At 47.2% G+C, this 215,987-nt stretch overlaps 6 protein-coding genes across 9 annotated transcripts; all 6 read right to left on the reverse strand.

Annotated features, from left to right (window-relative positions):
* Positions 1 to 938: 938 nt before the first annotated feature.
* Positions 939 to 37,105, reverse strand: LZTR1 (leucine zipper like transcription regulator 1). Of its 2 annotated transcripts, none has more exons than XM_053963847.1 (20): positions 36,923 to 37,105; positions 36,788 to 36,850; positions 36,557 to 36,613; positions 35,871 to 35,950; positions 35,408 to 35,516; positions 33,683 to 33,766; positions 32,183 to 32,240; positions 31,478 to 31,617; positions 31,099 to 31,300; positions 16,329 to 16,439; positions 15,060 to 15,152; positions 14,073 to 14,168; positions 12,832 to 13,015; positions 10,841 to 11,010; positions 8,888 to 9,044; positions 6,812 to 6,938; positions 5,567 to 5,716; positions 5,256 to 5,361; positions 4,482 to 4,562; positions 939 to 1,744 (listed from the first exon to the last, which is right to left on the reverse strand). In XM_053963847.1, the coding sequence occupies exons 1-20, from the start codon at positions 37,096 to 37,098 to the stop codon at positions 1,628 to 1,630; spliced, it is 2,361 nt and encodes a 786-aa protein (XP_053819822.1). In that variant the 5' UTR covers positions 37,099 to 37,105; the 3' UTR covers positions 939 to 1,627. The 2 variants fall into 2 exon arrangements, with proteins under 2 accessions (XP_053819822.1, XP_053819823.1); XM_053963848.1 differs by lacking the exon at positions 939 to 1,744 and adding an exon at positions 1,790 to 3,676.
* A 2,435-nt stretch (positions 37,106 to 39,540) lies between these two features.
* Positions 39,541 to 79,016, reverse strand: IPO9 (importin 9). The gene is made up of 24 exons (XM_053963872.1): positions 78,863 to 79,016; positions 68,630 to 68,691; positions 67,966 to 68,052; positions 66,814 to 67,015; positions 66,284 to 66,372; positions 65,921 to 66,007; positions 64,119 to 64,238; positions 59,559 to 59,659; positions 58,218 to 58,276; positions 57,574 to 57,725; positions 56,455 to 56,553; positions 56,212 to 56,318; positions 54,878 to 55,017; positions 53,083 to 53,242; positions 51,903 to 52,129; positions 51,559 to 51,707; positions 50,573 to 50,701; positions 49,033 to 49,308; positions 47,254 to 47,420; positions 45,152 to 45,285; positions 43,528 to 43,647; positions 42,566 to 42,667; positions 41,256 to 41,332; positions 39,541 to 40,640 (listed from the first exon to the last, which is right to left on the reverse strand). The coding sequence occupies exons 1-24, from the start codon at positions 79,011 to 79,013 to the stop codon at positions 40,530 to 40,532; spliced, it is 3,108 nt and encodes a 1,035-aa protein (XP_053819847.1). The 5' UTR covers positions 79,014 to 79,016; the 3' UTR covers positions 39,541 to 40,529.
* A 7,819-nt stretch (positions 79,017 to 86,835) lies between these two features.
* Positions 86,836 to 142,777, reverse strand: KDM5B (lysine demethylase 5B). Of its 2 annotated transcripts, none has more exons than XM_053963930.1 (27): positions 142,285 to 142,777; positions 129,704 to 129,781; positions 128,292 to 128,414; positions 127,255 to 127,425; positions 121,596 to 121,730; positions 118,385 to 118,475; positions 117,103 to 117,206; positions 115,524 to 115,682; positions 114,789 to 114,908; positions 114,215 to 114,373; positions 113,580 to 113,761; positions 110,557 to 110,719; positions 109,450 to 109,569; positions 107,580 to 107,774; positions 106,852 to 107,033; positions 105,991 to 106,115; positions 105,516 to 105,666; positions 101,456 to 101,570; positions 99,135 to 99,490; positions 97,918 to 98,056; positions 95,929 to 96,108; positions 94,904 to 95,062; positions 92,646 to 93,131; positions 90,667 to 90,778; positions 89,217 to 89,371; positions 88,230 to 88,556; positions 86,836 to 87,690 (listed from the first exon to the last, which is right to left on the reverse strand). In XM_053963930.1, the coding sequence occupies exons 1-27, from the start codon at positions 142,420 to 142,422 to the stop codon at positions 87,553 to 87,555; spliced, it is 4,563 nt and encodes a 1,520-aa protein (XP_053819905.1). In that variant the 5' UTR covers positions 142,423 to 142,777; the 3' UTR covers positions 86,836 to 87,552. The 2 variants fall into 2 exon arrangements, with proteins under 2 accessions (XP_053819905.1, XP_053819904.1); XM_053963929.1 differs by having other exon boundaries at positions 118,382 to 118,475; positions 142,285 to 142,717.
* A 14,441-nt stretch (positions 142,778 to 157,218) lies between these two features.
* On the reverse strand, positions 157,219 to 168,487 carry LOC128799465 (tubulin alpha-8 chain). Its single transcript, XM_053963911.1, has 5 exons — positions 168,391 to 168,487; positions 163,450 to 163,672; positions 160,332 to 160,480; positions 158,338 to 159,018; positions 157,219 to 157,607 (listed from the first exon to the last, which is right to left on the reverse strand). The coding sequence occupies exons 1-5, from the start codon at positions 168,391 to 168,393 to the stop codon at positions 157,314 to 157,316; spliced, it is 1,350 nt and encodes a 449-aa protein (XP_053819886.1). The 5' UTR covers positions 168,394 to 168,487; the 3' UTR covers positions 157,219 to 157,313.
* A 12,178-nt stretch (positions 168,488 to 180,665) lies between these two features.
* Positions 180,666 to 182,180, reverse strand: RABIF (RAB interacting factor). Its single transcript, XM_053964199.1, has 2 exons — positions 181,989 to 182,180; positions 180,666 to 181,921 (listed from the first exon to the last, which is right to left on the reverse strand). Exons 1-2 carry the CDS (start codon positions 182,172 to 182,174, stop codon positions 181,679 to 181,681), a joined length of 429 nt encoding a protein of 142 aa, XP_053820174.1. The 5' UTR covers positions 182,175 to 182,180; the 3' UTR covers positions 180,666 to 181,678.
* Positions 182,181 to 188,057: 5,877 nt separating this feature from the next.
* On the reverse strand, positions 188,058 to 210,891 carry KLHL12 (kelch like family member 12). Of its 2 annotated transcripts, none has more exons than XM_053963972.1 (12): positions 210,793 to 210,891; positions 210,364 to 210,561; positions 203,598 to 203,751; positions 202,621 to 202,838; positions 199,470 to 199,619; positions 197,444 to 197,558; positions 196,367 to 196,473; positions 195,310 to 195,505; positions 194,455 to 194,613; positions 193,159 to 193,257; positions 189,919 to 190,105; positions 188,058 to 189,619 (listed from the first exon to the last, which is right to left on the reverse strand). In XM_053963972.1, the coding sequence occupies exons 1-12, from the start codon at positions 210,874 to 210,876 to the stop codon at positions 189,493 to 189,495; spliced, it is 1,794 nt and encodes a 597-aa protein (XP_053819947.1). In that variant the 5' UTR covers positions 210,877 to 210,891; the 3' UTR covers positions 188,058 to 189,492. The 2 variants fall into 2 exon arrangements, 1 of the variants encoding a protein (XP_053819947.1); XR_008434745.1 differs by lacking the exon at positions 188,058 to 189,619 and adding an exon at positions 190,356 to 190,563 and having other exon boundaries at positions 190,020 to 190,105.
* Positions 210,892 to 215,987: the final 5,096 nt, after the last annotated feature.

The following is a 215,987-nucleotide window of genomic DNA, read 5'->3' on the forward strand; positions in this document are numbered from 1 at the left end:
CCTGGGCAATGGGTGTCCTCTAGTGGATCAGCATTACTGGAAATAGACTGTAGTGTTGTTACAAGCTGCAGGGCAGAACCTTTCTCCAACTGCCAACCTGGTTTTCCAGGGAACACAGAGCAGCTGTCAGTACAATTATCATGACCTCTGGTAAGAGACTCCACTATCTATGAGGAGACTCATCTGGAAACAATCCCTCTGGTTTAAAAGGTGCCCGTGGCTCTCAGAAGCACCTGTCACATCTGGTCTGACTCACCTGAGCAGGCCAAGGGAGACAGACAGGGTGGTCCCTGGAGCACTTCCCTTGGATTGAATCCGTGATGCATTCTCCATTGCCCAGACTGAAGTCCTCGTGGCACGTGCAGGTGTGTCAGGCTGTGGGATGCTGACGAGGAGCTCACAACTGCTAATCCAGGAACACTTCACTGAATGAAAATCATGGCTGCACAGGTGGGAGTGTGAGGGCTGGGAGCTGCATGTCTCAACAGAGATCCTGCACCAGTCAGCTTCAGACAAGCAGAGAGCAGCCCCTGCAGCTGGAGCAGGACAAGGTTTTGATTCCCACCTTGTCACTCCCTCCCAGGGCAACCCCAAGGACTCTGGGCAGGGCTGGGACAGTTCCACCACCCGACACTCTACCAACACCACAGTTTTGGTGCTCTCCAACCAACACCATCCAGCTGTGAGGAGAGGTGGGAAGCATCCAGCACAGAGCTGGGGGCTGCAAGGGAAGGGAACAGCAGCTGCCTCTGCACGGGCTGGGAATGGCATTCTGCCTTCATTCACCTTCCTGCAAAGGCAAGGGCTCACAGAGACACTTCAGTATAAAATTAGTAACAAGATGTAACACACTTATTTTTAACAATGTGACCTTCATCAAGCGCAGGACGTTTTTTGCTTAATTTTCTTCCAGAATGAAATCCAAGTCAATCATAAAATGCCAGGAGAATATGTTAATTCTTTATTAATAAATAGATTTAGAAAGGCTTAGCAAGACAGGATTAATGGATTTGATGGTCAGAGGGGACTGCTATAATCTTCCAGTCTGACCTGCTGCAGAGCATAGGTCTGGATTCCTGCAGCCCACCAATCCAGGCAGCTGCACAGGGGCTTATCTGTTAATCCACACCATGGAGTCTCTGAAAAGTCACTACATTCTGGTCCAAGGGCCAGTTCCCTGTGAACACCACGCGCTCTTGTTCCCAGTTTCATTCTGACTTCCCCTTACAGCCCTCGGGCTGGGTCAGCTGAAGCTCTTTAAATAGTATTCTTTAAATATTGTGTTTCAAAGGATTAGTGACTCTTACTCATGACTGCTTGATTTTACAGTATGAAAGTAATAATGGGCTTGATTATGAACTTAGTAACTCCCCAAACCATGTGGAATTAATTCACCCCTGCAATGATTTCAAGTCTACATTTGGGTAACAAATGTAACGAAGTCCAACCGTTGCACAAAGGTACAAACCCAGCAAATCCAGAGAGAGCACCTCAGCTGTCCCTGTTCCTCCAGGGCTGCTGTAGTGTGCAGACGCTGAGCTACTCCATATGCAACAGTAAACCAGAGCCAGCCCTAAAGTGCCAGTGTTTTTCAGGAACAAATGAGAAGGTGGTTTTCCAAGGCATGTCATATGTCTGCGCTCAGCTCTGCACACTGCTTGTCTGAGATGTGGGTAGCTAAGGAATCTATGATGTCAAGGAGGAGGAGCTGACTGAGCGAGCGGAGATTTGGCAACTTGGAGACCTTCAAGGAAAACAAAACAGAAAAAACAGGAAGAAATTAAAACCCTCCCCAAATCACAGCTCATGTATTACCCTTTTACCCTTGGCACCCCATAGCAAGTCTGTCTGGGCACAGATGGTGCGAGATCCTAGCTGTGGGGCTGGGCTGCAGGGAACAGACCACGGGCTCCAGTCAGGGCTTAGAACCAAATTCAGACTGCTGGGAGTGGAGAGCAGCAGGAACCTGCCCCCAGAGCTGCCCCTCTGTTGGCACTGACAGCCCCACTGCTACAAGACACTGACTGAGCACTCTCTTAAGAGCCGTGCTGATCAGCCTGAGCTCAGATCTGTGGTTTTGCACTGAAAATGTGACTCAGGGCCTGATCCCTTTGCTGCTGTGCTCCTGAGAAAAAGCTCTTCTCAGTATCCATGCTGGTTCTGCTGGCATTCTTCCTGCAGTCAAAGCAGGTCACTGGAGCACTTGCCAACAAAAACCTCCACCACATCAGATAGACGAGAATCTACAACAAACTTTATGCTTTTGGACTGTTCAGAAGCTCAACTGTTAGCAAAAAGGAGCTCTACACATTCCTTCCTTCTCCTCAACCTCATGGTAAAGAGCCAGTAATCCCTCTGTCTAGAGGCACTAACACACACCCAGACTCCAGGCAGACTGTGCCCAAGCCCTCACTCACCCTCCTTACCTGAACTGACACTATCCCCTCGCTCTAGGGAGCTGCACTGGGATAAAGAATAAAGATGTCCTGAGCAACCTTTGAAGGCCAGGAGGGAAATGGCTGAGGAGGCTTTCAGGAAGAGCTCAGGATGTGCTTGTAGCAATATCCCCAGTCTAAGGATCTGCCAGGACTGGGAGAGAGACCCCTTTGCACTGGTGGGATCCTGCCCCCACCCAAGGCACACACTGCAGAACAGATGAAGGTGTCATTGCAAACATGTCACAACAGCAGGTTTATTAGGGCTTTTGCACAACACTGACACACAAGAGCCTGAAAACACATTGCCCAAAGCAGTGAACCTCTGGGAAACAGCTCTTCAGTAATGCTCCTGCTGTGGGGAAAACTCCTTAACAGTCCAAATCCAGAACAGCATTAAGTAACTGGAAAAACAGGAGATCCCACAGCCAGGGACCCAGCCTGCCTGAGCTCTGGTGACCCACCAGGCTTGTGCCCAAGAACAAATCCTCCTCAGAGCCCGTGGCTGGCCCAGAGCAGAGCAGAGAGTGTCTGTGCCCAGCCACACTGAGTCACCCAGCCCAGGCCAAGAATCACACACTGAGGCCTCTCAGGCCAAGGGAAAACATTGCATAATTGAGATTTCTCCGTGCACATCTGCTTGACAGTCTTCCAGCCACGTTTTGATGAACACTGTTCTACCAGTCAACAGTTTAAATATAAAACATTTCCCCACATCCTGGTGAGGAAGTACAGCTGAGGAACGCCCTCCAGCTCCCATCACTGCCTCCCAGTGTTGTAATGTCCATTTCCCCCTGCACGTTCTGGGGAGAATCACACCTCTTTGTCTTCCTGTGGCCTCCACTGGGAAGCGATACTGCGATATTTCAGCCCCCAGCGGCTGCAAGGCACTGACCCCAACCCCAGGGATGTACTGTACATGTCCTGTCCTGTCCAGTGGGACCAGTCCCCATCCCTGCTGAACTGGGCTGCTCCACAGGACTCATGGGGCCAGAAGAAAACAGACAGGATGAATGAAGGCAGGGGCTACAACCTCCTGCTGTGGACTCTCCTCTGGGAGTGATTTCTGGATGCTGGCTCCACTCTCAATGCTTTTCATGCAATTTCAGTTATTTCTGAATGTAAAATGCGTCTTGCTCCAGCAACTTTGGCATTTAACGAAGAGCCTGAACACCATCCTGTCTCCTCTCCAGACACTAATGGGACATAGCAGTGCTCTTCTTCCCCAGGAGGATTATGAGCTTAAATATACAAAGGAGAGAGAGAGCTACTTGAATATTAACTAGGGAATTATTATCAGTATGTGTGTAGCATCCAGAAATCCCAATTCCTATGATTTAGCTACCTATTTCAGCAATGCTAATAAGAAGAGCAATGAACGGATGACATGCTGGGGAACTCTCATGGAGGGATCACATCTCATAGGAACAATTAAATGACAATATCCTTATTCTCTCAAGTGAGGACAGGAGTATCAGCACATTGGGCTCTTGACCTTTCCTGCCATGAATGCATAATCCCATCAAATCAGAACCATACAATTTTTAAGATTGGAAAGGACCTCTAAGACCATAGAGTCCAACTGTTGAGTATGGAAATCACAGAGAGCCCAGCCAGGACATGGTAATTTGTTTTAGAGCACATGATAATAAAACATGTATGACAGAGAATACTTCAAGTGGAGTATGAGGAGCACACTGATAACTGCTAGTGAGGGAGAGATTTGTGCCCTCAATATACAACAAACTTACCCTGCTTTGCATGGCACAAAATTAACAGTTGGAAAAACAGGAAATGAAAGCAATTTTGGGTAACTTCTGCTTGGAAGGGCTTCACATTTCTAGACTAGCTTGTTCTAGTCTTTAATGTACTTTGGTGTGAGAAATGTGCCTAGCAGTCCCGTCAGCGAGTGTCAGTAACATGCAGCCAGCTCTCAGCTGTCTCACATGAGGAAGAATTAAACTGATTTTTATATGAACATGTCTTTAACCAAGGCAGTGACAGAGGACAGCAGCTCTCAAAAGCCACAGAAAAGATGCAACCAACCTTGGTGAACTGGTGAACGATGATGTGCAGGCAGTGCCTCTTCATGTCCAGGGCCTGGGTCTTGTCAGCTGCCTCTAAAATCTAGAGGAGGAGCAAAAAAATGATTTCTTTTCTGCACAGCTCAGATGCACAAACAGTCCTGACCCAGAGCAGGTAACTCCTCTTAGCTAGGGAACATCTCCACTTTGCCTTACAAACTGAATATTTTCTGAACTATTGAAAAATAAGCCTTGGATTTAAAATGCATGGAGTCTTCAAGAGCTAATCAGCAGGACTTGCTTCTGCTTGTGCTGCAGAGGTGCAGGCTGCCTACCTGGGAGCCAGCACTGGCTTTCTTACCACAAAATATCTTTTGTTAGCTCAAACTCCACTGCAAGATCCTGTCAGCATCACTGATAAAACAAGACTAAAGTCTGTCACCTGCACACCACCATTTGCCCTGGAACAAATGTCTGCCAAAAAGGGTTTACAGTTAAGTGCTGAGCACATGGTCATCTTGAACAGACCTTTAGAAACACAGTTCTGCAATGGGGGATGAGAGCTCAGGAGGAGCCAGGTGAGCAGTACCTTCCTACAGCACAGGAACAGAAGTGACACAGTATCAGGTAAGGAACAATGCTGCTGAAGGCTGGGCTCCCACACATGTCATCACATAGGGCCACTGCCACTGGAAGGGTCTGGGCAGTCTCAGTGAGCTGGCACTGGGGGTACCCACTTGACCAGACCCCTTGGCTTTCCTCTAAGTGACTACCTGAAGTGCTTGGGGACAATTACCTGGAGCACATTCTCCACTGTGACATTCATTTCCAGGTTCTGCTTACAGTAGGCCTGGAGCCTGTTGTTGGAGAAGCCGTAATAGTAAGGTGCTGCAAAGAGGTATCTGTTCATTCCATTGAGGAAAAAACCAGAAAGCGAAGGTGAGAGCGCTGAGGGCAAACAAATCCCTGTGAGGAGTGGGAGCAGAGCCTGCTGGTGCCCCCGACAGACCACCCCCCAGGCTGTGCCAGCAACCCAAAGCAAAAGGAAGGTGACCTGCTGGACATGCACTCAGACAGATCCTCCAATTCCTTGGAATCTAAGGATACAGGGAGTCCTCAGGAGGCATGTTCACTTCTCCATAATAGATGTATCTGAGCATGGACTCGAACGCTTGCTTGCTGGGAACCATTTCACCTATAGAAATGTTCACTTGCCCATCCTCTGGCATGAAGGAACGGAACATGGCTTCAAAGTAACTGGAAAGGGAAATAAAACTGATATAACACATTGTGCAGACAAATGGTTTAACCCAGTATTGTTCAGAGGCTGCTATTCAGAATTGCAGCTTCCAAAGCAACAAATTCAGGTGACAACCTGGGCAAAAACACTGCTCATTTATTTTTTCATGTATGTCTGCCAGTGAAAACTCCAAATATAATCCCCCCAATTACCATCAGAACTACCTGAAATTTGTCTGTTTCTTGAAAATTAGGACACATGGTGCTTTGATTTTTTCTCTAATTTGCATAAGACCCAGCAGAGAGCTTAAAGCATTATGAATTTCCTTGGTATCTACAGGCTGCCAATCATCAGGGCTGTTTTAAGAGCTGTGAAATGCTTCTGGTAAAATACCACAGTAACTAATACTGAATATTGTTAGGGCTTTTTCTGGGAAAAAATTGTGACCATATTTGAAATAGAGATTTTATGTGAACACTTAATGCTTGGTGGAACATAAGGTGCAGGTCCACAGAACACACAAGTGCAGGACAAATCCACTTCACCCACGCCCTGAGGAGGGAGAACAGTCCCACCATTAGCAGGGTGGGCTCCTTTCTCTGCATAAAGCATGAGAATACTCTAGTCTCTGTCATGCACCATTTTTGTTATGTTTATTCATAACCAGTCTTAAATACCAGAAAGTGAGGAAGAAATTCAAGTTCCACATGATAAAATACGAATTGTTCACTGTCAGAAGGCTCCTTCTGACCTCAGTGGACATCTGTTACTTTCCACTTCACTGAAACCACCTTATGTTTTCCACCCTTTTTCCCTTCCCATGATTTTACAGATGCTTTGTCTTGCAGTGCAGCTTCTCACACACCCTCTGCAGAATCCCTGCAGTTCTAATTTCTTCCTATCTTTCCCTGCTGGGTATCAAATGGAAAAAAAAAATGTAATCACTGCTGCTTAAAGGCTTATTACACTCATTGAGCAAAGCTCTGTCTTAACACTTCAGGCAGATTTAAGTTCCTCCCTGTCTTCTAAACCAAGCCAGCTGAGCACAGACTGCCCAGCCCTGCACTGTCCTTCATACACACTCTTGGCAGAGTGTTAGGAGCAGGGCTCACCTGGAGCGAGCTGCCAGGATGGCTTTGTGGGCTGGCCGTGGGTGCCCATCTAGGAGCAGGATGATATCACAGAATTCAGTCCCAGCTCCTTCCAGGTAAGCCTTCATGTCCTGAATTAAAGATGTTCCTGAAATTAAACATAATGAAATAAAGACATGATAGTTCCAGGTGATCAGGTACTATCAAACTAATACATGGCCAAGCTGGAGCTCCAGCCCCTCTTTCCTTTGGGACTCTCACTGTGAATTTGAGTCAAATCCTTCCTCATAATCTTGGAGCAAAATGAGCTTCATCCTTCCCCACTACAGCTGATTCCCTACTGCCCCTCCCAGAACCAAACCTGTCAGCTCTGCTTTCTGCCACTGACAGCAAACTCCAGCTGTGGCCAACTGACATGTGCTCTCTACAGATATGAAAGCTGTTTTTTCCCCTCCCTTTGCACTGTTTCCAAGTAATTTTGTGTCCCAGATTGAAAGGCAAGATGTATTCTATTTGCCATCTGTATGGCAGTTGTCTTCTGTTAAGCGGGCAGTTTCCTTAACTTCCACAACCAATCCTCTCTCAGGGGAGACATCTGCTGATAATGGGCTACTGAATGTCACTGCGTGACTCATAAGAACTGGAACATCCCATTGGGAGATGCTCCGTCCAGAAGGAGGAGCCAAGCATTCCTACCGGGATATAATCTTGAGTTTCTGGAACACCAGCACGGCTTTTCCTGCATTGGATTTTCCTAGAGGAACAGCTGCCTCTTCCACTGCCTCTTCAGAGGAAGACTACACCTTTTTCTATAGGATCACTGCCCCAACAGAACCACACCTGACACTCCAAGAAGACTGCAGTCATAATTCCCAGTTGGACTGCAGCCAACACCCTGACTAACAGGGTGTCAGGTCGTATTCTGACTCTGTCAGTGTTGTTTTGGTTTACTGCATTGTTTATTTAATATTTTTATTTTCTTCCCTAATAAAGAACTGTTATTCCTGCTCCCATATTTTTGCCTGAGAGCCCCTTAATTTCAAATTTATAACAATTTGGAGGGAAGGGGTCTACATTTTTCCCTTTCAGGGGAGGCTCCTGCCTTCCTTAGCAGACACCTGTCTTTCCAAACCAAGACATTTTGCATCTTAATGAAAAATCTTTCCCAAATCAGCAACAAAGGTTTTTTTTAATCCAATATTGTAATCAACCTTTGTAAATACACAACTAAGAAATAGAGCACATCCAAGTCTGCTCCAAACTCACTCATATTTTCAAAGTTCATCTTTCAGTTTTTAATGTTTGGGTCTCTCACACCATTCTAGCTCTAGATACAGAACTGGCTGTGCCACCTTCCAGCCAGTGCACCTCACCTCCCTGGGACAAATGCCAGCCAAAGCCTTTCTACTTGACTTTCCAGGACTAGCTTCCTTCTCTTTCTCTTCAGTTCCCAATTATTTTTGTGCAGCATTCCACACCAACACTGCCAATGCCTCTGAACTTTGTGGCCTTAGAAAATTTCATTATTACATTCCTTGTGTTGCGTGTCAGGATGTTAAAATGTTGAGGAAGACGAGTCCCAGATCAGCCTCTGACGAATTTCACAATAAAACTGTAAATCACATCTTTCTCTTCTCCTCCCTATCTCCTGTTCCTTTCACACAGGCACCCAGAGCAGTGCCTCATTCACAAGATCCTCTTCCTTCCTCCTGCTCCTCCTTGGTGAACACCTTCAAGCAGACTGTTTCCCTGCTCAGCTCTGTCACCCTTCAGCCACTTATAGTGACTGTCCACTGCCTTTTTTTGGATAATTCTTTATACCCTTCTGCTCCTTCTCTCATGTCTCTGAATAGGATCAGGATGGTTTATTGCAAGAACACAATCCCATGTACTTTGATAGGACACTGTTCTGATTGAACCTCACTGTGAAAAGAACTGTTGTGCTTCGTCTCAGTCCAGGAGAGAGCATGAGCAGTTATCCCAACTGGGAACTGGTGGGCTGCAGAGGGCTGATTCCCACACATCTCCCCAGGCTAAACAAACCATTAGCAAAGCCAATCCAGCAGATGGAATGACTCCATAAGGCAGGAAGGTTACCGATGTCGAGCGGCTGGTCAGAGTGTGTTCGGACAGGAGGCTGCTGCTTTCTCCGCACAATCTCCACAATGAGGGATGAAGAAAGATGCTCAAACTCCTTCATCATTATGACTTGATTAAAATGGGATTCCTTCACCACAAAGTTCAGGCAATGTTCCTTAAAAATGTACCAATATTAATTACGAAATGTATGGTTTATTGTTTGAAGTCATCTTACAGCATCCCATAAATATTCCATGTTACATATGCTATCAACCATCCTTTCCTTTGAACCTCCACATGGATCCTGCAGCTGGAACTATCCAACAGTGATATCCTTATCCATTCTAAATGACCATTTAGGCTCCTCCTTGAACAGGAAATTCAGGACAATTCTAAGCATCTAGAAAAATTTGACTAGAAATATTAACAAGGAAGAGATTAACTGCCCATTGAGCTGCTCCAAAGCTTTCTAAAACAGGAATCTCAGGAGATACTGAAAATTTAACGGAGATAATGAAGATTGATGCTACCTCATAATAACTTTTAACATAATTAGAAAACAAAAGTTAATTTAAAGGGTCAAGAGATCTTAACTCTTGACACTCTCCATCAAGGGTCCAAAGAGCTTACAGGATTCCTTGTCTGGGTTTTGCCCGAATCTTTTCCATAAACGCAGCAAACAGTTCAAGAGCTCTGGAAGGCTCTTGTGTAATAAACTTACAAAAATCAGTGTGGTGAAATGGTAACAAATGAACCAGACCTAATGCTAAAGAGTTAGAGACAAAAAAAGGGCATTTTATTTCCCAGTATGAACTAAGGCTTCCCCTCATTCCACTTTTATAAGCCATAAATCAGCTCACCAAAAGGTGGGTACAAGTTCACCCAAAGAATCATTACTACTGTCTGTTTCTGCCAGTGTATTCCACCTGGGATCCAAAGGTATCTGTCAGGAGTCACCCGTGAAACATTTTAAATCATGACTGGGATGGCAGAAAGAACAGCTTTCTACAGAGGACCCACCCATGAGGACTGATGAGTACCTGAGCAGACAGGATGCCAGCTCAGGGTGATCCTGCCTGACTGGAGCCATGTGCAAGAGCCCCTGTCACTCCAGAGGTAGCCAGAGCAGGTGGGGACACCAGATCCACCAATGCTTGAGCTCCTGGGCAGATGATGGCACCATGATGCCATGCACCAAAGGCTGTGCTGGCATTTACACACTTGCTGCTGGCCCTGCTGCTTCCTCCTGGAGGTATTTCCTCTCCCAAATCCAGAGCACACAGTGCCTGAGGAAGTGCTGGTGCATACTGGTTTCTCCAGCCTCACTGTGCTTGCAGCCACCAGCAATATGGTCACTGGTGTGCACAGGCTGAACATCATGAGCAGGTATTGCACGGTCCTGCTCTGGCTCTGGGACTGGGGACAGGAGTTGCTTCCCTGCAGGTTCAGCAGAACTGGCTCTGGGCACTGCTCTGGGATCAGCACAGCCAGCACCTCTTGGGCTGCAGCCAGAGGTCAACTCTACCCTGACTGTCACACCCAAAAGCCTCTCACCCACCACAGAGACAGTGAATCACTGGCACATTTTGTTTTTCAGTGCAAAGGCCTGACAACAGTTTCGTTTTTCCATCTAGAAAATGAAAGAACCTATCTGCAGTGTCAGTATATATAACACAGCAAGACCAGGAAATGCACTGCTTCCATCTTGCTGCAGCAAGAGGGAACTGATGAAGAGCCAAAGTCACTCTGCCCTTGACATTCTACAAAGCAGATATGCAAAAATATTGAGCATGTATTGAAAAAGCCTACATAATATCACAAGCTACTGTAGGACAACCCATGCTAAATATACTAAAGCAACTGTAATTAAAGGAATGATGAATGTGCAAAAGCAGATACCTTTGTCCAAATGTTAATTACATCATTAAAAAAAAAATCTTATTAGTTACTTTGTATGCAGAATGTGATTACCTTTAGCTGATCCAGCTGAAGCTTGTTAGCATTCTCACACACAATGAGCACATTCTGCAGATCTACAGATGCTTCGATATACTGAAGGCAGAGCTGTTCCAGCCGAGAGAGCTTGAAGTTTAAGGCCAGCTTGTACACATCCATAATGAGTAACACATCCTGCACATGACCTGAAATTGCAAGAGGGGAAACTGCTGGAGAGCTCAGAGAACAAAGAGAGGAACCCTTCTGAAAGTATTTTTTATATCAGCTGGAGAAATCAGAATAGTAGAACAGGCAGTGGCTGCAGTATTTTTATAGAGAAAATAATTCTATTCCTGGTTAGATAAAATCTTAATCAATACTAGAAGAGGAGGTTCAGAATTGAAGCATACAAAAGACAAAGATTTTGTGACAATCTGGATCACAGGTTTTTGAAACCCTCCAAAGAAAGTGAAGTGATTCTCTAAAATCCCTGATAAGGCCCAGAGCTTGCAGCCCAATTTCTCACAGTGCCCAGCTGCCAACAGCCCTGCCAGAGTCCTTGGGTTTTACGCAGTATTAACAATCAGCTCCCTGATTCTGACAGACTCTGATGAAGGTACTCTGTGCTTTCACTCTGTGCTTCAGCCTGCACAGACCCACAGCTGGTCTGCAAGGGCCAAAGTGAGAGGGCAGAGGAGACCCTTGTAGGCCACTGCAATGGCACTACTGGGACACCAACTCAAGGAATAATCCCCCATGGCCTTTGCTTTCCTCACAGAAGATCTCTGCCCATCTGCTCTAACTACTTTTTAATAGAGAAAAGCCCTCTCACATGTCATGTGCCTTCCCTGTGTCTAATTGGAAAATCCTATTTGATGAGCATGCCCAATTCCATTAGCTCAGCCTCTGGATGGCTCCCCAGGGTGCTGCTCTCTGAGCTGAGAGGAGCAACTAGGAATACAAATGAGCAGGGTAGGGCCCATGGAGGATCCCAGCAGAAGGGGGAGCACCAGGGAGAACCCTCATGGGTTGGGGAACAGGGGCAGGCTGCCTGGGAAGCCTGTAACAATGGGAAGAGCTCAGGGGTCCAAGCCTTCCCTTGGCCTCAAGCTGTCCCAAGGTTAGGGTACCAAGGATCACTGAATGGCTGGGAGCAGGATCTGGCAATGTCAGCAGAATCCAGGGAGCACATCCCTCACCCCAGTCAGTGGGATCTTTCTCAGACAGGGAAAGCCTTGGCATAAATGGATACGTGTCACTTTTTTCCTGAGAATTATCTTTGCAGAAAGCGAAGCTCTTGGAGTGAAGCTGAAGCAAAGTTCAGTGCTAGGACAGCTGTACCTCACTGTGCTTCACATGCCATGGCTGCAGCTTCCCCAGCCCCAGCAGCTGGAGCTCCTCGCTGTATTCAGCTGTATCCAGCCTCCCTCCCTCCCACTGCCCCACAGCCCTCACCACTCACACAGCCAGGAGCTGGAGTCCCTGTGTGGAAGCTGCAAGAACTCTGGCTGTTACTTCCCCACCCACAAGAGTTTTTAACTCGGAGAACTCCAATAAATGCACCAAACGGATTTTTCCTTCCTTGAGGTATTCCTTCAGATTGGATTTTTAACACGTGATAAATATTAGCTTACACACCTTTCTGTGTGGGCTCAGTTTAAAATGGATCAGAACAATATCAGAAAAAGGAAATAAGCCAAGCCAGGATAAGATACACGATCCTTCCAAGCAGGATGCTGTGATGTTCAAAATACTACAATAATTTTGTTTGTTTGGGACTTTTTACACCTTTTGGAATGACCAAGAACTCATTCTTCCTTGATATTTGAAAATAAATAGGGAATTAGGGGAAAAAAAAGCATAGTTAGTACGCTCTGATAAAAATCTGCTTTTTGGTTAATCTCAGGTTAGTAATTAAGTGCTCAGAACAGGACTGATCACCTGCAAATGCTGGATCCTGCTGCTTCTGAACACGTTTGCCCCCCTCCCCTCCCTAGTGCCAGTGTTACTTCACCCTGCTGCCCTACCTTTGCGGGGATACTTTATCTTATCTGTGTACAGGAACTGCATGAGCACCTCAAAGGGCTGGGCCTCGGCCTCTCGGATGGGCACTTCCAGCAGTGGCTGCAGTCGGCACAGCTTGACATTCCCACCAATCCCATCCTTCTGGCATGTGGTGTGTCCCTCCTCTTCAATGTCTTGCTTTGATTTCTAATGAAACAGAAAAACCACCCAAACATGGCACAAGCCTGTGCCAGTTCACACAAGTTACCACCAAACCAGAGGATCCTTCTCCTTACTCCACATTCTTCAAGACCCAGGATCTCTTTAGCTTCATGATTTTCTTGAAGATAACAAGGAATTCATGTCTTAGACTTACTGTTCCATATCCTGGGATACACATGGATGAGAACACAACTAAGCTCCTGGATGCAGGTCAGAAGCAGGACATCAGAGCAAGGAATGAACAAACTGCGCTGAACTCACATTTCTGCCTACAGCAGGGACAGCCTCACTCTGTGAAGGAGGGACAAGTGGGAGTAGATTCCACAAACCCTGCCTTGCAAAGGCAGAGCACAAAGTGCTGCACAGAAGTATTTTAAAGCACTCTGTTACTTCAAATTTCACTTTGACAGCATTTTTCCACAGCCTTTCCAGTGGCAAAACAATTAACTGGGGGGCAGTGAGACATCCACATCTTATTGCAGATTGTGTGTTACTACCTCCCCAAAGGTCATTAAATGTTTGCTGCTGAAAAGCTAGAAGTAGTCAAAATTAATAGACAGTGATTAGAGGCACCAGACTTTCACATCTGGAAAAAGTAAAAAAAATACAAAGGTTAAGGGAACAGAGGCAGCTGAAACCCTTAGCATTGTCTTTCTTCCCTCTAATCTGTCTGATCTTGTGAGCCATCCCCATGACACAGCTCTTACCTCCCCCACAGGGAAGGGTACCCAAACCTCTCTGGGGCATTCCACAAGATTAGACCTCAGACAGCTACGAGAGCTTCCAAGAACCACACTGTCAAATCCAGATAACTGGATTAACTCTGGCTCCTCCATGTTACACTCCTGATACACATCCAGTAGTCTTACTTAATACTAATGATCTTTTTTATTTTACTTGCTCAAGAGCACCTTAGCATCAGACACTGCTCCTGTCCTCCAGCTGTCTCAACAGATATTACTTTTCTCCTGACAACTTTATTCCCAAACCTGGGTACAATAAGCCTTACCTTGCTACAAGGCTACTTTTCCAAAATACTCACCTGTTTCACCCTCTCCCTGGCCTGCATGATTTTCTTTTTCAGCCACTTGCAGCGAGCGGTGACGATCGCAGTGTGCCCTCGGACTCGCTCCTCCTTCTGCCAAAGGCAAAGGTAGAAGTGACATTCAACTTTTATCCCCAAATCACATGGTCATGGCAGATGGCAGAAGTCACAGAAACCTGGGCTGAACCCCAGGTTACAATACATTTCAAGTTAAAGGCAACATTACATCTGCTCTGCACACACAGATGAAATTCAACACCAATTTCCCCAAAGGCTAATGGCAAACACCATTTGGGAAAGAGCCTGTGTCACATTCGCTGAGTGGAAGCTGCTGTGTCACATATAGTGCTTTTTATTCTTGCATCTGATTTTCTGTTTAATTTTCCCTTTTCAAAATAACAGTATGGTTTTTGCTATTGTTTGCCATAATTTATTTCACCTAATTTATTGTTGAGGATCTGTTCTCTGAGCTTTGCAAAGCTTTTTCTGACTTTTTCTTTTGGCAAAAGGAATGCAGGTAAGTTCAAATTTCTCATGTTTATCTTCAGAAAACCTGTTCTCTGTTAAATTTTTAAACTGTTTGCATTACTAGAGAACCATTCCGCTGTACTGCTTTTTCTCATTCTCTTTTATTTCAGTAATTAAAAATGGCTCTTGAAATGATAATGGGTTTGAAAAACATTGACCTGCCTTCCTAGAAGACAACTGGGACCTGGGAGTCATTGGTAAATTTTCATATTGCAACTCTATATAACATGCTTTGATAAATTCAGGTTAAGTCTTCTCAGCTTAAAAGTTTCTTCTCCATTGCAGCTTTAAAAAATTATCTGGATCAGTGAAACTTACTAAACCAGGCAGACAGTTCACCAGTGATTCATTCCCAGGGTTTTTGGCACAACCACTGCACAATTTGCTTTTTCCCAGCAAACACACCACACACACAGTAACACCCCCATTGGCACCTCTCCAATAAATTCTACTCACCTCTCCCAAAACAAACTCCAAGTCACTGAACTGTCTGTTTTCCCACAGCCTTCCATAGTCTTCATGGAGAGTGCATTTAGGGTAACAAGAAAACTAAAAAAATAAAACCCCACAGAAGACAGAATTAATTTCAGTGGCTATATAAACTTCAAATCTCACATCACTCTGAAGCAGAGGAGCCTGAGGTCAGATCTCCTCAGGGTCTGCAGCTTCCTCCTGAGGGGCAGTGGATGGACAGCTCTGATCTCTGCTCTCTGACCAGGGACCAAGGGAATGGCTGGGGCTGTGTCAGGGGAGGGTTAGGCTGGACATCAGGGAAAGGTTCTTCCCCCAGAGGGTGCTGGGCACTGCCCAGGCTCCCCAGGGAATGGGCACAGCCCAGAGGCTGCCAGAGCTCCAGGAGTGTTTGGACAGCGCTGGCAGGGGTGCACAGGGTGGGATTGTTGGGGTGTCTGTGCAGGGGCAGGGGTTGACTGGATGGTCCTTGTGGGTTCCTTCCAGCTCAGGATATTCCTGATCCTATGATTCTATAACCAAAAGTGTCAAGGTTACATCTACTATCACTGGATTTTGTTATTAACTCAGCCTCAGTGCAGCACATGAAGTAGAATGTCACAAGCAAACCAAACACATGCAAGGGCTTCCCCCCATGGTGAGGTTAAGGACAGATAACACAGTGTAACACGGAAGAACTGTGCTTCATCACAACTTCTAGATATGAGGACTCGGAGGCTGGGAGTCTCACCTGCTCTCAGGACTTGTCTGAGGGTGCCATGCAATAAAAATAGACTTGACTGTACGTGGGATTTAATCCAGTGTGAGTATCCTGAATTAAAAAGTTTCAAATCCCACAGCTCTGTCAGATGGGAGTGGGAGAGCTGCATGGAGATAAAACTGCAATACAAAACACTCTGCCCCAGAGCCCTGAACAGGACAGCACATGAAGAGGAACAGCTGATTTTAATGAAATAATATAGCAAATCTCATCTGCTACACTTTCCAATGATTTGTCAAAGTTGTCCTGATCTCTGTAGGACTTCAGAAGGCACTAGAGGGCTTGACCTTACCAAAATGTCTGTCCAAACAACATTTCTCAAAAGACTTTAACGACACACATTGACCTTTGAAAGCTGAATCTGAAATACAGAAGCTGCCTGTAAGAAGGTCATGGACTAAACACCATGGAGCTCACGGTGAGCTAAAACAGACACACCACAGGCAGGAGTCATGGAATTGGTGTGGAAGTGAGTATGTTTATCAGCAAATTACCTGGAACCTGTACATCTCTCCACTTCTGATGTTATTGTCCACTGTACCACCAAAGATGTACATAGCATCTGAGATAACCGCTGCCGCATGGAAGAGTCTCCCACTGGGTAACTGGGGAAAGAAAATAGGGAATAAACAGAGAGAAAAGGACAAAAAAGGCAAGGTAATAAATAAAAGCCTGTTCTTCTGCCAAGAAAAAGGATCTGCTATGAACAGATCAACAGTGAAAAGGGAAAATCACAGAATATCTGAATTGGAAGGAACACACAGGGATCGTTGAGTCCAAAGTTAAGTGACTGGGGATCGAACCCTCAAACCTTGGCATTACGAGGATGGAGCTCTGACCAAACCAACACAGCCCGGGGTCACTCACACACACACTCACACTCACAAACACACTCACATAGACACTCACACACACTCACAAACACACTCACATAGACACTCACAGACACTCATGCACTTGCACAGACACTCACACACACACTTGTGCACACACACACTCACACTTTCACACAAACACACACTCACTCACACACACACTCAGACACATTCACACAGAAGCACACTCACACATTCAGACACACACACACACACACTGACACAAACACTCACACACACTCAAACACACTTACACACTTGCATCCTGTGACTGACATTTGCTGCACCTCAGGACTCTTTCCTAGCATGTCTAGAACATATTGTCCAGTCACATTCACTGCACCTTCTAATCACAGTGGTACCTACACAGGTCTACATATCAAGGCAGTTACAAAATGTATCATTTACAAAATTAAAGCCAATGTCATTTTCCACATAAACTCCACACATACTTCTAGAAATAAGCAGATCCTGCAAAAGTGATCACTGTGCTTATTCCAAATGCTGTCAGCTTATTCCATATGCTGTCAGGAACTTGAAAGGTGAATGATCATCTACCTCAGCAGGACTGAGCCCCGGGCCTGTGAGCGCCCACCTCCCCCACAGCCTGAAGGGCTGAACCATCTGGCGAAGGCCCCAGAAAGGTCCAGTGCTGAATAGGAGCCCAAGGCTGGAGCTGTTGGCAGAGCTGGCACCTCAGAGCCACAGCTCTGGTCTCCATCCTGCCAGCTCCTCAGAAAGAAAAGCCCCCCACACGGCAGCTATTTATAGGGCTGAGGGATCACACCATCCCTGCAACACACCCCACCTCGGAGCTGCAGCATCGGGTGATTTTTGAAGAGTTACTACAAGCCAAAGCCACCATGACCCTCCTGCAGAGGACAGACTACAGCATTTTTACTCATTTCTTCTGAGGCTAAATGATGTGTGAACACATCAGCATATCTCACTGAGAGCTCACAGAAAGCCTTCAAGTGGTGAGAGAAACTTCTTTTTTTTCCTCTAGTTTCATCAGACTTTTCATCTTCCAGGCAGTAAATCTCATTAAATCTTTGCCTACAAAATAAAAAGCCCTCTGGTATAAGAAATCTTGGCTTCTTGTACATATTTATAGACACCACTCAAGTAAAGTCAAACATGAAACAAGATTATGTTTATCTGGAGAGGCAGATTTTCCAGGAAAGCATGCTGACTGGCAGTTCTCATTCCCACCAACTCACCCCTCTCACCACAGTATCACACAACAACCTCATTTAGCCTGTTACTCACCACACTTTCCATGACTTGTTCTTCTCCTCAAACTACGGCTTTTAAGGAGACAATCTCCCAGTCAGTAACTAGGACATGGGTATTTTTCTTAGATGTACAAACCACAGACTTGCTCACCTGAAAAGGCACATTTGCCTGTGCCAGTTTAACAAACCCTCTGGATAAACAAGATGCCTTCTGTATCCAGCATGTTTCATGGATACTTTATCAAGGAAACTTCAGAGTTAGCTCTAATAAATACTGTGATGGGTTATGGAATAACACTGATCTGTTAGTACATTCCTGCTTGGACCCAGTTCCATACCTCTCTGAAAGAGGATGAGATTACTGTCAAATATAATCTATTTCTATGGCCTCTGCTTGTTCTTAGCAGTAATCTCATTAACTAAATTAGATGTACTGATTGAAATAATCAACCATAATATAATGGGTTAAAAATACATCTGTCACCTTCATCAACTGGAGCTCCAACCTCATCCCAAAGTAAGAAGTTTGCTTGCCAAGACCCATTCCCACACAGCTAGGCAGGCTGGTGTTAGCTGTACTGTAACATCTTTCTCACAACTAATTGCAACCAAAACCAAACAAAAAGAACTGTTCTAGCAGAGCTCAAATGCAGCGCACCTGCTTTAGACTTATTCAGGTAATTTTCCACTTTTTTAAAATAAATAATATTTTAGTTTTGCTTGTAATTAAAACAATTCTAAAAATTCTCTAGTATTTAGTTTTTAAAAATTGCCATTGAATTTAACAACCAATTTTTTTTTCAATCAGAAAGCCTTACAGCTTTGAAACAACTGGTGTCGGAAAGCAAACATGAACCACCTGAATATTTAACCAAGTAAGATGTACTTGCCAGTCACATCATATTCAACTCCAACAATCTCTATGGAATGCTGTAATGATGGTTTTTCTTTTGTAATGGTTGGTACTAGCCAAGGAACCAGAGCTCTGCAGTTACTAATAACTTAAGTAATCAAACAACTTTACTTTCTAAATACACAGACTACATTTTTAAAGAGAGAAATGTAAAACATGGAATGACAGCCTGGAACAGAAAAGGCCATGTCCAGTTCTCAAAACATTGTGCAGCTGAGAGTCTCAGGGTGTTTGTTTTACTGAATCAGAACAGCAGAATTCAGGGCAGCACAAAGCCCCACATGGTGATGACAATGCTGCAAGTGGTGACATTTTGGTGCCACCCGCATGGGAAACAATGCTCGGCCCTCCCAGGACCAAGGAATTGGCCACAGGAGCTTTGTTCCAGTGCAAGGAAGGGAAGCTGGGTTCTCAAGAAAATATTCAGGAGGAAAGAAAGGTTAATAGAGCTCAGGAGCACAAACAGCTGTTGACACATTCTGGCCCCCACGTTCCTCACCCACCAATACCAGATACCCAGAACCTGCCCTATCTTAAATTTTTCACTGGGAGATCTCCCAGGCTGCCAAATCCAGCTGCTGAATACACTCACCCCAGGTAGAGTTTAAAAGAAACAGCTACAAAATACCATCGACTTTGCTAGCCAGGATGGTCAGAAAGGATGAGAGGAAATGGTTCAAATTGCAGCAGGGGAGGTTTAGATTGGATATTAAGAAATATTTTCTCATTAAAGGGGTCGTAAGCATTGGCACAGGCTGCTCAGGGCAGTGATAGAGTTACCATCCCTGAAGTGTTCAAAAGGTGCATGGCATTTGGGGATATGGATTAGAGGTGAATGTGGCAGTGCTGGAAGGATGACTGGACTTGATGATCTTGAAGGTCTTTTCCAGCCCTAATGGCTCTGTAATTCTATGACTCTAATTTCATCTGTTGGCACAACTCCAGATGGTCCTGTGTGAATCCGAAGGGATTTGTCTTTCTCATTCCTGTTACATACAGGAATGCTAAAAAGACAAAGAGGCACTGTGAATCTGAATGTATTTGTCAGCTCTAGATCCCGTACTCACCTCTCCATCAATGTGATCTCCTTACTTTATTAACAGTGCCTGACAGAAGAAATTCTGGAGTCAATCCTAACACCTCCAGTGATAGGGGCTGGCACCCCTCTCTGAGCTACATCACCCTGTTTCATTTGTTTGAGTGGTTTCTCTATTTAAGGTTAATGAGATTTGCATCTGAGGATCTTTACAAGATTCCCCCTGGAATCTTTGCTTTCAAAAGCAGAGCTCATTGGTCACCTTTGCTTCCCTTTCAGTACAACCTTCCACACTGCTGGCATGACTCAAGCCATCATTTTCAAAATAAAAGTATTTCACAAGTCTTTTTTTTCTCTCATTTCTTGTGCTCAGACTCATACTGTAGCCTGTCCAGACAGCACAAATGGAATTTGTTCTGTGCTGCTCATCAGGCTTCCAATTTGACTCCCAAAGCTGTGCATTAAAGTTGCCTCTCCCTGTACCAGAGGACCCAGCAATCATTCAAATAGGTGCGATTACAGCCCTGAGCATCACCTATGGGCCTGAGCACATACACTTTAAAATAAACTCAGTAATACCTGTGCAAACCCCTTCATAAACTCATTGATTTAAATTTTGATCTCCCCAGGAATATATTCAGCTTAGCTTGAAGTCCTTAATAAATTAAGTTGAAGCAATGTAAAGTAAAATTAAATAGTGAAAGAAGTAAAATGAATCATTTCCACTCAGGGGTCAATAGTAGCCTGCTCTGTGCAATTTAGGACTTGCACATGCAGAGCCAATGCTTAAATGGTTCTTGGATTACAGCTTAAGTTAAATAGCTCATGATAAATTGCAAGGGGGAATAAAAAGGAGCGGAGAAGAAAAGGCATATATGAAAGTGGAATTTCTCTCTCTCTCCTATAATGAGTTTAATTTCCATTTTTAAAGTCCTTTTCACTTTCAAATGTTTCTTTATTTACCTCTGAGTCTGCTGTAGGTCCTTGTTTAACTGTTGCTATGCTGAAATCTAAACCAAATACATCCCAAGATTTTTTTAAACCCCATTCTCTCGAGGGCACAGTGTGAGCTTCCTCTGGGGCAGATACCCTCTCAAGCCACTGCTGGGTAGGACACCTGGTTACAAGGTTTAAAAAAAAATATGTGTAAAAGTATAGATGGGAAGCATGAGAGACTGGACACTGAGCAGCAGTCCCCTGCAGCTGAAGCTCCAGAAGATTGTCCCTGTGTATCCAGAACATTCAGGGTCAGTCCAGAGAAAGGTCTGTGGTCTTGTATGGAGCCCATCACTGTGATTGAACCATTAACATGTGGTGGTTTTCTCCAGGTTTGTGCAATGACAGAGACACACAGCAATGAAATCTTTTCACTAGCTGCTTTTTGTCTGTCCTCTTCCTCAGAGTGGCTCTTCACAAATCACAGAATCTGAGACTGGTTCAGGTTGGGAGGGACCTTAAAGCTTACCTTGTTCCACCCTCTGCCATGGACAGAGACACTTTCCACTAGCCCAGGCTGCTCCAAGCCCTGTCCAGCATGGCCATGAACGCTTCCAGGGATGAGGATGAGAAGCTGAGGAATTTACTCACTGCAAGCAGGCAAAATGCAGATCACAAGCTAAGATGGTGAAGAGGGAATATCCACCAGCTATTCCCAAGTCTGAGACGGCCTTCTCACATTTTGTCTTAATGAAAAAACAGGGCAGATGGATCACCCCAAAGTGACAACCTGTGTTTTATGTCAAAGCTGACTGACACACTGGAAGATGATGAAGTAAAGCCCTTTCTCAGCTGGCAGGTCAGCAGCACACATAGAGCCATGGCTTGCCCAGCTCTTCTGGATGGCTGGCAGAACTGGATCAGGGACAAAAATTCAACCTCCTTGTAGTGACATTCACTCTCTTGGCTGTGAAGAATGCATTAACTATGCTATTATTGCAGCCTGTGACTACTCGTGCTGTTGCAGTGCTTATCTTCCCTCTTTGACTCCTTTCTCAGAACATTTTAATATGTTTCAGTGCTTTTGGCGATAGAAATTTCAACATTATGAGCAATACTAGGACATTGCTAAAATAAAATCCTCTGCAGTTGTTTCAAGGTTCTCCTTTCTTACTCTCAGCTCCTCAGAAGCTTTCCTGCATTTACAGAATAGATTTTTAATGGTGTAAATGTTAATTTTCCTCACACTCAGCTATGAATGAGCAGGTATTATGGAAGGAAATTTTTGCACTGAACTCAAAAGCCAGTAATGATGTGCTCAGATTTCTTTCACAACCCAGGAACATCAATGAGCCTCTCTATCCTTCAGTATCATTAAAAGCTCAAAGCTAAAATGAAATTAGACCTAAAGCCATCAACAAACCAACCTGGTGAACCAACATAAACTAAGAGGTAAAAAAAGTATCTATTTTTCTCTGAAACTGGAAGAAAACAATAAACTACAAAAGGTCCAAATGAGTTGTCACTTCTGGGAGGTTGGGAGCTGTTGATACCTGAGGTGTTTTCACGCTGTTACACCAGGCAACAGCATCAAACTCAAACAGATGGACAGACAGAGCTTTGGATAGTCTTTAGGTTCAAGGAGGTTTAAGGATTTAGAATGTTTTCCCATGCTGGGTGCAGACAATCTCTGCTTTCAGACAAAATTGGAACAGACACATGTTAGAGTGAACTTCAAGACATGCAGCTCTACAAATGAAGAGAAGCAGGCAAATGCTGGAAGATTTTACTGAGCCTTTCCATAGGCTGTTGTTCCTTTATTGGGCCTTTCCTTAGGCTGTCATTCCTTTCAGATTATGGCAATGGAGTCATCCAGTTTATCACTGCAGGTATCCAAGAGTAATCAAATAACCCAAAATGTACCTATTAATTTTAAAAATCTGGCCTGGTATGAACTTTGGGAATACAGTTAACCATGAGCCAGGCAACTGCACTGCTGTCCCAAGAAAGTTATAGAGAAAATCTTCCTGGAAGCGACTTCTACCACATGAAAGAGGTGACTGGCACCAGTCAGCAAGGATTTACCAAGGGCAAATTTTTCCTGACTAACCTGATCATCCCCTTCAAAATGCTTCATGGGTTATAGGAAGGCACTGCATTCTCAGCAAGTCTATGTTTGATAGCAAATTGTCTGGAGCAGCTGAAATGCTGATATTCCAAAGGACTTAGCCAGGCTGGAAAATGGGCTGATGGGCGCCTCAGGAAGTTCTGCCAAATCCTGTCCCCAGGGCAGCCATTCCTTGCAATGATACAGGCTGGGGACTGGCTGTCCAGAACACAGCTCTGCAGAACACAGATGTGGTGGACAGGGAGTTGCAGAGGGTTCAGCAGCATCCTCTGGCAACATGGCCAGCAGCCCCTCAGCTGCTCCAGTGGGCTCAGGGATGGGACTTGTCCTCCTCACTATTTTTAAATCCCCAGCTGAAGCACTCTGGGATCCCCAGTACAGAAAGGCATTGACCTACGGAAGTCCAGTGGAGGGACACAAACATCAAGGCTGTGATCAAGGGCTGGAGCACAGGATGCATGAGAGGAGAGAAGGTAAAGGAGGCACCTTCCTGCAGGGAAGTCAGAGCTGCTCTTCAGAGAGCTGCCCGGTGGGAAAAGAAGAGCCAGTAAAGTCAGCACAGAAAGTTCTTTCTTAATGTGAGAGGAAAATGTCTTTGATCGTGATAGTGGACAAACACTAGATGGAAGCCAGGAGAAGCTGCTGGATGTCTAACCCTGGAGATACACTGGAATGCAATGGAATGGAATGGACAATGCCCTGAGCAGCCTGCCTCAACCAGACCTGCTCTTAAGCATGTGCTTGGATTCAAAACCTTGGAAGTCCTTCCAATGAACCTGCTTTTGTGATTCTAAGACTGCCTCCTGTTCTTTAATATATTTGCAGGGCTGGGAGCTCAGCTGTGCTCTTGTTACAACGGAAATTTTACATCCAAGATGGAAATTTAGCTTTTACTTTTTCCCTCTGATGGTACAGACAAGAAAACAGGGAATAAAAGCTCTATCACAGACACACAGAATGAACCTCTTCAAAGGCCATTTCAATTCCTTTGCCCCACACAGGGTCAACAATACTTCTTTTGCTCCTGAGAGAAAAACCCAGCCTGTTCTTAGAGATTTCTACTGGTAGACTTCTCAAGACATCTCATGAAACCTTCAACACCACACTAATGTCAGAAAGCCAAAATATTTTGTCTGCAGTTTATTTATGGAGATTGCCATAACTACACTGTCAACATAAATGTATCTATTGCAGCTTAACAACGATGAAAGGCAGAGGATCACCTCTGTAAGCACCACTTCCTCTACGGAGCCATTAATACAGGAAGGAACTGTCATGGATTGAAGCAGAAGATAGAAAGTTGAAGACCATGATGTAGAAACCTACAACATAGGATAAAGCACAGGATCACAGGATGATTTGGGTGGGAAGGGACCTTAAAGCTCATCTTGTTCCAATCCCTGCATGGCAGGGACACCATTCACTAGACCAGGTTGCTCCAAGCCCCATCCAACCTGGCCTTGGACACTTCCAAGGATCCAGGAGCAGCCACAGCTGCTCTGGGCAACCTGTGCAGTGTTTTACCACCTCACAGCCAAGAATTCCTTCCCAATATCCCATCTAACCCTGCCCTCTGGCAATGGGAAGCCATTCCCTCCTTTGTCCAAAGGCCTTTGTTTAAAGTCCTTCTCCAGCTCTCTTGGAGCCCCTTTAGGCACTGGAAGGGGCTCTGAGGTCTTCCCCAGAGCCTTCCCTTCTCCACATGAACACCCCCAGCTCTCCCAGTCTGGCTCCAGAGCAGAGGGGCTCCAGCCCTTGGAGCAGCTCCGTGGCCTCCTCTGGGCTCACTCCAGCAGCTCCACATCCTTGCTGTGCTGGAACCCCAGGGCTGGAGGCAGCTCTGCAGGTGGGGTCTCACCTGAGCACAGGGGCAGAATCCCCCCTGCCCTGCTGCCCACGCTGGGGGATCAGCCCAGCACAGGAGGGAGCTCTGGGTTAAATCACCACACACAGAAGAAAAGTCATAATAGCAGAAGCTTGTTGCAATACCAACTCTGGTTGTGGTAAGTGACAGGGGATGCAAGAGACATCCTTTGCAATTGTGCTCTACACTGAGGATGGGATTTTTCTATTTGGCATTTACTGGGGAACACAGAAAGGAAACAGGAAAGCAAATCTATTAACAACGACATCCAAACACGTGGCAGCATAACCACAAAGGTCAGAGTATGAGGCTGTCTGCAATTTATTTACAGCTGTAATAATAGTAAATGTTATTTCCTTTAAAATTGCTTTAGTATATATCAATTGCAAATTTAAAGAGTAATGTTAATGCATAATTCATCAGAGAGGATGAGGCAGTTTGAAGAACAAGCCAAACTCCAGCCAAATCCAATGAACACGTCACAAAAGATCATATATTGAAGTCTGACAACAGCTGACAGAAATCCAGTGACCAAGCATTTGCTTCTCTTTGGCATGTGGCGTGCATTCAAAAATCCAATAACTGTAATAGTACTTTTGGGATCTTAATCTGACTTCCTGAATACACCAACCCACTAAACTTCTGTGACGAGGTACTGAAATTTAGCCTTGCTTTGAGGAAAACTTTCTTTTTAGAAAATATCAAATCCTGGTTTAAGTGTAATGAAGACTTTACAAAAAAAAAAAAAAACAACACCAAAAAAAGAAAAAAAAAAAAAAAACAACCAAAAAAACCCAAAACAAAATAAAACAAAACCACAAAAAAAACCAAAAAAAACCAGATAAAATGTTCCAGTAAATAATTACTCTCATTCTTCACAATTTGTAAACATTTGTTTTCCTTTCTTTTTCAGTCTGGATATTTCTAGTTTCAACTTGAAGTGGCTGGCTCTTGTTTCATCTTTCACTGATGGATTAAAAACCTTCTATTCCCCAGTAAGCTAGGGAATATTTCATTTCCTACACCTAAAAGAGACTTCACTTCATAGTTGGTCACTGGGCTTCCCATCTTCAATCATTCTTCTCTGAACAATCTCGCTGGTTTGCAAACACGACATGGGGAGATATTATACTGGAAGATCTATCTAATAAACACAAAGACCATGTATTTATGTTACTTACCACCAGGAGCTCTCTCAGCTCCCCACAAGAACTGGGAATTTAAGTCATTGTTTCCAGGGATGCTGTAAGGGAAACCATGAAGCCCAGACCACACACTCTGTTCATAAATGTATCCTACAGCCAAAGTGAAACATGGACTGCTTGTACCCACCTTAAGATGAAATCAAAATCCCTGAGTGGACTGCTATTGTAATCAGTAATTGGCAAAACTCTGAACAATTGGTAAATACTGGAGGAAAGGTGTGATTTTCTGTTGTCTTTCAAGGTTGGTGGTATAAGTTTATCCAGAGTAACTGCTCCTCAATCAAAAAGCATATTTCAAGACCTTTCGTTACTCAATTTTATATCGCCTTAATGTGGGTCATGTTAAATCTGTGTCGTTCCAATTCCTTACCAGTGAGTAGTTACAGAAATATTCCTTCTGTCTATCATCCACATCATTTGCATTTTGCTTTCTCTGGGAGAATACTGTAAAAGGATGTAATAATGAACATCCCTCAGAAAGGATACGAACACAGAATTGACAAACAGAAGTGGAGCTGTACAACAGTGTTAGCTACAGGTACTCTGATGTGCAGATACAAACATTTTCAAGATGTCTCTCTCCAGTTCACTGAGCACAGACCTGCAAAGGGCACTGGTATGAAGCTCCTACATTTTTAAAAAAGGATGCAAGCCTGAACACTGTACATAATTTATAAACATCAAAAGTATCAGTCTTCCCTCTGGATTGTGAAATGCTCAGTTTTATCTCTCCCAGAACACGATACCTATCCTGCCCATGTGTGAGGCAGATCTTGCTAGGGGGCTCACTGCAGGAATCTGGGGCATTGTGCACACAGTAACGTGTTTCTTGTGCCTGAAGATACCTCAAGGGGTGTAACTAATCTCTGCACAAGGAGACTGGGGCAGACTCATCCCCAGGAGGATGACTAAGTCCTTTTAATCTTCCTCAGCTGCCCACAAACCATGTCACTGTAATCTGTCTGAAAAAAACTCCAAAACTGAGCCTCCAAGTAAGCCCAAGAAGGTTACCAGTACATTAACCTCCCTTTTGGCTTATTAAAAGAAAAAATAAGAGCTTTGAAAATTGGAGATTTTTATTGCTCTTGGCTTTGAAAGCTCTAACTGTGAGACCGAAATTTCTCCCAGAACAAGTTTTAGAGTTTTCCCTCATAACTTCAGGAGGGATGGATAACTCACCAGTCCCTGCAGCCACAGGGAGATGATGGGAACTGTGAGGAGGGAGAATTTTCTTCTTCCTGACATAACACCCTGCTTCTATGAGGCAGTGGCTGCTCCAAATATCACCTTGGATTCTGTGGCTCTGTGTCCACAACTGGCTGTGCTCCCTGCCAGACCCAGAGCTCCTGTCATTCCCTGCAGAACACTCCTCTCTGCAGCACAAGCCACGACTGCCACGTGCACACGTGTCTGTGCAACACAGGCCATTTCCCCTCTTACTGCCTGCTGATTTCTTACGCTGCTCCAGCCTTCTTCAGAAAGTAAAGGGTAATTTGAGTTCAATAGAAAAACTCGAGGCAAACAAAAAAGTCTATTTTTTGTTTTTGAAGTTCTTCAGTAGCCCTGTATAAAGAAAATCCAGCACGCCAGGAAGCTTTGGCAGTGTTATGCAGGCAGGCAAGGACTCAGACAAGATATTCCTGTGGCTGCCTTAGAAAAGGAGAACCCACAGCTGTGAAGATCATCTCACAACAAAGATGGGGAATAGCTCTGTGTGCTCTGTACAATATATATGTACATGTATTCTATATAGGTTTGAGGAGTTGCAATTGACTGCAATTGTGTAGCTCAGCAAGCATGTCATGTTATTCATTCTGGAGACATCCTAAAGCATAAAATGGCAGATCCTGGTTTATTTTTGAAGTACTGACCTGTTCTATCTCAGTTTGCCCTCTTCTACTCAATAAGCCATTTCCCATCTTCCATCCCACAGCAAGGCACTACCAAAAATTCTGAGTGCCCTGGGCAGAGAACTACAACAATAGCATTGCCAGATTTATTCCCAGGTTTGTTCTACCTGAGTAGAACAAGTAGAACAGTACAGTCTGGCATTTTGTTTACTCAAAACCCAGAAAACGCCAGACTGTCTCAGGGCACCTGCAGCACCTGACACACGATTGCTGTCTGTGCTCAAGAAGTGCCTCTAGGATCTTGCTAGATCCTACTCACTCCACTTTGCTGTAATTAATGCCCAAACTGTGCCACCTTTTCCAGGTAACAACCTCAAGATTCTTAGCCCTGTGTGACTTGTCACCTTCTGTGCTGGCCATAACAGGGTAGCAGAGGACATACAATTTCCACCTGACACCTATCCCTGCTACTGGCAGGAATGGGTATGAAAAGTCCAAATCACCCCCTGATCACCCTGAGAAGCTCCTCAGGGCAGCCTAAGTTCAGAGAACAAGACTGGAATGGCAGTAATGACTCTCCTTCAGCATAAGCTATCTCTTCTGTAATCTCTTTTGCAAAGCACTTTAAAAATCACCACTGAATTAATAGCTTAATCAGCACCAAACCTTATTGTGGACTCCAGAGGCTTTACCCATTCCATGCTAAGCATCCAAAAGAAGAAAGAATTAAGGATATGCATCACATGACCATAAGTAAGAAAGTAACCTTGCCATAGTGCAGTCAAGCAAAGTTGTCATGCAGCATTTCTAAGATCATAATACAGAGCAAGCAGAAGGCAAACTCTACTATCCACCCATTGGAAAGGAAAAAACCCAACTCCACAAGTCAAGGTAGGTCATTCTGCTGCACAATAACAAAGGTCACTATCACTTCACACACAGCAGAAACCCTGAAGTGCTGAGACAGCATTGCACTTATCAACTTCTATTTTGTTTCAAATTAACATGAGTAATTTTGTTCACAGAGATGGATAAAAAAGGAAAATCCAAGTTCAGAATGTCCAGATTCATTGCTACCTTTAGAAGTCTTTGCCAAAAGCTCATGGAAACTTTAGGAAAATGATTCTGAGAAATTACCTAGTTATGACTCCAGAAGACACAAAATAATTTAAAAGTTACTTGAAACGCCAAAAGTCTGCAGTTAATCAGTCTTTTAGGAAAATTTATTATCACGTGCTTCAACAGCACCAGTTTCACTTCCCATTTCTACCAAATCAGTTTCTAGATGCTGTACCAGAGGAAAAAACTGCCAAATACAACACGAGCAACTAACCTGGGATTACAGACAGATGAAGAAAAGAGCTTTGAAATCTGAAATTAAAATTAGCAGGGGATAACTCAGGGAATATGCTGGTTTACAACACTGCCAGGAGCAGTTCTGCTCCTGGAAGCAATAAGCAACTGTGTCCCAAAGAACCAAAGCCTGCTGAAGCCTCACACGTCAAACAGTAACAATGGCAGGAACAGAACAGGATCTACAGTCCTGAAGGCAACTGTGGCTTTAAAAAGTTGAAGAAGCAGCTTTATTAATTTCACGTGACAATAAATCAGCTTTGTAAAGCATTAAATGGGCTGCTGTGAGATAATTTGGTCAAATAACAGCTCCCAGCGAGGCCCATGTGCATGATTAATTTTGAGCAGTGTGTGTGTGTGGGATTCTCCAGCTTATCCAGTGCTGTCTGCAAACACATAAACACACCAAACACCCCCCACACAGCTCTGGGGGCGTGAGCCCTGTCACACCTGTGCAGGCTAAATCAGTACCTCTGCACCTGATCCCAGTTCTTGCAACACTCAGCTGTCTGAGGTGTAACCTCAGGCTGTGCAGTTGTGTGCACAGCACACACACGCAGAGCATCTCCTCCTGCAGAGCAGCTCACACCCTAGACCCACTGTGACACCAGCTGCAGTACCTTAACATGGTTTAGGGCAAAATCCATTCACGTTAATAAACACAATGAATGCTGCTGTTCCAAAGCCAGGAATTACACACACTGCTATGGGTTTAAGGGAACAACTGCTTGTGCATTCTGGGTTGAAATGATCCTTCCTTCCATGGCCTGAAATATACACTGAAACCAGGTGAGCCCTTGGCACTTCCACCTGGAACAGAAGCTGATCCCAGACAGGATCTGTGAGTGTGCTATGAGAAAAAAAACCAGACATTTTATCACACAATTGTTGCCTTGCATGAGTAGCAAGTAGCAAAAGAAACAGATTGATATGTTCATCTTTCTTTTCTTTTTAAATATTGTCTCATTTGTGTGGAGACTCTGGGGGGGCCATCCCCTGGGTTGGGAAAACACAAGAAGCTTCCCTCAAAAAGCCGATAAAACCCCATTGGCTCCTTCCCCTGTTCCTGTGTCGGTTCCTGTGTCCCTGAGCCACTCCCTCCCTATTCCCTGATTGGCCCTTATCTTTGCACTGCCCCGAGAGCAGGGTCCTCTGACCCCTTGGAGGCAGAGAAAGCTGGACCCTCCATCTATGTGTGCCTTGGGACTCTGAACATCTCACTCCGCAGCAGAATTAAACATCTGTGGATACCATGCAAAGGCCCTTTCTGCTTTTTACCCTGGACTTTACTAGCAGCAATTCCTACACATTTGGAGTGTTTCCTTGGCACCTGGTAGTCTACAGCCTTTTGATGTCCATGTAAAACCAGACATTTTTAAATTTGTATATCTTATTAATGAAAGTATATTAAAACAGCCCTTTCTGAGCCTCCATGTTACTATTTGCCAGCCACACCTCTACGTATAATCAGAATTTATAAGATTTTTTATGCACATGAGCACTACAGTGACAAATCAAACCTTGTCTAATTTTGAATTCTGCTTCAAAAGGATCGGTCACACAGCCAACCAAAGAACTGGTGGTACACACTGAATTAATTGTTCAGCTTTTGACTGAACAAATTATTGAAATGTATATCAAAGTGTTTCGTGGTATTTCTTTAAAATGTGTTAAGCAAAGTTTCAGATGTGTCAACACTGACTAATTTTTAAGGACTGCTACCCACAATATTTGAGCTGATTAACGTCAGTGGGAAGGAGTTGCTACTATTTAGCTAAAAGCCAATGCTCTTGTCAAAAAGTGTCAACGGCAAAAATGAGTCAAAGAAGAAGGAGCATAAAGGAATAAAACACAAGCTGAAGGTTTTACCTCACTGTCTGGGCTGGGCTGGATGACCTCCCAGGTCTGGGAGTCCACATCGTAGCAGTGGAGCTCGTTGGGCAGCGTGTTGTCCGCAGCCCCGCCGAACACGTAGAGGTGCCGGTCGAAGGCCACCATCGTGTGCCCGTATCGCCGCTGGGGAGGGGGCGGCGAGCCCCGCAGCAGGTGCTCCGTGGGGATCCGTGTCCAGCTGGGACAGGAAACAGGAAACACGGTCCTTTTTTACAAGTCTTTTACATTTTCTGACTCTATCCTTTGTCACCAGGAGACACGGCGTTCTCCCCCAGTGCCCTTAAGTATTACATTTCGCAACTCAGGCAGTCAAGGATTTATGTGGATTTTGCACGACTTAACTGTCTACACTTACATCTTTTCCTTGAATTCAAACTGGAAGAGATTATTGGTAATCTTTGCTCCACTCTGGCCAGAGAAAACAAACATCTTGTCTTTGCAAACTGCCACGGGAAAATTACAGCAGGAAGGAGGAATTTCACCACTTTGTTCAATCTGAAAGGTAATTAAGTTCAGAATCACAAATGTATTGTTACAGTGCTGAGGATGCTGCAGGGCCACGGGACACAGGTGCAGCCAGGAGAGCACATGACATAGGCCCTGTAAAGCTGGTGACAGGAAATCAACTCCTGCTGTGCTTACATGTCTGATTTTCCCTGGATAAAAAGGCTGGGAGGCCACATTTTTAAAGCTCCCAGTACTGCAAGGATCAGGACTTTGGTCAGCTGGCCAGCCAAGTTCCCAGTCCGTGTCAGTGGTCTGAGTGGGAATGCAGCAGTCGGAATGGGAATGCAGTCCCTTCCACAGCGGGCACAGCAAATCCCCCATGGGAAGTCCAAGTCCACTTCACAGATTCACAAGCAAAAAAATCACCCTTTCATACACACTTCGTTTTCCAAACACCCAAACCAAATCAAATTTGAACTTTTTCTTTTCACTGTGGATCAAAAACACATTCTGCAGAAAGAGCAGTGAAGTCTAGCATGGGAAATTTTAAATAATTCTGCATTAAAACAAAAAAAGAGAATTCTATGTGTTAGTTGAAATTAAAGCTTCTTACCTCTTCCCAGCAGGTCAGCTCTCTGTCCTGCAGGCCTATTGTCCACATGTCATTTAATCTGTGCCATAACACAAAAAATGCTTGATTTGAAACAATTCATTTTTTGTAGCAGTTTTGAAAGGGCAGAAATCCTATTTCATTAACACTCCTTCTGCATAGGAAGAATCTCCTACTTCCACTGACAGAAGAACAATTATTAGAATCCCTTTGTCCTATACCTAAATTTTACAGCCCCATTCTAGCTTGCTTCAGCATCTTTCTAGTTATAAGTACACTGCAGTTAACAGCTACATACAGCAACTCAGTCTGGAGCTTAAGGATTTGAGCTATTTAATCTTCAGGATTTTTACAAAATACCCCTTTTTACCCTGCTCCTTCTGCTCATCCCTGTTAACTACTGAGACTGACCACAACAATTATTTACATGGCTGAATCCTTCCTTAAAAACAGAAAGGAGGACGAAGCAGGTAAACTGAAACATCTCTGACTGTGCTGTTCCCAGAACAAGTTACTCACAGTAACTACAGATGTTTCCTTTGTTCAAATCTGCTCAAGTTCCATAAAAAGACATTTTTTAAAAGTGATTTGACATACTTAACATAAATTAGACAGCTGCTCTCACCCACTCCTTCCTTACAGCTACCCAAGACCCTGGGGGACTCCCTAAGCTGGCACTGAGCAATCCCACAGAGTCATGCATCTTATACTAATTTCTCCTCCAGAATTAACAAAGACATCCCATCTGTATTCCCGATTGTCAGCAGTTCTCCTGGAGACTTTGTGGAGCTGGACACATTTCTGAAGATTCTTCTCAAAGAGTAGGCAACCCAACTCCTCGTGTGTGACAATCTCTGTGTGCTCTCATGATGCAAATACTATACATCATAAATTACTCCTTAAGTTCATCACGACAGAAAAAAAATGACATGTCCAGAATTGACTGTTCCCTGACAGACCAAGAGCAAATGCAAGGAGCTACTGTGAGACAAAGCACTCTTTCTAACATCTTAGCACCACTCCTTTACAGTCTTTCCCCATACAAAATCCCACCTCCCTTCAACCTAAATATTACATATTTCCAGAGATTTCTGAGAAAAAACTGACACGCTGCTCTTAGTTCTCTCAGACGATTTCAAAGCAAATCCAGGCTTTGCTCTCTAAGTATTCAGCAACACCAAGCCAGCTTGTGCTGGGGATCGTTTAAGAAATGTACATTTGCCAAATTCCAAATATCATTTTGCAGCCTTACAACCAAGCACACTGTCAAATTATACATCCACAGCCACTCTGAGTAACCAGATCTTTAGGCTTTAAGCACACGCTTATTTGAAGATGAACCAGTGAATTGCAAAAGTGCAATGCTCAACAACAGACTGGGTTTGCAAAGCTCTAGTTGAGTGTTTACATCTCTTAGAACATGGAAATGTCTCTACAGTGGTGGAAACTGAGGGGCTGGGATTTCACAAAAGCAGCCAAGGAGAGGGTGACAGTGCCCCATACCGTGCGTTGCCATCGTATCCAGCAAAGATCCACAGCTTGTCACTGTACACTGTTGCACCGTGAGCCGACCTGGCCACTGGCAACCTGCAAGGAAGAACATGCAGACAATTTTTCCTCTGCAGCTGCAGAGGGGCTGCAGAAGAATCTAAGAGCTAAAATGCACAGGTGAGAAAAAGAAGAAAGTCCCCTACACAAAATCGTTTCTGCCATGTGCCCTCCAAACACTGAGTGAGCCTCTGAAGGCATGTATTAGTTTTGTACTCTGCTGCTTTCAATGGAGAGAAACTACCTTAATGCAGACAGGAAAAACAAAAGAAAAAAAATCCCAAGTAATTCCTTGCCATGACTCAAATCTCTTAAAGTATTTTGCATAAAGTAGTTAAATAATGGGAAAATTCATAGCATCACTGGTAGAGCAAGGTGGCAATCAACTCTGGCTATGAACATCCCACACATGTTCCCACAGACTAAGCAGAAGAAACACAGAAACGAGACCAGGACAGAGCTCAGGATACTCATTTGGGATCATTCAGGGTCGTTCCCAGGATGTAGTGCCCACAATGAAAGATCAAACCTATGGTTTTTCTTCCACAATCTTTGCTGTTTCAACTAAATCAGCCAGGTTGAACAAACCTGTGATGCCACAAGGCATCTGTTGGCTTATCTGAGGTCATTGTGAAGCATGAACACTAACTCTGGGGAACAACAAGCAGAATGTGAGTAAACTAAGTAAGAATTACTCTCAAAAATGTCCCAAGTTACCAGAAATAACCAGAAAGAGAAATTACTAATACATCTCCATTCTTATAGCGTGCTCATCAGAGGTGAGCAACAGTAACACAAGAATGGATGGAACATTCCACATCCCTCTCCACAAATCAAAATAACAAATGTTCCCTTCCCTCTCCCCACTGAAACCAGCATTCTAGAAGCTTCAGCTGTGTATAGGACTGCAGGTAAAGACACCACATGACTCTTACTGGGGAGTGATAAACACAGAAATGTTTGGGGTAGAAAGAGACCTTAAAGCCCATCCAGTTCCACCCTTTGCCATGGGCAGGGACACCTTCCACTATCCCAGGTTGCTCCAAGTCCCATCTAACCTGGCCTTGGACACTTCCAGGGATGGGGCAGCCACAGCTGCTCCGGGCAACCTATGCCAGGGCCTCACCAACCTCACAGCCAAGATTTCCCTCCCAGTATTCCATCTAACCCTGCTTTGCCAGTGTAAGGCCATTCCCCCTTATCCTGTTCAGGCCCTTGTAAAAAACACTAAGAGTTGGATCACAATCACTGTAAGAAATGGCATTCTGAAATGTGCACAGAGTCAACTTTAGGAAGCAATGTGTCAGTGATTTTGATTTTCCTTGGAACACTGAATCTCAGGACCCCTTTTCTTCATGAGGAATCAACAATTTCCAAACTATCCTTGAAACTGAAACAATTCAGGAAAAAAAACCCAACTCCCTTTGCTCCCATTCCTTCTGTCATGGACCTGAAACAAGAAGAGTAGATTTTGGACAAATTTCCATTATGGTGCATTCTGGAATGGAGACCTTCCAAAAAAACTGCTGTAGAACCAAAAAATGCTAATTGAGAAAGCAGAGCAGCAATCATGCTGCAGCCCTAACATGAGCTCTGTAACTAGGTCTGACTGTGCCATGTGAAATGATGCCAAGCTACCCTCAGTCCCCTAAAGCAGGAGGCAATGATACCAGCTCTTACCTTCCCTCAGTCTTCCACTCTGTCCACTGCCCGGTTGCAAACTTATACTCAAAGAGGTCGTTTTTATTCTTCAGGTTAGAATTGGAATAGATATCTCCAGTATAACCACCTGGACAACAAGAATTCCATTAGCCTCCCAAGCAATGGAGCACACACACTCGCAGGTGTTGCATTAGGAGAAATTTCAGATTGCATGAAACGTTTGTCTAACAGACCGCTACAGAAGGAGACTTCTCTTCCACTCCTTCTCCTAAAGAATCATTATGGTAATGAGCTTCAAGTCGTCTTTACTTTAAACAAAACAGCGCCATCTTTCCAAACTAAAGTTGAAATCACAGCCATGAAAAGTACTGGATTTGCTACTGAATGAGATCTTTGACATCTCCTAAAGATCTCTCATTCTTTTTCCAAACCAGTACAGCAGCACATCTACCACTTCTAATACAACCTGCTGCTGCCTTACCAAAAACGAACATGCTGCTCCCGTAGACCACGGCGGAGTGGTGGTACCGTGGTGCCGGCGGCGTCCCCGTCGTGAAAGCCCTGCACGGGTTACAACAGCAGCAGTCAAACACTCTGCTTGTGCTTTCGGCACTCAGAGCTACTGTGTAGACTCAGAAAAGAAACAACTGTTAGAAGTTATTCTTTTGTTCCTGAGTGTTTCACTGGTTTTGGATAGGTGATTGCACTAAGATTTTATGGAACAGAAATAAATGGTTACAAACATGCTGCTTCTGAAATCTATTTGGTACAGCTGGAAAGTGAGACACAGGTGAGATAAGACAGGCTGCCTACCGCAGAGCAAAGGAGCCAAGAAAGGTGTGAGGACCCCTGGCACCTTCCCTGGCCCCAGAGGTGCAGCACAGCCAGTCCCTCTGCCCTCCCACAAGCTGCAGGAACAGAAGAGACCCTGGTCCTCCCTCGCTGTGCTGCCCGGCCTCCCCTGGGGCAGGATCGATAACCCCGATGGCCCAGCACACAGCAGGCTGGCAGGGAGCAGCTGTGACAGCGCTGGGCGGAGGTGACACTTCCTCTCGGGTACTCGGGTAGTGCCACAAACTTGTACACCCAGCCCGAGGTGCTGAGGGAAGCCGCGGCGTGTCCCGGCCCTGCCAGCGACCAGGGATGGCGAGGGGCCGCGCTACCCACCTGCACCACGAGCAGTCCTTCACGTCGAAGCGCAGCAGATCGTTCAGCATCGTCTTCCTGCGGGGAGGGACGGGAGAAGCGGCTGAGCCAGGCCGGGGGTCGGACAGGGGCGGCCACGGACCCTCAGCCCTGCTCCCCTCACACCCCGTTCCCCTCACACCCATCTCCCCTCACACCTACCTCCCCTCACACCCCGTTCCCCTCAATCCCGGCGCTGCCGGCTCCCCTTACCCGTTGTCCCCGCCGAACACGTAGATCGCATCCCGATAAGCCACCACAGTGTGTTTGCTGCGCCTGCGGGCGGCACGGACAGGTCAGAGGCGCCGGGAGCCCCCCTCCAACCATCCCGTCCGCTCCCTAGCTCACCGGGCCCCCACGAACTCGTCGCAGGGTGGGAGGCGGCGCCAGCGGTGCACGGTCTCGAAGGGCCCGAAGTTGAGGGTGAGGTACTCGACGCTGTCCGAGCAGCTGTGGTCGAAGTCCACGCTCGGGGCCACCTTCGAGCGCCCCGCGCCGCCCGCCGGGGCCGCGGCCGCCGCCATAGCCCACCCCTGCCCCCCTGGACTACAGCTCCCGGCGTGCCCCGCCCCGCGCGTCCGCCTTCCGGCGCGCCTGCGGTCCAGCAGTCAGACCACAACTCCCGGCGTGCATCGCGCCCGGCGCGCTGGCCTGGCAGCTGCCAACCCCTGGACTACAGCCCCCAGCATGCACCGCGAGAGGGGCGGGGGGCCCGACCGCCCCTAAGGAGCTCCAAGTGGCGCCTTCGAGGCCGGGGCGGGGCCGAGCCCGCCGGGCCCAGCCGGTACCGGCGCTGCCCGGTAAAGACGGGGGAGCCAGGCGGGATGCTGCATTACTAGAGTTTATTTGTTAATTCAAAAAACTCCACTCCCAAAAAAGAACAATACTGATGAATATGCATGAAGTCTCATTCCAGGGTCCGAGCTGGCGGTTCGCTGGTTTAACACGGTCCGTGGGGTCGGAGCTTCGTGCTACTCTCCGGAGTAAACAGGGAGCAAACGTGGCCAGTTCATACCCGCAGAGGAGTCCTGAGCGGGATATGCGTGCCAGGCACCAAGGCAGCAGTGGCATGTGCTCTCGGCTGTGCAGTTGCCCACAGCCCATCCTTTGCTTTTCCTTAGTTTATGTTTCTTTAAATGGTTGCAGTCACCTCTTTGACTATTAGTTTAGTTTCTTTGCAACAGCAGACAACACAAGTGGTGCTGCACCTCAAAACCAGAGCTCAGACACTGCTTTGCAAAGTCCAGCAGTTTCCACCCCGAGCAATCACGTGTTACTGGTCAGAGTTTTTTTGGCACAATTCCTGCAGCAAACATAATCCTTGTATAAAGACACATCACAGAGCGAGCCTTCAGAATTTTATTAGGAAAGATGACAGTGATTAAGCAGAAAAGCAACAAAGTCGTGAGCACCAGCAGGACTTTGCTGAGGTCCCTCACACCATCTCCCTCGTGCACTCTCTCAGATCCTATCCAGCCTCGTCCTAGGGATTGCTTGAGTCACAGTATTTCTTGCCAAGGCCACCCTGCACACGGTGAGGGTGCTGGCAATAGTTGCTGCACAACCACACCATCGCTGTGCCAGTCCTGCCCCTTGGGCTGGTCCCAGGCTTCAGCTGCCATGCAGCAGCACCATGCCCGCCAGCTCAGGCTGCATCCGAGCAGAGGATGGAGGAGGGAGAGCGCAGAGCCAAGAGGAATAACCTTCCCACTTCTCAAGCAATCTGTAAGGGACACAGTGCCTTTTTTCTGTCCATCTGTGCTGTGGGAAACTCAGGTAAGTGAATCTTTACACACAGAGACAATACCACTTATCCCCCCCATCCTTCCCTTCTCACACTCCTTGAAAAAACACTGATAACTGCAAATCAAAGCTGTTTTTACCCAAAACGCAGATGAGCTCCAGCAGGAACATGGCACTGACCCATCCATCTTTTCGAACTTACAATGACACAGACACCTTTAGATTTATTTCAGTGTCAGTACTAATGTCAGCCTCATTTTTCATGGACTTGTTTAAATCAACCCTCTGACCTGGCTAAAGCCCCTCCTTGAGGCACAAGATTGCAGCTCCAGCTCCCACTGGAGTGCACATGAACCCCCAGCAGCACCTCTGTGAGCCCAGGCTAACCAGCCTTCAGTGTGCTGTTTACTCCTGACACCCTGAACACACCTTGATGCTTCCAGATGTCTGACATCCACTTTTGTCCAAGTATGGATGGCTGGGTTTGTGCCTTTGCTGCTGATGCACACGCAAAAAAAGCTGGTCCTGCCTCTTCCCAGAACTGGGACCAACTCCTCTGAGGACACTCCTGATCCTTCTGGAACAGCCATGTGGACACAGCCATCAGCTTCTTGGTAGGTTTTCAAAACTGCACTGTTTGGTTTAACTTGTTGGGCCTTTCAGTGGAAGCTGAGAGGCAAAGGCCTCAGAACAAAACTCCTACTGGACTGTATGACAGGAGGGTCAGGGCACCCTGTTTGTTACATATTCTTACAGACCAGAGAATCCTCAGGGAAGAAAGACACTGAGACTCAAAGGCATGGGAAGAGCTTGTACCTTATCAGACACATAAAAATCAGGCTTCAAACTCTGCTTCTCATATAGTTAGGCACTCAAAAAATTGAGATTGGCTCAGAGGAGTCTGCAGGGGATAGGGGTTCCCCCCTGGCTCTGCTCACTGTCAGGCACAAGGTGAGACCAGTGAGAGACAGAAGGACTCCAGGTTATGGAGGTTTTGATACAATGTCGAAGCAAATGATTCCACAAAGGAACAGCAAGTGCCTTTCTTAAAAGGAAACTGTAATGGCTCAGCCCATTTTAAGCAGCAGATACATACAGCACAGGACTCCCTTTCTGTCCAGGTGACTCCCATGAAACACCCCAATATCCTCTGGCAGCACATACAGAACGTGTCCTAAGGAGAAATATGTCTTTAAAAAGTGACTTCAGGAAACAAGCACAAGTTCCTTTTAAATCTGTTTTATAAGAAAGATACCAATGTACATTTTAATAGTTTTATTTCATTTTCCCCGAAAGGGAACCAAAGGCAGAGAGGTGTTGTGAGATACATCACACTGTTCTCATGGGGAAATCAATTTGCAAATGTTATTTTACCACTCTATAAAAATACACACAGGAGTGTGAAAAAAGCAAAGTAGTTCAGAGTGGCTGTCATGGAGTAAATCTGTTAAATACAATCAGTTTGTTTTTTTCCCCTAAAAACTGTGGCTCCTTGTGTTCCAGAAAACCAGTCTTTCATAGCCACATGCCACAGGAACAGAAATTTAAGTGATGGCTTCCTCTGAGCATGTGCACACCCAAGTGTTAGTGAAGAACTGCTCCCATGACGTGAGCGACAGAGCCCCATCCACACCAGGAAAGAAGATACACACTCAGGCTCCTTGTCTTAGCTTCCCCTCCAAACTCCTGTGAACAGGCTCCATCCCATCCAGGCAGCTCTGAAAAGAGTCTGTGGTTCTATAAAAGAAGTCACGTTGTAGGATCAAGATATTTACCCTGTGTTACGTGAGGAGGAACAGCAGCCAAGAGGAACAACCTTCCCACTTCTCAAGCAATCCATAAGTGACCCGGTTCCTTTCCCTGTTGAACTGTGCTGTGGGAAACTGAAAGTGCCTCTTCACAGGTAGAGACAGTTTCCTTTTAAAAATATTAAGGACACATTATTTTTATCTTTAAGAACTTCTTGGAAAGTTACTGTGGAAAATGAAAGTGCTCCTGTGGTGAGACCAATGTGCAATGATCCTTTCTCAGGATTCCTTTCCTTAGCAACCTTAGATGTGCGTTAAGATGAGGCTCAAAACAACGAGGCCATTGTCGACCTGGAACGAGGCAGGCAGACACTGGAAAATGTTTTATGTCCTATCATAAAACGTGGAATTAGCCAAAAAGAACCTATTGTTCAGATCTGGCAGGTGTGGTCTCTGGAGTGGGTCTATATCCCGATGGCCTGCAGCACTCGCTTCTCGTTGTCGTTGAGGTGGTCAGAGAACATGGCATAGCAGGGCTGCTGTGCAAACTGGCACAGGAAGTCGGTGAGATAGGCCTGGGAGGGACAGAAACACCCTGTCAGCACCACCCTCCTGGGAAATCCTGCTGCTCCCACGTGTCAGGAGACACATCCCAACATGCACCAAGTAACACCCCGGGACTGAAGGGAACGGAAAGGAGTGGTGCAGGAGGAGGAGTGGAACCAGAGGGAAGGGTTGGAGCAGAGGAAAAAAGGATGGGAGCAGAGGGAAGGGCCCATCAACAGCTGCAGATGGTGGGAAAAGCAGGAGCAAAGGGTAACACAGGGGCTGACTGGGTGGAAGCATCTCCAAGTGGAATATGAAATTCTGTCATGTTCACTCTCCAACCTACTCCTGACTTCTACCAGTAGCAGTAAAGCTCACAGGTAGAAAAGTCTCATCTCCCTCTGTTCAAAGAGTTTGTTCATTCACATTTCCATGTTATAGATATTAATGATAAGGAAAAATAGCTCCAGAAATTCTTGGGACATTGGCCCTTTCCAAAGTAAATTCAATTAACAGAGTGCCTTCTGGATGACAATAACTGGTGTTTCCAGTGCTTATGTATTTGTTAAAGTACAACACTTAAAAAATTAAAGTTTATAGAGAATGATTGGAATCTGATAAAACCCTTCATTCTAGAGCATCACCTGGAGATCTATTTGGTAAAGAGGGTCCTTTAATGCATCTGGATCATCCTCTTCATCATCTTCATAGTAATCTTCATCTGTCAGAGGCAAATCAGCAGGTTTTAACATTAAAAAGAGCAGACTATCTCAGGAAATTTTCTATTAAGCTACTGAAACCCAAGGATCCAAAAGTAAATAGTTTCAGCACTGCTGGGAAAAAAGAAAATTGTATCCAGAATATTCACTCCTTTAGGTCATGTGATAGAAACCACTGAAGCCCAGAACCAGGGTCAGTGGAGGCTTGAGGAACACGCAGGTGAGCCAAGCACACATGGGACACTCACAGGCAGGTTTGGGACTTCCATGCACCAGGATCTTCTGCCTTAATCCCGTGTGAGGGTGACACTGTCAGTTCTGAGCTAATGTGAGCAGTGTCCTTCGCTGTTTCCCTGTAAAGTTCTCCCTTCTGAGGCTACATGAACCTGAGAGATGATGCACCCGCTCATCTCTTTAGGCAGCACTTGTTCCTCAAGGTCTCTCCACAAACGCGCTCACCCATCCCTAGGACACCGTCACGCTGAGGTCACACCTACACCTTGAGCAGCTAATGCTTTTTCTCTTCAAGCCAAGACTTATAAGCTCTCAGAAATAAGCATTATACCTTTGCTAGCTCAGCTACCTCAAGTGGCATAAAAGAAGTAGGATGGCTCTTGTGACAGTGTTGGAAACAAAAAGTTTTTATAAAAGGCAAAATAAAAAAGCTCTTTACAGAGAAAAACCGAGCCAAGGCAAGAGGTTCTTTCTCCTGCTAAAACACTTCACAAAAGCCATTTACTTCTTTTGTTCTCTTCTTTTTCTAGTGAACTGCTTAAGCGAGACTTTTTGGCTTCTGTCCAATTAGCTATCCTTAAGTTTGAGGTGAAGTCTCCATGGTCCTATGAGGTGTCTTTTAACCAAACTGAAGAGAGAAACTTCTGAGCTTTTTTCCTTTTTAAGGAGACAAAGAGTAACTTCTTTACTCCGTCAACAAGGGGCACATTCCCACAAGCAGCAATTTTCTCTTTAGAAGAAATACCTGCAGGAACCTCCCAAGTGTGAAGCCTGTGCAAGTATGTGGACTCCCAGGTGATGTTATTTATAATGCAGCAATTTAATCACATGTTGCTCAAAGCCATGGCTTCTCCAGAAAGTCCTTATTCACAATCCCAGAGCAGAATTCCTTCCCCATGCCTGCAGCCTTTGTTTTGCTGCTGGCAAGGGAAGGAAACTTTGACTAGGATGTCACCTACTTGATTATTGCTTTGAAGAAGGACTTTCAAGCTGTTACTCACCATACTTGTTTGTGGAAAGAATATCTGACAAGAACTGTCCTGCTAAGCCTTCATCTTCATCCTCATCTTCTTCCTGATCCTCCCACATATCATTTGAATCATCTGTTTAGAAAAAAAAAAAAATCTAGAAATTATCCAAATCCAAGAGGTCCCAGAGGTCTGTGATCACTCTATGGGGGACTGGAGTTTGTAGGCATGTGTGGGTGGATGAAGAGAAACACCTACAATCCTCCTTATCCTTTTGGAATGATTCCAGAACTGGAGCCAAGCAAAAGGCAACAGCAAGAATGGATACTTGAAGTAGGAAGAAAGGCAAACCAGATAGACCATGAAAGGGTAATTTTATTTGTACATGGCCAGATCCCATCTTCCAAACTAGCCCAAAAGAATTTCTAGGTCTAAGGATACACAACACTGACTGATCTTATTCTCCCATTTCATTTATTTTTACCTGGAAGAGATTGGTAGCACTTAATACAGCACAGGGAAGGAAGAAATCTTGTCCTAATGATGAACTGTACAACAAAACAAGAGATCTGGAGAGGGACTTCGACAAAGAGGAATGGTTTCCCACTGCCAGAGGGAAGGGTTAGGTGGGACACTGGGAAAGAATTCTTCCCTGTGAGGGTGGGGAGGCCCTGGCACAGGGTGCCCAGAGCAGCTGTGGCTGCCCCTGGATCCCTGGAAGTGTCCAAGGCCAGGCTGGACAGAGCTTGGAGCAACCTGGGCTAGTGGAAGGTGTCCCTCTCCATAGCAGGGGGTGGAACAGAATGAGCTTTAAGGTCCTTTCAAACCCAAACCAGCCTGGGATTCTGTGATTCTATGATCCTCTGGATCACCAGTCAAGACTTTGTGACAATAAATAATGTATCCTACAAAGTTCCTATACCAGAAATTCTTCTCAAGAGAAGATCAAGTAGATTTAAGCCATGCAAAGGGAAAAAGCAAACCCAGTATTTTACCTTGGCTCCAATCTGCAGTTGACTGTCTAGATGCATTTGCTTCCATGGCATTAGAGAGTTCATTTATTATTAATTTTAAGATTTTTACTAACAAAGGAATGTTTGTCCAGCGCTCAGGATCTGTAAGAGAAAAAAATACACATATTCATGTTGCTTCTAATTAAAAGTTATAAAACAGGCCCTTTTTTGTAGAGGTGGGATTTTTCTCTCCCAATCTCCCTAACAAAAAACCAACTGACATAAAACCCCCAAAGCTTCTTTCCATATACCCTCAGAGCTACATTCCCAAAGATCTCAATGCAGTATCAATGTTGCATATGCTGAGTAAAGAGGAGGCAGGGGGAAAATCTTCAGCTGAATGAATGTGTGACTCTACTCCTGCAGGCTGCTTAATAGAGTCATCTGGAGTCAACCTTTCTTTCCTGAAGTCCATTTACACATCCTCCAATGCTTTCAGGTAAATAAGCAGTGCATGCTCCCAGGCATGGCTCTTGGCCCTTCTGAGGCACTGTAAGCTCCAACTCTTCCTTACTGGTGTTCCGGCAGGGCTTAACTATTCCATAGGGACAGCTAGACAGTGTATTTGTTCTTAATTACAAAAGTAAAGATCCTATCAAATAAAAAATCTGGGGGCATTAGTTTTAATTCTTACTAATGCTAGTATTAATCTTTGTTTAACTCAAATGCTGGCAGTTGCCATTTTTCTGCCTGACCTTCATTGGTATGGGTTTTTTTAAGCCAAGAATAATCAGGTAGCAAGTGACTTGTGACCACCACTCACCTCTTAAATCCCTAGTGCTTGCCCCTATTCATCTCCTTAGCTGTCGCCTTAGTCCTTCACTGCATCACTGCAGATCCCAAGCCCATGGCAGCTGAAGGCTCAAGGAGGACCGACGGTCTGGAGAGGCTCCCAGTTTGGATCTGTACAGCCTCCACATCCCATCCCACCACTGGTCACACGAGCTCTAGCATAGCAAGTGGCACAACCAAGGTCTGACTGATGGCTGAGGACAGCAGTCCCCGAGTGTCCTGCCCCTGGAGCTCAGTCCTCAGGAAAAACTGCCAGGGCTCTGCTCTCTTTAATTTAAAAGATTAATCTCAACAGCAACCTCCAGTCAAAGACCTTGGGTTCAACTTATTAAAAATAAGACAAGTCTTATGCAGGAAATTGGCCAAGCTTTCCTTAAAAGAAAACTCTAGCTGGTCGAATCACTGCTTTTTGTGAAGGTGTCTCATTGAAAAAGACACCCCTTTTTTAAAATCTCTGCATGCACTAAAGACATTTTCCTCTCAGAGAAGCTACCAGGCATCCAGAAATATCAATTCAGTCTCATGATGCAAAACAGCAGTGAAGAACTCCCCATCCCATAATAACTTCATCCAGTTATATTAAATCAGACATCAGGAGTCCTCCAAATCAGTCTTTGGCGGAATTAAGGTAAATAGATACAGGTAAAGAGATCTATTAAGTACATGATATATGAATTAGCTCTATAAACCAACACGTGCCTTCTGCAGGAACTATCTCCCACAGCTCTGTGTGATCTGCCAGACCTATTTAAGGCCTTTCATGGCATCTACTTACAGAAAAAACCCTGCTAAACACAGCAAAATGATTACTTACTTTTGGCTGACTTGGATCGTGTCCGAATTCCCTCATCCATATTAAATATTTCTTCTCCCTTCACCCTAATGTCCTGAAGTCTCTTGTCATCTGTGTTGATGCCATACTGCAGGAGTTTGCACAGTGCTACAGAGCTGGGAACAGAGAATAGGAAAATTAGAGATCAGAATTTCCCTGAACTGCCTGGTTTTCACAGCCCCTTTCTAACAGGGAACACACCCCAGAGCAGACACCCAGATGCCCTTTCTTCTATATCTTTGCCAAGAACAAGCATGACAGAATTTTCCCATGTCTCCTGCTTCATGTCAGCATCCAAAACTGGACTCAGCTCCTGACCTGCACAGCAAGCTGGGCACTCGTCAAGCTTTGGATTTAGCACCACCAACAGTACAGATATCCACCCATACATATATTAAAGATTTCTCCAGGTCAGAAGGGCCACCAGGTTAAATGTGCCCCTGCAGCACCATGTGCACACGAAGATGGAATTAAGAGAAAAGCAGTGGCAACAAAGCAGTAATTTGGCTGATCTGTAGCAATTATCTGCCCCCTTTCTCCAGTCTCAATGCTCATTTTCACTTCTGGTCCTTCATGGCTCTGCCACACTCAGACCTTCCAGCTTGCTCCTCTCCTTTACAAGTTCTTTCCATCTCTGATGCTCACATTTCAAACTTTCTCCAGCTCCATGCTGTTTTCAAGCACATTGAGGATGATGCTGACTACAGGTCAAGGCTGACAATCTATGCTTGGCACCCCCAAATCTCTCTCTTTCTTGGCTCCACAAATCTCAAACTGAAGTTTTGGAGTCCTGTGAAACTGAACTCTTTTTGTGCTTTCACTTCTCACCCTCTCTCCCACACTACGGCTCTGACTTCTGCTGGTTTGGACCCAGGTCTTACCTGCTGCCCCAAGCTGCCCAAAGTTTTGCCATCATTTCACCAAGACCCCACAGCCAGTATTCAACATGCCCCCAGTGGATGGGGACTGTGTACACAGGAGGTGTCAGCTGCCTTCAGGGTCCTTCTACTAACCCTGAACAAGAGGCTCCTCAGAGCAGGCCCTGCTTTTCCTCAGGACACAGAAATACCAAGCATTTACTAATGCATGCTAAATGTTACCACAACCAAGCAAATCCAAGTGTTTAATACAGTGTGGAGCCCTGTTACATCACCTGTACCCAAACAGCTCTAAGCAATCACCTTTAACCTTGTTCTCCTGGTCAGCCTTGGCTATTACCTGTGCCATAAGCCTCAAGAGATCCTGCTGGCAGGCCTGCATTGTCAAAATGGGGATAAACCACCAGGCTTAGGGATGAAACCAACAAAATGTGACCAAAAAGAGCACTGGATCCCCAAATCTGCTGCTTGTCCTTCAGGATTATTCACTAACTTCCATTTTGAACCTGCTTTTTCTCATTATTTATTTCACAGGCTATTTGACAGCCTGTAACAATGACATAACAACACACACTAATAAGTGAGTTAACAGCTGGTGAGAACCCTAAGAGTGGTCTATAAGGCTTCCCAATTCCAGAAAAATCTAATACAGTGGCTGTGAGAAAATTTAAATGAATACAGAGCATCCCATGCTTTGGAATACAGCATTCAGCCTCCAACAGAAAAAAAAACATGCTCCCACAGCAAACGGGAGGGAACACTGTTGCAATTGATTTCTTGACCGACTTTTAATAGATCAACAAATCCACAAGAAATCACCAGATTCTCTTAGGAAACCCTCTACAACACCCCAGAACTCTACAGAAGTCTACAAAGGCAATTCCACATGTGGAAACTCTTCTCATCTGATCTCATTCACAGAAATTCAATCCCAAAAGCAGCCCCATATTTGCAGGAAACACCCCCTTCCCCCTCGTGTCTCTGTTCCAGCACATGAGCACAAGGCAGCAGGAGCACTGATGAGGAAGATCAGAGCTTGCTCCAGTTACCACAGCTTTCCTGAGCAGAACTGACAGTGCAGGGAGCAGCAATTCTGCCCAGCGCTGGCACACACTGCTCCCATCTGAGCCAGCTCCCCTTCCCTCCGCCCAGCACCCAAAGGCAGTGGGATGGGGGCAGCTGACAGGGAGTGTCTGTGGGTCCCACCTGACTTTGCCTTCATACTGCCCATAGAAGAGGTGCTGCCTGCTCATCCACTCGGCCATCACGAACTCCAAGGCAGGCTTGCCAGTGGGGCCAGGCAGGCTGCACAGGAATTCCAGAAGTGGCTCCAGTTGTGAGTGAACCAAGTGAGCAAACACCATGATCAGGGACTGCAGGAGGAGAAAGGCAATGTTAGCTGTACATAATTTAATAGCTGGAAATGTTTTATCAAATATTTAAGGAGCTGAAGTGAAGCTGTGCTTACTGAAGGAAGCTGAAGCTCCCTGCAGGAGTGAAGGCTGTGCTTACCAATCCCGGGAGGAAGGGAAAGTACAACCAGCTGCAAAACACTGTGCTACAAATGCAGGAAATAAACACCACATCATCACTCAGCCGCATCTTCCCAATTCTGAATGCATTTTGAACATGATTTTAGGGAAAGAACTACAACTTTTGAAAATATTTTGTTATAGCATGCAGTTTTACAGTCTGACTCCTAAAGACCAGGGGCAGAACTCATTTGCTGTGTATGTCTAAATGTCAGTCTCCCAGTCTGAGGGCATCTCTGTAGCCCTCCTCAGGAAAAAGCTGCCCATCTCCAGAGGACCACCTTCCAGGCTAACACAGGGAAGAAATCCAGCACTGCAAAATGCTTGGCTACAAGGGCTGCATGGGACTGCTTCAGATTTAAACTTCCGTATCTTTTAAATCCAAAACCAAGCAAAGTGAGAGCCATTCCAAACAATTATCATCAGTATATCCAGGGGTAAAAAATCCTAAAGCTGCTGAGATTTGCTGGCATTGAAATGGCCATTGTGGTACCACATGCCGGCTTGAAAAATGCACATCCAAAAATCAGAGAAATAAGATAAAATGGTTAGAGCAGAGTGAAGCTCAGCTGAGTGCTGCACTGGGGGCAGAGATGGGATCTTGCTCAGCAGTGCCAGAAAAATGTCTTCCCCCAGCTGCTACTGAGGAACCAGGGCAGTCAGCATGAGCTGTTTTACACTGAGGGCACAGACAAAAAAAAAAAAAAAAAAAAGACAGGAGAGAGAATGAAGACCACTGGGAAAAAAACTCCAGAAAACTGTGTCACTACAAGTAGGTCAAGGCTAGAAGAGATGGTGATGCTCTTAGTCTGGTCTCTCACCTCACTCAGGCCAACTATGCCTCCCATCCACCAAAAGCTCATCTTGTCTCAAGTCCCAGGCACTTATCATTGGAATACAGAACAAATCCACTCAAAAACACATGCTGCCTTTGCAATAACATTCCTACTGAGGCAACTGCTATCCCTCCAAAGAAGGCTTGAAAGTACAAGGGCATGAGGGACTACTGAAGGTACATTACAGCTTATCCAGGAGAATCTCGCTTACCCTGTAACCTGACAAAAAATTTTGGACCTGAGGAACAGCATGGAGATATGTCACTGGAGGGTTAGGTTGGGTATCTCCCAGAGGGTGGTCAGGCACTGAACAGGCTCCCCAGGGAATGATCACGCCCCCAAGGCTGCCAGAGCTCAAGGAGTGTTAGGACAGAGTGAAATTGTTGGAGTGTCCTGTGCAGGGCCAAGGAGTTGGACTTAATGATTCTTTTGGGTCCCTTCTAACTCAGGAGATTCCATGATTCCCTGATCAGAGGAGGCATTTTCCTGACTACTTCAACAGGACACACAGACCCTCCAATTGCACGAGCCATAAACAGGCACAAAATGAAAAAAAATTATGACAGTTTCTTCTCCTTGTGCTTCTCCTCACTCTCCTGGGTGCTAAGCCTGCTCACCTGCATCACACTAAGTGTCTCTGCTTGCTGCATTTTACTCAGGATGGCTCTCAGGATCTGGTCCAGATTCTCTCCCAGCTCACTCCCGGCTTTTGAAATTAAAGTGGAGACCAGTCTGCCCACAAAGGCAGCGGTGAACTCCGAGGTCCGTGGGTCCAGGAGCTGGCTCACCACCTGCATCACGTACCAGAGCCCGTTGTGGCCCTGCTCATCGTGCCACTGCGCGATCTGCTCCAGCGCCACCGACACGTACGCGCGCAGGCACTCGCCGCCGTTCTACAGAGACAAGCAGTGGGTAAGGGAACGGGCAGGCATGGGGAGACATCCCCTACACCATCCCAGAACCTCCCTGTACCACGATGAAAACAGGGGGAAAACTGGTGGCACCTGCGAAAGATTTACAAGTAAGTTCTACAGACTCCAGCTCTTTAACACATACACTACTCCTCACTGCCCAATCAGCAGCAATCAAGATAACTAATAAATACAACAATAATTACAACAATAATCTCAAGTAGCTGCAGTTTTGTGCCAATCTTGGTTCCTAAAGAAATTCAAAGAGTTTTTAACAAGTGAGAGATAAAGACAGAGAAGTGTGACATGAACAAAATACAGCTCAGCAGCTAAGCTGCAGTCCTTTTGAATTCCTCTTAGCACAAAGATCCAGCAAAGCAACCGATGTGCATTTCTACAATTTCTCCCTGCTGGTCTCTTGCCTATTCTTACTGGTCTGTTCTTTAGGCAAAGACCATATTCCCATGGTCTGTATTCACATGGCAAAGAGTAGCTGCCACTATGGAACTCCTTACATAAGGAATGAAACCACCCTTGTTATTCACATATGCCAATTAGGAGCTGGAATGAAAAGGCTCCCTGAACTTCTAGCCTCTGATGCTTTTTCCTTCTTGCTAGATACTCCAAAGACATCAGGCCATAGCCAAGCCTGCCTGCAAGCACAGCTCAGGCAGTGCTCATGCTGGAGATGATTCCCTGCTTTCCCTCCATCCCACACCTGGCTCAATCAAAAAGAAGTTTGCCTTCCCCTTCCCTAATAAATGAGTACAGCAGAAAGCTCCTAGAGCAGGAGGGCTAGGAGGGTTTTTGCTGTCCTGTGCTTGTGAAAGTTCCTGAAGATAGCCCCTGCCATTACCTAGTGTGATAAATGTTATGGGGGCAGAAAAACATTACAGGTTTGCTTAATTGCTTGGGTTTTTTTTTTTTTGTGTTCTTGGGCTTTGGTTGGTAGGTTCTTTTAACATGCTCCAGTGCACTAAAATAGAAAAAACATCCAGGCTGTTGCCTTTCTCACTGTAGTTCTCCACATTCAGGAATGATCAGGAAAAGTCACTGCAGGCCCTGAACAACAGTACTTTCATGGTAAACTGGAGGTGGCAGAAGCTGTGGGGGGCTGCTGGTACAGCAGCTGGCAAGAACAGCCTGGGCTTCCTCAAAGGCTGTGTCACCTCTCTCGGACAGGTACAGCCCTGCCATCCTCCCCCTCCCCACAGTGTCACCTGCCTCCCCCTCCCCACAGGGGTACCTGCATAGTAGCATTGTCATCTGTGTTCAGGCTGCACTGTGCCACTGCAGGGAATGCCTGGCAGATGAGGAGCTGAGACAGAGGGGGTTTTGTATTCCTCACAACTGTAGTCAGTATATCAATAGAAGTCTGAAAGGAAAGCACAAACTGTCACAGCAGCAGCCACATTACTTGAAGTCACCACTACCCACCCCTGCTGCAAACATCAAAGGTGTGAAACTACAAGGATGTGGCCACTGCTGCAACCACACCCTGAACTCACAGTCTAGAATAATTTTTAAATGTGAGGACCCTGGAGTCACACACCCCAAGCATCACTGGTGTGAGCTGTAGAAGTTCCCATGATAGTTCCCACATTAAGAGCAGTGTCACCACTCAAACATGGCAAACAGATGCATGCTAATCAGAACAGCCAGAGAACTGTTCAAGCTGACTTGTTCCATTTTGGTTATATTGATTTAAATTTATTTTAATTACCCATAAGCAATTGCTACAGTCATGCCAATTAACAGATTATATGCATATTGATCTGGATGTTTATGAATTTAATTCCATACAACCATTCTACCCAGTCAGTGCTCCATCTTTTATTAGGGCGCCTGCATAATTTATCTCCAATTCATACATATGTGATGCATAAATCAGAAAAAGCCTTAGGAAGAAATGCAAGGAAAAGTTGTGTAGTCTGCTGGGAGAAGAGACTATTCCTGCTGAAAGATGGCAATGTCACAGCAAAATGACTGGGGATGACTGATACTGTGGAGACTGGAAGAAGGCCAGAGAAGCAGTTTAAAGCAAACTTTTGGAAACATCTTCCTGCACCTGCAGTTTGCCTCTTCTCCACAGAGAAATCTCCCCCAGTGACTGAAGCCATTGCTCCAAAGCATGTCCACTGCAGCCTTTCTGCCCTTTGCAGAGCAGCCACCCCAGGTGTTACTGAACAGGGAACATCTCCAGCCCAGGCCGTGTCCCACTGAAGCACTTACTGCACACAGCCCCGCCGGGATCTTGTCAGCTGGGGCCTGCATGATGCTGACAAGGGTTGGGATCAGCCTCATCTGCATTGGACCCTGGCAGGCTTCTATTTGAGCTAGCTCCTTAAAAATATCCTGGGCAAGAGAAGCAACAACAGGATCTGGAGAGAGAAAGCACTGTTTACTAAAACACACACATCTCAATCTTTGCCACCACTATTTTGGCTGGGCAAGGCAGCAAGTTTCCCCTCTACCACGGGAATCAATGTTCATTCAATGACCATTGATTAAGCTTTCAGCAGCAGGATTCAACAGCAAAACCAACTGTGCTTTGGGAATGGAAGTGGAATGCATACCGTTACTGTACTTGAGGAATATTGCAATGGTGAAGGGACAGATCTTGTTCTCCATGCTGGCTGTAAACGCCGCGTCCACCGTGCACACAATGCACAGTGTCTCCATCACCAGGTTCAGCACCTCGGAGCTGAACTGAGTTGCCAAGTGGATCAGGCCATCCAGAATGCTGGGAAGGAAAGGCTGCAACACGTGGGTGCTCTCAGAGATCTTCAGCTGGTCACAGTAGCTAGATGAGAAATTTGTGATACAAAAATACATTCCTAATATATTGAAGTAACTTAAATATATTCCATTCTGGATAATACATGAGGGGCTGATCCATCCTGTCCATTCTTATTCCTTAAGTTCACGCCTCTAGGACTTCTCCTTCAGTCCACTACTGCTTGACCTCCCAGCAGCTCAGCAGGAAGGAGGAGGAAAGCTCTCACCAGAAATCTTCCCTCTGCATTCCACACAAAGCAGAGTTGAGCCGAGTGATGTTAGAAGCTTCTACTGCCCCTCAGTGACAGATCTCTCCTAAGAGCTGCCCATCGATGGAGAAAAGGAAAAAGTCCAGGACAGACACTGCTTACAAAGTGTTTCGTTACCATGTTCTACAAGTGACCTGGGGTGTGATAAAGCAATTTCAGGAATAACTAAGTCATAAATCTCCAACTTCATTTATTCATTAACATTTCAGTGCAAATAAGACAAAGTGCTCTGTTTGGAAGTGGTGAACAGTTAGGTTTTAGCAGATTTTTTGTGACTTTTTTTTTGATTTTACACTAATGTTCATCGAGTACAGCAGAGCTTCCTTCTGACAAAAATGGGATAAGGAAATCAAACCCCAAACACTCCTTATTGCTGTGATTGGCTCCACAGGCCTGTATGATGTCAGTCACCTTTATGACCAAACAGGAATAATCTGGGTTTCATCCAACACTACCTAGTGTTGCTCCTCCCTGTGACCATATCCATCACAACACTTTACTGTAGCCAACCTTGAATCTCAATTCCATATTCCTCATTAGAGTTATTCTATTTTGAACCTGTTTGCCTACGCTTTTTAAGCTGATGTCTACTTCATTCAAAGCAAAACCTCCCACAGCCCAAACAGAAATGCTATTTTTACAAACCAGTTTATCAGTGCGATCTATAGCCCTGTCCCTGGGGCTGTGGAATAGCCCAGGGTTTGCTTACCCCCAGATGGCTCTGACTGCAGAGATCCGGACAGAGGGGGGCTGGGTTTCGTGCAATCCACTGACAGTGGCTTGCAGGAATTGCTGGATGAGCTCTGGAGACATGGCCACAGTGAAACGGCTGGCAGCCCACAGGGCCCGGCCCAGGAGGAAAGGAGACACTGCAGCAAAACAAAAAACCTCAGTTGTTTCAGAGTAAGCTTTATGAGTTTAAAATCACAGCTGCTTCCATCCATTATTTAAAATCTTGTCATCCCAATAGGAAAACACTGAAATGTGACACACAAGACAAGTGTGCCAGCATACAAAGAATTTTTGTTCATGGGCAGAATCTGGTTTATTTTCTTAGTTATTTCAAAGAGTAATTTCTCATTTATTAAAAAAACTCCTCAAGTATTCACACTTGAACTTTTTAATCACTGAACAAAAGCAAAGGAAGAGAACAGAGGCGTTTCCACTAATTCCCATTTATCCAGCTCAATATTCTGTCCCCAGCTGAAGAAAACAGCAGCATCTTAGGGAGAAGCATTAGAACAACAGAGCCATACCCAGGGACCTTTCACAGATTACATTGCTAGTTTGCAGCCATCACCCTGCAGTTACAGAATGGAATTCTGTGGTTCACCAGCACCACAGAAACAGTGGACATTCATTATCCACTCACTTGCTTCCACTCACCAAGGTATGATATATCTTTATCACACTTAATCCTGCTGCCTTTTCAGACTATGAATCTCCTTACCTATCTAGGCTCGCCTCAAAGTGATGATGCTCTCTGTTCCTCAGCATCTTTACTGCCATTATTTATGCTCCTGCAAGTACTAATTTTAAGATGAGGACATAAAACACTCTGTGCAAGATGTACAGCAAGAGAAGAGCTTTGTTCTTTAAGTCAGTATCATAAAACACTACATTTCTTTGTATGTACCATTACTGACCATTAAATGGATGTCCTTGGAGAGCCATCAACACACTGACTCCAGAGCCCTTCCAGAGCACAGCAGCTCATTTACAACCCAATGCCACACATGTAAATGAATGTAAATATATGGAAATTGCTGTGGTTGGTTTCTTACATGCATTGCACACTAGTTCTTCACTCAACATTAACACAAAGAAAAGAAAAACCCCTTCTTTGTAATGGGATAAATAAGTGTTTCTTTGATGAAAAAGGAACCCAGGAACCAGTTTCTTCTACACTGACAACTCAATGTGGACTCATCAATGATGCTCACATTAATGCCTTAAATGTCTAAAATTTTAATTTGCAAGGACTTTTGAGGTCTGACTTTCAACAATTCCTCTGATTTTCTTGCACACTGATGTAAGATAACACAGAGAGCAAAATCCTGCTGAGTTCCCAATAACAGAACCCCATTTAGCCGAGAGCATTATTTGAATTCATGTGCTACAACTCATGTCAGCCTCAGCATAAAACAAATGGGATGACATGGTGCAGCAGGAATTCTGAAGGCGGTTAAACACTGCTGGTGACTTTCCCAGGAACAGACACAAGACATCAGAACAGCTATTTTCCACCCAGCTCCTCAAACCCTACAAGCTCATGCATCCAGCCAACAATGAGATCCAGCTGAAAAAGCACAGTCCCACATATAAAGGACTTACACTAGAACTGGGAGCATGTGGGAACTCACAAGATTTATTTTTTTCACATGAGCAAGGTGCACAAGTGCATTTCCCAATACCTCATGCACACATCAACCTGACTGATTCATCAGAGACTCCCAGTGTCTGGCACCCAGCAGTTATTCCCAGGGATGCAGGGTCCCACATACCTGAAAGGTTGAGGTCTGCTAGGACCACGTTTGTCAGGAAGCCATGCATATCAAAGTGTATTCTCCCATTCTTCACACTGTCTGTGATTATAGACTTGACTGAGCCCAGGGCCAGCATACAGGCTTCATGTATTTTCCACCTGCAAAATAGTTCAGATGCCTTAAGACTTTTCTTCTGTGATCACTCAAGAAATAAATACATATTCTGAAGTCAAGTCACAAATAATTTTCTGGTCTAAGCTACGACAACTATTTCCTTGATCCCAAAAGAGAATATAAAAAAGCCCTTAAAGGGATTAACATTCACAAACTGCAAGACGGGGGCTTGGAAACTCCCTGAGGATGGGCAGCATTCTCAGTCACTTCCTAAAATACTGGTGGAATAGTTGCTACTTGTACCAATTTTGTTCCCATAATAAAAAAGCATCTCTTCCATGAAAGCTTGTGTTTTAGCCATGCCTTCATAATTTATGTGCAGAAGCACTGGGATACCCAGTACATTAAAGGTTTAAGAACATCTAATTTTGCATTAACATTTTGTTAATTATGATGATATAGAGCTATGTGCAAATACACTTCTCCTTGGTTTTATTTGTGAAGCCAAGAACCTACTTTACAACTTCTCACAACTGAGGCAGATGGGGACCTAATGTCTGCTTTTGCAGCCATTCCACTGCTGCTCATTATCAGAGGGGCTCCTCTGACACTAATATTCAAAATAAACACAAACACTGAACCAATGCACTGTAAAACCAGGAGAGAATCTGTGGACCAATAACCAGGTACTCCTGCAGTGGAGTTTTCTTCTATCCCCAAACAGCATTAAAAACTGCATCTCTGAAGTTCTAAAATTGAACACATACATCTGCACACAGCACCACTCTTCTTGACATCAAGTAAAAAAAATTATTTTTTTTTTTTTTACACACACACACACACATATATATATATTCCTGAAAACTTTATCCCAATTAACTGAACATGAAGTATTGCAAATTTCTCTTCTGATTTTCTATAAGTAATTGTCATTTCCCATGAGATGTTTTAAGGAACATCAAGCTCTGAAGGGAGGGAGCCTTGGCACAGATAACTTGTGCTAGGAACTGCCCAAAGTACTCCACATGGAGATTTCACCATCTGGCTCAAGAATTGCTGTACTTTCTTTTGCTTCTTCTAATGAGAGCTCTCCAGCTCAATCCTCGCTCTTCAGTAGCATTGTCACAAATGAAATGTGATTAAATCATGGTGCACCCAGTGCTGCAGATGAGCTCGACACCCATCCCAGCGCCATCCCCTCCGCCCCAGCGCCGTCCCCCCCTGCCCCAGCCCCTCACCAGTGCTCAGCACCGCTGTTTTTAGCCTGCTCAGCTTCCTGCAAATGCCTCGTAGCTGCTGCAGCCAGAGCAGTTGCACTCTCATTCTGGAAATCAGCAGCCACAGCCTGTGCACAAGGAAATGGTAACACTCATTTGTATGGACTGTTAAAAGTTGGCCTTTTGTCTAAATGCCCTTCCTGAGGGCAGGTTTGATACTTGTTATTACTACTTCAGTATCTAAATGTGGAATATATTTCATACCAGCAGGAGATCCTGAGCAGCAATTCTCACTGTGTAGGAAAATGTATCATCATCTTCATCCTCCACAAACTGCTGCGGATTCGCAGTCCAAACTTTAATCTAGAGGAGACAAAAAGGACAGGGCAGCTGAGAATTCAGGACACCATCGGTAAAAGGCAGCTTTTCTGTTCCCTGCAACCTGTGTTGGAAAACTACTTTCAGAATTTTTCTCTTCCACAAGAAGTCTTCATCCTCAACTGATTTTTCTTCTATTCCATTGGAGAAACCTTTGAAAAGAAGAAACTCTCTTTGTTCCAAGCTCATCTTGCTCTTCGGCCCCTCATTTGAGATCAGAGTTTGACAGAACTAATGACTGACGTGGAATCAATGCTACACAGCTTTATTTTTAGATGAGGAATGGGAGAAGCAGACAAATCTTCTAACAGAGTGCTTGTTTTTATGCATGTCTACCTAAAGTAAAAGATGATGGTTGTCACACTTGAGAGGCCAGGAGCTATGCAGAATTTCAGTACAAATTATTTCACCTTACTAGCACAACATTTTTGCTCTCACAGAAAGCTGTTTATTCCCTTCAGCATGAAAATCCTCATTTTCACAGCACATGGAAGAATGAATGAAGAAAGCCTGAAGGAGCTGAGGTTGTTCAGCCTGGAGAAGATCCCAGGAGGACCTTATAATTGCCTTAAAATTAAAGCCCTTTGACCAGGGCCCCAGGACAAGGGGCAAGATGGGAGGTTTAGATTACAGAATGAATTCCTTACTAAGGGGGTGCTGAGACACTGGATATGTTGCCCAGAGAAGTTGTGAATGTCCCATCACTGAAAGTGTTCAAGGCCAGGCTGGATGGGGCTTGGAGGAACCTGGGATAGTGGAAGGTTGCACCCAGGGCAGGGGGTGGAACAGGATGGGCTTTAAAGTCCCTTCTGACCCAAACCCTTCTGTGATCTGTGATTTACTGTTCACCTTGTACCATTCTGGAACCTCTAAGTGCTGCCACAGCAAAGTGATGGGACAGACTATAAGATTACAGCAGCTTCCACGCACTGAAACTCTTCCCAGGACACTTGCTGGTTTAAATCTTGCATTTCCTTTTTTCATACACAACACAAACATGCTCACCTGCTCTTCTGTGATCTGCATGTAAAGCAGGATGTAATAGATCAGGTCTGGCAGAGCCTTCTTCACTGTGCTCTTAAATTTGTTGTTTTCCAACAAGGCATGAACAAATTCAAATATGCTGAACACCAGATTTTCAAAGCCCAGAACTTCACCTGAACAAAGTGGAAAAAACAAAAAAGAACATGACTGAATATGCCAACATACAAAAAGGTACAAATGGATGTGAAAATAATTACAAACTGTTAGCTTCTCTGAGCAGATATTTATTCATTCTCCTGGACTAGCAAGTGCAGCAGCAGCCCCAGGAGGATTTCAGACCTCATCACTTTCTGCTCTCTTCCCACCACACATCCCTTATTAAAAATTTATCAAGCTCAACCTAAAACCTATTTGATTTTCTTTTGTCCCACTACTTTTACCTCAATATTGTTGCCAAATTCACTCCTTGGGCCATTAGAAAACTTAAATTGTGTGCCTTCATTGATCACAATCACAAGTAATTTGCAAAGAAGTGATGGACACCATTCTAATATGGTAAATGCACCTTCAGCACCATCTCCCACGGTGTTTCAGTCAGTTTTGGCAGCAATATTGAGGTAACTCCATTCCTCTTCAAACTGCAGAAGTGAAGTGCAAGTTCTTACCATCAGAATCCACAGGATCCTCCACCTCTTCTGTGTAATTTACTTCTGTTCTCACATAAGTGGATGGAGTTAAGGAAATGCTTTTTTTTAAACAACATCTATTTTGGAATTAATCTGTTCCTGTCTTAAAATTCCTGATAACTTGGGAAGGTTTCGTTCTTTAAAAGGCCTTTGATTTTGCGTAGAGTCCTGTGCTTCAGGACACAGAGACAACAACCCCAGGAGCTCCTGGCTTTGTGCATTGCCCAAGTTCAAAGACTACTTTCTACAGAACACTCACACATCACTTCAGCACATCTTTGATTATTTGATTAACTTAGATCAAACTCATCAAGGTAACCCAAAAATTCATTTATGTTTGCAAGAACAGAACCCCCCAGACTCGTTCTTTCCAGGGCATGTGAGCCAATTCAACATCTCATTGCTGCTCAAGGGTGAGGAACCACCCCATGCTCCCACATCCTACCTTAGGTTGGCTCTGCTCCTTACCAAACTTCTCCATAAGCACCAGCCCTGGGAAATGACAAAAAACTAACCTGGGGGTAAGAAGGAAGGAGTTTTCTTTGCGGATGGTGAACTGAAGATCCAACAAGCACCAGAGCAAACACAAAGAAAGGAAGAACAAGACTCTCCCCTTTTGCAAACAAAAGCCCATTTTGTTTGTCCATACCAACAGGACTGTAGTAGGAGTAAGGACAGGAGAGGGAGAAATACACCATCAAAAATCCAACAAACAGCTCCTTGTATTTTCATAGATTCACAATACATTTTGGGTTGGAAGGGATCTTAAAGACCATCTAGTTCCAATCTCCCTGCCATGGGCAGGGACACCTTCCACTGTATTTTAACAGAGGTCTGAAAAAACAATATGGAGAGATCTGAGTTGTCAGTTTTCAAGTACAGGGCAATGCAAACACAGACCACTCTGACACAGCTGGGTGTGCAGTGGAGCACTGACTGAAAATTCAAATGGCAAATCAGCTTCTGCAGCAAGTGCAATCAGCCATTAGTTCTGCTGCAGCAAAAGGTACTGCTGGTTCTCCTTCTCCTAAAGTCTTTACACTGTGAACAGCATCTTTTTAAGAAGACAATTTTTACGAAAAAGGACCAGAAACAATGCAGAGCTTGTGGCAATTCTACAGGGCACAGGCATCAATCAGCATACATTTTAAGCTAAAAGAAACTTAATGGAGCCTCCAGAAGTAACAGAAAGATCCTGTTTTGTCTGGCAGGGCAGAACACTCTGTGCATTGTGCTTCTCCAGCAGTCAGGTCATTACTGGGTACGAGACTGAGTTTGTCTTGTTCGATTCCAGTTAAACACGTTCACTACCAAGGATATAAAGCAGCACTTTCCGTAAGGGTGTTCCAGACAATGGGCAGGATCTGCTGCATTGATGAAATCATGTGCTTTGGGTAGTTTTTCACAAGTGCTGTCACAGCCTGGAACCAAAAAGAATATCAGTCAAAAGTGAAACTGGGAAAGCCATCAACACACTCAAATCACAGGCTGCTGTTTCATTAACAACTGAGATCATCCAAAGGCTTCCTGTCACCAAGGTCACCTCTCACTCCTGACCGCACAGTCCCCTCTCTCAAACACTCACCAACACACTTCTCTTGGTGTTTCCTCCTTTGCAGGGAAGCAAAGGAATAACACAAGATGTAGCACTCTGGATGAAGACAATGCGGTGCTAAGACAATGACTCAAATCCAGAGCACATCACTGTGCAGCGCTGTCTGGATACAATTATCCTGGAAGTGTCTTGTCCCAGAAAAAGAATTCTAATGTAATGTAAAACCAGACTACTGCCCATTTTCCACACTTCTACTCATGCAAGCAACACATCCATTGCACATCCAAGGAGTAGCTGGAGAAGCAAACACCCACCCAGATCAATTCCCTTCCTGTTCTGCTGCGGGCACTGGTGGCTGTGCCAGCCCAGCACAGGGGCTTCTCTGGGAGCAGCTTAGCAGCTCCACAGGGGATTGTGCCTGGACTTTCATGAAGCTGATCATCCTGACTTAGGGGAGCTCTTCCACCGACACTTGCCTTTTGGGACCCTCCAGGAGTGAGAGAGCTCTCACTCCTCCCTCTCCTCCCCAGGGGCACAGCTCCAGCTGTGTTACACTTGTTACAGGCTAACAGCCTCTCACAAACTGCCTGAGAGGTGCTGCCCCCAGACACACGGGTGTCAGTTTGTTTGTGCTTACCCAGTACAAACCACTCTGCACAGTTTGTTTGCAGCATTAGGTACATTAATAGAAACAAAAAAATAGTAATTCACCTTCCAGAAAAACAACAGCAATCTAATATCAGTATTGGAGATGAGCAGGAGATGAGTCAGGAATAACCCAGTTATGTGGGTTTGGGAATGAGTCTGGCAGGTGCTAGAAAGAAACATTACAGAAAAGACCTGCTGAAGTCTCTGGAAAAAAAAAAAAATTATGCAGATTCTGGCAAAGGAAGTGAATCTGATCTTCAGGACTGCTGCAAACTCAACACCCTGCTAGGGCCACAGGACCATCCCAACAGACTTGTTCCATATGCCACTCCATATGAACCCTATGTAAATGTTTCTAAGATCTACGCCCAACCAACTCTGCAGGAAGCGCTGCTGGAGTGCTAAGGGAGCTCTTCAATTGTAGGCTCTGCAGTTGTAACAATAGAAAGCTGCATTTGCAAGGTCACCACAGTCCTGCAGAGCAAGTCATTAAAAAACAGAGCACTCTCCTGTCAGATGTTGTATTTCAACCCCTGGCCCCTCATTCTGCCAATTCCCACTGCTTGTCTGAACTCAAAGACCTGCTTCACAGATCCTCTGCCAATCTCCACGTATTATTCCACCACCTATTAATCCTTCAAGAAAGCCCTTATCCTTCTCTCTTCAGAGCACTGCTCCTTCAAGTCACTCTATCAAAGCCTTTTATTGCTTCTTTTCCTGTCTTCATCTTTAAACGGAGAAGAAATCCCTAAATTTTTGGATAAAAAGCTTAAAATACACACTAGAGAGCACGCTAAAGCTGACTGTCAGACAAAGTCCAGCAGTGGCAGGTTGAAGTACCTTGTTCATAAAATTGGGAAGTTTGTCCCAAGACACAGATCCCACCTCATCTTCCATCCAAGAACAAAGAGGTTAGTATTAATTATTTTTTTTTTCTAGCTAATTATTTGTTCCAGCATCAGGAAAAATGCAAGCATTTGACCCACAGGTGTTGAACAGCTTCTAAGCACAAATGAAAAAGCACAACAGCAAGGCTGCAAGATGCTTTAGATTGTTGGTTAATTGGTGTTCCTGATATATTACTGCACACTAGTACACCATTGTATTCCAATTTGCATTCCATTATTGTGAAATTTGCCTTAAATCTGACACCTGTTTTGTTTAATCACTCTGTTTCTCTCAAAACGATCAATAGTAGCATGTTCAACACTGGAATTAGGATTCAAGAATTGCAAAGTTGCAGCTCATTCATCCTTAGAGACACCAATTTAATTCATGCTGAACTATCAAACACAACGATAAATTACCCCATGGGTATTTCCTTCTAGTCCTCACATTTGGTATTTTTGTTGTGGCCAAACCTCCCATCTCCTCCAAGGATAAAAGGCTCTGATTTTCTGCTGATAACTGCTTAAAAACTTGTAACTATTCTGGGAACAACTTGGGACACATTATCCATCAGTGGTTCCCCATGATGTGATCCAAACTATTCACTCCCCTAACCAGGATAACTGGTCCCAGCGAATCAGGCAGAGGTGCACACTGCAATAGCATTCCTTAAAGCTTCTGCCACTGTCCTGCAGAACATTCTGACATGGACAGCACAACAGTTTAGGTCACGACTGCCTCTGACTTCCATCAAGAACTCCAGGAACCTTGGAGTACAAAGCTCTCAAGTGACAGGGAAGGGGAAAAAAAAGTCTTCCTGTCATTTTCCACATAGCACTTCATTAAGGACAAGGAGATGGAATTGAGCTTGCATCTGGTTGAAAATGTGCTATAAAAAAAATCTCAATTCCCTCTTCCATTGCATCAGCTTTTCAAGGGGTTCCTGTAATGACCTCATCTGTAGAGCTGGTTTAAATAATCCCCTAAGGTTTCTTACTTCTACATTACAATGACTATAAAATCCACTCCTCTGAAAGTGAACTTCACCTGAATCCCTTTTTCCCCAGAAAATTGCTATCATCAGCTTAGAAACCCTAAGTTACAAAACCATGAATTGCCTTAAGTCAACAGCCAGAACACTCATCTCTTCAAAAAGAGCCTCCTACAAACCACTTGTCAGCAGATCTCCTGAATTTCCTGTTTAAATCCACACTGCTTCTCTGCTGCCATCGATGCCACCCGACACACAGCAGTGTATTCAGATCCAAATCCTCTTGTGCTGCACCTCCCTGGTAGAGGCCCTCACACAGCTAAGGAGCAGAGCAAGAATAAGGTGACATTTCCTCAGAGACTTTCCCAGCCTGTCACATTGTTCAAGAACCTCCTGGAGAGACCAGTGCTGACATACCCATACAAACAGCCCAATGCCAGCAAGCAGTTATTATTTAAATAACAGAAAAGGCTGCAGAATGCATGGATGTAATGACAACAGAACTGGCCTGGCCTGGTTTAGAGCAAAGCCATCAGTTACAACTGCTTTCTGTGGAGACTGAAAAATACCACTACTCATTAACAATCCAAATGTGAGTATCTGGAGTAAGAGATCCAAATATTCTTGAGCTGCAGCCTGTTCATATTGAGATGATACCCTGCAGTGTTCCTTTCATGTTGCTGTTCCTATAAATCACTGCCCCAGGAATCCCAGTGCACAGGCAACAAAAAGGGGAAAAAAAAAAAAAACCACAAGAGACACCCTCTCAACAAAAACTGTGAAGCCAAGCCTTCCCCAAACTGCTTTTCAGTAGTGCTGCACAGCAAGAACAGCTCCAGCTGTTCTTAGAGGATGAGACATGCAGCCCCTCACTGAGAAGCCACAGGATGCCCAGACCAGATATTGCTGCCTTGAACAGGGCTGAGACAAGTTCTACCACACAGAGCTCAGGAGCTGCTGGTTTGTGTAACACAATAGCACCCTCCCAGCATGTATTTTCATTACTTCAGCACAAAGCTGGTCATCCTGAAAAACTTTTGACACTTGTCTTCAATAACTTCCTTATTGCTTTCTTCATGGAACTGAATGGGCCTCAGTGCCCATCCTCAGAAACCTGTACACTGACCTGAGTGTTGCTCACCCCAGCACACAGGCAGGGAAATGAAAGATCTGGATTTGATCCTGCAACTGATGCTTTCGGCTTTTTGCTCTCCCATGCTGCAGGCAGCATACCCTACAGCTCCAGAGGTTTCCAAGCTGTTACAGGGGTCTGCACTGGCCCTCGTCCCCCTGCACACAGAGCTCTCCAATCCAATCTCCTCTCTACAGCAGGGGAAACCAGGACAGTAGAAAGACCTTCCATCTCTCTTTCTCAGAAATCATTTAGCATTAAAGAACAGGCAAGTTCCAGAAAAGCACCTGCACTTAATAAGCTTTTACAGCTTCGCTGCAGCAGAATTCTGCAGCACCTTTAGAAAAGATTGGTATATAACTACAGATTATAATGTCCAAGACATATCCAAGATACATTAGATCAGCAAATGGCAGAGACAGATGGTCCTATGGATCAGATTCCTGTGGATCATTTTACAGACAGATCCTCATGGATCTCATCATAGGTATCTTCAGTACAGGCAAACAACTTATTTCACTGTTGATGGTGCTGGAAGCCAAAAGCTTCACTGTTCACACCATGAGCAATACTGGGAGATGTGCCACTTGAGTTTGTCTTCCAGCACATGTGAGTGTGTGTTGGTATTAAATTCTTTCTCCACTTAACCAGCCCTAAGTGACTCACCTTTAAAACTTCCATCTTAAACCCGCTGTCCGATGTTGGTCCATCAGGCATCTGCAGGGCCTGGACAAAGGCCTCTGTAAACTGCTGCACCACAGGAAAAATCAGGACCTTGGCAGCACCCTGGTTACAGACAATGAAAGCACAGCTGAATACCAGATACAGAACCCCCACATCTGACAGGTAAAGCACTAGAAGCAACAGCAAATGCACTTTTCTGGTACAAAATAGAAGAGAAACTCATGGCAACTGCAGAATACTGCAAAGTCACACGAAATCTGTTTCAGACATCACTTGGGCTCTCTCTTTAGGCAAGGAACTAAGCTCAGCTGAATCCCACTCTTCAGAACCCCACAGCACAGGCTCCCACAAAACACTCACATCCAACTTATCAATTTGGAGTCTCAAGAGAGATCCAGACAATCCAGTCTGGAGAGCCCCAGGAACAGTGCTCACCCCATCCTAGAGAGGCATTTCATTAGATGAGCTGAATCCTGCCCTGCACCCCAGCACCCCCAGGCTTCAAAACCAACCTGGGGTGGCTCCATCACACACACAATCACCCCAAACCCTGCGGCTGCCATTTATCTCCCTGCAGGGCCTCCATCTCCCAAACCAAACAAGCTGAGTATCAACAGCTGGCCTGAAGATCAACAGGATGATTCTTCCTAGGAAAATGCAGCAAGTATTTTTCCAGAGCACTCCATAAGCAGTAATTGGCAGAGCAAGTAATACAGGACCAAAATAATTTTATTGAGATTATTCCTCATAAATCCATAGCCAGGACAGCGAAGTCCTATGTTTAAATCAATTAGGAAATGCCATTTATAAAAAGATTCCCTTTTTCTTTTTTTTAAGTAAAATTTCAATAGAGAAGATTTAGTATTCAATGCAAAGGACACTTCCAGCCCTTCTCCAGAATAAGAGTGGGGAGCTACTGGCTATCTCTTAGATACTGGTATCAGCTGCATGATACAATGCATGAATAACCTTGTCATGGCAGTACAGATACAATGTAATTACCAGAACTTTCCAAAAGTCTGTACTGGATTGCTCCCTGTGCAAACAGGGAGGGAACAGCACATCGAGCCACTCAGCAGTGACCAGCCACTAGACTGAGAGTCACCCTTCCCTATCTTCACACCCCAAAAGTTAAAAATAACCATTTATTGTCTGGGAGTGCTGGAAAAGCCACTTGTCAGAGGCCATTTAAAATGCAGATGCGCTCAATTAGAGCCAGACAGCAGACTCATGTCTAAAGCTGCTTGACTGCTGTGTTTGTTTCTTAACAGCTATTTTTCCAAAACTGGGCTGGGTTTGGCTTCCCCCACCCCTGCAGGAACACAAGGCCAAGGCACCTCCTGAAGCACGAGGTGAAGCTCCAGGAGGAGCCTGGAACCAAAGCCTCACCCAAGGGTCCCTCGTTATCCAGGTGCCCAAGGCCTGGCAGGTGATCGGGACACACGGCTCAGCTGAAGGCTGGAAGCTAAGCCACAGATTTCCAAACGAAGGGATGATACTCCATCTCCTCCCCATGCTGACTCCCCCCTTTCTTGAGCTCTTACAAGCATGTCTGTTGATAAACCATAAATTAACCTTAATTATGGAAACTAAGTCCCACTATCAAGGCATGCATGTAAAGCAGGGAGTCAGCTACTTTACATGTATTAAATTACAGCCTCTTCCCCCGAATTCCAGCTGACACAGTACGTAATTTTCAAGTGTTACATTTCCATATTAACTATTATTTAGAACCTCACTCAGTTTGAATTCAAAGTATCATGTATGTCAAGTTAAATTCTTGCCTTTTCCAACTCCTCCATGTTACAGATCATGTGGGCACACGTGGTAAATATCTCCACTGCACGTGACCTCGTGCGAATCCCATACACCTAGACAAAAGTTAAACATCAGGAACACAACATTCTTTTTACACAAGATACTTCCTTTTAATTGTATTTCATTTTTGCTTTAGCTTTATTTTCTTATTATTGGCTTCAACTTTTCTGTTGAAACATTAGCTGCCATCAACTATTATATCATCAAGAAAATACTTTAAGTCTAACTCATACTACAGTATGACTTAACCATTAAATCTGGAGTTTCTGTGTTTAAAGAAACATTCCCACTAATTTCATCCAATACCAACCTCACTGTGAAGATCATACCTCTGCCATTGTGAAAATTTTGTACATCTCTGGAAGAATAACTGGAGCTACAAGTGGCATCTGTATGTCCGTCACTTCTCGGGTAAATTCTAAAAAAAGGAAAAAGAAGAGTTCTTATAAGAAATCCAACTTGTAGGGAACAGCAGCAATAGAACCATTGGGAAACACTAAGTGTATTGAAACATGTTGATTTGCACTTCACTAGACAAGGGTCATCTGATCTAGCTGAGGCAATCCTCAAAGGCAAGCAGAAAAATACCACACTAAAAGCTTCAGGTATCTGGAAAACAGCGTGTTACAGTCAAAGTCCCTGCTGAACTCCAACCTGCAGCACAGCACCTCCTTCCCCAGCTCTCATGACACCTGCTGAGCACACAATTCCACAGCCAGCAACAGGCACCAGGCCCAGGGGAAGAGAGGAAGAAAATTCCGATTTCTTCAATTTGGATGAAACGAGACAGAATACTGGCACAAGGAAAAGCCTGAACTGCTGCCTACAGCAGCCTTGCCCAGCCATGGCAGCCACAGACCTGTGAGCACTCTCATGGCTCCGTGCACTGCGTTGACATCGCCGCTGACCAGCATCTCCATGAGCAGGTTGAAGAGCTCGGGCCAGGCCTCGGGCCAGTCCCAGTGGGCGATGGCTGACACAGCGTAGGCGACGCTCGAGCGCACCTTGCTGATGGACTCCCTCAGCCCGTTGGGCAGCAGCTCCCTGATAGCAACTTTTGCCTGTAGAAAACAACAGCATTCAGAATAGATCCACGCCCATAGCACAATCTAATTTAAAAAAAATCTAAATTATGACTGCATCCTGATATTGATTAGATGCTGGTTTTACAAAATGAACATCCAGGAGACAAAAACACTCTTGCACACTACCTCCTATAATTTTTTAGAGAAAACTGCATGGTGTATTTTAATATAGCATCATCTCACACACAGCATCAGACAAGCACAGAGGAAATAGCACACAGCTGCAACTACACAGGGTATACAGATCTACATGAAAAACATCCAGAGTTAGCTGAGATAAATCCCAGCTCCAGTGTCAGGGACTATGTTTGCTTACTTTGGAAGAGTTCAGTAAACAAGAACAGTCACCCAGCCCAGAAGGGACAGGAAAAAATAAAACCACTTCTGGGACATAATTCAAGCAATTATCTCTGGATGGGATGAATCATATTCTAGATATGAAAGATGCTCCAGTCAACAGTCTGAGTGGAAAGGGCTGGAATATCTGGCCATCTTAGCTGTTAAATACTCCTGCTGAACAGATTCTCAATGAAACCCAGCAGCTTTAAACTAAAATTTGTCATGGGAAAATAACCTTTAAGTCCCAAGATGTATAACAAAAGATTTAGCAAATCTCAAAAAAATAGACTGCCAGAATCAGTATTTGTGAAACTTAGGAAGCAGCTTTTCTTCTAGTCTTGTTCTGAGAATAACAGGAGCATTGTGGCTGAACTTTCCCTACAGGAAGCAGACCAAGCTTCTCAAGCCCAGTGCTGTTTTAAGCAACTGAAAACAGATTTTTGAAATGCAAAATGTCAAAAAAACGTAACTGAAGCCATTAATCCTCACAATACACATGGGCACTGGTACTTCTTTAACTGCCTAAAGAATTAATATTCTTGATGGATAAAGTGTTTCAAACCAGATCATGTGAAACCAAGTCTTACCCTTTCTGTGGTCTCTGGAGGTCTAAACTTTTCAGACTGAGAGCACCAGTGAGTTTCCACATACTGTTTGAGAATAACGGACGCCAGCTGTATCAGGAGAGAGGTCAGGAATCAGGGACATATCCTGGAACCACTGCAAGGATCACCCCTGACCCATTTGCTCAGCCTCCCGTCCCATCATGCTTCTTTTAGAGTGGCATCAGGGCTTGCCAAAAATGAAAAAAAAACCCCATGAAATGGACCACAAAGTTACTGCAGTAAAAAGAACTGCTGGGTACCCACTAAGCAGCAATGGCCTGCATAGCAGTGACCCAAGGCAGCAGCTCTAGAAAGGCACAAGACTCAGGTCACAAAGTAACTAAAGAAATACAGAACCAAAACTTCCTTTCCAAGGAGGAAAACACCTACAGAAAAAGCTTCTGCAAAGAGAAGCCACACTTCTGCTTGCTGATGTCTACCACCCACCTCCTAAGCTGTGTCCATTTCCAGTAGAGTATTGTCTCAGCACCAGGTTTATTAAGTTCAAAAAATGTTACACCAGAATAATGTTGAAAGAAAGACTCAGAAAGCTACTTCAAATTTTTCACCTGGAAACATGGAAGAATATTTTAAAAACCGAGGAAATTTCCATCTAAATTCTTTCTGCAGTTCCAGGAAAACTCACCTGCCGGATGGCCAGAGCTCCCTGAGGATCCACAGTCAGTTCTGCTAAATGAACACCAAATTCTGCAGGGAAGAAACCCAAATATTTTATTGCCACACAGCAAAAGTCATCAAGATTTTTGGAGAAGGACATCATACCAATTGAGTGACTCATATGCAGGAAGGAGAAGGCAATTCCAAAGCACAGCTACTCAAATAAATCATAAGCATTAATTCTCCCCTGTGCTCCCCACAAAAAATTCATTTATTGTCTTGGCATCTTATTTTCTTCTCTCATGGGCAAAAAAATTTTGCAATGCAGGCTAATAACAAGCAAATTATTGAAATACATATATAGAAGTCTTATCTACAATGTAAAATCATTACTCAAGTTTCTACAGAAGAGATGCATGGAAAGATCCAGGATGGAGCAAGACAGCAGCAGACTGGCAGCCAGCAGTGCCTTTTTGGACACCCTGGGTTCATTCCCAGGAATGTGCAGGCATCGCTTCAGCTGTCCCAGCCCTCACCCTGCCACTGCCCAAGACACACCAAACACCTTCCTGAGCAAACCCTGCCCAGCACAGTGACACCAGCACTGCTGGACAACCCTTGGGGCTGCAGGACCTTCTCCTGCAAAGAATCTGTCCAGAAAAAGCAAGAGTTTCTTGTGGCTTCTTGCCAAGCAAGAAGCCAAGCCAAAGGCAAAATTCAAATACTTCTGTTGATGTAACAATTCTGTTGATGCTGAGCACAGGAAATAAAAGCCTGGAAGAGCAGCTGTTCTGGTATGGTAAATCCATACAACTCAATACATTTGCTTAAAATTGCAATTTTAAGTTCCAGGCAGCTGATAACTGCCCTAAATACTTCATTTAATTTCACTAGTCTGCTTAAGAAATACATTTGTGACGTTTTAGTTCTTAGAAGCTGTGGAGCAGAAGTTATGCCCTGGGGTCCTGTCAGCAAACTCTGCCTCCTGCAGACAGGCTAAACGTGTTGACAGCATCCCTGACAAACACAGACTGAAAATTCTTCTCAAAAGGAGTTCCCTCAGCAGCACATCTGAGTGCTTCACAAAGGGCTGAGTGTCTCCTAATACCCACCTCACTGCTAAGAGGCTTTTCTGGGCTGGGAGATAATTGCCTCTCGCTTTCCCCAGCACACACTGAACATACCCAGTTCCTTCACCCTTTCTTCATAGATCATGCACTTAAGAAAGAGGAAAATAACCCTCTTATCCCAGCTGTGAAAGGAGGGAGCCTCCTTCCAAGATGTATTTAACATAATACTTCTCTTAACTGAAGCAGTCATTATTCTATATGCTATTTGTGATTTCCATGATCAAGTGTGGCATTGCATTTCAGCCCCATCTTTAAAGGGTAAGTTGGAAGGGTATAAGGAGTATAAATGGAAAGCTAAAAAGGGCAGAAATAGGAATAAAGAAAGCCAGAGTAACTGCAACTGCTTCACACAGTTACAACTCAGTATTCTAGTTCACAATCCTTAATTTGTTTACATATATCCATTTCATGTATTCTCTCTGTATACAGTGGAGAGTTGGAATGGACCCACAAGGATCATCCAGCCCAACTCTGTTGGATGGCTTACACCCTACAGAGAGGAGCAGTGTCTGCCACACAGTCCTCTAAATTATGTGGATAAGGAGGTTTAATGGCAGGAGGAGGAGGTTTAATCATGGCCTGTGATTTACAATATTTAGTTTCTCCATTTTCCATCACCTTAGTTCTGCTCCCCAGGCAGACTGCAGTGCCATCGTTGGGACACCAGACCTACTCACTGCTGCAGTGACCAAGAGTTCTGCCCTACAAACCCCTTGGGTCTGACAATAAGCCACTGAAAACTCCCCCTCCCCTCCAGGTTTTCAGCCTGATGTCCTGCTTAAAAATGTTATAAAACTGCATCTTTTTAACTGATAAGTTACCATTGGGGTAAATTTCTATCAGGAATCCTGGTGAATTCAGATCATTCACACCCAGGACTTGTTAAAGCCATAAGCTAGATCTCCTGTCAAACCAAAATTAGATGGATTTATCAAGAACAGATCACATAAAACAGTACTAGCTGTGCAGCAACTATCCTATTGTTATAGAGACTGACAAGCTGTTTAATGAACTGCTCCAAGAATATTTCCAGGGACTGATATTACACTGATCCTTGTACAGCTCACTGGCTCCTCTTTTCTCAAAGGATGGTTTATTATTGGGTTCTTTTCCAGTTGGCTGGAAATATCATGGGCAAATGCAGTTCAAATAGACCTTGATAGGTGATTCCTTCACTTGTATTTTGTAAATTTGAGATATCAGAAATACCAAGCCTTCTCCCCAAGATAAAGTCTGTAAACCTCAAAGATTAGAAGCTTTTAATTAAGTTTTGTTTAAAATGCTCTGGCATAGACAGCACTCAGCAAACAAATTTTCTCCCAGCTCTGCTTCTCCTCTTCATTAACCTCAATATTACTAAAATCAAAGTCCCCTCCTTCACAACAAGCTCTATCTACCATGTAACCAGTTTATGTAACCTCTTCACCCCCAACATTTTTGCCAAACTAAGCCACATGAAACCAAAAATTACTAGTAAGCAAGCAGGAAGGAATAAATGAGCAGAAGTTTCTACTGAATCTTTGCAGCTACCTGCCTAGTTGAAAGGGGTCAGCACTGACCAAGTCCAGCTCAGCACATCCACACAGAACTGGTTCAGGAGCTGCTAAAGGTCTCTTTCATTGTCTCTGCTGAGGGCAGAGAGAGGGTGAGGGGGAGAAAGGACTGTGGCAGCTGCTGCAGCTAGTCTGGTGAGTCCAGGTGGCCCATGGCTACTGACACTCCAAACTAAAGCAACACTTGGTCTGCAGAGGCTGGATCTCACCACCACCACCACAGCAGCACCAGAAAATTAGTTCCCTTTACCAATACTTGCCCACCTTTGTGCATTGTGGTCCTCAGCCACACAGGCACAGATGTTTTCCACAGGACTGGAATAACATCATCATAAAGCAACTTGGTTTGAAAGGGACCTCAGGAGGTAATCCAGTCCAATCTCCTGCTCAAAGCAGGGCCAGCCATGAGATCAGACCAGCACAGAAGGAAATGAGGATCTGCAGACAGACTAGGAGGAAACACCAAGCAAGAATCTAATGCTTAGCCAGAGTTCTGAAACTCTACAGATGTGCTGCTTTGAGGAACTTTTTTATCCTCCATCATGATGCTCAAGAACTGCTCCAAAAGCACTCCTTTTGTTAGCACACCTCTAAAACTGTATTCATATTTTCCTCATTTGTCAGCAAAAGACAGAAAGATTGAGCTCACTCTTCTCCAGAAGCTGTGCTGGTTTTAAGTATCTCCTTTGAAACCCTTCTTCACAACTTCTCTCCACGTTCAACATATCTGTGGCATTTCACAGAGCAAACACCAGCGCTTGCTGCTGTGAATAACCTTTCTGACCGACAGGCAGTATCCTATGTTGCAATGAGGCCATTTCTTGTTTCAACTTTCCTGTTACAGATCAGTTGAGTGTCAAAGTTTACCCAGTTAAGAATTCAGCTCTAGCCACCCACAGGACTGCCACTCATTTCTGCCCATCACTCTACTACAATTCAAGTTAAAGCCAAAAGAGCACCACAAAACCACAGGTTGTGGTCATGTCTTTATATTCTCCAGAATCTCTCCTTCCAAACAATGCTTGGGTTTATGGCATAAAATCATGTACTCACAGAGTACCTGATGCAACACTGAAATCCCTCTTGAAGCCGTATTAAAGCAGTTCTGCTGGGAAGGAGCTGACCACAAGTAAAAACACGCTGAACCAGGGAAGCACAAGTGATGCAATATGTTTTGTGCCATTATGGTACCTGCAGGTGCTCTGGTACAAATGGAGAGCAAACTATTATGAAAATACCATCAGAGAATCAACAAGTTTTAAAGCATCAAACTGAACGTTCTGAGCCACCTGCTCTGAAGAGGAGATAGTGAACATTTACAAGACCCATAAAGCCAATCTTCCATTCTGAAATTACATTCAAATCAAAACACTGGTTGTCTCCTAGACAGGACTAGACTCAAACAAGATGGACAAGAGGGTCAGCATGCCCAGACTGACACAGGAGTCAATCTGCCTGGGTCAGCACCATCTTCACAGCCACCTGCACATCTCCACTTCTGGCAACAAACAACCATGTGAAGGACTGAGTTGAAGGCGCCTTTTCACACACGAGGTGTCACAACATAAGCCATGCTGAAGATGGCCTTTTAATGCTTTTCTACCTGCAAAAAGGACACACAGAAACACATAAAACAGGCAAAAGAAAGGCAATTCTCCAGCCTGGAGCCATTCATCTCTCACCACCACACTTCCAGAGCACAAGAGCCAACAGCTCAGAAATGAAATACTGTCACCATAAAACATCAAACCTGGAATCTAACCTGGCAAGCAGGGAGCAGTGTTTTCCAACTGTCTGAAAAGGTGCTATTAAACCTCCTTATCCACATAATTTAGAGGACTGTGTGGCAAACACTGCTCCTCTCTATAGGGTGTAAGCCATCCAACAGAGTTGGACTGGATGGTCCTTGTGGGTCCATTCCAACTCAGAAGTCTGTGATTCCCAGCAGTCTGAGCCCTCCTGCTGAACATGAACTCCTCAGATTGCCACTGCCCTGCTCTGGCATTCCTGGAGATGACTTGGGCTCCACACATGTTCTCCAATACATTAAGACCTAAAGGAAGAGACCATTTTTCCACATTCCACCATCGGGGTGGTGCATGGTGCTACCTGGATGGACCAGATAAAGGGAACAGAAGCCCCACTTCACCAGCAACACACTGATACCACAGTGGAGCCAAGTTAGACACACTCACAGCAGCACCACTCCACAGCTGCAGCTCTTATTTCTCTGCCTTCCCCCTGCAGTCTTAGGCATTGCTTTTATTTATGTTCCACTAAAATCTAGAGACAACAAAGGTCAGCAGGTGAACTCTCCTCTTCCCAGAGACCAACAGCAAAGCATCTCCCATCCCCAAGCTGCCAAGTGGTGCCTGTTTCCTCAGCAGACAGAAGATGCAGAAGCAGGTGAGAGACTGAGTTGCTGAGGATATCTGGCAGTTGTCAAAGGCTGACATGGTGGGAAGAAACTGTTACCATGTCCTTAATCCAGAGGAGACATCCCACATTCTTCCAGAGCATGTGTAAGGAGTCAGACAGGAGACTCCCCTTGAACAGAACAGTTCAGCCTGTTCCAGAGGCTTTGACTGTGCACTGCTACTCATCTCCTTGTACAAGCACTGGCCAGATCCCCTGTCAACCTGCTTCAGGGAGCTCAACTGCATCCTCTAAACACCTGAACCATCCTGACCTGGCTAAAACCTGCCTGGAAGAAAGAGCAGCACACATCACACAGGAGAGCCAGCAGCTGCATTGGCCTAACCACATTATACAACCCAACCCAGGAGCAGCTTAGGAAAAGAGGTGGGGGCAGAGCAATGCTGCCCCAACACCCTCAAGGAAATTCTGGTGTTAGGAACCTCCTGAAGTGGGTGTTATATCCAACCACTGTATTCAATGGTTCTTGATGAGATTTTTCCTCCAGGAACGTTAAATCATTTAAAAACCATTTCTACTTCTAACATCCAGCAGCAATGAATTCCACAGTTTGCACACTGGGGCAACAGCCTAATTCTGCCTGTTTCAGATTCATTTCCCCTGACAGCCAAGGATATTTCATGATTCTGTGATCTCAGCTTTATGAAAAGTCACAAACAATCCCTCCTTACCCACCTTCTCTGTAGCTTATTATTTCAGGGCCTCCATCTCTGCTAACCCTCTCCCAGGCAGAAAAGCCAATGGATTAGGTCCTTTGAAAACAGAAGCTTTTCCACACCTCTGTGAGTGTCTGTGCTGCCTTTTTGCTGCCCTGCTTGATCCCTGCAGCAGCAGCAGGCCAGTAATACATGCAGCACTGGCTGTGGAAGCATGAGGAATTTATGTTGGCTTTGTTCTCTGTTCCCTCCTTAACGGTCCATTTAGCTTACTGGAGCATGACAGAGCAGTGATTGGGTATTTTCAGTGAACTCTTCACACAGACAATGGGATTTCTTTTCCCAAGGACAATAGTTAGGACCGCCCATAACTTTTTAGGGCATTATCTGGACTGCTCCCCCCTCCCCCAACGCTACTCTGCTGACCAACACTGACTAGCTACACCTCCTGTGTCTGCACTCAACTCACCTTGTGAAATCATCTTGTAATTTGTGCCACAGAGTCTCACTCTGGCCAGACTGAGCAGCACTATCAGCAACTTTGTTCCACCCCTGTTCACTCTGTTCCACATCATTTACAGATGTGCTGAGCAGCTCAGCTTCACCTGGGATTCCTGACCCTGCCAGTCAAGAGCTGTGGTCAGGAGCTCAGTTTCTGCAAAAAAAGTTTCAGCAAGTGAACTTTCTAAGTGCTTTCTGGGAGTCCCAGGACTCCTTCAAACAATTCTTCTGCCACAACAATTTATAGTGCCTGTCTCTTCTCATCCCAACTGCTGAATTTTAACCATAACAGGCAGTGCAAAACCCACACCACTCCCCTGTACCAGCCCCTGCTGCTCTTCACCTTGGAGCTCTCACTAAAGGCTGTCCCATGTTTACCAGCTTAATACTTAGCTGCTCCCTAAGAGGCAAGTTTTACAGCCCAACTTTTGCACAGTAAGTGAATGTTTGAGTCCCTCTAAACTCTCCCAGAGTCCATTCTTTAGCACTTGCTGCTTATAGCAAACTGGTAAGTGAACTGCTGCTACTCAGTTCCCTGATGTGCCTCCTGTAGAGGCTCCTCAATGTTGCAAGTCAAGTCAACATCAGCACAAGGAATTTGGCTCTTCTGCAGTCCTTCTGTACTGAATGTACCTTCTCAAGTGAGTCCCTGGCTTTGAACACCTCTGAAATTTTTTCTGCTTCAGGAACATTTGAAAGCACTTTAAATTTTTATGACTTTAACTAGTTCTTCCTCAATTTCTTTTTGCCCTACTTTATTTTGCATTAAAAGTGTCAACACTTGCACTCTTTCCTACTCCACTCTGCTTCAGCTTCTTCTTCATCCTGCTTAATGATACATTTTTGCTCTTTTAAAGTACTTGTGACACACATGATCTATATGGTGCTGGCACACACCAGATTCCTGTAGCTCCTCCTCTTGGTTTTTGCAAGCTTCTCTATACTAAAGACAGCACAGAAAGGGAAATATAGCTTATTCTTCCCATGCTGCTTGCCTAGTACAAGAGAGGAGGAATCAAAGGTTTTCAAAATAATTCCCTGAAAGAGACCTCGGGAGGTTTCCAGTCAAACCCCCATCATCAAAGCAGAATCTGCAGAATTAGATCCGGGTGTTCAGATTTTCTAGGCAGGTCTTGGAGATACTCAAGGATGGAAACAACACAGCTTTTACACACAATCGGCTTAAAAACTCCTCATATCCAGTTGGAACCTCTTGTTTCGAGTTTGTGCCCATTTATCCCTCATCCTCTCCCACCTCTCAGGGCCTGACAATCTCCTCATAGTTACCAGAAGCTGCTGTCAGACCCACCCCTAAAACCCTCTTGCTTTCCCAGTGGAAAACGCCTCAACCCCAGCATCACCTCATGTGGTGAGTGCTGCAATTCCCCGGCCCAACCCATGACCCTTTGCTGAACTCACTCCCCTTTGCTGCTGTGTCTCATCCCAGGGGGGTGGGAGCAAAACTGCCCAGGTATTCCAGGTGTGGTCTAATGAGCACTGACTAGAGAGGGCTGATCACTGCCTCTGATCCTGCTCACACAGCCTGGCGTGCAGGCGGCCTCCAGGGCACGCTGCTGGCCCTGTCCAGCTTGCCAGGCACTGGTATTTCCTGGCCCTTTGTCCCAAGGCTGCTCCCCAGCCAGGCAGTACCTGACCCACATCCCAGCAGTCCTGTCCTAGGAGCAGAACATGCTGTCTGTCCTTGCTGAATTCCTCTGGCTCTGTTCCTGCAGGGCTCTCTGGAGAGCAGCCCTGCCCTCAGGACATCACCTCCAGTTTGGTGTCACCTGCAAGCTGCTTGTGTAGGTTCTGCAGCCTCCTCCAGGTCACAGGGACAGATCCTGGACAGGACCAGACCTCAGAGTCCTGGCCCTATAACCACAGAGAATTATTGGGGATTTCAGCAGATCTGTAAAAGCATGACAAAGTAGAAGGGTAGATGACTCCATTCCTCTTACCATAACATCCACTAAATGCAATTCTGCAATCCTGGGCTCTCAAAGGCACCTCAGGGACATCCATTGCCTAGAACCCTCAGAAAACATTCTTCTCTGGAAATCTGTCACCCAGTCTGTGAAAAGGTTCAGACTCTTTGGGGAGAAGCTGCCACTGAAGTATGCAGTAAAGGCCAAGGCTCCACAGTCAATGAACCTCCCAGCACTTCCAGACTTGTGCTGCTGCAATGTCATCAAACCACTCCACGTAACTCCAAGAGCTGTGGGGGTGACACAGAATTCCTGGTAATGCCAGGAAGAGCTAAGCTGAGTGTGGTACAAGCACTTTAAGGGAATGCACAACAACAAACATTTTATCAAAAAACTGCCTGCCTTCACTCCCAGAGCAGCAAAATCACAACACCACTCCTGACCCTGTCTCACCCTTACACCTTCCCTCTCTGTACCACAAACTGCCTCTGGTAACGCTTCTGAGCTGAAGTTCAGGAGCAGAAAGAGTTCACAAAACACATTCAGAATAGTGCAATCAGACTAAAGGTAAGGCAAAATTTCCAGGAGGGTCTACGAACAACCAGCCCACCAAGCTGCCAGGCCACAGGCAAAACTTCAGGCCCGGGGTTGCAGTGCTGCACTCTCCAGCTCCTGTCATAGCAGATCATCTGCAAATCTTCCAGTGGTTTCTACAAACTCCAGTGATTTGGGCTGAAGCAAAATAAAATGTTAGCATTATCAGGTTTTTAAATGTATCTTCCACACAGAAAAAGCAGCCAGTGCATGAACTAACCTAGTGTCACCATGAAAAGGCCAAAGGACTAATGGAATGATTAGCAACACTGCTTGAACTTGGGGTGTTTGCTCATTTAGGATCTCTCTTTCCAAAGCCATAGGCTAGTTGCCATCCAGCTCCACTGTCCTGCTTGTCCTCAGCTTTCTATAACAGACAGTGGAGCTCTGTCACTGGAGTTTCACACTGGATGAGGGCACAGCTACATCCTGGCCACCCTCAACCTCAAACACACCACGCACAGATGACAACCCTCAGAACATGGGCACACACCAGGACACACATCCGGAGGTGCAGAAGATTCCTGCGGGAGCAGGGCAGGGTCTACAGATGGAAGGGCTCTCCATGACCCTCATGTAACCAACCCTCGGACTGCAGCTGAGGTGTACCAAGGTACCCAGAGCAACAGCCCTGCTGCTTCACCACCCCGGCCCCTCCACGTCCTACCCTGGTGAGCTCAGAGCGTTCCTTGGAGCCCAGTTCTCACACACCACCCCAGAGGCACCCACGGGTGCCCCCTGCCCAGAGCAGTGCCCCGAACACGCCCCGCTGCAGGCGGGGGCCAGCCCGTCCCTCCGGCACCGAGCCCTGCGCGGGGCAGGGGCTGCTCCGGAGAGAGACGAGGAGCTGCTGGAGCGGGTCTGTGTGGATGATGATGAGGGGTCTGGAGCATCTCTCTGGTGAGCAGAGACAGTGGGAGCTGGGCTTGCTTAGTCTAGAGAAGACTGAGAGGGAAATCTCAGCAAGCCATGCAAGTACGTCCACGGCGGGTGCCAAGAGGTTGGTGCCAGACTCTTCTCAGCAGTGCCCAGCGACAGGACAAGGAGCAATGGCCATAAACTAAACCTCAAGAAGTTCCACCTCAACATGAGGAAGAACTTTACATTCAGGGAGGCAGAGCGCTGGAACATCTCCCCAGGGAGGTCGCTCTCTGCAGACATTCCAAACCCACCGGGACGTGTCCCTGTGTCACCTGCTCCAGGTGACCGTGCCTGGGCAGGGGCTGGGCCTGAACGATCTCCAAAGGTCCCTTTCAGCCCCAACTATGCTGTGATTCCGTGAGAGACGTCGGGCACACACCGACAGCCGGCAGGAAACCAGCCACAGCCGCCCGCTCCCTGCGGCTCGAGCGACGAGGCTGGAAGTTTCGGCCGAGGCCAAGGCGCAGCCATGAGGCGCCGGTACCGGGAATCGCTGTGGCGGCGGCCTGGGGTCCCCCCATCCCCTCAGCGCGGCCCTCACTCACCCTCCGTCACCTCCAGCACCTTCACCTGCTCCTCAGCAGCGGCTCGCACCGCCTGCACCGGGCACAGGATCCCCGTCAGCGTCTCCACCAGCGCTTCCTTCAGCCCCTGCGCCACCGGCCCGGCTCCGGGCCCGCCGCCGCCTCCCGCCATCGCCGCCCCCTCCGCGGGCCGCGCGCGCCAAACGCACCGCGCGCCGGGGGGAGGGGCCGGGCCGGTGCCCGCACGCAGCGCCCCCTGGCGGCGCGGCGGACCGGGCCATGGCGGGGCGCGGAGCGGCGCGGCCCGGGAAGGGCTGGGGGCGGCGGAGCCCGGCGGAGCCCGGCGGGGCAGGACAGCGCTCCTCTCGCACAAACCTCCTGCTTGGGGTCCCGGGGGTCAGCGGAGCCCAGTGCGGCCCCGGCGCGGGGGCGAGGCCGAGCAGGGCTGTGCGCGATGAGCCCTCACAGGCTCCCACCCAGATCCAGGAGGGCCCGAAGGAAGGAAGGGGCTGTGCAGGAGAACTCATTGCACGGAAAGCGACAGACCTGGGTCAGGCTGGGGAAACCTGCCCAGAACATGTAACCCCGGGCAGGACCTGGACATCCCATGGGCCGGTCCGGACAGCAGGGTCAACGTGCTGGAGCCAGGAGTGCTGATTGATTGAGTGAGTGATTGATTGATTGATTGATTTCTCTCTCTCTCTCCCTCTCTTTAATTAATCTCCTCCTTTCTCTCTTCCCTTTCCTCCTACCCCCCTATCCAAACCCCACTGCCATGGGCTTATAGAGTAGATCAGGGATTAACAGAACAATTTCTATGACAAGTTCGTGACTTGTTAATAAATCTTTGATTTTTTTGTGGATCCTCTGACTTTTGTCCTTTTCCACCAGGAGCGTCTAGGGATCTTGGGTGCTCCTTCCCCCGTAAGGGTGGGATGCCACAGGGGGAGCAGGGACTGAGGCAGTGCCCGGGGTCCTGTGGAGCACCTGGAGCCCCCAGAGCAGGGACTGCCCTGGGGTGCAGGGACCAGTCATAGGGAGGAAAAGCCTCACAACCTCTTTTCCAACACATAGGTGTGGTAAGCACCCAGTGTGAGCCTTGAGGAGCCCACCTGTGTCTTCTGCAGCTGTTTATTTAGGAAGTGTAAGCAATTTTACAAAGCATTACAAAGATTAAAAAGCAGTACTGACCCATACAAAGTGGGCTTCTTACCTGGGGGTGGTGATGGAGTTGTGTTTTGGGATGGGGATAGCAGTTCCCATACACTGTGGGAAAAACACTGTGACATTTTCTGTACCCAGTAAGGATTTGGTCACTAAGTGCCCAGGAGTATGACAGCAATTTGTCTACAGACACAGTCCAGTGCCAGGGATGGGCCTGGCAGCCACATTCAGAGAATCACAGAGTCACTCAGATTGGAAAAGCCCTCCAGGATCACCCTTGTCAGCAGCCCAGAGCACTGAGTGCCGTGTCCAGGCATCCCCTGGACACCTCCAGGCTTCCATCACAAGCCCCCTGCAATGTTTAATCACCCTCTCTGTTCAGCTGCTGCACTTTTGCCCTTAGGCCACCTCCATCCCGGGGGAGCACCTCTTTTCACCGAGAGCCCATCAACATTCCAGTCCATGGTGGGGGATGGCTCTCCTTGCCCACAGCACCTCCTGTTTGAAAGCTCTGGAGCTCATCGAGTGAGCACCTGGTCACTGATGTGCTACCACCAGCAGTATTTGGGGTTTACTCTTGTTCCTGTACTCTCTAATAACAAAGGTCCAAGGGCTGGACAGGCCTTGGGGCCACCTGGGATAGTGGAAGGTGTCCCTTCCAAAGAAAGGCCTGGGGTGGAACAAGATGGGCTTTGAGGTCCCTTCCAACCCCTGCCAGTCCGGGATTCTGCAATTCCACACATGTAACTTTTGCAACCTGAATTGAAGATTTTCTGTAAAAGCAGAAGGAGCAACTTGAGATGCTACACAAACCCAAGCTTGGGTTCACTCCCTGCAGGCTCAGTGAGTGTCCTGCTGCCCCCCCATCCTGCAGCCCCACAGCTCCAGCCCTTCCCCTGTGCCAGCACACAGGCTGGATCAGCAGCAGAACCCACAGGGCAGAACCCACCTGCCCAGCACCAGCCCTAGCCCCTCTGGAGTCCCCTCCCTGCCTGGTCTGCAGGCCTGGGCAGCTGCTGCAAGGGCAGCTTCACATCAGCAAAGACAGCAGAGGGGACACAGTGCCTCTGGAAGCTCCTCTGTGCTCACCTGAGACACGGCCTGGGCAGCTGTGGTGAAAGCAATCAATTCCACTTACACAAGGCTTCCCAAGAATGAAGTTAGATTTCCTTCTGCAGAAGTTGGGCTGGTGGGCCCCATCTTTCCCCCCACATAAACAGGAGCAGGGGCTCAGGCCATGCCCAGCACTGCCCCTACCCCAAACAAGCCCTGCTCTCCCTGGCAGAGCACAGACTGCACAGAGAGGCCACTCCCAACCAGAGGAACTGGGACTTCTGTAGCAAGAGAAGGGCACATTTCAGCCACGCTGCTTGACCCAGACTGGGCCCTGCCCTGAGTGGCACAACCAGGGAGTTCCTGCCACTCCTCTGTCATTGCTGGCCCCAGAGAGGTCTCTGCAAGAGGAATATGTGATTTTTCTCTCTTGTTCTTCCCAATCCAAAATGCTGCTTCTGCCGGAGGAATAAATACCTATTTTTATGTGTGACTTCTGCAAGCTCAGGGTCATCACTCATTTCTGCACTGTCCCAGGATTTCAGCTTAATGGGAAACATAAGTGAGCTGCTGCTGCACCAAAATCAGTGAGGCAGGAGGTCCAGATCTCTTCACCCAGGAAACAAGGGATAGGACAAGAAGCAGCAGCCTCGAGTTGCTCCAGAGGAGGTTCAGGTTGGATATGAGGGAAAATTTCTTCCCAAAAGGGTGGTTAGGCCCTGGCACAGCTGCCCAGGGCAGCAGTGGAGTCACCATCCCAGGGAGCATCCAAAAGATGTGTGGATGTGGCACTTGGGGACACGGTTTAGTGGTGAACACGGCAGTGCTGGGGGAATTGTTCGACTCCATGGTCTTGGAGGGCTTTTCCAACCCTGCTGAGTCTCTGATTCTCTGATTCCATCACACCAGGCTATCACTGGCTCTCAGTGCCAGCAGCAGATCTGACACATCTCTGCAAGTATCTGTTAGGAAGGGACAAAAATGATCACAATGGCAAGTTTCCTCTGCATACAAACACACTGCAAAAAAAGAGGATGAAGGTTAGGGAGAGGAGGGGTATCCCAGAGCAATGCCAGTCTAGCCTGAGCTCCTTTTAGCTGAAGTGATGCAACTACTCTGAATGCGCCGACTCATCCTTCTCTATTTGTAGAAACCCCATTTATTTGAATCTTCCAGGCTCTTCCAGGTTTGAATTCCCACCTGTTTGGGCATTGCACAGGCTCTTCACAGGTTTCTGCAGGGATCCCTCATGCAAAGTCAGCACTCAGAGCTTGCTGGTCAAATACTTCTGCCTCCAAGCCCAATCCCTGTTCTGTCACCCCTTCTTCTGACTTTTAGGAGGACAGGTTCCTCACCACAAAAAGACATTCTTGGTATGCAAAGGTATTTTATGATGAACTCCCTGTTTCTGCCTTTGCTGTTTCAGCTCAAAGCACAGCTCTGAGCTCCCCCCGCAGACCCACGCCAAGGAAGACCCCACGGGAAGGTGGTATGGGACTACTGGAACCAGCAAAAAACCCCCAAGAAACGGCAGGGCAGCACATGGAGCAGGGAAGGGATCAGCCTGGGTTAGAAGGTGCTAGCCCAGCCTGTCCCCTCCTTAATTTTAACTCCAGACAGTAACAAAAACATGAAAAGCCAAAATCCCAACAGACACCAAAGCAGCCCAAACACTTGACCCACACTTTCCAATATTGGTTTTATCTTCAATAAAGCCTGGATGATGGAGAGACTTTTCAAGTTAATTCCATGTGCTTTAGACAGGGGCTGCTGGTTTTACTTTTGCATGTTTAAAAGCCCAGCTCTTATAGATTTCAAGGAACAAGCACACATGCACACATAAATATATATATATATATATAATCTGGCCCAGTATTATGATTAAATAAAGAGGTAAATTCCTTTAAAACACTACTGTAAGCAGCTTTTCAGAACTTTAAAAAATGAGATGCATAAGGAGCCTTTGTGAAGCTGCACCTCTGAATTTAGGGTATGTCACTATTTCTTTTCAACCACCTTGCAGCAATCCTTCCTCTAAGCAAGTGGAATTTTGGACTTGGCAGTCTATCACATGATCGCATGGGCTTTTCTTTTTGCCATAAAAGACAAAAATTTGTTCCTTTTACCCAAGGCCTTTGGGTAGAAAATATTTGTTCCTTCTACCCAATGCCTTTTTGCAGGAACTCCCTGATCCCAGTCTTGTCTGTCTCTAAGAGCAGCTGAGTGTTGAACTTGCAGTTCCATTCTTCTCCTGTGGCTGCTTTATCTCCTCTTCCAGACAGGCTTTTATCTCCATTGATGCTCTCGGTGAGGAGCTGTTTCTTCACAGACTGAGGTGCTCACATCCTCAAGGAGAGCTCTCAGTCTGAGACTTGTTCCCTTCTAAATGAAGGGTACTGCCATTTGTCAGGGCTGTACTTCAGCCACTCTCTCAGAACAGCACACTCATTTCTGGATTCACAGAAGAGCTGTCTCAGCTCCTTATGTTGCTGTGTGTGCATTCTAGAGACAGTTCCTTCCTGAATCCTGTGTGACACGTGTAGTTGTGTCCTGCAGACGGATCTCCTGCAGCCAAAACATTCATCATTCCCATTTATTGGTGTTTTATGTGCCCTGGCAGGGTCCTGGCAGATAAACCCCTGCTGGAAGTCCCAGTTCCCTGAGCTGCTCTGACCCTGGAGCAGCCCAAGCACCCAGCAAATGCTCCCCAACGTTGGTTTTATCTTCCATAAAGCCTGGATGATGGAGAGCCTTCAAGTGAATTCCGTGTTCTGTATTCAAAGGATAAGCTCAGAGAATCACAGAATCCCAGGCTGGTTTGGGTTAGAAGGGACCTTAAAGCCCATCCAGTCCCACCCCCTGCCATGGGCAGGGACATCTTCCACTAGCCCAAGTTGCTCCAAGCTCCGTCCACCCAGGCCTTGGACACTTCCAGGGATCCAGGGGCAGCCACAGCTGCCCTGGGCACCCTGTGCCAGGGCCTCCCCACCCTCACAGCCAAGAATCTCTTCCCAATATCCCATCCATCCCTGCCCTCTGGCAATGGGAAGCCATTTCTCCTTCTCCTGTCCCTCCATCCCTTGTCCCAAGTCCTTCTCCAGCTCTCCTGGAGCCCCTTTGGGCACTGGAAGGGAGTCTAAGATCTCCCCAGAGCCTTCTCTTCTCCAGGCTGAACACCCCCAGCTCTCCCAGCCTGCCTCCAGAGCAGAGGGCCCCTTGGAGCATCTCTGTAGCACCTCAATAGGTGGAATCAAAGCGCTGAGTCTTCCTTGGGCGCTGGGTCTTCACTGGTGCTGTGTGAGCACACTGGGCTCTTCTCATGCTCCTGGGGTATGACACAACACAGGAACATCCCATGGACTAAAGGTGCCACAACAGGTACAATCTCAGGGTCTTGGCACACGGTACAGGCAGGATTTAAACCAGAGTTTTCAGCCTGAAATCCACAGGTAGAGTTACTTAATTTCATTTTTGTCCTGTTTTATGATTAAACGAATGTAGAAGCCATAAACTATTCTTATTAAATAAAGAATTAGGATCTGAGCAATCCAGGGAGGTTTGATGTACTTGGTTGCTGCATTATAAAAGTAAATAAAATAAAGAAAAGCAGCAGAATGAGGTGAGAGAGACCTTTTCCTGTTCTGGCTTAGCCTTTGGAAATCTGGGGTGCACAAAAGGAGGGGTGAAAGGGGCAGCTCATCCTCCCAGACTCTGAGCATGTTCTGCCCTTGTCACCCTCCCTGAGGATAAGGAATGTGCAAAGGGCACAGAGCAGAGCCCACCCCTAAGTGAACAAATCTCTCTCTCGTTTTGTTTAACAGAAGTCAACCCCCAATTTCATCAAGTCTGAGCATCCACATGGGGATGAGACCCAAGGGCAGGATCTGTGGCATGGCAGACACTGTCACCTCTTCCAGCCTCCAGCCACTGTGCAGGGGCCAGAGCTCCAGCAGGAAATAAGACACCAATCCTTCAGCAGTCCTGGGCTGCAGGCACAGCTCACCCATGGACCGGGGGCTCCATTTCTTGAAAAATTTCGAGCAACAATGTGGTAATTTCCAAAAAGTTGCACTCCAATTCTACTCAGTCAATAATCCTGATAATAAATGCTGCTGTTGGGATGCCAGAAGTTTCCTCTGACCCCCCCCACCCAAGTCCTCAAACTGACAATGGCTGGTCCTGCATGGGATCACCATGCTGAGCTTAACTGCATCCCATTTCCACTGGCACTTTTTGATAAACAGCCATTTCTTCAACAGAAAAAAAAAAAAATAAAGGGGACACAGAGAAACATCTGTAATGATTCAGCTGCATCAGACACTTGCCAGCTCCATTTCCAGCTACAGCACCAGTTTGTCTGTCTGTCCTCTCTGAAAGGAAGTTACTACAGAGCAGTGTTTTTCCCCAGCATTGCACAAAAATTCTTCCAAGCAAAAAGAGGAAAAAAATCCCATTTCTCAAAGCATCCTTTTGGTACTTAAACAAAAAAAACCAGTTGTACCATGGAAGCACAGACACAGGCTCAAGGCTCTCCCTCACCCCAGCACTTTCAGACAGATCACTTGAGCCAGGCTGAAGATTCTTTTAACAGGCAAAAATTAATGTTAAAAAAAAAACAAACAAAAAAAAACCAAAACAAAACAAAACAAAACAAAACAAAAAAAAACAACCAAAACAAAAAAAAAAAAACACCAAAAAAAACCCAAAACCCTAACCAAACCCCTGTGGGACCAAATTCTTGTACAGTTCTGATCCCACCCACACACCCTCCATCAGCCACATGCTCCAAGGCTCTGCCCTCCCCAGTGACTCTGTGCACTTCTGCCCATGGCAAAAGAGGTAAAACCAGCAGGGGAAAAAACTTACCAGCAAATTCCTCCTGGTGATGAGTGGAGGGAACCCCAAGCCCACCACAGTTCTGCTGAGGACAAGCTGTCATGGAGAATGCTCTCCCTGGGACAAAGATCTCCAGCCCTCCTGTCTCCCTGGGCTCCAGCAGTTCCACCACTGGCAGGCCTTGGAGCCACATCCCTCCACCAGGCCCCTTCCAGCTGTGTTCTGCAGCAGTGATTGCTCTCCAAGGGATTTTGGGTGCAGCCCCGTGTGGGAAGTGCCTTGTGGGCCCGAACACCCAAGCTGTGCTGCTCAGAGCTCCAGTCTCCTCTGGCAGCACCGTGGTGCCACACCTGCAGTGCCCCAGCTACAGGCCCAGAACAGCCTTTGGGAGAACCATAAATCTCCTTATTCCTCAGGCTTTGGGGCTAAATGCAGGTGGAAGCAGCTGAAGGGAGTCCACCCAGAGGCAGAGCAGAGCTTGCTGTGGCCACCAGCCCGGGCTGTGCGGAGCCAGCTCCCTGTGGGCCACAGAGAAGGTCACTGTGGCCACCAGCCTGGGCGGTGAGGGAAGGTCTCTGCTTTGCTGCAGCTGGGCAGGGCTGGCAGGAGAAGCTGCCCCACACCTTTGCTTCCTGTGTGAACTCTCTGGTTCTGCCCCTGACAAGTCCCAAATTGTACCTTCCATTCTTCATGCATTCAACCTGCAAATAATTTCAACTTTGGAAAAGCTTTGCAAAAATCTTGGAAAAGTTGGTTTTTTTTGGTTTTTTTTTTTTTTTTTTTGGTGTAACATTTGACCTCCCTTCTCCTTCCAAATCTAAGCAGACAAGAACCACCACAGCTTCTGCGTTGCTTCTTTGGAAGGTGATTATTTCTTGGCTAAGAGAACCCAGAGATGCAGTGTGGATTCAGAGGGAAATAAAACTGCATTTCAAACTCTCTAAAAACACCAACATTTAATTTTATAACATAACCAGGGGTTTATTCCACAATATAAACTGCAACATTTGATACAAGCTACCCAAAAAAGGAGAAAGCCAAAATACAGCTGTGGCAATTACTTTACAGTTTTTTTTTTTCCTGTCTTCTACATCACAGGGCCCTCAGTGACACTAGGATCTAACATTTGCTGACTGTACATCAACCAATGCTAGAAGCAACACGCTGTTCAGTTGTCATTCCAGTCACTGAAACCAGACATAGAAGTTATTGCTCAGATAAATAAACCTAGTCTACGAAAAACGAAGTGGAAAAAAACTAAAGTCTCCAAAGAGTTAACAGAGTAAACAGGGATTTCCTCAAAAGAGGATTATTGGAAAATTCATGGTGCAGGGTTTTTTTTGTTTGTTTGTTTTTGCACCCAAACCAAGCTCAATTAAATACGTCGGTAAATCCCAGAGGTAACTGAATGCTGTACAATAAAGGTGCCTTCCCAATCGGTGGAAACCCCTGCAAACAGTCAGCATCTCAAACCTCAACAACCACAAACAGATCAAGGGAAAATACAAAAGTGTCAAAAATTGTTCTGAGTTCTGGAAAATGATCCCATAAGGATAGAAGTAGCACCATTTGCAATCTGGTTCTTAAACCAGCCCCTGTGGCTTAACTGGAAAACTGGGAACCTTCTTTACTTGAGTCCTGAAGGGTTTATGGGGATTTTACTTCCTGTACTGGGCGTCCTTCCCGGCGCAGCTGGCGCAGATGTAATCCTCCTTCTCTGCCATCTCCGGGGAGATGCCCACACACACCTGGTGGAACCACTGGTTGCAGCTGCCATCACACTGGACCCAGTCGACCTGGTGAAGAGCAGACACAGGGGTCAGAGCAGGGCCAGGCAAAGTGCCCCGCACTCGTGGGCACTATTTACATGAGAAATGTCCTGTTCCACAGCTGGCTCCTGCTGGATATTCACTGTGCTCCCTGCACTCCCTGGCTGTGGGCAGGGCACACCCTCCCTTATCTTCCCATTGCTTTCCCACCTATCAGAGACTCAACATGCCTCTTCTCTACTTCCAGCATGGATGGGCCTGAACAGAGCCCCAGGCACTGCCCCCAGGACAGAGCCCATCCACACCTGTATCCCAAGAGCAGCCAGGACACAGTGTCTGCTCCACCCCACCTGCCCTGGTGTGCAGATGTTCTGATGCCACACGGCTGCCCCAGGGCAGGTGGGGTCGATCCTGCCCATCCCAGCTGCACAGACACCGGCTCTGTGTTAGCCAGGGCCTCTCACCCCCACCATGAACAGCTTTTCTGCAGTCAAACAGTCCCAGGGCAGCTCCCTGTCCCAGATCCCAGCACTCAGAACACCATGGCGGGTTCTGCCCCTCCTGACCTCATCCCCCTCGGGCTGGAGGCAGTTCACAGCTGGGCAGATGGCATCCTCATCCTCGGAGTCCTCCTGCTCTGAGAACGACGCGTCTGAGGGCACCAAGTGGCTGTCGCTGGAACGCTGCAGCTCCAGGAGCCGCTCCCGCTCTCTCTCCAGTTTGTTACTGCACAGATCTTTTGAGTGACTCAGTTTCAGTTTCTTCTTTTTGGGTGTTCTCATCTTTTTTACTCTTGCTCTCTTCTCACCACAGAAGGTCTCTCTCTCGAAACGCCGCTTCAGTTTTCTCTCCATGTAACTAATCCCATCCTTTTTCCCTCGGCAACACTCATTCTATGGGAAAGACATTTTGGCAAGGTTGGAAGTATGCAGCTAACACCCATTATCCTGTTATTCCATACCCTGATTTTAGGAATAGGTTTAAGTACAAGTGCAGTGTCGGACAGTGCTGCATTTTCAGTAGCATGAGATGTGTAAGAGGAGCCAAGGGCAGGGTCAGGCACCAGGGACAGAACTCAGAGAGAAAACCATCCTCATTTCCTGCCTCTGAGCCCACAGCTTCCACAGCAGCTCCCTTGGAAAGCCTCAACATAGGACAAGAGTCAAGTGTTCAAGGCCAGGATGGGACTTGGAACAATCTGATCTAGTGTAAGGTGTCCCTGTCTATGGCAAGGGGTGGAACAAAATGAGCTTTAAGGTCCCTTCCAACCCAAGCCAGTCTGGGATTCTGCAATTCTATGAAATCAGGACAGATTTACGTAAAATACAGAGACTGACCATAAACACGTATCTAAATTTCAATAATGTGTTAGGGCACAAATTGTATTCAATATTTTGTAACTAATTTATTACCAACTTCTTGACTCCTTTTTCACAAGGAAAAAGTATTTTCATGGAAGTGCAGCCACACACACAAACCCCAGTGAAGCCCAAGGGCTGAGGCAGAGCCCTTCCTCAGGGTGCCCCAGCTCAGTGCTGCTGTTGGACACTTGCCTTGTCACTTGTGGCTGTGCTGGGTGACCTCTGCTCTGGCTGCAGGGGCGGGCTCTGCTTCGTGAACAGGGCCTGGTACAGCTCCTGGATCTCGGGCAAAGAAACCTGCAGCAGCTGGGCTTCCATCATCAGCTCGTCCAGCTCGGTGCTAACGACTAGTGTGAAAGACAAGGAGACACAGCAGGAATTCTTCAGTGACAAGAACTGCACAGATAATGAAAAATCTCTGGTATCACAACAAAAAATGGTGAAAGACTTTAAATCTGCAACTGTATGAGTTAGTTCTTATTTGCTCCCTCTTGACTGTTCATTTTTAACAGCAGGGTTGCAAGGAAAGATAAAGGCTTGCATAGAAGCTCCTGCACTGTGGCTCAGCACCCTGGCCACGCTCCCATTCCCTGCTGGTTCAAGGATAAGGCATTGCCATCATTCCTGGCAAATTCTCCTGCTTCAGGAGCTGCAGGATGTGACAATCCCCTCACTACCCAACGAGTGGGTAACATGAACAAACTGAGAGGGGCCTGTACAGGGAGCCATGAGAGGAGAGGAAGGAAGGCTGAGGGTAAGCCTGGTGACAAGGTCCTGCTCTATGGTCACTAGCCACTGCTGCTACTGGCTCCGAAGCTCATGCAGGGCTCTGAAACAGTCCTGGCTGGGGAGGCCAAAATCTTTGTATAAATAACACCTTATTAATACACTACAACTCAAATATGAAAAATAAACCTGATGACACAAAGAACTGCCTTGTTTGATGTGAACTGTAACATTCCACTGAAATGGCTTTTCTAGCACTGGGATGGACTGAGCTGCACAGACATGAAGGTAAGTCTAGACTTGTGTCCCTGGAGCATTATGCATGAGGAGGGAAGAAATGGTAAATAATTTCTGTCACAGTCATAAAATGATGCAATTCACAGCTTGTCTATCAGCCCAACCCACTGAGTCTGAGATGAGGACGGTCCAGAGCCTGTGCTGAGTGACCCCAGCAGAGCAGAGCAGTCCCATGGGGGCTGGGGCAGCTCCAGTCTCTGACAGCTGGACAATTGTGCTGCAGCAAAGCTCACATGGACTCGTGTCCTGTGCATTAAGTACCCCATGGCTTCCAGCACCACATCCCTGCTGTTCCCATCCACCTCCTACACTTCCAGTGGCCCCTCCTTTTTCCTTCCCCCTTCTGCAGCTCGGCTGGGGCACAGCCTGGGGGAGCTGTTCTTGTGGGAAGGGGTCAGCTCTCCTGATTTCTCATCCCATTGTGCACACCCCTCTGCCAAAGCTGGACACTGAGCTCCAAAGTTGCTGAGGAGATGGAGAAACAACCACCAGGGCTATGCAGTCACAGGCCTGCTCAGCCATTTCCTGCTGACCAGGACACCCTCCCTGCCCCACCAAATATGGGAGAAAAAAGGAAGGGGCAGGGGGAAACCTCCCAAACCAAGTGAAGATTACAAACCATGAAGTGGGATGCAGTGCTGTCCTGTAGAGAATGGAGAATGCAAATACATGGTTCTGTTATCCCAGTCATGAGGCATGGAGAATGACATTGCCCCAATTGTCTGTGACACCTAGAAAACAAAACACAGATAGTTTCACTAAACATGGAGTTTGAAATGTAGAATAACTGCGAGAGGATCAACACTTGTTTCTCTTACAGCTAATGGAATCTTGTATCTGGTCCAAAAGACTGCAGCAGGGACATGCCAACAGCAAACCCTGCACCTCCTGACACTGCCAGGGACATCTCACCAGGAACCTTCCACAACACCCTCTGCCTCTAATCCACTAATCCAAGTGCCTGGGTCCCTTGCAGAATAAGGCTCTCCTCAATTCCCACTGCTGCTCTCAAGGGAATTTTTCAAATTCACCCACATTCCTCACTTTGGCCAGTGTTAAAGCAGCCCAGCTCCAGTGGTTACTGAAGAGCTTCTTGTGTGGAAGTGAGTGCTGAATTAGCCCAAAGGACAGGGAAAAGAGAACTGGGACAAGGAGAGGACAGCCGTGGTGAGACACTGGATTCACCAGAAAACCACCTCAAATCCATGGAGACTGAAGTTTCCTGAAGCTCTCACCTGCCCCGAGGTGCGCTGGGGGCCTGGCTCAGGCACACTGAGGACCCAGGTAGAGGGACCTGGTCAGAGGCTCTTCCACTGAGCTTCCCAGGGACCTCTGACTTGGGAAATGTAGTCACAAGGACCTGGACAAGCTCAGCCAGAAACACCTTCATTTGGAAGGTTTACTGACTTAAGGTCCAGACCCCTCAAAAATGGTTACACTGCTTTGGGTGGGAGGAACCTCACAGCTCCACGCTGAACTAATACCGTCACGCAAATAAAATGAAACTCACTGTTTCCATTTCTGGCCGAAACATCAACTTCTGTTTCCAAAATCTTGGCCAGTTATTTTCAGCTACACTAGCTGACCTAGCAAAATTATACTTTCACACCTAAATGACCAGAAAAAAAATCTCTTAAATACCTAAAGATATTTTATTTTCTCTATCTTGACTTGCCTTTTTGAAAAATTTGGTCCACTAGCCACTGGCACAGCTGGGTGAATGAGAAGCAGCTGCAACACCCTGTCAGGTGTGGCATGGTTTATGTTTTAACATAAGTGAACACAAAACCAGAAACACAGCCTAACTGTAGCTGGACTAGACTAGCTACACTAAGGTGCTTCAAAATGTAAAAGCAACAGAGTACATTCCATTTTGGGGTGTTTCATGTTCTTCATAGAGCACAGAACTTTGATTTCTGATATTTTTCTGTGTTTGTTATTCTCAGGAAAATTCTCTACCTCCTTTCTTTCTTTAGGTGTCCCTTTTGCTGAAAGAACTTCACTGAAAAAAGACAAACTCTCTCACTACCCCACCTGAAACAGCTGCTGTGGCTAAACCCAGCAATATGAACAGAATATTCGGTTTGGGAGGTCTAGCGGAAGCGAGGAGAGGCAGCAAAGGATGAAGACACTTTGTTGAAAACAACTTTGTCTGAGAGCCAAGCTGATAATGCACAGGACAGTTTGTGGCTCTGTCAGTAATTCTCAACACTTATTTGAATACTTGTAGGAGCAGAATATAAAGACCAACTGAATACTAAGCACTCCAGAAACAACAACTCAGCAGCTCTGTCATTAATGGTACCACAGCAGAACACAGGAGCTGGAAGAGGAGAGGGGAAAAACAGGTTCTTTGGGAGGAATTGTTGCTGGACTCCAGCAGAAGGGAACACGAAGCTGCTGCTGGGGCACACACACATCCTGGCTGAGAGGAACAGCAGGACCCAGCTCCTGACAGCTGTAAAGCAGGAACAAACCCTCTGCCTTGTTGGAATTTGTAGGGAGCTACGGCAGACCCAAATCCAGAGCAGTGTCACCCCCTGTCCTCACCGACCCCGTGCTCCCAGTGCCAGAAGCCCGTCCCTGGCCCAGCCTCACCTTGTTTGTCTCTGGCAGCTGGCCCGCCGAGGCTTGCCACCTGCTGTACAGTAATCCTGAGCCAACTTTGTCCTGGATGCGTTTTAGATTCCCTGAATACAACATTTGTTGTGCTCTGTGCTGCCAGTTCACAGTTCTCTCGATCATGTAGCGCAGGGCGTCCCCCTCGGGCAGCCGGACGCGGATGCGCTGCAGGGACGCCAGCAGCGGCAGGATCTTCTCCAGAGGCGGCTTCTCAGAGCGGCGGCACTGCGGGCACAGCCACACGCGCGGCCCCGGCGCGGCGCCGGGCACCGGGACGCAGCCCGTGTGGAAGAAGCCCCTGCAGAGCTCACACTGGATCATGGGAGCAGCCGGCTCCTTCTGGCACAGACACACCTTGAGCTCGGCGTCCTCCTCGCTCGACAGCACCTTCACCTCGTTCGCTGCTCGCAGGGCGCGCAGCGCCTCCATCTCCCTCAGCCGCGCTTCTCCCAGCGTGGCCATCTGAAAGGGAGGCAAAGGATGGCATCTCCAAGGGAACGCTGCTTGTCACAAACAGGGTGCCCTCTGCTCCATCACGCTGCAGACACACCAGTCTGCAGGGCTTTAAATGCTGGAATGAAGCAAGGACGGGGGTGTGCAGTGGGACAGCAAACGGGACTGGAGGGGCAGCACTGGGGATATGCTGAGGTGTGACTTCAATTCCCTTCCATTTTCTCATAAGGCCCTGAGAGAAAAAGCTTAACCTTTTGTAAAAAAATAGCTCCTAACCCCTTCTCTCTTCCAAGCAAAATTTTGTGTTTTGCTTGGAAGCAAAAAACACGGTCTGCCTCAAGCAGCTCAAATCCTGAAGAAGTGCAAGTTTGGATTGCAGATACTGCTCTGGGAATGTGTCTCTCAACAGTCTGACTTTGGATACTCAGAAAAGCTTCCTGGGCAGTTTTAACAAAAGCAAATGTACCTCTGACCCTCACTCTGTACATGCTGCCCAGTGCTCAGGGCCATGCCCTGACCTATGAACTTGCTCTGGGGATTGTGAACAGCAGGCAAAGTTCAGGTGTACCCTGGATGTGCTGTTTACCCTCTCTGCAGATGCTTATGATCTTTTTTTCAGGAATCTTTAGCACTAGCTCCTATAAAGACAGCAATATATTTCCGTTCCATAAAGGCTGTGCAAACCAGCTGTAACTAATTAATTCTATGTATTTTATAATGTATATAAACATACCAAGGAGGGTTTATAACTATATACAATGTGGTTATTTCTCACATGATAAACTTTCAAGCATAATTCCTGGACTAAAATCAGCTCTGGAAAAATTAGACAGCTGTGTCCAGCCTGGGTAGACATGGGACTGGAGCATAGCACATTCCAATGTGCACACAGGTGCTTAGCTGGGCTGGGAGTGTGGGAAGGTTCTGGTTCCCCTTGTATGCCAGAAGCAAACCCTGCCACACTGAAAGGCCTCTCTTTCCTGGGTGCAGCCCCTGGGAGTGCCCTGGGTCTCCTTGGCCAGGGCTGCTGGAGTCACAGAGGGCTGAGTGTGACCCAGGGCCCAGCCCGTCCCCACAGTGCCACGACAGGGACACCACTGCAGCTCTGGGGGTCAGACAAGAGAGGCCAACACCTCTGAAAGCACTGAAAGTACAAGTTTCAAGTAGTTGCCATAGGTTAAAACTTAAATGTCCCACATTAAATTACATTCAAGCCCCACCCAATGAGCCCCTACTGCATCTCATTAGCCACAGGACATAATTATCTGGCCCAGGCAGAGGTTCTGCACTAGGTCTGTTGGAATGAAGCCCTTCCCCACCAGCTACCAGTCTGGTCCACCCAGAACAGTGTTTCAGTGACTCCATAAAGCATGAGGTTTTCTTTAATTATTTATAATGTTTGTTTTAATTATAAATGGTGCTGGATTATTGTGTTCTTTGAAAGGATCAGACTTGGGCAAACCCTATACCACTTTTAATAATGTTTAGGTATGGTAGGGGAAATCAGGCCTCCATTTTTTTGTTTTCCTGTGCTTTGCTCAGCTACAGGCACTGCCTAGCAAACCATGAGGCTGCTTAACGCACAAAGCAACACGTGTTGTTTCCACTGAAAGCAATTTCGGGAAGTCTGAAGCAAACACAGAAAAGTGCAGTTCCAGAAACCCTGCAGAGCAGCACAGTGAGAACAGGGTGGAAGCCACACTCCTGCACAGGAGGCAAACAGAAACGAGGATTCAAGGAACTCAGAAGAAATTCCAGTTAGGAAAGATCTGACCACATACCGCGGATGCAGTGTCCTTGCTTTCAGAGAGAGCCCGCTCCAGGTCGCTCAGCGTCTCCAGCTTAGTGCTTTTCTTCTTGCCACTTGGCACTGGCTCCTTCAGCTTCTTCTGCTTCCTCTTCAGACTGAACATGCCAATGTCACACCAGGGACACAACACCTGAGGGACAGAACAGCAGTGTCCCACATGCAGCAGTGTTACACCTGCACTGTTCCTAACGTACCTTCCTGCCTGGATGCAGCCACAGGCAACTGGTGAGAACTAGGGTTCCTGTAGTTATTCCATCAAAGATCTGAGGGATTAGGATGAGTTTATCTGGAAGGTAGGGAGAGCTGGAAAGTTGGAATTTCAGTTTTGTAAATTGCCCAGTCCCAAACAATCCTTGTGTTTCACCCAGACTGCTGGGAGAGGAGGAGGGGAGAGAGATAGAGAACGAGAGCCGAAACGCTGAACGGCCTCCACGGGACTGAAACTGCAAAACCTGGGAAAGAGCAGAGACTCCAGAGGCTGCCCTACATTCCTGTCTGTCCCGACAGGAGGGGGCTCAGAGGGCCTCAGTGCTGGGCAGAGTGTACATTGCTCAAGGACTGCAGGTGTGACACAGCCACAGCTCCAGAGGGGCAGCAAACACAGCCCCAGCCTCGCCCTGGCACACCTGAACCTGAGGAGGATGGAGCAGGTGGGAACCTGCTCACCTGCAGCTCGGCCTGATGCACTGGAGTTAATCCATTGCCACAGACTTGTCAGTATTCCCATATTCGTATGGAAAATGTTAGACATGGCCTGCTCTTGTTAGCTACTGATTAAGAAGAATAGAGAAAACATAGCTAAATCTTAAGCATTTTAGAAGTTTAAAACTATTATTAGAACTATAGGTCACTAACAAAAGTTCTTATTAAAATAGTTACTGTAATCCTAAAGCAATTCTGCAAATATATTTAATATTTACTGCTCCTTCCTGGGCGCACACTGAGTTCCTGCACCTGTGCATGACTGAGCAGGCTGATCCCCTCCAGGCCTCTCACCTCCAGAAGGGAATACGGAGAGTTCTCACACAGGAACGTGTTTGCTGCACACTCCTTCCACGCCTGCACTTCGGCCACCAGGGCCTCCAGCCTGGGCAGGTAATCCAGGTGCACTGGGATGGACCGACCTCTTGTGACGAGCTCCACCAGCGTGTCCAGCACGGGCACACGGCCCCCAGCCTGCCGGGTGGGAAATGAGGAGATGCTGGATGCACCCAAGACACAGCACTGCCCAAGTCACAGCAGTCACTCAAGGAATTCAGGGCAGGCTTTGTAAAAATGAATTTAATGCTCAGACAGCTCAGTGATCTGCACTATCAGTTCAACATTTGTGCTGCTCGTGCATTTAGTCCTTGACTACAAGATAAAACTAACAACCCATTTGGGGGCTGGGAAGCAAGAACACACTTGCCAAATGACCCTTTGAAAAGAAAATAGAACAAAAACAGATACTGCCAACAATATAAGCAGCTTCCCAATCTCACAGTGCATTCACAGCAGAAAATCAAACGAATTCTGAAATCATAAAATTATACAGTTATTAACATTAAGAAAAGATCTCCTAGATCAATTTCAGCAATTAACCCAGCATTGCCAAAGCCACCACTTGTCCCTGGGTGTCACACCCACATACCTTTTAAATCCCTCCAGGGATGGTGACTCTAGCCTGGACAGGCTGTGCCAGGGCCTGACCACTCCTTTCAGTGAAGAAATTTTCCCCAACATCCAACCTGAACCTCCCCAGGTGCAACTTGAGGCAGTTTCCTCTCATCCTGTCCCTTGTTCCCTGGGAGGAAACTCTTGATTCCCCTGGCTCCAGCCTCCTTTCAGGTACTGCAGGGAGCTCCAGCACCAGAAGACAAGTTTAACCCAGGCTGTGCCACGCCAAGAGTGAGAACAACCCCAGTATCCTGTGTGCCACTCGGGAGCAAGCTCCGGCCATTCCCTTGGCACCCCACACCTCAGGCAATGCAGGTACCACACACCCAGGGGTTAAAGCAGCACAGAAGGGAATTCCAGAGGTAATTTCTAGAACAGGCAGGTGTGGGACTGGAGAACTATTCACCAAAACAACCCCAACACCTCTAGCAACTTCAAAGTCCTGATGCCAAGAACTTCCTGCGAGTCACAGTGATTGCAGGCATTTAACAAAACCTTCACAGAACCGAAGCAGAAATTCTTGGCACAGACAGAACTAGTTTTCCATATTCAGGAGGCAGAATTTCAGAGTCCAGACCAAGAGATTAGCAAATGCCAAGAAAAAAAAAAAAAAAAAAACACTCAAATTCTTTCAAGACAGCCCTCAAATGAAAGTTAGTATTACATGAATTTTATTCCTTCAAAATATTTAAATCCAGGAAAATGAGTTTTTTAAATAAGAGCCAAAACATTTTTTTATTAAAAGCCGAATTTAGGCCAGATGGGCCTGAAAATATCCCTAAGCTAGATTAGAGCTCACTTTATAGAAAAAAAAATGAGGACAAATGAAAAGATTTGGCAATTTATACCAAAATGTGAAATCAGGGCTATCCTAGTGCCACCCTGGACTGATCTGGGCAGTCCCATTGACCCCTGGCTTGAGCACTTGCAAGGCTGAGCCAGGAACTACTTCCGTATCAGCACTCTGTACCTCAATGTACTACACAAAAATGTGATTAACAGGGACTTGTTACTAAGCAACTCATAAAAAGTGACCTTGAGGTGAAGTTCCATAATGCAGTAACTTTTTAACTTTAGATTTTTGCTAATAGCTGCTTTATAGATTTTATTGCAGGCAGTTTGTTGCAGAGGCGGAGGAATACAGACCAGAAACAGAAGCAAGAATCAGGGCAGTGAGTGTAGCTGCTCCATGGCTGAGGTAACCAATGTCCCAGACTGGGTGCTCTGAGCCAGAGCAACACCAGAGCCCTGGAGCACACACGGGGTCTGGGGTGGCTCTGGTGACATGAGCAGGGTCACTGTCCCTGCCCAGCAGCCAGGCTCACATACCTGCAGAGCCTCCACCTCCTGCAGCCAGTCCTTGGCCTTCTGCACCGCATCCTTCAGCGCTGCTCCATTCGGGAGGTAGGCTGGGATCTCCTCCAGTTCCTTCACTGCTGCTGCCAGGCTGCTCAGGGACTGCCGGGGCCTGGGGGAACACAACAGCCCAGATGTGAGATGCTGCTAACAGGGGAGACTCTTCCACTCAGCTGGGTTATTAAAATCAGAGGGCCACACCAACTGATGAGGTTACTGATGATGTTCAGTACTGGCTGCACCCAGCAGAGCTGGGGTGTCAGGAGAAGGGGAGATTTAGAAATGTCTGTCTAGCCTCTTACTAGAAATATTCTCACATTTGGACTTAAAGAGGATGTACCTTTTATTAATTTTTGGATAACAAACACCCACCAAACCCCAGACCAGCACCAGCTGAGATATTATGCATTAGAAGGTTAAAACTCTGAAATGGGCTTTTCTGTATTTCTGAAGTTTTAGAGAGGTACAAACACAACAGAGATCCCTATCAAATGTTAAACTCAAGCTTAGTCAGTAATGTGCTATATGAAGTTGTCTTAAAATACTGTGGTTAGTAGTGGGTAAGAAATGTTCCAATACTTCAAGTATGACAAAATTTAAAAAATAAAGGAATCTTGAGGGAAGAAACCTGGCCCATAAGTTTGTGCCACGTTCCTAATTTTTAAGTACACTGTGCTCTCCCCTGTTTTACTTTATAAATCAGAAAGTAAAAACCACAAGAAAAATTTTCTTAGAAAGGATGCATTTGGCTTATTTCCTTCTTCTCTGCACCAATTAATCTGGAAAAATCTCCTTGTTAGTTAGAAATAGTCTTATATGGACCTCTATGGACTATGAAGTTTCACCTGCTGGTGGTACCTATCTGAGCTTGATCTGAACATGTGTCCTCCAGCCCGAAACTGGGGAGAGGAGCAGGTGGAAAAGAAGGAAGAGGCATCTTAAACCCCTTTCCTGTGGCACAAGAAGAATTTACACAAGATGGTTGAGCAACACAAACACTGCAAGGCAAGACACATGAAACTGCTCCATCTCTCATCCCCCTCCTCCAGCCCTGTCCCTTCTGGCTGGCACAAGCTTTGCCTTCATGCTGGGAACTGGATGAACAAAGGGGAGCCCCTCCAGGAGTCAGGGCACTTCCATCTGAAACCACTCATGGAACTACAAAATGCAACACTGAGATTTAGCTCTACCTGGCCTTTATCAGGTTCCTGGCTTTGTCATCCCAGTGCTCGGACACGGTGAGGAGCTCCTGCAGCTTGGCCATCGCCTTCTCAACTGCTGGGTAGGGCGCGAGCCCCACCCCAGAGTCTATGAGGCGCCTCATGTCATCCAGAGTGAGGGAGCTCTGCTCTGAGCAGGCCAGCTGCACGTCCTCCAGCCAGCGCGCCTGCTCCAGCCGCGTCCGCAGCTCCGGCAGCTGCGGCAGGTCCACGTCAAAGTCAAAGCTGACGTCCAGCAACTCCTGCAGCTCTGCAGCACTGGGCATCTCTTCAGAAAGGAGCTTTTGGCTTTGCTGTTGGAAGGCTTCCACACGGTCAAGGAGATCCTGAAATACACAAATGCAACAATAAATCAGATGGAAGTCCTCTGCCAAGTCACTTGACCATGGAAGCGCAGGGTTAACAATGGGAGCACAGGCTCCTGGCAAACCCCCTGCTGCATAGTGCACATGGCAAATTATCCCCAGGGCTGAAACACTAGAATAGTGTATTCAACACACAGCTTTGCCAGCTCCTGTGGCCACAAGCTTGGATATCCCAGAACAAGGCAATCCCAGACACAGGGGTGTCAGAAAGAGGGCTCGGAAGAACAGAAAGGATGGAAAGGGAAATTGAGCCTTCCATGGGTGTTGCTGGCTGGCTTTGTTTTGGAATGGCTCAGGCAGCTGAGGAACAGCAAGGTAAGGATTTATGAAGGCTTTGCAATACACTGGAAAGGGACAGAAGTTCTGATGTTCATTTCTGCTGCACTGCTAAGGCTTTTGAACTGCACCCCACAGTCCCAGTGAGCCACAGGCATTTTACTCTCTCATGCAGGGGAACACCTTCTCTCTCTCCATGCCCTCAGCAGCTCATTACCCCAAAAGGTATTTCTGGGGCTGTTTGTACTTTCTGGGACAAAGGACAGTCAACCAGAGTAATGCCACAGTGAAAGCTGGGATTATTCTCTATGAAGCAACCTGCCCAGTACTGCCAGTACTGCCTGAAATGCTGTTCCTGCAGGAAGTTCTTCCCTCACAGCTGACACCTTGGCATTTTGCCAGTGAAGCTGTTTCCCAGGGGGCAACCTCTTCCAGCATGGAATAAAACATTTTTTAGAGATAGACTGAATTGTGAACCCATCTCCAGTAAAGTTGGTCATTTATATTAACAGACTAATTTGCACAATAACACATAATTGAGGCTTGTTGAGGATGATACAAAGGAACACTCTGACCATATGTGTTTGTTATTCCCCTGTTCAGGAATGCCAGATGGAGAGGAACTGTGTGCATGTCTGGCATTTCTAAATTTCTGCTTTTCAACCAGCAAGAAAACTTCACAGCTTCAGTGCTATAAACAAATAACTGTAAATAGGACTGCATCAAATCCACGCACTGCAGGGCAGATAAAGCTTCCAAAGCACCAGTCAAAGCTGACCAGAACTGGTTTATTCCCATTCCATGCCATTTCCATGGCACCATCTGGTGTCTCAGTGTTGGGTGGATACTTGAGGGACAGTTCAAGACCTGGACACGGCATCTCCTGGTTTCAAGTGTCACAAATATGCAAAGCCCTTCTCCTTTAAGACAGGAATTGCAGCTGTACAGAATTTTTTTTTTAATTGCCCCTCAGTGTGATATGGAAAATTTTGTCAAATTCTGAAACAAGATCTTGAATTACTTTCACTTTGCCTGAGGGCTCATCATCTGGGGAGCACAGAACCAGCACAGCTGGTGGTTGTGGGATTCAAAGTGATCTGACTCCAGCCAGCAGCAGGTTCTCTGCTAGAGAGAGGATTTGGCCAGCCTGGGCTGAGTTTGGCTGGAGTTATCTGTGGGGTTTCCCGGAATGTGGGTTGAGAGCACAAAGAGGGATCTAATTACAAGACTGAGAAAGCTGATTCTGGATTAACAAAGAAGGAAAGTGGTAAGGACAAGAGAGCTGTCTCTCAGAGCATTGGGGAGTTTGAATGTTCTCAGATTAACCTGGCTTTACTCCTAAGAGCAGACCCCAGGTAACTGACCCCAAACTTTTAACTTGTAGTTACCCAGGTCATCCTGCTCCTTCTCCTACAATCCTTCATACAACATGAATGGTTTGATTTGCCTGTGCAGTATAAAACTCTGCTGACCACGAACAGCAGCTGGTCAGAGCTCCTTTCTTCAGCATCCCATGTGCACAAGTCACCCCAGCCTGCCAGTGCCCAGGTATTAACTCTTGGAGCAAACAGTGAGATGGGAGATGAACGCAGTGCGAACCCATCACTCTGTAAATGCTCCTGGCTCCCTTCCCAAGGCTTCCCAGGTTACCTTCAGCAGTGGTGTCTGGCTGAGGACACAGGGCAGGGCGTAGAGCTGCCTCACGAACAGCCGCAGCTCGTTCACCGTCAGCTGGTTCTGACACTTCCCTCCCCCGGAGCGGTACCTGCAATGACACGTGCAGCTTGCCTGCTTATCACCAAAGTGAAAAATAAACATCAGAACTTCAAGGCCAGGTTGGATAGGGCTTGGAGCAATCTGGTCTAGTGGAAGGTGTCCCTGCAGGGAGTGGAACAAGATGAGCTTTAAGGTCCCTTCCCACACAAACCATTCTGTGATTTATTGATTCCCTGACATCTGCTTATGATTTCACATCAGCCAGGCCTTCTTCAGGAATAGCAGAACATTCACAAGTATCCAAGCAGCCCAGGGCTCACACATGTGGGAAACCTCAGTCTGCCACTGCAGAACGAGCTATTTTTGAAACATTCATATTAAATAGGATTCTGGAACAACTACTCAGCCTTGGAAGGGCACTGATTATTATGGAATAAAATTAAGCTTTTTTTTCCAGAACACAAAGCAACTGTAGATAAACTATTCAGTTATGTTGCAGTAGCTATTGTAGTCAGCTCTGCCCATGCCCACACCAAAAGAGAACAAATCCCAATTCTGAATGGGTTTTATATTGACAGGTTGTGTAGGCACTTCTGAAAAATCCTCTCTACGCTGAAATCAGCATTTTTATTTTTATCTAAAAGCTTTGTAGCAAATAAGTGGCTTATAAGTGTTAACAAATTGTCCAATATTAAAAGCCTCTCTAAACTCAAGCCAGTATTAATGAGGTCTGAGAACCCTGAACAGAAAAGGAAAGAGATCCCTTACAATACTGGCTCCAACTGAATCCACAGTGTGTTATTTATACAAAAGAGGAGAACAGCCCAGCAGGATATGCCAGCATGACTGGAATGTGAACACTATAAAATAAATTTTAATTTACCATTCTGTGTTAAAAATAGGTATTTTTAATGGATACACAGGATCACATTGACAGTTCCAAACCCCACAGTCAGCTGTGGAACAATAAAATTAATTCAAAGCCTCAGGTACAACACAGGTTTCTTTACATGCTTCTTTGTTCTACTGGTTTTTAAGTAAGCTCCACAGTGTCTTCCAAGAAAAAGCACACGTTTTAAAATACATAAATATTTATATACATATATATACACATACCTAAATGGCAAAGCTGTCACAAGATGCTTTTGAAAACCAGAAATTACATGAGCCTAAGAAAAACCATCGACAGAAGCCAAACCCATATCCATCCAGGGTTGTTAGTCACAAAGGTCTCCAAGCACAAATGCTCAGAGACTCTAAGAAACAGAACAGGCTTCAGGAGACCTAGAGAAGGAAGGGGATATAGACAGGAAAAACATGGCAGCAGGGCAGGAACACTGTTGCCTTCCAATGCCAGGAGAACAAGGGCCACACTGTGCTCTGGCCCCATTCAGATGTTCACAGAACATCTCCAAGCCAGCATTTGTGAGTTTATAATCCCCCAGCACCAAGAGAACCAGAGGACAACAGGGATGTACAGACCATTTGCATCTCTTCAGGTACTGCAGAGGAGCTGAAGAGCAGGAGCCACAGGATTTACTGATTTATTACCTTCTGTCCTGGTCTCCCCATGAACTGCTGTGTTTACTGCACTGGAGAAGATCCCTCTGTGTCACTGACTGCTGTGACTGACAGGGACAACCTTCCTACAGGAGACAAGTCTCCTGCATGACTCTTCCAAACTCAGGATCAGACCAAAATGCCCAGTCCACGATAGAAAGTTTGCCAAAAGCAAAAATCAAATTTTAGGCAGAATCCAGAATCCTTCCTAACCAACACTTGGCACTGGGTGTGATGGAGGTCATCAAGCATCCTGCAGATGTGAGCTCCAGGCATATGAGTTTGCATGTGATGTAACATGCACTAAGATTTTAAGCAGATAATTATCTTTATATTTTTCTTCAAAAGTTGTGAGCATTCCCCATTCCAACCTTGTAAGAAAAAAAAAAAATAATCAAGTAACACGGGTTTTAAAACTCATAAAATTATGAAGACATGAAACTGGACTTTTCCCAGAAACATGCCAAAAGAGATTCAGGAAGAAATTGTGAGAGAAGGACTAAAACCTCTTCTAGAGCAAATAAGAAGCTCAATGCAAGCACTGCCTTGACACTGTGCAGAGCAGCAGCACAGGGTCAATTACCTGTCACAGTCTGGGATGATGCAGGAGGTGGCAGGCCCAGCTGTGAGGAAGGCTGAGAGCCTCTCATGGTGACAAAGGAACAGACCTAGTCAAGGAGATGAAGATAAAAATTGCTCCCAGCTCTTCCCAGGCCAAACAAAGTCAGGGACACATGCAGTGCAGGAAGGACCCATCTGGCACAGAGGAGCTGGGAAGGGCCTGGCTGCTGCTCCCAGTTCAGCACTGGGAGACCTGAACAAGCACCAGGGATGGGAGAACACAGACTGGGGACGCCACATGGCTCAATACCAAATGAAGGAGGAGATCAGAAGTGGACAAGTCCTTTGATGATGGTGCCTAAAATCTCTAGGTTGGAAGTTCCCTATCTGGCAGAAGTCATGCCTGTGGGAGTGCTGAATTTCTCATTCCCTGTCGCAGTATTTTTATGCTGCTGTGACAGAGGCTTCATTCTCCTGTGTGTGCAGGACAGCAAAAGTGAATTTTTATCAAGTTCCTACTACAAAGGCTTACAGAGGGAACAGGAAGAAAGACAAGAATCATGTCAAAGTGTGACAGCAGAACATTCTACCCCCAAAGTCCTTCCAAGCCAGTCTTCAATGCACTGCAAGAACATAGGAGTGATGAGCTCCATGACCCCTGCTGAGGCAGGTGACATGCAGGAACCACACGTGCACTTCTATCAGCACAAAAGGCAACTTCTCCAGTAAACACCACATTGTTCAAAGCAGCAGAAATGGGTGAAAATTCTCCAAATGGGACAAATGACAATCAATTTTTTCTGAAGTACATTACACTTAAGATTGGTGGACATGAACCATACTGTTCTCCACATATATAAACCTAAGATTTTCTTAGAAACCACCATCCTGCAAGGCTCAGTGTACCCATGTTGAGTCTGGGTGCCCTGATCAATGGCTTTAAGCTGAAGGAGGGCAGAGTTAGATGGGATATTGGGAAGGAATTGTTCCCTGGGAGGGTGGGGAGGCCCTGGCACAGGTTGCCCAGAGAAACTGCAGCTGCCCTGTCCCTGGAAGTGGCCAAGGCCAGGTTAGACAGGGCTTGGAGCAACGTGGGACAGTGGAAGGTGCCCCTGCCCATAGCAGGGGTGGAATGAGATGGGCTTTAAGGTCCCTTCCAACCCACACCTGTCTGGGATCTATGGGTGAAGAATGACACAACAGAAGATGGTGATTTGTGAATCCTGAGAGAAAGACTCCTACATCAATACAGGCACAACTAGACTTGTGCAATGAGGAGAACTGGCCTTAGCCTTCTGTTCTGGCCCTTTTCAGCTAATTTTAGACATGCAGTACCAGCAGGACCAGGTAAGCAGTTCACAAAGAACACTGCCTTACTTCAAATCCCTTGAGCAAATAACCTGTCTAAAAGATTCAATGTAAAGAGCAGGTACTTTTTCAGAGCTCTCGTACAACATTTCTGCCACCAGCAGCTCAGGGAGTCAAGGCACTTTGTTTTTCCACAGCACAGAAGGTAATGAATACAACAACATCTGCACTATGGACAGATTTACAGTGCCCACAGCACAAAGATATGGGAACTGTATCTTGCTAAGTGTTACTTTGACTAGACATATCATGCCAGTTTTTCTTTTCAGGGAACACTGGAATGAATTTACAGACTGTCAAACACAGAGGAAGAAGAGATTTGAAAACTCAGGATGTTTAACTTATTATATATAGTAAAGCTGAATCTCCCTGTCAAAGATGGCTCTGCTGAGGAGACAAAGATTCTTTTCATTTTTAAGTCTTGCACAACACTAGTACCTATCACTGACCACTGAGATCCATCTCTGGTGGCCCAGTTTTGCTGCAGACATGGAGTGGCACTTACCTGGTCTGTCTCTTGCCATTCAACAGCTGCTGGGCCACTGAGGCACATTTGTCTGCGTCCTGTGTCACCAGCCGGAGGTGTCGCAGCAGGTCATTGTCTGGGAACTTTTTCATTTCTGATTCTTCTATCAAAGCCTTGAAACTGATGAGACCTGTTGGGAAAGACATTAAGTTAAGGAGTCTCCCTTTGTGATGGATTTTTCACACTAAGGCTTAGAAACACAACGCATTAAATGTATTTCTATTTCTACTTTAGTTACACTTTGTGTCAAAAAGATTTACAGTCTTGTCACACAGAGACAGCTTAGCATCATGTCTGGGACTGTAACAGCTAAAATATTTACTTAAAAACATGAAGTGATAAATGATTTCTTTTGATTATCACATAAGAAAAAAGTTACTACAGTTTGGAAACTAAACACTGAAAAAGTAGTCGTTTGAAATGATGTTCTACAGGCAGTAGGTAAAATCCTCACTTTTTTTGTTGTTGATCTTGGCCTCCAGGGCCTCGTTGACGTTGGAAGCCCACTCGTTGTAGGACTCGGCGCGCATCCTGAGCGCGTTCATCATCGGGTACAGCTCCTCCAGGGTGTAGCGGTACCTGCGGGCAGCACACGACTCAAACCTCCAGCAAACCTGCAGGCAGCAGGAGGGTGGAAGGAGGAGCACCAAGATGAGGACACAGGTTGGATGGGGCTTGGAGCAACCTGGACTGCTGGAAGGTGCTCCTGCTCATGGCATGGATGGAATGAGATGAGCTTTAAGGTCCCTTCCAGACCAAACCATTTGGTAATTCTAAGATGTGTTGGTCCGTACAACAGAGAAATAAGCTTCAGTGCACTGAGTTACACAATTAAGACCTTACAACCAGACCATGTTCCTTTTGAGATAATTTCAATGTTGTAATTGCTTCAAAAAACAATTTCTATGGGGCAATTAAGGAATTTGGACACTGTCTTAAAGCAAGCTACATTCATGTAGGACAAAAGATGTTCTAAAAAGCACAGCAAAGTTAACAACGGGAAGGAAAGCTCCAAAAAGCAAAACAATATTCCTTGGCAAGGACTGGATCTAAGGGACAATGACCTGGTTGCTATAAAAAATGCAAACTAACTTAGCCAGCAATTTTTGCCATTATTGAGCAAGAAGAGCTGAATGCTGAAGAGGCTTTGTGTGTGAGCACAAAACAGTCCCATTGTTGTGGAGGCACTGGATTTGCAAAGGACTGAAACAGAAACAGAGAGCAGCCCCATTGGCAGCAGAGATTACCAAATCACAGTACCTACACAGACAATGCTATCTCCAGATCACGGTATTAGTTACTACCTCAAGCTTACCCCAGTTTGTATTTGTAGGTGGGACAGGAGCAGAGGTCCTCAACGTGGTACAAGCACACCAACAACCCAGGTTTGCAGGGACAATAAACTGCTGACATGAAGCAGGTGGTTTTACACTTCAGGCACTGTCGCTCATCATCAGGGAACAGCTCAAATGTCACCCTTTCTGAGTCAGTCACTCCCTGCAAGAGTGTCACATCAAAGCCTAATGAAGAAGTGACTGTTCCAAAGAGGAGGCTATTCCAAGCTAAAACATCAAAAGGTAAATTTATCAAAAGAATAATGAAGTTTAGATATAAGATACTCAACTCAGGTAGACAGAAATCTTGGTTAATAAAAAAATCAGCTTTTCTGACCAAATGACTGGAAGTACAAATATTACCTTTAAAGTGACGTTCTGAACAATATTAAAGGGCAGATACTAAAATAAGGTGTATGATCAATGATTCTTTACGCAGGTGCTCCTCTGAAATCCACAACTTAGGAAGGGCCTAAGTACCTCTAAGCCTCTGACACCTCAGTACAAGAACCAGCATGTTCTCATGTCACTGTTTCACTGTTACTTCACTCATTATAATGAATTCCATCCCTCCAAGTGCTCAAGCCCAGGTTGGATAGGACTGGCAACAACCTGGTCTAGTGGAAAGTGTCCCTGCTCATGGCAGGGGATGGAACGAGATGACCTTTAAAATCCCTTCCCACCCAAACCATTATTTCCTACAACTCACCAGTTTATCGACCTTCTCACGCAACCTCTTCTCCTCTTCAATCATAATAGCCATGTCTTTCTGGACTGTAGAGGCCACCACAACGTCCAGGACATCTGCTTTGGAAGCCATTTTGCAGATCATCTCGTCGTGGGAGAAGACGCAGTAGCGGTTGAGCAGCCGGTAATGCTCCACGCACTGCCGGCCCAGGGGCAGCTGCGGGGCAGACACGGCATCACAGGGTGCACTTGGGAAATGACATCAAGGGAATCCCTCTGGATGCTACTACCCAAAAACTGCCCCAAGGAAAGGCCGAGACAAATCCTTCCAGCAACAATATTCATACTTCAGAGTGTAAAACTAGAGAAATCAAGATCCCCAGTTGTGCACACCAGGAATGCTTATGGCTCCTTCCCAGTGTACTCTATGGGTGACAGCTGAGGGAAGTGCCTTCTCTTGCAGAGGTTGTAATTAAGGGCTACTAAATCACTAAACCACAGTGGGCTCAGGAAGATCCAAGATCAAAATACACTGAGGCCAAGGAAGCATCAAAAGGACAAGTACATAAGCCTGGCCTGTACCCACCACTCGAGGAATGCCCCATCCCACACAGGTGCAGGGTACCCTGGGCCTTTTCCCTGCTGACATGAACTGTGCTGCAGCATGAGAAACTGCTGGCTCAGGGAGCACTGATGTCCCTAACTGGCTGTAGGCACAGCACACAGCTCATCCTGAGCTAGGCAGGTCACTCAGGTCTATTTAAAGAGCAGGCAGACAGGGATGTTCAGAGTACAACAAGGTTGTGTGTTTGGTCCAGTGTGAAACTCATGGAAGGACAAGAGGAAAAACCAAACCAAACCAACTGACATGTGAGCACAGTCAAGTGCAGAAAGCTTTTTTGCAATATTAGTCATCTCCTTCTTCTAAATAATGTTTTTTACATCTAGCAATGTTTCAGTTGGGCTACACTTACAAATAGCCAAGACCTTTTTTGGAGGAAAAAAAATCACAAGAGAAGTAATTTGAAATATCAGAAGCTTAGAAGAGCCTTTGTGAGATCAGACAGCACTGTGTGTCTGAGTCATTTGCTGTGAAGGTAAAATTACTTGTAACTTAGGAGCAACTGTCCTCCATTTGTGTTTATTTTTAAAAAGATAAAGATCTTATTCAATAACTCTAACCTAATATCTGTAATGTGTGCCCATCCCTGTCGTTCAGTGAGCTGAGTGAAGCTTACTGGGAATGATGCACTGCTCTGTAAACCTTCCATCTGAAATTGAGAACTTTCTGCTCTCTTCTCATTAAGGTGTTCTTCCCTAAAAACCCAGAGCACCTCTGCTACCTAAAAGGATGTTCTCACATGAGATGCAATTTCTATTTTTTCCCCCCACAAGAGGACTATCAATGTCTTTAACTGTTATCAATGTGCTACATGTATTATCAAACTTTATCACAGAAGCTAAAGCAGAAAAGATATCCAAGTTGGATTTGGTTTCCAGCTGCAGAAAGCACCTCCTAGAGAATTCCCACTGCAATAAGCTAAGACATTTCATTCCAGCTTTTGACTTGAGATGGAATTTGGGGACACAAAAATGAGCAAACTCTAGCAGCACTGGTGCGTCTCATACTCCAGGCATGCACAGGACTGTGCCTCCCTCCTGCTGCAAAAGCTGCATCAGCCCTGATACATAATTCCAAACCAAATCTTCAGAACCAGAGGCAGCCCACAGTTCAGTGCATGACAAACCTTCAGCAAACACCATGCTGCCAGTAACAGGCTCGTTCTGATCTGTGGCCTAGATTTGTGCATCAGCAATAAATCAGAGCTATACACCAGCTAGGAACAGCTTTGGAACTGCTCACTTAAGGAAAAAAATGGTTTGGAACGTACCCAGTCCACGGTGCAGAAGTTCACAGCTTCAGCAAAGTTGAAGCCCTGGTTGAAGCCGCTGTGGTAAGCTCTGGGAAAGGTGATGACAAACTCCCCAGCACACTGGTTGGTTCTGTACACCTGGGGGGACAGACAGGCCAGTGTCAGCTCACACCCAAACATAGCTGGTGAGGAGAACATGGATTTCCAACTTGCAGTAACTTCTGTGAGGACTTCTGAGAGTTTTAAACCATAAGCCCAAGAATTACAACTGGCAGCTGATAAAGTGTCACATAAAACCCTATTGGAACCCTTGGAAAGCCAAGGGTTCTGCTCAGCCACACCCCACTCTGAACCGTTCTAGGTTGGCTGCCTGCACATTATGCTCCTCACACCTCAGGGTTAGGGTCAACACAGATCCAGCTCTCTCCAATGTGCAGCTGAAGGGGAAGAGAAATTGGGAACCTTAATATTCATATTATTGTTCATCTAAGACTCTTGGGGCTATACAGTCAGCATGAAAGCAGGCAGGTCTTTCTACATCCTTCCATTTTGGAGGCTACCATAGGAGAGACCACAAATTTTGCTACTTTTTCCAGATTTTCCTTTAAGTCCCAAGGTCAGCTCATCAAAAGCCAATTAAGTTGTAAAGGGACATAATTCCCATGAATAACTTAGAATGGAATAAGATGAAATCTGATGAAAAAATGTTTTTTAAATACCTAAGGACTTATCCAGGAAAAATAAGAGAATGTGGATGACAAATAAAGAAAGAATGTAGTTTGGGGCCTTGACATAAACTCCATGCCAAAAAAACAGTGTCTGATTGAACAGACACACAAGAGCTCCTGCCATTGTTCCAAAGGTAAAGCCTAAACCTTCCAGCTGAGACACAGAAATAGAAATATCCAAGATGGATCTCCAGAGAAGAGTCTGCCAATTGATTCCAAAGGCAACAATTCCATTGCCCATCTGTTCACACTGGCACATTTTAGTGGATAAGGAAGATGCAACACACATGGAAACCACCACACCACCTCTGTACTAAAAGTGGCTTCAATTATCAGCTTTAAGTAGCGTTCCAAAGAGGGTTGGGTTGGGGGAGTAGCACAGGAGTCCGACACATACAGGCACCCCGTGGGCCATCAAAGTGTTCGGGTTCATTATGGTGACAAGTTGGTGCAAGAGATCTGGCTGGGACTCAAATAGCTCTGGAGCAAGTTTCTTCATTACATCCTCCAGCTGCTCAGCTGCGTACCCTGGGGCTCCATACCACGTTTTAGGCTCCCCCCTGCAAGATTATTAAAAAAAGTTAAATATAAGCAAACTTTAAGTTACATTTTTAGTCTTCTGCTTTAAAATACACCATGTCAAAGGAAGGGCATATCACCAGGAAGGAATGCAAAGGTTCTGTACATTCTTGAATCTTCACATTTTACACAGGTCCCTCTTCTCCAGACTTGTTTTTAACTGCCTACACTTCTGAGCAGGTACTTCAAATATTGTGGGGGAGGGAGAAAAAGTCTGAAGAAGTCCTCAGTGGAGTTCTGCTGATTCCAGCACAACTTCAAAACATAAGCTGCCTGTCTTTTCCCATGAACACAAACACCCTCTTGGGTCCAACAACCAAAGCCAGTTCTTTCTGTCTTATGCATAACTGCCATAAAAGCAACACATAGGCAGTAGAAATCAAACTTCCAAATTATGCAAGACTTCAAGGGAAAAAAAATCTGTATCCAGAGGAGGAACAAAGAATTTTCAGCACTTGATGCAAGCCAGCTGAGAGAATTAAGGGGATGCAGATGTGTTCCAGCAGATACTGTTACAAGCTTACACTGACACTGGCTCACTGCAGCACTGAGACAAAAATGCCTCCAGGGCCTTAGAAAGAATGAACTTAAAAAATGTATTTAGAAAGGAAAACAGACAAATCACCTTATTTCAAGACTTCTGAAGAGTTGGCAGTCTAAAACTGACCCAACAGTGTTCTTTTCTTCCATCAATCATGAAGCAATTGGGAGGATTCCAAAGGATAAGAGTGAAGTGTGAATCCAGAAGTCTATCTCTCATCCCTAGGAGCTCATTCCTGTACTTACAGAGCCCCTGTGTCAGGGGACAGCCAGCAGGATGGACTGTGGAAGGGGCAGTTATACACAAGGAGTTACACACAAGGGGTTGTTACAGAGTATTAAATGACTTTGCAGCCTTGGACCTGGCCATCATCCTGGGACAACTCTGCAGCCTTCGACCTGGCCCATAATTCTGGGACAACTCTGCAGCCTTGGACCTGGCCCATCATTCTGGGACAACTCTAGGAATCCAGGAAGACCAGCCACAGATGCAACTAAAAACCATTCTGTGTCTGGACTGGGCTAGTCAAGAGTTCTGCCCCCTGATAGATGCCAGCACTGAGGAATGGGTAACAGAGATGAACTGTGCTAAACTTGGAGCAGGATATTGGAACTGGGGGTCTCTGGACCTCAGGGGAACAAGTAACAGACAGTTCTAATGCACGTGTTGAGGTGCCAGCAGCCCGAGGGAGCAGCAGTGGTGGTCACAGGTCTTTTTGCTCTGCTTCCTGACTGCTCCACATCTCTGCCTGTAAAAATACTAGCAACAATAATGGCAATTCTTCCTCTGTCCAGGACTGACATCTTATTTATTTCCAAGCATCTTTAGAGCAAAGGTTTGGGTTTTTTTTTCCCCTTTTACCATTTTTAGAACTAACATAGGATTCAGAGTTCTGTAGGAGGATTATTGTCTTCAACCCTAGGAAAGCTTTGCTGCTGCAGCCTGGGTCACTTGGGATTAGCTGCTCACAACACTGCACCAGGCAGGACACAGGCTCCTCCAAGGCACATGGAAACGTTGAAGACAGACATGCAATCCCTAGGACTCTCCCAAGAACCAGTCCTGCTTTTGGAGCCTTTGATTCAGAGTTTGGAGTACTGTCTCTGCAGAAACAGGTTGTTCAGAATGCCCTGGCCAAGAACAGCTTTAACCTCAACTGCACATTGCTCTCCAATGCAGATTTAACCTCTGCATTGAGGAGAAATGAAGAATATCTGCAAATAAAAGGACATCAAGGACTTTCCAGATGGAGGATAAATAAACTGAAAGCATGTCAAGCAACTTTTTATGTCTGGATGTATCTTGTGTATGCACAAGTACTCGTATGCACTGACACACCTTTCTGGCCTTCTGCAGACAACAATGCAATTGGGGGCACACTATGGGGGACAGAGAGCCATTCTAAGAACAGTGAGGGAAACTCTCTAAAAGAAATTAAATCTGTGCTGCAATATCTTCTCCCACCCACAGTTTTCAGTCTGACTGAAGACTCAGACAAAGAGAAAAAAAAAAGCAGTAACACATGACAAGAAATATAGTTTTTATCATGTAATACTGTCACTCCTTTGCTCACCCTCACTCAAATATTTGTTTTTTTAAAGTAAGCACCATGAAAGCACATGAATTAAGTCACTGGCTCTTGGGCTGCACTGCAGAAGCTGTTATTTCAAGGAGCAGCAACTGAATAACCAACCAAAAAGGACCCACTGATGAGCAGCTAGGATGTGGTTTTACCATTCTGCTTGAATACTTGTATGAACTAAGAAAAGAAAGAGCTTGACAGGTTTCAGGAAGAGTGACAACCATAATCCAGAGTCTAGAAAAGCTGTAAGGTGAGAAGTTCAAGGAGTTCAGTCTATTTAGAATATCAAAGAGATGGCAAAGATCTGTCCTGATTACAGCTGACAAGTGTTGGCTTGATGAGAGGATTTATGACAGCATGATCCATCCAACAGACAAAACATGCCGGAACTGAGTTGCTAGCTGAAGTTGGATGATTTTTAAAAGAAAACTCGCATGGATTTTAGTTTACACTGAGTATAATAAAACATTTGATGGACTATCTGCTGCATCTTTCATGGATTTTTTAAAACTGGGAATGGATGTCTCTTTCCAAAACATGACCTCTTGTCCAAAAGTAAATCAATGTAGGAATTACACTGACAGATTTGACCCTGCTGCAACAGGACAGCAGGTTACTCTGGCTGAGCTCTGTGAATCTGCTTTTAGTCCACTAATTAAGGAGAATAGGGAAGGAAAGGGAGATTGTTTCCTAGACAGGGTTTATTCCTCAAACTCACCAATGCAGATAATTAATGGAATAGCTCCAATGGTCTTCTATATGCCAACAAAATGAGGAAAAGCACATTCCTACGTACAGCCAGGGCAATTTCATCCCACAGATGTCCGCAGTGATGTGAGCAAGCACAGACTGCTCCATCACAGGCATGTTGTTTAAATTCCAGCCACTATCAAGGTACTCCTGAAAATTGAACAGAACAGTCCCAGGTTTATACAACAGGAAGGGAAAAACCCAAGAAGACAAAACTGCTCAAGAGCAATAGAAGAGAAGCACTTTTCCCAACTAAGGAATATAAGAAACAGGTCAATGACTCAAAGATTAAACCCTCCATTATCTTTGCCTCTTTCACAACCCTGACCTGACCTGCTTTGTTAAAATGAGACCTTTTTTATTTGGTTTTATTTGGTTTGGAAGTTATTTACCAACTACTAGAATAAACCTATGGCTTTGAATGGCTGATCACAACAGATTTTATTTATTCAAAATCCCAATGTAGCTCTCCTCTTCAAATACTATGCCAGATATACAAAACAAACTCTTTGCAACCCAGTTCAATTATTGTATTTTCAACTAAGGATAGTTATTCAATGAAAAACTGCAATAAAAACATCCACAGTGAACTCAAAGACCTACCTCTTCTTCTGGTCTAACTTTAAACTTCCCACCTCTAACAGGGAAGCCACTGCCAAACTCCTTTGAGGCAATGTCAGCTCCATATTCCACTGTCACATCCTCTTCAATAGTACTGACAAGTCTCCAAAATTCTTTTTCAACCAGCTCAGTGGGGACCATCTAGGTATGAGGAGAAAAGGGAATATGTACTGAGGAATCAGTAGATGAGAAGCATGTGCAAAGCTGTCTCAGGGAAGAACCTCCATTAGTTTGAAATTATTTCAACAAGAGAAAACCAACTGCAGCAGAGATGTTGCAGTCCTGTTCTCTCAGGAGTGCCTGACAGTCACCGTTATCTTCCCTACAGACACTTCTTCTAAACTGGGAAAAAAACCAAAAACACAATTAGCTGGTGGAACCAGAAATCACAACACCAGCAAGAACCAGTATTTGCTGATTAAATGAGAACCTCTGATTTGGGATTTCATCCCATTCAAAACCAGAATCCCTCCCTTCCTCCCTCCTTAGAGTTACCTATTTTAGCTAACCACACAAAATGAACTCTACACAACATGAAGATGAAGCAGGAACATACATGTACTGGCATGTTAAAATAGTCTGACTTGAAGGCATCAGCCATTTCCCCAAACGTGCGGAGGGTGTAGTCTCGTGCTGCTTGTTCAAACCCAAAGGCTTCTTGAGGCTTGTTACACTCCTGCAAGTGAAAAGGTAATTGTTTCTATATCCCATTAACACAACACTGTGCTCAGATTTACACAAATGGGCTCCTGTGACAGCTTCTGAGCAATAAGAAGGAAGGACACCACTGAAATGAAAACACTTTCAAAGGGCAGAGTCAGAAGAAAAAACTCTGCTTGATTCACCAAATTAAAAAAATTATTTATAATAAATTAAACATTAATGAATTAATAAACATTATGAATAAATATATTATAATTAATAATTATGAATAAACATTAATTAATTAATATGCCTAATTTCTCCTTACTCTAGTAGAGCTAGGCAGGATAAGATCCATAAATCACCACACTGAAGCACCCAGTGAGATTCCAATTTTAAGTACAGAGAAAAGGTATCAGCTAAAATCCAAACTGTTCTTCAAAGGCACACCAATTTTTGGCTCAAAAGAATAAGTGCCAGCTTTGCAATATGAAGCATTCCCAGTCTTCATTTTAGCTTTACCTCTATCACCTTATTTGCACAACCTGAAATAACAACAAATTGTATTTTCTATTCCTATGATCAGTTTTAAAAAACCCACAAAATACATATTAGCCTTTGGCCGTACTGTAGTGATTTGTCAGATTACCTGAGCCAGACACTGGGGACACCTCCAGTCCCCTTTGGGAACATCATGGAGGGGTGGAATTAAACAGAAGGTGTGGTAACTGTCATCACAGCCATCACACAGCAGGAGTCGGTCCTCATCATTCCCACTGCCACACAGGAGACACACATACAGATCCACCTGCAACACAAAATTCCACAGTAGGAATGGGAGAGCTGAAGGTAACTCAGGGTGAAAGCAGTTTGTTAACTCCCATCGGTGACACTTCCCAAAACTTATTCTTTCTTTATCTCTGCAATGAAAATGAGACAAACACACCCTGAATATTCTTTTAGAAGTTTAAATACCTCCCTCTGTAATTTAAGAAAAGACCACAAGAGCTGCAACCTTTCCATGCAATTTTTTTCCCCAAATGCCAGAAGACTTGACTGAGTGCCAGGACAGTTCACATCAGCAGCACCGTGGCCTTGGCAGGTATAACCCAACACCTGGGGCTGGGCAGGAATAACCCAACACCTGCTGGGGGCTCACAAACCCTTTTCCCATGTACAGCCTCAGGTGTTTCATTCCCCTCTGAGACCAATTGCATTGGAAGACAGAAATCTGGAGAGAAAGGAGTTCCTGTTGCTGGGGATGTTCCTTTTTTCCCCAGAGAAGGCTCCAACCTCCCAGTGGAGCTTTGGGTAGGGAGTAGCTCTTAAATCTGACAGAGCAGCTCCCAAGCCCCAAGGAACAAGCTCAGGCATTCCAACCTGGGATGGGCTCTCTGCTGCCTGTCCTACACCCAACTCTCACCAGCGGTAGCCTGGAAGGCTCTTCCCAAACACAGAGTCATGAGGACAGGCAGAACCTCTTGCCTTACATTGTTAAAAAGCAGCATCTCCTGCTCCTCCCACAAGCTTTTTTCATTTATGGGGTGAGGATGCCAGGCTTCTGGTATTTGCACTCTTCATTCTCAGGTACCAGCTACAGGTGTGGACTGAATGGGAACACATTTGGTTTTAGGAGGGACCCAACTCGTGGCATGGGCAGAAAGAATCTCAGCATTATCTTCTCAAAAGTGAGACAATCACCACTGCCTTCAGTGGGGTTTTGGGGGATTAGTTGGTGGTGTGTGGAGAGCTGGAGCAGGAACAGGGTTGTTTTTTTAAGATGCATTTGAACAACAAAGCTTCCAATTTAGTGCTGAAATAGTGGAATTAGGGGCAGGTCTGTGAAGTGCCATGTGCCACAGCCTGCATGGAGCTCCTCTGAGGTTACAGAGCAGTGGGGAGGGATCAGGTCACACAAGAATCACTTCCACTGGACTATGCTTTCAAAATGCTTATTTTGAGAGTGTACTTTGGAGGCAGAAAACAAGTTATTTTAGTTATAGATAATGAAACTTAACCATCCTGTCATTTCCAGCTTTGTGAAGCAGGAAGCTTTGGCAGTGATGATATTCCAGCAGGCACAACCACTGCTGTCTTCAGCCTGGGGCTCCAGGAAGAAGACAGGAGTCCTCCATGTGACAAAGTGACAGCAGGTTTTACTACACACCCTAAAGAAATCCAGAAATGCCTGCAAAACACGCAGCTGCAGGAAGGCAGGGGGTACTCACAGCATTGGTGGGTTTTTTAGATCTGACTTTGGATTTGTCCTTTTCTGACTCCCCAGAAAGCTCTTTCTTCTCAGGGAGTTTCACCACACTGCGTATTTCCTTGTCTGGGCAAAGGAAAAAAAAAAGAGAGTACTGCAAAATGTTTCAATGCTTAGCATTCTTTGCTATTATTTGTTTTATTAATTGCTTGTTAGACTGTATCATACCAAGGTATTTGATGAATTGTTATCCCCCCTACACTTGTTTCAGGCAGTGTAGGGCAAGTCCTGAACTCCTGCAATGCCTCTAGAAGCCAGTGTTATCCAAAAATCCCAGCACACAACACGAGCAAGCACTGGCTATAACAGCCCACAGTTTTTCAGTACTTTATATGCCATTTCAATTAATTTAATTGAATTATGAGCAGGTTTATCAGCTAAGGTTTTCTTTCCATCTGGTGTTAAAGAATGTTGTCAAGAGCTTTTTCCTTCTGCTCTTGGGGGAGGGAGGCTAGTGCTTAGAGACTCCTTGAAGAAAAAAAATTCAAATTACAAAACACCATAATCTAAACAAATTATTGAAAAAAAGGATTCTGAAGGAACAAATGAGACTGACAGATTGCTCAGGTAATTTCAATTATTGAGTAGTTGTAAATGGTTCCTGTACTTATTTGGCTAAATTATTTCTCAACAAGCTTATTCTTCTGATTGATGGCATTAATATTGTTTCTCAGTCTCAAATAATTATTTCTTAAGGAGAGAATAGACTCAGGACTGCTGACAGCAATTTAATCATATTATGGGAACTTTATCATTAAGCTCAAAACAGACTACCTTTTGCTTTCATGAGTTAAATTTCTTGATTTCAAGTCCAAATTCCTTCCTAAAAGTGTCTGATATCTGATACATTCTTAAAAGAGTTTCTTCTGTTTAAAGATTATGGACTGATGTTATGTAAAATACAAAACAAAAACATTGCTCCAATCTCATTTCCAATTGTTCCAGAAGAGATAACCACATTTGAAAAAGTGTTAAGTCTTTTTCAAATGAAAATACCAATCTTCAAGAAAACTCAACCACTTACAAAAAAAAAAACCAAAAAAAACCCAAAAAAAACCCAGAAATACTTAAAACCCATAAAAGAACTTTTTATCAAAAAAGATCCCATTTTAAAATTAACTGAACATTGGGGTTTTTTTATAAAATACTTTGAATAGTTCCAAATGCTGATTTTAGCTCTGGTCTTAAAACACATTTGTGCAAAGTTAACAGAAACTGCATTTATGCTGTGTTTCACTCACCACCTTCACTCTTTGGAGGGGCGCAGCCCATTCTGCGTCTCAGATTGTGAGTTCTGGCTTCTGGAGGATCAGTCTCAGTTTTCACATTGGTTGCCTTTAAAAAGGGAAAAACAAAAACAAGGGAAAACGGCTCAGTAACGTCCTTAGCTGGAAGACTCTGGTTTGCCACTTGTGTTTGGGAAGATGCTCACTGCCAGCTGATCTAGCTGCTTGCCCAAGCACAGGGAGATGAGTTTGGAATCTCCAGCTGGCTGTGGGAAAGGCTGGCTCTGTGAGTCCCAACTAAATGTTTCCTAAAGTCCCTTCCAATGCAAACCATTTAATGATTCCTTGGTGTAAGACACAAACCTCACTGAGGTTCCACGAGGGCCTGAGACTTGTAACCCGCCTCATTCCAGGAAAAAGGCAGACAGGTGAGAGTCAGAGAGACACTCCAAGGACTTCAATTAAACTCAGAACCATTTGATACTTACAAACCACTAAATCTAAACAGACACCTGGAGTTCTGAAATACTTGTCTTCAATTATCTACAAGTAGTTCAGAGAGAAATGCAGGGAACAACATGGAAGATTTGAAAGCAAATCCTCCAAAATGTCCATACCAATAAGGATACCAGGATTCAGGTTTGCTTTCAGTGAGACTCATTAAGAACCAAAGAACAAGGAACTCAGTGCTTTCACAGATTTTCTTGTACTCCTGAGGAGCAGAATATGCTCCAGTCTCCAAAGCAGGGACCTTTGTTGGTACATCTTGGAACTTTCAACACAGAATAATGCTCTTCCATTTAATTCTTACATTTCTTCCCTGAAATTTCGAGATGGTGGGAGAACAATTCTCAAATCCCTCAGTCTTACAAGAGGTTTCTCCAATACTCTATGTTTTAAGGAAATGAGGTCATGCAACAAGTCAGTCACTCTCAGCCACTCTCTGAAGCTCAGAAAATGGGATGTGTGGATCAGGTCTAAGGCAGGACTGGACACAGCCCCATGTACTCCAAGGGGTGGGAACTGTTGTTCAGTCGAGGGTTTTTTGGTTGTTTGATTTTGATTTTTACAGAGCTGGTTTTAACATTATTTCCTAATCACTTATCATGTTCTCTTTGCCCAAATGTCTCCATCACACCACGCAGAGGTCCCACTGCTTAGGATAGGCACCAACAGAAGTTGTTATTTGTGTGCAGCAGTTCTGCCTCAGGGCCAGCCTGCCCTGAACCTCAAGTGCAGGGACAAACACCCAGTTTCTGCATCTTCAGCTCCTCTGAGCGGGGCCTTTTGTGCTTCGGCTGATACTGATCTTCACAAGAGCAGCTCTTGGTCTGGCCTGAGCTTTTATCACATCAGGTCATCTCACTTTCACCTCCCCTGCACTGTTGTGGTCTTTCACACTAAACTGTTCTACATCAAGCACCTAAAGCCTTTGCATTTCAAAACCAGCCTAGACAGTCATTGCCCTTTTCCTTTCTCATTATGAACATTTTCTCCTGACTGTTTATTCACCAGGTAGGAAAGGGCAAAGTAAAACTGTGTGTGCCTCACAACTGCAAACTAACGCTTATCCTACAGACCACAATAACTTACAGTACTTCCCTGAGGTTCACTTCCTCTAAATGTTTATGGTCAGCCTTTGAAAAGCAAGAAACATCAAACTGGCAAACATGAGAATGAATTTAAAACTCACAATTTAAGACATTGACAAATGTGCATCTCATCAGAGCAAAAAACTGAGATGTGAACTAACCAGGTCAGTGTGAATGCGAATTGCTTGGAGCTTCAATGTTGACTAAAATGGATTTAATCACGTTCTCTGACTGCATTGACATGGAACAGCAAAATTCACATTAACAAATCTTAACTTTGCGAAATTGCTGTCTTAAAACACTACAGCTCCTGGCTAAGCCAGCCAGTCTGTGTTGCTCAATTCAGCCTTAGTGCTCTGTGTTCCAGTTATGTTCTTAATTACAGAGTTTCTTTCCACAAAAATGAGGCACACAACATCAGTGGTGCTTGGGGCAAGAGCTGAGAGGGCAGCCTTGTCTTTTGGCTTAGGATGTGCTGTTGGTTTCTTCCAAAATGACAAAAAAGTGCTCTCTCTGTCATTGCCATCTGACACCACTGCCAGAGAAACAGCTGGAATTTTAGTGTATATTTGTCCTGCTGTCAATTCTTAAGGGATCCATGAGAACAATTATCCTTCAACCACAGGCAGACACTTCAAATGGAAAGTTTCAGCCCAAACTATTGAAGTTTGCTCAGAATTATAAATCCACTTGTAACCAGGTATTTGAGTGGAAAAGCTTTAGAAACCCTTAATTGTAACTCATTAACCAAGCATAATTACAGGCAGAATTTGCAACAGCTAAGCTGTATTATTATTACTAATAAAGACCAAGACCAGAACAATGGGAGTTAATAAGAGTCTGAAACAAGCTGTGACCTTCCTAACTCATGATGTCACCACTAATCAGACCCTCTCCTGGGAATATCCTTCCCTACTCTTCATCTGCTCAAACAAAAGAAATAGGAACTCTCTGGAGATAGGATCATCAGGCTGGAAAGGCTGGAGCCAAAGCATTGCTGTTTTCCAGCAACAAAGGAGACACATGATCTCCTAAAATATGTCTTCACAGAAGATACTGAGATATAACCAATACATTTCATGCTTATCCAAATAAACATTGCTTCTTAGAGACATGTAAGATCACACAAAACCACACTGACTTGATGGTATACATTTTTTCCTTATATTGCAAGGGTAAATTAACACAAATTGATAGAACTCAAGAGTGAAAAATGAATTACAACAATGCTAACTAATGTTATAACCAAAATCCTCTCCGCTCTAATAGCTGGCTTAAACTCATGAGAGATGTACAGAAACCTTCTGGTACATTTAGAGAAAAAGGAGGAGGAACAAGAGATCAAAGCTGCTTAATTTCCAGGATTTGTCACCTGTATTTTAATCTAAGAGTCCCACAGTATCTACATCATGCTGAAAGCATAACGTACACCCTCACCAACAGTCTCCACAGCAGAGCCTCCCAGAACCCCAAACCTCAGTAACACACTTGGTAAAGTATCAGACTATTCTTACCCTTTATTTACGATTCTGCATTTATAAATGTCTGGGTAGCCCTGACACAGTGAAGCAGCTGTTCCTAGGCGCACACACACACAGAGTGAGCTGCTCAGGGTGCCCTGCTGCCCCCCAGCTCACCTCGGGCGTCAGGCGCTTGGCGCGCCGGGCGGGCGGGCAGCTCTCCGACGGCGGCACCGACTGCCGCTGCGGGATGTCGTGGGGCTTGTACTCCTTGTCCTTCGTGTCACTGCTCAGATCTGGCTTCTGCAAGCACTAAAGAGATAATTTGATTACTTCATTTCTGCCTCTCCTTGCAATACAAACCATGTAGAACAATTTCCTGGCTCATGGAAAGAAGATAGACAGGGCCCTAATAATTCCTGTGCTGAGTTAATAAACAGCATGTATGACAATGGTAACATTACTTATCTGAACAATGCACAATATCACTTTTTCTCATCAGTTTAACGGCTGCAATAAGGTCCATAATAATGGACCTTAAATAAAGCTGAAGTCATCCTTTAAGTGTTAATGAGCACCAAACATTTTTCTGTGTGGAATACCAAACCCAACTCTTCTGGCAAATGGGGCCTTTGCAGACTGGGTCACCAGCACTCTGGAACTGCTGAAGTGTCCTAAGGTTGAGTGGCTATGATGCCAACATACAGAGCAATATAAAAGTAAATTACAACCTATCAAACATCCCTGTCCTAACAGAAATACAGCTCTGTACTACGCACATTGCAGGAGCTCCCTTCTTTCCATATTTTGGAGAGGACAACTGCTGCTTGAATTAAGGGCAGAAGGGAAAAGATGCAAGAACAGTTTTAGTTCTTTCAAGCTGCTGAAAGAACACACTTAATTGCTGAAAACTGTGCATACCTCTGGCAAGAAACAGAATAATTAATGACAATTCCCCATTTGTCAAGCCACACAACACTCAGTAACTGCAGACAAAATGTAACAGTTTTTAATGAGCAAACAACAAATCCTACAGACAGAAAAGAAATCTCATGTTGCCAGGAAGTAATTCATTAAATTGCTGGATCCACATTTCCCCAGTTCAGTTAGTCTGTTCCCATCACAAGCATTTTCTCAGCAAGAGAGAGCAGTAAAGGACAGAGAACTGCTGCAGTGGTGTGAGGATGATGATGCTCTATAGACAGCACAGAAAACAGACTTTCAGAAACAATTGACAGCCAGAAGCGTGGAGGGAAAAGGAGGAAAAAGTGTTATTTTAGAAGTGAAGTCTATGCTAAAAATTATGTATTTAACAAAAAATCAGTATCAGTCAAGGGCAGCAGGATTAACCATCACCCACAGACAGCCCATGATAGTGACCAAAGAAACCTTCAGAACTGCTGTTTGTTTCAGACTGCCTCCAGTCTTAGACTATGTAAACTCTAGATTTATATTCTGAAAGAAAATGGTTGACTTAATTTCAGCATTAAATGCACAGTATCACTCAACTTTGCAGCTCATGCACACAACCAGTGAGTCCTGGCTGATGCTCAAAGGTTGTTCTGGAGCCCCAGAGCACTGCAGCTGCCTCTTCACTAGAGCCTGGTCCCTTAAAGCTCCCACTGGACCCAGAATCACAGGATCACAGAAGGGTTTGGGTTGGAAGGGACCTTAAAAATCACCTTGTCCCATGGGCAGGGACACGTTCCACTAGCCGAGGCTGACACTCATCCAGCCTGGCCTTAAAAGTTTCCATGAATGAGGCATCTACCAAAGACAAAAGAAGATGATGTGACATCAACATTAGTGGAAGATAACAAAAAATAACAATTTCTCAGAACAGAAAATGGACAAACAGAAAGAGCAAATGAGCGGGAAAAAGTTGAAAATGAGAGAACGGAAAAGAACTTCTATAAAATCTGGATCCTTGAATAATTTCCTCATGTGAAAACCAAAATTACCAGAAAAAAAAAAAGAGTTTCTACTGCTTCTGATAATAGAGTACATATGGTCCTTGAAAACAAAGATCGAGAAGGCAAATAGCTTTTCCTATACAAAAGTGTAAGAAAACCTTGAAAACCAACAGATTGTGCCTCACTTCAGTGCAGTGCCCAAACAAGCCCAAAACAAAAAAAGCCCCAAAACAATCCCCAAAAAATCAAATGAAAAAAAAATCCAAACTCCAGAAAAAAAAAAAAAAAACCAAACCAAAAAAAACCCCAATCAAAAAAAGCCAACAAAAAACTCACCCCCAAAACCCCCAAACAATCAAAAAAACCCCAAAAAAACCAAATAAAAAAAACCAAACCCCACAAAAAAAAGAGCGCTCACTGTTCCTTGAAAAACACCAGAAGACATTTCCTAAATAATGATCTTTCACCACCTATTTAAGCACAAACATTTCCCAGTGTCTCTCGGACCCGAGGCAAAGGCAGTGGTATGGAATGGCTGTCAATTCCCAATATCAGCTGTACCAAGACAACACCTAGAATTGTTAAGTTCTCATCCTTAGAACTCCTCTGTACCTCCTTTACTCCCACACTGATGATCAACTGTCTCCAACCAAGGACACAGCTGCCATCTCTCCAGTCCTTCCCTTTTCCCAGCCAGGCTTTGGTGACGTTGTGCTTCTATCAACCACTCCCCAGAAGCTCATCCCACACACTCTGACCATGATCTCCTTATATTCCAACAAGACAGTTGCACACCTGATCCTTGAACCCTCAGCAGTGACAGAGAGCAAGTTAAAACCCCTCAGCTGAAGCCACAAAGGAGCAGCTCCTTTAGCAGACAAAGGACAATGCAGGAATTGTCACAAGGCCTTCAGGAAGTTGAAAGATTGGTGGGGGGAAGGGATACAAATAATCTCCTCCAGGTTTGGACATTTATTAGTAGTAAATAAATTGGTAGTAATTTACACAAAAGCCAATCAGTCAGGCTCCCTGTACCTGCAGAACACAACTGGTTTACCCCTGCTACACATCCATGGAGGGTAAACCCCACCAAGCTCCAGAGATGCTAATTGTTCTCCAGGAACAACAAAGGTGCCAGAGAAACGTCTTACAGTGAAACTTCTTTATCAGAGGTACACACATATAAATCTTTGGAAATATGAATCTCACTAAAGCCACTAAAGCCTTAGTTTGGAAAAATGATCAGATGCACAATTACTGAGTCAGCTGGATTCACTGAAAAACAGAAGACCACCTTGAGGCCCCCAAAATGTAGCTACACTTTAAATCATGAAACAACTGGGCAATGCACCACAGAAGATGCACTGACAGAAGATTCTGGACACCTCAGTTCATGTGGACACCTTTCCCTCTAGGTATCCAGTGTGACTCTCTGGGATGACACACAGTTACTACAGCTGGGAATGAGAGGTACAGGTGGCAGGAAGCAGTACCAACAGGTTCACTGCAGCTACTCTGGAGACACCCAAGGCTTGTGTAGTCCAATTTCAAAATAAGAGGAAAATAAATACTCCCCGTGGAGAGCTGCTTTGGGTATTAGAAACTGGCTGGTTTAAGGAATTTTTGCTGTTGGACTGAACGTGAGCTTTAATGAAAACATGCTATTCCGGTCTATTCCCCTCTGAACAGCTCCAGAGAGTTTCATTATTTCAGCATGTAGATAGAAATATCTCCAGCTGGAATATCAGTCAAAATAACTCCTGAAGTCAGTTTAACATATATTGAAGCCACACAAACAGATAATGCTATACACAGATCTAGATGAGATAAAAGTTATGGCACAGTCATTAGTGGAAACTACATAATTTCATGTTTTTGGCTTTTGCAGGAAAGAAGGCAATCACTATTTCAAGTATTACCAAATAAAGAAAAAAAAAAAAAAAAAAAAAAAAAAAAGAAAAATAAAAAGACTCAGTGAATACAAGCAGTAATCTTGTCTGGATGATCACCAGAGTGTGTGAAGAGCTTCTCTCAACAGGCTGTTGAAGGAGGAAGCACATCTCCAACTGACAGCTGTCACATTGAACAGCCACAGCTCCAAAAACACAGTTCAGGTGCTTAGATTACCAGGAAAACACTGAACAGACACACAGTAACAGACACCTACACAAGAAGCATCTGGGTAAGCACCACTTAATAAGAACATGTGAAAAGAAGCCAAAAAGAATGTCATTTGAGATGATACTCAAAAAACGTATTGTAAAACAAACTCACTTGAAAGACAACACTGTCAGGAAAAAAAAAATCAAATTAGAGTGAAAAGTGAGCTAAACCCAACTTATTTCTGTGAATTCTCTCAGGTCATTAAAAAATCAGTGTCTGCCACATATAGGAGGGGAATACTTTAACTGCCTGGGGAGGGGAGGAGCTAAAAAAGAAGTCAACCTTACATGCTTCACTTGTCTAGAACTGCCTCCACATTGGTTTGGACAGATGTCAAGTGCTCATTGCAAGACAGAGCTTGAAAAGTCATCTAAAATGAAGCATTTTTGGATGACTTAAAAAGTCATCTAAAATGAACCTCATCTAAGGAGGTTTTTCCTCTTCTAAAAGAGTTTAATACCGAGCAAACCATGAAGTGAGTATTAACTGTGTGACAGACTCTCTCAGGAAATTTCCATTCCCAGGACACTATGGTAGCATATTCACAGTTTTACAATTTAAATTAGATCTTTCCCTGTGTAATGGCACCTCAAAAATATGGCAGCAAAGACAGGTGTAACAAACACACAAGCTCAATAAAAACCCAAAAAGAAATCAAGGTTTTCAGACCTAATACAAATGCCAAGTTTTCAATTCAAAGCCTTTAGAAAATGGTGCTGCTTTCCATTACTTAACATGAATGTTTGAGGGAAGCCAAAATATTTTTGATCCAGCAGTTTCCTTAGCATGAAGACTTTTATCTTCAACTCTATTTTGTTCTTATCCTGTTTGCAAAAGACCCCTTCAGCAGAATTTAGCTGTTCTTCACTGAGAAGCGATTGTCACTACCTAAATAAAAAGTCTAATTCTAACCTCTCTGGACTTACATCAAATGCCTTCCTCATTTTGGTAGCTTTGTGTAAAGGCCTGTGCTGATTTCTGTACAAAGAGATATTGCTTGTAACAGGATTAGGGCATTTATTGCTTAAAAAAGGTCAGCACTCCTGTCTTTGAAAGATCATCACGGAAAGAGCATTTCAAAGAAATAAAAATGGATGTTGGCAACTGCAACCAATTTTGGTTTTCCAAATAAATGACTGCTGCTCTAAAAGATCAGACCTATTCCTCATTAGAGATTATGTGGCCTCCACTCTCAATCAACCCTGAATTTTGGTTTAATGGCCAAATCAAAGATTGATGACTAGGAAGGATGAAGATTTAAGCTTGAAAAATATCCCACATCACACTGTTAACATCACTACAGCAGCCAGGAAGTTTTCTGCAACTTGTCCCCCTTAGTGAACGTGCCACAACACTGCCATGGCTTGGCACAGTCCCTCAGTCACTCTAGGCATGTGCCCACTCATCTGCACTTGTAGCAGAGAGATGGACCTGGAATGTTCCATGAATGTAGCAGTACTTGGCCTTACAGAAATCATTACAGGAACATCCCTAATCATGAGGCTTCGGTGAACTGCAGAGAGAAAATACCAACAGATACTGTTGGAAGCAGGAGTCAGAGGTTACCTGGGAGGACTAATGCTAAAAACTTCACTTCTAATGAAAAGTTTGCCCATGGCTTTCTGAACTGCTGAGCACGGCATTTGGTCACCTACATGACACCAGGCACAAATGCAGCTTCACAAACATTCCAGAAACCAAAAGAACCCTCCCAGACTGGCTGCTACATTAACTGAGCAGCTGGTTTCAGCACAGCTTACCAAGAGACTCGCCCCTGACTGGAACAAGTTGTAGGGGTAGAGAATTCGCTCATAGTGCGCGCGGATGTGCGAGCCCACGGCTTTGCCAGGAGCAAAGCCCATCCTCGTGGCTATTTTGGTCCATTTTCTCTCCTTGCAAACAACATCAAATCCTCCTTGTTCTGCAACTAGCTAAAAAGTGAAAATAAAATGGTCACATATTTAATGGTAAAACTACCAGTGTTCAAGGAAAAATGCAAGACAATATCCCAATTGACATTTTATACCACAAAAATATAGATTTAAAAACCACACACGACATCCAAGTTGTTTTAAGGCAGCAACTGGAATATGTTACATATAACCTATTCAGGAATTACAAATCTGCTGAATTACTTTACAAAGAAGTCAGCACCTGTGTTCCGTGTGCAGTCACTCAGCCTACTCTGAGAACTTATTTGGCTGCAATTTGTCACTTTGTATCTCAACACAACTTTCTAGCGCAGGACACTCAGTTCTTTTCACTGAAACAAGTGCTATAAAATAAGCTCAAAAATTCCTAATAAAAACTGCCCTAAACATAAAAAAAAAAAAAAAAAAAAGAGAACATATCTTATTGGAGAATCCCATCTCTTACTATCAGTATACATGAACTTCTTTACAAGTTTAACAAGTTTCATCCTAAAAGTAATTTGATTTTTTTTTCTTCCATATTTCTAATGGAAAATTTTTTTCTCTTACTTTTGTCATTGTTCAGGAACTTTCTCCAATTAAGCCTAAGTTTATTCTTGATCAGTATACCCAAGCTCAGGTTTAGAGAAGAGTGTAAATTTCTGTGAGCTCCTAGCTCACAGAAAAACTTCCATGATAATGCATTACTTACCATCTTTTCCCTGATAATGTATTCTTACTCTTACTGTCCCATTAGCTATGTTATCTTAAACAAAGGAATGCTTTTTTCAGCTTAGATATATCCCAAAACCTCCCCTGACCTGCTGTGATACCATCCCAGGAATTGAGGTAATACAGAAGCTCTTGTTTTTCCACAATGGTCTTACTCTGTTAAGCTGAAATAAATCCAAGATCTTCCTCTCCACATGTGGAATTTTCAGTGTGCATCCTTGAAGCTCCCAAAACTTTGCAATCTGGTCCAGAAAATTCAGCTTTACACGAGTTTGGGCCTGAAACCAACCAACCAAACAAGTGAACTGCATGCTAAAAGAAGATGTAGGTTTTGTATAAGGTTTACAGCACTGCAGCTGGAGCTGCTTGCCCAGCTTTGCCCTCTGCAAGAGTCATTTTGCATTTTTCCCCTCTCATCATTTGAAGAAAAGTAAATGCCATGCAGATACCATTGATGGTAACTGTATCTTTCCTCCAGTCACTTTTTGTTACCTTTTACTGCACTCAGAAAAGTACTTTGGGAGAGAACAGCCAAACAGCAAGTTATTACTGCTAAAAACCCCCTAAACCAGCTGCATTGTCAGGATTTATTGCATTTACTACGTTAATCATTGCAATAGTTTATTACTATTTGGTTTATTTGCAATAAGCCAAAAAAATAAATCAGTATTTTTTTAGAAAAATTTTTGAAGTTTTTTTCTGTTATCCCTTCTCACTCACAATTGTATTTTTTTCACTTTCAAGGATACAAATGTGTCAGGGGAGGGAAATTCTGGCTGGTTGCACAGCAATTACCACAGTTAGATCACTGCACTGCTGCTATGTAAGAGCAGTAACTTAAATTTTGACATATTTTCTTTTCAGCACATTTTCTAATCTTAAGGTAAAAACTGGCCACACCTGTACAGATTAGCTTGTCTGCAAACTCCAGGGAGCTCTGAACAGCTTGTGGTCACACAAATCATCCCTGAGCATTCCAAGCCAGCATGTGAGCCCTTCCCCAGCACTTCACACAACCACGTCAGGGCTTTAAAAACCAAGAATCTGGAGAATAATCAGGCATAGAGTCACCATCATCCCAAATGGTACCAGCACTGAGCCAACCAGGCCTCCTCACACTCCCCTTTAGTGTCAATTCATTGAAGCAGTGAATGAAAGTGCTTGCGAATAGCAAATTTCCACAAACTGAATCCAGATTTTGCAATTGTTTCTTCCAAAAGGCTGGCTATTTTTAAAGCACTCCAAATGTTTCATCTCTTTTCCTTTTGAAAGATGCTGTATGAGTACAAAATACAGATGCAGATCTATAGTCCTGGACAGCTTAACTACTTAGAAGCACCTGTGTGGAAAAGGCCTAAATTATGTTCCTTTAATGAGCATTAAAATTACTTTTATGCCTGGAATGTTTCTAATCAGGTTCTGAAACAGATGAATTTCCATGCTAATTAAAAATTGCTGTTTGTGGTCCAAAGTGCTGTCAGCTCATGGCCAACTCTGGCAAACATCACCTCCCAAAAACACATAGACACATTTGGGTGCAGAAGTACTGCTCAGCTTTCCGGTTTACCTCCAATTCATTGAGCCTCTGGATCCTCGGTGTGAAGTGAAGCTTGTCAACATCGCACGCGAATGGAGGCTGCCAGTCCTGGAAAACAGAAAGGTTCCATCAAAAGATCAGGAAAAGGAAAGAAGTTTCTGCGACAGTCAAAGACAGCCAGGGGAGCCTGAAGCAGGAAGAGGCCCCTGTGGCCTCCAGAGCCTCCTCAGCCCCACCAGAAGATGGAAGTTGGTGTGGAGGGGGCTCGGTGGTCACAGCCCGACCTGTCAGGGAGGCAGGGCTGCACTGACACCCAAATCCCCTCACCGGGAACAAGTCTGGAGAGCAGCAATGGTGAGATACGCTCAGTGAGTGCCATTGTCTACCCCTTAGAACACTTCACTGTGCCTCAAAACCAGAAAAGGGAACCACAAAATCAATTGCATTTTGGAACTGAAGACCTGTCCTGCATTCTAAGCCTCCACACAATCATGGAATCATTAAGGCTGGAAAAGCCCTTTAAGATCATTGAGTCCAACTTTTAACCCACCACCACGATCACCACTAACCCATGTCCCCAGGTGCCACATCCACACATTTTTTTGAACACTTCCAGGGATGGTGACTCCACCGCTGCCCTGGGCAATCTGTGCCAATGCTTGACAATTTCCTTGGCTGCAAACATTCAGGAAGAGCTGGAATATGACCAATTTAAGAAAAGATTATTATTACTTTGATAAAGTACCTGCAACTAAAGTGTTATTTATAAACACAACTATAAAGCTGTTTTATCTTTTAGATCTCTCACATCTACTGCACATGCTTGGTTTGGCAATACAAAACTCCACAAAACCAAATCAGATTTGATTTAAACTTGACAGAAATTTATTACATATAAAGTTATCTTATTATCACTAATTACAGAATGAAGATAATGCACAAATGAGCTACTGACAGTGGAGTAAGACAGAGCTTTGCTTCAGGAAAACTAAAACCTTTCTTCAGCATTCTTCAGCATCAGGTGACTGAGGCAACTGAAGTAAGACCAGCATCATAAACACAGTATTTTTTATTGTAGATTCACAGAGAACATGAAAACTGGAGTTAAAACTAATCATGATTTCCAAAGCAATTATCTGACAAACAAACAAGGAGCAAGATTCACCAAGAGTGTGGAAAAGCTGAAGAGCAAAGGGGGCCACCAATCCATACATTTTACCAAGCTTGCATTGATTCATCCGGACCTCAAAATAGAAGTTTTCTGATCCTGCAAGGCACTTGCAGCACATCACAACTTGAAAACGCCAATTGAAATTAACATTTGAATTGGAAATTAGACAATGGTAGGGGTTCAAGATGATAAACTATCCAGAAAATACTCAATCCTTGACCAGTGGGACACATTTCTCCTGCTTTTAACAACATTTTCACATTTTCCTGCTTTTAAGCACAAGACTGCCTGGTGCCCAAAGACATGTTCTTGAGAAACTCGATAACACTAATACTAACTCTTCTTTGACTGCCTATTCTCTATGCCAGAAAACCAAATCCAATGAAACCACCAAGTCTGAGGAAGAGAACTGACATTCTTTTCTAATATCCTGTTGTCTGATGAGTCCTTTAGGGCCCTCAAGCTGTAAGATGAGAAGTACAACTGGGAAAGATTTGAAGTATTGTACTTCAATAGGACAGATCTGACTCTCAAGCTGAACCAACTGGTTACATCATGAGTCACAACTCTGGAGTCTGCTCGGTACCAAAGACAGGGAGACAGGAGACAGGCATTGAGACCAGGAGGAGACACAGTGGCAATGACACACAGGACCCTTGAGGCACTGGGGACTGAATTAAACTGCCCAAGGGAGAACTGTAGGGAGCTTTGCTTAGGCTGAGAATAAATGAAACCAAGAGGGCCGTGCTGCCTCTGGCTTTGCTAAGCAGTATGCCAAGGCTGTCCCCAGGTGGACTGTACATTACCCCAAACCAGACCCTCTAACAAGGCTCTGCAGGGGACAAGAACCAGGAATAAGATGAACAGGGGCAAGAATTCAGCTCACGTAGGCAATGATACCACCTCTGAAACTGTCACCAGTCTAGGCTGCACTTCAGGGCCATCACCTGCAGTTACTGCACTGGCAACATGTCAGGGAAGCCAAGGAAGGGAGGGCACAGCACAGGAGACTTCTGGTTGGGCCACATGTCTGCTAGCACAGGCTGCTGCTCTGGGCAGAGCCCAGAGGAAAGCCTGGATGCCACTAGGCACAATAGGAGAACAGGATCTACCTGCTCCTACAGGCTCTGGCTCATGCTCAGACTAAAGAAATCCAGTTCCAAGGGTGCCTAGGGCACACACAGACCCAATCCATGTCAGACAGCACAGAGCAGGCTAGTCCCCTCTGCTTATGGAAGCAAATGAGGAAGTTTATGTGTATGATCTTACAGAAACATCTCATTCACAGCCTGGCACCCGAAACATCCTGCTCCAGAATTAGTTTATTATCTCCATGATCTCCATGTGTCAATTTATTACTGACTGACGCATGTTTGGGGACAGTCTTTCCTGTTTGGCCAAAGACACTGGCTCTGGCAAAGCACCAGTCACCTACTGCGTTGGAAGAGCAACATCACTCCAGACAACACAAGCTGCCACAACAGGCATTTCCTGCACCCGCAGTTTTGAAGTTTACCAATGACTGAATGACCAACGCACACACCAAGACGCCCTGATGGCACGTCAGCTGTTTCTCAAAGACAAGCTTTGGGAACTCCATTTATTCAACAGCAGTTTCAGAAGGTGACTTTTCAGCCTATCAGGCAGATGGGTTCATCAGCCAGAATTGGACATTTAACAGACTTAAAAGTGTTTCATTTTTAGCAAGGAGAAAGTAATTGCAAGAGCTTCTGCTGGGTGATGGTAAATTGGCTTAATGAGAGGCAACACCGGATTGACTCCAGCTTATGAGGTTTTTAAGCAGGTACCATAGAATATGCTGAGTTGCAAGGGACCACCAAGGCCATCAGCATCATCACATCCAATTCCTGACCCTGCACAGACACCCCAACAATCCCACCCAGTGTCTGGGAGCAAGGTCCAAACACTCAGACAGGCTCGGAGCTGTGCCCGTTTCCTGGGGAGCCTGCTCAGTGCCCCAGCACCCTCTGGGGGAAGAACCTTTTCCTAACATCCAACCTAAATGTCTCCCAGCTCAGCTCCAGCCACTCCCTTGAGTCCTGTCACTCGTCATGAGAGGGAATAGATCAGTACCTGTCCCTCTGCTGCCCCTCACGAGGACGTTGAAGACCCCAGTGAGGTCTTCCCTCAGTCTCCTCTAGGCTGAACAAACCAAGTGACCTCAGCTGCCCCTCATGAGGCTTCCCCCTGCAGACCCTTCACCATTCTCATGGCCCTCCTTAGGATGCTCACCAGTGGCTTAATGTCTTTTTTATATTGTGGTGCTCAAAACTGCACCAAGGACTTGAGGTAAGGCCAAGTAGTGCAGGTAGAGCTGAGGGAAAGAATGCCATACATAATACATCACATCAGATTATTATAAAACCACTCCCGGCTTTACAAACGCACTACAGCATGACCCACTGAACACAAAGTGTAGCAGATGACACTGCTGCAGACCCACAGCCATTCACCATCTGGAGAAATAACAGCAGGTATAGCAGACAGTCCATCCTGACTGTCACCGAGTCATTTAAAGTCACAACAAGTTTATTTTGGAGCATCCAAACTACTCAAAGTTGATATAACCAATAAGGCTAATATTTACCTTTCTCTATTCCACAGTACGGTAAGTTCCTCAAGTCCTAAACAAGATACTTTCAACCCTTCTTCAGTAAGTGTATTATTTACTCAACAAAAATCTTGGACACATTTTGAAGCACAAGATACCAAGCCAAATGTGATGCTCACTTGCAGGCCCATGAAAAGACATTTCTGTGAGACAGAAATGCCTTTGTGCACTTGGAAAGGCAGCAGCACCACGAGAGGGAGCTTTATTGTGCAGGATTCACTTGCCAAGCTGCTGAGCCACATGAGCAGCTTTGCTGGGGAAGAGACCAATCCCCACCCCCAACTCTCCAGGCCCTCTTCCCTAAAGCTCATGCCTGGCAATCAGTAAGACTTGCCCTCTCCATCCAGCTCCTCAAAGGAACTAGTCTGAATTTTCCTGTTTAACAAAATGAGTAAAAAAAGTGTAACAAGTTCAGTTTGAAGTGTCTTCCAACAGCCATGCTGAGCATTAAGGTTAAGTATATAGAGAGAGCAAGAAAACATCCATTTCCTAAAAAAAATCAGGAGTTCTTACTCCACCAGGACTCTACATCTGAAATTACTCAATTGTGTTCTCTTGTCAATCCCTGGCTGTTATAAGCCTACAAGTGACAAATAAAATCCTGTGCCCATCTTAGCCTGCAATTGTTATAAACCTGTCATCAAATCCAGGCAAAAATGAGATTGACTTCAAAATTCCAAACTCTTCTATAAACTTGAGGGACAAATCCAGCCATCAGAAGGCACGCTCTAAGGATCACATTAATATTTCAAGCAGTAATGTGAACTACAAATGGTCAGCAGAATTATTTCTGTGATTTCCATATTCCAGCTCCCAACTGAGCTGTTCCAGGGATGTCAGGCTTCAGAGCACAGCATTTCAGCTGGCAAACCTGCACCTCACCCAAACTCACTAATTAAAATTTAACCACCCCTATGAATTCAAGTGAACAAGAAATTAGCACTGTCCCTGCTAAGCTGTTCTACAAGTTAGTTGGCTTCAGCTTTTCTCCTTTCCTTATCCTCACGTCCTTTATAACCAAATCCCTTGTCTGCTAGCTGCCAAAGCAGCTATCCCCGAATCCTTCCCAGAAGAAATGTTTCAAGACATTTTTCAATAAACAAATACCTTTTTTCCTTCTCTTTACAGAACCAGCTTTCCAGTCCTGCAAATAAAAGGGTTTTTTTTCCTTGGGCTTTTTTCTGAAGTCTCTTATATTTTTTCAACATCTTTTGAAAACTGCAAGTAGCATTTTACTTGCAGTCTCTCCTATGTCAGACACAAAAAAAAAAAGACAGCTCTTTCATTATTTTGCTAGACAGCAGCTCATAGTAAGATCCAAAGGAATATCTTAGCAATTCTTGCCAGAGAAACACATTCATTCAGTAAACTGCAGCAATTCCCCCCTTCCTGGAATGCCCACCCTGTGAGCCTGACCTACATTCTTTGTTCCCATAACTATGATCTTGCCTTGGCAAAGGTGTTCCATGATTGCTGCCTCTGAGAGGAAGGGAGCACACTCAGTGACTCAGGAGGTCCCTTTCAGTCTCCTGGTTTTATGACTACATTAAAAACACACTTGGAGCTCAGATGGCAGAATCCACACAAACCCATTATCACCCGGCAGTGGGTCAGCCACAAAGCTCCTGTCTAACGGGAACTAATCCCTCTGTGACCCTGTTAAAGGCTAACATTACTTGGAAACTCCAATCATCAGCTAACCCAGTTTGTGATGAACAGTCCTTTCTTGGTCATTTTGAATGGTGCAGACTTTTTCATCAAACCCTCTGAATTCCTCCTTGCCAGTAAGGGACCCTGGGTGCACTAACCCACCTTATCTGCAGAACTCTCCAAAAAGGAGTCTGGTGGAGTATTTCTTATTTGAAACAAAAATGGGCTCTCTTATGTATTGCAGACTAGCAAGGAAGAACAGACCCAACCACAGATCCTTCCCATCTGAGAACTACAGCCCATGAAAATGAGTGCACAGTGGGAATCACCCCTCTAGATCTCAGTGTTTCTGTGCCAGCTCCACACCTGGAGAGAAATAAAAGGCTCAGGTAAGCTGGAGATGATTCTCAAGCGTCAGGGCGAGCTGCTCCTTGGGACTCAAAGGCAGAAAGGACAGAAAATACATACAGGGTTTGAACCTCTAAACACAACAGGCAGCCGGGCTGACGCAAGGAACAGATACACCACCAGTGTACCAGCAGCTACAGCTGGGGATGGATGGGGTGTTGGGATCAGCAAATCCCAGACCTCGATTGACTTCAGAGCACTGACCAAGACCCTGAAACAGAGGATTCATCAGGGCTGGGGCCAGACCCAGCTGTGGGTGTGTGAGGGCACCAGACTCCAAGAGCTGCTGCCACCCCCCCTGAAGGCACAGGACCCATGTGTACCCATGGACACACCTTTGCTCTGATCCCCAGGACGTTCCTGGAGTGTGTGCGACGGGCACGGACGGCACACTCTGTTCCTTGGGCTGTCCCATCACAGCCCTTGGAATGAGTCCATACCCTCTTCAGAGCTGTAACTGGCAGCTTTCAAACCTCGATTTCACTCCCACTGTAACTCAAACTAGGAAAAGACCTGAATTTCACAGCCATGCAGAACAGCTATGGACAACTCCATCAGCCTCAACCACGAGCAGCTGCCCAGGGATTCCCTGCCGCTCCCATCACCCACTGCCCTGGCTCTCCACAACATCCTCCCTTTCCAGCTGCTCACATTCACCATCCCAGGTAAAGCACCTGCTCCCAGGAAGAACTTTCACTCAGACATTCTGAAGGGCAGCAGGCTGGAAGACTCCATAAGCTCTTCCTGACTTCTAAAATCACTCAGCCTGGTCACCTGGACATGGACACAGCACTCTCCCCCAGTGCATCTCAGACAGAAGCCAGTCATTTGGGATTGAGAGGAAGCACGTCCTAATGGATACATGGCATGGATTGCTTCCATCCACTGGCAGCTTTTGTTTCATTGCTGGGCAAGGGAGCCATGTTTAGTTTTAAACTCCATTTTCAGCTATTAGCCATCTTAAGTTAAACAAAAAACGACAGAAATTCTATCTATGTTACTCCTGCCCCATATGGAAAGCTCTGGACTAAATTGTTTCATCTTAAATTTTCAATGACCTGAAGAGTGTGTGTTGAAAATCCCTCACTGAAAGAAACTGAGGCAAGGAGAGGAAATTCTCATTGTCTTTTAAGCCCACCCCAATGTTTCAGTGTTTCTGAAGAACAGAAACCACCCATGGTGACCCTGTGCATGGCCACTGCCATTAGTAAAATAAATAATAAACTAAAAATAATTATTCTTTTGCATATTTTCTTACTAATTAGAGATCAGTAAAACCTACTCTGAATTCACCTGATTCCACAACATGACCCCAGTGATGAATATGACAAGTTCTTCATTTAAAGCCAACATTTCCTAACGACCTTTGGTAGCGGATCTGTTTTTCTTCACATGAATTGACAGCAGGGGAACAGGAACTTCAGCACTAAAATATCTCTTCCCCTCCCAAAACCTCATTCATTCTTGATCCCAAAATTCCCGAAAGCAGCAGATCCACCACTTTTCATCCTCCACTTTCCCCTTCCAGCTGATCCTCTCTCAGTCAGAAATGCCTTGGTTCTTGACTCACCTGAGCCTGGCCCCTGCTCAGTCAGACCAGGGGCTCAGGCTCGGCTCGCCAGGACTGACAGACGTGGCAGCACCTCTGGTTTCTCCCACTGAAGCTCATTTAGGTGTTGCAATTGAGTTATCTCTGTGTTTTCTTTTTGATAAAATCAACTGACTGAGCCTCTGTGTATTATCAAATCTGAAGGATCATCACCATCAACTTCCTGTTTCAGACAAAGTATCACAATTCTCTGCATTAATTCCTGTTTTAATGGTGGCTTGTTTTACGGCTCCAGGACTAGATTGCCACAACCCTCAGATGAGCTGCTCCAAAACGGAACTGGTTTTTTGTTTTGTGTTTTCTTTTTCGCATAAAAATGAAAATAAATCAAGGAACCAGCTGAATGAGAAGCCTAAACAGAGTTTAAGAGGTCTAAACAGCATTTAAATCAATGTTGCTCCTCAAAATATGTCCCTGGAGGAGCAGGTCTATTTCTCCCAAGCCCTGCGCCTTTAGGTTTCACCACTCAGGCTCTGCTAAGGTTGAATATTTCAAAATTCATTATTTCATGTGCCAAACTTTTCTGATGCTTCTCTGTGTCCTCTCCAGTTGTCAAAACTTTTTTAAATCCTCCAATGAGTGCAAGATCCTGAATGCAAAATTTTCTACTCTCGTGCTGCCACAGAGGTAAAATCCCCCCATTTCTCACTGAGAAACTCCAGAGCTGCATGCACTGGCTTATCCAGAGCTCCCATTCCAACATTACACTGCTTTCCACAGGGATCCACGGTTATTTTTCTACACTCCTTCCTCCTCTAAGATGCTCTATGCTCCTTTGTTCCAAAGGTAAACCTTCTCATTGAGTCCTACTTAAGTGATTACTGTTTCATAATATCCATTGTTTATTGGGCAACTGCCCTTTAGAGGGATCCCTCTAAAGCAACAAGCCACCACCATAACTCCATTCAGAATCACAGCTTTTGCTCTTCTAGACTTGTAAGGAAAATTACATACCCTTGGCTTGAGGTTACGAGACATCATTAGAAAGGGATCCTTCATTACAAACAATCATTAATAGTTGAAATAATTTGTGATTTGGTGTATTAATATTGCACAGCAGTAATTTCTGTAATTAGAATACCGAATACAATTAATCTCCAAATCTCAGTCAACGACAACACAACTGACTTAACCAAATACATGGAACCATGGAAAAAAATAAAAGTAATTTGACCACATCAGTGTCCATACAATTGTATTCCACACTATCACCTTCCAAGTTCCTACCCGGGACTATTCCAGACATTCTTCCACTCTGGAGCTAGAGGAGGGTCAACTCTTGCACCCACAAAGAACTTAAACCATTAAGGAAATTAATATTCCCCGTTCTCAAGTTCACCAGTATTCCAGGATTTGCTGAAAACGGACAGTCAATAATTTTGATAACTCCAGTGTCAATTCCTTCAAAATTCCAGCTCTCCTAGTACAGATTTTCTAATCTTTAAGTGCTTCATTTAAGTTACTTGGAAGCCTTAACAGTACTTCTCCATACTCATGGTATTTAAAGTAATGAAATTTAGCCTGGATGTTCTCAATTTTCATGCTTGGCCTTGGGAAAGTTCTGTTTCTAGTACATTGTACAATACTGTGTATTTTGAAATGCATTTATATGGTAAGTAAGGCTTAAGTAATCATTATTTATTATTTCTTCACAGCAGCAAAGCAACGATGCAATAAAGTGAAGGAAGAGTCCATCTTCAAGAAAGGCTTGGAGCATTTGATTTCACTCCTGCTCCACATGTTACCGTTAACTCTTGAAGCTAAGTCTCACATTTGGTAGACTGTTTGCTTCCAATAATTACTATTAACTACTCAGCTTGAAGAACAACTTCATTCTCAAGCAATTCTTCATTCCACCCCTATATGCTCCCACTGATTTGCAGAGCTATCACAAGCTTCTAGAATATAAGTTCACCACGTGACATGCCAGGTTTTGGAGTAAACTTAGTTTATTCCAAACTACCAGATACTGTGTAAAGGAAGAAATGCTAATAAAAGATGTTTTTGGTTCATAGAAGAAAATTCTAACTACAAAATGGCACGTGATGGACTGCAAGCAAGTTGTACCCCACCCACTTCCCTGCGTCCAGCTGCCCCTTCCCCCGCAGATTCGCAACAGATTCAAATTTAAATCTCTACTTTATGCAGCTCAATAATTACCAGGAACAACCACCATCCAAGCACTCTGCTGCCAACGGTACTCTCTACTCATGCTCCACACTGCTGACAAAAAGCCACAGAGAACAGTGCCAGTCAGCTGGTTATTGCTGCACTCTCCACCAGTCACTGCAGCATCTTAGAATCCCCAAATAAGAGCAAAACTCAGTCATTGGTGATGGCTGGAACAAACTGAACTGGAATGAAGGGGAAGAAAACTCCTTTTGAGTGCTCAACTGGAAACTGCCATGCAGAAATTGCACCTCCTGTTACATTCCTGGATGTTCTTTCATCTTGTGACCATGCAGTGATCACCCAGAATCCTCTGTCTTCCACCCAGACGTCTTCTGCATATCAGCTACCTCGGTATCTCCTCACGGAACAGGGCACTGTCCTCCAAAGCTGCTACACAAGAAGCCACTTCAGGTGTGGTTTTGTCTGGGCCCACCTGGTTCCCAGCCAATGCCAGCAGAAAGGGACCAGAGAAAGCCCTGCTGCTGGTCCTTCAAAGCCCAGGCAGCTCTCCTGTGCATGCTCCAGTGCTGGAGCATCAAAGCCAGCTCTGGAGCAAGGACTTGTTCATAAGCAAGTGGGGAAGCTACAGCTGGGCACCAGCAGTCTCACACAACATTATTCCATACTGCTGTTCATATACAGAAACACAAATTCGTCTGCTGATAACTATACAGCAGAGTTTAAGCTAAAATAACGCCAGCCCAGCCATCAAATTTTCAATTCCTCTCTCGGCACAGATCCTGACAGTTCACGGTGCTGCCTACCTGCTTCCCGGCACGTAACCAGACTGCACATGCCGGCAAGAGATTCCCTTGGATGCAGGAAGATTCCAAACCTCAGCCATCGCCAAAGAAGGCATCCAGCTGGAACACACACACTGCTGTGCAAAGGGTAGTACAGTCTTTAGCTCACGGTATTACAGACCCCTCGATTACACCAAAAAGAACAATAACTGAATATTCACTGCGGCTCCTGATCGCAGGGGGAAGGTCAGGAACTACGTCAACTTAAAGGGTTTTCTGGTCGCTTTGGAAGAGCTCCCTCTATGCTCCAGGCTGCTGAACCAACCACGCACTTCACAAGTCATCCCAGGCACTATCCAGGGAAGATAAAGCCATGGGAGCCCAGCTCTCCCGAAGCCAGGCGCCACAGAACTACCCGTGCTCAGCCCTCAGCAGCTCCAACTATTTTCATCCTGCTTCTAAATACGCTCAAAGAGCTGATCACACGGCCAGGCAGGCACAACACCTGGTGTAATACCTGCCCCTTCAGGAAGAGGAGAGCAGCTGAAAATGCAGTTGCAGTAAGTAATTCAGTCCTTTGGAGGGCTGTTGATTTATGATCTCCAGCAGATAACATCCTATAAGCAGCTTTCTGATTAGGTTTTGGCTAGACAAGCAGCCAAGAATGATGGGATTTTTTTTTTTTTAGAGGAGATGTTTCTAAAACAATAAGATATCCCCCTCAAAAACACCCGAAGAAACAAATAAACAACCCCCCCAAGAAATCCGACTAAACAAAAAATGCAATCCTGGTCACAGTTGCTGAAACACTGTTGGCAACTTAAAACCTCAAAACACCTACTAAAAAGCACTACAGAACTTCAATGGTGACCCTGTAACAAAAACCATCTTGCCCCCTTAACTCTGAGCATCTGGCTGCCCTGCATGAAAAGAAGCCCTGGCACATTCTACCAGGACACAAATTCAAAAGTGGTCTTCACACAGCAGTTGGGGATTATTCCTCCAGAGAGCTGGAACACCTTCCTTCCTCTCCAGCAAGATTCACATTATTCACTCTGCTACAAACATTTGTGCCACCTCAGACACCAACTCAGCAAGTTACTACTATTTTAATTCAGAAGGAAAAGGATGGACACAATAGGAATCCCAGCAACAACCAAAACACGAAAGTGAGGAGTGTGTTTCTGAACATTATTTCTTTGAAGTCAAAGTCTGCCTCGCAAAACTTCAGTCTACAAACTGTTCAGTCAGCTTCTCCCCTTGCTGGAGGAGATGTAAGCTCAGTGCCTGTTTAACATTCTAGTTGTTGCCGTCATGTTAACTGCCTTACCTGGCTGCACCACCCCAAGACTCGCACCATGCTCCACTTAGGGGAAGAGCAATTCGCTCAAAATAAAGAGGATCCACACATTGTTTAATTAGATTTTTACTTCCAGGAGCCCCTCTCCTCACCAGTGTGGGTGTTCATACCTTTAAACAAACTAACAATTCTGACTACACAGAACTGTGGCTCTATGATCGTCACAGCATTTCTTAGTAAATTGAGTCGACCAACAAGGGGAAATCAGAATTCATACCCTAATTCTGAGCTTACTACACCACCGGTCGAGATGATGATGATGATGAAGATGAAGGTTTGCTACTTCTTCCCACTGTGGATTGCATTCTAAAATGGTGGCCATGTCTGTCTGGGCTTCAGCTCGCACAGCCACCAGCCAAACTCACGGCTGCGGAGTTTGGTCTTGACTAACTTGAGAAACAGTTCCCTGCGCTAAAAGTGCGCCGAGGTCGGGGAGGCCGCGGCGGGGCCGGGGGCGGCGGGGAGCGGGTTCCCCCCGGCCCCACACCGCCACAATGCCAACATGGAGGGCAGCACCCCGGGACCTCCTCCGGGGCTCGGCGGGGCCGCTCCAGGCGCGAGGCCCCGGCCAACCCCGGGAGCCGGGGAGAGGCCGGGCCCGGCCGGGGCAGCTGCCCCCCCCCGCCCCCGCTCCCTTCACGGCCGCTCTGGCGACTCCCCCACCGGGAGCTCCGACACTCAGGAGCCACTTCGCGGGGGAAGCGGTCGCTTCCGTCGGTCCCCTCAGCCACAGCCCAGTGAAACTTCTGAGGGGCGGCGGGGCGGCCCCGCCTGCCCGGGGTCACCTGCGCGGCCGCGGGCCGGGGGGGGAGCCGGGCCGGGCCCCACACAAAGGCCGCTCCCGGCGGCGCCATGCGGGCACTCACCGGCGGCGGCCGCACCTTGCAGATGCCGGTCTGCTCGGCGATGGGCCGGATCTTGTGGATGAAAGCGAAGGGGTCGGCGAACTCCTCCCAGCTGGGCTCGAAGACGGGGCACTCGGGCGGGGGCAGGAACTCGGCCATGGCCCGGCCGGGGCGGCCGCTCCGCTCCGCGCTCCGAACAATCTCCGGAGCCGCCGCGCTCCGTGCGCGTCCGCGGGGGGGCCGGGGCTGGGAAAAGAGTCCGCCCGGCCCGGGCAGGGGAGGGGGCGCGGCTGCCCCGCCCCGCCCGCGCCTTTGTGCGGGGGCGCCGGGGCCGCACCGGGGAGGGCCCGTTGGGGGCGGGGGGAAGAGGCAGCGGCGGCTCCTCTGGAGCACGGCCTGGCCCGCGCGGCGCCGACCCCACGCCCGCTCCCCGGGCCCCGGCGGAGAGCGAGGCTCAGAGAGCGCCGCGCACCGCGGCCGCTGGGGGTCCCTCCCGGTGCCCCCCCGCCCCGCAGCCTCGCGCCCCCCGCTCCCGCCGCCTTTGTGCGCGGCCCCTCGCCCCGGGCGCGCTGCGGCCGCTCCCCCCAGCACCGCTGGTTCGGGGAGGGCCCCGGGCCGCGCTCCCCGCCCGCCGCGGCCCCCGCGGCCCGGCCGCCCCGTCCCGCCCCCCCCCCCCGCGCGGGGCCGCCGGCGCTGTGTTTACATGCGCGGAGGGATCCGCACAGCTGACAGCGGACCGCTGCCGGCGCTTCTTTTTTTAAAGAGCCTCTCCGCGTGCCGCCATTGGCTGAGCGCGGGTCTCGTCACGCGCGGGGCGGGGCCGTCCGCCTCCGCGCGGCCGCATTGTCTGCCCCGGCCGCGGAGCCCCCGCGGCCCCGGCCCGGCCCCTTTGTTCGGGGGGAGCCGGGCCATTGTCCTGCCCGCCGGCCCCGGGCAGCGCGGGGCAAGCAGCGTTCCTGCTCCCGAGGGAGCGCGGCGAGCTGCCTCCCCCCGCGCCCCGGCGGTTACCGGGGCTCGCCCCGCCGGGGGTCCCACGCTGGGCGGTCCCGGCCCCGGGAGCGGGGCTGGGGGGCGGTGCCGGGCGGGGGAGGGGCGGCCCCGCCGCAGCAGGCGCCGCACGTAGCGCACGTGCGCGGGGGGGCGGCCCCGCTCCCGCCCCCGGCCCGGCCCCCCGCCCCGGCACCGCCCCCGGGCCCGAGGGACCCCCGGCAGGGACCCCCACACCGCCGGAGCCGGGGCTTCCGCGGCCCCTGAAGGCACAGAGGCACCCTCGGTACTTCGAGCCACCGGTCCAGAGCGGAGCCAACGCGGGTGCTGTCACATCCGACAATGAAACAAACAATTGCAACTTTTGCGACGTGCACACAATGCTCAGGGTGTCATTTCTTGTAAAACTTCACTTACCGGCTTCAAATTTCCACTAAAACTCAGAAAAGCGTCCCCTGTTAGCTGCCGCGGCTGGAGAAGTAACACCGAGTTCCAGAGCCGGCAGCCAGGGATTCGGGCAGCAAGGCCCTCAGTTTACCCCACTGCACGCTGCCACCGCAGGAATGCTCATGGAATCATCTCCATGTCACCGCAGAGGAACACCTTCCCCAGGAGATGGGATGAGGAGGAAGCTGTCAGCTCTCCACGCTGCTGCTCACGGTTACAGTGGATCAAAAATTTGTACAAAGTGCTCAGGGCCAGTTTAAGACAAACCAAATTCTTCTCCTCACTTAAAAATGGATGAAAAAAAGCAAGTGGACAGAGCTTTTGTAAAGCATTTGTGCAGGCGCTGTCAAAGGGAAAGATCCTCCCTTCCGAGCTGTCCCTGCTGGAGCCTCCCTGGGGGGATGCAGAGGGGCAGGACCCACACCCCGGGGGCTGTCCCTGCCAAGGGCACAGGACAAAGCACCACCTCTGAGCCTGGCAGCACAGGCTGCTCTCCATCCCACCCTGGGCTCAGGGGCTGTGCTGGGCCAGCGCCGGCACCAAGCCGAGCTCTGAGTCAGCACCAGCGCTGAGCTGAGCTCTGATAGTCCCACCCTTGCAGGGACAGGGTGGGCCCGGAGTCACACAGATGCGGCTCCAGATCAGGCAGGCTCAGCTTCTGGGAGCCCCGGTGGGTCCCCAGCCAGCAGGAGCATCTCCAGTTTCCAGGAGGTTCCTGTCCTTTCCTTCCCCGGGTTTGACCTACATGTGATAGAAGTCACTGTATCCCTTTCCTTGTACAAAAGGAAGATCAGGTTTAGACAGGGAGCTTTAACCATAGACGTAAAATGCACCATATCTGTTTGTACTTCCATTTACACCAAGAGACCCCACAGTACAAATCACCAAATATCACCATCTGGAGAGGAAACTAAGCTAGCTCATCACCCTCCAACAGCTGGTCTGCAGCACATCCCAAACTTGAGGGGCTCTGGCAGGGAGGAGAACACTACCTTTGGAACTTTGCCCCTGAGGGGCAGGGATGTTTGAACAACAGTGTATTATGGTGTTCCACAAATAAATCCATTTCTGCAACGATTCCCCGAGGACTCCTTTCAACAGAGCTGAAGGACCACATTCAGCAGGACTGTTTCTGCTGCTTCTGTCACATCTAAAGGCCTCCCATGGGGCTGTGATGAAAAAAACTCAGACACAGGTGTTTTACTTAGGTAGTTCTGATGGAGGAAAAAAAAAGCACTTGCTAGAAAGATCTGAAGATGGGCAGAGCAGGGAGATCAAGGGATGACCTAGGGATAAAAAACAGGTGCCTTGAAGGGAGGGCAAAGTGGCTCAGGGGTGGATAAGATGGAGATTTAAGGTAAGCAGGAAGCCCTGGAGGGTCTGTGCATCCCATCAAGCATCTTACTTGTCTTTCCTGCTAACCTTGCTACCTGCTAATGAAAACACTTCATCACCACAAATGTGTACTTTTGCACGTTGCCTTCTCTGTATCTTCTCTCTGCTGTGACATCTGCAGTATTTGTTCTGTTCAGGGGATTAGTGTGGCACAGCACTGTCTGGCTTAGAAACCCAATTCCCCAAGTGTTAGAGGCACAAGCTGCAGGAAGGAAAGCTGATTTCCCTTAGCTGGAATGAGAGTGCAGACATTCCTTCTTCATGGTTCAGTTGACTGCCATTAATTAACCTTTTATTAGATGGGCTTTCTCCAAGCCTGTTCCATTTGTGCCCTGTGAGCAGAATGCCCCCATTTGCTGCAGCTCAGTGTTAACCCAGGAGCAGCTGCAGGGCTGGCAGGGACCGAGCATGGACAGCGAGAAATAAGGGAGCAGGACTCCAACACATAGTGCAAAGGCCTTCCAAAGGGGTTGGCCCAAGGTGAGGAGTGCTGAGGCTTCCAACTGAAGCCAAGCATTCTTCACCACATCAGGGATTTATTCTTGGCAACTCCTTCATCCTTGCCCAGCTGTGAGCTCCAAACAGAGTATCTGTCCAGAACCATTCACATCTGAGAGTCCCTTTATATGCTGCTGCAGCACAGCTCTCCTCACACACCATTTGACTACAGGAGTCCCATTAGCCTGGAGGATTATTTAGCAAATCTTTTGTGTTTTCTTGGATGGGCACCATATTGTGAACTTTCCTACTACTGCAAACCTCACCTTCATTTTCCTGCACCAGCCATCACCTGCCTGGATCCCCCTGTTCACACAGCCTATATTGCCTTGTTTGCATTTATGTATCTGACTCAGACACTGCAAGTAAGATCACAGAATCCCAGACTGATTTGGGTTGGGAAGGACTTCAAAGCTTATTTTGTTCCACACTCTGCCGTGGGCAGGACACCTTCCACTATTCTCAGGTTGCTCCAAGCCCTGTCCTACCTGGCCTTGGACACTTCAGGGATGGGGCAGCTGCTCTGGGCCAGGGCCTCAGCACTCTCACAGGGAGGAATTCCTTCCCAATGTTCCATCTAGCCCTGCCCTTTGGCAGTGTGAAGCCATTCCCATGTAAATAGCCTCTCTTCCTCCTTCCTGCATGATCTCTTCATTGGAAGGCTACAATTAGGTCACTCCAAAGCTTCTCTTCCCCATGCTGAACAATCCAAATTTTCTCAGCCTTTCCTCACAGGAGAGGGGCTCCATCCCTCTGATCAGCTTTATGGCCTCCTCCGGACTGACTCCAGCAGCATCACATCCTTTGTGTGCAGGGGACCCCAGACCTAGATGCAACTCTGCAGTTGGTGTCTCATGAGAGCAGAGTAAGGATAATCAGGTTAAACTTTCCCCCTTCTGTGTACCTTCCCTTGCCATTCTAGACCAGCTCTCCTCTTCCGACAAAGGCTGGCTACCAGTCCCTTGACCCAACACCTTCCATCCCAGTCTGGGTCTCTCTGTTTAATTCTGTGTCACAGCAAGAGCTTCCACTGCAGCCACTTGCTCCAGCACCCACTGAGCGCAGGTGCCACCGGCCTGGCACAGCAGGAACACTGAGGAGAGCAGCTTTAGGAAACACCATACCCTGAACTTCTGAGCAGACAGAAGATATCTGCTCTTGGGATGCTGGAAAAGCCAAACAAACAGCTGCCAGAGGCTCTGCAAGGAACAATACTCCAGGAAATATGGTAACATTCCACAAGCTCCACTCCAGAAAAACCCAGAAGTGAGCTGGAGATCCTGCCCAGGAGGTGCACTACCATGTCCAGGGACCATCATCACCACTTGGGAGTTGAAATTCCACTGAAGCCAAAGCCCTCATTTCATCAGCACAGTCTGGCCTAATTAAAGCTCTACATGTTTAGAGGAGTACAGGGCAGGGAGAGATGTGCTGAGCTTCTCTGCTCTTTAAGAAAATAGGTTCCTGGGAACAAACAGATTTAGTAAGCAGAATCTCTGACAGATCAAACCAAACCAGTTTTCCTGGGCAAACCAAAAGCCTGCACAAACCTGCAACGCAGTCCAAGTGTCATCATCAAGGCTAGAGAAGGGGTTTACATTTTCCGGCTGCTCCCAGAGATGGTGATGCACATCAGTCCTTGAGAAACAGGGCTGTTAGTGACAAGGCACTGTGATCTTGGGATCCTGGTAAAAATTATGGAGTATTCTGGATACACCAGACTCTGGACAGCAGAGCTGCTATTTACAGCATAGCTCCCAGCCCAGACACTGCACTGGATATTGCTCTGATGCCAGGTCAGATTGCCTGTCTCACGCTGTGCCCTGGGTGAGGCTCAGCAGCAGCACTCAGATGGGGAATTAGGTATTTTGCTGGCAACTTTTGCTACAACAGAACCAACTGGTTCTAATTTAGAGAAGCCCTGGCATGTCTCTGCCTTTCCTCCAGCAGCTACCCCTCCATGCATGCCCCTGTCCTGCTCCACACTGCTCCCTGTGATCCCTTCTGCACTGCGGGGAGCCAAAGAGCCCCAGCAGCTCTTCACTCCTCAGGCTGGAGTTGTCAGTACAGGAAACCCTGCTGAGGGGCCTGCGGAGGGGGCGGGCAGGAAACCTGAGCCTCGGCTGTGGGCTGGAACTCAGTGGCCGAGGACAGAAACCCCCCAGCTGCAGAGGTCCAGTGGGGACTGTCAGCAGCCAGGTAAGAACAGCTGGTGAGCATGTGGAGCCAATATGGAAGCTTCCCTGCAGTTGTGCAACTGCCTTCAGCATTACTTTTATTAATAAAATTCTCTAAGTCCCTTACCCTATCATTACCTACTATTAAAGCTGAGTAAAGCCTTACTCCAAATCCTTGCCCAGACTACCCTAAGAACAAGGATAAGCAAACCACAGCTGCTGGAAGTGCTGGGAAGGCAGAGCTGAGGTGCTGTTTCACACGCCTCACCTTGCTCTTGGGCAGTTGCTGATTCACAGTCAAGAAATTTGGGCTGTACCTTCCTGTGCTTCAGCATGCAAGTGACAGCAGTGTGGGACACAGCCTGCTTCCAGGCAGGACATGCAGCAGGTGGGATTCTCATGGTCTGGAGGCTGACAAGGGACCTGGCACCAGTGTAGCACTGACAGGCAGTGAGGGGGAGGCTTTGAAGTTCATTATCTTAAGGCAGGTGCCTAAAATAGGTCAGAGTAACCTCACCCAACCCCCCCCCCCCCCCCCCACTGCTCTGCACCGACTGTACAGGGAACCTGGGGTGACCTGCTCAGCCTCAGGCCTCAATGCTTGAGAAAGTGAAGCCCTGGCAACAACAGGCAACTTGGGAAACACAATTTGCCACAATGTATAAAACCACAAAAACCTATCTTTTTCTTAGAAAAAACACTAACTGAGACATGAAAATGCAGCTTCTCTGCCCCAGCCCCTTGATTGCAGTGAAACAGAGTACCATCACTACTGGTCTCCCAGGAGGATCTGAACTCAGCTGTGATTTCTGCCAGGGCAAGCAGAAGCAGCACAACACCCCGCCACAACTCAGCAGACTGTGCCCTGTGCCAGCCCTGCACAGCCCTCTGCCACTGTGTGTGCCACCTCAAATAAACCCCTGTCCCTCCCACGGTGCTGTGACATCCCCAGGCCGAGGCAAGGAGAGAAGCTGGTTCTGCAGAAAGTGTTTAATTAGCAAATCTTGTTCCCAGTCAGGCTTCCTGCCTCTGCTACAGCCAAAATCCCCCTCGGTTACCCAGACATGCTCCAGGACTCGCTTTCAGACACACCAGGGGTGACATTACCAAGACAGTGAGGACACTTCATTAGCTTGGGCAATGGCACAGGATTCAGGGATCCTTGTACCCGGTACCTGCACCTGCATTCCAGAGGGATTTACACTCTCAAACTCTCCCACCACACTACTAGCCAGGTTTCAATCAGCAAATACACACAAAGCCATCTAAGCACCTGTGGATCACTTAAAATACACTAAAAATGTACAGTCCAAGGCTGAACAGTCTGTTAAAACCCAAATTAAAACCTGGGTATTAAACCATTCATTCACTGATAAAGAGCCATGGAAAAACTGCTCCTAAAAGGGATTGAAAGGTGCAGAAATAGTTGCAGATCACTTGAGTACAATGGAGAATGTACATCTGAGTACAAGAGCCACATGAATTAAGGCAGAGAAGACATTTCAGTCAATGCTGATGGCAAAGGTGAGAATGTCAGCAAAGCAAAGGTGGCAAGAACCCACATGAATCATACCAAGGAAGACTGATAATGAGTATGGAAGATGGCACACAGGTTAAAAGCAGCTGGGGAGCCAGCAGGCATTCAAAGGGGAAAGAGTGGCATTAAACAACCTGGCAATGGAAAGCATTTAGGAGCTTTACAGTGAAAAAATTAGGCCTCCAAATGCAGAGTTCCAAGGGAGCTTCACAAAGGAATCTTAACTTACTGTCTTCATACCTGGAACCACACACATCTGAGGAAGATGACATAAAAAATTCAAGGTCTCCAACAGACATTAGAGCACCTTCCAAAAGGAAGTACAAGACTAAACAAGAAAAGCCTTTAGTGACCACAAGTACAACAGTAAGGGTTACTCTTGATCTGCCAGCACCTACAATTAGCAAGAAAAAAAGAGGTGTATCAGCACACAGGTGCTTCAGAGAAGTGCCTGCACTGATCACGTATGAGTGTTTAATACAACCAGTCCAAAGTAAACACACTCTAAACCAGTATGGGGTCAAGCTGCCCCCCTCAGCCTCATCAGGCAGATCCAGTACATGCAGACACTCAGCAGACATTAAGTACTTGCAGACAGCGACAGTAACGAAGCCAGTGCACATATGCTCTAATAGACAAAGCTGGAGCCAAAACACTCTGCCAGGATCTGCAACAGCAGTGAACAAGCAAAGAAACAGGCACAGAATTTGAAAACACAGAGAGGAAGATAAACACTAAACACAGCAACAAGTAAAACAAGAAACAGGAGTACTCTGCAAGGAAGTGCCAGTAACTTGCTGGAATGATGAGGGAAGTTAGGAATAGGAACCCCCATCTCTGGGTGCCATATGTTCATATGTTCACAGCAAGGCATTAACACCAGATTCAAAAGCATTTGTGGACAACGGCAAAAACGGTTCTGTAGCATACTGAGACGTGACTGGGACACTTCCATGCATGCATGGGCTCTGCCTTTCACATAAACACATCACAGAAGTTGTGAAGAAAAAAGGCAGAAACCATTCTGTCCCACTCAGCAGGGATCAGTGGAGTCTGGGGTTCCACAACAGCTGTAGCTGAGCCCTGGTACCCCAGTTCCCTGCTCCAGGACCAGCTGGTCCTACCCTGAGTTTGGGGAAACAAAAGAAAACTGGGACCTTCTTGCAGGAAGGGATTTTTTTTTTTTCCAATTTAACACAAAGCTCAGTGCCAAGGGCTGTGTAAGAATGAAAACATGATTGCATGAATGAGACAGCAGGGACAGTGATAGCCAGCAGGTAAGATATAAAATATACATATATATGTGTGTATATATATATATAAAATATACACACATTTAAAAAAAAATAACTCAGCACAGGGCATTGCTGCGGCAAGTTGTGCAGAATTGCACAGAATCAAGTCCCAAAGTGCTGGAAGACAGCACCAGGCTCAGTGTGGGACATCACAATATCTTGATTGTGATGTCACTGCAATCTCACTGCACACCAGCAGCAGCCACCCAAGGCAGGTTCCACAACAGGGTTTGGAAATAACTGAAAAGCCACAAAGATCCCCACTCAGCAGAACAAGTGAAGTGCAGCTTTTGCAAGTGGTGGTGAGGTAAGAGCATGAAATGCATTTGACAGTTGCAGCCACAGAGCTCTAACAAAAGGAAAAGCAACACAAAAATGCTGAAGGTTTCTGCAGCCTTCTTCAAGAACATTGCTTGGAATTCCTCCCTAATTTGAAGTTCTGCAACAAGTCCCTCACAGCAGCCACCTCTGAAACAGGAACTGGAACACTGACAGCCAGTAACCTCAGCGGTTCTTGTCTTGAGGAAAGGGCAGATGAAAACTGCAGGGCAAAAATCACAGAAGCACTGAGACAAGAAAAAAAACAGAGTCCAACAATTCCCCCAGCTCTGCCATGTTCACCACTCAACCATGTCCCCGAGTGCCATATCCACACGTATTTTGAACACTCCCAGGGATGGTGACTCCACCACTGCCCTGGGCAACCTGTGCCAGTGCTTGACCTCCCTTTTGGGAAGACATTTTCCCTAATATTTAGATTAAATCTCCCCAGTACAACTCAATGCCCTTTCCTCTTGTCCTGTACCTTGTCCCCTGAGAGCAGAGCCTGACCCCACCCTGGCTATCCCCTCCTGTAAGGGACTTGTGTAGAGCCAGAAGGTCCTCCCTGAGCCTCCTTTTCTCCAGGCTGAGCCACCCCAGCACCTTCTGAGCCAATTCTCAGGATGTTTGAGCCATTTTAGACAGATGAATTTGTCCCAGTTTAAGCCTTCTGAAGTCAAACACAAGTTCTGGACTTGACAACAACAGGCACTTGCTGCCTGGTGTGTAAGGAGCAGAGACAGGTCTGCAGATAGAGCCCAGCGATAGCCTCTCACCACTTCAATCCAGAACTATTTAGAGATGAAAGAACTGCAGCTTAGGAGGAAGCCACAAACAGGCTCTCAGCACAGTGTGATGGCAGTTCAACATCACCCATCACCTCCCGAGGGGAGCAGAGCTGAAGGGGCAGAAATGCTTAATGCAACATCTTTGGGGCAGCCTTTCTGGAGCTCTGATCACACCCACACGGGCACAAACCTAAGCCATCTGGAACATTTTTTTTCAACTTCTCCCAACATCTGATCTCCAGTCCCAATCTTATAAAACGAATTTCAATATTCCTGCCTGTGCTCACAAAGGCTTAAACCCTTGTTCCTCCCTCAGCTTTGCAGCTGACGTATCAAAATCACAGCTGCACATATTGAGCCAAAATTGAGAGACCACTCACACACTTACTTGTGTCACAGAAGCCTGGAATAGTTCTTAAAGGCAAGATGAACACATCTAGTGGGCTGCAATGCTTCATTTTAAAGGGACTCAGATCCACCTCCTTTTTTTCTCATAAAGAGTAATTCACTTAAGATTTCCCAAGTCTCTCTGAATTTCTAATTAACTATTCAGCATTAGAAAAAAGTAGTTACTGAATATTTCCAGAATGTTTCCTGGATCTTCAAACTTAGTATTTACAGCTATTGTTTTCTAGCAAATGTTTGAAAAGAAGAATTTAAGTTTTTGTGCCCAAGTACTCCAAGCTCCTGACAGAGACCAGCAAAAACAAAATAATGCTGCAGAAAAAGTGGGAAACCTGCTCCTGAAAGTTGGTTGGAAGGTTGAGAAAACATGGTAGTATCTAAAGATCTAAGAATATCTTTAGACAACTCAACATGTTTTATATCACATGAAGCTGGCCATGCAAAGGAGGGTCTGCAGAAAGCCAAGGAACAAGGACATGGCAGCAGAAAGATGGAGACCAGGGTTTAACTGACTCAATTCACTGAAAAGCTCCACAGATAGCACCACTCCTCATGTGACTCTTGCCCTTTTTTTTTTTAATTTAGTATCCTGGTATTCTCAGCATCTTGTCAGCCAACACGTACAAAAACTTCAGAGCAATGTAATTTTTCCCATTTCATCATGCTCTCATTCCTTTCCCCATTAACAGCCAGTTGAGACTCCACATCTTTAATCTACTTGCCCAACTTTTAGGAGAAATCTGTAGATCAAAGTCTCTGCACAGCCTGAAGTTACACTGTTAGTCCTCTTAGTTCAAACCCAGAGAGCCAAGGGATTAATCATTATCACCTCCCCAACACAGAGAGAAACCCCTCCAGCCCTTCCAGGAAGTCCTGCAATATGATGGAAAATTGTTCTGCAGCTCTTTACTGCTGAATTTACTTATAAACCCAGTCCTTGTATTTGGAGTTCAAAAGAAAACACTTTTTTATTTGAAGTATTTCCTTATAAACATGAGAAAACAGGCAAGATCAGGAGTCACCTAATTCAGTATCTTTTTCCTGACAGAAGACTCTGTGTTTTCCCAGCCATAGCAGCTCACAGCCCATAGCCAGGATATGACATCTCCACATTTAGTACCAGACCCATTTTTCTTCCTAAACTTTTTGGAGTTATAAAAGAAATGTGACTTCAAAGATACTCCTGTGAGTGTGGTAAGGCCCTGGCACAGGGTGCCCAGAGCAGCTGTTGGCTGCCCCCATCCCTGAAGTGTCTAAGGCCAGGTTGGATGGGGCTTGGAGCAACCTGGGACAGTGAAAGGTGTCCCTGCCCATGGCAGAGGGTGGAGTGAGATAAGCTTTAAGGTCCCTTCCTTTTTGTTGCCACAAAACTTCAGCAAGGCCAGTGAAAAGCCCACCCCCTGCACTGAAATAGCTGTGCACTATAAATAGTGACCACGGCAGCTTTGTTTCTGTGCAGCATCTCCTACACACAGGAAACCATGGCTTGCTGCAAAGGCAGGCAGGTTTATCTGGCAGAACACAGGCACTGGAGCCCAGAGGCAGTGGGCACAGGGCAGCACAGCAGCAGCACTGCTGCAGCTCTCAAGCTCTCTGCTGTTACAGTGTTTGCAGGGACTGGACTGCAGAGCAGAGTCAGTACAGAACCATGCCAGCCTGGCTTGTCTTGTTGGGGAATTTGCCAGAGTGGAGCAGGATGCCAATAGGAATGCCAGCAGGCCTAGCAAGGCTGAAGGCCTGGGACAAAACAACCAAAAATTGTGCAAACATGCTCCTGTAAGTGGGCATAAAGTAATGGAATGAGTGAATGGGTGAATGTTGCCTATTTGACAGAACTTCAAGTATCTGAGGCACAAAAGTTCTTTCTGATATTACTTGAGATCAGTTTACCTGTAGTAAGGAGGTAGAGGCATGTGTAGCTGTGGGCTTATGTTACCTCTGCTGCCCAAACGAGATTTTTATCATACAATTATACTGTGGCATGCTTACTATAGAAATTAGAAATGTACATAGTTATATATATAATACAGATATTAGCACATTAAAGGGGATTCAGATTGCTTTTTCAGAGGGCAGAGTGGGTGGAAATCAAACTCTGCTGCATTGCATTCTCCTGGAACAGCACCAGAACCATCCTAGAACAGATCTTACAGATAACACCAGAATTTACAACGAAGTTCACAGTGACCGCCACAGCTCCAACTCATTTCCTCCTCCTCCTCCACCTCATGACTCACACAAGTTATTCTGTCAGGTGAGAGCTACTAATTGCCAATCTCAATACTGGAGAAAGCTGTGTCACCACACAGGTAAAGATATATTTAGTTACCACTAGATAATGCCTGCACTTCTGCCAGTGCAAACAGGCACATGACTGTGCAAAGCACAAGTATGGGCATTTCTTATCAAACAAAACAACACCTTAAGTATAGAATTAGAGAAAGGCTTTCAGAGTGCAAAGCAAGCAATTTCCTTAAAGTGACAGCTAACATCAACCTCTGCAAGTTTCAGAAGTTCACACTCTTACACTCAAATTTTAATTCAGTGCAAGATCTCCTCTACATTTCGGGAAGCAGATGAACCACACATTTGCTAATCCAACCACAGAGTCAGTAATTAGAACATGTTTAAGGATTTCTCCATCTCACTGAGACAAGAGAAGTTTTAGCAGGATTTTCCTGCTGTAATTGGCTTCATATCTGAGAAAAACCCTATCTTATCTTAGCTCAGCATGCACATGCCTACACAGAGAGCAGCTGCCCACTAGCTAAAGCAACAGGGTTTCTTAATACTAATATGATGAAGTTTCAAGTATGATGTAGGCTGAAAATGTATAATGAGTTTTCAGCATCAGTCCCATGGCTACCAGGTGACAGAGTATCTCTTGTGAAACGTTCCACCCATCATGTTGCAGATTACATCTTCTCTAAGTAACATTAGGTGTTACTTTTAAAAATTAAAAGCATAATGCTTCTCATCCCATGCCTACACAGAATGAGATTCCCAGGTTTTCAGAGCTCAGCATTCCACATGCACAAGGATTTTACACGGCTGCTGAGTGCCCTGCACAGCCTCAGCACTGTACACGCCTGGATCAAACAGATGCACCATGAGCCAATTCCCACCGCAGAGGACGTGGCCCCCATACAAGTAATCCACCACTGCAGTAAAAACCAGACACTATTTGCAGGAGAGAGTAGCCAGGCTTCAATGAAACCAAATTCCTCACGGAAAAGCCAAATCTCTGCTAAAAGATCCCACTAACTGCCAGTTCAGAAACCCACAACTCCAACACAATTAACTTCCAAAGGAAATCACAATGCTGCACTTGTGGCACAGAGCACTCTCCATGATCTGCTGGCAATACAGGATATTCAGGGTGAAAACCTGACTCTTGCATGGCACCAAGCAGCCCTGTGCACGTTTGTCTCTGGGAACTGCCATCCCATTAAAACCTGCATGATTGCCAACATGGAGTCGTTCTGACTGGAATGAATGTGTCTGTCCCTGGGCCCCACCAAACACATTTGCTTAATCAACCAGTAAGCAGGAAAATATGTTAATCAACAGGACTTCAAATTCATGACTGTTATGTCTACCCTGGAACATAAAACCACAAGGAAAAACAAATGAGAAACTCACTGAAACACTGGCCACACTTTGCTCTGCTGAATGGCAGGAGGTGTGATTGCCACACATCCTGCACAACAGCAGGGCTGTCTGAGACAACCATCGAGGTGATAAAGCACTAAGACTGTTCTCCCCATCTTTGAAAAACTGGTAACTTCCAGCTCCAAATCAGATTGACTCAACACAATGGCTAAAAAACCACAGAGTGATTCAGGACAAGAGGAGCCAAAGCAATTCCTAGTCAGCTCTCACAGACCAGGTTGTTCTGGGACCTTCCATCAACAGCAGCAGCCTGTTACTCTAAATTACAGGTGACATCCCCACCTAGAACAAGTTCAGCCAACTGGGAGCAGGAAAAGGGCCCCACTTTGTGAGGGGATGTCAGATACTGCAGCATTACCTGAGCAATGAAGCTTCCATGAAGAAGGGAGCTCAGGAATCTCACATACTCCAGCTGAAACTCCTGTCAAGCAGGTGTGCACATCTGCAACTAAGTTTTCAAGGCTTGGCCTGAATCATGGTCTGCTATTAAATCATAAGGAATATGAATAAGTTTGAAATTGGATGGGGAAAATTCTCCAGCCCAAATCTCATCTTTGAGTCAGACTTCGGTATCCTGTAATCACATTCAGTATTCAATCTTAAGATTTAACTATTCTACCTTTGGCATTGCTGTGGGGGAGATTCCTCAGTGATCCAGCTCTACAACAACAAAGTTATTTGTTTTGGGGTTCACTGTGTGCCCAGGCCCCCACTCAGACGATGCAGAAGGTTTCAGACAGAGGCTGTTCCCATCTGAAGATAAACCTGATTAGCCAAATCCTCTCTTGTTCCATCAGCTTACACAAATATCTGAACCCATGGAATAATTACTTCTGCAAAAGACTTAGTTTTAGGGAAAACTAAGATGTTTAATTGTGGCCAGTTAACCCAGAGATTTTTCTCCAGACAGCTTTAGGAGAAATCTGTCCCTAGAGAGCTGCAGACAGGGACTCCAGTTCCTTCTGTGGGAGGGCACAGCAACACAAGGGCAATCACTGCTCAGGCTCTGGCTACAGTGGCAGGTCCCTCATGCTACGGCACACCCTTCCTGGCCATCTCCTCCCCATCCAGGTTACTGTATCTCTAAGTTACTGGCCCTCTCTAAGAATAGGAGATAACTAACCCAAACAGCCTTCAGCTTTGAAGGTCTTGCATCTTTTATGGGTAACACAGCTCCTTTTGCCTCTTGTGACACTGGCTCTAGAGTCTTGGAAAAAATATACTTAACACCTTCCAGAAAAAGCTCCAGCTCATTCTAGTCTCATGTTCTGGGCACTAATAGCTCTTCAAATAGCAACGCCTTAAGGAAAGGACTGACTGAACTATAGCATGGTTATTTTATTCAGCTACCTTCTTCAGAAAGGAATTCCATCTCTTGGACTGCTGACTGAATGTAGTTAATGAGTGTACATAGTGTTTGGACACTACCAAAGTTCTTGATTAAAGAAGTTTATTCCAATCAGTTGACATGATTTACATTGCTACTAGAGGCAGTAAAATGGCAAAGACTAGCAATTCACTGTTGGATTTAATATTCTTCTCCTTCATCTTCTCCATCCATCGAGTCTGTGCCCACTTCTTCATAATCTTTCTCAAGTGCAGCCAAATCTTCCCGAGCCTCTGAGAACTCTCCCTCCTCCATCCCTTCTCCAACATACCAGTGAACAAAGGCACGTTTGGCATACATCAGGTCAAACTTGTGGTCCAGGCGAGCCCAAGCCTCGGCAATGGCTGTGGTATTGCTCAGCATGCAGACTGCCCGCTGGACTTTGGCCAGGTCGCCCCCAGGAACCACTGTGGGGGGCTGGTAATTGATGCCAACCTACAGGAGATGTGGAAGAGACCATGAGTTTCTTTGTGGTGTTTGACAATGACAAGTATCAAAGTCAGACAACAGGAGTTGATTAAAATCTGTCACTCACAAAACAGCTCTGCATGAGAACATAGATCTCTACATCTCAGAATACAAACCAGGTACCTACAGAACAGCTCAGAGCAAACACTCCATTGTGGGAACATACCATATAGTTTTCCTCACCTAGGCTGAAAGAGAAAACTGCCCCCATGGTGCTCTGCAGCACTATTGCCAATCTACATTAGACTGCTTCCCCCATTGGCCAGTTGACCTTGCCCACCCCAAATGTTCATCCCTCATCCTCCCTACAGGTTGCTGCCCTTTGCCCTGCCCCTATGCCCTCAGGTCACTGGCCACTGACCCCACACTTGCCTGTGCACAGCACACGGTCGTGTCTTTGTCCCTGATCCCTTTGGCGTGGTGGATGCAATAAACCTTCACTGGAATACATCATACAAAGACCCTTCCTGTCTTTCCTCCGCAGAGCTATCTGTGGTGTGTGTGTGTGCATGGGCTTGAAATGGCTGTTCTTGTGGCCTTACTCCAAGTGCCTTCTGAAGGAGACGCTTCAAAGAAGGTTGCAGCATTTCTACCACCCTGCCACCTTACAACAAAGGGCACCCAACACCCAGTGGGCGCCCAATGCCCAGGACAGTGAATGAGAAGTCTAAAAAATCATGGTGGAGCTAAGACTTGCCTTAAATCCAGTAGGACACCAGTCCACAAACTGGATGGTGCGCTTGGTCTTGATGGCGGCGATGGCGGCGTTGACGTCCTTGGGCACCACGTCCCCGCGGTACAGCATGCAGCACGCCATGTACTTGCCGTGCCGCGGGTCGCACTTCACCATCTGGTTGGAGGGCTCGAAGCAGGCGTTGGTGATCTCGGACACGGACAGCTGCTCGTGGTAGGCCTTCTCCGCCGAAATAATCGGGGAGTACGTCACCAGCGGGAAGTGGATACGAGGGTAAGGCACCAGGTTAGTCTGGAATTCAGTAAGATCCACGTTTAAGGCACCATCGAACCTAAGGGAAGCAGTAATGGAAGATACTATCTGACCAATGAGGCGATTAAGGTTAGTGTAGGTTGGGCGTTCAATGTCCAGGTTCCTACGGCAAATGTCATAAATGGCCTCATTGTCAACCATGAAGGCACAGTCAGAGTGCTCCAGCGTGGTGTGGGTGGTCAGGATGGAGTTGTAGGGCTCCACGACAGCTGTCGAGACCTGAGGCGCAGGGTAGATGGCGAATTCCAGCTTGGATTTTTTCCCATAGTCAACTGAGAGGCGCTCCATCAGCAGAGAGGTGAAACCAGATCCAGTCCCTCCCCCAAAGCTGTGGAAAATCAGGAAGCCCTGCAAGCCAGTGCACTGATCTGACTGAAAGAGAAAATACAGGTGTTCAAGACATTGTGTCCATTAAGAATCCCCAGTCAAGCTCAAGAAAGACAGCTCTGAATTCTGACACACACCAATGGTTCAAGCTTCTGAAATACAGAATTTATCTGCCAAGAGTCAAGGAGGAGTTCCAGGAAAAGCAGCATTCTTGGCTGGTTTAAACACCCTACATATTGGATGGCGACCACTTCAAATCGCTAGCTTAAAATTCCTTCTATGCCCAATTCTCAGCTGGGGCCATTAACAATGAGCAAGAAAAGCAGGAATATTCAAAGACCTACACACCATCTATCCCTTACAGTTACTTGGTATTCTCTATCTGCACAAAAATGGAGCAATCCCCCATCCCAGAGCTACCGTTCTACTGCTATACAAGTGCCAAGTGTGTATCTCCGCTCAGGGAAGTGAGCTGTCACAGCCTATTAGAGTGCCAGTCCCATTCATTCCACTCAGAAGACAAAATGAGACAGCTCTGTCCTCACAAAGAGGTGCCACATGATGCTCAGCTCCCAGGACTAACAGGGACTGCCAACAGCTTGTACAAAGAAATCATGACCGTTTTCAGGTCAAAGTAAAGCCTGCTGCAAATTTATCATTGCTTTAATTAAAGACTGTGGCAGTCAAGTGTTGAGAATAATTCCAGTTGTAATCTGCAAAACATGAACTTTACAGGAAGACTCAGTCAGCATTCCATATCAAAGCATCTGGGTTTTGTGCAATGAGAATTCCTATCTTTGTGACACAGATTGGGCAATGGACATGCTTAACAGCCCTAAACAGGGAACCTGAACCTCTTAAACTGCCCCCTCCATAAGCTTGCCAGATGACTGAAGTACTGGGGAAGCTGAAACATCCCAGCTTACTGAGATTCATTCCTTTTCTACTGTTTTTACCATAAAATTTATCCAGAAATCATAATAGCAGGAAATGCAAACAGTAGTCCAAACCACAGAAGCAAGCAGTCTTATTTAAAATTTCTTGAAAGAGCCACAGCCAGAGACCAATCCTTCTCCAGCAGGAACTATGCAAATCAAGTTTTGGTTCTGACTTTCTAAACATGAAACTATATAGTTATAGTTTTAGGCGCCTCATCAGCATTTTAGGCCACTTGAAAGCCATATCTGACAGGAAAAATCCAACCATTCATAGCTGGCCAAGAATAAAACCAGATGAAGACTAAGTCCATAGATTCTCATACCACAAAGAAATTAAAGCACAGTTTATGTATTTGATAACCTCATTTCCAAATCCTGTAAAACAGATGTTTCAGAGCCTTCACTGAAGAGGACTCTTACCAGCTTCCTGATACGCTCTAGAACAAGATCAATTATCTCTTTCCCAACTGTGTAGTGACCTCGAGCATAGTTATTTGCAGCATCTTCTTTACCAGATATCAGTTGCTCAGGATGAAAGAGCTGCCGGTATGTCCCATTCCTAACTTCATCTGGGGAGAGACAAGATACATATTATTATATAATATATAAATATTTTAAGTAAATTTTCTATATAGACCAGCTTTTTCAAACTTCTAGGGGTGTCCAGAATAATGTACTTAAACCTTTAGACATAAAAGCAACTACCAATCAGTAGGTGACTTCCTACATCCTAAATGCTAAATAGCTAAGAAAAATTAAAGTTAGAGCAGTTTCCTAAGCAATATTTTACACCAAAGTTTAGAATTTTGACCTGTCAGAGCAATTAAAAACTGGACTATAGCACAACCATTTCTCCACTTTAAGACAACTTAAGGCCCATTTTTCAGCCCAGCAGCTGAAATGCCATTTTTCCCCCTTCACTTCCCTCCCTCCCCACCTCCCTTCCCCTTCCCCAATCCCTCCAGGATGCTTCTGTGGGCAAGCAGAGCCAATTCAGCTTACATGTCCCTTTCTCTTCACTGTACTTTCTGCCAAAGGTAGAGAAGGGTTCAACAGGAACAGGAGATGATCTTAGAGCAATTATCTAAACTCTGAGCTGCAAGCTGTAGCAAACACATCCCCCAGCAGTTACACATTTGGAGACTGATTTAGAGCCACTAGTTCCCAGAAATATGCACTTACATCCAGCAGGCTAAAGCTCTGTCCTACCAGAAAGGTACAAAGACACTCAAGCAGAGCTTTGTCTCTGGTTTAGCTCAAACCACTCTTGAGTTGTGTGCTACTGCAGTATTGCATTCTTTAATTTAAATCAGTAGTGGACAGCAGAGAGCTTTATTAACTACAGCTGAAGTTGCCTGCTTGCATGTATTAATTAATCTGAAATTGAACAAGCAAGACAAAGATAAGTAAATCTTAAGATGTAAATATATAGTTAGCATTTAAACCAGTTTAGGCTGAGCAGCTCCCACTCCAGTCTGCAATCCGATAATCTAAAGCATTTCTAGGACTGCATCAATATAAAAACAATTTGGAAAAATTTACCATCTCAAATACCCATGTGTCTAAGACTTCCTACAATACCACTCCACATTACAAGGGACAAATATGGGTAATAAGGGAAAAATACAGAACCACAGTAAAATGGTTCTTTATCCTATGCACACAGGTTTAGCATGAGCCAGGATGGTCCTCAGGAAGTAACAAAACTTGTAGAGTTCAGAGGATCAGTCACTGGACTACAAAAGTGTGCCTGGAACAAAGGACTTAGGTGAGGGGACAGCTAAAGCAGCTTGCCCCAGACATACTATCCTTCATGTTTTCAAGTCTACCTGGAGTGGACTGTTAAAGACACTTGTGTCACTGCCCTATTTTGTGGTGGAAAGTTTGATGGTATTTTACCTCCACATTCACAGAGGTGGTGCATATCCACCATCCTGCTGCTTTCTCCAAGAGCAGCACTGATCCAGAAAGACAGAAATCCCTGTGCACACACATGGCAGCTGCACAGCTGCTGCATGCACAAAGATGGGTTTTTCATAAATTCAATGCATAGGACTTGCTGCATGACTGGAGAGATTCATGAGCCCTGCCCAGGAAACTGGAGCAGTAATTTTCACATTAGCCAGGGAGGAATAACACTATTTCCCAGAAAGGCACATGCTGTAACCTTTAACAAAAAGCCCTAACTTTGACTATTACCAATCTTGCCCATCTCCCCACACTCCACCTGCATCACCAAGAAGCACTGGAACACTCACTACTTTTTGGCATTTGTTCCAAGACTCACCAGCTCCTCTGCCCTGATTTGCCACCTGTTCTCCCTCATCTCATTTCTGAGCCTTTCCTGGTTGCTCAGAGCCACCACCTGGCCAGTGCAGAGGAGGCAACAGCCACAGGGCTCAAAAAAGCACAAAGCCAGACCTGCAACAGCTCCTGGGAATATTAGTGTATGGACAAGGGTGCCTGGTCTCTTTTCAAAGTTATAGCCCAGCACTTCCACCCTTAAACAGCCACACGGCCTTGTGCTCCCCTGAGAGGTTCATTTGCTATGTTAGCCACAAGAAGGGGTCTAGTGTGTTACACTGAACAGAAGTTACAGAAGAGCCATGGTTTGGGTACAGAGGAGTAGCCTGTGCACAGTCACACATTTCCCCAACTCTGTATTGCAGAAAGATAAAACACAGCAACTGCATAAGCACAGGCAACACAGACCTCTGCTGTAACAGCCCCAAATTACTACTTGAGGCACGATAGCCAAAAACCAGCTCCAGAAGAATTACTTCTGGCACACACTGGTGAGAGGAAAACCAGGATTCCTGACACCAAGGGATGAAGGTCTTGTGAAACTTGGAGCTCACATTGAGCTGACAGTGCATCTACTGCCCCAAGATGGAGGACTGGTCAGTAGCTGTTGCATGGGACCACATCTGAACACCAAGAGCCAGTGTTGCCAGAGCTTGGAGCAGAACACCTTTTCAGGAGTAGACTGTTTCTCAAAGATAAGGCAACAGGAAGCTGAAGTTCATGTTCAGAAGTCCCTGAATTTAGGCCAGCTATGGGCACTCATTTCTGCAAGCACTGTTCAGCTTCCACAGGTTGCTTTGGGAAACTACAGCAATCATTCCTGTGTACAATAAGGAATCTTCCTAATGATATATATTGTGTCTCTTAAGGAGGTTCTACTGACTGCAGCACACATTATGCCATACTGTTCCAAGGGGCTATAACTGCTCCTTGCATAGCAAAAGCATGAAGCATGTTTATGAGACCCATTTAACTCCACAGCCTGGCAGAAGGTAATGCTGAAATCCTTGAAAGCTCCACACAGCACATTTGCCAGTCTCAATGAAAATAAAGCCAAGTATTTTCCATCACTAGGAAGGTGTAGGCAAGCTTCATGCACTAAAAACTTAAAGCCCCAAAGCATTTTTCAGGACTAGAGGGATATATCCCTTAGCCAAAAACCGATAGTCTAAAGTATTTATGTGGCAATAACAGGTGGCAATGCCCTCCAGTGCCTTGCACAGGTCTCTGTTACCGATGACTGCAGGTTCAAGGTCCACAAAGACAGCGCGCGGGACGTGCTTCCCCGCGCCCGTCTCGCTGAAGAAGGTGTTGAAGGAGTCATCCCCGCCGCCGATGCTCTTGTCGCTGGGCATGTTACCGTCGGGCTGGATGCCGTGCTCCAGGCAGTACAGCTCCCAGCAGGCATTGCCGATCTGCACGCCCGCCTGCCCCACGTGGATGGAGATGCACTCGCGCTGTGGGACAGAAACGCATCACTCAGAACAAACAGAACTGCCCTTGTTTAGCAATGGTTCAGCACGCCCAGGGGGACTGCCAGCTCGCAAAGCCATTAAAACATTGCCCTTATTGTCTTGGAGTTGGGGGCATTTGGCACAAAACACAACAGGACACAAAAGCCCCTTTGAGACATCATCAGCTCCACCCAGAAAAACCCTTTTGGAGATTATAATTTTTACAAGCTCATCCCTCTCTTGTTCGTCTTCAATCAGACAGGAAGAGTCTGATCAACTCTTTCAAGTTCTTCAGCCAATTCCTCTCTTCATACCAAACCGAATATTTAGAAAAGCTAATGATCACACCTCTCACTGGCCTAAGTGTCCAGAACAGCAACACCCAGACCCCAGCTCCAGGAGCACAGCAACCAGAGGCAGCAAAATCCTCCCAAGATCCAGAAGCACTTCATTTAATGTACACAAAACCAAAAAAAAAAATTCTCCGGATCCCTTGAGGATACTTTGTCACTCTGAAGGAAAGGCTTTGCCTAACAAACCCCTTCATAACCCTCCATAAATACAGACCCATCAGGCCTCAAACCACCCTGCTGTACACAAGGTACTGAACTCCTCAACACCAGATAAAACTACCTCATGAGAGCCATGTAGAAAATAGTTCATGGCAGCAAAATTATCTATTCCTACCCATTTATGAATTCCCAAGTTCCCTTTGATGTCCAGAGCATAAACCCAGTTTCTTTTAATATTCCAGCACAGGACTTCAAATGGTGAAAGCCAAACCATAACAGAAACACCTCCAAACTCCTAGTCCATCTGTAGCATTTGATATTCAATATCTAGTTTTGAATGTCAGTAAAGAACGTTCTAGAAGAGCCTACATATATTTCAGTTTCATGTGACTGTTACCCAAAACTATGTTCAGACCCTATGACTGGATGGTACAATTTGGTCCCCAGGAATTCCAGGATAAGTAGGAGTACTTTCAGGCACAAGTACAGGCCAGGCAGAGAATGGACAGAGAGCAGCACTGGGGAGAAGGACATGGGGGTGTTGGTGGATGAGAAGCTCAACGTGCCCTGGCAGCCCAGAACCCCCCCTGTGCTGGGCTGATCCCCCAGCGTGGGCAGCAGGGCAGGGGGGATTCTGCCCCTGTGCTCAGGTGAGACCCCACCTGCAGAGCTGCCTCCAGCCCTGAGGTTCCAGCACAGCAAGGATGTGGAGCTGCTGGAGTGAGCCCAGAGGAGGCCACAGAGCTGCTCTGAGGGCTGGAGACCCTCTGCTCTGGAGCCAGGCTGGGAGAGCTGGAAGTGTTCACATGGAGAAGGCTCCAGGGAGACTTTAAAGCCCCTTCCAGTGCCTAAAGGGGCTCCAGGAGAGCAACTTTAGACAAATGGAAACAGCCTTAAAATGCAGGGTGATAGGGTGAGATTAGACATTATGCTGAAATTCTTCCCTGTGAAGGTGCTGAGGCCCTGGCACAGGCTGCCCAGGGAAGCTGTGGCTGCCCCTTCCCTGGAAGTGTCCAAGACCCAAGTTGGATGGGGCTTGAAGCAACCTGGTCTAGTGGAAGAGATGAAGCTGGATGGTCTCCTAGGGTCCCTTCCAACACAAACCATTCTGTGATTCTATGACCTGGAACTACCTAGTCCACATACATAGTCAATGCAGAAAAGCAGGAGCACAGTCCTTTCAAACTCATTGTGAACCCCATGAAATTAAAACTTGTATTTGTCCAAAAAAAAAAAAAAAAAAACCACCTGTTCTCAAGCACAGCACTGTACAGCTGAACTGTTTTTAAGCTCACATCCATCCAAGCTGTATATTCAGATGTCGCCCACATCCTCTCTGCAAGCAGCATTACTCAGAGCTGCTGCCACACTTCTCTCCAAAGCCATTGCACCATCACTCTCCAGGCTGAAGCACAGAGCTTGTCCAGTGCTGCCATGGCAGAGAACACACAGCCAACCTGCACAGTGTGAAAGAGGTGACAGGAAAGCCAGCTGCAGTGCCACAGAGACCAGACCATGGCAGCAACTCAGGGAACATCCCTTTAGGAGAGCAGGACAGCCTGAAACTTTTCTGCAGGGACAGGAGAATAACACAGACCACCACATCAGCCTCGATCCTCACCTGACTGAGGTCCTACCAGTGACTAAGCCTTGCTAGAGAAACTCATAAGCAGCTGGGAAAAGTTACTGAAAGGGTGTGTAAGGACTACACCACACCACAGAGATGGAGGGTGTAAAGAAGAAGGATATGTGGAGCAGCTGAGGCCATTGGCTTGTTTAGCCAGGAGAAAAGGGGAGATTTGATCATGGTCTAGAGCTCCCTCACAAGAGGAAGCAGAGAGCTCTTTGGTGACCAGTGACAGGACCCAAGGGAAGCTGTGTCAGAGGAGGTTTGCCTGGATAGGAGGAAAACATTCTTCCCCCAGGGGGTAATCAGCCAATGGAACAGGCTCCCCAGGGCAGTGGTCACAACCCCAGGGCTGACAGAATTCAACACTCTCAGGCAGAGTGGGATTCCTGGGGGTGTCCTGTGCAGGGCCAGGAGCTGGACTCAATGGCCCTGGTGGGTCCCTTCCAGCTCTGAATGTACAGCCTGGCAACACGGCCACAGACCAGGTGCTCCAGGTGCCACATTAAGCCATGGCATGTTTACTAGGACAAAATACAAAGTTCAACACATTGGGCAGTGACTCCCTGCACCAATACAAACAGCAGTAACTGAGAGGGAGCCCTGCTGCAAAGATCCTGGAGGTTCCCACAGAAATCAGCCTGAATGTCCCACAGTAGCACAAACCATGTGCCAGGGAACAAAAGGAGACATGTGGCCAGTACAGGAGAAGACTTTCCTCTGCTCTGCAGGTAGCTCCAGGTCAGAGTCTCAGAGGTTGCTGCAAGGCTCAGGTTTGTGTCAGGAAAAGCCTCCCCCGTGGAATGATGTGGCCCTGGAACAGGTCACTAGAGAAGTGGGAGGGGATCGCCATCCTTGGAGGTTTTCAAAACTTGGCTAGACGAGGTCAGTAACAAAACCTGGCCTGGTGCTACCGTGAGTCCTACTTTGAGAGTTCTTTCAACTGCTTTCCTACAACTCTACTAAGGACTTCTAAGCAGTATGTAGCTATTCAATGAAACACAGATCTTTGTCAGACACTAACAGATTCTTTGTGCATTTTGTGCTACATGGCCTCTTCATAGTGCCAAATATACTAAAGAACAAGGCTCAGATTTTATTCCAAAAGCACCAGCTCCAAGTTGGAATGACAGGCAAGAGAACTGTCACACTCTTCATAGCTTGAGGCCTTCACACATCACTGATGAGAGCTTCAGAATAAATATTAAATGTATACAGACAGCACTGGTAAATGCTGTATTCAAGCCAGTACAGAATCCTCTTATTTACTTAACTAACACTTAAATGTTTTCCCCACACTTGTATACATTATTTGCAAGCACACAAAGTTTCAGGCAGAATTTATCCAGCCCAGTCTCTATTTCCTTTCCCTACAGGATGTGCTCCAGCTGAAGGGCACTGGCCTGTCCTGTCATTGCCCTTCCAGCAGTTGCAGACTCAGTCCCTTGCTGCACTCACTGCTGGGCTGCAGCCCCCCAGCTCCCCCATGGCACTGCTGGATCAGGCTCAAGGTCCTCTGCACTCCCAGCACGCTGCTCAAGGTCCAGCTGCACCTGTGTGAGGCTGATGGAAAGCCAAGTTTCCTGAGAATGGCTGTGCCAGCTCAGACCAAGCTTATCAGCACACCATATGGAGGAACACTGTTTCCCTGGGATGGGACTCCAGGGAATCTGCATCCTTTCCAGAGACCAGGGGCTGCATTCATACCCTTGACTTTATTTGAAAACCGTACAACAAACAGCCTCCAAGGAAGAGGTAAGAGCAAGGACCTCAATACATCCCACCAATACTCTAACTTACAATCATTTTCAGCTCAACAAGTATTTCCCACACATTCACAAGCCTACAGTAGCAGTCTCGCTACATTTGTCAATCCATGTAACCTTCCGACAATCTCTTTTCAGAGATGTCGGAAGACAACACCCCCGCGGGGAAGAGACGCATGCCCATCCCAGCCTCCAGCTCAGCACCTGAACCCTGTCCTGTGGGACATCCCAGCCCCGTCACACCTTTCAGACTACCCTTCAAGGTGACTCAATTTCCCAGCTCATTCTCGCCAGCCAGTCTCACAAAGTCCTTCAGGAACTCTCCCCATCAGCCCAACCCCGGCGCTCCCACCCCGGAGAGCCCCGGGGCGGGGAGCGGGGGAGCGGCACCTCGGCGACACCCAGGGCGGTGGGCCGGGCTCCTCCCTCCGGCCCTGCGGGTCGCGCACACCGCGCGGAGGTGTCCCGGGTTTACAGGCAGCGGGAGCCCGGCGGCTCTCCCGCGCTGTGCGGGCAGGGCGGCCCGGGGCCCGCAGGGACAGACGGCTCCGGGGGCTGACGGTGCCCGGGACGGAGCTGCAGCCCCTGCACCGGCCGGAGCTGAGGGTCCCGTGGGCCGCCATGTTCTCGACGAGCCCGCCACCATTTTGGGACGAGACGGCGGGAGCTACAGGGCGCGGGACGAGACATGGCTCCGGGCAGCGAGACCCACTGCCCACCGCGGCCCGGCGGGGCCGTCCTGCCGCCCGTTCCGTTCCCCCCCACTTACTGCTGCAGCTCGCGGAGCGGTGCCGGGCTGCCCCTCGCCCCACTCACCATGGCTCGGGAGCGCTGGAACAGACGCGCAACGTGTCTGGGCAGCACCGCAACAGCGGCGGCTCACCCCGGGCTCACCTTATATAAAGTGGGGGCGGGGCGTTCGGATCCCTGCACTATGCTCATTGGCGTGGCGTGCGCTCAGCTGCGGGCCATTGGGTAACATAAATGTCTGTCACCACCCTGCGCGAACTATTGGCTGATTCGTAACAAAGGGCGGGGAGGGGGCGGGGTTTAGTCTTCCCGCCAACGAAGGCTGGCACCTTCCTCCTCAGGCTTCTCTTCAGGCCGGGATCGCTGTGGCCCGGGATCGCTGTGGCCCGGCCCGGGATCACTGTGCCCCGGCCCGGATCGCTGTGCCTCTGACCAGGATCGCTGGCCCCGGCCGGAGATCGCTGTGGCCGGGCCGGGCTGAGATTGCTCTGTCCCGGGCTGGGATCGCTCTGTCCGGAGCCAGCGGCAGAAGGGGAGGGGGCTCAGGACTGTCCATCCCCGGCTGTTGGCCAAGGGCTCCGAGCTCAGCCTGGGGAGCCCAGGGTCAACGGCTGCGCTCCTGGGAAGGAGCCCTGAGGGATAGGGGGCCGCTCGTGGCCTCCCACCCAAAAGTGTCCTGGGCGAGAGCTCTCCCTGTCCCGGCTACGCGCACTGAGGCCGGGGAAAGCCACCAGTGAAACACCCTGGCAAAGCTGGCACCAAGGCATGGGCACCCGGGATCTGCTGGGAGACAGCCTGAGAGCCCCACATCTGCCCGGTGGGCACCCAGAGGCTCCGGTCCTCCAGGCGGGTTCTGGGTGCTGTCTCTGGGCTGAAAGAGGTGGGTGTGGACAAATCCCTGTCTCAGGAGGCTGGAGGCAGCTCCACTGCAGTCACCAGGGACAGCAGTGCCTGTGCCAACTGCCATTACTGGGATGAAGAGTCACAAACTGGAAAGGACTCAAAGCTAAAGGGTCGTATCTGGAGAGCCACATAGATTCTACTGGAATCAGTAGATCTGGTGTTTAAACTCCAGCTGAAGTTGGATATTAAGTGGGAAGCATAAAAACCTTGTGGTATGTCCTAAGGATTGTATTAACAGAAGTATTCCTGCGATTGCCAAACTCACTCCCTAGGTAAAAGCTGCTGCTGTGTGTGCAGGTCTGATATTTGATACCTGGAGTTCCATCTATCCTTCAGGGCCTCAGCACCAGCTTCGGTTTCAGGAATTTCCTTCTTCCTGCACTGAGCTGAGTTTTTGCAGCAGAAGAGGGACGTGAAACAATTTTGAACAATAACAAAATGGGTGATTTTTCCTTTTCCTGTATAGATCTCCAGCCCTGCAAGCAGCCTGGATAAGAGTGGCACTTTTAACGGGAGTGTGGTGGAATTGTGCCAGGCTGGATCTGTACATGGAGGGAAGGGATCAACCCCCTCACTCCGACTGATCCCTAGGGCAGGGAACTGACACCTGCTGAGGATGCTGCTCCTGCTGTTATCAACCCCATTCTGATCCTTTGAGCCCAAGGCATGGAATGAAACATATGTGGGTGTACCCTGAAAGGAAAGAAGGGCAAAAGCACTCTGGAAAGCAAGGATCAGAGGATTGAGAGAGGATCAGAGGTGGAAAAAGGGGAAAAACCCACAAATAACATTGATATAATTGTTTTTCCAAAGAATGATGCCAAGTGTAATGTGTGACTGAAAACCAGGTGGGCTATAAGAAAGCACTAAACTGTGTTTAGGGAATTTGGCTGATGCCTTAAGTTTTAGCTTTCATATTTTCCAGATTCTGTACGGCATTAGTATATAGCTCTAAACTTCATATAAAGTGTCAGCAAGTTCTCTTCACAGTTTAGTTAGATAAAACAATCCTTTTCCAGCCCCAGAACCAAGGACACCATTGCAGCTTCAGGCCCTAAAAGTGTAAACAACAACGAATTGAGGAGAGCAAACTGGGAGGATGGGACTTCATAACCTGGAGGTGTAATTGGACAATTAACTCCAATATGGAAATGGAACAAAACTTATAAAAGTGTGAGAACTCGTGACTCTGAGTCAGTCTTGGGTGTGGCCTCGTCCAGGCTCTTGTACTGCCCAAGATGTGTCCTTTGACAGCCTTTTTAATAAATCCCTACTTTATTCCTGTAACACCGTCTAGCTCTGTTCTGCTGCATTATGAAGTAGTCCCCAGTCCTACAGAAGCTGGTGCTGCTGCACACCCAAAAACCATTCCTTGGGACCTGAAATGCTTTTGATTTAGTTTGACTAAAGGGTCATGTCAAATCCAAGGAGCTATCAGGGATTTCTTTAACACATCCTTTTTTCCTGCTGGAGACCAGTTCTGTGAGCAGCAGCAGTTTTTTTGTTTCCCCAAGATTTCCCTGTGCCTGGTAACGCTATCACGGCCCCATGCACGGACTTTGGCTGCAACCCTTGTGTTCAGTGAATATGACACCTTCCAAAAATTCTGGACTAGCTGTGTATCTGTGATACAGTCACAGCAGCTGCACTGCAGGCCTGGGGCTTCTCCAGCAGCTTGGATGAAACTTCTTTGAATGGACAACTCTGCAGCTCTTGCCTTCTGTTCTTTCTTGGAAGAATTGGATAAATAAGGTGTGCACATTCACTTCTGTCATTGTATTCCCAAAAATGCAACAGCCTTAACCCTGTGCCTGCCTGCTCTAAGTACCTGGGGTGACCTGGGAGTTCCATGCACATTTCCCAGCACTCAGATGGACAAGGGCAGCTTGCTGCCTGCGTTTTGGCCAGGTACTGACTGAGGTACCAGCTCCTCCTCATCCCCAGCTCACAGAACACAGGGTGTGAGGATTGCTGAGGGCACGTGTATGGTGAGAATGAAGCCATCAAATCGCACCACTCAGGGGACAGTGCTTCACCACAGCCCCATTGTTTCAGAGCTCAAGTTCATCTCCTCCTCTCCAAGTGCAAATCCATGCTGTTTCACACATCCATCATCAGTCCTGTGCACTCACCCTGCTTTTAGAACTGACTCCTTCCAGAACTGTAGGGGCCCTCTGACTGTATCAGCAGGGAAAGACACTCCCTTCCAAGTGCCTCCTTTGTGGAGGCCAAAGAACCCAGCCCAGATGCCTGTCTGGACAATTCCTACACAGGAGCATGGCAAAAGGGGAAGGGGGGACAGGCAGTGAGTTTGGGAGTTTTCCTGCTCTGGTTTAAGCTGTATCCCATAGCCACCAGCCTTACACCAGCCCATTGCAGGATCAGGGGGTACCTCAGCAGTGTGGGGGCTCTGCTCCTCAGTGATGGGTTTTATTCTCTGGCTCTGAAAGACCCTTTCTATATCTAATATATTTGATTTTATTAATTATTTCAAATTTTAGATGGCAGGACCTGGAGCTGGTCCTGGACATCAGCTGGGAGCTGGTGAAGGGATGTGTCATGCCCCAGCAGCAGGAAGGAGTACACTCCAGCAGCCAGTTCCTTAACATGGATTTCTTTCTCATAAGGAGAACTGCGTAACCCAGGGGATGGGGACGGATCCTCTGGTGTGCCTCAGGGTGGTGTGGGCAGGGCCCTGGGAAGGAGAGGGATGTGCAGGTGGAGGTGCTCCTGGGATGCACCAGAGAGTAGCAACAGCCCAGTGCACATTGCTGGGCTTTGGCTGCAGAGTGGGATGTTCATCTCCTCACAGACCTGCATATTTGCCCTGGTTTCAGCCTGGACTGGGTGAAATTTTGTCACAGCAGCCATGAGGGGTAGGGCCTAGAGCCCTGTGTGTGGGTTCAGGTTGTTATTCCATACCATGCACTTCACTGCCCGGGTGGGAAGGTGGAAGTGAGGGACTCTCCCTTCCTGAGGAAGAATGACATTCCCTTTTGGTGGGGGAAAGCATGTGGGCAGGAAGAGCTGTTGGGTATTGTGGTTTTCCATGTAAATAAATAATGCTTGATACTTGTGTTATTAATATTGTTGTTATTACTGGTCGTTTTCTTATCTCATTGCTGTTTCCAGTAAATTGTTCTTATCTCAACACATGCTTTGCACCTTTTGTGCCTCCAATTCTCAATGCCATCCCCTCCCGAGAGCAGGAAGGTGGAGGGGAAGGGGGGCATGAGAGGCATCTGGTTTGGGGGAGTCTTGGTGGAGACACTGAATTGGGGAATAGAATTTCTAAACCACAACAACCTTCTATCTCATCACACAGACCTGCACATTTTATCTCAACTGCTGCATTGCAACAAACAGAGCAACAATTTGGGGAGAATGCTTAATCCTCTGACCTCAGGCCAAACCTTGATGGGAGGACATAGATACTCCATAAGGGTTTTGGGAATGTTTGCTGGGTGCCAAGATAAATCTTTCATTTAGAGCTGAAAACTATTCATAACTAGCACTGAATTCATTCCTGTTCTAAACAGTCCTGATCCAGATGGGCTGGGAATCCTTAAATACAGGAACTACAAGGCAGAAGGCATAGCCAGAGTGGTTTGTACAAGGGAAGGCCTCCAGAACCCTGAACGTGTGCAGTAGGCGCATCTCTAATTATATGATTAAACCCTGTTTATACCTGATCCTGCCCCCGCAGGGAGTGTCCAATTAAGTGGCAGGATGTGTCTGAGTTTCCAGAGTGGAACCCCAAAGGGCTGGGCTCTGTTTTTGTTTGTGAGGTTCCTTCCATGACAGTCGGAGTACTTGCAGCAGTGTCTGCCCACAGATTAACATTCCATGAGCAAGATTAATATCAGCATTTTCTCCCTTGATCACTTTGTAACCTCACCATGCTATTAGCCTGGCTTCTTGGAGGTAATCCTTAAATAAGAGCCTGGTTTAATGACCTTAAATACATTCTCTGCTTTTAAATCTTAGATTATTTGTTCATCCAACTGTTTTAATCCTGCTCCTGCAAGCCTGGACTTCACTACCTGCCCAATTTTTTTTGTTCTCTGCAAGCCCACATTGGAGGGGCTGCTCCCATCCCTGCTCACTTCAAATACTGCTTCAGCCCAGACTCTTTCAGTGCTGCTTTCCTGCCTTTCCCTGCTGCTCTGCGGCACCAAACCTCCACCTGCCATTTGTCAAAGCTGAAACAGCTTCTCTAGCAAGTACAGTTGCTTTTAATTTAGAATTCAAAGCCCTCCTGAGGAACTCACCAACTGGGCCATGGCCCCTCTGTTTTGGGGTGCTGTATCTGTCTCAAATGATGCCAGACTTTGTACCTGAACCTGTACCAGGTTGAGTTTGTTACTTGTAGGGAGTAAACTATCCCTAGCCTATAAATTTTGTCTTCTCCACACTAACTTTTGGTTTAGATATTGAAAACATATCTTCTCTTGCCCTGCTAGAGGAATTGGTCTCTCTTTTAGGGCAATTAATTGGCTTTTTTTGGGAGGTGTTCACCTGGAGAAGAAAAGGCTCCAGGGAGACCTTAGAGTTCCTTCCAGTGCCTAAAGGGGTTCCAGGAGAGCTGGAGAGGGACTTTGGACAAGGGCCTGGAGTGCCAGGATGAGGGGGAATGGCTTCCCACTGCCAGAGGGCAGGGATGGGTGGGACACTGGGGAGAAATTCCTTTCTGTGAAGGTGGTCCAGGTTGCCCAGAGAAGCTGTGGCTGCCCCATCCCTGGAAGTATCCAAGGCCAGGTGGGACAGGACTTGGAGCACCCTGGGATAGTGGAAGGTGTCCCTGCTCACAGCAGGGGTGGGACTGGATGGGCTTTAAGGTTCTTTCCAACCCAAACCATTTTGTGATTCTTTCAGTGTGGGTAACCAAAATCACTCATAAAGCCAGATCTGTCTTGCTGTGCAGCTTCCCCTCCCTGCTGGTCAGGCAGCAGCACCAGGGACCAGCTCATTCCTATTCCCAGAGCTGGGACATTCCCATCTGTACCGACCGTGTCGTGGGGTCCTTCTGACCATGGAACCTGGCAGAGGTGCAGTGAGTGAGTGTGGCAAGCAGTTCACATCCTGCAGGGGTTTGGGCTGGGGCAGAGTAACAGCTCTCCACAGCATCTTGTGGTGCTGTTTGGGATCTGTGCTGAGAATAGCACTGATCCCACAGGGATGATTTCGCTCCTGCTGAGTCAGGAGCTGTTCTGCCCCTCACCCTGACCCACCAGCACTGGGCCAGGGATGCACAAGGATCTGGGGGGACACAGCCAGGACAGCTGTCCCCCACTGACCATGGAGATATCCCAGACCATGTGATGCCCTGAAACAGAAGGTGAGGGGATGGTGGGATCTGGCCAGGCTTAAGGCAGTTGGTGATGAGCAGCTGCTTTCTTATATCACTTGTTTTTCTTGGTTTCTATTTTCCTCTATTTGTTGGTTTTGTCCCCTTACATTTAAAAAAAAATCTTTTTCATTATTTAACTGTCTTTATGTCAACCCCCTAGTTTTCTCATTTTCACCTTCCACTTCTCCTGCCATTACAGTATGGGGGAGAAACGAGGGGCTGTGTTGGTGCTTAGCTGCCAGCTGGGGTTAAACCATGACACATCCACAGTCCAGACTCCTCCATCTCTGATGGCCAGGCAGCAGAGGCTGGGGGAAGTGTCATAGACCTGAGTTGGTTCTTGCTACCCAAGCACACATGGGGTGGCTGTACTGAGAATCCTGTGGATTGCTGACCAGTAAATCAGGTAGGAACAGAAACTCCTCAGTCCACTGTCTCAGACTTGAGACCCTCTGGGAATTCATGGTTACGCCGATGGATTAGAGCAGGGCACCAGGACAGAGCTGAGCACTCATGACCCCATTAGCCCTGAGGAGCTGAAGCAGTGTAGGCACTGACGTGGCTGGAGAGCTCCAGGTGGTCCTGCAGAGGGATGCATGGACAAGGCAGAGGTGCTGTGCAGGTGCACTGCACTACAACCAGTGCACCCAGTTCTGCACTGGCCTTGTGGTGTAGCTGCACATGGAAACAGCCTCTTTTTGCTGACCTCTGTGCCAAGACCAATTTTACATCAGTTTAGCTGGATCAGCAGCACAAACTAGTTTGTCTGTGAAAGCGGGGAGGGGGTGCCAAGGAATGAGCCAGAGAGTCCCAGTAAACTGCACTTTATGTTGTGCTGCCCTGAGTATGTGCAGCACTGGGCACTGTGGCATCACCTCTCCCAAAATCAGGAACTGTGTCCCAGGTACCATCCAGCTACACACAAAACATTCCCTTTTGGTGCCAGCATACTGGGTTTCCAAGAGAAATCCCCATATAGTAGCAGAGGCCTTGAGGAAAGGGAAGGAACCAGATCCCCCCAAGCAGTGCTGGCATCATGAGGGCCTGTGGAGTGCTGGCACCAGAGCCAGGCTGGGACACCTGTGGCTGCAGCAGGGATTGAGCTGACGAGGGCACAGAGCCCCCAGGTCGCTGCTGATGCATAGCTACAGCCCTCACACTTGGGTGTTCCTCATCAAGGGAGATCCCTCCCTCTGGAGCCTGAAGCTGCTCCTTTCTCCAAGCGCCCTTTCTCTTTGGCAGTTGGGTTCTATTTGCCGAGTCCTGGCCTTTTTTGGTGCCAGCCCCTTGGACCTGCCATGGCCTGGCAGAGAAAACCAATTCCTCCAAGAGAACAGGAAAGCACGAGGCAACAAGTTCTTGAAGCCATGTCCTCATGTTCCACTGCCAGATATTCCAAATTACCCAGCGATTCTGCAACGAGCTGCGGTCTGGATGTTTGCCATGGAAAGAACCGGCTGTTCACAGCATTCCAGGCAGCGTGCAGAGCCAGCTGCTTCAGGAGGGGAAGGATACCTGTGCTGACACGGCTTTGCTCATTTTCCTCTGCTCTCAGGGCATCTCTTCCAGCTGGGTTGGAACAATGGCACAGGGTACTCCAGGCAGCAAGCAGACAGAGCGCTCTGCCTCTGCACGCACAGCGATTACAGCAACTGTCTGCCTTCCCGCAGGGAATTCAGAGCCTCCTGGAAGATAAGGAACATGAAAAGGGGAGCAGAAGCCCAGCTGAGCATACACACACTCCCTGCTGCTTCACCAGCGAGGAGAGGCGGGGACAAGCACATCCACGAGGGAATCCTCCCTGCGCAGCTCTTGCCCTAGGGACACTCGGATCCCATCAACACACACACAAATAACCCTGAAAGGCTTGTGAGGGACAGACCCCGCCGGCAGCTCTACCCTGTCCTGCCGCACACAGCCGGGGCTGCTGGAAACACACGGCTCTAGCTCTCTGCTTCGGCCTCCTGTGCGGCTGCACGGCTGCTGTGGCAGCACAGCCCCTCTGCCAGGTCCAGCTGCATCTCTGGGCTCCAAACCTGCCCCGGGCTGTCCCGCCCAGCTCAGCCCACACGGCTGATAGGCAGGTGCCCTTCCCTCCTTGGCACGGTTTTCTCCAGGCAGAAGCTGTATCTGAGTAGTTCATGTCGTAAGCTCCCAGGAAATGGCCCTGGGATGCTCAAGGGACAGATCTTCCCCCCACGTGCTCCCACCCCTGCAGCTCTCCCAGAGTTCGATGCGCAGCACTTGAAAAGCCAAACTGCAGCAACCACTGGGATGGACTGTGCCACACTCCCTTCAGTTTTAGCAAAGATGCAAGACACACTTTTTCCAGAGCTGCTTCCCCCTCTCAGAGCATGGAAGGGTTATCTCAGGAACCCTGGAACCTGCTCACTCTTCCTCAGGGATTGCACAAAGGGTGCCAAGCACTCGATTTTCACTTTGTGTAAGATTGGGTCATTTTCAGGTGCTGGGGCACTCACCCCAAAGCACATTCCTGTGAAAACTGGCTTCTCTCCTCCATCCAGCCCCACAGGTCAGTAACTCTCACCTGGATTGCTGGGCTGCCATCTCCCTCTTCTCTGTCACCGAGGGGCCCAGCTGTGCTCATACCAAAGCTGCACCGGAGGGACCTGGCTGCCTCACAACTCAGCACTCAAGTATTTATGCTGAAATGTATAAAACTGTTGGTTGAAAGAGAACAAAGCTGGCTTTGATAAAAGCCCTCATGTTCTCTCTGCATTTTTATGGCCAGTTCCACTCATCTACTGTGGTTTGTGTCCCCAACCAGCTTCAAAATACTTGGTGGGTTTTTGGAAAAATACTTGGTGTTTTAGTGTTTCTTTGATTCTGGAGTTTGGCCTGTATTAACCTGACTCTGTGGGAGACAGGGATGCTTTTCCTGTACCAGTTGTCCAAGAACCCTGAAGCTATTTAATCTCAATTATTTCCTTTCCTCCTATTTCTTGCCAGGGAGTGTAATGTCAGATATGTAAAAAGACCTTCAGAGAAATTCATAACACATTTCAGAAATCCTTGTTCCCCCGAACAGCTCCCTGCAGAACTGCCTGTGCTGATGGGGCAATCCCTGCTCACACAGAGGTTTAGGGAATGCAGCAAGGTGAGCTGTGCAGGACAGGGAACACCACAACCACCTCCCTGGCCAAGCTGGCCCTGCTTTCATCAGCCACAGCTCTTCTCTGAATACTGCTGAGCCATTCCCCCCCACACCTGCAGGCAGCAGGTCCCACAGAGATGCTGTGCAGGTGCTGCAGTGATCTCACTTTCACCCCTGCTGGGTTCCTCGTGAGGACACAGCTGGATGGGAGAGCCCTAGGACACAGCAGGGAGCAAACAGCAAAGTTCTCCAAGCTACTGCTTCAAAGCTCACATTGTCACCAGTGCCCTGCTGAAGATTCCCTCAGTAACAGGTGAGGAACCAAGGAGAGGCCTCAGGCCTTGGCAGGCCCAGGCACCCAGGCCTTTTGCTGATTGCAGAGACTGGGAAAGAGGGAGCCTTGAATCCCAGCCCCTGCTCCATGCATCACTTACCTGATTCAGTGAAATGTAACTCATTTAGGGAAGAAAGAGTGTGACTGTGACCTCTGTGCAAGGCATGACTTGTGGCAGTTCCCCAGGTCAGCTCAGCTGATCTCACAGCCTGCAGCTGCCAAAAAGGAGGGATGGCCTCCATCCTGCCACTGCCCCTGGAGCGTCTCACAGGCTGCATGTGTTGACTCAGCAGCCAAGAAAGGAAGCTTTAGCCTAAGTTATCAAATGGAACACACAAAGGGTTCAGCAGCTGCTTGAGTGGGAGGTTTGGGTGGGAATGGGAGCAGAGGTGAAGCTACAGGAGCTGCCAATCTCAGCCAGACCCAGACCATGGCTCTGGGCTGTGAACCCATCCCAATATCAGAACAAGTGTGGAGCAAGGTCTGCTTTTAACCATCCTAAGCACATGTATGGCATATAAACACCTGACCCATACAAACCAGGCATGCCTTAAATCCACACTGGGAAGCAATTAGACAAAATTGTTATCATTTGCCCCCTTGAACCTTGCTGGAGGGATTGTCTGGAGCAGAGGAGCAGGTTTGTTACTGTTCCCTCTCAAGGCACTGCTACATCTTAACACAGGATGGTCTCAGGAGTCAAATCTGTGCAGACATTAAATACAACAATCCATTTTCAAATTAATTTAAAGTGGCCTACATGTGGAAATAAGAGTTTCTGCACTGTCTTGGTGTTGACAGAGAAAGACAGGCTGCAAGATGAGCTTTCCCAGGTCCTATGTAAATGTTCCCCATGCCTGAGGGCTGTCTACCCTTATTTTCTAGGCGTTACCACAAGCAACTGGAAAACAGTTTTTCAACATGCTGGATAAAAAGCAGGGAAAATATTTGTGAGTCTATGTGAATTTTTATTAGCTCTCATTGACACAGGAACGGTGCAGCTTCAGCAGATGCCAAACCTGGTGATGTGTCCAGTGAGCAGCAGCTGCTCTTCCCCCAGGCCATGTCTGCTGACTGGGACACTCCTCCCCCAAAGCTCCGTGGAGCTGCCTGAGCTCAAATTCCACACAGTGTGCTGCCTTTTCCCCACCTCCTGCACACCCCCCTGAAATTCTCAGTCACCTCTGGGAACATGAATTAGCCCAGGTACTGAGAGCTGGGCTGCACTGCTGTCCCATCACCTGCCCCAGGTCTCTGCCCGTGCCACCAGTGCTGCAGGGGTGTTTCTCATGGCCTCTCCAAGCTGCAGGAACCCAAGACCCTACCTGAGGCTGAATGATGCCCAAGATCTCATGGTACAAAAGCTTCTTCCCAAGAATTCCCATCACACTGTTCATTTCTTCTTAGCATTTCAAGTCTATGTGATCCTATTTAATATTTAAGAGTCAGCAGAAAGCAGACCTGGATCCGTGGAGGATTCAGCTCCCCTCTCCCAGCAAAGAGGAGCAGGAGCTCCCAGCACTCTGAGGGCTGTGCTGAGGTGGATTTCAGCTGCTTGAAAATTCCAACGTGAAGGCTTTGACCTGACTCTCCCATCCCTCCAGGGGTGTTCTACTGACAGGGAAAGCTGCCACCACCCCCCAGCTCCTCCCAGTGCCACCCACTACTCAGGAATCCACAAGTACCATTTCTTGGAGGTCATTTACTCAGTGTTACTCAAGCTGATTTCCAGTCTGTTCTGCACAGTGGCTCCTTCAAAATGAGACTTGTGCAGTGCAGCATATTTAAGTAACATGGACTGTAAGTGGGGTATTACAGGTCAGAACACATATCCTAAGAATCCAAATGAAAGTGTGAAACTAGTGATGTGATCCCACCCTTTTGCCGTGCCTGCGCAGAACCCAAGTGAAGCTCTCTTGTCCTTTGAGGTACATCTCCTTGGTGAACCTGTGCAGTCCTTGGGCTTAGGGCTGAGAGACAGGAAGGGCAGGAGGGAAGAAGCAGTTTCCATGACAAATGTCCATCTGACACATTTAGCAAGGACACAGCACAGGATTTGCCTCCTGCTCCAGCAAGGCCCTCAGCCCCCAGAGCAGAGTTCTGCCTCTCTCCCTGCCCTGATAAATCCTGACTGCCCACAGCAGAGGTTCCTGACAGAGCAGCCCCAGAACAGGCCACACATTAAGGCAGTGTCTCCAAATTGTTGAAGTGCAGGTGCTCAAGCACTGCAGGAAGAAGGGACTTGTTTCTGCCCCTCCTGCTGTCATGATGACTCTTCTGGGAGACTCATCTGAGGCTGTGCCTGCCCTACAGAGCCCTGCCAGCAAAATTGTTTCATTAGAGGGGCAAGGGAAAGGCTCTTCCCACAGCCTAGGGGCAGCACACCAACACCCCACCTTGAGTTTGGTGGCACAAGCAAGTCCATCACCCAACAGGGTGACAGCTAAGCCTTCACAGCTGGATTAGCACCCAAGTGCTCATGAGCAGAGGACAGTGATATGTCCCACAGTGAGGCACAGCACCAGGGACCCCAAAGCATCCCTGGAGAGCTGCTCTGTCACTCACACAGGGCTCAGCAATGGAGAATGAGCTGGGCCACGATTACCAGCAGTGATAAATGCAGGGAGAACCATGGCTGCTGCAGCCTCCTTCCATTTTTAATTAGCTCTTAGTGCCCAGCTTTCAAAAGGCAGAAACCAAAACTGGCCACAATACCCCAGATTACTCTTACCACCAGCTTTTACAGAAGAGAAATTCCTTCCTCATATCACTGTTTAACACACACACATATTTTCTGACATGCTTCAGCACTGCCTGTCGAATGATTCAGATGCTTTTCAGGCTGGAATCTCTTCACTCTTGCTGCCTGAAAGCTCTATGGTCTGGCACATTTTCTTTTTTTGCTGCTCTGTCAGCTTATGCTGTCTGCACATTCTACCTGTGTTTTGTTCCCAAGTACTCAGTTAATAGAACTGCACATGTTAGTTGGAATGCCTTACACTCACTTCAGGTGCCACAGCTGTCAGGTGGGATGAGGTTTTGGAGAACATAAATGTTAGAGTTTGGGGCAGCAAACATTCCTTCTGAAAATCAACAGAAGATGCAGCCTCAAGCCCTGGAACTGCTCTGGCTGCAGGTCAGACAGTTTCAGCTGCCAGGATGACTCAGTGCAGCACTCCTGTCCTCCTGTTTGCCCTGTCCCAGTGCTCCCATTTACATGGTGTCACAGGGCCACCAGCAGGAGAGACACCTCAGCCCCCTGGAGCAACAGCAGCCACCAGGGAAGTGGTAGAGCAGCCAGACTGGGGCAGATTGGGCTACGAGGCAAAAATGTCAGGGTGAGCTGTCCCTGCAGGGCACAGGGACCCTCCCACCACCAACACTCTTCCCGTGTGGGTGCAGGCGAGGAGCTGGCTGTGCCAGGGCTGCAATTCCTGACGCTGCTCAGCCTGCGGATCTGGGAAATGGGGCGACCAGCTGAGCTGGGGGTCAGTCACACCGGGGAGCAGGCAAGCTGTGGCCAGCCGGGCCGCGGGGCAGGCGGGCCGTGCTCAGTGGGGCTCTGGGGCGAGCAGCCGCGGTCAGTCCGCAGGGCTGCCCGCCCACGGAGCCGTCGGGGCTCCCGGGCCCGGCTCCCAGCCCGGGGCCGGCGTCACTCGTGGGCCACGCGCTCCAGCGCCACGTAGAAGCTGTCCTTGTCGTCGAGGCAGTGCCAGCCGATGGGCCCCGCCTCGCAGTCGGCGCACACCAGGAACTTGACGTTGCCCACGTCGCGGGTGAATCCCACGTTCTCGAAGGAGAACATGTCGCGCACCAGCCAGTGCTCCCGCAGCACGTCCCCGCCGCCTCCCGCCGCCGCCGCCGCCGCCTTCTTCCTCATGGCGGGCAGGAGGAGCTGCGGAGACACGGGGCCGTCACCGCCGGGCCGGCACCGCCCGCCCCTCCCCCGAACCCCCCGGTACCTCACGGCGGGCGAAGGTGGCGGCGCCGGGCAGCAGCACCCGGGAGCCGCAGCGCTGGCACAGCACGGCCCGCAGGTTGCGGCCCTGCGCGCACACGAGCCCGGCCGAGCCCGGCGCGGCCGCAGGAGGAGCGGGGGGAGAGGCCGGAGGCGCCGCCGGCTCCATCTCCGCGCAGGGCGCCGCCATGGCGAGGGGCGGGGCCGGTGGCGTGACGTCACCAGAGCGGCGAGTGACGTCACTGTTGTAACCCCGCCCTGCGGTGGTGGCCCCGCCCCGCTCCCCATCCCCGGGAGGGTCCGGGAGCTCCGGGCTGGGAATCCTGGCCTAGGGATCCTGCACTGGGATCCTGCACCGGGATACTGCACCGGGATCCTGCACAGGAATCCCTCACCGGGATCCTGCACAGGAATCCTGGCCTAGGGATCCTGCACAGGAATCCTGCACAGGAATCCTGGCCTAGGGATCCTGCACCGGGATCCTGCACAGGAATCCTGGCCTAGGGATCCTGCACAGGAATCCTGGCCTAGGGATCCTGCACCGGGATCCTGCACAGGAATCCCGCACAGGAATCCTGCACAGGAACCCTGCACTGGGATCCTGCACAGGAATCCTGCACAGGAATCCTGGCCTAGGGATCCTGCACCGGGATCCTGCACAGGAATCCCGCACAGGAATCCTGCACAGGAACCCTGCACTGGGATCCTGCACAGGAATCCTGCACCGGGATCCTGCACAGGAACCCTGCACTGGGGATTCTGCCCTGGGGATCCCATCCTGGGGATCCCGTCCTGGGAATCCTCTCCCAGGAGTCCTGCCCTGGGATCCTGCCCTGGGAGTGGGCTGAGACCCCAGCGCGGGCTGAGGCCCTGGCACGGGCTGCCCCTGGATCCCTGGCAGTGCCCAAGGCCAGGCTTGGAGCAGCCTGGGATGGTGGAAGGTGTCCCTGCCCATGGCAGGGGGGATGGGAAGAGTTTTAAGGTCCTTCCCACCCAAACCAGTCTGGGATTTTCTGGTCCCCCAGGGATCCTGGACTGGCGGGAGTTGGCAGTGCTGTGTCTGTCACGGCCTGCCCGCAGGGACCATGAGGGACAGTCACTTCCTAGGCGTGGGAGTCTGGAGATGACTGAATCCGTGGCTGGAGAAGGAGCTCAGTTGATGCTGGACAAAGGGAAATTGTCTCCCTTTAAAAGTCTCCACCAATGGAGATATTCCAGAACCATCTGGAAGCAATCCTGTGCCAGGCAGGGAGGTGGGACCAGACGAGCCACTGTGGTCCCTTCCCAGCTGTCCCACCCTGGGATTCTGTGAAGCTGCAGCTCATCTTTGCATGTGGTGGCTGCATCGGCATTTGGGAGAGCCCGGGCTGCTCTCGTGGCTGCTTGGCACACAGAGAACCCCCTTGAAGGGGAGGACAGAGGGCCCTGAAAGGGCCAAGGGGCTGACACTGGCAGCAGCGTGTGTTCCTGGAGAGGAAAGCAGAGATCAGCCTGACCCCACAGAGCCTGGCCAGAGCAGGAGGCAGTGCCAGGGCTCACAGGCAGCGCTGCTGGGGGCAAGGTCCTGGGGCCCAGGAGACTCTGCTGCTCCTCACTGAGCACCTTTGAGCCACTCTGGCTCTGTGCTGCCCTGGGATGCTGCTAATGCTCCTCTGTTAGTGTTGAAAAGATTGAAAGAGGCCTTTTGACTGAGCCACTGCTTCTTTAGAAGGTAGGCCAGATCCCAGAAAAGTCCAGATTTGGTGTAAATATGCCCCATCCTCCTGCTGTCTCACTCCTGACTGCCTGCTGCCAAGAGCCCTCAGGAGAAGCCAGAAATGGGAACTGATATTTGAGGTAAATATTCACTAAATATTAAGTGATATTCACTAAACAAAGGTGAGGGTTTCAGCAGCAATGAAATGTCCCCCTGTTCTTTTAAAAGTTTTAAAGTTCTTCTAAAAGTTTTCTATGCCTTCTGATGTTTACATCTTTCTACTAGAGTTTTTCACGCATGTTCATGTAAATAATGATTGTTTTACATTATTCTTTGTAAAAAGAGAAAATTAATAAATTGTTAGTTTAACCAGTGTAGTTAGAAAAGTAACAATTTCATCCTCCAATCCACTACCACTTTTAAAATTCTATATATTACAAAGTCAGAAATAAAGTTCCCTCCTTTTACTCTCTTTTCCCTCTTTTACATCTAATGTGAATGTGTTGGTTATTTGGTGTTGTAGTATGAAATCTGCTGAATGCAGCTGCTCCCCTCAGGCTCCAGCCCTGGGCGATGCTGACACGAGCTGGGGTGTGAGTGTAGCTGAGAGACATCAGCCCACTCCCCTGGTCCTGTGCAGGTGTTCCTAAGGCAGGGGCAGAGTTTGGGGCATTTGAGCTCCTGAGCCCTGTCTGGGCGTGTGTGGGGAGCCAGAGCAGGGCTCGAGAGGGGAGCAGAGCACGAGGAGGTGAGGAGCTCAGCAGTGCCCACTGAGCAGCCCTGGGGCTGCCCTGAGCCAGGCACAAACCAGCCACGGGAAGGGGACAGGGTCCAGTCCTGTCCCACAGCCACCTGTCTGGGGGCTCAGGGAAGTCACAGAACTCCCATGCCTGGAGATGCTCTGGACTCAAAAGACCCTGATCCAAACTGGATCCGGGTTACAGCCCACCAGATTGCCCTTCCCAAGTACAATTATCCTTGGATTCTATGAGTTCTTTCCTGCTCAGGTAGGTGTCAACACCACTTTGAGAAAAACACCCCAGAACATTCCTGGGAGTTGAAAGCCATCCCTGCCCTGGGAGCTGACTCGGGCTGACCCAGAGGCACCTGAGCAGAGACAGTCCACTCCAGTGTCACTTCTCTCTCTCCAGAGCTTCAGAGCCTCCCCATGGGTCACTCCTGCTCCAGACTGTGACATTCACATTCTCTAGACAGAGAGACATAATTCTGTCTCTCAGGAGAGGCACAGAGAGAAGAGAAAACAATCTTTGTCTCTGCTCCTTTGTTTTCCCCATGTGGAATGTGGTGTGGAGATTGTTCACCTGCAGGGATTGCTGGGTTGGATTCTGGTGAAGGTTGTTTGGGGTCAGTGACCAGTGGGATCCAGCTGTGGCTTGGGCTCTCAGCAGAGTCACGAGTTTGAGTTAGGTAAGTAAGAAGTAAGTGTGTAGAATACTACAGTATCTCTTTAAATAGTATATTAATGTAATATTGTATAGTTTTAATAAAGCTATCCTTCAGCCTTCTGATCTGGAGCCAGACCTCATCATTTCTTCCCTGAGCCGGGGTTCGCCGCATTTTTTACAATAGCAGACCAGCCAGGAAAGCTCTGCTCCTGCCCACGCATCTGCTTTGCAGGAGGGTCAGTGGGGGAGGCCTTTCCCTCCCAGCCTGTAGCAGAATGTGCAGTGACACATTTGTAAGGTTCTGCCTGGTTGTACCACGTGTGCACATCCTCATTTTGGGGGTAACACAGGCTGTGAGGGGTGATGTGGTGTTATATTTTAGCCAAATGGTATGCTCTGTCTCACCCCTTGAAAATGTACAGTTTATTCCAAGCCTGTGATCCCCCCTTGAAGTATCATGTGTCTGTAATCCCATTGGCCCAATCTTATTCCGTGCCCACTTTGAATCTCCCTGTTAAGTGTGCCGGGGGGACGGGGCTCTCTCTCTGAGCTGGCTCTCATGGCCGGTGCTCTCTCGGCCCCTCTCTCCCCCTCCCCTTTCCCCCTCACTCCCTCTTTCCCCCTGTCCCTCAGAAACCATGCTGCTCCCGGGGGTAGGACCCCAATTAACCCTCATCTAATGAGCACCCTCAGAAGCCGTGTGGAGTCTCCTTGCCTGCCTGCTGCTACCAGCCAACTCACAGCTTGGGGGGCCTCCTGGGGACACCCCGGAGGGTTCCCCCAAACGCGCCGCAACAGGGCGAGATCCCAGCCAGATGGAGGGGGAAGGTGAATCCTCTGCCTGCCCTGGGGAGGCTGGTGCAGGATGCAAATCCCCGCTGTCAGTGCTACATCTGCTCTCACCTCGTCACATTAACGTGAGATGGGCACTTCTGACGAGGGCCCCAGCCCATAACCCCTGAGTGGCACAACACCAGCTGATGTCTCCAGCTTGTGGCCCGAGCTGCTGCTGGGCTAGGCTGGTTGGTCAGGGCTGGTGGCTGGAGTGGTGTCTCATTGTTACAGTCCTTGTGAACAGTTCAAGAGGTAAATAAAAACCCACTAATAGGGTCTTTGGTCAATTCTTAAGTCTTCGATGGGAGCTTTCTCTGTTGAAAACTCACCCTTAATTCTGCCTTTTAGCATTTTCTGCTGGATTATTCATGAAGCAAAGCTTCACTCTTGCTGGCCAGGGAGAATCCATACCTGCTTCCTCCCAGGCAGAACATTTTGTCCCTTTGTTTTGCTTTCTGCAGGAGCCTAGACATTTTCTCATCTCCAGCACCAACACGGAGCATTTTGCAGATTTATATAATGCATTACCTCCCTGAAAAAAAACAGTTCCTCTTCAAACCCTTCAGTGCATCCTGCCGTGGAAAGGCAGGGATGGGTCTGCTGGCCACTCTCACAGGGTCACATCCTGCTGTGACCCAGTTCTGCTGCTGCTGCTTCAATCTACCCAACTGCTGAGTTTCTGCCCAACCACACACTGGACACTTTTGGAGCTGAATCCTCCTGAGCCCTCTGCAGGAGAGCAGGGCTCGTCAGGGAAGGGAGAAGAGCTACTGACAGCTCCAGGGTCAGTATCAGAGCCTGGGAACTCTCCCCGCACTGCCTGCACCCTGCAGGTGTCAGAGGGGCACAGGTAGGACAGATCCATGGATGGGACCAGTGAGTGCTTCCTGGTGAGTGCTGCACTCCCCAGACAGGGCCTGTTCCCTTCTTTGCTTCCCCACTTCTTGTTGGCTAAAGAATGATGGAGCAGTTTGGGGACAGGTGTCAGGAGAGGCTCCTGAACATCTGGAGTGAGTGGCGAGCTGTTTATGGGGGGACTGGGTAGTAGGTGGAGGATCTGGAGCCATCAGAGGCTCCTGGGGCAGAATGCTGCAGTTTGCCCTGAAACCAACACAATCTGTCTTTTGCATATGGACAGATGAATTAATCCTGGGCTCCATTCATCCCACCTGCCCATGGTAGACAAAGAAGCCGTAATTTTTTGCAACTGCAGCTCTACTGCAACAGTATTAGAATTATGGAATTAATTTAGAAAACGCCTCTAAGATCGTTGAGTCCAACCATTTCCCCAGCACTGCCATGTTCACCACTAAACCATGTGCCCAGGGGCCACATCCACAGGTCTTTTGAACACTTCCAGGGATGGTGATTCCACCACTGCCCTGGGCAGTCTGTGCCAGGGCCTTATCAGCCCTTCGGGGAAGAAATTTCCCCCAATATCCAACCTGAAACTCCCCTGGCACAACTTGAGGCCATTCTCTCTCCTCCTGTCCCTGTTCCCAGGGAGCAGAGCCCGACACCCCCAGCTGTCCCCTCCTGTCAGGGAGTTGTGCAGAGCCACAAGGCCCCCCCTGAGCCTCCTTTCCTCCAGACTGAGCCCCTTTCCCAGTTCCCTCAGACATTCCTCGTGCTCCAGCCCCTTCCCCAGCTCTGTTCCCTTCCCTGGACACGCTCCAGTCCCTCAATGTCCTTGTGAGGGTCCCAAGACTGCTCCCAGGATTGGAGGTGTGACCTCAGCAGTGCCCAGAGCAGAGGGATGGTCACTGGCTCTGCTGGTCACACCATGGCTGGTACAAACCAGGTGTCATTGGCCTTCCTGGCCACCTGGGCTCATGTTCAGCCCCTGATTATCCATTATTTCTGTTGACTGTAACCATAGTCTTTTCCTCCTCTCTGCTGCCACGCTCTTCTCCAAGAGACCTTGCAAGAAATTCCCTCCCTAGGGAGTCCTCCAGGCCTGGCTGGACTCTGTGCCACAGATCTCACAGCTGGAGCAGCTGCTTTTCATTACTGGACTGAAGCTGCAGGGCAGAGACACACCTGAGGGTAGCTGCCTGTCTAACACAGGATTTGCACAAACCCTCCACATAGCAGTCAAGACATATGTCTGGAAGGTAGAGAACAAAAGCTAAACTCCTACTGGCTCAGGAAATATTTTATTCTTTATACTTTCATTAAAAAATAAACATAGGAAACAAAACCACAGAACACTTGTGTGATAGAAACAAACGCAGAAGGTCAGAGCATTGGCTGAAAGTGCATAATTAGGTCATGCTACCACGTCCCTGATCCCACCCTGTCCCCAAGCAAGGAGTCAGCAGGAAGCTCAACGAGCAGCACTACATGGAGCCCAGGCACTGTGGGGCAAGCTGATGGCAGAGGGGAGCCCGTGCTGCCAGGAACGCAGTGAGGCAGGACATGCTGAGCAGGGAGTGCTCCATGAGCTGCTGTGAGCCACTGATGGAGCCTCACCCGGGCTCACGGGGCAGGCCAGGGATAGCAAGTGTCACAGCATGTGGAGTTATGAGACAGGGGAATAAACAGCTGAGAACAAAGGGCGAAACAGAATCCCGGATGTCACTCCAGAACAGCCCTGGAAGCAGAAAAATCCTAGATAAAAGGAAAACCCACACAATGAACTTGAGTGAAAAACTGCCTTGGGTGTGCTGGACTCAGCATTTTGTGTGGGACAAACCCCAGTGACTCACCAGCAGGACCTTGGTGGGCAGCAGCCACCGTGTCCCTGCTCTCCTGGCCTCAGCTCACAGGGTGGGGCACAGGCACGGCCAAGCTCCCAGTGCTAAACGTCATTGGCAGCTGGAGCTGTCAAGCTTTTTGAGGAAACACCATGTGATGAACCTTGCTGAGCACCTGATCAAGAGTACAAACACTGCAGATGCTTCTGTGGCAGGCAACGAGCTCCTCCCCTGCCTCTGCCCCTGTGGCCTCAGGCTCTGGTCACAGTAGCTGACAGCTTTAACCTTCGACTCCTTTGTGTGCAGCCCTGCGAGGACCCTGCAGACACAGTGCCAGTGCAGGCCCCCTCACACACACCAGCCAGCCTGGCTCTGCAGCCACGTGTGCTCGGGAGCACCTTGGAACATTCAGTACGGACACGATGATTTGAAGCTGGAACATAAGAGCAGCTGGACTCACCCTCACACATCCACACGGCTGAGAGCGACCCGAGGACCCGCGGGGTCCTGCGGTGGCTGAAGAGGTGACCCAGGGGTATGTACATGTCCTTGGGAGGGGTCACCAGGCTGGCTGAGACCAGGCTGGGGCAACTCTGCTCTGCCCACAGACTGAGCCGCAGGAACAGCAGAGAGTGCAGCTTCTCCTGACCCATTTATCCCCTTCCTCCAGCTTCCCAGAGAGCCCCCGATTTCAAATGACTGCTGAAATCACACAGTTATGCACATGCTCTAGTCACAAGCAGCACAGAAAGCTGCTGTTCTGGTGCTCATTCCCACAGCATCCACAACGCTCAAGAACAGTCACTGCAAATCATTTGGGACTCTTCCTCCAGCCGAGACTTTTTAGAATGTTTTTCTTTGTGAGTTCCCTCCTGATCACTTCTCCCGAAGGACGCAGACCCCCGCGTCGCAGCGCTGCATCCCCAGGGAGGTGACCACTTCCCAGCTGTCAATGATGGGGTCGTAGCACTCGATGCTGCTCAGCAGTGAGTTGCCATCGTATCTGCCAGGACAGAAAGTTACAGATGAAGGATGGTGCTGGAGAAGAGGCTGAGGCATTCACAGCTCCTCCTGGGAGGCCGGAATAGCCTAAATTACAACCCTTGCATCGGCTGCCATTGCTGTGTGCTGCCGCTCTCCTGCCTGCCTGGGCCCTGGACCTTTGTGCTGCCTGTTTTGGTTGGGCACGGTGACCCCGTGGGTGTCTCCTCTCATGGAGGAGAGGCCCCGTGGAAGGGGCAGCAGCTGTGTCCCCTGGGGTCACTTGCTGAGCACCCAGAGTTGCAGGGCCCCTGGGCTTACCCGGCGATGGCGTAGAGCCGGCCCCGCAGCACGGTGGCCCCCACGTAGCAGCGGGGCGTGGTCATGCTGGTCACCGTGGTCCAGGAGTCGGTGCGGATGTTGTAGGCTTCCACCGAGGAGAGGTGTGCCGTGCCATCGAAGCCACCCACCACGTAGATGTGGTCATTGAGCAGAGCCACGCCAGCCCCTGCGGAGAGAAGGTGGCACAGTCACACCCACGAGTGACACCGGCAGCACCGGGCTCACTGCCACAAGGTGAGCAGGTCAATTCCTCCCTCTCCACAGGACATTTGTTATGTTTGTACCTCCCCCAGAAGAGCTGATAACCGTGTCTTCTGTTGTCTCCAATAGGAAACATGAAAACATCTCGCTCCACTAAACACTGCTGACTCTGTGGCATGGGGGGCCTAGGCAGCACAGCAGCACGAGAGCTTTACCTGGGCTGACACCTGACCACAGGTGTGTGAGCAGAGCAGCACCAGGCCCGCTCTGCTGGCAGGTAGCTGGCTGGGACTGTCAGCCAGAGACAGGTTCCTCTGGTGTTTCTGAGTCCCTGCTGTCACCCAGCTCCTGGCTGTGGCCTGGAGAGTAGCTGCACACTGCTCCATGCAAAGCTGGAGGAGGGATTTCCCTGACATTACTCCTCTGGAAGACAAAATGAAAACTGGTTTCTACACTGTTGCAGAGGCAGAGGTGGCTGGAGCAGCTGCCTGAACAGGTGTTCTCACAGTGAAAGCAGACAATAATATGCTGCTCCAACTGGGAATTTATGAAACCAGCAGCAAATAACCCCCACCAGCCTTAGTTCCTCCTTGGCAGCCCCCTCAGGTACAGCACAGGAGGACACTGTGACATTAGCATGCACTCGGTGGCCTCAGGGGCTCCTGCACAGTCAGCCCTGTCAGGCTGTCACCACCCACGTGGAACTCCTGCACTAATGAATATCCTGAAGGGAATGAGCCAGCTACCCTGGCATGGATCTGTTTCTTTACAAACAGGTTATAAGAGACTTTCTGTTCCACTAAACACATCCTGGCTTTCCCTGTCTGTCCTTGCTGAGAGCCTCAGAACAGCTGGGAATGGCCAAGCTGGCCCAGTGGGCTCTCCAGGAGCTTTGGCTGAAGAGACCAAACCAAGGCCTAATCAGGGAAATTTGGTCCAGCAATGCACTATGGCCAAGGTCTCTGAAAGGTAGCCTCCCTCCAGAATCTGCCCTAAGAGGTGAAAAGAAACAAGGAGGAAATTATCTCTGTGAATAAAGCCAAGATTACTCTTAGTCCTGGTCTTGGAATTCAAACACCTGCACGTGGGTAACTCTTAGATTGTTTTCTGGGGGAAAAGAAATCCTGCAAGGTCCAAGGTCACCAGCACTCACACCTAGGGTGTGAGTAGTTAGCAGCACAAAAACTTGAGCAAAAAAAGGCCTTTGGGCACACCCATGTTTCAGATCTTGGTACTCCAGGTCACAGTGCCAAGGAAGGAACCAGGTGAGCCAGTGCTGGGTCAAGAGCCTCACCAGATTCCTGCTGGCTTGTGGCACCAAGGAGCTCATGCTGCAGCCAAGGCACAGCTACTAAAACCTCCAGCTCCTGTGGGGAGCACAGACCTGGGAAATGCCTCTTGTAGAAAGCTTGAATTCTGCTTCTGGTCTTAAACTCAGCCTTCTCTGGTGCTCAAAGCAGGCCCCATCTGATCCTCAAGCTTCCTAGAGATTCATGGATTGACCTCACATGGTGCCTCTGACCTAGAAAAACCTGCACATTTTATCCTGTATTTTATATGTATGGCCTTCCTGGATCTGGAAAGTACCCAACTCCTAAATCAAATCCATTCCTGGCAGATAAACCAACACTTAACAGGAATAGCCCAGTCACAGGAATAAATATTTAAAGGTTGGGGTTTTGGTGAATGCCACTGCAGGCACAAGAAAACTGAAATGTTTTTGGAACAGAGCCCAGTTTTATTGTGTAGCCAGTACTTGTCCCTAACCAGGACCACTGCACAGGGATCACATGGACGAGTGCTGCCCAGGCTGGCTGTGAGGGCCAGTTATTGAAAGAAGTAGAGAAAAAGAAACCTCAAAAGGGATTTGGAAGAGGGTCTAAGCACATAACTGTAAGCACTGGGAGCCACACAGGTGTGGAGCACACAGCAACCTTCCTGTGCACACACAGGCAGGGCCAGGGCAGCCCGTCAGCGTGGCCTGGAGGGCAGGGCAGGAGCCTGAAGCACACAGTAAGAGCAGGAGGCCAACACACCTGGGCACACAGGAGCTACAGGAGCCCCACGACAACCCCTCTGAGAAATGAAGGAGAGTTTAAACAGAAAGATACCCCAAAAGTAGGATTTAAACTATATTTTTGTCCTAGATATGAGTGCCAACTTAAAGCTCGGATAGAACACCAGGCAGAGAGACAAGTGAAGAGTTGTTGGGGAATAATTATTGTGTGACTGCACCATTTGTGTAGCCCACTGCTGGGCGATACTGCTGGGGCAGTGCTGCCCTGGAGCAGGGCTCAGGTGAAGGAGCCTGGCAGGGCACACCTGCCTTCACCATGTCCCATGCAGCTGACGAGCACTGACCCAGTACTGTGGTCAGTTTGTGCCTTGGGAGCTCTTTTCCATGGCAGGCATTGTTCCTCCTTGTGGAAGTCACACAGCATTTCATCTGCCTCCCTGTAACCCTGCCACTACATTCCTCTATACACACCTTGGCTTGGGATGGAGGCATGTGAAAACTAATATTTCCCCTAGGAATTCAAGCCAGTAAAATCATCCTTTCTCAAAGCCAACCCACCCACTGGGCCAGAGCATCCTCCAGGGCAGCAGAACACACCAGCAGTGACTGCTCCCTCAGTGCAGCAGGAAACACACTGATCTCAAGGCACTGTGGGTGTGGATGTGACAGTCTGGTCAGAGAGAGAGAAAGCTAGATAAACTTTCCCATGAATTGGTCTGAGGGAGCTGGAGAGAAAGAATGATTACCAAATACGAAACAATCCACAGGTGGTGTTTGTAAAAAGTTGATTTCCCATAAGTTTACAGATGGGTGTCTTCTTAATTAGCCAATGGTGACAGTGTTTTGATTAAAGGACCAATCAGATCCACCTGTAGGGAGCTAGAGTATAAAAAGGAATGGGTTCCTAATAAAATTGTTATGAGCCTTCTGAAAACACATGGAGTGTGTCACTCATTTATCCGTGTCATTTCTGACTCAATGGTGACACTGTGGGCTCTTACCTGAGCGCTTAGTGGCCATTGGAGTGACATTTGTCCAGTGTCCAGTGTGAGGGTCATACCTCTCAACAGAATTCAGGATGTTCAGCCCATCGTAGCCTCCTGAAACAAAACACAGGAGCAAACCATGGGGCTCACCTGGGGAGAATGTTTTCTGTGCAGAGCAGTACCATTCCAGGTGGGCCCCAAGCACAGCGTGGCACTGCCATCAGCACAGCCCATCCTGGTGGGACAGAGGATCCTGCAGCCAGCCCAGAGCCAGCTCTGCCCCCACACTGCACTGGGCCATGTGGGACAGCATCACCTCCCCAAACCAGCAAACCAGGCCAGCCCCATGGAGCTGCCTCTGAGCACACTGAGGCCACTGCTGATGCAGCCCTGCACATGTGCAGCTCCCAGGTCTGTGCTGCAGCTGCACGAGGCTGAATGGTGTAGGCTGGGATCTCTCAAGAGCTGTTTCACAAGCAGATACTAAAATCTCTGTGCAGCCCCAGCAAAGGAGCAGCATGCTGCCATCCACCCTGGGGAATAGCATGAGGAAGGGGAATAAACGTGGTTGGTTTATGGCCAGATTCAAGGCCAGGTTGGGCAGGGTTTGGAGCAACCTGGTCTAATGGAAGGTGTCCCTGCCCATGGCAGGGGGTGGAATGAGATGAAGTCCCTTCCAACCCAAACCATTCAGTGGTTCTATGAAAGCAGTGCCTAAGATCTGTGACTCCCCAGGAACACGACTGCAACAGATGTGGGTACAACACTGGGCCTGCCTTCTCTGGGGCCTAGAAGGTGACCCACAGAACAAGCTTCAGAGTGCTTTGTCCTCTGGCAATCTCACTATATTCACAGCTGGTGTAGTGCTCTGAAACTGAAATGAGTGCTACAGGAAGAAGCTGGAGAACAGAGAGCTTAGGATACATTTCTGGAGCACTACAGCCACCACTGCAGGTGCACCCTCTGTCCCACAGCTACCTGCTTCATCTCTGGGCATTTAGACACTGCCAGGCCACACAAAGCCTCAGCTGGCATTGCTTGTCCTCCACACTTCTGCCATTCCTCAAAGGCAGTGTGTGTAAACTGTGTTTAATTTGCAGTGTGCAGCATTCCCTGCAGTGATGTGGCAGCTGCAGTCCAAGCCATTGTGATGGGAACAGTGAGGTCAGGCAGCACTCACTGACACAGCTGTGAGGTTAAACCTCTTCTAACATGGACGTGACAGGTTGGGGCTGCTCAGGCAGCACTTGAATGGTCACTTGGGTAAAAAGGCAGGCTCTGCACAGCTCCAGAGGTGCTGAGGGTACCTACCCAGGCAGTAGATGACTCCATTGGCCACCACGAGCCCCGCTCCCTCCCGTGCTGTCTGCATGTCTCCCAGCATGCTCCACTGGTCGATGTTGGGGTCATAGCGCTCCATACTGGTGTGACGGCGGCTCCCATCGAACCCACCCGAAACGTAGATCATGTCTGCAGGGACAGAGGTGGGACCCAGCCAGTCAGCCAGGAGCACGGAGCACCAGGGCCCTCCCACACGGAGCAAAGCTGCAACATGGACTGCAAACCACAGAAAACAGACCACGGCACACTGGGAGCCAAGATGAACCCAGGCTCCTCAGTCTGGCTCACAGGCCTAACAAACAAACACAAGTTCCATCTGGCACTTAAATCTGCTTCTTGCTGATGGATGAAAGAGAACACACACAATCCAGCTATTTTTTTTCATGCTGCAGAACCACTGAAACACTGCCATGCCCAAACCCAAACCTTGTCCATGGCGAGCCTCATGTCAGTACCTGCCCAAAGTCCTCACTCCTTCCCTGCAGATCTTCCAGTCACTCCAGTGCTGGATGGTCACAGCTGTACTTGGTGTCCTGTGCTCAGCGTTGCCCAACACTGTCACCACCCTCAGAACTTCCCACTCCATAATCTCTCACAGAGCCCCTTTCCCCCAGTTCACAGATACATGCTGCAGGAATGCAGCGGAGGCAGAGCTCCTCTCAGGATATGTGGGCAAGTTTTCCATTTCTGCATCCCAGTGATGAGAAGGCAGAATCTCAGGCTTCCCTCTTCCCCCAGAGCCAGCCCACTCTTCACACAGCAGCTCAGAGCATCTCAGGCCAGAGCTGAGCAGGCTGTTCTGCCCTGGCAGTGACCAGGACGTACCTCCAAGGGTTGTGGCTCCCGCCAGCCCTCGGCGCACGTTCATGGGAGCCACGGAGTACCAGATGCCATCCTCATCCGACGTGTAATCCAGGCACTCCACGGAGCTGAGGCGGGAGCGCCCGTCGTAGCCCCCGATGACGTAGATGCGGTCGTGCAGGGACACCGTGGCCACGTATCGCCGCTTGCGGGTGATGCTCTGGGACAGCAAAGCAACACCAAGGTCACGGACAGAAACAACACTGGGCACGGAGACCAACCACTGCTCTTCCACCCTCTTCTGCTGCTCCTTTGGGAAATGGCTCACTGCCCCAGGGCAGGCAGCACTATGGATTTAAAGGGCACAGCCTGAGTGACTGCCTGCCTCCCACTGCCATGCTCTCTTCTCAGGACCGTGTCTCTCTGCACTCAAATATTTCACACTAAATGTCATTTATCCTGTGCTGCTGCATAACCTCTGATGCATTTGGGACGATTTTGTTAGCCTCCCACTGGCAATGGGAAAAAGTAGGGACTCTAAATATTTGATGAAACTTTCAGCCTCCCAAAAAGATCAGAATTTTGGAACACCAGTTGATACTGAGTCTGCCCTAACAGGTGATACTGAAGAAAAGGCAGTTCTCCACCATTTCACACAGATAAAGGTGATTTTAATTTAGGTAAAAATACTCCTCAGTGCAGGAATTCTCTCTTCCCATTATGTTCCAAAAAGCAGTGGGATCACGCAGCAGCCTGAAGACTGCACTGATTACACTGTGCCTATTGACATTCCAATTATCAGCACTAACCTTAAAGCTTCACACCCCTTCACTAAGAAACATGATCGTTCTCACTCCCACAACCAAGATGTGGGTCTCTGCAGGCTCAGCTGATCAGGTCTGTGACAACAACCCCCTCTCCCTCAGTCACTCTGCAAGCTGAAGTGGTTTCAGCATTCACCATGTAAATCTCTAAAGATTGCACAGGACAGCCCAAGGAGACTGTTATCCAGCTGGTGCTGCAGGATCAGAGTTTGCTCACGGCCTGGGCAGCCCAGTGGTGGTTGAAACCAGTCCCTTACCGGCAGGAAACTCCACTCCTGGGTCTTGGGGTCATATTTCTCCACCACATCAATGGGGGACTGCTGGCTGCCAAAGCCGCCGATCACGAGCAGCACTTCGTTAGCTCCTGAGGCACAGAGGGACAGCAAAGCCAAGTCAATCCCTTCACAACCAAAGGGTCACTTCAGGGGAACAACCTGAAGAAACTCTGAGTCTTCCCTGGCACAAAGCTGCCTCTAAATCCCTGGTTTTGTCTCGGCTCTGGAGAAGGGACCTAACCTGGCTCGGGCACTCACACTCCCTCTGTGCTCAGCAAGAAAGAGAAGGGAGAAACTCTTCAGAACATGTGGCAGACAACTGACTGAGGTGTTAGGAGCTGGCTGCTGGAGGGCTGTTTCTCCTAACATCAGAGGCACTTTGAAAAGGCAAGCTGCCTCAGACAGGTGCTGAAGTTCACTCCTTTTTATCTCCTTTTGTACCCTTTCCACTGTTTTTCCCTAAGACAAGCATTTTCCGAACAACTCAGTGACTGTGCTTGGTAGAAGTTACTGAAATAAAGGAAGATATCACCATTTATTTGCCTTAACAAGGCTAGGGAGAAAAAAAAAAAAAAGCACCTCTAAAGGGGAAGAGGGACATCTCCATCTCCCTCCTTGCACCTTCCCCTGTTCAATTCTCTGTGGAAACTTGCTGTCACTCACCTCACAGCTCTATTTTGGACTCCGATACCTGCCTCTTCAGACAGGAAGAAACTCTTCCCACAGTTCTCGGGACAGCTGCATGCTGGGACAAATGTATCTGCAGGCACCAGGAACTCAGGAAACTGTTTTTAAGGCCACAGCAGGGGCCTGGGATTAAAGGCAATCAGCTAGTCCCCACACTGGCACTAAGCAATCTATAAACCTCTTTTACAGGTGCCCCTGTAAAAGAGGCACCTCTGTCCTTTGCTCCAGTCCACTCTCTGTCCTGCTGGGGACCATGGGATAAGTTACTGCTGTGAAGAACATCAACACAGTTACAAGGCATTAGTCAAGGCGTCTGACACAACACCTGCCAGTGCCCTGGCCCCTCTCAGGATCCTTTCCTCTGCTGCTCACCCAGACGTGCTCGTGTCCTGGGTCCTTGCATCTGGCTCCGGAGCTCGGGCCGAAGGTGGAATTTCTTGGCTTCGTCCACGAGGTCTCTGCACTGCAGGCTGCAGCGTATAAAAGGCTGGGGAGAAACATGAGTCACTGGTACATGCAATGTATTTTAAGAAACCTCAGAGGAACTGTCCTAAAGCCAACTCTCATCAGCTCAGACAGCATGAAAAGGACTTGTGTGCGGGTCCTGGTGCAGATACTGCATGCAGGGAAATGCCAAGGCAACTGAAGACCAGACTGCAGCTGAGAAGATATGGCTCCAGCCTCACAGTCTGGCACTGAAGGCTTCTTAAAGAAAATGGCTGCATTAGAACACTAAGGAAAAGCCACTTCTGCTCCACGTAAGCCAGCAGAAATATGACTAGGAAGGGGAGCTAGCAGTAAAAGCACACTTGATAAGCCCCACATAACTTGTCCTGTACCTGCTATTGGAGGAGAGAGAGACAGCACAGCACAATGAAACTCTTTAGCTGATTTACTGCCCTGATCACTTTGCACATGGGACATGGACTTGTGAAGAGGCAACAGGAACACTGAGGTCTTGTTGAAGAGTGAGGGGCATCCAAGGACAGTCTCATCTCCTTGCACAATGCTGTGTAATTCCCTTCCCTAGCTGAGGGCCTGGACCAACCTTCCTTCAGCTCAGCACTCATTTTCCCATGGCTGTTGGGTGTACATGCTGCTTCAGTACGTTCAGATTTACCTCTACAGGTTCCTGGTGTCTCTGTGAGGCAGCCACATGGGGCCAGTGCTCCACTCTCTATACTGGCCCAAGCTGGAGGATGTGCCACTGGTGTGTGGCACTGCCAGACTGGACAGGTCACCCTTCACATTCACTCTGAGAGCTGAGGGCTGTACACACTCTGTCTTGGGCTGGATTTGGAACAGATCTATTTGTTTTGGTACCAGTCCCTTTTCCATTAGGTTAAATTTCAGTTTGAAGTGGACCATGACAATCTGACTGAACACCCTTTAGCTCTGGCACAACCTACCACAACAGCTCATTAGGTTGTCCTGATTTAATACTATCCATGATCCATCACAAGATGACTTGCTAAATCAGCCTTTTCCTTACATAGAGAAATGTCTCTCATTCACCATTCAGCACCTGTCAGGTGACAAGGGCTAATAACCCTTGAGTACATCCTATCACCACCTAACCTGAAGGCTGGTTTGACCTTCTCTGGGCCTTCCTTTGAAATCTTGCCTGGGGTCAGCACCACTTCCTGTCTGGAATGAAACTTGCACTTAAAAGCTTAATTGTTGCTTTGCATTGTCCCCGTTTTGGGCTGCCTCTGCAGCATCTCAGAACACAAAGCAGCAGCATTGGCCATGGCTCTTGGCTGTGTGTAGGTCCTGGACCCACACAGCTGCTTTTTTTCTCACTCAAGAGGTGTAGGCAAAACATATATCTAGGACTTTTCCCATCTTGAGTTATCAATAAGTTCTTGTTCTTTCTCGTTCTTTATGATAAATATAAATGTATTCACTTGGTTCTTAATTTCTTAGCTTCCCATGAGAAGGTTTAGAAATTTTCCAGCCTTTCTCAGCTTTAGAAAGTGTCTTTTACCTTTTTATATTCCTACACAGAGGTACTTGCTGGCCCTCTGCACCTCAGACACCGTCTGAGGAGTCATGACCTCCCTGAGATCAATGGCAGCAATCTTCAGCCTGGGGGAAGGGAGCCTGCCAGTACTTAGGAATGAAGGCAGAAAGCACTTAGAGACTGCAAGAGATGACAACAGAAAGGTGCTGTGGATATCTGCAGAGACAGCTGGCTAATGGCTCTGGAGAGGCACCCTGCGGCTGCAGAGCGGGATGCTGTGACTGCTGGCACAGCAAACACAGCTCAGTGTGACAGCAGCGCTGCGGCTGAGCAGGGACAGCTGCACAGCGTCACCAAAGAGTGGCAGCAGAGGAAGAGCTTTGCATACGTCCTGGGGGCCAGCAGAGCCCAGGCAGGAGCTGCCCGGGCCGGTACCTCGGTGTCGATGACGTCGGTGATGTAGCGCGGGGTGAGCAGCGGCATCCGCACATACTGCAGCAGCTCCGGCAGCGATGCCTCGCGCTCCTTCTTCGAGTGCTTCACCCAGTTTATCACCGCCTCGAACACCGGCTCCTCCGAGTCCACCTGCAGACAGGAGGCACATCCCGATCAGGTGGCAGCAAAATGTTGGAGCTACTGCCATGGAGCACACAACGTCCAGCTGCTGCACTGCTTCACAGCGAGCAAGGGAGCAGGACACTTCAGCTAGTAGTCCCTTAGGGAAATCCCCGTAAGCACAGGGAATTCTCTCACTTCCTTTTCCTAAACCTGCATTTGCTTTTTCCCCTGCAGCTGAGATCAACAATGGGCAGTCCAAGTCCCAGAGCAGTGAGTGCTACGGTGTGGAGCAGAGCCTGGAGCTGAGAGCTCCATCCACTCACCGGTGGGAACTCACAGGACAGTTCTCTGGAGCAGGAGCTGTGATCCAACAAAATTCAAAGTGCTATCAAAGAGATGATTAGAATCATGTTTCCTTTGCACAGCAAAGTGTCTGCCTTAGGCCCCGGCAGCCCTGTGCCTACACACTGCCCCTTGGACACTCCAGCCAGAGCGGGTACATTTAAGGCTTCAATTCACCTTTTAAAAACTACAAAGGATTTCAGAGTGGAGAATCCCAGGGCATGATTGCTTTTGCTTATTTCTAGTGTTTATTTTATTTTATCGCTAGTTTATTTCTGTCTCCATTTAGGACCAGCACATGCTGGTGCTTACACCACTTTTGGAGATTACATTAACTAAATCATCCAGATTTGATCCTGTTAGAGAACCACAGGTGCTTTGGACACCTATGATTACCAAAAGCAAAAGAATTGTAAAAATCTCATATATATATATATATATATAAAAGAATTATATATTACTTATTACATATACATATATATAAACTATATATTACTTAGACTTTGTTTTCTTTTTGCACATATCCAATGTAAAAGGAAATCAGACATGAATTTATTATCACACAGTCTGTTAACTGAGACTAAATATGAAGATAAAAGAAGAGCCTGTGATGAAAGGACTAAGCCTTCCCACCAGCCTATGCCTGGTCCCCTTTGAAATCCAGTTTGAAGCTGTCAGGCAGAATGTTTTGAAGCAGGGAGCCGCAGAGGTTAATTATGTAAGGCATTCTTCTACACCATTGTTTTATATTTGTTACAGTGTAATTTGGAATGGCCTCTTTCTCTTGGAATTACAGGGGAAGGACAATTAGAGCTCACAAAAGGAGAGCAGACTACTTTATTGTTTCCAATTTCCCCACCTCCTCTTTAAATGCAATAATCCTGTGCTGATTTATTCCCTCCTGAACTGAATGTCCTCAGATATATTTAACAGTTTTACCGTTCATTGAATCATTTATATTTTCTGATAAACGATGAGTAACACTAAATGCAGGATCACAGTGAGGACCTGTCATTGCACTTCTTGAGCAGCCCAGAGATTTTCTGAGGGTGTTCCCTTACCACACTCTTGATTCCACACAGCACCTCTGTGCTGGCACAGCAGGAGAGAGATCTGCTCCTTATCCCAGACTGGTCTGGGCTGGAAGGGACTTTAAAGCCCATCCCATTCCACCCCCTACCATGGGCCTTGGACACTTCCAGGCATGGGGCAGCCACATATTCTCTGGGTACTCTGTGCCAGGGTCTCACCTCCCTCACAGGGAAGAATTTCTTCCCAGCATCAAATCTAAATCTCTCCTCTTTAAAACTGTTACCCCTTGTCCTATCACTCTCTGCCCACGTAAAAAGTCACTCTTCCTCTTTTTTTATAAACCCCTTTATAAGGTTTCCCTGGAGCTGTCTCTTCTCCAGGTGAACACCCCCAGCTCTCCCAGCCTGGCTCCAGAGTAGAGGGGCTCCAGGCTTCCTCTGGACCCTCTCTAACAGGTTTACGTGTTTCTTGTGCTGAGAACCCCAGACCTGGACACAGCACTCCAGGTGAGGTCTCACAAGGACAGAGAAGAGGGGGAGAAGCCCCTCCTTTGCCCTACTTGTCATATATTCTTAAGGCACAACAGTGCATGCCCAACACATTGCCTACTGCACAGTCTGAACCAGCCCTTCCAATCCACAAGGAATGTCACTTTTCCTGAACAGATGATCCAAGAAGCTTGGCTGGGTCATTCTGAAGTTCCTCATTATTTTCTGCTCCCAGCCCAGAAGCTGCTCTCAGCAGCATCACAACCCACAGGAGCTCAGCCCCTCACAGCACAAAACTGCAGCTTGTCAAACACCAAGCACACTCAGCCTGCTCCACTGTGGATCCCAGCTGGAGCCGGGTCCTTCACCACTGCCTCACATGCTTTTTCTCAAGCAGCCTCATTAAAAAGGGGATGTCGGCATGACTGAAGACCACTTTCAAGGAATACATCAACAATTCTCCCCAGCTACCCCTGTACTGGCTTTTCAGGAATCCCATCAAAGATATCCCATACACTGGGGTTTGCTTCCAAGCATTCCGGCTCCCCTGAACTCTGAGCAGTGATTGCTTCAAGCCTTTCAACTGCAGTGAACATCAGCTCTCGACAAAATCCACCTCAATAAATAATCAAGCTCTCTCCTCATTACCAGGGAATAGTCAACTTATTAATAGAATAGTTGGAAAAACATTTGTCATGTTCCAGTCACATAGCACACCCTCCAGAAGCTCACCTTCAGGGAACTAAATCTCCCTGTAAGCCCCTGCAGATTTAGACCACCCTGCACCGTCCCAGGATTCCTTGTGCTGCTATCAGCAGGCAAACAGAAGTTAAGGTTTGAGGCTATTTCTGAAATGTAGGCATTGAGACAACTTATCTTCTCCAGGGAAAGGAGGGAATGAAGAGCCAATAACTCTGCAAAGGGAACTAACTCGCTGTGATTGACTTGCAAGAAACACTTGTGTGACAACAAATTCTTACACAGAAGCTACATGGTACTGATAAAATTACAAACTAGCAAAAATAAAAATAGACGCCTCTTGAAAATTAAATTTCAAATTCAGGAACTGTGTGAGGAGTCCATCCCAGGAGTATGGACTAATTACTGACTGGTTTAAAAGTTTTATTTTAATGCTTTGCACAGTAATGGTACTTTTCAGGTTTTACCTGAATTTCATCACACTTGATGAGCTTTTCAACCTCTTCTTGATTTAAGAGGATAAACTCTTCATGCTGAACCACCTCTGGAAAATGTTTCTGGCTGAAGACCTCTGCAGCTTGCATTAGATCCACACAATTGTGTGTCTCAGCAAAATCCCGAATGCCCAAACAATTTGATGGATCCAGCTGGCTTTCTAGAAACTCACAGCAAGCTTGTTTCACACCTACGGAAAATTGGAGGGGTGAATGAGCACTGCACGCTTACTATCAATCCACTGCTTTGGCAAGGGCTTCAAAAAAGAAAGTTCTAAGCAATAATGAAAATCCAATCCAAATAACAAGTAAAAGTACTACAGAAACATACACATGCATGTATTGCTTTGGAGACTGTGAAGACACTTGGAGCAGCCAGACCATGAGTTTGGGCTGGTTTGAGCTCTGGCTGTTCTATTCCAATGAAAAAATTAAGTCAATCTGATACTAGGAACACTGCAATGTGAGTTGTACCCAGCTTCATGGATTATAAACCACTACTGTGTCTGCTAGTGGATATGGCACCAGATTTCCAGGTCTATGATAACCTTTAGGTAAGTTGTCTGGGATTTGGGATAATTGTCTGGGATAGCTCCATAGGTGCATGTGCAATGACAACAACCAGTCTGTTACTGACCCAGACATACTGTGATGGCAGCTCAAATGACTTCTAGGATTGCTTATTACAGTAATCTAACTGAGCTGTAACATTTATGTGCTATGCAGCTCACAATTCCTCTTGGGAATACTCTTGCAGAAGTACAGTAGCCCAAAGAATGGAACCTGTTTTACCATTTCGTTTTGCAACCAGTGAGACCACAGCACACAAGAAAAGAGAAGTTTGACATAACTACTTATAAATATCAGTTTCTTTTCCATGCACAGAGGGTCAAACAAACCAAATCTCTAAACAGCAGCAATGATGCAATTTGTGCTAATCTTTGAATTACCTTTCAGCTGAAGCAGACATGCTGCTGGAAGCAATTCTTGGACGTTTTCTACTGTCACATGCACAGTTTCTGTATATACAAAGTCCAGCAGGATTTCCATGGTGGAGGCTGTTAGGCCCTGGATATCCACACAGGGTTTATCTTTCTCTGAGAGCTGTAAATTAAAAGGGAGACACAGCTTTATTTTTCATTAATGTGATCAGAAAGCCCACAACCCTCAGCAGGTTTGAAAATAAGATCTGTCAGAGATTTCAACAGAGATTTGTCCTTTCTGTTCTGGTGCTCACTGAAAGGATATAGGGAAGGAGGGAATTCCCCTACAGAATTCCCCTACAGAAATGAGTAAGAGACAAAGTTCTTTATGGATCAAAAGGACAGTCACACTGCACAGTAAAACCTGTGAGCTGAGATCTGAGTCAGCAGAGATTACATGTGTCACCTGTGCAAGACAACTAAACTGTCTCCTCCATGCAATACTCCAAGATTTACTCCAAGGGAATTCCTCCTGCAGTTCATATGGAGTCCCCACCTAGGGGTTGGCCCAAAGCAGGTTCTTTCACGAGGTGTGAAAGAGGCCAATCCACACTCAGAGTCTGGGTATTTGATTCATTTCAGTTCAGCACAGAAAGGGGGGCTGGGGGCCAATCCCCAAAGCCAGCCAGACTGAAAAAACAGTTTACTATTTATACATTTTAGCAACCGAAGGCATTAATGTTCATTGGCTACAAACTATCTAGTTCTCTTATTGATTAGCCTTCTATCTTCTATTGGTTAATGACTTCCTTGCTTCTTATGCTAATTAGTCCCATGCTCAGTCTTCCTCTGGGTCAGGGGACTTCTGGAGTCGGTGGCTGTGACTCAGTGGTCTCAGCGTGCCAGAATTACCTTCTACCCATTCGAAGCTGAATTCAGCACAGCTGCTGAGCTGGCTTTATCAATTTCTTCCTTATTTTGGGAGTTTTGCCAAGTTCCCTGTGGCCCAGAAATTTGGCTTCTCTGTGCCCCCATCAGTAGGACATCCTTCTGCCTGAGGTTTGTTAACTTCCCCCTGGGCATGTCCAGCCCTAAACCTGAACAAGTCAATTCTACTGACAAGTAATTTTCCTTTCCAACACCTGGACATCTTCACCACTCTCCTCTAAAACCAAGCCAAAGAAAAAGCTTTCTCAACTCGTCAGCTTCCTGATTCATTCTTCAAGCTTATGGTGAACTTCATTCCTAAAATGAAATGAAATAAAATGACAGTTTGTGCAGTGATGGCACTTACACAACCCAGACTTTGTCTCCCAACTATTTAATCACCTCTATGATTAATTTTGGAATAATTATTTTTTCCAAGGAACATGATCCTCTCAACGGTCAATCTTTGGGAACAGCAAATTCTGTGAATCCATCAAATTTGCACAAAACAGATTATATTTCACAAAGTATCAGTTTCATGGTTCAGTGCCTCCAGCACAGAGCTGCTGGCAGAGCACCCTATGATTCCTGAACAATGGACTGGCTGGTGGGCTCACTGATCACACCCTGCACATTGCTGCCAGCTCAGCAGCATGGCTGCACCTCAAGAGATAAAGATCTTCCTGTGGCATGCTGCAAAACCAGCCCCTGACTTCTGGAGCAGTCAGCACCAGTGCAAGCACAATGCAGATGACAGCCTGTGGTTTCTGTGGCCAAGAATGAGCCCGAAGTTGGTACAGCCAGTTGGGCAGCGGCTCAGGGAGCAGAAAGCATGACCAAAGCACCATCACTGAGCTTCAAACCTGCCACAGCTGGGGAAAAAGGAGGTGATACAGAATACAGAAAATAAGAGCAGTGGCAGCTACTCCTGCAGAGGCACTCCAGGACACAGCAGAGATGTGCTGAGACTGAGCCTTGTCTATCATGCAGAGATACACTTGCAAGGAAGTACAGGAGGTAATGGCGACCCTTGAAGGAATTTGAGGGAAGAGGCCTTTCAAATCTATTGACTCAGTGAACAACCTTTATGGCTTCCAAATTTGGGAAGGAACAGCAAATTACCTTGTCTGACCTGCTGTGTGACAGGCCAGGCATTGCATTCAGAAGCTAAAACCAGTTCCTGCCTTGACAAAACATCTTCAAAACAAGACTAAACTGTTTGTACCACAAAGGACACAAATGCCACCAAAGTTCAGAACTGTTCAGATGATTCTAATAAGCAAATGAAGACATAGACCATACATATTTAGGATCAAAAATGTCACAAACTTCTATTGACCTCCTGATAGCTGTAAGCATCAGTTCTTCACACATCAGCCTGGAGCTGATAAGGAAGCTCCTGACCCACAATCAGTCAGCCATGCACATACTCTCTTTATATTGGTGACCACAACACAAACCACAAGGACAACACTAATACCAAACAGATGATTACTTCCTGCTTCCCTTATACTTCTGCTACACCCCACTACTTGGTTATTTTGCTCAGTTTAGTCACATGCTAAGAATGCCTAGAAGGAAGGAAGTATTTCATGTAACTTCACCTAATGTGTGTGATGCAGAATTGGGATCCTAACATCATACCTTAAAGAAGGATCTCAGTGTGGAGACAACATGATTCTGAGCACAGAATCATGGATTGGTCTTGGTTGGAAGGGACCTTCTGAGGACCCTCTCTGTCAGTTTGAAGCCATTTCCCTTTCTCCTGCAACCCCAGTGAAAACAGTCTCTCTCCATTTTCATGTTGGTTCCCTTCAGGTAGTGGAAGGCCACCCCAGAGCCTTCTCCAGACTCAACAATCCCCATTCTCTCAGCCTTTCACTCATGAGGACTCTGAGCTGAGCTCCAGCCTGTGTGTGCAGCATTACAGAACTGCCTGCAGTGCTCAGTGCTGGGCTGCTGGGACACAGACAGTCCCTCGTCCATCCATGCAGCCACATCCTTGGACTCAGAATGCAAAATGATGGTCATCCAATGCTAACCAACACACAGGCCAGGCAGCCTTCCTCTTCAAGGTGTTCACTGTTTACTTTTGAGGTTGTTCAGTGGCATCAGAAACATCTCTGCAGTCAGAATTTCAGACTGGTTTCTCACTTTGTTGTTTACTATCAGAGCTCTGCTCACAGTCCCTGAAGGGAGTAAAGTAGCCCATGCATAGGAAGTGTGCAGCAGTACAGATCCCAAAATCAACTGCAGCATCCAGGAAAACAACTAAGGAGAGTCACTTTGAGGCCTCAGGAGTTTTACCTCAAGATGCCCAAGATGCAGAAAGCCTTAAGGCAGGGGCTGCAGGTTACAGCTCTTTTGTGAAACTATGTTGCTTTTTCAATTCCATCCATAAATCATTGTACTGGGTTTGGCTGGGGTAGAATTTATTTCCTTCCCAGTGGCTGGCATGGGGCTGTATTTTGGATTTGTGCTGAACATAGGGATGATAATGGAGATGTTTTCGTTATTGCTGAGCAGTGGTCATACAGAGCCAAGGCCTTCTCTGCTTTTCATACTGCCAGGCTGGCAAGGGGGCTAGGAAGGAGACAGAGCTGGGAGAGATGACCCAAAGTGATCAAAGGCATGTTCCAGACCACATAACATCATGCTCAGTATTTAAAGTGGGGGGCAGAAGGAAGGAGGGGAGGGTTGTTTGGAGTGATGGTGTTTGTCTTCCCAAGTCACTGTTACGTGTCCTGGAACCCTGCTCTCTCTGGGATTGCTGAACACCTGCCTGCCCTGGGAAACGGGGAGTGAATTCCTGGGTTTGCTGTGTTTGCACACGTGGCTTTTGCTTTCCATATTAAACTGTCTTTATCCCAACCCACAAATTTTCCAGCTTTTAACCTTCTGACTCCCTCCCTGATCTTGCTGGTGGGGGAGCAAGCACAGGGCTCTGAGGGGCTTGGCTGCTGCCTGGGGCTAAACCACAACAATCATGCAGGAGAATGGGTCTAAAATTTTGCAACTCCTTTCTTACCGAAGGCTGTTTCTTGGTTTTGCCTTTACTAATGCAGATACACAAAAGTACTCTGGAATAAACCCCAATTTCTTTTCACAGGGGAAGAGAAATGCTGGCATGACAGTGCTAATGTGTGGCTCACTGTACCCTGGAGAGCAATCACAGCGCAGAGAAGATGGCCATGTAAGAACCTGGAAACACCAGCTGTTTACTTCCAGAATAATACTTCTCTGTTCTAGAGGGAAAGAACCCTTCAATTTCTAGAACATAGCCTCCAAGAGAAGACAGAAGTTTCCTTCTGAGGTGAAGCCAGTAATCAGCTCTTAAAAGAACCCAAGTTACGTTAACTTGGACAAACAAAGACAAATACCAGTGCACAGCCAAGATCCAGGGGAGATAAAACTGCTCTGCAATTTTCACGTCAAGGAACAACCCTGCAGGTAAAACTGATGGTGTTTCAGTTCTCCCACACTGCTCAGCACAGGGGCAAAGGAAAGTGTTGTAAAAAAACTGGGGTTCATCAGGTGATCAGTGGCTTCTCCTCATACCGTAGAACGGGAACAGAAAATGGGAAGAAAATTAATACTAAGCTAGACTGAGAACTTTTTAAAATGTTAAAAGTCAGAAGTGAGAGAAGGAAGGAAACTTGAGACACAGAGGGGCAAACGCAGTTGCTTATGACAACAGTATCTGCTGACTGTCTCAGTGTTGTACTGGCTATGCACAGATGTGACACCAGGAATACTGTGGCATAACCCAGGATAAAAGGCCAGGAATGCCATGACATAACCCAAGATCAATTCTGAACAAAGCCTCGTGCAGCCCAGCCTGGCACATTGGAGCAGCCAAGCAGTCCCCGGACCTGCAGGAGGCAAGCAATAGACTGCTGAGGAAGCCTGGCAGGGCCTGTCAGTCCATGACACCACACACACTCTGGGCTCCCTGGAGTCCCAGCCTGGCCAAACCCTGCACCCACAAGTGCCTGGAGAGTGTCCAAGCACTGTCCCATCACAGGCTCTGACACACACAGGAAACATGTCCACTCTGAGGCTTACCAAGCTGCCCCTTCCTGGAAGGAAGCTCTCCCACAAACACTCCATAACTGTGTGCCCTTTGGCAGGTTGGTCACTTTAGGGTTTCCATAACAAAGAAGCAAGTTTGGAAGAAACACAAACCAAGCAAAAGAAAAGAAACCCCTAAAGCAGAGGCATTGTGGGAGCACGAGAGAGCAAGCATTTTTGCCCACTAAGCACAGCTGCTTTCTCAGGAAGAATTTAATTTCCTAGGACGATTCACATGTCTGAATGAAGGTCACTATGATGTTACAGTTAACATGAGTGTAACAAAACAAGGAGAGACATCTCGGCTCAGACCCAAAGCACACCAACCCCCAGCCTTTGTTAGCAGCCACAAAGAATGTTCTGGAGCACACGGGGTGACGGGATCTCTGCACACGAAGTCCAGAAGTCAAAAGCACTGACAGGAACATGGAGGCAAACCTAGAGAAGCAGCGATACCCTGCTGTACTGCTGAGCATCTAGAGCTACTGGAGAACAGAGAACTCCAGCCACCAGGGATTGAATTTGCTTTGTGTGTTTTCTTCATCTAATTACATTTCCTTTATGCAGAGAAAGAGCACAAACCTGATGGATTTACAAATTTCATGAAGATATGGACAAAAAAAGATATTGGTCTGAGGTCAGGCCACACATGCATCATTTTGGTTTCTTTGCACAGGACTGTAAACACCTGCTGCCCTGACAGCACTGAAATAAGTGGGTACACAGAGAGCTCTGCCACAGCCTTCGTGCCTGGGTAAAACAAAGAGAAAAATAATTCCCTGCTGCAATGATTATTGGGCTAGCAGGGAGGGCTTTAGCACCTGTGAGCTACTTAACAATGTTTCTCCCTGCTCATGGGGAAGGTAGTAGGATAAGGAAAGCATCTTCCATAAGAAAAGCTGCAAAGATTGACTCCAACTTATAAAGACAAAGCCAGGCAAAGCATCTGACATTTAACAGAGTGCCAGCTCCAGCTGAAGCAGTGCCTGTCAGTGACTCAGGGAAACTGCACACAGGTAGTGTAAGTCTCACAGGAAGGGCTGAGAGCCAGGGTGCTCACAGGTGAGATGTGCTGGGTGCAGCACCTGGGGCTCAGAGCCAGCCCAGCCCCAGTGACACCCCCATGGCAGGAGAGCAGCACAGCCCAGCTCTCAGCCAGTGCCAAGGGCAGCCCAGAGCACGCGTCAAGCACCCTGCCTTGCACTGAAAGGGCTGCCCAGAATCCCCAGCACGGCTCCCACAGCTCTGCGCCAGGGCAGCAAAGATGCCCGCAACCACGGAAACCACAAATCACCACTGGAAAAATAAGTAAATGTATCAGAACTCTCCGGCTTGGCAGCTCACCCTGGCAGCTCGCTGGGCACAGGGCGGTCGCTGCAGACCATGAATCAAGGCCACAGTCCCTGCCACAACCTCTTAACTCCCCACCAGGTCACAATAAACGGCTCTGGGACCACCAGAAGACACAGAATCACCTCGAAAGGCTCCATGGCGACCAGGACAGAACCCAGAGGGCTCCAGGGCCAGCATGGAGAGATTCACAGTGACCAAGGGCCACCATGGGGATTCCTGAGGCACCCACAGCCACCACGAAGGGATCAAGAACCACAACGGGGGCATTCTGAGCAACCACGGGGAGTATCCAGTGGACTCCAGGATCACCACAAGGGGATCCCGGGCCCCCACGGGGGGATGCTGGCCCAGCTGCTGAGCAGCTCAACAGAGAACAGCCCAAGCACTGGGCGGCCCTGCCTCCTCCACCCACGGAGCACCCAGGGCCGGCGGCAGCACCGACCTCGCTGGTGAACATGGCGCAGAAGTAGTCGCTGCAGGCGGCCAGGACGATGCGGTGGGCCGGGAAGTCCTTGTGCTCCACGCGGAGGGTGACGTCGCAGAGCGTGTTGCTCTTACGCAGGGCGTTCATGGCGTTGAGGATGGACTTGGCGTGGGAGTTGGTCATGATGTCCTTGGGGGGGGCCATGGCGCGCGGCACCTGCGGGCACAGCCAGCACGGCCACATGGCACGGCGCCCGCCGCCGACAGGGGGCGCTGCCGCCGCACCGCCCCGCCCGCCCTCAGCGCCCGCCCCGCCCGGCGCCCCCGCCCACCGCGACCCCGCGCCGCGGCCGCCCCGGCGACACCCGCCCGGGGCCGCCAGCCCAGCCCGGCCCCGCCCCGCCCCGGCCCGGCTCGGCCCGGCCCGGCCCGGCCCGGCCGCACTCACCGCCGCGGGGAGAGGTCCCGGCCCGCACACCTCGCCTCCCCCCGCCCTTCCCTCTCCCCGCGCCGCGCGCTCTGATTGCGTCATCGCGCCGCGCGCAGAGCACCCGCCCCTGGGTGCCGGGCGGTTGCCGAGCAACGAGCGCGGGGCGGGCCCCAGAGCGCCCCCCAGCGGCCGCCGCGGGGCCCGCAGGACAGCGACCCCGAGGGGCCGGGGAAGGGAAGGGAGCGCCGGGAGCGGCCGAGGGAGCTGGGAAAGGGCTCAGCCTGGAGAAAAGGAGCTCAGGAGGGACCTCCTGGCTCTGCACAACTCCTGACAGGAGGGGACAGCCCGGAGGAGTCGGGCTCTGCTCCCTGGGAATAGGGACAGGAGGAGAGGGAACAGCCTCAGGCTGGGCCAGGGGAGGCTCAGGTGGGATATTGGGGAAAATTTCTTCCCTGAAGGGCTGGTCAGGCCCTTGCACAGGCTGCCCAGGGCAGCGGGCATGGAATGGTGGAATCACCGTGCCTGAAAGTGTTCAAAATATGTGTGGATGTGGCCCTTGGGGACATGGTTTTACAGTGAATATGGCAATGCTGTGGGAGTGGTTGGACTCCCATGATCTCATGAGGGCTTTTTCGACCTTAATGACCCTGTGATTCCATGATTCGCGGTTCCCTGCTGCAGTGCTCTGGAAGCAGAGCCCTCACAGAGCGCTGGGCATGGTGTGAGCTGCTCCTTCCCCTGGTGTGGCTCCTGCCGGGTGAACCCCTGAACTGGCTCTGCCAGGGCTGCGGGAGCCAAGCTGTGAGCCAGGCACCAGGAGCCTGCCTTAGAATCCCAGGGTTTTTAAATTAATACTATTTTTGAGCTCTTCCCCCACACACAACTCAACATCTCCGGCAGATCGCCTCCAGCTGACAGCCCTGAGCCGCCTCCGCTCCCCTCCTGCCCTCGAGCTTGCTTCCAAGCCTGCCTGGGGATGAATTTTAAAACCTGAATCCATACATACAGTCAGGTGCGGCAGAGTCATTGTCAACAGCCTGAGATAAATCCCCAGCTAAATGTAGAACAGAGTGTGACTTAAGGAATCTGTACATCAAGGTTGAGATATTATCCTGGCCTGCAGGCTGATCATTAATTCATAAGATACCTTCTCCAAGAACCGGGGTCAGTCTGTTTGGAGGCTGTACATGGAATGAGAGTTGGGAGGATTTGTTTGACCTCAGCCATGCTAAAGAAGCAAATGACTGGCAAGACCCAGCAGGTGGAGATGAGAATCCAGTGTTTGGCAAGGAGGGCAGCTTACCCGTGCCTTCAGAGCTGGCAGATGCTCTGCCACGGGGGATTTTTGAGTCAGCAGCACCTCGTTCTCTAGATCAAACTCAAGCAGAAATTGTTGTGCTGGAGGCAGGTACCAGTTTGTGTGTGAGACTGCATCATCATCTGCTCCTCTGCGAGCTCAAAGTCAGGAGGGATGTGTGACCAGAGTGTGAGAGCAGACTCAGTGCATGGGAGATACAGCCTGGACGAAGGGAGGAAAGAGGCAGCACTCACCTGCTTAGTGCTCTCTGTGCACCTCATTTCCCAACAGTCAGCTTCTGTGTCCACCTGGTGCTGATTGTGCAAGGCTACAGATGAAATCCCTGGGAGTATCAAACGGGAACAATCAGTGGCTCCCCCACCACCTGCAGGGGTGCAGCCTCACCTCAAGTCTGGGGGGCAGTTTTGGGCACAGCAACATAAGAAGGATCTGAAGTTATTGGAGAGTGTCCAAAAGAGTGAGACAGAAATAGGGAAGGGTCTGGAGGGGCCACACGAGGAGCGGCTGAGGGCACTTGGTCTGTTCACCCTGGAGCCTGAGGTCAGACCCCGCTGGGGGCTGCAGCTCCTCCCAAGGGGCAGCTCTGATCTCTGCTCTCTGTGACAGAGACAGCACCTGGGGGAACAGCTGGGCCAGGGGAGGGTTAGATTGGAGAATGGGAAAAGTTCTTCCCCCAGAGGGTGCTGGGCACTGCCCAGGCTCCCCAGGGAATGGGCACAGCCCTGAGGCTGCCAGAGCTCCAGGAGCGTTGGCACAGCGCTGCCAGGGGTGCACAGGGTGGGATTGTTGGGGCATCCGTGCAGGGCAGGGGTTGGACTCCATGGTCCTTGTGGGTCCTTTCCAGCTAAGGTGTTCTATCTATAATTCTATTATTTTTTTCAAGAAAAAAATCTGGTGAAAATTAAGGCAGCCACAGTAAAAACTGTGTATTGAAATTAAACTTTATATCTCAAAGGATGAAAAGCACATCAGAATTTACTGTATGTTTGTTAATTAGGTACAAGTTCTTATTTGAATGGTGACATATATTGCATTGCTCTCTATATTAATGTTCTGCATATATTTTTTATCCTTTTAAATACATATTTTTAATATAGGAAAAAGGAATTAAAATAGAGAAATTATCAAATTTGTGCAAACAAGAGCAAGGTGCATCATAGGGCTCAGAAATAATGTACAAATAAATTCACTGCAGCAATGTTCTTTCAGAATAAGCAAATATTCAGAATAAGCAAATATTTCAGAATAAGCAAATAAGTAGAGCAGGGGCTTTGAAAAGGAACATGTAATTCCATGTGTGGGAATACATTTCAACCCCACAGTGGTGATGCTGTCTAGAACACTCTATACAAACACACCATGCTCCAAAAAAACTTCCATGTACCTGGACAAGGCCCAGAGCAACCTGATGGGATGTTGGTGTTGGCTGTGCTCTGAGTGGGGTGGGACCAGCTCTTTAGGCCTCTGATTTGAGTTGTGCTTTGGGTCTGGGTTAATGTCCATAGCCAAGTTCCTTGGTTTGATTGATAGGACTTGTCTGGTTCTAGGATAGCATAAAAAAAGTCACAGCTGGTGTGGTGCAAGGGAGAAACTTGGGAGAACTTTATCTGTAGCTTCCTTTTGGGTTTTTCCCTCAGACTGGCTTGGACTTAGACACCTCCTGCCACTGGAACAGGGCCAGCCCAGTGAGTGGAGGAGCCACCTGTGCTGTGCTTATTTGAGGCAGTTGGGATGTGGTGGAATGGCTTTTGAAGTCTGTGTTCCATGACATTTGGGGCAGATGGTACTGAATGTCACCTGAAGCAGAGCTGGTCAGGCCAGCTCTTGTGCCCCCAGGACTTCCTGCAGAGTGCTCTGACCCAAACATGGCACTCGCTGCTGGCTCAGGTGTTCTGCCAGCCCTGTGCTGGGACATCAGGGACACAGTTCCCAGCAGCTGTGGGAACAGTCTTGGCTCTCCAAGGCTGCAGTGTGTCCTGGCTTAGTGACTCCTGCACAAGCCAGGCTGGGAAAGCTGCTGTCACACTGCCAAGCAAACTTGGTTTTCTGCAAATCTGAGTGAATACACAGAGTCTGTGTCTGCAGGTCCTGTAGGTTAAGAACACTTAGATGAGATCCCCAGGAAGCACAGCTGCTCTGGCTGTGCTCCAGCCCTCCTTCTCCCAGATGTACTCACTCTTTCTCTTAGAAGGACAAGTCAGACCCTTTTACTTGGGAACAGCAGTGCAGAGCACAGATGCCCAATTTGAGATGTTTTGCATTTGCTGTTTTTGTGGGTCATCGTTGGAATCCCTCTCACTCCTCCCTTGCTCCCTTGTCTGTAGCTCACAGGGATAACAGTCCTTGGAGCTGTCCTTGCCCAGCACAGTAACCTGGGGAGGGTTGTTCTCCCACAGCTGTGTACTTGGGAAAGTGGTTGGTATGGCTTGGACGAGCTTAAGTCTGTCACAGGGAGGAACAAGGATTTCAGGGAACAAATAGATGGATTTTGGAAGAACTGAGGGTGCATGCAAGCCACCTTCAGGACCTCACAGAGCCCGTGTGACTCAGGCACTGCACTGTGGTGTTCAAGGAGTGGAGGTGTGCAAGAACTCTGGAGGCACAAACTGACGCTGTTGAGCCAGGGACGGGCAAAATGACTCACACGATTTCTGAAGGCAAAATGAGCGTTGATTCAAAAGCACTTCTCTCTCTTATAGAGAACATCGTGAACATTAATTCCATTGGTCTTAAAGTAAAAACATTTCACCTGGTTGGTACACTGGACTTAGGTCAGTGTGGTAGAACAGATCTATAAACAATATGAATGGAAAGCAAGATAATAGATTGTTTACATTCCTCTCTGACTTTTTCCCAGGCTTAGCCTGGCAGAAATCTTTCTCTTTTTCTCTCTGACTGAACTGAGAATATCCACAACAAACCAGGTGTGCCCATGAAATGGCAAGGAGAGCTTTAGCCTGAGTACAATCAGGACCATTACAAACAATTCTGATTGATAAAAAAAAAAAAAAAATGAAATACTTTAGATATAAAAAGTTTTTTGGAGGCTCATGTAGTTCTAGACACAAGACTGATGTGTTTTACTGTTCATTCAGAGAGAAAATGTTTTCTGTTGAAGTTTCTATTATTAAAAGTTTCCTTTTTCTCCAAGAGTTTTATCCCTTTGGTCCCACACTAGTCCCAGTCTCAGTTCTTGCAGGGCACACAAAATTGCTGTGCTGTGGGAGAAGGATGGTCTGGGGAGGGCAGAGGAAGAAATGCTGGAACTGGGTTGACTGTAAGTCTCTTATGTCAAAACTAACAAAAGCCACCACCAGATTTGGGAATATCCTCTCGAGAACATTCATCCTCTGGAAGATAATCCTCCACCAGCCAGAGGCACTCAAAGGCTACTGCCAAGTGGCTCCTGGTTTCAGCTCCTGCATGGAGCTGCTCGTCTGAGGAGCCTGAGTCTGTTCTCAATTCCTGTGCTGCAGTTTCCAGGAGAAAAATTCAGTTACTGCATTTCAGCTCCTGTTGCAAGCCCTGGGTTACAAAATGTTTTTATTCTCTTCCAGTGCAGCTACCCAATGGATGTTCTTCAGCTGAAAAGAAGGAAGAGGTGATTTCTTATATCCTCTAAAAACAGGCCAGTGTGCACCCAGGCTTTCCTTCAAGTCTGAGCAGCAGCAGGGAGCTCCAGATTCTTCTTCTGCAGTGGTTTACCAGTTTGGGATGGGCAAGACTGTTGTGGCTGTGATCATGGAAGAAGCCAGACTCTTTGATCCCTCCCTTCTTACACAGTGGTTTTCAATTTGGCTGCACTGTGGAGCAAGTCAGCTGCATCCCTGTGTGAGAAACTCATGCTCACTGTCAGGGGAGCGGCAGAAGAGGGAACCAGACTGGGCTGGTGATC

This window comes from Vidua chalybeata, chromosome 24 (assembly GCF_026979565.1).
Source record: "Vidua chalybeata isolate OUT-0048 chromosome 24, bVidCha1 merged haplotype, whole genome shotgun sequence".
Classification (NCBI taxonomy): domain Eukaryota; kingdom Metazoa; phylum Chordata; class Aves; order Passeriformes; family Viduidae; genus Vidua; species Vidua chalybeata.

Coding starts and splice junctions, on each gene's coding strand:
- LZTR1 (XM_053963847.1), bottom strand. CDS start 37,098: ATGGCGGCGGCCGCGGCCCCGGCGGGCGGCGCGGGGCGCTCGAAGGTG. Junction 14,169..15,059: donor TGGAGTTTGTTTTGGGAGAG/GTGAGTAGAATT, acceptor TGCCTTTGGCAG/AAGGAGGAGCGAGTCCGAGG. Junction 6,939..8,887: donor TGACCAGCCGCTCGACATCG/GTAACCTTCCTG, acceptor GTTTAATTTCAG/GAACATCTTTAATTCAGGAC.
- IPO9 (XM_053963872.1), bottom strand. CDS start 79,013: ATGGCGGGAGGCGGCGGCGGGCCCGGAGCCGGGCCGGTGGCGCAGGGG. Junction 50,702..51,558: donor TCCCGGCGGGGCTGTGTGCA/GTAAGTGCTTCA, acceptor CTTTCCTTTCAG/ACTTCTATTGATATACTGAC. Junction 41,333..42,565: donor TCTTTCCACAAACAAGTATG/GTGAGTAACAGC, acceptor TGCCTCTGACAG/ATGAAGATTACTATGAAGAT.
- KDM5B (XM_053963929.1), bottom strand. CDS start 142,422: ATGGCCGAGTTCCTGCCCCCGCCCGAGTGCCCCGTCTTCGAGCCCAGC. Junction 110,720..113,579: donor TCCATTAATTATCTGCATTG/GTGAGTTTGAGG, acceptor ATAATCTTGCAG/GGGGGAGCCTAAAACGTGGT. Junction 107,775..109,449: donor ACTTCTGCACCGTGGACTGG/GTACGTTCCAAA, acceptor TCTGCCCCGCAG/CTGCCCCTGGGCCGGCAGTG.
- LOC128799465 (XM_053963911.1), bottom strand. Junction 159,019..160,331: donor TAGAGCGTATCAGGAAGCTG/GTAAGAGTCCTC, acceptor TTTCTCTTTCAG/TCAGATCAGTGCACTGGCTT. Junction 157,608..158,337: donor GGTGTCCTACTGGATTTAAG/GCAAGTCTTAGC, acceptor CATCTCCTGTAG/GTTGGCATCAATTACCAGCC.
- RABIF (XM_053964199.1), bottom strand. CDS start 182,174: ATGGCGGCGCCCTGCGCGGAGATGGAGCCGGCGGCGCCTCCGGCCTCT. Junction 181,922..181,988: donor CCACCTTCGCCCGCCGTGAG/GTACCGGGGGGT, acceptor GTGTCTCCGCAG/CTCCTCCTGCCCGCCATGAG.
- KLHL12 (XM_053963972.1), bottom strand. CDS start 210,876: ATGACGCAATCAGAGCGCGCGGCGCGGGGAGAGGGAAGGGCGGGGGGA. Junction 210,562..210,792: donor CGGGACCTCTCCCCGCGGCG/GTGAGTGCGGCC, acceptor CTGTGCCCGCAG/GTGCCGCGCGCCATGGCCCC. Junction 190,106..193,158: donor AATGGCCACTAAGCGCTCAG/GTAAGAGCCCAC, acceptor TTCTCTCCGCAG/GGGCTGGCGTGGCTCTGCTC.